Source organism: Mercenaria mercenaria, chromosome 12 (genome assembly GCF_021730395.1).
Source record: "Mercenaria mercenaria strain notata chromosome 12, MADL_Memer_1, whole genome shotgun sequence".
In the NCBI taxonomy this organism is placed as follows: domain Eukaryota; kingdom Metazoa; phylum Mollusca; class Bivalvia; order Venerida; family Veneridae; genus Mercenaria; species Mercenaria mercenaria.
Genome location: NC_069372.1, coordinates 47,742,894 through 48,013,037, shown reverse-complemented (window position 1 = coordinate 48,013,037; position 270,144 = coordinate 47,742,894). Strand labels below are relative to the sequence as shown.

The window sequence follows — 270,144 nt, the reverse complement described above, 5'->3', positions numbered from 1 at the left end:
TTATAGGTTACACACGCTAAAAAGCTGTTCTTCTTTATTCTATATAAAATTGACATATTTCCAATGGCAGCAGCACACATTAGGACCCATTTTAAATGTCTGTAACTTACATTTTCTTGAAGAATATTGTCAGTGCTGAATAAAAATCAAATTAAAAGTGGGGGTCATGTTTGATGCAAGAAAAGTAATTTCAGTCAAACACACGAACTGCAAAATTTGACAAGTGAGACCCCAAATTGTAGTGGTGCTGTATGATCTAAAATTAGAAAGAAAATAAGGAAATCAGCTCTACAGCCTGAGCAAAAAAAAACCTGCAGACTATTTGAATCCGCCATTATGCCATTTTTTCGCGCCATTTTCCTATTTAGTGTATGTATGCCTATATGACACTCGGCAATATTGAAAGTAGTGCTTTTCCAGTCTTAATATGCGTACAATCTATCTGAATAGTCTAATTAAAAGCCTTACGGGACTTTAGGTAAGTGTCTCCAGTGTTTCCCTATAATGTGCTACATTGACCTTCATAGCAATTTTTCACATAAAAATTATTTTCTACTGGCGATCTGTTATACCCCAGCTTAAAAAGTAAAAAGCCTTGCCAAGTAGGATCGTATTCGCAACTCCGAACATTTTATGGCTCATCCTTCTATTGATATAATTGCATTAAAATGTAACTGTATCGCCACGTTTTAACAACTGAAGTATCACCGGATGTTAGTGTATGGGTAGTTAACAAATTAGATGACAGATCATAATTATTCATGAAAATAAAAAGTCATTAACATAAACACACTGGTTATTCGGGTATCTACTCGTGTGAGCGATACCGCCCTCGTGTGATTAATGTACATGTTGATGAACAGGAAATTCACACCTATAACAGGTAACTATTCCGTATTTTACTGAAGATTTGAAAAGTTTTAGTATTAAATGTGTAAGATCATACCTTAACTATATCCATGTCAAATATCTATCTCATATGATCTGAATAACTGTGAAAAAATACGTTTTTTGTCGCGGAAATGAAGATATTTTAAGGCGATGGTTTATATTTTCACGATTAATGGTACTATTTCGGATTATATTAGGAATTTTTTGTTAGGAAAATGAAAAGCAGTCATTCTGTGTATTAGTCATTGCTTTCATTTCACAAAACCTTGAAGCACAGTAAAATTAGATCGATTTTTTCGAAGACAGTGTCTAGAAAATAAGATACCTCTGACGATGTACCATGGTACCATCCTCGTTGTTTCTGTCAATCCAGCGGATACCGTCCTCTTTATTGAAATGTACATTAAATTGACGCAGATCCCTTTTCTAAAATTTAGCGATAATATGCAATGACCAGCTAGGATGAAGATAGAACTTTGGTCCTGTATACCCTCCAGCTACTGGAAGCAGCCTATCCGAAGAAAAACTTCTCACATAATTTCTTCCAGTTCGCTTTCAAGATCCATCTACATAGACACATTCTTAGGTGTATTTTCAATTGAATATTGCGACTTCCGTAGGTTTTGTCTTGTTATTTAAGTTGTTATGGGGTACAAAAATGTTTGCAACAAAAACAAAATTAAATTTATTCAGAAATGATATGATTTTTGCAAATATTTTATTGCGATAGACCCATGTTGAGCTTCGTTTTGAGGAATAAAGCCAGTAATTCGGTCGAAAATGTGCTTCGTTTGAGTAGTCGAATGAAGTCAGTAATCAGATCCTTATTTCACCATTTTTTCGTGTGCGAAAATTCGTGTAGAACAAGTGCATTAATCACACCTTTATACTGCTGGAATACATAATGCATGGAATGAGATGAGATATGTTTATACACTTCGCATACAAGTTTTGCAGATCGAAACCGAAAGTAGAGGGTTTATTGTGCGGACAGGAGCATATACGCGCCATTTTAGGGTAGCAGACCGCAACTGACCGGCATTTTACTAGGAATTATTCAGCTCCCTCTTTATTTTTATCGTTACTTTAACTTATGATAGAACTTTCATGAAAAATAGGTGTTGGAAAAAGTGATGTTCTATTAAGGTAGGTAAAGAGGGCATGAAGTTTAGTAGGTTTGCAGGTTTGTCGAACAATTCAAGCCCCGAGCAATTTGCTTATCATCCAACTGTTGAAAGCAGAGCTAAAATGGTGGGAAATGAAAAGAAAAAAAGAAAGCGACGAGAAATTTTGCTTGTTCTTGGTAACCATTTGTACATTATTTCAAAGTTATTACAGCTCGTCTGATACTTAAACTTTAGCAAAATATCATCTTACCTGTCTGATAGTCTGTTGCTAATTCTGTATTGCAAATGGTGATTATGAATCTAAAGGCAGTAAGTTAAAGTATAAAAAAACAATCTGCTCTTATATTGTGCCATTGTAGATTACAAGAAAGCGTTTGATTCTGTCGATCGTATGTGTTTACGGAATAAATTACTACAGCATAGCATTGATGGGAAAGTCTTTAAGGCTGTTTATTATGCAATATATGATAAAGCCAAATCTTGTGTAAAGAGTAGCAAAAGTCTATCAAATTTCTTTATTAACTCAACTGGTGTATGACAAGGTGAAAATTTATCACCAATATTGTTTTCTGTTTTCTAGAATGATTTAGTCTTATATATGTCTAATTATTGTTCAGGACTAGTGGAATTATCAAACAATGTATAGGAACTGCTAAGTGATGATATTTCAGAAATGTTCTTCAAGCTATTTTTGTTACTTTATGCAGATGATACAGTGTTATTTGCAGAATCTTAAAATGATTTACAATCTGCATTAAATGTATGTCAGAATATTATATTTGGAAACTTACAGTTAATTAGATAAAGAGACTGCAACTTATATGTTGCAACATCCGCAGACAGCTTATCTAAACTGCACCTTTTGATCCAAAACAAAAAAAAAACAAATATGTTTTCAGGATATTTATCATCCACTGCGGGTGTCAGCGTCGTTTTATCTATCAACTGTTCGTATCACACTGGAGAACCGGCTATCCTGACGCCCGCTGGAAATGTAACCCAGCTGTAAATCGGTAGGTGAAGTTTTTCATTTATTTGCAAATCAACTTGACAATTTTGTCAAGGAATGACCATGGCTTACATATACAATTTCTGGGCCAAATACGATTACGTTTTGAGATATTCGCTAACAATTTCTTCGGTTTGAAAATATCGAGCAAAAATCCAAAGTTTTGCGCAAATTATTTTGTTTATGAACAACCTGGGAAAACTTTTATCATCTGCTTTAACAGATGTGTCCTTTCGGAACACCTGTGTAAAATTTCCGGGTTCTATGTTATTCCTGAAAAAGTATATTAGCCGTTAAATAGACATGGTCGAGTAAAAAAGACTGTCGAAAACGGCCGCTAGTGCTGTCGTTGAACTCGGATGTTAACATTTATAGACTATCCATTAACTCCGATGAATTTAAATACTTTTGTATGTAAAAAGTATTACTGGCAGTGATTCGACGGAAACGTAATTATTTTTTAAAATGGCACTTTCATTTCAAGAGGCTTTAGGACTATATTCCTTCATACCCGGGCTGAATTTTAACCTAGTTCAGGCGTTCTTGCCATTTTTCCGCCATGCGAAAACCAGCCATATATCTTTTGCAGTTACACCGAAGCAATATAGTACATATTGCCATTTTGCCAGCTTTTGATGGTGGAGGAAAACCACTACAGGTGCCTCCGGGCTACTACAGAAAGTAATATCACCCCGGGTTTTGCAAGTGCAAATAATTGCTTCTGGTCGTCAGTCCTTTGAATTTCGTTTGAAGAATTCAGTATCTTTAATGAATCTCAAACGCCCGTTCTTGTTTTGAAAAGTGTTCTTAGTGCGGTGCTTGATAGGTGTATAATCTTATTTGCTTATACATAATTATTTAATTGCTCCTAATGTAAATCTGCCATTTTGTTTTATTCATAAATACCTTTTCAACAAATACCAGTTTATTCATTGTCTAAATCTGCAAGTTGTTGATGTATAGAGGCAAACGATTAAAAACGATTGTTTCAAATCTAAATAAACAGAACTTTGCAAAATGTCACATGACTGTTAATCATGCAGTTATTTCTTAACATGGCAGCCGAATGTAGCTTTAATTAACATATAACAAGGTAGATCGGAACTCTTCTTTGCTTAGTTACGATCTTACACAGTCAACTATCAAATAAAACCGCATGATAATAAAAGTTCTACTATACGATACAATATATTTGAAATTTTGTCTTTGCATGTAGGAATTGCCAGCCTGACACAAAATACTTATTTTTAGCTCTGTGTTAAAGATTTTTTTGTTATACTGACATTGATAGTGGTCATTAATGAATGGGCCTCGTAATACTTGTATCATCGGTAACACATGTTTGAAGTTAAAAAATAAATACTTAAAAATCAGTCCATGCATGTAGAATCAGAGCCCGGACAAGACACTGCGGGCGGACGAAAGGAACAAAGCAATTTCTAGACTCTAAACCAAATTTTAAAGGACAATGATAATGAAATCAACCAGAATTACTCGACATGGCAATAAGGACCATACATAAGTATATACAAACTGTTTACTGACTGTAGGTATATACATTTTACACAAATGAAAGATGAAAGAAATCGCAAAAACACAGACCGACTAAACAGATACAAAATATATATAAAGAAGAGACACAACGGGGCATATAACATGTCTACAAGACAGTTTTTTAACTTACTTTTATACAGCTGTATTCTCGATAGCCGACAGCTGACTTCAACGACTGCCTATTTCAAATACAGCGGCCGTTTTGGACAGTCTTTTTTTCTGGACCATGCCTATTTAACGTCTATTATACTTTTTCAAGAATAACGTAGAACCCGGAAACTTCACACAGGTGTTCCGAAAGGACACATCTGTTAAACCAGATGATAAAAGTTTTACCAGGTTGTTCATAAACACAACAATTTGCGCAAAACTTTGGATTTTTGCTCGATTTTTCAAACTGAAGAAATTGTTAGCGAATATCTCAAAACATAACGATCGTTTTTGGTCCAGAAATTGTAAATGTAAGCCATGGTCATTCCTTGACAAAACTGTCAAGTTGATTTGCAAGAATTAGCTTCGTTTTAATAGAAATAAATGAAAAACTTTACCTACCGATTTACAGCTGGGTTACATTTCCAGCTGGGTTACATTTCCAGCGAGCGTCAGGATAGCCGGTTATCCAGTGTGCGTATGTTATGAACTCTTAAACTAACTACGAAAGATAAAACTGAAAGGTAAAAAAATCCCTTAAAACTCGACAAAAGTCCCACTTTGCATTTATTATTTTGCAGAAACTTTGTAAATTTATGTATTAGATTGTTTCTGCATTAAAACGTTTCCGATTATGTACTTTCGGTTAACTGGGTATATTGTTTTATCAGATAATATGCACTTAAGGATACTCTGAGGGGTGAACTGGCATACTTTTTGGACTTTTTTGTATTTATTTAGATAAATTCGTCATACTTTCCTCTATCAGATGCAAAATAAATGAATTTAAATGTTCACATATAAACCCTTTATTTGATTAATTTCCAGGATAAACAGTAATTTTGTATATCGATGTTTCTGCAGGTACAGATCTTACTTTTATTGTATAACTTAGTGATCAATTACGCCCCTTTTATATAACAAAATAACATTTAATACTTTTTATCAGGAGGTGTTAATTGGTAATAAGTGTAATAATTGGTGGAGACATTAATTTACCCATAAACCCAGATATTGACAAAAATGGTAGGAACAGTAATACACATTTGAAGTGCTGAAGACTTTTTAAATCTATTACAGAAATATCTGATCTCGTAGATTCGTACAGAGTTCTCAATTCAGACAAGAGTGTTTATTTGGCATTCTGCAGTAAAACCAGGGAGTCAGGGAGCGCAGTGGTTAGCGGGTTGAACTACAACGCCAGCGGTCCGGGTTCGATTCCCGGTCGCGGCTGATATCCCGACTAGTGTTAAGTGCTGGATGATTAAAACTTAAGGTATTGGACCCCTAATAGTAATGTTTAGAAAAGGCATTTGCTTGGTATATTCTTAAAGTTAACCGTGTTTCGCACTGTGTTACAATTTTTAAACAACTTTTTCCGTGCCGTTTTTTATAAATTTTGTATAATTTATGATGTGCGTGAAATTAGCCAGAGCAGCCAGAGTAGCCAGAGTTCAGCCAGAGTTCAGCCAGAGTAGCCAGAGAAGTCAGAACTCTGGTTATTCTGGCTAGCCAGAGTAGCTAGAGTTCAGCCAGAGTAGCCAGAGTTCAGCCAGTATCCAGACCTCTGGTTACTCTGGCTGGCCAGAGCAGCCAGAATTCAACCAGAGTAGGCTGAGTTTCTAGATGTTTAACCTGTTCTGGCTACTCTGGTCAGCCAGAGTAGCCAGAGTTCAGCCAGAGTTTAGTCAGAGTAGCCGGAACTCTGGTACTGGCTGACCATAGTAGCCGTGTTCAGCTAGAGTAGCAAGAACTTGGTTACTCATGGCTGGCCAGAGCAGCCGACTTCAACCAGTATTAGGCAGAGTTTCTAGATTTTTAACATGTTTGGTACTCTGGTCAGCCGAGTAGCCGAGAGTACCAAGTCCGTGTTCGCAAAACATTTCAGTCTAGCTGGTTTGATTATGAAATGAATATGTCATTTTTATCTAAATAGCATGTTAAACTGAATTTCAAGTTAATTACTATTTTCAGTGGTATTTAGAGGAGCACAGTTAGCCAGAACTCTGGTTAATCTGATAGCCAGAACTCTGGTTAATCTGAGTAGCAGAACTCTGGTTACCTAGATGGCCAGATTAGCCAAATGTAGCCAGAGTAGCAGATTTCTATGATTTTAAACATAGACTAATTCTTGGATTTAAGGGAAGTAACTCAGTACAAAATTTAACAAGAGAGATGACACCATTTATGAGTTATACGTAGTTTTTCTCTTATTACCGGAAACGAGAATGAATAATTATAAAATATTAAAACCCATACTAAACAGAGAGATGACATCATTAATGATGCAATTATTTATTTTTTTTTATTATGGAACAAACGATTGCACATATATTACTTATATCATAATTAATAATTAACTAGAAATTTCAGTACTAAAACAGTACTAAACAGTACTTAACAAATTAATATTCAATCTACTAGGGTATTCCATTCACTGTGAGTTGTAATTGGAAAATATGGACAATAATGGAAACTTGAATCATTATCTCATTAGGTCTTCAGTTTTTTTGACCTTCTCAGGTTAGCCTATAAAAAAACATTAACTTACCTGGAGGGCCACTGGTATATAAAATTATATAGAAGTAAAGATTAATCAAACGGCCTTAACTCGTTTAAAAAATGTTTAACCAGTCTGATTTTAGGGGGAACTAATAGGTACAATACATCATTCTGACAAAGTTTGGTCAAAATCAACCAGTAATTTCTGAGGAGATGCAATAACGAGAAATGTTAACGGACGGACGACGAACGCAGAGTGATTGAATAGCCACCATCGATGATGGTGGGCTAAATGCAGTATGTGTGATATTAGTCTGGATATTTTCATATTTTATCATTGATGAGGTTTTCTGTAGTTACTGTCATTCTCTTTCGAAACTTATTCCTGCTTATACTGATAAAGAGAACATCCAAGCATAATATCCCTTCCTCACAGAAATGGCGAGAGTCAGACAGAGCTCTGCTAATTTGGTTAGCTCGGTAGATTGTAACAGTCTTCAGTGATACTGAAAAACTGCAGTTGCCACCGTTTTCATATCCGGTGCAAAGTGTGAACACAAGGCATGCGATTAGACTGGTTCTACGCCATCTTCTGTATCACCAGAATAGCTTTGACGTCATCAAAGTTTCCGGTTCAGGCATTTCGCTGGTTCTCTTGTCTCGAAGCTTGATCCAGTGCAAGGATCCAGTTTCTTCAAGCAGCTATGTGTTTATATGATTTTGATGAAAGAAGTAACACTGTATCCGCATCTCCTCGAGAGGAAATCGTTCTTGTCCTGGACCTCAGTCTTTCCCTAAAAATAACATATAGATACCCTCATTGCTGCACTTCAACAGCAAACAAAACAAGTAGTAAAAAATGTGTGACTTTACAGTAGTTTGAAAGACCACATTGAAATTTACATTACTGGCTGGCCTTAACCAAAGGTTCAGGGCAAGCTGAAAAGCATGGTAGGGATGCCCTGCGTCAATCGTCCATAATATAAATTAGAAATCTACTTCAAACTAAAGGTAAGAAGTATATCAAACTTGGCCTGTAGCGTCATGACATTGACCTCAGTCTTGTTTGATCAAATAGTTCCCTTTGACAGCGTATATCAGTCAGCAATAAAACTTGCAAAACCTTTAAACAACTTCTTCAGTGGATATTTCACTTACATTGTACTTGATCTGTAACGTCCTTGGAAATGCCTTTCACGAGATTGTTCCATGCAGCTGTTTCGCTTGACAGCGCTTAGGGACCAAAAGGCAACAACATGAAGTGACCCTTAAACGAATTTTTTTATGAATTGATGGATGTCCACCAGTAGTGGAAAGAAACATTCTTGTACCAACCTTTCATCATCATCATCATCATCATCATCTGTTTTATTATTTATAAGTAGATCTATTACCTGCAGTGGATATACTTCCATCGAGCACATGTTGGTTCCATTAATAGCGGCAATATTTATATTCATCCCGTAAGCACATCCATACGGTTTACTTTCCATGGCAGAAGAACATTCTTCAATGGTATTACACGCGAGTAGTGAACGCAGCAGTATTGCCAAGGGAACTCCTGTCCTATTTGCTTTCTTTGGTGATAATGAGTTCAGGCTTATTACCAGAGACTTATTCATTCCAAAGCAAAATCCTGTTAAATAACCCGGGTAGCTGAAAGATACAAACTGCTCAATCACGCGCTCTTTCTCGTCTGCTATAGTCACGTGCACAATATAAACGCGGGAAGACACGTCTTCTGTCCAGTCGTCGTTATGTCCGATAATCCTGCATTGTTTTCTATTAACCAGAACATCAGTGCATCCTTTCTCACCATTTTCTTTGTCATCCGTTCTTCTAAACATTTCTTTCAAGTCACAAAACTTTAGTTCTGATGAAATCTGCAACAGAAAAAGCTCTTCAAACTTCACTTCCGCCCCATCCGCCATGCCCTGGATTTCTGACATAACATTCGAATGGGACGTACGGCCGGTTGACATGTACTGATCAACTAACCTTTGTCCTTCCTTTCCGTTGTAAAACGTTCTATACTGCTTAAATTCGTTTGAAGTGTCCATGTAGTCCTGAATCCATCCTGGAATAATTAATTAAAATCGAATAAATAATATTTACAAGTAATGAGTATATATGTTTACAAGTACATAAATAAAAAGCCTCAATATAAATGTGAAATTTATAAAAACTACAGGCTCGCTTTCGGTCATGCTGTATGGATGAAACTTACATTTAACAAATCTAAAACATCTCTCATTTCTTTTATTGGCGCAAATAAACCCGGTATAAAATTTCCTTATTCATTATTTTTGCCTTTTATTTTGCCGTTTCATTATCACTTTGCAGTGACCTTGTCCAGTCGCAAAGTGTACTCTTATATCTACTTTTTATCGACGACAAGTATTACGAAAACAAAACGACATAGAGAATTTTATGCCGGGTTTGTCAATGTGCAATCTTTGTTTTTCCTGACTATATTGAACTTTCAATTTTTCCAATAATCGGTATAATCGATTTTTTGACACATTAAACAAAGAAGGATAATTTCGATTTATTCGCTATATCTTTTAAATGGCTTAAAATAACGAATTTGCTTCGGTGGCATTCGTTGATTTAATATTTCATCTAAATGATGATATAATTTTAAATGTTGTAAGTTTACGCTTTCGCTTACCCTTTGGACTTTTAAACGTACCACCCTTGTTTTCCATTGACGTCAATTGTAGATGTCTATTTTTTGCTAAAATGTAGGGTAAGTTTTGTTTGTATATTGTTCAAAGTACGAAAATCGGTGAAAATAATCGTTTTTGCTTCGGTGATGTTCTACAGAATAATTATTGCTCGAATCAACTGTGCAAAAATAGTTTTAAAAAATATTTTATTTAACTTACCCTTTTGGTGTTTTATAACATCACCATTACTTTTAAAATGAAGACTCGGGCCGATTCGGAATTTTCCGGATTTTTCCGAATGCGAGCAGACGACTCGGTATACAGGTAGTTTCAAGTTACGGCAAATTTTATGTCAAAGTAAATTTACGTTTTTAAATACCTGGATGTAATTATCATAATTTATCAATTATTTTGCGTCTATTTTTCATAACAATGATTAAAGGTTATACATATTTTGACATGCGAATGCGTGAAAGAAGGGACCAGAGGAAGTGAAGTGTTTTAATACGGTTAAATGACAATTTATACATATTAATGAATGATAAGATGGAGAGTAAATTATCCGTATTTCAATCTTTTAGCATGTTAATGAAAACTCTGACAGCGTAAGCGAAGATTAATTTAGAAACTGACAGTTTCATATCGGGATTTTTATTTCAATCAGATGTAATAGATATAAATTTTTGAGTAAGCTCTAACTGATACTTAATTAGATAGTCCCTTGCTTGTTACATTTATTACCTTTTCACTGTAATAAAATTTTAACACCATGCATGGATAATTATGGGGGTGATAGTGGATATTTCGCACTTTTATAGCACATGCCACTTTGAAAAAAGGAGGCATTTAATAACGGCAATAAAATGGGAATTAATAAAAAAAAACAATGTTTTATTCTTTATTAAAGTAAACAAGACATTACGAATGATTATGTTTTTTTTTTCGACTGCTTCATTGTATTGCTTGTTTAAGATCATTATCTGTTCTGTTTATTGCTTATTCAAGCGACACTTAAAAACATTTGATTTTTAAATGTAAAGTTACAAATTCTGAAGTGTGCAGGCTTCCGTACATGAAAACAGGGTACATCGCTCCGTGGGCATCAATCTCTGAATAGCTTTGTCCCCTTCTTTCAAGTACATATTTCGCACGTGCAACTTGGGTGTTAGGTGCATAGGAAACTACAAATTTTGCCATGATTGTCATTTCTTCATATTTATACAACGTGTCTATATATGTCAAACTTTACTTTCTTATCCGAGAAAATATTACACGTTTGTAAGCTATTGATGTGTATATCCAATAAACAAAACGTATTGCAACTTGACGTGGGTACATGTATTTCATCTCTATTTTTAAAATAAAACAGTATTTATTTCTAATACATAGCAATGGTAATTTGAATTATTTCAAACAGATAGTCCCTATCCGTTTTATTAGGCCAGTAAAGAAATAGACAAATTACACAGTGTAACATTTCCTTTTTAGTTAAATATCTTCAGTTAGTTCCCGAGTTTAGTATACTTAACAAAGTTATAAATTAAAACTAACATTTGACTTGACTGTGAATTAAGCGATTCTATTTTCATACCAATATATAGAAAAGAGAAAAGTTGTTAACATGCGTACACATTTATATTTGCATATTAGGTTTTCAGTATTCTACGGTGATACATGAAACTGAAGTTATTCATGTGGTTATTATATACGTACAGTGTTATAGTTTGTGTTGATGTAAACACGTTTATTGAAATATTACAATGTTGACTTACACACTTAAATGATAAAATGCTTTCACGGGGAAAAAGACATTTAAGTACTAACTGGAACGACTACAGACCTTTCTGGTACTACTAGCTAAATATGTAAATAAAGATGCAAGGGAAAGATATGATATGCCCTTTAAGTGTACTTATTTTCTTTATTATTTTACTTAAATTTTATTATATCTCAAACTTCACTCTTCCTTCGCTCATGTCACATCACTCTCTACAAGTGTCTTTAATCCGCTTAAAACATAAATGCTAGGTAGAGTAAAGACTAAGTTCCTTATTACCTGAAGGCAATAAATATCGATTTTGTAGATAAGGTGATTTATGACCCCCGCTTAATCTCGGAAGTTTACGTAAAATTTACGGACGATAACGATCATACCTGTCGCATTATCGATTTTTCTCCAGCTAGGCTTTGTACAGAAAGTTCGATATGATCATAAACAAATGCGGCAATGGTTCCCTGCCGTGGCCTTCGACAGAGCTATAACTTTTATCAAGGAATATTGAAGCAGCATATTTATGATGAGCCATGTAATTACTTTCACACCTCCTCCACCCCAAACTCCCAACACACACACAAACGCTCTCGCGTTTCCATCCTAGAAAAGAAAATAGGAAAATGACACTAAAAAATACAAAACGTTAAAGCTCACCTTTGAAGGTAGTGCCAATAGAAAAGCCTACATCGTAGTGACTTCTGGCTCGAATATACAGAACTGGAAGGCTCTCAGTTTGATCCATAGCAAAATGTTTTCAACGCTAAAAGAAAATTTTGTATGTCCTGATAAAATGTTTGATACGTCTGCGATAAGTTTAAGATAGTCACGAACATACATATATTAACATAAAGTTTACTAGTTTACTATGTGTACATGATGACCTTACGATATAAAATTGATCAACTCTGTAGCTGATAAAAACATTGTCCTAGACTTGATTTTTTATTTCTTTGGCGTTAAAAGCGATTAATCCTGCTGTTTTGAAATTACAAAAGTCACCAGAGAAATATTGTCCCCATGCGAAAATGCGCCAAAAATGGGAAAAAAAGATCAATTTATTAAAGGACGGAAGCATATTTAAGCCGTGCCATGAGAAAACCAAGATAGCGGCTTTGCGACCAGCATGGATGCAGACTGGTCAGGATCCATGCTGTTCGCTTACAGTTTCTCTAATTGCAATAGACTTTGAAAGCGGACAGCATGGATCCTGACCAGACTGCGCAGGCCGATCTGGATCCATGCTGGTCGCAAAGCCACTATGTTGTTTTTTTTTCATGGCACGGCTCATTTTTGACTGAATTACTGCATAGCCGAGTAATCTGTACTCGCCGAGTTGGGAAAATGGACCAACGACACTCGCTCGAGCCCAGTAGTAACAAACACAAAACGGAATTAGATTTAATTTCTTTCTTATTCAAATTTCAGTTTGTTTGTTTGTTTGGTTGGTTTGGTTTAACGTCGCACTGAGCCCAGGTACCCCTCCGTGCATTATTTTATCACGCCGGAAGGGCTCCATGGACAGAACCACCGGCCTTTCGCAAGCCAGCTTCAGTCTGTTGCGGAAATTAAGCGAACATAAACACCGACTATATGTTTTGTATCTTATTACATTGATTAGATTAACCTTTTCTTTTGAGATGTGTGTCTTTTCATATTGAAATCTAACGAGTTGAATAAAATAAAATGCGAAGCTCTCCTGGTACTTTATCATCTTTATTCGACAATTTAAAAATACAACTTGGGAAGGCGAAAATGTGAGCATTTGTTCTGAAACTTCGAAAATATTTTCTTTATGTAGCTATTATTAAAGTCGCTTCGACCAAAATATTCTATACTTGAAACTTTGTCAACGGCAAGGTGTTATCGTCCTAACAAAAATAGAGGATAAAACTGAAGTGTATTTTCATTCTGAATTTACTGGACAAGTTGAATAAAATAATAAAATACGAGGCATTTTTATCAATTTTATTCAACGAGTTTAATAAAATCAACGTGTAAAGACACAAATGTAACATGTAAGCTTTTCCTGCTGGAACGTGTAAGTGTGTAAATGGAGGATATTACACGAGTGTCTTTTCATATTGAATTTATTGAACGAGTTGAATAAAATAATAAAATGCGAGGCTGTGCCGAGCATTTTATCAATTTTATTCAACGAGTTTAATAAATTCAGTGTGGAAAGTCACAAATGTAATATTAGTAGTATTAAATATAGCGTTTTTGAAACATCTGACCCCACTTGACCTATAACCCCTTGGTCCGGACTGACCAATGCCGGACAATTTAAAATCCACAGGTTTTAAACCAAGTAAAAACCAACTAAAAAGTTTTAAATACATATGATATAGATGAGTTTACAGAATAAAATATATTGTTTGAAAGAAAGAAGATTTACTGATAATATAAATCCTCATTATGTTACAACAAAAAAAACGGAGAAAAATGATAAGGGCTACTGTTCATCTTGTGGAAAATGAAATCAAAGTTTGTTAAAAATACAGGGGTAATTTAGATATTCACAAAGCAATGTTACCTTTATTACCTAAGAAAGGTTTAACACTTCCAGGATATAATTATTGTGGCCAGGAAATCCCCTAGATAATGGACCCCCTGTCATGAACTGGATGCAGTATGTAAAGACCATGATTTTTGCTATGACAGTGGTGTAAAAAAGGGTACATGTGATAAGCAAATGCTTTCCAATTTAAATTAAAACAAATCAAAAACATTGGAGAAAAGATGCAAAACTTTAGTTAGTGTAACCAGCCATCAAAACGAAATACACACTTGGTCTCGGACAAAAATCAAAAAACGGGAAAAGGGAGTAGAGCAAACTTTTACTACCCCGGAATCACATGGAGCGATGAATTAGCAGAAAAAATTACAAAACCAATTAAAAAATTTGGGAAACGAAAGTGATAGTTAAGATTTTGTGATATTTTGGGTCAGGTTTTATTTGACTTAAAGTTTTTTAAAAATATAAAAAGGAGTAAAATATTTGTTAACCGTTTTTGAAAATTTAGAAATAGCGGGGGTTTTTCCATTAAAAAAAAATGGAGAATTGTTACTGAAGCATTAAAAAAAAAAATTTTTAAAGGACGATTACCATAAATTTAGGGGTAGAAAGGAAAAAGAATTTTATAATAAAAGTTTGAATCTTTTTTAATAAAAAAAAATTTAATATGTACCTACTTTTAAAAGGGGAAAAGGCTGTAGTAATGAAAGATTTAATAAAGTTTAAAAAGAAATGGGAAATATTTTACAGCAAATAAACTTATACTTTTTTAAAAATTTGCGGGGTTTTGGTTGAAAAATATAACAAAAAAAAAATTTTATAAAAAAATCCCAAACCCCGAACTAAAAAAACTTAAATAAAGGTCTGTTTACTTTTTTTAAGGTGTTTTAAAAGATCCCAAAAGAGTAAAGAAAAATTTAAAAATTGGGTATCGAGTTCGTTTAAAGTAAGCTTAAAAGACTTTTTTTGAAAAAGGTTACCCCAATTGGACAGGGGAAATATTTATTTTTATAAAATTATATACAAACCCAAACAAACACATTAAAGATTTAAAGATGAAATAATTCAGGTTCATTTTAAACAAAACTTTTCCTATACACAAGAATTTTTTAGAATAGAAAAAGTTTTAGACGGACTATAAAAAAAAACAAGCTTTAGAAAAAGGAAAGGATTGAAGATTTAATTTGGGTTCCTTTTTAGCGATTTTGAACAAATTTTTTAGAAAATAAAAATTTTTTTATATAAATGAGTAAAAAAAATCTTTTCTAAAATAATGGTAGAACAAGATAAATTAATTTTCACTTAACAAAACTAGCTGCTGTTTACAAAAAAGTTATAAATTTTGTGGGAGAGTAAAAAACCGGATTATTATTACGGGGTTTTTTTGGGTTGTTCAGCTGCTTAGCATTTGTTCCAGCTATTCCTATTTTGTAGCGTTGCTGGCCCCCTTTCCCAGTAATTACCATATTTACTAACAACTAAACTTGACGACAAAAATTTTTTTTAAAAGCAACATCAAAAATAAAAAAAACTATAAAAAAAGCCGGATTCAGTTTTAGCGTTAATGACCCAAATGACCCGGGAAAAGTAAATAAAGAAAGAAAACAAGTTATTCAGGTTTTTTTAAAAATACAAAAGAAATGCAAAAAAAAAAAAATTCAATGCCTTTTGAAAGTACATGAAGGGAATTTTAAACTTAGGGTTAAAAAATTAAAAAGAAGAAGAGCTGTATTTTTTAAATTTTAAAAATTTTTTCTAAAAAGTATTTTTATAAATAAAAAAATTAAATCATTAAAGGGTAAAATTGAATCAGAAAAAAGTACGTTTTAGTTTTTAAAAGAATATAATCCTAATTTTAATTAATTCCAAAACCAAATTCACAAGGGGCAAAATGTTATGGACCCAAGTTATAATTCATATAACCTTTTGAACTTGCTGCCCCAGAACTTCCCAAATATTTATTTCTTTTAAACTAACAACTTTAAACAGTCATATAAAAATGTTTCTTCTGCAAAACATTTTGATGGGTTTCTGCCCTTTTAAACTTTTTTTAACTAATGTAACATTTTTACAAAAAACATCACGAACGGTGTTATAAATGACTCGAGGGGCGTAAAAAATCTTTTCTTAACTGTCTATTATAAAACCTAGGGAAAAAACCCAATTGATGGATTTTTTATGAAAAAAACCGCCCCAGAAATATGTTTTAAAAGACTTAAAAAAAAAGAAACAAAAGGGAAAGAAAACAAATTTGGGTTTTAGATTATTTAGAAAATCAAAAATTTACGAAGAATGGTTAAACAGAATTTTCAAGAAGGTATTAAATTTTAACATTGTAAAAATTTAGAAAAAAGTTTTAAAAATCTTATTCAAAAGATATAATAATATAAAAAAATTTTCTCAAACAAAAATAATTCATAGGTGCTTTTTTAAAAGATTTTTTCTATAATATATTAATTAGATGGTTAATAAAAGGTGATAGAATGTTTACCAAATTTCTAGCATTTGGGAAAATAATGAATCCAATAAAAATTCTTAAAAAAAGTTTTTAAAAAGAAAAATGTTATTAAATCAAAACTTGATCAAATAGTTAGCGATAAATATAAAATCATGTCATGAAAAATTTAAAAAATTTATAGACCTTTAAAACTTTTAAAAAAATAATTTTTTTTTAATGGAACTGTGGTTGCTATTAACAAAAGAAGAAAATGCAAAAGATTATTATTGCCCCGACCAATAAAAATTCGAAACAACCCTAAAAAAGTTATTGAACCCGACTGTGTACTAAAAAGAAAAAAACATATAAAGAAATTATCACGTCAAAAACCCTTGGTTTTAAATTTCGGGGTTAATAAAAGTGCTGCAAAGGAAAAACCGAGAAAAATGGGGAAAAACAAAAACAAAGGGAAAAAGATAAAATTTAAATATTTTTTTTCTTTTTAAAGAAAATTTTAAAATTTTATTTATTTTTTTTTTTTTTAAATTTTTTTTTAATCCTTTTTTTGCTTAACAAAATTTTATTTTCTAAATATAATATAGATGGAAATCGAAGATCTACAAAAAAATATTTAAAAAATTTTAAAATTAAAATTAATGTGACAAATCCAAAAAATCAATTAATTTAACTATAAACGACCTTATAAAATATTTAAAATCTGAACTTAAAACTTAAAGGATAAAAAAAAAAACGTTTTTAAAAAATAACTTTTGCAAAAGGAAAAAACATAAAATATAAAAACACTTATTTTCACAAAGGCTTTAGAAATTATAACAAAACAAAATAAAAAAAACTTTACTAAAAGTTTTATGAAATAAAAAATAGAATTGGTAATTGGTTTTTCTAAGGAAGTGGCGGGAGAATAGATCATTGATACTCATTATAAAAATAATTAAGTTAGTCCATTGGCTGTTTCAATTATTTAAATTACCAAAACCATTACAACACCCAAATAAAAGGTTTAAAAATATAAAAAATGATGATAAGAATTTTTCAGATGGTCCCCCATTTAGTTTAAAAATTTTCCTGTTAAAAAAACCCTCATAAGTTTCAAAATAAAAAAATTATAAACGCTTGATTTACGGGAAATTTAAATTTCCTGACATTAAATCAAAACTAAAATAGAAGTTTTAAATAAATACTTTTAATATATTTGGTTATGAAAAAAATAGTATTTATCCTTTGTACAATCAAAAAAAATACGAAAAAAACCTGTGACTTTGAATTTACAAATGATAAAAAAAAAAAAAATTTAAAATAATATGATGACTGTAAGCCCTCAGAACTGTAGTCCAACTTTTATTTTGGAAAAGACTTTAAATAGAAAAATTTTCAAAAAAAAAAATAAACAAAAAAACCCTTCTTAAAAGCGTCTGAACATTTTTCCAAAAAAGAAATAAATAACATTTTCCAACGTTTAGCTATTAAGGTACCCAAGGTGTAAAATCCAAAAGAGGGAAGTAAAATACAATTTAAAATTATAAAAAAGGTTAAAGCAGTACCTTTTGTATTTTGCTGTTTTTGGAATAAATAACAAAAAAAGTTTAATCTTTACCACAACGAATCTTCTTATGAAACCATATCAAAATCAATGTTTTGTGGTTAGGGCATAAATTTTTTTTTTTTTTTTGACATAAATAACAAAACCCAAACCCAGATTTAAAGGTCCTAATTAGTTTATAAGTTTTTGAAAAAATGTTTGAGGAAGGGGAAATTGTAAAAAAAATATTTAGTTTTAAATTTTTAAACAAAGAACTAAGATTTAAAAAAAAATAAAAGTAAATTTTTAAAAAAAAAAAGTTTTGTCTTTCTGTAAAAAAAATTTAAAAGGAAAAGAAAAATCCTGTGGGGATCATGCCCTAAACGGGAAAATTCAGAGGAGTGCTCACTCAAAATGTAAATTTTAATTTTAAACAACACAAAAAATTCCGTTATTTTTCATAATTTAAGAGGTTATACGGCATTTTATTATGCAACAAAAGGGAAATTTAAAAAAGAAATTAATGTTATTCCTAACAATAGGGAAAAGATATAGGCATTTTATGTTTTCCCCCGACTTGGTCTTTATTGATTCTTTTTAATTTTTATTCTCAATCATTGGAAAACCTTAAAAAATATCCAGAATTTAAATACTTATCTCAAAAGATTAACATTGGAATTTGGTTCAACCTAAAATTTTTAAAAAAAAAAGTGTTTATCCATATATTCATGGCCAAAAAAAATTTAAAAAACAGAATTCCCTTCCCTAAAAAGAGCTTTTTTTAAATTTTTTAAATGAACACACAATCTGATAATGAATACGACATGCTAAAAAGTTTGGAATAAATTTTAAAATTTAAAAAAGGGGAGAATATCATGATCTAATTTAAAAACTGACGTATTACTTTTAGGATTATTCGAAAATTTTAGAAACATGTTTGGAGTATAAAAATTAGATCCTTGTCATTTTTTTTAGTAGTCCGGGTTAGCTTGGGATCAATTAAAATGACGGGAATTAATTATTTTTAAAATAACGTATGATTGTATCTTTTTATTGAAAAGGGACTGAGAGGGGAAAATTATATTTCAAACAGAACGTTAGAAAACAAAAAATAATGAAGGATTAAAACCCCTAAACTTGACAGCAAATACATTATGTACCTCGACGCAAAACCTTTAGGGTTTGGGTATTTCAACCTTTACCCTTGGAAATTTTGAATTTATACCCAAAAACAATTTAAAAATTAATTCAAAAGGGTAAAACAACTTTAATTAATGTGACCCTTGAATACCCAAAAGAATTACATAAAACCCACAATGATTACCCTTTTTAGCTTGAAAAAATTAAAATCCCCAGATCAAGGGCTTTCTGATTATAGTAAAAATTTAAAAAACAGATTTGAAATGGGGAAAAAGTAATGTAAAAAAATTAGTTCCAACTTAATAAAAAACCAAAATTGTATTTAATTAAAAAAAACTTGAACTATAAACCAATCGGGGTTAAAAGTAACAAAAACAAAAAATTTTAACTTTTATTCATCCCTTTGGGTTTAAAAAAAGTATATTGTTTTTAATACTCAAAAAAGATCAAGCAAAAAATTTCATTTGAAAAGGACTTTTTTAAGTTAATAAACAATTCTGTATTCGTAAACGATGGAGAATTTACGAAAGGGGGTTAATTTTAAATTAAACATGATAAAATATTTTATTAAAATCATACCCAAAACCTCATTTTTATTAAACGATGTTTAACTCAAACCCTTTTTGGTATCATAGAAAAAAAAAATTTGTTATTAAACAACCTTGTTATGTTGGAATGGTTTCTAGATTTTCAAAATTTTAATTATATTTTCTTTAAATTCTTAAAAAAAATACGGGGGTATTGTAATTACTATTCAGACACTGATTCATTAGTTTTATGAAAAAAAACCAAAAGGCATATGGGGTTTTTTTAAAAGGAAAAATTATTTGATAACGTGATTATATAGAATTAAAAATTTTTTTTTGTAATAAAAAAAAAGAAATTTGGGAAATTTAAAGGAAGCTGCGGCATTCCTTTGTTGTTTTTTGGGTTTAAAGAGTAAAAGTATTCTTATTTATTAAAAACGAAGAAAATTTTAAAAAATTTAAAAGGGAATTTAAAAAAACTTTTTGTTAGAAAAAATATTTAAAAAAAAAATTATAAAGATACTTTTTTAATTCCCCCAAAGTAATCACACCTTTAAATTTTCGTTCTGATAAACACAATCTTTCCATTTATTTATAAAAAAAACTCTTTATCTTTATGACGAAAAAAATATTCTTGTAATGGATTGTACATTACTTTTTTTAAAATTAAAACTTAAATTAAAATTAAATTATAGAACCAAAAATTGTTACTGAATATTCATAACGTTTAAAAAATTTAATATAAATAAATCTTTTTTAAATTCATTTGCTAATTAATAAAAATAGATTTTTTTTTCTATTTTTTTTTAATTAAAACTTTGAAAAATTTTAATTTTTCTTTTTTTTTTAGTTGTAATTTAGCTTTCCTTTATTAATTTAATGCTCAAAAAGAAAATTAAGATGAAATTTAAAAAAATTCTTAAATTATTACCATTTTGACTAAACCGGGACTGATTACAGTTTTCCTTTGAAAAAATCCACCATGGGTATCTTGGTAAACTTTAAAACAAGGGAATTTTCTTATTTTTTTTTTTTCTTTTTTTTTATTTTTTTCTTTTATATTATTGAATTCCCTTTAAATTTTAAATTATTCCGTTAATTTCCATGTCCTTATTATTTAAAAATAATTTATAATAGTTTGTTCATTTTGTTTTACTTTTTAATTTTTAGATTTTAACAATAATATACAACGGTACTTTTCTTGTAATTTTAATAAAAAAAAAAACAATAATAACCACAAAGTTACTTGTTTTGTCTTGATATAACTTGTTGTATTTTACTTTGGATATACTTAATTACTTTTTTTGGGTGGGGGAAGTTCCAAATGATCAAATACAAAGCTTTTCAAAAAACCCTGGTTTACAAGTAAAAAGTATTAAAGTAACAAACCCAATGTTTCCGACCAACGAGTCTTTAAAAATTTAAAATTCCCACATTCAACCTTTTTTTTAAAATTTAAAAATTATTTCTACTAAACACCCCCCCTTAAAGTTTTAAATTTTTAATTGTTTTACCTTGTTAAATTTTCAAGTTAATTTTGGTTTGTTTAAATTTTTTTTTTTTTACTATAAATTCGTCTGTAAAGGGCTCCGTTTTGAATCAATCGGGAAATCCTTTTCCACTTAAAAAAGATGTATCAAAGGTACCCTAGACTAGCAGCCAAAATACCTAAACCCCACCCTTTTGTTTTTTTTTTTTGTGTTTAATTTTAAACACTCCCGACCTATAATTTCTTTTTTTGTTAGGTGTAAGATAGGTGATATAAAATTTTTTCTTACATTGCTACTGAAAAATACCCTTTTCCCAAAATTTTACTAACCCGTACGGGCCCTCCAGAAAGGGCCCAATGCCTAAGGGGTAATTTTTTGGAGCTATTTTTGTCCATTGGGGAAAAATGTTTTCCAACAAACCCCCAAACTCCTAAAAAACCACCATTTTTTCCCTTCTGACATTTGTTTTTTTGAAAATTTTAATTTCTAATCCCTTATTATTTGCAACCCTTTTTTAATTTTTATTAATTTTTGTTTTTGTTAAAGTAAAGGGAAGTTTGACGTAATTGTTATGTTTTAAAACTAAAAGTAGTGGAATTTTTTTATTTAAGCTTTTGCTAAATTTTTTTTTTGTCCATCGTTAGGTTTAAATTTATTTCAATATAAATTTTATGCATTATATATAAATTATATTTTTTTTTTTAAAAAAAAACAAGTTCATTTCCAATAGTATTTATTTTAAATGTTTTTCTAAAAATCAATTGCAAACAGAATATTACTGCTGGGGGAAATTTTTTAAATTTTGTTAGTAAAAGCTTAGGTCTTCTGTAGTTACTTCCCTTTTTTTATTCAATTAAAATAAAAATCCAAAAAAATTTAAAAAAAATTTTATCTATTTAAAGACTTTTCCCTAGTCTTTTTTATTTTTTTATAAATAATTAATTACATCATCATATATTCTTGATAACTTTGTATTCTGTTTTCTGGGTAAAAAACCCATTACCAACTTTAAACCAAGAGCTCAAGTGCAATTTCTTTTTCTGCATTAACTTTTTAAAAATTCTAAAAAAATGGGATTATGTTCTTGTGAATTACTTTTGTTCAGGTCGTTGTTAACAAATACATGTTGTGGTTTGTTACCGCCCCTTTTTTCTAAAAGTTATTTTTTGTTGTGTACAGTTTATTGCGTCATCATTTTTCCCGAAGGGATGACCCTTGCTTTTGTAAATCTTTCAGTAGTAATTAGATCAAACCCAAATTTATTGAAAATTAAAAGTGGAACCCCTGAATTTAATTTTTTTTACAATTACTCTACCAGACCAGCATTGCTCTAAAAATTAATTATCTCATCTTTTCCTGCATGTTATTTGAATTTGACTTGGGGGTAAATTTAGTTTCTAAAACCCGAAAAAATGAAAATTATTTTTTTGAATTTTAGCATTTTCTTCTTTACCCCCCTTTGGGTTAATGCCTTTTAAAAGAAAAAAAAAACTTTTTTTTCAGCTTTGGGCCGGTCTGAGTTCGGCTAGCGTTATAAATTTAAAAAAATAAACTCATTTGTTCCATTGATTTTTTCATAATCTTCAATATTCAACCAAAACCTTTAATTTTTTACTTTGTATAAATTATTCAATCAATACAATTTTTTTCCCTTTGTTTAAAACCCCAACTGATCAATTAATGAAGTGCTTATTAAATTTTAAAACAAATTTATCATTAACATCATAAATTATTACCCTTAGCAAGCTTTTTTACTTTAAAACTTCTTTAAAAAAAATTAAACCAATCAAAAAAGAGTTCTACATTTAATTTTAAAGTGAATACCGTTTTTTTTTGTTGCTTAACATTATTTCCCCGGGGGGGCAGAATTTAAAAACTGTATCTAAAAGAATAGGAGTTAGTTCTATCTTTCGCAATATTGTTTTTCAAACATGTATATATTATTTTTTTTATTTTTTTATTAAAGTTTAAAAAATTTGTTTTTATTTTAGTTTTTTTTTAGTTTTTATTTTTTTTTTTATTTTTTAAAAATTAATCTGTTAATACGTTTTGGTTTGGGGTAAATTTCCGATCCTACAATATTTTATTTATTCTCATATGAATATCCTCCCCTCCTTATATTTTACTTTATTTTTTCTTTTAATTCCCTTTGGGAATTAAATTCAATGCTGGAGCAGGTTTTTTTTTAATTTTTTTAACAATTTTAGCTGCAGCTAAATTTCCAACTTCTGTTCCCCAAACCTTTTTTGTTCCACTTTCAAATGCGCTTTTTCCTGCTGTTTCCAAAACTTTTTTCCTGCTTGGTAATTGAAATGCAACTCCCCCGAAACAATTTCTTAAAGTGCAAAGTACCTGTTCCATTATGATTTTTTTTCCCTTGAGCACAACATAAATAAAATTCCTTTTTTTTTTCATAAACTTTTTTGTACATTATATAAAAAAAATTTATAATTTCTATAAAAGTTTTAAAAATTTTGTTTTAAATTTTTTTTTTAAAAATTATTTAAAACTTTTTCAACCTCATTAAAAAATTAAATTATTCACGAAACTCTGTAATAATTCTTATTGAATTTTTAATTATTTTTAAATTTTTGAATACCCAAATCTTTGGGGGTTTTTTTGTAAAGTAAGCTCTTAATTCAGTACTTAAACATAGTAATATCACTGAAAATTTCCATCAACAAGGATTATCAATAAATCACAAAGAATGTAAAAAGTATCCAAAAGTTATTAATTTGGTGTTTAGTTCCCCCCTTTGTATTTTCCAAAATTTTTTTTCCCAAACCAACAATGTGTGAAAATTTTTATATCCCCCAAAACCAAACCAAAATTTTCTTAATTGAAATAAATCTTAAAACTCTTAAATCAAATTTCCAAAATTTTTGGGCAATTTCGATTTATCAATTTTATAAACCCCATTTCTTAAATTTTTTTCCCCTTTTATAATTTTAATATCTGTGTAAATGTAAAAACCTTTTAAAAAAAATATCTTTCCTTCTTTACCTTTTGAACGAATTCTTTTATTGTCATATTCCCCTAATATTTTGCCAAGAGTAAGTCATGTGTTAATTACTATCCAAAACCAAAAACATAAGTTTTTTTTTTCTAAAATTAAAAAAGACTAAAAACTGTTGTAAAAACCTCGTTTTTTTTATCATCTTTTAAATGTTTTTTAGAACTTAATACATTTTTTGTTCCATTTATATAAATTAAAAAGTTTAAATTCAAAAAAATAATTTTATAAACTTTTCAGTTTTTGGAAATGATTCATTTTTAATAGTTCATCAATTTTCTAATACCTTCTTTTTAGTTCTTCTTTTATTTCCCCGCATCAATTGAAAACCCCAAAAAAACTCCAAGTCTTAAAAAAATTCTTTTGGTTACATGGACAAACGTCCCCTAACCTTGTCCCCTAAATTTTTTTTTTAAATTTCATAGTCTTTTTTTGATAGGCAAACCCCGACTTTTCGGTTTTAAATTTTAAAAAATTTTTCTGAAAAAATTGAATGTTTTTTTATTATTGTTATTCTTTTTATTTAAACAAAAAAATCATCATCTACTTATGTTAAGACTTTTTTTCCAGTTTTTTATCCTTGCAATTAATTTTTTTTTGACCATACAGTTTATTTTTTTAATAATTAAATTTCCATATCGGTCATTTTGGTGAAACTTTATATGGGTTTTGATGTTTACTCCTTTTCCATATGTAAAACCATTCAAGAATTTTTTTTTTAACCCGTCTTTGGGCTTTTTTATTCATCTCGATCATGTTTTAATTTTTTTACTTCTTTTTTTTTTATTGGATCTTTTGAATTTTATTTTTAGCTTGGCCATTTTAATTTTTTTAAAATCTTCGTAACCCCCTATTGTAGCTTTAAGATGTCTTATGTATTTTATTAGGATCAATTTTTGCATTAAAAAATCAAAAAAATTAGCGTTTGTAAAATCCAATTTTTCTAAAACATCATTATCCGAAAAGCATCTAAATCTACTGTAGGTATTTTTCCCTTTGCTTTTGGGCTTGTTCCAACAAATTTTTGGAAAAATTTTCAGGGAAAATTTCTAGTGTCTTCAAACTCATCACTTTACCACCAAACCCAAAGATCTTTCGGTGGTAAAAACGTATTGGTTCTTGGAATAGCTGTGGTAAACCCTGAATGTTTGTATGTCTTTTATTTATCACCTAGTAAAGCTAATTGTTGTTTTATTTCCCGGTAATGCTTTTAACTGATTTTATAATTGTTTTTTTTATTTCATTCCCATTAAATTGGGGTTTTTAATTTCAGTGTACATATCCCCTTTTTAGTTTTCTTTTTTTTTCTCTCATTATTTTTCTCTAAGAGCTCCTCTTTGTCCACAATTTTTTCTTATTCTTATTTCATTTAAATTTTTTATTGCATTTATTAATAATGTAAATAATGTAAAATATTAAAAAATGTAAAATTATATAAATGGAAATTCCAAAATTTTGATACAAAAAATGATAAATCCAATAACTTTACACAATTTTACCCCTTTTTGCCAATTCAGTTTTTGAATTTAATATGTGGATCTCGGATCTGGAAAAAAAAAATACATTAATGCATCTTCGAAAACCTCTTATATATTTTGATAAAAATTTTCTTGTTTGCTAAAAAAAATTAGAACAATCTAAATATCCAATTTTAATTAACACTTAAAACCAAAATTGCAAAAAAATTAAGTAGATCCCAAAAGAAATCTTGAATTTCGGTGATTCCCCAAATTGAAACCCGTGAGAATCTTTTAATCAAAAAAAAAAAAGTAGTAATATTTGATGGATTTTGTATGGAAGATAAAAAAGTTCAAAAAAAAAAAAACAAAATATTTTTTCAAGGGCGACACAAAAACTGTTGGTTATTTATTTAAGTCATTTACTATAAAACCCCAAAAAATATTCGAATTTAAAGTTCACTTTATTTTTTTTGAAAGTCCCGGAAAAAAAAAAATGATATGATTTTTTTTGAACAAAATATAGATCGTGATTCATTTTAATGAACCAAAATATGTTTCTTTTTTTGCAAACCAAGGAAATTTTTAAAAAAAAACTTTACTGGTAAAATTTGGGAGTTTTTAAAAGATGTAAAACAAAACATGAACTGCAGTAAAGTAAATTAAATTTTATATTGTTTAAGGATTAGCTACTAAAAAAAATACAAAAAGCTTAGAAAGGGCATGGAACATATCTTCACAGAAAAAAGGAATTTATAACACAATGAATAGATTTATTTGGGAGGTAATAAAATAATCAACAGGGAATCCAAAAATCCCTGATGTAGTTCCAAACGGTTTTTTGTATAAAAAATTCAAAATGTAAAGATGACTATAAAAATTGAAATGTCAAAAAATATAAAAAAAAACCCAGAACAGAATAAAGAAAATTGAAAATTAACAAAAGATTTTAAAAGAAATTTTTATTTAAAATTTAATTACAAGGGAAAAAGAAGAAAATGAAACTATGGTTGATTCTATTTAAAAAACTTGAAGAGAAATCTGATTTAAACAGTGATAACAAAAAAAAGTAATTCGAGTTATTTAAAAATTTTATTCACCCCAAAACAAAATTAAAAGATATATATTAAAAAGAAAAACAAAAACAAGATTTTTGAGCGGAAAAAGTTCAAAAATGTACAGTTAGAAATTAGAAAGAAATAAAAAAACTAATACTTAAATGAAAAAAGCAAAAGATTATTAAATTTAATTTCAAATAAACTTTCAGAATATAAATTGAACGGAAAAAAGGGGCTTCACAAAGAGGTGATGATCAGCACGCATTGAGGTTTTAAAAAGGTCAAAACTAAAATAGTGACTTTAAAAAAAAAATTCGAAATTGGAATTTTGTATTTTGACAAAACCCTCCAATTTTAAAACTGCGACTTTAGTAATTACAAAAACATTACAAGAAATACGCAGTTTTTTGCTAAAGTTAAGAAAAAAAATACTGGATTTGTAGTTGAAAATCAGTTTAAAAAAGGGGAGTTAAAAAATGCTAATACTGAAACAATTAACATAATTTTAAAAACAGCTAAAAATTTGAAGAAACAACTTTTAGACCTATTTTTTTGATGCACGTCCAATATAAAATACGAAATTTTAAAAAACTTAAAGGTTTATTAAAAAAAGATATTAATTTTTTTAATGATAAATTTTTGTAAAAATTTAAAATAATAAAAAAATTTTGGCCCCTGTAGTTGAAATTCGCTAAACAAGGAGAATCAAACACTGCAAAACCCAAATAATTCTGTAAAACAAAAAAATAACCGCTAAAGTGAAGAAATTACCCCTAATACCAAGAAATTACAAAAGTAAAAAAAAGTTTTTTAAAACAAAAAACACATTGCTAGAAAAAGAATTGTTTAATTTATTGTTTTTTGAAGTTTCTACAACAAAACGATTGATATTTTCTGAAATAAATTTTAACTTAAAAAGAAAGATAAAAAATAGAAAAAAGGCTAGAGGAAGTGGGGTGAAAGTTTTCCTTTGAAAATATTATAAAAATACTTTTGATTACATCAAAAGAAAAATATTTTTTGACCCTCGTGGTGCATAATTCAAAAATAAAAATATGGCCGGGTTTTAACTATTTAAATAATTTGAAATTGATCTGGAAATTATCGTAAATTATAAAAATTTTTTCACATAGACAAAAATTAAAATAGAGTCTAGATATGCTTTTGAGTGGTGTGTTTATAGTTAGAAAAAACCCGGAAATTAATAATCAAAATTTAAATTTTTTTAAAGGGGGCGAGCCTTTGGGGGGAACCGGGTAACCGATAAAAACCCCCTATCACATTTTTATTTGGTGGCGGAATTATAGGCCCCAGGATGATGCTTTTTTTTTTGATATATTTGATAATGTAAATATAACAGCTGAGGCAGCTGAGGACTTTGACACTGATCAGTTAATATCTATGTATAAGAAAAAAATTAAAATTTATCTAAAACAAGGGACAATGTTTGATATTCATCCTTATAACGATTCAGCATCTACAGAAGTAACATTTATGCTTTTGATGGGTAGTTACATCAGATTCTACATATCGGATGAACCTGTATCTTATGATGGAAACAAACTTTTGGATTAAAAGCTTAATTAAAGTTTTAATTACTATGTGTACCCTAATAATATACTTATTAATTGAAAATAAGATCAAATACATTACATTTTATTAATAAAAATAATCTGCCAAAGTTTTGCCAAAGTTCTGCCAAGTGGCAGGAATGTGGCAGTGTCTGCCAACTTGGCAGAAAAATGGCAGGCTTTTGATTGGTTGAATTTGTGGTTTTCCACATAACCATTTTTAAAAAATGCACTTGATTTACCTATGACACTTATATTAAATCAGCTGTAAAACGTAAATCGATCACAAGGAAGTTTAAACGAATTGCACTACAAATGTAAACATATCGGTTTTATGAATGAAAATAAATCCAATAAAGCGACACCGGTGTCGCTTTACAAACGATATTGATTGATAAACTTGTTAAAGAAAACGACACCGGTGTCGTTAGATTTTGAGGGTACAAGTGTACCGAGTGCAACCGAAGACTGTAGGTCTGACTGGGTCAAAGACCCCGAAGGTTTCAGCTTCGCGAGTTAGTATTATAAGTTTAGGGTTGGGTTAATTGCTGGGTTTAAAACCTGTGGATTTTTAATTGTCCGGCATTGGTCAGTCCGGACCAAGGGGTTATAGGTCAAGTGGGGTCAGATGTTTCAAAAACGCTATATTTAATACTACTAATATTCTTTTTATCATATGTTAGCTTTTCCTGCCCAATCATAAAACAATCTACTTTCTTTAACTGTTATAAACCAGTCAATTTGATCAACGTCTCCTATACTATAAACGACGTCTTGGCATGGACTTCGCGTCAATTTGATCAACGTCCCCTATACTATAAACGACGTCTTGGAATGGACTTCACGTCAATTTACTTCTCGAGTCCATTGGTGAAAATCGCCACTTCAATAAATATTTGAGCCGCGCCATGAGAAAATCAACATAGTGGCTTTGCGACCAGCACTGATCCAGACCAGCCTGCGCATCCGCACAGTCTGATCAGGATCCATGCTGTTCGCTTTCAAAGCCTATAACAATTAGGGAAATCTTTAGCGAACAGCATGGATCCCGACCAGACTGCGCGGATGCGCAGGCTGGTCTGGATCCATGCTGGTCGCAAATCCACTATGTTGGATTTCTCATGACGCGGCACATTTATCTTTTAACGTCATCTTCTAGAGGTATTGACCTTATGGTACATACAATGTTATTTTTGATCATTTTTCATGGTATTTCACTAAATCATCAAGGCCCCAAAAGTAGGACAGTCAAGTGTTCTAATACGTAAAGTTATACTTCAATTCCAAGACAGTACATTTTTGGATGTGTGTAGGCAGGAGGAAGGTTAATGTCACACCGACACGATTATAAGTCATATGGCGACTGTCCAGCTTTTGATGATGGAGGAAGACCCAAAATGCCCTCATCACTTCGTAAGCTAGCAATCCCCGACGTTCTTGAACTAGGCTGGGTGGCTTTATCACAAAACAATCCACAGCGGTAAAGGACAAGTGATTCGAAGGCACCGACCTTAGCCACTCGGCCACGGAAGCCTTCTAGACACTGACTGTACATAAACTGGGAAGTAAACAGAGTATAAATGAAGCAAATTAACACTAAAGAAGTTATAGTATTTCCTCAAGCTCAAGTAGAGACAAATTTCAAAGTGATGGCCACTATCCAAAACGTTTGCAGAGAATTCATAATACCATTAATTTTGATAAACGATACATCAAACTATTGGTTAACAATTATAAAACACATTTTATGTTTTATGTCACATAAACGATCTTCCAGTTTCCGTAAAATCTACAGTACGCCTGCTTGCTGATGATTGTTTATTATATAGATCCATCCGTTCACATGACCACCAGAAAGATCTACATGAACTTGATAAATGGGCAAATTTATGGGGCATGCAATTTATTGCCAAGAAGTGTTATATCTTAAGCGTCCGTCAGAAGTCAAATTTCTTCTATGAACTAGATAAAACCATCTTACAACAGCTGGACTCAAATCACTACCTCGGATTGACTCTATCAAAGGATCTCACATGGGAAACACATATCACCAATATATGTAAAAAAGCAAATTCAACTTTGGGATTTTAAAAACGAAATCTTAGGAACTGTGCCCAAGACTGTAAGAAACTTGCATATATTTCACTCGTTCGGTCTTCACTTGAGTATGGGTCGGTTATATGGGATCCCTACTACGTTAAGGATATCAACTTCCTGGAGAAAATTCAACTCCACGCGGCAAGGTTCATTTCAAAAGACTACCACTCCAGAGAAGTGTTACTGATATGTTACAAAGACTCAACCTGGACAGCCTACAGAAAAGAAGATAACAGGCAAGATTATTTTTTGTCTACAAAATCATTAGGGATATGGTGCCGGCAATTGACAAAAATAGTTATTTAACACCAGTAACTAAACAGAAGACGAATACGTCCTAAAATCATAAGTGACAGTAACAGTTCAAACATTGTAGAAAATTTTTCTTATAACCATTCAAACTGTTACAAAGTAAACAAAGCAAATTCAGATCAATACAAACATTCTTTCTTTATTAAGGCAGTGCAGGATTGGAAGAGACTGGAAGAAACAGTTGAGAGCTTTAAGTCGGCTCTCACACATCGTTACTGAGCGACACCACTCACCCCGATACCAGAAATTGTCCTGCGTCGTATTTATACAGATACAGATATAGATTTTTTCTAGTGTGCCTCATCAAGTAAACGGATTTAATGAGACAGAATTCTAACTCCAACAATGAAAAAGTAAGGTCAAGTCCTCCGGGTCTGTTATGAATTTTGCTCACTTCATTCAAAAATAACCTTGGGGCAGAAGTAAAACCTACCTACATTTCTTCCATGATATGTTATCTAAAGAGTAAAGGCAAAATAGAGAAGTTTTACCACGTGTAACTCAGTATTTTTAAAGATGTCTAGCTCTCCCATCTAATTCTGTTTCAGAGGTAAATTCACTTTGAACAGCAAGAAATCGCTTATCAAATGAAAATTTTCCACTTTTGTACAATAAATCAATAATAAGTCTTGAAAGAAGTAAATACTTACTAGAAAAAAGAAAAAAATGGGGGGAAAATTGGTCCCAGTGGGGCTTGAACCTATGCCAAACCCCCCCCCCCCCCTCCCCAGTGCACACCCTACCCTGAAAATTTCAGTCTAAGTAGGTTTATGGTAGGAATTGAATACTCTTCAAAAAGGAGGTACTCTATTACGAGTCTAATACCTTAAATTAGTACGTTTCCAGCAGTATCGGCCTAGACTGGATGCTGGGGAGGTAAACATGACGCCTGCCGTGGCATGCGTGGGTCCGGCTGGAAATAAGTTGTTCCATCCATTCCAGGTGGGGACTTTTGTCGACTACCCACGTTAAACAAGAAACTTTACTTTACTTTTATTATACTTTAAACCAGACATTGAATATTGAATATATGAATTTCAAATGATAGTTTGAACTTAATGAAATGTCAAACATCAAAACTAGTTTAGATCGGACCATTCCATCGTATTTATTGAAATAAGATTTCGTTCCGGTAGAGAGGTTTTTTAATTAAATAACTGCATCCTGTTATATATAGACACCGAATATGACGAAAAGATTTCTAACTCCATCAAAAATACGAGACATAAATAGGGACTCAGATCCACAAACTCGCTTGGAAATTAAAAAAAGTACAATTAGAAATTAGGCAATCAAATACTCACTATATAAAAAGAAAGAAAGAGAAGGAATTAGAAAAAAGTCTTTTAAACGAGATCAAACAATTAGAAAGTAAATTAAACGCAATCTATAATGATGAAATATCCAGAAAACTAAATCTAAGGAAAACAGAGCTCGAAGGGTATTAGTATGACAAAATTAACGGCACTATCACAAGAATTCGAGGTTATAATACTAAATAACTAGGAACGAAATATCAATTATCTTAAAAATTTAGAAACAAAAAGCGCAGAAAGTAAAATTATGAAACACCTTAATATAAATGGCACGATATTAACAAACCAAAATGAAATTTTAGATGAACAAATATAGTATTACGAAAATCTCTATAAAGAAAAGGAGCAAACAGAATCATGCAATGTATTTTTCTGCAATGAAACTAAAATACCAAATTTGAAAGAAAATATAAGTCAATTATGTGAAGGGGAAATTACTGAGGAAGAATGTAAGATAGCAATAAAAGATAAATGGAAAAAGCCCAGGGTCTGATGGAATAAATATAGAATTTTATAAGATATTTTGGAACGAAATAAAGACGGACTTGATAAATTCCTTCAATTATTCATTTAAAATAGGTTTCCTTAGCCAGCTTTTGGCACATAATTTAACAATTTTGTTACCAAAACCAAATAAATATTTATCCCTCCTTCAAAATTGGAGACCAATAAGTTTAAAATGTGGACTATAAAATTATAACCAAAGTAATCGCAAATAGACTAAAAACATATTTCAGATTAGTTGACTGACAATAGCCAGACTGGCTTTATTAAAGGTAAATACATAGGAGAAAATACACTTATATGACTCTTATATGGTGTTATTGAATATTCGGAAGAGAGCTATTCTCCTGGGCTTCTTTCCTTTGCAAACTTCGAGAAAGCTTTTGACAACCTTAACCTTAACTTTATACAGAAAACATTAGATCTTTTATCAGATATGTTTAACATTAGACGAGGAGTTCGTCAAGGATGTTCTTTTTCTCCTTATATCTTTATTTTAGCGATAGAGGTGCCATCAATAGGCATTCGAGAAAATCGAGATATCAAAGGTATTAAAATGCTTGATATAACAGTTAAAAATAGTATGTTTTTGAAGACGGTGCCATTGTACTAATCGACGTCTCCTGCGAAGGTTTCAACGAAATGATAAATATGTTTGAGAAATCTTCCCATGTCTCATGCTGGAATCACAGAGTTACTGCAAAACCAAGTGTTAAGACCCTATAAGTCGCCGCTTACGATCATGCAAGGGTAAGACAGTGATTCCAATTCTTTTCATACACAGATCGTCCCAGAACCACATGGGGCACTGTAGAAGAGAACATTGGAGATAACATGGACTTCAGAAGAGGCCGACACTTTGGGTATAATATTCCATCCAAATACAAAGAAAATAATAGAACTGAACGACGAATCAAGGATAAATCAATTCCACACCGATATACGGAAATGGAAATCAAGGTGCTTATCAACAATAGAAAATATTTCCATCATGACTGAAATCATTAATCCTTCCCAAATTAACATACCTATTTTCAGTCTTTCCAAACCCATTTGATAAAATAATCAAAACATTGACACATAAAAGTTATGAATTTGTTTGGAATTCAAAGATAGAGAAAAATAAAAGTGATGTCTTAATACTGGATCATGACTGTGGAGGTATAAACATGGTAGACATTCCAATATATTAAAGTTCTATAAAAGCTAGCTGGATAAAAAGATTTAAAACAATTCCAATAATGGAAAGAGGAAAGAAAAAAAAACCAAAAGATTGGAAAAACATAAATCTATTTAAACGCTATTTTAATGAAAAAGATATTTTATAATTAAAACTGGAAAATGCATTCTTAAAAGATATCCTTATTTTATGGAGCAAAAGCAATTTCAACAAAAATCCACAAAATATAACGTTGAAATAGAATTGATAATAAATTTCCCTTTATGGATAAGGAAAAATATAATTTATATTAAAGATATCTACGATATGGAAACTAAACAGTTCAAGACATTTGATATATTAAAAACGAATATCATAAACCAGAATTTTTAAACTATCATAGATTGTTTGCTTCAGTTCCAAAAGAATGGAAAACGAAATTAGAAACATTTAGGAACAATCAATTTATATAAACATAACACCAGATGAAATAAACTTATATAAATTATAAGAAACGACAAAATTCTGTTACTTGAATGAAATCTAAAAATTAAAAAAAAAATATATCTTAGGAAACAACAAAATTTCAAATTAAATAGGAATCATTTTTTCCCGAAAAAATCAGTTCTGATAAAGAAAAATATTGTACATAGTGCCCTATGAATGGCTAGCCGTCATTTTACCATTTGTGTTTACATTAAATGTCAGTGTCGGTTAGAATATGTATACTGTTTTCTCATATTCTCGGGGGCCTAAGGGGTTGTTTTTATTCCCAGTAACAGATTAACCATCTCATAAACAGCATTTGGGTGTTATTTTGTAGAAAATTCACTTGTCTTTCAGATGGAGTCATAAAATTTTACTGAAATTATCCCATTTAATTATTTTGTTACTGTATTTGATACCACCCTCACCCGCAGAAATGGACCAAGAGTTTCTCGTATTCCCGTGGATTTAGATTTGACTTTTCATCACAAATAAGTTGTAGAATTTAAAACATTAAAATTACCATTGTATTATAAAAAGATATATTCCCTAGTAAGTGCATCAAGAAATATTACAATTAATTGCATAATCAATAATTTATGGCAAATTTGCTAACACCACCAGAAAAAAATAAGGATTTTTTTTGAAAACTGAGTAAAATGCTAACAGTTTCGTCAATATGCATTCAAATCACCTGAAATTTTCAGTGTGTCAGTTTTGTATTATTCCTGTCTAGAAAATTACAAACACTAAATTATTTGACAACTTGAAAGCAAAAAACGAGAATATGAGAAACCCTGATAATACGAGAAACAGGGAGTACGATACAAATGTACATGACCGGTGCTTTCTAATGGAGAGGATTTTATCAATTGTAAATGATATTTCACATTATTTAATGTGGCAGTCATCTTTATTTCCATGTTAGGAACTGATTTAAACAAATACTTGTGCATGTCAACTCTTTTTAATGATGTAAATCTTGTTTGTTTTTCACTACACATGTTGTTGAATTAATACTGTCAGCCATTGCCGATTTGCATTGTAGGAAGTGACGTCATAAAGGTCTTACTTGTTTATAAAGTTTTATGTCATAGTTCGAGCTCTTTTTTTTCAACTTCTTGAACAGACCAGTTTTCTGCATTATTTGTACAAGGATCGGAGAAAGCAATGTAAGGGTCATGAAATTTAATCTTCATTCTTTCGATTCGTAGTAATCGTGTCATTTTTATAGAATTTAATGGTTTAATTGTTGTTCAAAGTGAGGACATGTATGTTTTTATCCGGCATACTTTTATGACGGATTCTGTCAAACCTGCAGATTTTTGCGATGGATTCCCTCAGCTTGCAGGGATCCGGCGGATTATTATGCTGGTTTTCCCTCATTCTTTCTTGTGTGACTGCCGGATTTTGGGAGAGTATATAAGGATTCCCACTCAGATTTTCGAGGACTTCGACCTCTTTGGCTTTAGAGTAGACATAGATTTTATCATTATTCGTTTTAAGTAAAAATTCCGTTGTAAACTTGGATTAAATTAGGCATTTGTTAGTTTAAATGCATTTTGGATATTTTTGAAAGGTAAATATTTGCTTTTGATTAAAATTAGTATTTTAATAACTTTTAAGCACTGATAGACTTTAAATCCATGCATTTGTTCCATTAATTTATTGATATTTGCTCATTCGTTTTTTTTATTATCATGACAGATGCTTTGTTAAAAGAATTTGTTTAAATTGAAATGGATCTTATTTTTCTGTTAAAGTTTATTTAAAGATAATTCCCCCACTTAAAAGTTTTTCTTTACTTTACCGAAGTCCAGCCTTGGTTTCATATTGTGTTCATACATTGTCCGTCCTTCCGTCTGACTCGTGTCATTGTTACCCAGTGGAGTTCACTTTAGCAGGGGAGTCAACAAGGTCCAGCCTTGCTGAATTATTTCGTTGTGATTTGTCAGTCCATCTGTCTCGTCATTGTAACGCGGTCATCTCGTGGAGCTCACCGGAGCACTACAATATATTCAAAAATACTTCTAGTTGTTGCAAAAACAACAATTTACAAAACTTTAATTTTAATTTTCTCCACAGAAACATTGCAACAAACAAGTTCTTATTTAAATGCGGTTTAACAGAATCGAGTCTGTGTGAGTTTCGTAATATGGAAGTTGAAATTATGGAACACTTGTTCTGGAACTGTAAAAGATTCAGAAGTTTTGAAAAGGCTGAACGATTGTGATATCCTTCCCTTACTTTAAACAACAACATATTCAACATACCACGGTAGTCTTCTTACTTTTTATTTCCTTTACTTCCTATCATGTTTTGTTTTCAGTTTACTAACATATCGACATATCGTTATTATTTTTCCGGGCAGCGAAGCGTGCCCACAAATTTACCACATCACAAATTTACGGTCGATGTGTCTTATCCGAAACCGAAGAACAATTAAGTAGTTCTATGTCCTCCATAAATTTTACGTAATTCAAGTCTGTTTAACTTTCAGAAAGCTTCTGAAATTCAACTTTATTAAAAAAAATACATTGCTTAAGTATATATTTGTCGTAATCTGTATTTTATAACAAAAACAAAGCGTATGAAAATGAGCATGCTTGCTTTGATCACATGACCGAAACAATTCTTTATCAAGTGACCAAAATAAACTAAAAATAACCTACAAAAATAGTACTTCAGCTCTATAATCGGTATTAAAACCAAGTTGCGTCTTTTGTAAACATTCTAAATAAAAACTCAGTTCCTGCTAGAAAATTAACCGAAATTTTATTATTATAATAACACCAAAGAGTTTGTTTAGGTCACATGATCAGAAAACTTCTAACTATCACGGCGTGCGTTCTACTGAATGATAAAATTGCACCCGTGTATCCGTCGAAGTTTGTAGCATAGAAATGGATTTATGGAAACATATATTGCACGAAGTCAACTGAAGAGGTGTTATCTTATTTATTTTTCATAGAGACAAAAACGATCTTTTCATAGTATTAACGTAAATAATTCTTATTTGCACGACTTAGCTAGGAAAATAATTGCAACCGTTACGGAGAGGGCGACAAATTCGTACCTGTTTCCCGAATATACGAACATATGCACTTCAATTTGATTTAATTTTACATTCTAGCTGGTGTTTGTAACTGACATATCATTAAAGGGTATAATTATTTCGAAAGAAACATTATCTTAAACAAGTTCGCCTTTTAATCGCCGGTAGATTCGCGGTGTTTTCGTCCCATAATATTCAGGTACTGGCGTACGATTTCTTCTCGGATAACTCTACAATAGCGGGCTTCGGAAGACTGCAATGAAATCATTTGAGACAATTCAAACAAAGTTTGAAAATTTTCATTTTTCAATATTTGCATTTTTAACAATAAAATTCGTAAAAGATTCTTTGGAAGCATAGAATGCAACCAAGAAGAATAATAGCAGACTTGGTTTGATTGAGTCTGTTCTTGAGAGGTAATGAAATGTGCAACACCTCTTATGCCCCCTAGCACCGGCATAAACGGAACTCTATTACACATATGTTGAATGGACTCCATGATCCCAAAGGACCAGAAAATATAACAACAGTAAAACATGCATGTTGTATTAAGAGGCATATATTACATTAATCTACAGCTGAAAAATGACTGTGTGCAACCTGAAGATCATGATGTGTGCTGATATTGGAGACAGTAGTAGTTGTTTTGGTTGTTTTAAAATAGAATTAAAACATTTTAATATCATTGTAAATATTCTTTTATGGTTGTTTTTAGTTTAAGAACTATTCTGAAGTGTCTTTTATCTATGTAATTTATGTATAATATATTCATAGTCTGCTTTTACCAAGATGAGATCTCATTTGAAAAAAAAAACCGTGGAAGACTTCAAGTCGGTCTTGGCCAGCCAGTACAACAACTAAACTCCAGCTACCGTTTTACCAGTTTTTAACCTGATGTACATAGAGAATTCTTACTACACGGACCAAACCAGTCCAGCTCTACATAGAGGCACTTTTACTCCGGGCCAAGTCAGTCCTGCCTGCTGCGCATGTGTACAACGATTTAACCAAATTGCGAGTACATCTACATCTACATCTACATCTTTCACCCAACCGTCGATTTCCGACTATCACTGGGCGGCGCTGTCAGAGAAGCAGTTGTGAAAGAAATGATATGTTACAAATGATAAGAATAAAAGCTAAAAAAAGACAGTATGCTACAGTTAAAATTGGACAGAAGCTATAGAATTACATGCTGACCACCGCCAGCCTCTCTCTAAAGATACTGAGACCGGAGCTAGATTTAACATAAGTTGGTAGGGAGTTCCAGAGTCGGATGGTCCTTGGGAAGTAGGAGTTAGAGAAGTACTGAGTGTGAGACTTGGGGATTAAGTAATTTAGGTTTCTGGTTGGAGTAAGATGAGATTGGTCGACTGCAACTGTCTGGGTCCTTATTTTATAAAACATTACTAATGAATTGTGTAACCTTCTATATTGGAGTGTATTCCATTCTAATGTTTTCAACATTTGTGTAACACTACTGGTGTAACTGTAGTCGTACATGACGTACCTAGCAGCTGACCTTTGAACATTTTCGACTTTGCTAGTAAGGGTTTTTTGCCAAGGATGCCAGACGCTTGAACAGTACTCCAGTTGAGGGCGGACATAGGTGTTGTAGGCAGCATTTTTTACCTTTTAATTGTCAGTTTTGACATTTCGTTGTATGAAGCGAAGAGTGGAAGTTGCTTTGGAAGTAATATTGTCAATGTGTATCTTTGGAAATGGTTATGCCTAGGTATTTAGCTGCCTCACAAGTTTTGAACTCTATGTTGTGAAGTTTGTAGGGGGTGGACCACAGGATATGTCTTTCTAACGATTCTAAGGACTTCACACTTGTCCGGGTTGAACTCCAAGGCCATGTCTTCTCCAAGGTTTCTAAGCTAATGAGGTCTTGTTGCAGAGGTATACTGTCTGAAATGGAGTTGATAGTAAGGTATATTATGGTGTCATCTGCAAACATTCTTGCGTTACATTTAACCGAGTCTGGTAAGACATTGATATATACCAGGAAGAGACAGGGCCCAAGAACAGACCCCTGGGGAACTCCAGACAGTACAGGAAGTTCACTGGAAAAATGACCATCAACAGCGACTTTCTGGGATCGGTTTGACAGGAAACATTTGACCCATTTGGTAATTTGTGGGTTGACACCAAGGCATTGTAGCTTATAAATTAATCTAATGTGGTCGACCTTGTCAAACGCATTGGAAAAGTCCATGACAATAACATCTGTTTGTTGACCCTATTCAGTGTTGTTGTAAAGTTCCTGAGTGAAATTAATGAGCTGAGTCTCACAACTGTGACCTAACCTAAAGCCGTGCTGGAACTGGCTAAGTAGCTTATGCTTGTCAAAATAGGTCATAAGATTGGAAACAACAATGTGTTCAAGAAGTTTGGAAGCAATGCAAGTTAAGGAAATTGGACGATAGTTACTAGGTTTAGACTTGAGACCTTTTTTAAATACGGGGGCTACGGGGGCTTTTTCCAGTCACTGGGTACTAGGCCAGATTCGAGAGATAACCTGTATATATGGGCAAGTACAGGAGCAATTTCATGGTGGAGTTCTTTTAGGATGCGTCGGGATAATTCATCAGGTCTGGAGGCTGTATGTTGGGATAGGCCATGGAGCAGTTTTTCCACACCTTCAGTGGTGACCTGTATCTTACTCATCTTGGAGACTGGAGATGAGAGGACTTTGGAACATATATGCTTCAGACTAAAGGGCTGGGGAGGGAAAAAACAGATTCAAATTGCTTGTTTAAGATATTAGCCTTTCGGACGGGGTCTGTATGGGTAAGACCATCTGATTTGAGGGGGGCAATGCCGACATTTTCTTTTTTGTTGTACTTGATGAAGCTGTAAACCTTTTTGTTTTTACCAGGTTGTGAATCATGGTCAAATATGATGCTTTCTATATATCTATCTATCTATCTATCTATCTGCCGTTGACGTCAAACCCCTTGCGGGAACGTATTTGCGCATCAAAATCAAAAAGAGAAAGAATATAGTGATAAAATTTTAGAGTGGAAGAAACTAAAAATAACTTTGGTGATATAAAAAGGTTAAAAACTTGGGTTTGCAAGATAACTAGGGCGAGACATATTCAAGGCTGCAAACTGCAGCACTGAACTGCTCTAGGGTAGGGAGGTGGGCGACACTGGGGGGAAGTTGGTTCCAATGCTACACTGTTCTCGGAAAATAAGAAAACTTGTAATAGTCAGTGGTTGCAGTAATTAACCTATCACTTAGGGAATGGCTATAGCGGACACAACGGGTCATTTGGCCAATATTGGGCTCCAATTTGCTTCTGGATAGAAGACTTAAGGGATTTGAATCTTTGTTGGCGGGCTGGGGAGGGAGATTTGTGCATAGCGCTTGCTGAGTGAGCCGATTACTGAAGAAGAAGACGATGATGATGATGAGCTTGGTCAGTGTTTAATTTTAATTTACCTACAGGAACAATAATTACTTTTCATAAGGATGTCCTAGTCAAGAATCCAATGGTTGTTTTTCTGTACTACATCAGAATATAAGGAGTATTCGCAACAAGTTAGATTATATCAAAGACAATTTTCTTGACTTCGATGTTATCTGTTTTACCGAAACTCACTTAAAGCAAAATATTTCTGACTTGCAGATGAAACTTAAAGGATTAGAAAATATGTTTCGGAAAGATGTTTCATCACACTCAGGTGGTATCCTAGTATATTGTAATTCAGGATTACAGCCAAAACGATTAAATGACCTTGAAACTATTTTACCGGAATCTCTGTGTATTACAATAAAAGATCATAATAAAAACTTTATTATTGCTACAGTCTATATGCCACTAAACTCTGCTATCGACTTCTGGCAAAGATGTGCATGTTCTTGTTGACCAGACCTTAGAAATATCAGATAATATTATTTTAGTTGGCGATATAAACGAAGATCAGTTAAATGTAACAAATCGTAAATTCAGAGACATACTTATTCTTAATAATATGACAAATGTAATTAATAAACCAACTCGAATAACACACAGTACAAGCACTTTAATTGATGTAATTGCATTAACAAATACTGTAATACCGCTGGATTCTGGAGTTTTTGAAACGCCGTCAAATATTAGTGATCACTTTGGTACTTATGTTTATGTAAAAAGCAGTTTCCAGGCCAGGACATGTTACACCCGCCGAGTGTGGAACTACCACCAAGCCGATTTTGAAAAGTTAAATAACTCGATAAACGCCACTGATTGGTCAGCTCTTAACTAAGACTCTGTAGACGTAGCCACATCTTTTTTCGAAAAAACATTTTTAGATCTAGCTAAAACATGCATTCCTACTAAAGTTGTACAAATCCGCCCCAACGACAGACCTTGGTATAACTCATTTATTCGTACTTCATCTAGGAAACGTGATCGTTTAAAGCGAATTGCTATCCAGTCCAGTCCCACTTTACTATTTCTGAGCAAGACGTAATTGACGTTTTAGATAACTTAGTTGTCAACAAAGCCTGTGGGCCTGATGGTATTTGTCATACTGTAAAACCCAACTCACTCTCTCACTCTGTACTTACAAAAAACGGTACGTAATGGGAAATAGAACCAACTTGGAATTGTCTACCTTTCAACAACAACAACAACAACGATTATTTGCAAAATCGATTTTTTTTCCTGCATGCTACAAATAATCATTGTCGTTTGATACTGCTTAAGACGTCTTAAAAAACAGTGTGGAAACCATTTTTCAATCGTAAGATTATTTGCAAATTCCTTGTTGTAATGAATAATTTGACACATGTTTGTGCAACATGATCCGTAATCGGCTGTAACCAGTAATCGGGTAATTTTATATAAATTCATTCATTTACTTCATGCGCTTTGTTTGGACTTTATACTATCATTCTATGTCACAATAAGTATAAAGTACACAGAATGGCAACTGGCTATAATGTCGCGTGATCTCGTGTCAGAGCGTGAATCTGCGTTATACTGGGTATACCAATTACCGGGATATACATATTACCGTGAATGACCTGTTTTGACACTTAACATGAAAATTGCTTTACAATTTTTCTCTCATTATTCATGCTCAATGTGCTCAGATTTTTAGCAAAACTAGTTTTGAAAATTTGAGTGTCTTTCTTTTTATTTCACACTGGTCCCAGAAATTAAGGAATTTAGCTATGTATGTATGTAATTCTATTGCCTCTGCCCCATTTTAACTGTAGCATACTGTCTTTTTTAGCTTTTATTATTTTAACATTGTAACATATCATTTCTTTAACAACTGTTTCTCTGACAGCGCCGCCCAGTGATAGTCTGAAATCGACGGTTGGGTGAAAGATGTAGATGTAGATGTAGCTAAGTGACTGGCATACATGACATATCTCCCGCCGGGAGGCTTTTTCTCCTGTATTTTCAGTATATCTCCCGGTCTCCCGCCGGGACATGAAAACCTCCCGTAAAAAAATAAATTCAGAAAAAAAGTCCTGTCGAAAAATCGTATCTCGTACCCAATGTAGACCTTTAGAAAATACTTGAAATTCAATATCGAGTAGCCCGGAAATACACTTCAAACATAATTTTCATAGTTATCTATAATCCCTAGCTTGTTTATCGAGAGATACACGCCTGGGGCATTAATTATCTTACCACCTACTGTCACCGTCTGCAAACAATTAACCATTTAATCTTACCCGTAGGCAATTGTAAACATGTGCGTGCGAGATTTTAGACTGATTCAATAACATCAAAGCCACTGATCCGTAATTTTTCAAAACAATATGTAAACCAGTCTTAAAATTACGTCATTTTACCGCCACCTGCCGAAGTGTACTTTCATTTTCGCTGAACTTAATATTTATCGGGAAACACTCTTTTCCCGTATTTATCGAGCCATCGGAGGCTGAGACAAGTTAGTGCTAACACTGTGTTTATGTTTCTCAATTTAAATACTTGCACAACATGCAAAAAATCGACAACAACTTAACAAAATTGGCGAGTTAATGTCACACTACACAGAATTTCGGACAAACATGAATTCGGATAAGTGAATTTTATGAAATAAATTGCAATTCAAATTGCCCGAATTATTGACTGCCATTCCTTTGTGATATTGTCATGTTGCAATCAACAGAAGAATTCCCAGGTTAAATACATGTAAAGCAAAGACTGCCCTTAAAAGACTGTTTTGACCTGATATCTCCACAATCTTTTGAGTATTGTATGCTTAAACATGTCAAAAAGATCACTCTCCCCAGATGCAGAAGCATCAACACAAAGCAAAAACAAATTTCCTGGTTCAATCTTTCATGGAATTCTGAATTTCCTTGGATTAAGTTAAGTGCTATAAGTAATAATCATGCATTCTGTACACAACTGTTGGCTCCACTCATCAATTCAATGTAAAAAAACTTGATGATTTTTTTATGAAAACGGCTATTTAGCGCGTAAAAAGTGAGCGAATAAAAGTCTTCCTTATTTTTACCCAAATCTCCCTTAAAAAAAAGCCCTGCTGAGTCTGAAAATATGGCATGTATGGACTGGTCATTATCGTTAATCTTTGCAATTTTTCTCCACAAATTTTCATTAAACTTGCTTATTTCTGCCATATTTGTTTCATATTTAGTTTGGCCCATTGTAAAATAGAAATGTTTTCTTTGTCTTAAATCAAATTAACAACTTCTTTAGATTGAAAGTTGAAATTCACGGTAATAGGTATATGCATGAAAATGCTAAAATTCCCCACCTCTGTTCTTTGAATGACAGTAGTGGAACTTATTCCCGGGGTTTTGACGATTTTTTGCCAAAAGTCTTAAGCTAAAATATAAATTAATTAAACAGAATAAAATTTATCCTTTCAAACAATCATTTTGTTATAAATAGAGTCCACTGAATATATTTAATAATATAATACTCACAGTAATTGGTATACCCAGTATAAAAACAAACATCAGCGAGCATGGAGTTAGATACAAGATACAAGATTCAAGAATCTTTATTTTGAGTCGGATGTTTTAACAATATAACATTAGCGTTAGTAATAAGCTATTTGCTGACTATTAAACAAAGACATAAGAAGCATTTAAATAACAAACAGCCTGTAACTAAAAGATTAAGTTATGATTATAAAATACATATACATTTAAAACATTGCATATGGTTTAAAGAAACATGACAAGCAAAGTAAGGCTCCATAAGTAAGATAATAAATTATTAAAGTTAATCATATTAGACACTAGATAGATAGATATATTTATTCGTGTAAATATATACATCACATTGACACAATTATCACATACATTGAATTTATACAGCACATAATATATTCCGGTACAACCCGTTTTCGGACACCTAACGGTATATCGCTACGGTTTCGCTACGTGGAAAATGTACAACAATTATAAATGCTGGAGTTTTGTTCAACAATCATTTATCCTAAAAAATACGCAAGTAAACAAACCTCATCCCGCAGCATGTTTTAGATATCCTTTCCAACATGGCTGACCCACTTTTCCATTAACCGGAAATTGTACAACCCGTTTTCGGACACCTGCTTCAAAATATACTGCGCTCCAAAGTTTACGTCACAAAAGGTCAGAAACAGTTTAAACAAATCTCGAACATTAAATTTAACTGTTAGTAACAAGAAAACTACTCAAAATGTATTTATAAAGTATTTTCAGTGTTAGTTTATGGAGTTAGTTGGTGGGATCAGCACAAATGGGACACAGGAACGTGTCTCCTATTCTGATTACCCTCACTGTTACATACAAAATGATAAGTGTACCCATCCCTTACATATTATCATCATAAGGTCTGTATGATCCTCTAGTAGTGGGCACATGATTCTGAAAAGAAACAGAGAAAAAAAAACTTTACTACTACTATTTAAAATTTCATTAACAATTGATTAAGAAAACCTCGTAAGGTACACTGGTCTATAAGTGGTAACTTTTTGTGTGAAGTATTCTTTTGCAAAATTTAATAATGGGGGCGGAGCCTGTAAAATAACCTCATCTGTCGGACGTCCAGAGCTTTCAACATGAAAACATTGGATTTATTTCTAAAAACACATATTTTGGGCGTGATAATTTGGGAATAGTGAAAAAATTAAAAATATAGCAGTATGTAAGTTTTTATTATTTGCTTACCTTTTTAATTTCCATTTTTCTTCAAAACTACCAGCGTGACATATGTATGGTGTTTGTAAACAAAGCATGCGTGTGGGAAACCGGGAGGGGCGTGTTTTCCAGGAAAACTAAAACATTACCAGGGCCGGCCGAATACGGGTTGTGTCCGAAAATAGGTTTCCGCGGGATATTAACACAGCTTGGATATCAGACATTATTGGTGACTAGTGCACAATTAAAAAAAAAAACACAGGATAACCTGTAAAAGCCTTGCAGCTTATTTCCAACAGGGTCCTTGAAAATACTGTCATAATGGACAAGAGTATTTAAATAATTTAAATAATAGTAATAGATACAGTTTATGCAGAGTAAGTGCACAATTATGTTGTCAGTACATAGACATACATATATTACATGAACAATATTATCACATTAAAAATCATATCACATAAGATCTACATTTGACTATACTTACAATTAAAAATAGATATAACTGGAATCTTCAGCCAACATCATATCTAAAATCAAGTGCTTTTTAACTTCCTTTTTAAAAGCATATTTACTCTTAGTATTATGTATAAATTGAGGTAATTGGTTCCAGTCTAAAATACTATTATAAAAAAAAGTTGAAGTTGTAAAACCATTTACAGCTGGCACATAAAAATTGGTACTACTACCTCTACTATTATACTGGTGTTGTTCATTACACCTTTTATAATTTTCTTTAAGATATGCCGGACATTTATCATTGAATATTTTCATATACATATCTACACGTACACCCATACACTAGGGCTGTCATCGATAGAAACGATATCGATGTATCAACGATATTTTTTTGTCGATCGATTATCGATTCCCATTTTCAAAAATCGATATTTTACAGAGAGAAAAAAACTACCCAAATAAACACTCAGACCCTAAAAAACAACTAAAGTTCACAAAGTTGTAAATTTGGATAAATGCAAAAAAGGAGTATAAAGGAAATAAAAATGAAAGATGTTATTAATTTTTATGTATTTCTTTTATTTCATAAATACAAATACAACACAATCAAACAGAAATATGGAAAGTAGGCAATAAAACTTGAAATAGCATTTACAGGAAGGTATATTGTATGCATATGAACAAATAGGTCGTTAATCTAACTTAATAATCAATATATCGATGTATCGTCGATATTTGTCTTCTGATATATCGGTATCGTCGATACGCCTAAGACCCAATCAATGACAGCCCTACCATACACATACATACACATACACATATATACATTACATAACATACATATACATATTTACGTGCATACATACATGTATGCACTTACCCACACATATAATATATATACACATATAATCTAAAAGCACATGAAATATAGCACAATTAAGCACATTTAAAAATTTAAAATCTGTGGGAAAGCTGCTGATCCTGACCAATGGCCTAAAAACTGCTATAAAACTACATGTAAATAAGAGACTGAATTTGCAAATCCAGCACAAAAGTGTGACAGGAAAGAAAAATAGTCTTAAGAAATCAAATATCCCCTCAAATTAGATTTGTGAAGAACTGATCAGCAACTATCTCACAGAGTCAAAATACAGTATAGTCTAGTGGCATGCTAACTAGCTGACAAAAGCTGGAGCTAAAGACTGAGTCATTATAAAAGTTGCAATTTATACATTTAAAACTACATTTAAAATACATGTTAGCTTGCCTCTAAAACAACACGTCACTAACAGTAAACAAGATCTCATTCAGTTGTCACGTTTTTTTTGCGAGATTTGCTCTATATGCCTTTCAAGTTGCCGATCTATTTATTTTTATAGCTCTTTGTCTGTCACAACTCCTCAAAATGTACATCAAACATGTCAAATGAACCTTAGTTTGTTGTACAGAGTTCTCGCCAGGCTATTATCGCATGTTGGGTGCAACATGCCTTCTGGCTTTGAGCTGTATATTCGGCATCCCTTACTTTTCCCCGCCATCCCCTATATTGCCAAAGAGCAACCTAATAAACATGCTAATTAGTCTGATAGTGTATTCAAATGCTGCCACATGCCTCTGGATCTTTGATGTCAGTCAAGCGATACATTTGATGTATGTTATCTGTACAATATTTTAGTCCCGCCTTTACACTATGTACATGAGATATACGAGATATTTGAAGATGAGTTCCAGCTGTTCTGGTCAAGGAAATGAAAATCATGTTTTTACTGACTTAATTAATATTACATGATGTAAACAGTTTAGTTATCAATTTTGTTTGGTGTCTGATTCAGACAGTAGTTTTTGTTAGTTATGCCCCTTTTTTATGCCAATTTTGAAAATCTGGACGTATTATGTGACGGCGTGTGTGTCTGTCTATCTGTCCATCTGTCTGTCCATTTGTGTCTGGAGCATAACTTCATAACCTTTAAAGGTATTTACTTTGAACTTGGCATATAGGTAGAGCAATGAGACGATTCAAGGTATTTACTTCAAATTTGGGATGTTGGTAGGTGTAGAGATAGTACTACCTACTTTTTTCAAAACATAGGTATGAAGTTAAAAAGATTTGAAGTGCAGGAAAATGTCTACATATTTCTCAACAATAGATATATTTACATTTTTTTATTATATTTTATTTTTTTATTTTAACCAGAAGTGCATAGTTATGAGCATTTCATATTTTCATATAAAATAAAATTTTGTGATCAAGGAAATGTAACTCTTCTTGGATGTGTAGAGCAGAAACACCAAAGGGGCATAATATATTGGATAGTTTCAGTATCGGTATATTTCATTTTACATTCAACAGTGATCTGGATTGCTAAACAATGATCCATTACACAAATGGCTGAAAATATAGGAAATCTTGAACAGTCTGATAACCTTCAAATACATGCTCTAACAGAATGCAAATGTTTAAGCTTTGACTGGGACTCAGTCCCAGGACCTCTCACACGTAAGACAGACACACTACCACTTAGCTATAACAGCAGTTTCTAAAGCTAGGCAGTGTAAGTGCACCCTTATTCTCTACCCAACTACATAACGTGAACAGGAACAGTTTTGTGACATTAACGTGTTCGGAGTACTCCGGATTATAAGCATATTGACTTTGTTAGCTAACAGTAGTAAAGAAAAAATATAATCTAATTTTGCCAACATTTCTAATGTGTCAAAACTACCTAAATTTCTCAGTCATCTGATTTTTTGGGGGGGGGAAATGATGTGTTATTGTCATGTTTTGATCGACGTCAGCGTTGCCTGGTTTTTCTCCTTAACTATCAGTTTGAAAGCTATTGCTTTTATACTTGCAACACTTGTTCACCATCAATAGCTGACTCTGTACAGCAAGAAACATAACTCCATCCTGATTTTTGCAAGAATTATGGCCCCTTTTGGACTTAGAAAATCATAAAAACATAGATGAGCATCTGCACCCGCAAGGTGGTGCTCTTGATTAAGAGTATGAACTTACTAACTGGTAGTACCAGTGAAAGATAACATACAACGATTCTTTTATATTTGCACCTTTAGCAGCAAGCAGACGGCAAAGATAGCAAGCTTTGTCCAAATTTAAGCAATAATTTTACAAGATTCAAAAGGATTTCAGTCAATAGGAAATTACAGTTACAAACTACATACCTTTCTGAAGTCAATAGCATTCGCTGTCGATCAGTATTACGACTAAGATTAACTCAAAATTGAATCCAGCTTAATAATTAGGATTCATATTTACTATCTATAAACCCAGTGGTCAAGTGTTAACATGCTTGACTGTTGATCCAGAGGTGCGTGGTTCAAATCCCGGTCCTGGCACTTGAAATTTCTGAGATGCTCTTGAATGTCTCCCACATAAATTAGAGGCCAGTACTGATTCTTCTCAAGAAAGATGGCTTTGTGTGTATTGGTCCTGTACACTGGGCATGTCAAAGAACCAGACTGTCAGTTTCTCTTAGGTAGCTGGACAGGCCTGTCTAAAAGGATTTCTCTCCCTCTCTGTGCTCTAACCCGCCCACTTAGCTCAGTAGGGAGAGCGTTGGTCTACGGATCGCAGGGTCGCGAGTTCGATCCTCGGGCGGGGTGTATGTTCTCCGTGACGATTTGATAAAAGACATTGTGTCTGAAATCATTCGTCCTCCACCTCTGATAATTCATGTGGGGAAGTTGGCATTTACTTGTGGAGAACAGGTTTGTACTGGTACAGAATCCAGGAACACTGGTTAGGTTAACTGCCTGCTGTTACATAACTGAAATACTGTTGAAAAACGGCGTTAAACCCAAAACAAACAAACAAACTCTCGTTGCTCTGGGGGCATTGTCTTACTCTGTCCGTCTGGTCAGATCGCTCTGTGCCTGTACTAGTAGAGGATGAACTTGGCACCCTGAGTGGCTGCATTTGCGCTATATAAAGCACCTTTGAAAGTGTTTATCATGAAAAGGGCGCTATATTAATCAGGTATATTAATAAAAGATTTAAGTCCACAAATCTGTCTAGAATCATCTGTTTGGGACTGACAACAAAAAAAGAATATATGCCCATGAAATTAAATGTTACCTGCGTATTCACAGTGTGTTATTGCAATAATTGTATAATAAGATGCTGTATAATATCAACACTTTATTGAAATTTCAAGGAAAAGCAGTGTAAAAATGTACAAAACCACATCACATTTTTTCTGGGAATTCATTATGTTGAACTTTTGATTCTGTTTTCAGCTGCTTGCCCCACATGTTGAGAGTTGGATGTTCGGTCCACTCTGTCCCAGCTGACTGCTTTGCATGAAGAAGCACATAGTGAAGAGAATTTTTAAGAAATTACTGAATGTTACAGTAAATTTTCGGTGTGGTAAGAAGATGGAGGACAGTGCTGTTACCACAAGCTCCAACCTGAATGACTCGCAACTTTCACAGTTATCTCAGGTAATATAGTATCTTTGTTATAATGGAGAACTTTTAGAAGTTTAATGTATGTTACATGACACTGTGTTGTACCCACCCCTGTGTTACAAGTCTAAAGTCAACAAATTGAAATAAGAACAAGGTTTGAAAAATTTGGTAAAACGTGCGGAAACGGACAAATATTTTTTTTTACTTGTGCGGAACTACATTTTATACTCTTGACTGTGATACATTATCATGAGAACACTAACAATGCGAGCAGTCTTTTTAGATGGTCTGTGTACATGGTATAAAAAAATTGACTAATGAAAATAATGATTGTTTGCCTTCTCAAGAATTTGGGATATTGCAATAATGCAGAAATACAGTTATACTAAATTGCACATAATGGGAATAGTGTTCTATCATGCTACAAGTAGTTTGTCAATTCAAATGTTACATCATTACAAAGTATTTAGCAGTACTTAACATTAATAAAAATATGTGCCAAAATATTTTTTCTTGCCTAACTAGCAAGATTATCTAGGTAGGCAATCACTAGGGATTAGTTAAGCTACAGATGTGCATATTGAGGTTGCCTTAATTTAACATCACATTATGATGTCATAGTGTTTGAGCAATTTTTTATTTACAAATGAGCCGCGCCATGAGAAAACCAACATAGTGGCTTTGCAACTAGTATGGATCCAGACCAGCCTTTGCATCCGCGCAGTCTGGTCAGGATCCATGCTGTTCACTTTCAAAGCCTATTGCAATTAAAGAAACTGTTAGCGGACAGCATGGATCCTGACCAGACTGCGCTGATATGCAGGCTGGTCTGGATCCATGCTGGACGCAAAGCCACTATGGTTTTCTCATGGCGCGGCTCAAATAATCTTTGAAAATATTGCAATAATATTAATATTAGGCAAGAAAAATGATCTAGTATGCTTGCCTGAGTAAGGCAGATATTTACATAACACTTGGGACAATGTTGATAAAAAAACTGAGCACTGTCCCTTGGGTTTGGGAAAATCTTGTCTTACTCAGGCAGTCATAAAAGATCCTTTTAAACAAATACTTCTGTTATTGCAAAATCTCATTTGCTATAACTTTAACCGTGGCAATATACATTGGCAGGCAAAAATCATCCTCAGTTTCAGCAAGTGAAATATATGAAAGATCCATTTAAGAAGTACTTCTCAGAAAATCCTGTTCTACTGTTTTTGTTGCTATACTGCATTCCAGTATCTTACTGATTCACCTTGTTACATTTTGGCAACCAAAATTGGGTTTTGGGCAATTAGAATAATATTTAAAGTCAAGCCCAGATTTATGTTCTCTGCATTTCATATATTTCTTTCATTTCTTCCATGTATGGCATAATAGGCATTTAAAGTTGGAGGTGAAAACTGAGTTTTTCTTGTACTTTTTTTATATAAGAGCTGTTTCCAAAACTGGTGGTGCAAAGTACCATTCTGGGAGTGAAAAACCTCCCATTTGGGGGTTTCCGGGAACACTGTTACAGTATTAAATATTTAACGGTTATAATTTAGTAGTGATTTTAAAATTTATGTGTAACTTACAATACATTTTCTATTTTTAGATCACTGAAGCAGGATCTTTGGAGAAGTCAGCAGAAAACAAATTTCTTGATCATGAATGGGGAACAAATTTGCTACGTGGATTTTCTAAGCTTTATAAGGATCAGGAATTTGTTGATATAACTCTTGTTGTTGATGATAGGGAGTTTTTCTGTCATAAGAACGTCCTTGCAATATCTAGTCCTTTCTTCATGGCTTTGTTTTCAACGACTCTGTCAGAGAGTAAACAAGAGAAGATAACTCTAAAGGAAATTGATAGTCTTACAATGGAGCTTGTTCTCGACTACATTTACACAGGCGAGGTATGCATGACAGAAGAAACTGTTCAAGATCTGCTGTCTGCTGCTAATAGGTTTCAGCTGCTTCCATTACGAGCCGGTTGTGCCGACTTCATGCGCCGCCACATAACAGTTTCGAACTGCATTGGTGTTTATTTCTTCGCAAAGGCGCATGAGTGCAGCGTATTAGCTGCAAAGGCAAAAGAAATCATTAACAAACAATTTTCAGTATTATGTCTCAACCAGGAATTTCTGTTGTTACCTGCTGATAAATTAATCGAAATTACAAGCGATGACAATATAGAAATTGCGCAGGAAGAAATAATGTATGAAGCATGTTTCAACTGGGTGAAAAGCAATTTGACGGAAAGGAAACAGCATCTTGGAGACGTGATGGGCTGCGTACGGTTTGCAAACATAAACTCGTATTACTTCTGTGACAGGATAGACTGTAACCAGATGTTAAAAGAGTGTGACAGTCTGAAGGAGACTTTGGATAATGTGAAATATTTTCACATGCTTAGGTAATGGTATTTCTATTCGTAGTTAATCTTGCTTGTTTTTGTACTTCAGCATACACTGGGAATAGTATGCTAGAGTGTTGGTCTGGATGTTTGTATCACATTTAATTGATTGTGTTAGTTTTCATTCCGTCCGAGTTAAGGGCAATACTAAACATTACACAACCAATGAGATGTGATACAGAAGGCCAAGATCAACACATTAGTGCATTTTTCCTTTTATTACTTAGTTATGCATCTTGTATCATCATCAAGTTGGTGTTTTCTGTATCTGTTTCACTGTAGTCAGTCAATTTGACAGGCTATTTTCATTTTTTTTTTTTTAAATGGCTGACTAGCATGAAAGTACTGCTGGTTTATACACAAATCGTACACAGGATTAGAGAAATTAAATGAATTACTTTATTCTAAGGATGTTAGTTTATAAACGTAAACAAGTAAAAAAAAAAAAGTTATTTTGATGTTTCTGCAAACGAAGAAGAAGAAGATTGATGTTTCGATGATTGTGACAACTCTCAAACCTTGCAGGTATATATTAATCTGGTTGTGAAAATATGCAAATTTGTTTGACCATTTAATTTCCTTTCAATAACTAGGGAATGCCTTTGCTTGAAATGGTCAGACTTAATAGGACTATTACCTGTGACATGTTAATAATGAATGTTAGAATGAGAAATATATATTGCTGACTGTCTAGATATTTTTCTAGGGACCGACATCAAGAGATGGACCTTAATTTGATGCCAAGGAAGGGAATGCAGTATGAACGTGGAGTTATGATCATTGCTAACCCCTATACTGAGGATTCCTTGAAGAAATATAACAGCATTGAAGTTCTGCTGCCAAAAACAGGGGAGGTTGTGTTCCTTTGTAAGCTGCCACAGAGTCTTTACACACCAGGTAATGTAGCTGTTTGTTTACTTATAGCATGTCCATAAAACTAAGTTTGGTTAGGAGACTTTTGGGACCGGGGGGGTTAAGGTTGCTGACTTCAGATCAATTGCCCCTTATTGCTGTGCGCTTGAAAGCTCGCTTAAGGTGTAGAATTGTTTCATGTGTCATATGTGAAAGCCATCCAGCTGACTTTATGAAGGTCAGTGATTCTGCCAAGTTCTCATTTAATATCTGGTGTCCTTAACTGGACCATACCTTTCATAATTAGGAAGTACTGCTATTTGTTCTCAGCACCATTATTGTTTGCTGTCATAATTATGTGAGCCTGTCATAAGGTATATTCAAGGATAGATATTAAACATAAACAGTATTCAGGGTTAAATATTAAAGGTCAGTTGAGCACCTTAGGGTCATCATGGCCCTCTTGTTTAAGCATTATATTCTTTCGAAAGCAGTTTCTGTTGTTGTAGTTTTCTTTACACTTTATTTTGTTTAATACAGAAAGAAATGACATGAAGAGAGTTGTCAGTTTTAAAAAGATATAAATTCTAAAACTGGTTAAACAGTAAAAAAAAAAATGAATAAAATCAAACAATTGAAAAAAAATGTGCCTTGTATATTTACATAAACATGATAAATAATCCAACATTTAAGTTCGCTTTTGGTTTCAGTTTTCAGGAGAAATAAGTTATGCTATTTCATTGTTTATGAACACTATTTACATTGAGTCCCTTAAAATTGCTTAACTTTTAGTTTGTTGGAATTGTGCAGTTTTATGCGAAAGGCTTTTTTCTTCAGCTGAAAGATAATGTCTGTAATCATCATCCGCTTCAGTAATTGCCTCATTCTAGAAGAGTATACTCATGATTTGAATAATCTTTGAATAAAACACCATAACTACAATTTTACTTAACTGTTACTGTTTGCCTTCTGATATTTGGCTTTATTTTACAGAATTATGTATAACTTATACAAGATCTAAGAGGTCTTCTGAGTTGGTATTAAATGGGACTTTTTGAATTTTAATGGTTTCTTTAACTCCTTTAATTTTTATGACTGAAAATTTATTTTTCTTGTCAGAGAGACTGAAAAGGTGGATCGAACATAGCTCCTATCATGCTGGACATGACTGCTTCTGCCTTTGCGACCAGACTGAGTGTAGATCATGATCTGCACTAGTCGCCATTCAGTTAGTATCATTTTGGTATGCACCCCTTTTAACAGTTAATGGTACTGTCCAAATTGAAAATGGAAAAGTTCATTATAGAAATTTAGCAGGGTAAGGGTTAATAACATTCCAGACAATACCATACATTTATATTTTTGTGTGACCAGGCTGTGCGATTACTGGAGACAATCAAATATACCTAGCTGGCGGATCTATACGTAAGATAAACTACAGGGGATCGATAACAACTGAAGGTGTCTCGAATCTGTTCTACATCTATGATCAGTCCTCGGCGTCCTGGATACAGAAAACAAGAATGCATGTTTCAAGATCAATGTTTAATCTGACCATAGTAGATGGGTAAGTAAGATCTTGCTCTAGAATGTATGTTATTAATAATATCATCTGTATTACAGTTATTTCCCCTTAAGGACATTACAAGAGTTCATGTCCTTGCTAATCCCAGAGAAGTCTGTGAAATTTTCAAAATGAATTTAAGAAATACGCAGTCAGTGAAGAATATATTATGTAAACCCTGCTTTAGCAGTCACCTCTATTAAGCAGTTAACCTGTCTTAAGCAGCCAGTGTCTCTTTTCCAAAAATGGTCATTTATTCTATAAATTACCTGCATTCAACAGCCAACTGCTGTAAGCAGCCACTTTTTCCCACTCCCTTGGTTGGCTGCTTAAGACAGGTTTTACTGTATTGGAGTATTCACCCATTTGAATTGTCTAAGATCTTTGTTAGATATAGGTTAAATACCCGATTTAAATTCTGAACTTCTAAACTTAATGAATGATTATAATGATATTTTACATTATTCTAAATAACTTCGAGGGTGGTGAAAGCAAAGTTTTGTTAAAAAAACACATGAACTGCTTACATTTTTCTTCTTACGAACAATTACTTAAAGTACTTTCAGAAATATTTTGCGATGATTCACAATTTAAGTCAATAAGACTTCAATAAGTTTAAATCAAAGACCGTTGGCAATGAAAATGAGGTATGATAAAACTAAATCTTGTGTCACAGTATACTCCCATACAAACCTAATTACCGTAAAATAATTTTAGTAACAAATAATTTTTGCCTTAAGGTATAGGTTAGATCTGATAAAAGTCACATGTTCAGAGCTTTTCACAATATATCAGAGGTCACATTTTGACAAGAAGTAATGTAGGTCACAAAATTAGACCACAATTTCAGTCTTGCTTGCTCATGTGTAAAACAAATCTTTAAGATTAATTGTGTATAGTATGATTCAAGCATAAATGTATGAAAGTAAAGCATTTATATGACTGCATATATTAGATTGTTCTTGCATATACAAGAGCATCTTTAAATTTAGAAATGCACTGGGCAAATATGTATGTCCATGCTCGCAACAGAGGCTTAGGGGAAATAAATGACTAAACATGTATGGTCTTCTGTCAAACTGTTACATGCCCTTGAATCAAACTCACAACATCTTGTTTTATTGTCCTGTGTTAAATACCTGCAGTGCCAACAAGCTCATGTTTTACTGTTGAACCTACTGTATCAGCCACCTGTATTGAACAGCCACTTGCCTTCAGCAGCTGGTCAGCTAACTGTTGAAATTGCCTTGGATCTTATCTCAACTTGTCTTAAGCACCCACCTGCTTTAAGCAGGCAGATTTAATCACTCCCTTGTCTGGCTGCTGTGTACAGGTTTTACTGTATTATGTACTAGTATTCTGTTTAGAATATTTTTATGAAGATTTTTTGTGTCTTTTTCCAGGTTTGCTTATGCTATTGGTGGGATGGATGGTACAGAAACATTGAGCACTGTAGAACGCTATGATCCCAGGGCTAACACTTGGACTCTAGTTGCACCTCTGCCACAACCATTACGGTTCACCACATCAGTCAGCCTGAAGGGAAAACTGTTTGTGTTTGGTGGGGAGGGAGTTACAGATGTAGTTAGTACAGCTTACAGGTATATGTCAGTCATTTCTGAATTTAACCCTTATCTTGCTGGACACGATTGATTCTGCCTTTGCGACCAGTGTAGATCATGATCAGCCTGCACATCTGTGCAGTCTGATCAAGATCTGGACTGTTCACCATTCAGTCAGTATCTTTTTGGTAAGCACCCCTTTTAACAGTTAATGGTACTGCCCAAATTGAAAGACAGTTTCTACAATGTACAGGTACATTATAGAAATTTAGCATGGTAAGGGTTAATAGATTAAATGTTTGGATATTTAGTTAACAGCTTAGCAAGGGTTTTACTTTGAAATTTTCAATGAAAATAGAATCCCCATTTTTGATGTTGAATTTTTTTCAGTGAGTTAGATATGCAGCTGGTGTGCAGATCGATGGTGCGTGTGTGTGTTGAAATTATGCTGGTAGGCGCTCCTAGGGTATTCTTGCACCACTGTAGCTGTTAAGTAGGCGTATTTAATATCATTATAAATGTGTTGTCCTTTCCTACCCTATTGAAGCCCCAACAACAAAAAATTGGCTCGTTAAGAAAAAATTTTCGTAGGAATTTCAGTTTTACACTGATATAGACAATCGATTGACATGTATATTTAACTCAGGTATGACCCTGCAGAAGACAGCTGGACAGAGTTAACTCCCATGTCTGTTGCTAGAGTTCTGGCAGGAAGTGTGGTGCATCATGGGAAAATATATGTTATTGGTAATGTCATAATTTCTTTAATACAAATTGAATTATTGTCATATTAACTTTGTACAACAAATTTTTTTTTAAAAATGAAGGGAAAAAATACAGCTCTGCTGAAATTTAGCCCAATTTGTTGCATGGTGGCACAGTCTATTTTACAGATAGGGGAAAGCAACTCTGTCTTTGATTTCAACAAACAAAAATTAACATTTATTTAATTGTATCATAAAAAAGCCATTTTTGACCAAACAGCAGCATTTCATGTTAATGAAATAAAAATGTTTTCACTGACCATTTTCAATTTATAACTGATACTGAGGGCGATATTCAGGTAATAAACTAATTAATAAAATAACCCGTTTTCTCGTTTTCTAACAGGAGGAAATGGTCAGATCAGTGACAAATGGAAGAGAGAATTTCTGCCGGAATTTTGTGTTAGCTCCGTGGAAATTTATGATATTGACAACAATTCATGGTCGGCTGGTCCCGAACTTCCCAATGCCCTTTGTGGGGCAGGTGTTGTTAAGTACGGGGGCACAATCTTGATAGTGGGTGGGGAAGATGATAAAAGCTGGATGGCAGGACTGTGTTGGTTAAAGGAAGAAAAAGGGAGACAACTGTGGATGGAAGGACAAGAGTTACCTACTGTGATGAGCACTTTCGGCTGTGCCGTAGCAAACATACAAAGAGATACTCTGAGACAGCAATGTTAAATTTAAAGCTGTAAAATGCATTTTAAGTTTTTACAGTAGAAAATATATAGATATTTCCCACCGTGTTGTGCATGCAACATAAAAAAAATTGCATTATTCACTATTTACCTTTAAGTATGGACAACTTTCAGTATTTGTAAAAAATTTCTCTGCCAGTCCAATGAAATTGCTTTGATTCGTCTACAAATTTTAGGTGAAAATGTTTCTCATAAAAATCCATAAAAAGTGAGTACTCCAAAAGTGACTAGTAATACAAACTTAATGACATAAATTTTGTAAGATATCCTTAGAAATAACCAAAATTATTGTAAGGAAGATACATGTATTCAACTCTGGCAGTGCTTTAGAAAAAAATGCAGTCAGTTTTAAATTACATTCTCTTTGCTTTATTACCAATATCTAACTTTAATTTTCACTCACTTCAACATTTTTCAGTGTCATATATGTATACATTCTATGTCAAACTTAGTGGAAATAAACATGTTGAAGAATTTCACCCAAACTGGGTGAATAGCTTTAAATATCAGTTTATATATTAGAAGTGAAACTTTTAAGTGTCTAAAAGTTGGTTGGTTGTTTTAGGTTTAATGCCGTTTTTCAACAGTAATTCAGTTATGAAATGGCGGGCAGTTAACCTAACCAGTGTTCCTGGATTCTGTACCAGTACAAACCTGTTCTCCGCAAGTAAATGCCAACTTCCCCACATGAATCAGAGGTGGAGCATGAATGATTTCAGACACAATGTCTTTTATCAAATCGTCACGGAGAACATATGCCTCGCCCAGGGATCGAACTCATGACCCCGCGATCCATAGATCTGCGCTCTCACTGTCAAAAAGTGGTCTAACTTATAGATGGTCTTTATTCACAAATCAAAATACAATTTCTTTTAAATCGGGAGCCAGGTGGTGATCTTCAGTCAAGAACTCACTGTTCATAATTTCTTGGGCAAGTCTGCAATTATTGTACAAGCTCAAAGTAATAAGTGTTAGCAATTTGTCTATATTGTGAGTCTTGTTTTGTTTAAATTTGTTTGTTTTTATAATTTTATTTATATATTGTTAAAAGATATTGTCATGAAAACATAATATGTAAGAGGACCTATAAAAATATTTTTAAAATATAAGAGGACCTATAAATTTTTGTTTGCATTTACATGAACAGTCCGGTTACTGTGATAATAGATAATTATGATATGAGCCGCGCCATGAGAAAACCAACATAGTGGCTTTGCAACCAGCATGGATCCAGACCAGCCTGCGCCTCAGAATCCATGCTGTTTGCATTCAATGTCTATTGCAATTAGAGAAACTGTTAGCGAACAGCATGGATCCTGACCAGACTGCGCAGATGCGCAGGCTGGTTTGGATCCATGCTGGTCGCAAAGCCACTATGTTGATTTTGTCATGGCGTAGCTCATATGTAGCCATTTTTATTTATCTGTAAAATCAATATCATTAGTATTTAGTGTATACATCATCAATCAAATAGAGGGTCTTTTCAGATTACGAGTTCATCCAAACATGTGCCCAACATCTCTATGATAATTAGGTCTTAGGTCATTCGATATCATGCGAAGAAGTTGTCAGTTATTTGAAAAAGTTATTGTATGAATAATTCAAAAATAGCAACCATAGAGTGGTAATTTGGCCAATAGTATTATAAGCACATATAGATGGTTTTAAGCAGAAAGCAGGGAGATTTTTTTGTGGACAATTTGAAGATCAAAGAGCTATTCTTCTTACCATGGTGGTGCCATCACTGCCACACTTTGTTTAAAATTTTACATATAATGCTGATACATGTCTCTGTAAACATTGAAACTGCACTCTTAAAGACTTGATTTCTTAGTCATTTTTAAACCCACTAATACATGTATAACAATAATTGAAGAAAGATAACTATTGGTTGAATTTGATTCAAATTATGGCCCCTTTTACTTTTTTCCTAGGTTTGGCTTTACTTTCATTCAAGCTGTATGTCAGTAACAACTGTGTGTATTGGATTGAAACTTCACACAATAGTTGCCAGTCATCAGTCATGTTGAAATTACCTATTTTAATAAGATACATCTTGCTTGATTTTATTGTAAATTTTTGGTCGAAATTTTGGTCAATTTTTAGCTCGACTATTTGAAGAATAGTCTAGCTATTCTACTCACCCTGGCGTCGGCGTCGGCGTCGGCGTCACACCTTGGTTTTTGCATGCAAGTACATACAGCTATCATTTAAAGGCATATAGCTTTGAAACTTATTTATTCCTTTTCTAGGTCAATTACCAACCTCACTGGGTCAAGTTCCATAACTCTAACATGTATTTTGAGCAAATTATGCCCCCTTTTGGACTTAGAAAATTCTGGTTAAAGTTTTACATGCAAGTTACTATCTCCAAAACTAATGCGATATTGAATTGAAACTTCACATGTGTCTTCGGGTTATAAAACTAGTTGATAGCACCAAGTCCATAAACTCTGACCTTCATTTTGGCCAAATTATGCCCCTTTTGGACTTAGAAAATTCTGGTTAAAGTTTTGCGTGCAAGTACATACAGCTATTACTAAAAGGCATATAGATTTGAAACTTATTTTTTCTTTTTCTAGATCAATTACCTACCTCACTGGGTCAAGTCCCATAACTCTGGCATGTATTTTGGCCAAATTATGCCCCCTTTTGGACTTAGAAAATTCTGGTTAAAGTTTTGCGTGCAAGTACATACAGCTATTACTAAAAGGCATATAGATTTGAAACTTATTTTTTCTTTTTCTAGATAAATTACCTACCTCACTGGGTCAAGTCCCATAACTCTGGCATGTATTTTGGCCAAATTATGCCCCCTTTTGGACTTAGAAAATTCTGGTTAAAGTTTTGCGTGCAAGTACATACAGCTATTACTAAAAGGCATATAGATTTGGAACTTATTTTTTCTTTTTCTAGATCAATTACCTACCTCACTGGGTCAAGTTCCATAACTCTTAACATGTATTTTGAGCAAATTATGCCCCTTTTGGACTTAGAAATATTCTGGTTAAAGTTTTACATGGCAAGTTACTATCCCAAAACTAATGCAGATATTGAATTGAAACTTAACATGTTTTTTTCGGGGTTATAAAACTAGTTGATAGCATCAAGTCCCATAACTCTGATATGTCCCCTTTTGAACTTAAAACTCTTTTGATATTTAACATTTTGGGTAATAATTTCCAGCTTCTGTGACAATATTTCGAATAGTCGAGCTTGGCTGTCTTATGGACAGCTCTTGTTTGCTTGCAAGTAACGTAAAATTGTATCTCAGTAACAACTGCACAAATTATATTGGACTGAAACCTTATTTGACTAAGAACATTTGGTTGAAGTTTTGCATGTTAGTTGTTGTCAGTATACCACTTAGAAATGTTGAATAGTTGAACAGCCACCCTTAAGTACAACTCTTCTTGTTTGTTGTATTCTTAACGATGTGATGTTTTCTGTAAGAAGATAGGATTTCTAGTTTATTGATCAGGGGGAATCCCTCTGAATTCACATTTGTAGACCGCTATGGAAAAAGTTAATGTATTTAGAGTTTTTTTACAATTGTTTTTATACAGAATATTTATGTGGCTGGTGGGCCTATAAATACACAATGTAATCTCTTTTTTTACTACCAAAGTATTAAATTGTTGTCAGTTTATAAAGATTTTATGTAATATTTGCTAAGTGTATACATTAATAAATGAGATACTATCAATGTGTTTTAGTAATGTGTTTGTGCAGAAATAATACTGTGTTCATTTTAAATCTCTGTTACATAAAAGTAACCTCTCACCACTTGGGGTTCAAATCCTTGCTTGGAGTGTAGAATTCTATCGTGTGCAGAGGGGCCTCCGTGGCCGAATGGATAATGTCGCTGACTTCAAATCACTTGCCCCTCACTGATGTGGGTAATAGAGCCTCATTCTGGGCATTGAATTGTTCATGTGAGGAAGCCATCCAGCTGGCTTACTTCAATGGTTCTACCCAGTATCCGTTTGTGATGAAATAATTCACCAGGGTGTGGGGGGAGGGGGGGGGGGGGGGAAGGTGAAGTCGCCATATGACCTAAAATTTCATGTGCGAAAGTTGATGACTGAACCAGCTGTTTCTATTGAGATGTGTTCATTGAATTACTCAAAATAGCAACATTTTACCATGTCTGCTCTCTCTCTGGAGTAGTTCTTATCCATTGTTCAAATTTCATAGCCAGCCGGATACTCTCGGAGTCAGTTAGTCCGGAGGTATGACCATTGAATTACTTAAAATTGCAAATATTGATAGTGTCCGCTTAATGACTTTAGCAGTTCTTATCCAATATTCACGAAATTTAGTCAGATTGTTGTTGGCATATTATCTTGTCAAAGTTTAATAACCAGGCAGTAACTCTAGGAGTATGGCCCTTGGATTACTTAAAATTAATGACTCTAGCAATTCTTATCTAATTGTTCATGAAACTTAGAATATTGTTGGTATATAACCTTGTCAAAGTTCGATAACCAGGCAGACAGACTTTGTTGCTCTGGTGTTGTGGTCAATAAATTAGATGATACTGAGAAAATTGACAACCAGACTGCTTAGTGTGTAGACCGTTTTTAAATTCAACAGAAATTTGCTGTGACAGACGTATATTTCCCACTCTTGTTATGCCCCTTGTGTCGAAGACTCTGGAGGCATTTAGTGTTTGAACTCCTGTCTGTTCGCCCGTCACATCATAGTCTCTTATGTACTCAACTTCTACAATTTCCATCCAACTGAAATGAAACTGGGTACACTTCATCGATATGAACTGGACATGCGCATATTTTTAAGACTTTCATGCCTGACAATCCCCTGCCAAAGGCGGAGGGATATAGTTTTGGTGGTGTCCATCCGTCCGGAGCCATATCTAGGAAGTGGTTTGGAATATTTAAATAAAACTTCATACACATGTTCACCACTATCAGGAAATGTGGCCTGTCAAGTTTAAGTCAGATTGCTCAAGTAACACCAGAGTTATGGCCCTTAGTAGTTTCTAGTGTTAACTATATAGGGTGCTATGAGTATAGAAATTTCTGCTTCATAACTTGTGACATATTTGTCTTAGACCTATGAAACTTAAGTTGAATTTAGATACCATAATATGGTAATGCACACTCAATTTTGTCAAGTTCTTTTCAGTAATTTAAAAGTTTTTGCCCTTTGTTAAATATCCACATAACAATGTAACAAATTGGTAGAATTTCATTAAACTTCTTTCATTTTTTTCCATGAGCATTTATTATCAACATGTGAATACACCTGGTCACCCCGCCACCCTGGTCACACCCCTCCCCTTCCCCACCCCACATTTTTTTTTCATTTTTCTTTTTTTTTTAAATCTTAAACCTTCCATGAAGGGATGCATATTAGTTTTCAACTGTCCGTCCGTTAATTCGTTCGTTCGTTAGTCACAACGTTAACTTTTTGCATAAAGGCACTTTACTCGCGAACCACTGCACCCATGACATTCAAACTTCACATGCTGATAGTACTTACTGAGTACACCATCCCTACTGACTTTGGGGTCACCAGGTCAAAGGTCAAGGTCACAGGGGCCAACGTTAACTTTTTGCATGAAGGCACTTTACTCGCGAACCACTTCACCCAGGACCTTCAAACTTCACATGCTGATAGTACTTATTGAGTTCACCACCCTTACTGACTTTGGGGTCACCAGGTCAAAGGTCAAGGTCACAGGGGCCAACGTTAACTTTTTGCATGAAGGCACTTTACTCGCGAACCACTGCACCCAGGACCTTCAATCTTCACATGCTGATAGTACTTATTGAGTACACCACCCTTACTGACTTTGGGGTCACCAGGTCAAAGGTCAAGGTCACAGGGGCCAACGTTAACTTTTTGCAGGAAGGCACTTTACTCGCGAACCACTGCACTCAGGACCTTTAAACTTCACATGCTGATAGTACTTATTGAGTACACTACCTCTACTGACTTTGGGATCACCATGTCAAAGGTCAAGGTCACAGGTGCCAACGTTAATTTTTTGCAGGAAGGTACTTTACTCGCGAACCACTTCACCCAGGACCTTCAAACTTCACATGCTAATAGTACTTACTGAGTACACCACCCCTACTGACTTTGGGGTCACCAGGTCAAAGGTCAAGGTGCTGCGGGGGCATTTTCACCATTAGTGACAGCTCTTGTTGCTGGATATATTTCTCTGCCAATCCTTAACACAAACCCATTAGGGAGGGGATACCAGTTCATCGATTTTTTTTGCTAATTGAGGCCCTTTTTGGACTTCAAAATATTACAGCTATATCAGAACATTTGTGCATTAAACTCCAGCAATAGTTTCCATACAAATGAAATGTAACCTAGTGTATGTTATCAGCATGAAGTGGACATGCATATATTTTCAGGACTTTCACGTATGATAATTTTATTTTTGGAAATATTACAAGTACATCAAACATTGTGTACTCAACTCCTAGTTTCCATCCAAGATCCTGACTGAGGAGAACCTTACAGTTTTAACATTAAAACCTTCATACACTGCCACAGAATAACTTCAAGAACAATCTTGGTAGCGAGTCATCCAAGGAACAATCGCATGCAATTCTTGGAAGTTTCTGATTTTTTTTTTTTTTTTTTTGGAAGTTCCCATTTTTCAACCACTCTGAATAATTTGAGCAACCTTGATACAGGCTCAACCAAGGAACATTTCTGTCAAATTATTCATTATGATGATCTTGGATGAGGGAGGGCAAGTGATAACAGCTCATTCTAAGCACCACCAACCCACCAATGCTCTGGGGAGCAAAATATACAAGTAGGAAGTATTCGAAATGGTGATGCTGCTTCGCGGATGAGAAATAGTTTGTTGCCACACCCACCCGCTTAGCTCAGAAGGGAGAGCGTTGGCCTATGGATCGCGTGGTCACGAGTTTGATCCCCGGGCAGAGCGCGTGTTCTCCGTGACGATTTGATAAAAGACATTGTGTCTGAAATCATTCGTCCTCCACCTCTGATAATTCATGTTGGGAAGTTGGCAGTTACTTGCGGAGGACAGGTTTGTACTGGTACAAAATCCAGGAACACTGGTTAGGTTAACTGCCCGCTGTTACAGGACCAAAATACATGTACTGTTGAAAAATGGCGTTAAACCCAAAACAAACAAAACAAAAACCTTAATGCCATATGGCAATGCTTCAACTTCTAATGGTGGGAAATGACCTCAGATGCTAAACTGAACATTATTTCACACAGATGGGCACCTCGGTAGATCTGCCAACCCTCTGCAAGCCAGCATGATGGCTTTCTCACATGACGACCAGAGTGCAGTTCAAACCAAAGGCAGTTAGCACCTAAACCAGTCCACCACCTAGGCCCCAAAAACAGACATGGGGATAAAAACTAAACACAAATGCAAAGTAAAAACATAGGTCCTTTATTAATAAGACAAAAATATACAATCTGTTATACACAAACATGGTGACATAAATCATGAAATAAGGATTTTTTATCATATAAAAATGACAGAGGTTTAAATGTGTATAAAACTCCATTTAAAAATATTAATGCAATTGTTCATTTTATTATAAACAGTTAAATAAACCATAACATAACTATAAGTAATACATGTAACAAAATATTAATTGCTGATTTAAAGGAGTTCATCACAATATTTTGTGCGCAGCTAAATCGCGCAGCAAGCGATAACCGCTGTAAAGTCCAGGATTCGCCGCCGAAGGTGCATAATTGTCGGATATGCAGCGCACTCGCGCAAAAAATATCGTATGTACTGACAATATAGGTCGTGCATCCATATTTTAAAAATACCTTTTAAAGAGATGGTGTTTTATCGGAGGAGTAGTCGTAGGAAGTGCTCGAATCGAATACATTGTGGACAGCCAATTTGAAAGTGAACTATTTTGTCCAGTAATGATGCAGCCGACTCCAAGTCAAATAAAATTCAAGAAAATCTTAAGGTAGATCTAACTCCTTCAAGTTCAAATGTGACTTCCTAAAAATGTTGTTATACTTTTTGTGCCCCATCCCGCATTTCAAGTAGTAAGACCAGAGTTATGGCCCTTGACAGTCAAATTGTACATAAAGGGTCTAAACATTTGTGTCGCATGTACCTCAAAAGTATATGCGCCAAGAGTCATGAAACCACACAAGAATTAAATTCAGCATGCGAAGTTGTGCACAAGTGCTTTTATTTGAGGTTTCACTCAGTAAAAACAGATTTATGTCCCTTGACGTGGTCAAATATATACGTAATTGGCAAAAAGTATTTGACCTAGAGGCATGCAACCTTAAAGGAGCATTATTCCGCATGTGAGTAAGAAAATTGGTTAAGAAACTGATAACAACATTGTGCAATTTGTTTTGTAAGAAAAAATGTTCATATGTTTAGGTGGGTGGGGTAATGAAAAAATACTTTTGTGGGTGGAGTGAATATTTTTTAATTTTTCTTGAAAACAAGCACGGGTTGATATTATTTTTTTGGTTTAGATTTTTTTGTCTTAGTTCTAGCTTACATAATTTAAAATTTGGTAAAATTCTGTCCGCTAAATTTTTCATATCATTAAGAAATACTTCGTGTTTTTCTCAGTTTCAGATACTTTCGACATCTGTCAAGAGTAATTTTTCTGAGTTAGTATATCTATATGTTGACATTTTATGCATAGTTATAGTGATTTCATCAATTGTGATGCATAAACAGTAACATCAGAGTGAAACTTTGAATAAATAATTGTTTGCAGTAGTTTTATTATGACATGTATGTATTGTTTCTTCAGACAAAAATACAGATTTGGTGTTCTTAATAATCTTTAAATATTGAAAAAAGAAGCACGGGTACCTATCATTTTTATTTTTTATTTTAACTTTTCATACATCAATCTATAAATATGCAAAGTTACAAAAAATTCTGTCCGCTAGAAATAATTGTGAAAAACATCTTTAAGGTTATAGATCCATGACACAAAAGTAATTTTCCCTACCTTTCCATTAATTTGCCTGTTAAATATAAAGGATTATTTTATTGATAAATAGGTGCTACAAAATTATACTTAACTGAATTGAACAGACTATGCAGAAAATCATTTTTTCCTTAAATTTTAGAATGTGCTTAGTATACAGATAATTTCTGTCAGTGATTTTTGAGAGAAAAAAAATATATAGAAAACTAGACCTTACTTTTAACTAGATGTTGATCAATTAAAAATACTTCAATAGCCAGTAATCTGTTGTTAGTTAATTAAAATCACCTGTATGTTGCATGAAATTAAACCGTTCTGTTCTGTCTTTTCAAGCATGTTTTAAGTTTGATAACTACAATGGTAACATCTGTTTCTGCTGTATGGTATATATGAATAGTTCAAACATTATATGCAACTGAAATTAGTAGATGAGATATGAATAATAACTTCTAACTTCAAAGAAGTCCCAACAACAGGGAAAAAAAACATTATGACAAATGGTATCAACTTACGTGGTCAAGTATCGTATTTTACTCATCTATAAGACTATGTTTTTCTTCTTAAAAAATCAGACCTTATGTAAGGACCCCGTCTTATAGATGGATAGTCTTATAGAGAGGAAAATACAGTACATAAAATGTTTAAAATTGTTAAATGATATATTTCCTCAAGTTTATAGCCAAAAAGGCTTTGTACTATTAATAACACAAATAAAGGCATGTCATAAAGTATAGAGAAAACAGAAGATGTTTTGCTAATTAGCTATGAAAACACACTACATATTACATTTTTCAATAGGTCTACATAGTTATTCAATGGAAAAATAACAGTAAACTTATGCGTCTTTTAAGCACTACCTTTAATTTGCTCTTAGTCTTTTAAGCACTACCTTTAATTTGCTCTTAGTAATTCTAATTTGGTCTCGATGAATTTGCGATGTAGCAGTCTTGAACAGAGGACCATGTATCTCTGGCAGTTTGACCTTGACAACTTAATTTAATTTATCTCATTTATTTTCAGCAATGCTGAAAACTGTTTACCGAGGATAAATATTGCCTATTACAGGTGCTCTTTCTTAACTATATATACTTAATTGAAAATTATGTCAAAATGTGCAAAATAAATCTCAATGTTGATATTGTTCCTGGAAATATTTTCATATTTAGATAATGTATTTCTAAAATGTCATGACTTAAGGCCAATAGATTTTATCTTGATGATATAAATGCAAAATGAGCATAAACAAAAACAAGAGGACCATGATGGTCCTGAATCGCTCACCTCTTCCCACATGACCCAGTTTTGAGTATCACGTCGTTTTTTCTATTATTTGACATAGTGACCTAGTTTTTGAGCTCATGTGACCCAGTTTTGAACTTGACCTAGATATTATCAAGATAAAAATTCTGACCAATTTTCAAGAAGATCCATTGAAAAATATGGTCTCTAGAGAGGTCACAAGGTTTTTCTATTATTTGACCTATTGACCTAGTTTTCGATGGTACGTGACCCTGTTTTGAATTTTACCAAGATATCATCAAGGTGAACACTCTCACTAATTTTCATGAAGATCTCATGAAAAATATGGCCTCTAGAGAGGTCACAAGGTTTTTCTCTTTTTATACCTACTGGCCTAGTTTTTGACCGCACGTGACCCAGTTTCGAAACTTAACCTAGATATCATCAAGATAAACATTCAGATCAATTTTCATGAAGATCCATTGAAAAATATGGCCTCTAGAGAGGTCAAAAGATTTTAATAATTTTAGACCTACTGACCTAGTTTTTGACCGCAGTTGACCCAGTTTCAAACTTGACCTAGATATCATCAAGATGAACATTCAGACTAACTTTCATACAGATCCCATGAAAAGTATGGCCTCTAGAGAGGTCACAAGGTTTTTTTTATTATTTGACCTACTGACCTAGTTTTTTAAGGCACGTGACCCAGTTTCAAACTTGACCTAGATATCATCAAGGTGAACATTCTGACCAATTTTTATAGAGATCCATTCACAAGTATGGCCTCTAGAGAGGTCACAATGTTTTTCTATTTTTAGATCTACTGACCTAGTTTTTGACCGCACATGACCCTGTTTCGAACTTGACCTAGATATCATCAAGATGAACATTCAGACCAATTTTCATACAGATCCCATGAAAAATATGGCCTTTAGAGAGGCCACAAGGTTTTTCTATTATTTGACCTACTGACCTAGTTTGTGATGGCACGTGACCCACTTTCAAAACTGACCTAGATATCATCAAGATGAACATTCAGACCAACTTTCATACAGATCCCATGAAAAATATGGCCTCTAGCGAGGCCACAAGGTTTTTCTATTATTTGACCTACTTACCTAGTTTTTGATGGCACGTGACCCACTTTCGAACTTGACCTAGATATCATCAAGGTGAACATTCTGACCAATTTTCATGAAGATCTCATGAAATATATGGCCTCTAGAGAGGTCACAAGGTTTTTCTATTTTTAGACCTACTGACCTAGTTTTTGATTGCACGTGACCCAGTTTCGAACTTGACCTAGATATCATCAAGATGAACATTCAGACCAACTTTCATACAGATCCCATGAAAAATGTGGCCTTTAGAGAGGTCACAAGGTTTTTCTATTATTTGACCTACTGACCTAGTTTTTGATGGCACGTGACCCAGTTTCGAACTTGACCTAGATATCATCAAGATGAAGGTTCTGACCAATTTTCATGAAGATCTTGTGAAATATATGGCCTCTAGAGAGGTCACAAGGTTTTTCTATTTTTAGACCTACTGACCTAGTTTTTGAAGGCACGTGACCCAGTTTCGAACTTGACCTAGATATCATCAAGATGAACGTTCTGACCAATTTTCATGAATATCTTGTGAAATATATGGCCTCTAGAGAGGTCACAAGGTTTTTCTATTTTTAGACCTACTGACCTAGTTTTTGAAGGCACGTGACCCAGTTTCGAACTTGACCTAGATATCATCAAGGTGAACATTCTGACCAATTTTCATGAAGATCTTTTGAAATATATGGCCTCTAGAGAGGTCACAAGGTTTTTCTATTTTTAGAACTTCTGACCTAGTTTTTTAAGGCACGTGACCCAGTTTCGAACTTGACCTAGATATCATCAAGATGAACATTCTGACCAACTTTCATAAAGATCCCATGAAAAATGTGACCTCTAGAGTGGTCACAAGCAAAAGTTTACGGACGGACGGACGCACGGACGGACGCACGGACGGACGACGGACACCGCGCGATAACAAAAGCTCACCTTGTCACTTTGTGACAGGTGAGCTAAAAAATCATCAAAATAAGCAAAATACACAATAAAACATTCTAAGTGTCTAAAATATATACATGTAGTAAATACAATATATGTCATTTATGACTGTACAGCCATGCATAATGTATAGTTTACAGAATAGAAACAAAATCCCCACCCCCAACTCATTGTAATCCCCACCCCCAACTCATTGTAATCCCCATCTCCAACTCATTGCTCAAATATTTCATAGATAATGACCACTTGTATTGATTTTTAACAGAAAATGAATAAAAAAAAGCATGAATTACTAACCGAACTCAAATTGAAACATAAAATAATCAGAAATTAAATTTATGTTTCTCTTTCAACAAAAACATTTCAAATAAAGCAAAACTTGTAAAACAAAAAAGAGAAATGTTCCTAAAAGTAAAATGAGAGAGAGGGAGGGGGGATTTCGATCCATATTCTTAATGTATATCACAAGGTTTCTGCAAAGGATGAAAATATAATTTACAAAAAATGGAGAATGATGACATTAAGGATATGTTTTATTAATGTCCCTGTTAAAAATATATAAAACTGGAATGTTCTGAAAAATGAATATGTCACAAAAATTAAAATGTATAACAGAAACAATCTCCAAACACCACAAAAAAGATTAGACTTTTTGCGTAGACTGATGCAGATATGTGTAGGTATCTAATCTTTAATATTATGAAACAAAAAAGTTCAAGAAATGTACAATTTTAAGCATTTAAAATACATCACTCTATAGCACTCTCTCTGTATAAAAATTTTGGTAGTCCAAAGATCAACCTTTTTTTACATCAGTATCAGCAATTAAATATGGACACAATCCCACCTGCTCAATTTCCTCCCAAATATTTTCTAATTAATAAATCAATTCAAAAATAACTAATTATCGGCTTAACTTTTCCAGTAACATTCGACGAAAATAGCGGTAATTTAAATATTAATATTCATATTTTTACATGGCAAAAACCTCGGTAGTATTCTGTCAGATGTGGTGAAATTAAGCAAATGGCTATTTTTGTCCCATATCCTAAGGAATCTGAACGCAAAAGAACTTGCAAATATACATGTAGTTAACAGGGCCGTTAAACAGCTCATGACAGAAGGGTCCTAAAGCCCAACAAGCCCCATCAATAAATTGCAACTACTGGTAAGCCCGCTAGTGGAATTTGCATATAAATTCAACATTCTTGATACACAATTGCATATTAAATGTTCATCACTTTATTAAACATTTGATTCCAGTCAACTGTATTTATCTTCGATAAGTCTGCCTTTACCAGACCTTTTCATTCTTTTCCAAGGTGAGTAGATGAATCTTGGCTAGCATAAGCTGTTATATGAATTCCGACTAGAACACAATCTTTACCATTTCATACTTAACACCCACAATTCTGATTTAGTAGCACACATTCTGAAATCACTCTGCATTGATTTAAATAAAAATGATAGCTGAACAGGGCCAAGTTCATACTGAACTAAAAAGCAAAAACTCTGACAAAAGTTTGTGACATTCATAATGAAATAAGGGGCAAAAACTGTGACAGAAGTTTATGACATTCATTTACTGAAACTGCTGTCTTTCTGCACTTGAGGCAAGGCATATGCAGCATTCCATGGCCTTAACCAAACTGCTCCCTCCTATCTTGACTAAGTTGAGTTATATTTTTTTTTTTAATATTATGTTACAACTTCACTGGCAACATAGTTATGGTCATATGCTGCTCCTGAGTGCCTCTCTAGGCATTATTCTAGATACAGGCTTGCATCCTGAGACTTTAGAACAGACACTGAATACATTTTACTGGGATATCTCTATTCTTTACCAATATACAAAAATCTGCTGTTGAGATATTGTTTCTTCTAAAATAATTAGTAGCAGTCTAGATAAATAAACAATATTATTATTTAGTGTGCGGTAAGAAAACGATAGGAAGGTTCCATTCCCAAGGTCAGTATTAAACTGCCGCATAAAATATTTAAAAACATCTTTGGGATAATTTTGTTTCGATGTTTCTCCACTCTACATTAAACACCTCACAACAAATGCATTTTGTCAGAAGAACTGGGAGATGACTGAACATGTACTTGCTAACTGCACCAAGAGTTATGTCACAAATAAAGAAATCTGATTACATCAGAAAGTATAAATCTATTAAAAAAAGTGTTCTAGCAGCACATAAATAGATTCGTCATTCTTTTCTTTTCTCTCACTTTTCAAGGTCTATTCTGCATCGTCATAATTATTGTACATGTCTGCCAGCTTAGCGAACTTTGGTCCCCACTCGTTCAAATAATCATAATCCTGACTGCCAGAGCTGTCAGTATTAAGTGAACTCAATGAGCCGGCGTCACTGCTGCCACCTTCAAAGTTAAAATCGTGAGGTGTATCATAAGGCGGCGAGTTTGGATCATCATCTGCATCGTTAAGTCTATTGTGAATAAAATCACCGACTTCCGGTCTGTCAGCTGATGAGCCAACAGGCTTTACGACTTCTTTGCGTATATCGGGAGCATCCCAGGTGGATGGATGTTCCCCAGTATCAGGCTTGCGTAGACGACTCAAGTCATATTGGGTGTGGTCTTCCTCACCTGCGTGAAATTTAATTTTGTACGATTAGTATGTGTCACACCTTTAATCAACAAATCAAAACTTATAAATTCCTATTTATTTGAAAAAAATGCTTATAGTTATAATTCACACTATTAGAAACGTTCTTACAGTTTCAGAGAATACACAAGGAGTAAATATTTATTATTGTTTCAAAACATACGCCTGTGACATAGTTACGTGAATATCCACATATATGCCGTGCCATGAGAAAACCAACATAGTGGGTATGCGACCAGCTTGGATCCAGACCAGCCTGCGCATCCGCGCAGTCTGGTCAGGCTCCATGCTGTTCGCTTTTAAAGCCTATTGGAATTGGAGAAACTATTAGCGAACAGCATGGATCCTGACCAGACTGCGCAGATGCGCAGGCTGGTCTGGATCCATGCTGGTCGCAAAGCCACTATGTTGGTTTTCCCATGGCACGGCTCATATATGCATGTGCAATTCCATCAAACATCATCAACATGAGAAAATCTGAACTACTTTATGTTTTGTTGAGTTTACCATCACACCAACAAATTGTAGGTCATACGGCAACTTTCAAGATTTCAAATGGTGTTGGAAGATCCTAGGTGCCCTGCTAGGCATTATTTTTTTAGGCATCGGCCGCCATCCTGGTAGAACCACTGAACTTCTGTAAGTCAGCTGGATGACTTCCTCACAAGAAAGAATTCTTCACCCTTAACCAGGATTCAAACCCAAAGTGGGGCAAGTGGATTTTAGTCAGCAATACATGGCCACAGATGCTGCTCTTAACCAATTTAACTTACAGAGTATTGGTAACCTAACATTAAAACAGAAGTAAACAAGCCTATGGCCACCTTGCCATTACAAGTCATTGTCTTTCAAACCAAATTTGAATAAGACAGCCTTTTGAATGAAACAAGACTAAGACTGTCTTTCGCTTAAAAAGGAAGAGGATCGTTTCTGAACAAAATAGCATCAGAACCTTCTTGAACAAAATAGCAATAAGTATGTTTTTCAACAAAATATAAATAAGAATGTATTTTGAATGAGAAAGGAAAACCAGTAAGAACATTTTTGAGTAAAATAGGAATAAGAACCTTTTTAAAACAAAATAGAAAAAAGAGTATTTTTAGCAAAACTGGAATAAGAATGTTTTTGAGCAAAATAAGAATAAGAATGTAAACAAACCTGCGCCTTCCTCATCATAGTACATAATGTTTTCTCGGATGTCATCGTCCATGTCTTCATCAAATGGTTCTTTATCTGCTGGTTTCTTGCGGCATATCAAGAAATACGCAATGAGTACTATAGCCACTGCAAGAAAAGTAACAAAAGATATGTTATAACAGAATGCATATGAAAATAAATGCTGGGTAATAAATTCACATCTGTACAGATGAAGACACATGGCAAATGGTCAGAGTAGATTAATCACTTTTAAGTAGGAATGGCAATGAATATTTGGATATTCGTTCATGATACGAATATTCGAATACTGTTTCACTATTCGAATATTCGGAAAAATATAAGATCATAACAAATAAAGAAAAACCAAATGAAAGAACCAGTATGTTCGTCTATCTAATTTACCAAAATTCGCTTTCATATACGCGCGAAAATGGCTTCTGACGCTGTCAGACGTGTCACTTTGTATATTAACGTGCCGAGATTGTACATCGCTATGGTGATGACATCGTACCCTGTAGTAAATATCGCTAATTGCCTACCTTTAGAAATTTTATTGGTCCCCAACTAATGTAAATCCATTACAAATCGCTTTGTTTTCGGTAGGTGCGAACCGCATGTAATTAAAAATCATCAGAAAGCACTTGAACTTATGACTCGGATTTCAATCAAAGGGTACGGATAAATTCATAAGATTTTGAGTTGATTTGTTGATCATTAGATAACCGAATATTCGAATATTCGTTCGGAAGGTTGACCGAATATTCGAATACCGAAATTGCTATTCGTTGCCATCCCTTCTTTTAAGCAAACCAGTTTTCTCAAAAGACCGTCTGGGTGAGGCTAAATAAATGGAGATTAGGAACAAGCAATTTAAAGTCAACAGCCATGGAGACCCCAAATTGAATGGTATGTTAGTTTAATATAACAGTATTGAGGATGACTACCGGTAATAGGCCTCAATTTCACCAAAACCGTACATACAACTTGATAATGTAAGCTCTGAAAATGTCGAACGATAGAAATAAGGTGCTTATTGACAAGTTATATAGTGACAGAAGTTCTCAAAAATTTCCGTTAGATTACCTTTGGTTTTTTATGAGTTATCTCCCATGAAAACTAGAAAAAAATAATTTTCTCCTTTTCCCTATGGGGAATTTTAGATTTCTTTTTGATATTTGTATCAGAATTATATAATGCAGCTTTCTATCACAAAAGTTTCTCGAAACTAAAGCTCAGATTCTCATAATTAAAGAAATTATATATTTCCCATAGGCATCAATGTTAACTTCAATACCGATTATCTCCCTAAAAAATGATAAACCTCGAAAAATCTCTCGGTGAAACTTTTTTAAATTTTGAATGTCTTTAAAGTGACAAAATTTCATCTAAATATTACCATCCAGTTACAAGATATGAAATATGGCTATTACACCACATTATCCTTAGGTAAAGCAGACAGGTAAGCTACAGAAACATATATACAGAAGAAATCAGAACTCTGAAATGATGTAAAGTAGTGTTAAGGTTGCTGATCAGAGAAGTTTCCAATTTTCTCAATTCCAACAAATTCAAGGGACATAACTTAAAAGTGACTAGAACTATCTGGCTGGTTATTAAATTTGGAGGGGGCCTCCGTGGCCGAGTGGTTAAGGTCGCTGACTTCAAATCACTTGCCCCTTATCGATGTGGGTTCGAGCCTCATTCGGGGCATTGGATTCTACATGTGAGGAAGCCATCCAGCTGGCTTACGGAAGGTCGGTGGTTCTGCCCAGGTGCCCGCTCGTGATGAAATAATGCACGGAGGGGCACCTGGGTCTTCCTCCACCATTAAAGCTGGAAAGTCGCCATATGACCTATCATGTGTCGGTGCGACGTTAAATCCAACCAAAAAAAAAAAAATTAAACTTGGAAAAGATAACATGCTAATACTGTAATCCTGACTACTGTAGAAGCACATAATTTCGGTGTGTCATAATATCTCGAATTTGAAATTTTGAGTATGTTTGCGAGGTTTAATATTGGCAAAATTGTAAAAATGGTATCCTACTTTAATCAGAATTATACTAATGGTAAATGTTAATACGAGGATTAGTTTTCACGAGATGCAGGGCCTCGCGAATATAGCGGAAATTAAACCCTCGCGAAAATTTCTGACTTTACAGTAATTTCGATGAACACTGGATAAATGCTTAAGCTATTTCGTGGACACTCAATTTCCACAAGTTACAGAATTGAAAGGCCTAACTCAAGAATGACTGTGAGTATCCAGCTGGTTATTGAACTTGTCTCAGATATTATGCCCATAAACATGGTGACTAACTTTGGTGAACCCCGGATAAAAACCACTTAAGATAGTGAGCAGACACCATGCAGTCTGGTCAGGATCCATGCTGTTCGCTAAAAGTTTCTCTAACTGCAACAGGCACGGATGCGCAGGCTGGTCTGAATCCATGCTGGTTGCAAATGCACTATGTTGGTTTTCTCATGGCATGGCTCTTTTGTAGATTACAGTCAAGAAAAATGAAATATTAACAGACAGATGGACAGACAACTTCAATCAATAACATGTCCCATTTTTTTTTAAGTACTTACCAATTAGGACAAGAATTCCAAGAATTATTGCAGCAAGCACTCCTCCTGCCATTCCAACTACTACCGGCTCTTCATCTGTCTCTTTCACACAATCTTTACCTCCCGGGTTCAAATCTGGGTGACACTGACACAATGGTCCATACCACTGACCCAGACACCGACATTTGAATAGTTCTTCATTTGGTTTAGGAGGTACATTATTCGAGCAGGCAGCAGATCCAAAACATGGTCCATCAGCACAATAATCTATTGGTACACAGGTTGTACCACTCTTTATGTAGTACTCCTTACAGCTGGAATTTAACGCAACACTACCATATAAGTATTCACATAGTTTCATATAAAACAAGATACACGAGTGCCTGTATGTCTTCTTTCAAGTAACAGTTTTTATCTACTGGACTTCTGCGCAAACGACAGCACAGCATATTTGTCAATCCTAAAAATAGCCCCAAGAAACGGTTCAAAAACAACTTATTTATTGCCTTAAAAGTCAACATGTAAAGAAATGAATGAATGAATGAATGAATGAATGAATGAATGAATGAATGAATGAATGAATGAACAGTCACGGTACCACCAATGACTAAACAAGCAAATTAATAAATAAATAAATCTTAATAAACAAAGAAATGAAATGAAGGAAGGAAAGATATATGAATGAAGAAATAAAAAATTGATGGAAGAATGAAAATAGATCAATCATTCGTACTAGAGTTGACATTAATTTTATATGCTAATCAATTCTACCACAGTGTCATATTAGAGAGAGGTTGGAATTAGACCAGGAAAAAGTCAATTTGGGAAGTAAGCTGACTGGCTGCTTAAGGCAAGTGGCTGCTTAACAGAGGTGACTTAATATTCATATCGTGTTCACCTTTTGTGTACACTCCAAATAATTCTACAAGAGACTGTTATCACTTATTATTCATATCGTGTTCACCTTTTGTGTACACTCCAAATAATTCTACAAGAGACTGTTATCACTTATTATTCATATCATACAGTGTACACTGCTCAAAAAATCTACAAATTAGGTGTCATCACTTATTCTAACATGACCAGCAAATAGCCAATGTAGAGCAAAACCTATCTCTGGTTATTCTGCAATAACCATGCAATGATGTCATCCGATCCAGGTGCGTAGCACTGTCATAAAAAGTAGTTACTATTTTTTCTAACGCTGTTGATACAAGAATGTTGTGTTAGAATCTAAATAACAAGTTTCCAAGTGTGATTTATCGTAGAATAACCGGAGTTCTTCGTTCTTATGTGAAACAATATATCACTCAGGCCTATGGCCTTCGTGATATATTCTTATGAATAAAAACTCAAAACACAGGTTATTCTACAAAAATCACGATTGGGAACTTATCATTTCTTAATTATTCATATCTTATTCACCTACTGTGTACACAGCTCAATAAATCTAAATACAGTTTTAACTCCTTAGCTTATTCACTTACACACAGCTGAAGTCTCCCCATAAATCTTTGCATACGAAAGGATCAGAACACACAGTGTCAGTACACAAGTTCCTGTCACAGCCAAGTTCAGTATTGTTATCAGGCCTTAATACTACTGTTGCAGCTGGGCTTTGTTGATTTTCACTTATCTGCATGGGAAACCATCCAATGTCATAGCGGATATCATTTAGACACGCTGAAAGTTAACAAAAAGAACTTAAGTTAAAATAAAGAGTAAAACCTATGCTTAAGGCCACAAGTTTCATACTTATTTTAAACATTGCAATGTACTTTAGTCTATGAATCAATACCACATTAAAACACAGATGACTTTTGGGCAAAAGAATGTGTCATTTATGAATGTGTAAATTTATTTCCTGCTAGCAAACATTTTTTTAAAAATTTTCTATGGCTCCAGGGTAACCATTTTCCCAGAACTTCATTACTACAGCTATAACAAGCAACAGATTGTTATATCAGTAATAAAATTCAACACTCTACTCCTATACACCACTGTTCTTTAACTCTTAGCCTGCTAAAGCTCTAAAATGGACTGGTCCATCATTCAATTTGTGAAATACCATTTATTATTCAAAGGGGTGTTCAATGAAAAGTTACCGACTGAATAGCGAACAGTGTAGACCATACTCAGTCAGTCTGATCTTGGTCTGCACTGGTTACAAAGGCAGAATCACTTGCAGCCAGCAGGCTTAAACGTCATGCAAGAAAAATATTATGGAAAACAGGAGATAATGAATTACTTTTCTCACACATATATCCCATTGTCTGAGGATTTTATACTGAAATATAAAAATGCAAAAATAAGAGTTAATATGTTTCAAAATATTCTTACAGTTTTCAAAATCTTCCCCATTATAGGCTGCACTGTTTGCAGAGTACGTTACACTGGCTCCTCCGTAAATCTGATCCTGACGAACAGTGAAATCTACTAGCCCGTTTACAGGTCCCAACGTCTCCGTATAATATCGCCCTTCCCCGCTGTCCATTTTCAATATAAATTCCTTCCCATAACGTTCTAGTGTAACCATATGCCAATAGCCATCTGCTACATTCGGAACATTTGAAAGAAGAATGTCATATGCGTCGTCGCCCAGATTGTACGAAACTTGCAGTTTCGAACTTACAATCTGAAAAAAAAGGAGATGTTGGCATATTTTCATAGTGGACAGTTTTTGTTCTCATTTTGCTGTAGAGAAAATCACAAAACAATTTTATATCTTAATGCAGATCAAGTATTTTTATTGTTGTATTTGTTTTGAGATCCCATTAAATTAGCTTTTGTCTTTTGTTTTTATTGCCTCACACTGACATAATTAGGTAATACTACAACTTTTCCAGATTTTGATGGTGGAGGGAGATCCCCCAAGTGTCCCTTCCAGCCTCATTTCAAGCAGGCACTGGTATCTGGTTAATTCTGTTTTACAAAACAATTTATTTAAGGCAAGAACAAAGTAATATGTAAAAGAATACGAATGTTTTTCAGATTTTATCAAAACTTTGAAATGATTTAATCAACCATGAACAGTACCTTAAATAAGATGTACTTGTTTGGGTCACTGTCATGTGACACGTAAAACATGAGACCATCTGGATCTCTTGTTCGGAAATGGAAGCTAACTGTCATCTTCCGAGTGTTCAACATTGCTTTAAACGTATTTTTGATTTGCCAATCCATGTAACTCTGCGTCTTGAATAGTACTTTGGTCGTATCTGAAATAAAAATTTTACAACAGCATATTAAGTGACATGAATTGTAATCGGATATAGAAATTAGTATTATATTTTCTATAGAATCCATATCAGGTTCGAATCAAAAACATACCGGTATGTTACTGATTCATCTTTCAAACAACCCTACATAAATTTTTCACCAGTCACAAAATCACTTGCTGCTAGCAAACTAAAGAAACTGTTTTGAGTATTTTTCAAAATTTTTAGGCTAAAGTGGGTGATAAAATGAAAAATCTACAGAGAAAATAATAAAACAGTATCTGAATTTCTTTTCAACTGTCATGTGATATTCATGGTACTTGTGACAGCAGTGATTGAAAAATTTACGGCTAAGAGAGATAATTGCTGCTGGGAGTTTGATTTGGGACAAGAATTCATGTACTTCAACTTTAAACAACACAAGTCTTACCTGGAAATGAGAATTATATTTGTTCGTCAAGATTACATTTTTTTAGAATTGAATCAAACCACTGAATTCATAAAAATTAGTCCAGAAGGAATGATATGGATTTTATGATTAACGATTTCACATTTAAAATGCATTGTATATGCTCAGTTTAAAGTTATTCGTACCTGTATTACAGAGTCCATTCAGGGAAGTTTTTCTGTATCCTGCATTACAAACACACGTGGCCTGCAGTGCCCCTAAGTTGCTCACACCTGTGACCAAACACTGGCCCTGTCCACAGCCATCCGGGCATGCATCATCTTCAACTTTACAACCATCCTTGGCCCCTGGGAACTGGTTACCTGTGCTCAGGTCATACACCTTCAAGGAGAAAAATCTGTACGTCAAAATACAGAAATACCTTGTAAATGCTTCGAAGGTCACAGTTTCTAAATGCTCTAGATGAAGCCTTGTCTATAAATTGGTCTTATAAAATCTACGTAGTTTGAAACTTGGTCATCTTGGGTCAAAAACTAGGTCACCAGGTCAAAGATGTCTGGCACATTATAACACATATAATAACAGCACAGATTTCAAGTGAAACATTTTTAATAATTTCTTAATGCCATTCTATAAGCACTCTATTTTCACATTATCTAATTATATTATTATATAATATTTACAAAACAAACATGTTTTGGCAAAGATGAATTTAAGCCATTAATTTGCCTTGCATCAAATTTTTCATATTTACAGGAATTGGAAATTTACAAGTACCAATACAATATTAACAGTTCCTGTACTTTCTGAATTCTGAAAACTTAACAGGAAATACCTAGAAGCATACCCCATCAAGCAGTGATTAAGGTAATGGACTCAACAATATCCATGTACATGTTATCATTTAATAGGTAATTCAGCATTCTTCCGATGTAAATATAGCTCGAAGTGCATATCACCTTTCGAAACATCCGCTTAATGCCAAAATCTTCTAAAGAGAATACATAACTCACCCGATTGCCCTTAAACCGATTAAACCGTACTGTCATTACTGGTCCACACCCTTAAACCGATCAAACCGTACTGTCATTACTGGTCCACACCCTTAAACCGATCAAACCGTACTGTCATTACTGGTCCACCCCCTTAAACCGATCAAACCGTACTGTCATTACTGGTCCACACCCTTAAACCGATTAAACCATACTGTCATTACTGGTCCACAACCTTAAACCAATTAAGCCAGCATACATACCTCTCTGTTATGAATCAGATTTTTCATACATCCATCAAATTTGTCTGACAGAACATTGGCAGGATACGAGGGGCTGCTCAGCCTTCCACCAAGTTGAAGAACATCGATAACATTTATGTAAACATTTTCACCTCTGGTAACCCCAGAGACCTCACAATCCGATCTATCCTGTGTGTTGCTGTCTACACAGTGATCAACTACCATCCTTACATTCTGAAAAAAAAGAAACAACCTATGTGACATCTGATTTTACTTTTACATTACCTTTGTAATATTTTTCGGTTGATGTGACATGAGTAAATATATTTTTTCTACTTATTTTTACAAGATAATGCCTAAATAATTAGGCCATTAAATCATGAAGAATTTGTTTTAACGAGAACTTTTGTTGCCGGTCTCAACATGAATGATTCATTATTCCTCAACACTCTAATTTCAATTCATCACTTGGCTTATACTCTCTCCATGTAAATAGCCCACAGAAGGAAGTTGGTTCTTCCATAATACTAGTATCTTACTTGCATAGCTCCAGAAAAACTGTTAATCCATTTGCAAAGAAGACTTGCATAGTTGATTTATTTTGCTATAACACGTTATGTGTACAATTTCATACTGCAATTTCTTATAAAGTTAAATTGCACACTGCCCCAATTTTGTAAAAATACAGTAATGAGCCGCGTCATGAGAAAACCAACAAAGTGGGTTTGCGACCAGCATGGATCCAGACCAGCCTGCGCATCCACGCAGTCTGGTCAGGATCCATGCTGTTCGCTTTTAAAGCCTATTGGAATTGGAGAAACTGGTAGCAAACAGCATGGATCCTGACCAGACTGCGCGGATGCGCAGGCTTGTCTGGCTCCATGCTGGTCGCAAACCCACTATGTTGGTTTTCACATGGCATGGCTCAGTTAAACCTGCCTTAACAGCACTTGCATTAAGTTGCCAGTAAGCATATTTTCTGAATTTGACATTTTGTTCTTATTTCCACCTGACTTAAGCAGTCACCTTCTAAGTTCCTACATCAAAACCTGCATAGTATCTCTATACATAGGCATTATTATCTATAACAGATATAACTTATGCTCAAAAGCATAAAGCCATGAATTCATGTGTAACAGTACAATGTACCTTTTTATTCCTAAAGATGTCAATTCTATGCCACGCTCCATCATTGAGATTTTTCCCTCCAGAGATTGACATTTCTATTTCTCCAGTGCCATGATTAATTCTTAGCCTTGGTTTTCCATTAACCAACTCTAGCAAAATAAAATCTCTCGGATCGGAGGGGTCGAGCTCAGCTACTGGTCCGTTGTACAGAATAAGTGCTGTACCCTTTTTCGTCATGAATTCGATACTTGTTCTGCTCTCCTCGCACTGTTCCAGCTGCTTGTACAAAGCATAACCTGTACCATCGAAACTCTGACGTAACTTCTGACATCGCGGTCCTTCAAACCCGTCTGGACAGTCACAGCTGAAGGTTAATAGGAGAATCAAAATAGTCAGCAAAACTGTGTACTTAACAGCTGTTTTGTAATTACAGTAAGATCAGATACTGTCTCATAACCCAAATTTGCAAATTTATAAAAAGTTCACAAGACTAAACTAAACTACAAAAGACTGTAAAATCCTTGTGTGGTCTGTACATATTTTGCTTACAAGTAAGTGAAATCCTAGTTTTCAAGAAGAACAACTACAGTAATAAAATGCTTAAGTAGCAAACATGTATCCCTTAAAAGTACTCAAGATTTTATAATATTTCTGTAAAGTTAAGATAAGAAAACATTAGAGCCGTGCCATGAGTAAACCAACATACTGGCTTTGCGACCAGCATGGATCCAGACCAGCCTGTGCATCCGTACAGTCTGGTCAGGATCCATGCTGTTTGCTAACAGTTTCTCTAATTCCAATAGGCTTTGAAAGCGAACAGCATGGATCCTGACCAGACTGCATGGATGCGCAGGCTGGTCTGGATCCATGCTGGTCGCAAAGCCACTATGCTGGTTTTCTCATGGCACGGCTCAAAATTTTATACAATCTACGAAAACAGAAGAATTATTTTCTCACCTGACAACACCCCAGTCATTCTTGTTACATACGCCACCATGATAGCAATACCCTGGTGTACACTCAATTGCTGCTGGAAACTGTGTTGCCCGGCAACCACATTCACCTACTACATTTGTATCCACACCCACGTATGAACTCCCTTTAGTGTTGTACATTTTTGGATTTTCTGTCACAACAAGTTTATTGAAGCAACCACCTTCGCAAGTTTCAAACTGACACATGTCAATTGGGACCATGTCAATTTTACCAACATTCGCTACACCTTCTGTCTGCAGTAAGTTTTCAAACTATAAAAAAAAGAAGAAAAAATATTCAAAATTAGGATTTTAAAAGATGACAAGAGCTGTCTGATGACAGGGTTCTCGTTTATTTGATGCCCTTCCACGTAATAGCTAGTTACACTCAAAGCTTAAGGAAAAATTTCTAACCTGAAATTTCAAGTTAAAAAGGGGCATAATATGTACAAAATAAAAGCTAGAGTTATGTTATCAGTACTTGTTCTGGAAGATCATCTCCTGATGCCAAAGACATATGTGAAGTTTGAAATCATTTGCCCAAATAGTTTTTGTAAAACCTGCTTACATGCAAAACCTTAACATGAAATGAGCTTAATTTTGACCAAAAAAAAGGTAAAGTTGTGTAACAAGTCCTTGAAGGTCATCACATAATACTGAAGACATAATATGAGCTGTGCCATGGGAAAACCAACATAGTGGCTTTGCGACCAGCATGGATCCAGACCAGCCTGCGCATCCACGCAGTCTGGTCAGGATCCATGCTGTTCGCTAACAGTTTCTGTAATTGCAGTAGGCTTTGAAAGCGAACAGCATGGATCCTGACCAGACTGCGTGGATGCGCAGGCTGGTCTGGATCCATGCTGGTCGCAAAGCCACTATGTTGGTTTTCTCATGGCACGGCTCATATGTGAAGTCTGAAAGCATTTGGCCCAGTAGTTTCTGAGAAACCTACTTACATGCAAACTTGGTCCTTGTTACTAGGACACTGATGTTGACAAAAGTATGATTACAATAGCTCTACTCTTTGAAAATTTTCAAATAGTCAAGATAAAAAGGATGCTCAAAAGAATAGTATTTGTAGACAACACTCAGTTTTATAATATATCTATAAAATTCTTTAGAACATTATCGATAAAAAATGGAAGATGATGTATTAAATTCAGTATCCTACTGAGCTGTATTCTGACAATTCATGTCTTCATTCAACATACAAATTTTCTTTAAGGAAATGTCTACAGATTTCTTGACTGAGTGAAAACGTTCTTTCCACCGAGATCATGTTCAGAGTCCTTTCTTTATTTCTTTTAAAGAAACTGAAAACTTTCATAATTTCTGTAACACAGTGATTTTTTTTGTTTGTTTTGCTTATAGTCATACAGACATAATTTAGGTCATATGGCTACTTTCTTAGCTCTCAGGATGACCCCAGCTGCCCCTCCAGGCATCATTTTGTCACAGGAGGGCACTTTGGTAAAACCACTGACCTTCCGAACCCACAACAGTAAGTGACAAGTGATTCGAAGTCAGCGACCTTAATCACTAGGCCACGGAGGTCACATATAATACAATTAAACTTGCATATATTAAGACCATGTATGAGAAAGAAATTCAGTGGTCTCTACCTACGGGTGGTCTTTATTAGCATGTAAAAATGTATTGCAACTGTTTTGAATCAGAAATGAAACAAGAGGTACTCACAATGAGGTGACCTCTACCTACAGGTGTACTTTACCCTGCTGAATTTCTAAAATGGACTGGTCCATCATTCAGTTTCATTTAGTATTCAAAGAGATGTTCACTGAAAATTTACTGACTGAATACCAAGCAGTGCAGACCATGATCAGCCTGCACAGATATGCAGGCTGATCTTGGTCTGTGCTGGTCACAAAGGTATAATCACTTGCCGCCAGTAGGCTAAAAGTCAATATAAGTTTGACTGTAATTCGATAGTGTAGTTATTTAAATTACCCCAGTTTTGTCTGCTGTGACAATTCCGTTTAGTCTGCTACTCTGATAATACGGTGAACCATGAGCAGCAAACCGTACGTCTGTATGCGTCTCATCACCCATTACACTGATGATCTGGACAAAGTGAAGTTTGTCCTCAATATCTCTCTGGACTGGACCGTATAACTTTTCTGCCAGTTTTTCTTGGAATTTATCCAACATACTTTTTTCAAATGCTGCACTTCTTCCACCTTCCTTTCCTTGGAAATGTGGTCTGAATATAAAATCTTCTGGGCTGATACCTGTGAAAGAAAGATCGATAGTCAGTGACCTAGCAAATCCACAACAGAGTTCTTGCAAGTTCATTAAGGTCTTCAGAAATGACAGTAGAACATTTCTGATTTTCATATATCTCTGACTATGTCAATTTTATTGCCAAAATTCTGCCACAGGATAAGTTTTAATTTTATGCTGTTAACAATATTTATATTGAAAATTTTGAAACAATCAAACAAAAAATAAAGACAAAATTTCTCACAAGGGAAAATTCTGAATGAAAAGAAAGGTCTTGAACACACATTTGTGAGGGGCAACAGCTTCAAGGTCAGTGACCTTAACCACTCCACCATAGTAGCCCCTTCAGGCTTTTTACCTTAAAAGCTGGGATAAGACAGAATCAATTACCATCAATTCTAATTGAGCCCGAGTTGTACACTGCATCTTCAGAGACTTCAATGACATGAATGCGAACCGTGGATGTTCTAGCTAAACCTGCCTGGTCCTCAACTCTCACTTGTACTTCAAAGGACATGTCCGGTACTCCAGGCTTCAAAGTTATGTCTCCAGTAACAGGATCAATACTGAAAAAGAAAAACATCAAAAGAACTTAAATATCAAAATCAATTGTAAAGAAGGCATACATTTGTTTCAGTAAAAGATCAAATTTTTCCCACCTAGTACAAACTACGTATTTTCACAAGAAGCTTTAATATCCTCTATTTTATATACTCTGTCACGGACATAAATTAAACATACACAACATGCAGCATACCTAATGTGAAAAAAACACTTGAGTCTTACATTTTGTTAATGTGACCTGCAAGTACAGACAAAAAGTTTTTTACTGAAAAATATATATACCATCAAATATTTTTCTTTTAAAGGCTAATAATGCCTTTCGTTTTCATGTGGCTGCCACACTTTTCACAATCCTGTTATCGATAATTACCTTTCTCAAATATTTGCCAAAGGTCTGAATATTGCTAAATGTTTTTTTTTAAGTACACTTAAGCCTGCTTTAGTAGTCAACTGTAATAAGCAGCCTCCTGCCTTAAGTGGCTACCTGGCTTAAGTGGCCACCTGTTTTAAGTGGCTACCTGCCTTAAGTGGCCAACTGCCTTAAATGGTTACCTGCCTTAAGTGGCTACCTGCCTTAAGCAGCTCAACTGCGTCATTCCCTTGACTTGCTGCTTAGCACGGGTTTACCAAAACATCTGAGATGCTTTTAAAAATCATCATTCATGGTGCGTTTTTTAAAGATATTAATTAATATTAATGTTTGAAAATATGAACAATTACTTTGTTATTGTTTCTTTTACTATTTATCAATATCCAAACAACATCTTATGTCAACTTCTATACATTAGATTTTTCCTAAAATATAAAAAAACTGACCTAAACTGCAAACCTGAATGATATCATTATCTTTTCTATCAACCAATACTTACGAGACAAGAAGTCCTGCAACATTTGGATTAAGAAGTGTAAACTGTTTATCTGTGTCCATGTCATCGGGATCATTGGCATTAACTTGACCAATCTTTATATCACCAAACAGGCCTGAAATTGATGTAAAATTTAATGACCAGAGATTATTACTTGGCTTAAATCACCCGCCCGAGTAAGCTAATGTACACTGTACGTTAAGCTGCCAACCTGAGGAAATTGTAGGTTTGCACACAACTGGAAATTTATTGAAAAAGAGAATTACTGTGAATTCATTTTCATTTTGTGGGCAAATATTACATTTTGTAGTTTTGACAAGCAGCAATATCGTTGGGAGATGAATTCATGGATTTTAACTTCTGAACATGAAATAAGTAGGAGTTTTACTTCTTCTACAATGGAATTTAATTTCAAAGATAAAATCTACCATAAAGTTTATGAATATTAGTTCTATTTCATATTTTAGTAGCATTTATAGTCATCGCACACATGGGCAACTTCTTTAGAATAATTCTAACAACTGCTGTGATTAAAGTTTAAGAAATAGTGCAAGATACAGAAAACAATTTAAGGACAAGATGCTTCCCTGGTTCCTAAGCATGCCAGGTGTAAAGCACCCACAAGGAACTATTTTCTGTACGTTATTCATTTTAGCTGGAGGAATGGTGGCTTCAACCCACAACACCTGGTTTTTTAGTCCAGTGTCTTACTACAGAATGCTTTCATCCTCTCTCATACATTTTATCACCCAAATTCTTACTGAGGCCTCTGTGGCCGAGTGGTTAAGGTCGCTGACTTCAAAGCATTTGCCCCTCACCATTGTTGGTTCAAGCCTCTCTCAGAGTATTGAATTCTTCATGTGAGGAAGCCATCAAGCTGGCTTACGGAAGGTCAGTGGTTCTACCCAGGTGCCCATCTGTGATGAAATACTGCACGGAGGGGCACCTGGGGGTCTTCCGCCATCATAAAAGTTGGAAAGACGCCGTATGACCTATAACTGTGTTGGTGCAATGTTAAACCCAACAAAACAAACAAACAAACAAATTCTTACCTTTATAGTTGTAAACCACAATATTCTGGTACCCATCTTCATGTTTGTTATCATTCTGGTCCTGTATGGTAACATCTAAGATCCGGGTACAACACTGCTGGTCCCCGCGATTCATTTCCCTTAGATCACACATTTTGATAGGCAGGGATACGGTCTTCCCTTCTGTGCTATGTTCTCTGTCAAAAGTTCCTGAGACATAAATTGTTGCAGTACCTCGGCCATTATCTCCATCTGAAAAAAAAAACAACAACATATTTTTAAACTTCTAAATGTAAGAAAATTGTTTCTACCAACAATCTGTCTAATACAGTCCAGTGAAAGCCTGTCAGAAAAAGCATGGGAATCTATCTCAGTATCTTACAAATGAAAACTTTGCCAAAGCACACAAAAGCTTTGCCTGCAATATAAAATCTTTATCAAATTTGCCAACTATATAGGATCTTTGCCAGAAATCTGCAAACTTTATTGGCGGTGTAGGAGATGTTCATCGAAGATATTGTCGATGACGGATGAATAAAATCTGTTATCCATATATGAACCACGCCATGAGAAAACCAACACAGTGCATCCACGCAGTCTGGTCAGGATCCATGTTGTTCGCTTTCAAAGCCTTTTGCAATTAGAGAAACCGTCAGCGAACAGCATGGATCCTAACCAGACTGCGCGGATGCACTATGTTGGTTTTCTCATGGCACGGCTCATATCCTAAAAGCTCACCACCTGAGCACTTCACTTTCTGTTCAGGTGAGCAAAAAAACGGAAATAATTTGAAAATTACATCTGAGTTAAAAAAGTCCAAATCAAAATATCCCAAAGTGCAGTAAGTTACTAAGGTTCATCTACTGAGATTATACATACTATTGTCCTCTGTTAAACGGAACTGAGAACATCGTGGGTACAATTGATTGTCATTACAGGTCAATTCGAAAGAAAATGGTTGTCCATTGTTCTCTTCATCTGCATCTATAGCAGAAATGGTCACCAAAGTGGCATCATTGAACTCTTGATTCTCCATTATCGAAACAGTCTTGGAATAGTCCTGGGCAAAATCTGGACAATTATCGTTGATGTCTGTAACTGATACAGTCAGAGTTGCGGTTCCTGTGTTCTGGGGAGAACCTGCAAATTGTAACAGAAATCTATAACTGACTAATCATAATACTGGATAATCTATAAAATACTTTTGAAATGCTGTTTTACTTACAAAGCAATTGTTGACAAGAAATCATAACAGAATAACTGGTGTCCCTTTATTAGGGACATTTTTCACAAAACATACCGCAACCCAAAACAATGTTTTCATCTATATTATACCATCAAAACATCTCGAAATCTTTTCATGGTACTTGCATTCACATATTAATATCTGTATTTTAAGGATTTAATGATATTTTCATTATTAATGATGAAAAAAAAATGTAATGAAATATTTCACCATGTTAAAGAAATTAATGAACTGTATGAACAAAAGACAACATTTACATGGCACCAATAACAGGCATTTTTTAAAGCAGTTAACACCAGTGTGAGTCAACATCTGGAGCTGTGCTGCCTACTCAATTGCAGGGTGACACAATGTATTGCCACCATATTCTGTTACCTAGGGCTACAAATACACAACTTACAATGCAAAATGCCCTGGTTTGCATTCTCAAAATCTACAGTTCTTAACTGCTTTTTTATGTTATTCATCAACATAAAATCAACTTGCTATGAAAACAATTCTATTTCTAAATTAGTGGGAAGTTTAAAAGAAATTGTACTTTTATAATATAAAAGGGAAGTAATTACATGTACTATCAACTACCTTAAAACCTATTAAGCCAAGTATTTCTGACTTTGAAAACCATACCTTGGACATTATCTATTGCCAGAATGTGTACTACGTGTATGGATGTAGTCTCTCGGTCCAGTGGATTTAGAATAGACACTTCTCCTTGTTGATTTATGGTAAATCTTCTTGTTGGATCCGATTCACGTGAAATGTAATACCTGAAAAATGATCAGCTCAAACTCTTAACAAGTCCACTTGAAAAAATGCTACATAGTAATGTAAAATGAAAAATTTTAGCGATATATTCGCATATTTCGATTTTCATTTTTATTATTCCCAAAAAATAAGTCCTTGCAAAAAGTCTGATTTTATAATTTATACATAATTTATTTTAGGTAGATTATGAAGGAAGTTGTATAACTTATATTAATCACTCTCGACATCTCATTCCTGATGGAATCCTTTACTGGTACCATTTTTTATGTCTTTGGTATGACGCGGCCGGGGATCGAACCCACGACCTCCCGCACTCGAAGCGGATGCTCTACCACTAGATTATCGAGGCGGTACCGGAAAAGTCTGATTTTATGTATTTCTATGGAAAATTTTTACAGCTTATGTGAAGAAAAAAAACTTGCTTAACTGGACTTCAAAAATTCACTAAATTCTGGTCATGCAAAAGATCTGAAATTACAGTAATTGTGGAAATATACAAGTCCATTTACACATCACACATTAATCATAACACATAAACATGTGTCATTTAACATGTCTGTTTTCAGCACAAGACAACAAGCAGAGAAAATAGACAAATTCCAATTATCATCATGGTATATGGTATAACAAAACATGCAGTAAAACTGAGGAAGTTCTATGGTATATGGTATAACAAAACATGCAGTAAAACTGAGGAAGTGCTATGGCATATGGACCACTTGCAGTAAAACTGAGGAAGTGCTATGGCATATGGACCACTTGCAGTAAAACTGAGGAAGTGCTATGGCATATGGACCACTTGCAGTAAAACTGAGGAAGTGCTATGGCATATGGACCACACTTGCAGTAAAATTGGGGAAATTCTGCATTTTAAATTTACCACAAACCATTGACTTCATCCATTCTGATGCTAACCTTGTCTGATTTTTTTTCTACCAGACAATTTCCTTTTTCCAGTTTACTGAATTTACTAGAAATACTCAAAAGGAATAAAATTTACTTATCTACAATGAACAAATCACAGAAATGGACATACTCAAATGTCTTGTAATCTTCATCCACATCCTTGTCTGTTGCAATGAATGTTTCAAGAAGTGTCCCAACTTGTGCATTTTCTGGTATGCTTTTTGTCTTTTCACGAATTACAAATGTTGGTACTTCATCATTGTAGTCGGTTACGACAACTTCTACGAAAGTTTCTGCTCTTTTTTTATTGTCCGGTCCCGGATCTGGATCTACAGCGTACACCGTCAGGTTGAAATTTCGCTGCATATTTTGAATGTCATCATAGTCTACGGGCTACAAATATACATGAAATTATGTAAAATCTGAAACATTAGCGAGAAGTTAATTTTTGCTGATGCTGTCTCTTAATTCCTTCTCAAAAACTGATCGGATTTTAGATTTTTATCCATTTAAACGTCAAAGAAATTAGTCCCACACAAATGTAAATGATTTTAAAGTAAACGACGATCAGAATCTGCAAATTTAATAAATTCTTGTAACTATCAGCGAGCCTAAATTTCGATGTTAACCAAGGCACATCATTTCAGTCAAGTAAAGATAAACAAATTTGACTTTGGCACTTTTCAAGTGATAACTGAATATGTAACCACACGCAAAACTTCTTGAATCGGCAGTTTGCAAAATTTTTGACCCGCTAAAATATTCACTTATAAATACAGTATTTACTTAGTCAACTGCACAAAAACAAGATTGCTTTTACTTTTCTCAAAATATCGTGAAATGCGAACAAACCTGATACACTTTAAGGACACCTTCATTTTTAGCCTCATCTTTGTCCATTCTGAAATGTACGGTATCCTTACTTGCCAACGTGTATGTGAGGACAGCATTTGGTCCAATATCCTCGTCATACGCTTTTACCCTGGCAAACTCGCCTAAAATACATGTAGTAAAAATATATATAAATCAATGAGAAGGATTTCATGCATCAACCTAAAAATGTCATATATCGCCAAAGCTAAAACAGGTTAAAAACACAACTACCATTATTCAGTACAATCTATATTTAGCAAGAAAATACCAAATTTTGCTTACATATTGCGACTAATTGCCCAGTGTTTTGAAGAAATTTAAACAATATGTCAATATCCAACTCCCAGAATGTAAGTGAAAATAAGCGTAAAACATGAGCTGTCCATAAGACAGCCTGCTCCACTATTCGGCAATTTGAGAGTAAAATGAATTTATGTCTCAATAAGAGACCTCTACTTTAAAAAGAAGATACACCAAGATATAAAAAGACCCTACTACTCAGAGGGGTAAAGGGCAAGTATGGAAGGGGTAATGATGATGATGGTAAAGATATATTTTGTGTTTCAATTCATTATCTTATACAGTACCAATGTCATGTCCAGCAAACAAAGTTTTGTCAAAAAAATAAAGTATTAACGGGGCAAAAAATACAAATCAGAGGTATGGGGTTTGTTACCACACATGCAGAATGATGATGATAAAGATACATTTTACGTTTCAAGTCATTATCTTATATTGTACTAGAGTTATATCCAGAAAGCAAAGATTGCCAAAAAACTTTTAAGTATGAAAGGGGCATAATTCTGTCCAAAAAAAACAACATTAGATTTATGGGGATTGTAACCACACATACAGATAATAATTACAAAGAAATGTTTCTAATTTCAAGTCATTATCTTTGAAAGTACCAAAGATATGTCTATAAACGAAGCTTTCGAAAAATTAACATGAAAATAATTCCAAGTATAACTCCTTGGTGACCTTGACCTTGGGTATAATGGGCCCAGCCCCTTTACATACTTTGTTTGTATGCTGGACAGTGTTTATTTAAAGTTACAGTAACATTTAAGCAATAGCAACAAAGATATGACAGAAAAGCAAAGGTTGCCGAAAAACTTTAACCTTAAAAATAACCCAAGTAGAACACCTTGATGACCTTGACCTTGGGTATATTGGACCCAGTCCCTGCACATATTTTGTTTGTACACTGGACAATGTTTATGTAAAGTTACAGTAAGATATAAGCAACTGCAACAAAGATATGACAGAAAAACAAAGGTTGCCGAAAAAAACAAAAAGGTCACGCCGGTGCCCACACCGACACCGACATTGGGGCGAGTAGAATAGCCCACCTATTCTCCGAATAGTGGAGCTAACAAGTTGCTAACAAAACATTTTTCAAGGATTTTCAGGAGAAAGCAGACTTATATTTTTTCCAAATCCAAGGACTTTTTCAAGGACCATTATCTAAGTCAAGGACTTATGGTGATAATACTGTATTATTACAAAAACAATTCTTGTATTCATGAGTGCAGACTCAAAACAGTCTTAAATTCAAGAGTATAAAATATACACAAAAAAAAAAAAAAAAAAAAATGTGAAAATTATTTCAATGGAAATGCAATTTTGTGCTTATGTTAATTTTGTCTGCTAGGAATTTTTAAATCATTTAAATAAGTGGAAGAATTTTCAAAGTCACCTTAAAAATGAGCATTTGAATATTTGATCAAATGGCAGCTATTTTGTTTCCATGGCAACAAGAAACAAAATGGCAGATTTATTTGATTTCTTGATACATACTTGAACTGTATTCACTTATTTCTGTAAATATTAATTACGCTACTTTTTCCAGGTATAATGAAAGAAATTAACATGTTTTACAAATCTATTTGAAATGCTATTTACTAAATAAAGAACCCAACAGTTTGTAAATGACATCATAAACACATAAAATGGCTGCCTCCATGATCAGCCATTTGCTTAAACTTCAAACTGCCATATCTTTTTCAATAGTGGTCCAATTTTAAACAAGAGCACCGCCTTGCGGGTGCTGACGCTCATCTGATTTTTTTTGTATAATAGAAATATTGTCCTACCCATGATTTTCTAAGTCTATAATAGGGCCATCATTCTTGCAAAAAGCAGGATAGAGTTATGTTTCTTGACGTACAGCATCCGCTTATGATGGTGAAAAATTGTTGCAAGTTTTAAAGCAATAGCTTTGATAATTTATGAGAAAAGCTGACTTAAACATAATACTCAACCAAGACAACTGATTTTCCAAGTCCAAAAGGGGCACTAACTATTGCAAAAAGAAGGATGGAGTTATGTTTCTTGATGTACATGGTCAGCTTATGATGGTGAACAAGCGTTGCAAGTTTCAAAGCAACAGCTTTGATAGTTTAAGAGAAAAAGTTGACCTAAACATAAAACTTAACCAAGAAATCTGATATTTTCTAAGTCCAAAAGAGGCCATAAATCTTGCAAAAAGCAGGACAGAGTTATGTTCCTTGCTGTACAGGGTCAGCTTATGATGGTGAACAAGAGTTGCAAATTTTAAAGCAATAGCTTTGATAGTTTAGGAGAAAAGCTGACCTAAACACTTAAAAACTTAACCAAGAAAACTGATTTTCTAAGTCCAAAAGGGGCAATAATTCTTGCAAAAAGCAGGATGGAGTTATGTTTCTTGATGTACAGGGTCAGCTTATGATGGTGAACAAGTGTTGCAAGTTTCAAAGCAATAGCTTTGAAAGTTTAGGAGAAAAGTTGACCTAAACATAAAACTTAACCAAGAAATCTGATATTTTCTAAGTACAAAAGGGGCCATAAATCTTGCAAAAAGCAGGATGGAGTTATGTTTCTTGCTGTACAGGGTCAGCTTATGATGGTGAACAAGTGTTGCAAGTTTCAAAGCAATAGCTTTGATAGTTTAGGAGAAAAGCTGACCTAAACATAGAACTTAACCAGGCAACGCATACGCCGACGCCGATCAAGTGATGACAATAACTAATCATTTTTTTTCAAAAAATCAGATGAGCTAAAAATCTTTCAGTGTTACAAAAGGCTTGAGGATGTCTTCCATATCAAATTAACTTATTATCAGGTATTCCTTGCCCTTTAATCTATAAATATATAGCATATTTGAGATAATAAAGCTTCCTCACATGAAGAATTCAACACTCGGGCGTTGAATTCTTCATGTGAGGAAGCTATCCAGCTGGCTTACGGAAGGTCGGTGGTTCCACCCAGGCGCCCGCTCATGATGAAATAATGCACGGAGGGGCACCTGGGGTCTTCCTCCACCACCAAAGCTGGAAAGTCGCCATATGACCTAAAATGGGTCGGTGCGACGTTCAACACAACCAAAAAAAAAAGAAAGAAATTAACTAAATGTTAAATCAAATATAATTAATTAAAAATTTATCAAATTTTCAGTGAACACCCATTTGAATATATTTAGTGGTACTGCCCAAACTGAATGATAGACCAATCCATTTTAAGAATTTAGGCATTATTTCAGGTACAGGTGGGCATCTGGGTAGAACCTGCAACCTTGTACAAGACAGCTGGATGACTTTCTCCCGGCATGTCAAACAGTGTGTGCTCAACCGAGGGAATTTAAGCCACCATAACAACCATAACCATCTGCTCACCAAGGCCCCTTGTATTAACAAGTGCCTCACTAAAGTTAATGGCTGAAATAATAAATACTTGCCCGATAACTGATGTTCAGACAACAGGACCGAGTAAGTCTGATTAAAGAACGGTGCATTGTCGTTTTCATCCCCAACAGAGATAGTCAATGTTCCCGATCCAGTATTCCGTCCAGGCCCTTTATCAACAGCTTGCACAGTCACAAAATATTTGTCTATTGTCTCCCTGTCAAGTTTGGCTGTTGTTTCAATATCATGCACGTCAAGGGTAAACACTTGATTAGGCAACTGTCCAGTGATAGTCAAATCAAACTCTGCATTTATGCCCTCATCATAATCAATCACTTCTACTCTACCAACCAGGGTACCTGAACAGACAAAGAATATATTTCACTTATATATCAGTGAATCTGGCAAACTGCCACCAAAATATCTTTTATAGAATTTATGAAGCCAACTGATCTTTAACATTCACATTACTGAATGACTGACCTTCATGGAAGAACTAAAGATATGAATGTAACAGATGTTTAAATTAGCCATATCATACCATAAAACAAAAGTCTAACATTTAACCACTTTACCAGGATTCTGATTTTCCATGACAGTCATCTGCCGAGCTTCTTCGGGGAACATTGGCGGATTATCATTGATATCTATAGGTCTCACTACAACTTCTCCAAAACCGTAACGCGGTGTCTTCGATGGATCATTTGGGTCTTCATCAGCGACCTCTACAGTGAATATAAATTCAGCATTCCCATTAGGCTGGTCTCTGTCTAGCCGCTTGACAATTGACAACACTCCAGACTGCCGATCGATCGAGAAATACTGCTGGTCCTTGTCATCGGTAAACTTTAATTCATACCAGAATCTCACTACACCATCACCGTCAATATCACCATCAATATCGGAGGCATTCACCTGAAGTAAACAAAATAAATGCACAACTGCTTGCTTGACAAATTCATTTTAAGGGAAAATTTCGTGTATAATCCAATTCTATACTGCATTATATCTAAATACGAAAATTTCTTGTACCGAAAAAAAAAGGTGATTCAAACAGTATTACTACAATATCACAGGAGCAAACTAATGCAAGGCCACATTCTTGGTGTATTACTAGAGTACATAATAACATTCTGAAATTGATACTGTTTCAAGAATAGAAGACGTATGTTTGTCAAACTGACTTTGTCTTCAATAAAAAAAGAAAGAAGAAATTTTGATGTTTCGAATAAAAAATCTTACATATGGTGAAAAAACCATTTGATTTTAGTCATATTTTATCATTTTCTTCAACTTCTTTCATAAATTCAATAGGAAAAAACATTCATGTAAGATCCTCTATTTTTAGACTAAGAATTCTGAAAAAAATATCCTGAAAAACTTACAGTGGCAATAGGTCCTATAACACTTGCATCCTCCTCTACAAAGTCATTAAACTGATAATTTCCTACCACAGGTGAGTTGTCATTCACATTTTTCACATTGATAGTGACGGTTGTTGAGCTCGAGTGAATAGAGTCAAACACATTTACAATAAACTCGTAACGCTGGAACTGTAAAAATACATAGTAAAATGAACTACCAGAATAACAGAAATCCAGTATTCTTTTGTGTAAGGTATCATTCCATTTGTACGTTCAATAGCAGTACATCAAATTGGCGACTTTGCAGTAAAGAAACCTTTAAAATAAGAGCTGCAGAAAAATCAATGCTGAACAACTGAAAAGCCTTGCCATTAAAATAATTAAACAAGAGGGCCAAGATGGCCCTAGGTCGCTCACCTAAGAAACACACCATAACAGTGTAAAACATGTTTGACCTAGTGATTTCATGGAAACAAATATTCTGACCAATTTTCATTAAGATTGGACCAAAAAATTGGTCGCTTGCGATAAAACAAGCATTTTCTTAGATATGGCCTAGTTTTTGATCCTAGATGACCCATGTTCAAACTCGACCTAGATTTTATCAAGGCAATCATTCTGACCAAAATTCATGAAGATCAATTGAAAAATACAGCCTCTATCACATACACAATTTTTGTCTTTGATTTGACCAAGTGACCTAGTTTTTGACCTCAGATGACCCATATTCAAATTCGACCTAGATTTCATTAAGGCAATCATCCTGACCAAATTTCATAAAAATCAATTGAAAAAAACAGTCTCTATCGCATACACAAGATTTTTCTTTAATTTGACCTAGTGACCTAGTTTTTGACCTCCGATAACCCATATTCAAACTCGACCTAGATTTCATCAAGGCAATCACTCTGACCAAATTTCATGAAGATCAATTGAATACTACATCCTCTATTGCATACACAATGTTTTTCTTCAATTTGACCTAGTGACCTAGTTTTTGACCCCAGATGACCCATTTTCGAACTCGGCCTAGATTTTATCAAGGTAATTATTCTGGCTAAATTTCATGAAGATCAGTTGAAAAATACAGCCTCTATCGCATACACAAGGTTTTTCCTTAATTTGACCTAGTGACCTAGTTTTTGACCCGAGATGACCCATTTTCGAACTCGGCCTAGATTTCAACAAGGTTATCATTCTGACCAAAATTCATGAAGATCAATTGAAAAATACTGCCTCTATCGCATACACAAGGTTTCTCCTTGATTTGACCTAGTGACCTAGTTTTTGACCCGAGATGACCCATTTTCGAACTCGGCCTAGATTTCATCAAGGCAATCATTCTGACCAGTATTCATGAAGATCAATTGAAAAATACAGCTTCTATCGCATACACAAGGTTTTTCTTTGATTTGACCTAGTGACCTAGTTTTTAACCCGAGATGACCCATTTTCGAACTCGGCCTAGATTTCATCAAGATTATCATTCTGACCAATATTCATGAAGAATAATTGAAAAATACAGCCTCTATCGCATACACAAGGTTTTTCTTTGATTTGACCTAGTGACCTAGTTTTTGACCCGAGATGACCCATTTTCGAACTCGGCCTAGATTTCATCAAGGCAATCATTCTGACCAATATTCATGAAGATCAATTGAAAAATACCGCCTTTATCGCATACACAAGGTTTTTCTTTGATTTGACCTAGTGACCTAGTTTTTGACCCGAGATGACCCATTTTCGAACTCGGCCTAGATTTCATCAAGGTTATCATTCTGACCAATATTCATGAAGATTAATTGAAAAATACAGCTTCTATCGCATACACAAGGTTTTTCTTTGATTTGACCTAGTGACCTAGTTTTTAACCCGAGATGACCCATTTTCGAACTCGGCCTAGATTTCATCAAGATTATCATTCTGACCAATATTCATGAAGAATAATTGAAAAATACAGCCTCTATCGCATACACAAGGTTTTTCTTTGATTTGACCTAGTGACCTAGTTTTTGACCCGAGATGACCCATTTTCGAACTCGGCCTAGATTTCATCAAGGCAATCATTCTGACCAATATTCATGAAGATCAATTGAAAAATACCGCCTTTATCGCATACACAAGGTTTTTCTTTGATTTGACCTAGTGACCTAGTTTTTGACCCGAGATGACCCATTTTCGAACTCGGCCTAGATTTCATCAAGGTTATCATTCTGACCAATATTCATGAAGATTAATTGAAAAATACAGCCTCTATCGCATACACAAGGTTTTTCTTTGATTTGACCTAGTGACCTAGTTTTTGACCCGAGATGACCCATTTTCGAACTCGGCCTAGATTTCATCAAGGTTATCATTCTGACCAATATTCATGAAGATTAACTGAAAAATACAGCCTCTATCGCATACACAAGCTAAATGTTGACAGACGACAGACGACAGACGACGGACGACAGACGCCGGACATCGAGCGATCAGAAAAACTCACCTGAGCATTGCTCAGGTGAGCTAAACATACACAATAACAAGAGTAAATGTGGCAAAATGCTGAGCCATTGAACTTTCACCTTTTAAGATGCTATTGCCGCTAAAAATACCGGGTACATGGAACAAATTCTTAAGTCCAAAATGGAGCATAACCTTACATGACTCCATAATTATCTACTGTAAATGCAGAAATTTTCGCGAGGGTTTAATTTTCACTATATTCGCGAGGCCCTACATCTCGTGAAAATTAATCCTCGCATAAATTTTCACCGTTAGTGTAACTGTAATTCAAGTAGGATACCATTTTTACAATTTCGCGAATATTTAACCTTGAGAACATACTCAAAATTTCAAATTCGCGAAACTTTGACCCAGCAAAAATATGTGCTTTTACAGTAAATCACCAGGCCATAGCATACATTTACTGAATGGCTTACCGGCAAATATTTTTATCATTATTATTATTATACAAAATTTATATAGTGCCCTTTTCATGATCAACATGTTCAAAGGCACTTTACATAGCGCAGCCACTCAGGGCTCCAAATTCATCCTCTACTAGTACAGACACAGAGCAATCTGACTAGAGGGCCATAGCAAGAAAAGCCCCCAGAACAGACAGACAGAAGTCCTTTTAGATACAGGACTGTCTGGCAACTCTTTGCAAATAGACAGTCTGGTTCTTTAACGTGCCAAATGTATAGCATTTCTGATCTGCAAGTGTTCCATTACGTGACATTGCAAAAACAAATTTATTTTTTCAGTGAATTCTTCAGTTCAGCAAACCTATGGTGAATGTAACAAGCTGAATGAGATAATATAAATATTGCATAACAAATGAAATTCTTCCTTTTTCTGAAATACTGCTTCAAAACTCATTTAGTCGAAAAAGATAATTAATACCAATATCAAAACATTTATTTCAAATACATATATTTTATAGCCATTTTTGTCAGCAATCCAAATTTTTGTCCATTTTTTTCAGCATGCAACTTTCTTATCATTCAATTTATATATCTCTTTAATATTCAATATGTCTAAAATTTCTTCTTTAGAAATTTTTGCAAATCTTTCAGCCCCCCGCAAAGTATGGTTTCTTTGTCATCTGTGTAATAGCCCAAAAGAACTCATACCACAGGGGTATCTGAGGACTATTAACCTGTCATGAAGCAAAAACTATTGACCACCAATTTATTTAAGGGTCATGTAATACAGGGCAATAGATATTCATACCGCAGGTCCTTTATCATAGTCAAGAGATCCAGCTACAGTCAGGTGACCAGTCTGTGTTTGAATGGAAAACGGTGGTGGCAGGTTTGATGATGGTAATGGACTAACAGAGTATGTGAGCACAGCAGCTAAAAAAGAGAAACATTCAATAGTTAATGAATGAGTAATTCCAGTTACATAAAGTTGTTTTATTTCTTTACATCTAGAAACATTTCTTCTCTATCATTATATAATGGTAGAATTTCTGACAAGGTAACACAAGCTCATTCACATTACAGATGGTCAGCAAGCAAAATAATCTGAATACAACTACAGCTAATTTGATATCAAGTCTTCCCAGATACAAGTTAAGTTAAATCTTCCAAAATACATCTAAATCTGGAATTTTAATTGATCAAGTGTTTAACCAAAATTTGACATAAATTATATTTTGTGCACGTGTTTTCAGGAAGACTTGAAAAATGTCTTCGAGATAGCCATAATTTTGAGATAAGCAAATTCGAGTATTCAGTTTCATCTGTATTCTAGACAACAACACAGTTCTAGAAAATTTGTAATTTTGAACACAATGGCCATGCATTGTCAGCATTCTGTCAAATAGGACATCATTTTACATGCACATTTATAGTCTAGAGTGGCAATCTTACAACATATAGCTAATTTCGAGCATATAATTATGAAATCAAAATCTGTCAATTATGAAAAACGTAGTCAACAATCACACTGGGGACAATTTATTCATGACAGGCCATGATGAATTGGCACATCACTAATTCACTCAACCCCCTAATTTCTCAGGGGTATTTAAAGGGCATATATTTTAAAATCATTTATTTTACGTGCAGCAAATTTTTTGGTTATTTCATGGAGATACGAATTTTTGGATTCAACTTGTGAGAAAAGGAAAAGTAGGAATTTTACTTTTTCCATTGGGATTAAACTTTGTGGACTTATGCAACTACAAAATCCATGAAAATTAGTCCCCAATGAAACTGAATGATCTCACAGTAGATTAGCTTTTACCTGAATCAGGATCTGTTGCTGTCACCTTGGCATTATTTGGTAGTCTGTCACCTATCGGCAGATCTTCCGGAGCCTCGAAGGTGTAACTCTGCTGTGGGAATGACGGAGGATTATCATTGACGTCTTCAATTGTGATTTTTACATTAACCGTACCTGAAAAAAAAAAGTTATGTCAACATTTTCTTAATCTATTTGAAATCTTACTGTTACATGCAAATGCCTGAAAGCTATACAAGCAAAAGGATAATTGTCTTTTGGTTTAAAAATATGCCTAAATTTCACATTTCAAAATATGAACAATTACTTAACAGAAAATATTTAATATAGAATAAACATGTTTGTGTATATATATATATAACATGTTTGTGTGTGTGTGTATATATATATATATAACATGTTTGTGTGTGTGTGTATATATATATATATATATATATATATATATATATATAGTACTGTATATTAAGTTTCAAGTACTACACATATAAAAGAAAGCACAGTACAAAAACACATTAATGAGCCACACCATGAGAAAACCAACATTGCATTTGCAACCAGTATGGATCCAGACCAGCCTGTGCATCCTACTGTTTGCTAACGGTTTCTCTAATTACAATAGGGTTTGAAAGCGAACAGTATGGATCCTGACCAGACTGCTGGTCGGAAATGCACTACGTTGGTTTTCTCATTGTGCGGCTCATTTGTATGATGCCAATAAGGCAAGTTTAAGGTAAGATTTTGAAAGAGCGTCTTCTTACCTTACACACTAACCACCAACTTAATTTACTTAGTCTACCTGAGGACTCGGGGAGTCCCCATATAAGTTACTAGAAATGACTATTAACAGGCTTAGATACATACACACACAGTGGTCACTGTCCACAGTTGGTTTTTAGCAAAGGTTCAACTGTATTTACCATTATTTTAGTAAAAAACATCTGTGAAGTAAGAGTGAATTACAGTAAAACACCACTTCATCGAGGTCTCAAGGGTATGAGCAAAATGCTTTATTTATTTAGGGTTTGAGCCATCAAAAAAATAGAAAATACCAAGAAAACAACTTGGGTACACATGAATGACACAAGTGAGTCCGCATGTTTGAGGCATCCGTTGTTTGCGTGAGCGGCATTTCAATGTTATCATTAATTACCTGTGTTAGGTCGGCCAGCAAAAACAGGGAATGCTGAAGGTGCACCATCAATAGCTTCCACAGTTATAGTAAATATATAGCTTGGATTCTCCCGATCAAATTCATGCTGAGTATACAACATTCCTGTTATTGCATCAATAGTAAACAGTGAGTCTGTCTCAACAATGGCATACCCAACAATCTGAAAGAGAACACAAATTACTAGCATATAGTCAAACTGCTTTGATAGACAGACAAACACACAGACATAAAGTGATATGGGATGCAGTCTTCACAGACTATTTATGAATGATGGTTGATTACGATATGTACCGTAACATGAACAAATGACCGAGATTGCAGTGGTAATGCAGGTCACCTACCGGTGAAAAAACAATTTTAAGTGACCTTGACTTCTGATTAACAACCATGCTTGACACATTGTCTAATCATGGGGAACATTTCTGTGTAGTACTAAAAAAATCCTTCAATGCAATTAAAAGTAATGGAGTAGGAACAAATTTTAACTTGACCTTGAACAATGACATTAAACTTCAACCGACAAGCATAGATCAAACGGATAGACAGACGGAGTTCATTCCTATAGTCCCCTGCAGTGCTCCACCAGTAGGGGACTGATACAATGTAGTGGTATACAGTGAAACCCCTGTTAATCTCCAACCCCCAATATCAGAAACCCCTCAAAAATGAACACATTTTGTGCTCCTTAATTTGGCATTCTTATTTCAAATGAAAAATTCCCAAGTAAACTGAAACACCTCTATTTCAGAAAATACAATAAAGAATTTGCCCAACAGGCTACCAATTAACAAAAGTCAGAATCTCAACCATCACTAAATTATAAGGCTGAAGTCTTTAAGCAATTACCGTTTGTTACAAACCAATATTTCAAAGCAGAAACAACAACAAATTACCCTAGCATTAAATTGATGTCACTGTCCTTTAATTGATATTAGTTGATATATAGTAAATGCATTTTACCAAGATCATAAGCTGTGAAAATACTTTTTTTATATATGAGCATTCCATGGCGAAACACAATTGCAAAAATGGCCCTATGCTGCATAATTAAAACAAGTCTAAAAGGAAATGAATGCTTACCGACAAGATATTCTGTAGATGTTATAACAAGGAAAAACACGTGTTGTCCCCATCATACTGCCATATCCCTAAAAACTGGTATATCATAGCAGACAAAAACTAATTACCTGGTTATTTGGTGCATTTTTATCATTATCTATTGCTCGGATCTGACCAACTTCTTTTTTTCTATTGGTATAATTTCCTTCAAGTAAACTCAAATCAAGAAAACCCGTTTCTGGGCTGGTTCCAACAAAAACAGGAACATTATCATTTGTATCTGTAACAGTGATGGTCACTCGCTGGTCCGAATAAATGTTTCTCACATCCTATCAAATCAAAACAAAATCTATATTTAGAATAGTGAAAAAAAATCTGTATCTATATTTAGAATAGTAACAAAATCTATATTTAGAACTGCTACCATAAATTCCTATTCATGTTTAATCTTACTGTAAATGAATATCGATATTTTATGTACAAGTCTTTAATGCTTCTATTTATTAATACTCACAATTGCTTTTTTTCTGCCAAATAATGTATAATGAAATGCCCGATAGTATAAAAACATCCTCTTGATGTTTATGGCAGATTTTGTAACTGACTTACAAACAAAGCTATATGAAGAGTCCCTTAAACCAAGTTCAGATGTAGTTGTATTCTTGTGAAGTCAAAAAAGGGACATAACTCATGAGAAAATAGTAAAACATTTAAATCGCAACAACTTAAAAAGTTTCATTTAAATTTGTTGGAACTGAGACAAACAGACTGAGGAAATGATGGTCAGACAGTTCAAACACTTATGTCTAACCGATTTCTGCCACCTGGGGCAGGAAAAATGGTTCATTTCTAAAAATAACTTACCGATGCTCTCAGAGTGAGACTGTAGGATTCTGTGGTTTCAAAATCTAATGATCTGCCTGGTTTCAGACGGAGATTTCCTTGCTGTAACGTCTCTGTTGAAATGATATTATCAGTCATGAATATACTGTTCTGATCAACCACTCTAAACACAAGTTTCACATTATTTTCAACTCTAGACTGGGCGCTGAAAGTTAGAATATTATTGCTGCTGCTGATGGACTCGTTAACAGTTACTGAGTAACCACTCGAACCCCACTGTGGCGGCAGTTGCGTAGGATCTGACGTAACCCTCATGATCACAGTGACATTTGAGGAAAGGGACGGAATACCTCTATCTGTCGCTTTAACTGTCAGTGTAATTGTCTGAAATTCAATGAAATAAAATCCATATGTACAGTAATAGCTTTTATCTATCTTAAATTTGACCAAATTATGCCAAAGTTTAAGATCCTTTTATAACTATAAAAGGTACTAATTTTTTTATGTTATAAATAAAAAATTTAAATGAAAAATGAAATTAAGTCATTATCCCAGTAGTCTGCTTAGATCTTATTAAAATTCCTAAAGATGAAATAAATTTGAATACAAAGAAACCCTGAAACCAAATGATGCTCCCAAGGCATGTGCTTGTGCCAATATTTGGAACAACATAATATATATAGATATATCATTATTAGAAACAAAACAAAAGCTGTCCGTAAGACAGCCAAGCTCGACTATTCGAAATATTGTCCCAGAAGCAGGAAAATATTACCCAAAAAGGTTAAATATCAAAAGAGTTTTAAGTTCAAAAGGGGGAATAATTTGACCAAAATGCATATCAGTTATGGGACTTGCTGCTATCAACTAGTTTTATAACCCCGAAGGCACATGTGAAGTTTCAATTCAATATCTGCATTAGTTTTGGAGATAGAAACTTGTAAAACTTTAACCAGAATTTTCAAAGTCCAAAAGGGGGCATAATTTGCCCAAAATACATGCCAGAGTTATGGGACTTGATCCAATGAGGTTAGTAACTGATCTAGAAAAGGAAAAATAAGTTTCAAATCTATATGCCTTTTAGTAATAGCTGTATGTACTTGCACGCAAAACTTTAACCACAATTTGCTAAGTCCAAAAGGGGACATAATTTGGCCAAAATGAAGGTCAGAGTTATGGGACTTGCTGCTATCAACTAGTTTTATAACCCCAAAGACACATGTGAAGTTTCAAATCAATATCTGCATTAGTTTTGGAGATAATAACTTGCATGTAAAACTTCAACCAAAATTTTCTAAATCTAAAAGGGGGCATAATTTGCTCAAAAAACATGTCAGAGTTATGGGACTTGACCCAGTGAGGTTGGTAATTGATCTAGAAAAAGAAAAAATAAGTTTCAAATCTATATGCCTTTTAGAAATAGCTGTATGTACTTGCACGCAAAACTTTAACAAGAATTTTCTTCTAAGTCCAAAAGGGGGCATAATTTGGCCAAAATGAAAGTCAGAGTTATGGGACTTGCTGCTATCAACTAGTTTTATAACCCCGAAGACACATGTGAAGTTTCAAATCAATATCTGCATTAGTTTTGGAGATAGTAATTTGCATGTAAAACTTTAAAAAAAAATTTCTAAGTCTAAAAGGGGGCATAATTTGCTCAAAATACATGTCAGAGTTATGGGTCTTGACCCAGTGAGGTTGGTAATTGATCTGGAAAAAGAAAAAATAAGTTTCAAATCTATATGCCTTTTAGTAATAGCTGTATGTACTTGCACGCAAAACTTTAACCAGAATTTTCTAAGTCCAAAAGGGGGCATAATTTGGCCAAAATGAAAGTCAGAGTTATGGGACTTGCTGCTATCAACTAGTTTTATAACCCCAAAGACACATGTGAAGTTTCAAATCAATATCTGCATTAGTTTTGGAGATAGTAACTTGCATGTAAAATTTTAACCAAAATTTTCAAAGTCTAAAAGGGGGCATAATTTGCTCAAAATACATGTCAGAGTTATGGGACTTGACCCAGAGAGGTTGGTAATTGACCTAGAAAAAGAAAAAATAAGTTTCAAAGCTATATGCCTTTAATTGATGACTGTATGTACTTGCATGCAAAAACTTAACCAAGGCGTGACGTCGACGCCGACGCTGATGCCGACGCCAGGGTGAGTAGAATAGCTAGACTATTCTTCGAATAGTCGAGCTAAAAATTGAGACGATACAAAGAAGAAAATTAAATAAAGGGAGATAATTCAAAAACTAGGTAAGGTAGAGCTATGGTTCTTTGACAAGGCACTTCCCATCAATGGCCTCTATCATTTTGTGGAGTTTCAATGACATGACATTAATACTTTTCAAGTAATGCTCTGGAAAAGCCTTATTTTGTAATTTTGTATAATAAACGGAGATAATACAAAAACTAGGTAAGGCAGAGTTATGATTCTTTGACATTGCACTACATCTCAGTAGCCCTTATGGTTTCAATCAATCAAATGCCATTAATCCTGTTTAAGTTATACTTGGACAAAAGTGTGACAGACAGATGGGCAGACAGAAGGATGGACTGATGGAAGGGCGGACAAAGAGGCAACTTATGCTTGCTTTTCGGGAAACATAAAATGAACCCATATTTACACAATTTTGTAAATGTATCCTCATTAAACAATTTAGTATCATTACCGTATCAACTTACATGCTACAAAATAAAACACATTCAGAATACATACTGCATCTTGTTGTAAAGTCTTGTTCACTTTAATTTGTCCAGTAAAAGATGGATCGTCAAATCTAAAATAGCCACCAGGATTTCCGTCTGCTGTAAAAGAGTACTGCACTTCACCGTTCAATCCACTATCTGCATCTGTCGCTTCGACAAATGCAGCAACAGAATTGGGAAGACTGGTATCTTCGACAGGGAAATCGTAAGTTTGCGTAACGAATATTGGTGCATTATCATTGATATCTATAATTTTTACGAGAAGTGAACATGTGCCTTGTAAATTTCCACCATCAGTTGCTATGACGTTGACAGGAACTGTTTTACTAACACCAAGAGCTTCTCGATCTATCTTTTCAGCTGTGTATAACTCTCCAGTTGCACTATTGATTCGAAATTTAGAATTTGACTCTCGTATTGAGTAAGTAACTCTTCCATTTGAACCAATATCTGTGTCGGTAGCGGTAACCTGAATACAAAAAATTGTAGAATTATCACGTTGAAATAAAACAACCCTCTAAATACTTCAAAATTGTAAATTTTTCTTATTTCAAAAAGTAAATTTGAGCCGTGCCATGAGAAAACCAACATAGTGGGTTTGCGACCAGCATGGATCCAGACCAGCCTGCGCATCCGCGCAGTCTGGTCAGGATCCATGCTTTTCACTTTTAAAGCCTACTGCAATTAGAGAAACCGTTAGCGAAATTCATAAAGATTCATAAAGATAAATTCATAAAGATATTAACTCAGAACTACCACTTGGTTACCCGGGACGGCCAATTGTATCTGGGTATAACTCTGTTACTGAAGGCATATCTGAATACATTGATAATATCTTGAAGCCACACATGGAAGCCCTGCCCTCATTTGTTAAAGACTCTACTGACTTCATTAAAAAGCTAGGGTCTATGCCTAATATCTCCCCTAATGCATTTTTGGTTACTATGGATGTTTCATCCTTATACACTAATATTCCGCATGATGACGGGATAGAGGCTTGCCGGGAATATTTGGACAAAGCTCATTCATACTTGTCACATCAGTCAGTCAATGATATTTGCAAGCTTATTGAACTAGTCTTGACTAAAAACCATTTTCAGTTCAATAATGAAAATTATGTTCAAATTTTAGGTACTGCTATGGGTACACGTATGGCTCCTACTTATGCTTCACTTTTTATGGGTAAACTGGAAAGCGATTTCCTAGCTAATACTACTGTTAAGCCATCGCTTTGGTTACGTTTCCTCGATGACATTTTTTTTATATGGGAACACAGTGAAGCAGACCTACTTAAATTTATTGACAGTTTAAACAATGTCCATCCCAATATAAAATTCACCCACAGTTATTCAAGAGATACAGCTACATTTCTTGATGTTAATATTTGTAGAACAGGAGATGGTAATTTTGATTTTTCTGTTCATGAAAAAGCAACCAATACACATCAATACATTGAATTTTCATCCTGTCACCCTCTTTCATGCAAGAAAGGGATCCCGTATAGCCAAGCTAAGCGATACAGGCGTCTCACTTCTAATGATGATTTGTTCACAAATGAATTGGAGAAATTGCGAACGTATTTCCAAAATCGTAATTATCCAAGTCATATCCTTGATGATGCTTTAGATAAAACATCAGCATTGTCAACCGAAGAAGCCATGACCAATCACAGGCAGAACACAGATGATATTATCCCCTTTGTTTGCGTATACAACCCATCCCTACCAAACATTGGTCAGATCCTTAATAAATATTGGGGGCTTTTTGAACTATCTGAGAAAAGCAGTGTACGCAACCTGGTTAAATGCAAACCAATTTTTGCTTACAAGCGACCTACAAATCTTAGTGATATCTTGGTTCACAGTAGCCTGATGTCTTCGGATGTAAATGGTGGTGTTCTTAAATGTAATAGAACACGGTGTTCTCATTGCGCTAATATCACTGAATCTGTACAGTTTACAAGCTCTCAAACTTTAAAAACTTACGATGTTAAACAAAATCTTAACTGCATGTCTGAAAATGTTATCTATTTAATCACATGCAAAAAGTGTAAGTTACAATATGTGGGACAAACACATCAGAAATGTTCTCAAAGAATGAACAGCCATAAATTTGATATCAGACATTTTCCTGATACTCCTACAAATGTATCTGAACATTTCAATTCTGAAAATCACTCTGTTAGTGATTTTTCTTTCATGCCAAACGACTTGGTAAAAAATGACTGGTTTAGGCTCTTGAAAGAGACTCGTTGGATTCATACATTGAATACAGCCTGGCCTCATGGCATGAATGCTAAAATATTATTTTAGTCTTTCATTTTTTCACACAGATTCTTCCTAATGTATTTTTGCATATAAGTTAGTTTTCCTTGCCTGTATTAATATTATTTTTGCTTTGCAATTTTTGCAGGGAATAAGTATCTATTTTTGATCCTATACTATATGTGAATATTACGCCAAAATGGGTAACGTCTTTTGACGTCGTCATTGACGTCGTACTTTCCTGTGACGTCATACTATTTTGTTATTATACTCTGATGAAGTCCAATGGACGAAACATGTTAGTTTTGAAGTAAAAAGTATATTTCTGGAGTTAGTTCTTCGCTTTCTCTATTTCGTATAATTTGCCCAAAATTCATGTCCGAGTTATTGGACTTAATACTATCAACTAGTTTTATAATGCCAAAGACACATGTGAAGTTGCATTTCAATGTCTGCATTAGTTTTGGAGATCATAGCAACTTGCATGCAAAACTTTAACCAGAATTTTCTAAGCCCAAAGAGGGCATAATTTGCACAAAATACATGTCAGAGTAATGGGACTTGACCCAGTGAGGTTAGTAATTGACCTAGAAAAAGAAAAAATAAGTTTCAAAGCTATAATTATGCCTTTAAATGATAGCCATATGTACTTGCATGCAAAACTTTTACCAGGATTTTAATGTCCAAAAAAGGGGAATAATTTGGACAACATGCAAGTCAGAATTATGGGACTTGAAGCTATCACCTAGTTCCATAACCTCGAAGACATAGGAAGTTTCATTTCAATATCCAGAAGGGGCCATAATTTGCCCAAAATTAATATCAGAGTTATTGGACTTGACCCAGTGAGGTTGGTAATTGACCTAGAAAATGAAAAATGAGTTTCAAAGCTATAGTTATGCCTTTAAATGATAGCCATATATACTTGCATGCAAAACTTTAACCAAGGTGTGACGCCAGTGCCGGCACCGATGCCATTGCTGACCCCAGGGTGGGTAGAATAGCTAGACTCTAATAGTCGAGCTAAAAATGCATTTCCCTGTTGCAATTTAACATTTTCAAGAATAAATAAGATAGAACAGATCAAAACTGGTGCAATGAAGTCTTGATGACTTTAAAGCGTTTTACAGAAAGTTAAAATTTCAGTCCACTTCAAAAGAACAACAATTCTGTATTGGAGATAATAGACATTGCAGTAAGGTGTACCAACCCGTATAACGAAAGCATCAGCTTGTTCCTCTGAAACTTCTGGTTGATAAGTTAAGCAGTCAGTAAACTCTGGTCGAGCCAAGTTATCGTAAAGAATATTGATAGTTAGAGTTCCGGTACTGGTATGTCTTGTACTATCTCCGTCACAACATCCTCCATCATCTGTTGCTTGGATCACAAGCTCATAATTTTCTATATTGGCTGGGATTGACTGTTTTAACGTAATACGCCCTGTATTAGACTCTATTTCAAATCTAGCATTACCTGAAAAATAGTTGAGTAATACAATGTATACAGCTATTTAAACAATAAATACTCTAACATAATTCTGATGAAAGTAAACACAAAAATATACAGTCTTACTTTGATCACCCAAACTCGGATAATTCAAACACCATCCTTTGTTTGAACTCGTTGTCAGATCTGTATCATGAATATTATTTGATGGCTCATACTACAAGTAACTCTAATAATGTTTGCTGGTCCTACAGAGTCCAAGCGAATGAGTTCGACTGTATATATATATGTACAAATGCTGAACCAAGTCCAATGAGTAGTGCAGTTCGGGCATGAATTTAAAGCAGGACTTGAACAAACTTATTTCTTGTGGAATAAATACACTTCTGTACTGCTATGTGCATTGCCAGAATTGGTCTGGTGTGCTTGGGAAATGATTTGTTAATATAAATTCTTTTCCTATCTACAGTGAAACCCGTCTAAACCAGAACCCCTGAATACCAGAAACACCTCCAAATTGAACAAATGGCATTCTAATTTCATTCTCTATTCTGGAAAATAAAAAATTCCAGACCGAAACCCTATTTATCAACACTAATTACCCATTACCTGTGAAAACTGGATAATTTAAAAGGTTATTAGATCTTTGGCAATTTTTTTAAAACAAGATTACCAATTTGTATACTATTTGGTAGCCTATGTCCATAAAAAACCTTGATGGTGTTGTTTCAATCAATAACTTAACAAGATCAGTATTCAGAATAAATCAGGTTTCAGGGTAATTTTATAACTATTTAACCTTTAGCTTGCTGGTGGCAAGTGATTTTGTCTAATCTGCAGCCAGTGCAGACCAAGATCAGCATGTATACTTATGTTTGCTATTTAGTCCGTAAATTTTCAATGAACACCCCTTCCAATATCAACAGATGCTGCCCAAATAGGATGATGGATCAGTCCATTTTAAATTTTGAAATTTAGCCAGCTAAGGATGAAGTAATGTCATATCTATTAAACTGAAGCCGAGAAAAAAATCAATAGGCTAAAAATGAACAAACAAGCGTATGTGAGTATAATATTTAGAAACATTACCCATTTATTAAGGAAATGTGAATAAAATTTAGTATGTGCCTCTATGTGTATATTTTGCTTACAGAAATGGAGTCACTACTAAAGCTTAAAAGACGTATACTAAAGTCATATGTAAACAGAATGTTCAAGTATTGTTGATTCAAACAACGACAGTGATTAACTCACTAATGTTTCCTACACTTCTTTGGTGCATAGGAAAATTACTCTTTCTTGCATCTCAGAGCCAAGATCAACATAGATCTTTTCATGGTTCGACAGGCAGTCGTAGTGTAGCCAGGCGTCACATTCATCAAATCTTGCTCTAAAATGTATCTTATATCTGAATGAAATGCAAGATTTCTAATATACTAACTTTAACTGGGTGATTTTGACGTATTTGTTTGAGATTTGTGAGACAAAAACTGATTGCGTAAAATGTATGGCTGTATCGTCACGTGAGCCTCATGCGCGGCTATCGCTACATTTGTTTTAAAGGTATATCACCACTGGTTGGTGCTGAACATAGCATGATAAAATATTTTCATCTGTGCTTCTGCAGAGAGCGTATTTACCGAGATACGCGAGCATGGGAATACCGTGAGCACAGGTTCCACCACTCTAAGTCGAGTGCCATAACTCTGGTATTGCAGAGTAAGGTCCAAAACAAAACTCAGGTACACAAATTTGAATGCTAAATAAATATTCCTACATAGTTCCATGACTCTAAGTCGAAGAGATACTTTCATCACTTAATGTGTATTTTTCACTAAATCATGGACCATAACAAACTCTTAGGCCCTTTTAATGTATATTTTGACCAAGTCAAGGGCCATAACTCTGGTGTAGCTGTGTGAAATCCAAATTAAAACACCAGGTTCACAACTTCACATGCTGAATGACAATCCTATAAGGTTTCATGACTCCGAGTGAAATACTTTTTGAGATATGCATAACACAAATTCAGACGGACTGACAGACAAGAGCAACTCCAGTGGAACAAAAACCGAATTTATCTTACTTGGAACTATGGCATACGAGACTTTATCTCCTTGATCAGCATCTGTAGCTTGTATGATAGTGACCTGTTGATCAACTTCAGCATTGTATCTCAGATCTGCTGTCATGGGATCCGGGAATACTGGTGGTTCATCATTCTGATTTGTCATAAATATTCTAACAGTGGCCTCCCCTGTTTTGCTTATCTCTCCATCATCTGTGGCCCTTACATGGAAGTCGTAATTCTTCGGGCTGATTCTGTCGTAATCAAGTTTTCTGAAGAAAAAAATATTTCAAAAATCATAGCATTTTGAATGAATGATCTGATATACTAAAGGTGTCACAATATACATTTAAGAAAAAAATCCCCAATTAAGTAGTTTACATTTGAGTATGAAATACTAGTACAGTACAATTGCGATCCTACGAAAAGCCAAGGGACCGGCCGTTTTTTTCGTAATATCGCATTTTCGTTCGAGCGTAGCAAAGGAAATTTCGCTATATAGCACCTTAATATCTATATACGTAACCCGTGATATTTAAACATGTGATTTTGGTATCGGACTACATGTATACCAATTTTATATGTACATCTGGGTTTACTACAAATCTTATTCGAATCTGAACTCAGATCGTAAGCAGAACGTAGAACGGGTTGTTGTTTTTTTCTTCACTTTTTATTCACTGTACAAAAAACACATACAGGGTACATTGTTGCACAAGAAAAAATTGCAATTGCATATTCTGATACCCTCAGCTACCCATTACCAATTGTTTGGTATAATAAAACGACAATATACAGACGATCAGGACTTAAATATTGTTTTATTTTCTTTACGCAGTGATTGTTTGAGAAGTATAGATATCGAAGCAAGTGTGACTTGTATGCCATCCGATCGAATAGTTATAGGAGAAAAAAATAACCACTTACTTGTGCATAGTGTATAGCGTATGTGAATTTAATTTTAGTCACTGTTTACGCCCAGCTAAATGACAGTGACACTTTCCACTCTAAAGCATTTTCACGCCGTTATGGAAGGTGTGAAAACTAAGACGATACATTCGTAAAATCGCAACTAAAACAAGTTGAAAACAGGCTTTAAGGGCATAACAATACATTCGTAGGAGCGCATTTTTCGTAAAATTGCATTTTCGTAAAACCGCGACTTTGTTACATAGAAATAAGAAGGAAAGCAGCCGGGACCACAACACCTTTTCGTAGTATACCGGTATTTCGTTAAATTGCGATTCATAGAACCGCGAATGCACTGTATGTGAGCATGTTTAAAGGGTGTGTAAGCTGAGGGAAGCGCTAGAAAGATATATCATTCAGTTTGAAACTGGTATAATCTTTACATCATTGACGCAGTGGTTAGCAGGTAGCCTGGGAAGCCGTTGATAATATTCGTGCTTTGTCAGAAGAAATCATACCTAATATCTATGCATTAAAGATCCCATTTAATTAGCGCTAATAAGTGTTAATTGGCATTCATCGAGTTTCTGATATTATCAACGCCTGGGGAAATCTGAAGGAGTTTCCATGTAACTACTGATTATCGATTTTCTATAAATAGCCTAATTAACATGTGATCATATTTGCACTTGTTTGAAACGAAAACAAGGCAATGATGCCAAAAATTTGGCAACTTCCGTAGATCACTAGGTCTGCATTAATATAACATCTTACAATTTGATAGCTATGACGCACATTTAAGTTTATTCTGACATATTTATAAGTTGTTACAACTTGCCGGAAAAGCTATGGGAGGTACAAACTGGTATTTGTCTATGGCCCGGAAATGTTCGGAAACCTTCGTAAGTACACGATTCCGATCTGTCTTTTCCGTGAGAATTCCGTTTCTATTTTTAGCCATGGATTATTGCTTTCAGAATTTATCGTTCTTTATCAAACACCCGCATATTTTGGGTGTAATATAGGTGGCGCTGCGGTCGGAAAACAGGTTTCCCCAGGCTGTCAATTTGCAGGTAGAAAAAAGTTAGAAATTGTCAGACTGGATTCCCAGGCTAGTTAGCAGGTTGATCTACAACACCAAAGACCCAAGTTCTATTCCTGGCCACTGTTTTATTTTCTTAAAATATGCCCGCTTAGCTCAGTAGGTAAGAGCGTTGGTCTACGGGTCGCAGGATCGTGAATTCGATCCTCGGGTGGAGTGTATGTTCTCCGTGACTATTTGATCAACGACATTGTGTCTGAAATCATTAGTCCTCCACCTCTGATTCATGTGGGGAAGTTGGCAGTTACTTGCAGAGAACAGGTTTGTACTGGTACAGAATCCAGTAACACTGGTTATGTTAACTGCCCGCCATTACATGACTGAAATAATGTTGAAAAATGGCGTTAAACCCAAAACAAACAAATTTTCTCACAATGGCTCTGTTTCCAGCAGTATTGAGCCTAGATAGGATACTGGGGAAATAAATACGACACCTGCCGTGGGCTCAACAGGAAATAGCTTGTTCCATCCATTCTATATGAGGACTTTTATCAACTACCCACGCTGGACAAGACAAGAACCTTACCCTTTATAATTCTACTTCAAAATGATATTGTAAAATTGTTTAATACTTGGCATAAAGCATTATGTCTCTGTAGCCAAAACTGCAATTTCCTAGAGCCTTTAATTCATGAAATTTAGACTTTAAAGCTTATATAAAAGTTGGAATTCTATTTGTTCCTTAAGATTTGGTCTCACGGATCTGCCAAACTTTAAAATCCGCCACATTTTGACCCCTCTGTTTTCTCTGGATTCTGCAGATAACTAACTCGTAAAAACATGCATTATCCCTACATAATAACTGATAATAAAGGATGCATACCAGGGTTTTTTTCTGGCTAATTTGGGAACATAGCCTATACCCCTAAAATTGGGAATTTTGACGCGTAAATGTTCTAAATTGGGAAATATTTCGTCCCATAGGATATAGTAAGGATGTGTTTAAGCACTTTCTCATACACTTGTTTCACATTGTAGAACCTTTTTTACATACTTCCATTACAAAATTGTCCATAATTTGGTCATTTTTTGTGCAATTTTGATGAAATTTTTTTCAGAATGTAGATTGGGAATTTTTGCCTTCATTTTGGGAAAAATACATACTTTTTGGCATTGGGAATATAGCCGAATAACGGTTATAAAAAGGCCAAAAAAAAAACCCTGCATACAGTGTTCTAAAAATCCTTAGAAATATAATACCGGTATTCGGTCTTAAAGTTTTAAATGTGAAACATGTACATAAGCAATGTCCTCAATACATACTTATTGACATATATAGTTGCAGTCTGCGGCATCTGTGTACCGCTGGGATCATTAGCTTCTACTCGGAAATGGTCATTATCCACGGAAAACGTGAGCTTTGTGTTGAAATCTGCATCAGTCGCTGCAACTGAAAATCCAAATTAGATGTGTTCAGTGAGAAACAGTAAAAACAGCTGACTAATTATTATGACATGGTATAGGAATTTAACATCCCACCCTTAAAGTAGGGACTTCCCGTTCGAATCCTGGTGAAACAGTACCTGTTTTGCAGTACTTACTTAAAAGAATGAATAAGTGCTAGTATTTATGCACAAATACTGGTATTTTTGTGCAAATACCCGTATTTAGTTATAATGCACAAGCACTAGTCAGAAAACCAGAAAGCTGTCATGAACTTACCAATACTCATGCACAAATGCTGGTACTTATCATTAAATACTGGTCAGAAGGCCAGAAAACTATCATTAGCTTGTGGTATTTATGCATAAATACTGAAATTTATGCACAAAAACTGGACCTTGTGCACAAATACTGGTCATAAGGTAATGAAGCTGTCATTTACTTAACAAGCATATTTCTTACAAGCTACATTGTATTATTAAAGAACTTTCTTCACCACTACAATGATCATGTTACGGTAAATTGGGTTTTAAGTAAGAAATTTAAGATAAATAAAAACTGTATTATTCATAGCATTATTTCTGAAACGTATGCAGTGTTGTTATATTTTCTGGTCCTTTGAGTTCATGGAGTTAATTCAAAACAATTGTAACAGAGCTCCACTCAAGCTGGTGCTAGTGAGCATGAGAGGTGTTGCACTTTCTATTACCTCTCATGAACAGACCCAGTCAAACCGAGTCTGCTATTATTTCGCTTGGTTCCATTCTCTGTTTCCAAAGGATTTTACAGATTTTGCTGTGATTCTAGCACAGCATAAATTGTAAATGTGAAAGGTCACTACCACCAAATCAAGTACTAGTAATACACATCAAAATGTACAATTTCTTTGTTTAGATTTTTTTTTAATTTTCAGTACAACCTGGGTTCTTCCTCAATGAGTGGAGTTTGACAATTACACTAAGACCATAGCTATGAAGCACGAATATTAATCTAAAATCATTTTTACCAGTTAAAAGAGCACTTCCGACAGCAATGTCCTCTCTCGTATTCTCCGCCTTGTAAGTAGATGCATTGAATCTTGGTTCAAATTCATTATTGTCTTTAACACTGATTGTAGCCTGAAAATACAGTAGTGATTATTATAATTGAGCTGCGCCATGAGAAAACCAACATAGTGGCTTTGCGACCAGCAAGGATCCAGACCAGCCTGTGCATCAGAGCAGTCTGGTCAGGATCCATGCTGTTTGCTGTCAAAGTCTATTGCAATTAGAGAAACTGTTAGCGAACAGCATGGATCCTTACCAGACTGGTCGCAAAGCCAATATGTTAGTTTTCTCATGGCATGTCTCATACTGATCACAGCCTTAAAAACAACAATGATAATGAATCTACGCCTATAAACACTGAAAGATATGTATTTTCTGCACTTGCTGTATTTAGCCTGCACAGATCATGGTCTGCACTATTTGCTATTCAGACTTTTTTAAAATGTTCAATGAACACCCCTTCAAATAATAAATGGCAGAGCCTAAAATGAATGATAGATCGTCCATTTTAGAAATAAGGTTCAGCAGGGTAAAGTTTAAAAAAGTGCTATTGTTGTTGGAAATTCAGAGTACAAAAGATTAAGTTAGACTTTTCCCAAAGCACCGGACAACTTACGTCTTGGTCACTGAAAAGGCCAGTATTATCCTCTTGAGCCCGTATTTTCACACTGAATGTCCTCGGCGGTGTTTCATAGTCCATAATCTTCTTAACAATAATATGGCAGCCCTTAATAGGGCCTGTAGGGTTAGTTACAGTTTGAGTACCAAATACTGTGGATGTCTGCAAGTTTTCATCCAAGACTGTAAATGTTACAGGATTCTGCTGGAACGAGTACACTTCAACTGTGGCAATTCTGCAATGTACATAATGCAATTTGTTTATTTTGTTATTTTCTAATATCTTTCAAAGATTTGAATACTGATTAACATAGTAGAAAGTTTTATATATTATATAGTTTTTTATTACCTACCTTTATATAAAACTGATATAAAGTTTAAAGCCTTTAAGTCTGTGCATATGTCCTGTGTAACAAAAAAACTTTAGGGGGGAAACAGAAAGACAACAACAAGAATGTCATTCAACAACTTCATACTTTTCTCCATTTTGAAATTTATCTGCCACAGGAGATGTAGCCAGGCTACAGACAACTATAGCATGGGGAATGTCCCATCCCCCAGTCCTTCATGAAACTCCTGGGAAGGGTCTGGGTGCCGCTACTGACAAAAGTTACTGTGACACGGGTCACACAGCAGTTACCTGGATAACTAAACATCTTCTGTAAACTAGCTGGACAACTTCCTCACATGAAAGAATTTCACTTCCAAAGCAAGTTTGCAAACCCACATCAAAGAGGAGCAGGCTATCTGAGGTCAGTGACCTTAACTATTTGAAAATGGCGTCCCCCTACATCCAAATATTAAGCACAGGTGAAGCATAATTTAAGTCAGTACCAGTAACATCTTCAGTAAAAAAAAAAACAATTGCACTGGTAAATATAAGGTTTGCCGATATTTCAGAGACAAAGTCTTTCCTGCATATGAAAATGACTTACACTTGATCCATAGCATTCTTTTCTTCAAATTCAATCAAATACGTGTTCTCCATGAACTGCGGTTTTCGAGCACCTGCCAGAATCTGAACCTCAGCATTAGTTCTCTGGGTGGTACCATCTGGAGCAGCATTATCAGTGGCGATGAAATTCATTCGAAATTCCTGATTTTCTGTAAACTGTTGGTTCCCAATCCTGCGGATTTCAGCTGTAGTTCCTAGTATTTGGGCCTTAAAGAAGTTTGCAACTTGTGAACCTGAAATGTAAAAGCATCTTTTGTTAAGGAAAGTATAACCTTTAACAATTGACACCTCAGACAAAAAAACACTTCTACAATGGCAGATACTCTGTTTCTTGAACGGTATTAAAGATTCCGTATATTAACCTCTGTCTGTTACTGTATTGGGCTTCATTGTCAAACTGTGGAAAAAAGTTTAAATACCCCAGTAGATAACTGGGTAACTGGAAGACCCTAGGTTCACGTCACTGTCTTGCTGCACATTTTACTAAACCTGTGACTTTTCTTTGTAATCTAGTTTCTTTTTAACAATCAACTATTACTGCTTGATATTTAAAATTATAGTTCTATATGAGCCACGCCATGAGAAAATCAACATAGTGGGTTTGTGACCAGCAAGGATCTAGACCAGCCTGCGCATCCGCGCAGTCTGTTCAGGATCCATGCTGTTCGCTTTTAAAGCCTATTGGAATTGGAGAAACTGTTAGCGAAGAGCATGGATCCTCACCAGACTGCGCAGGCTGGTCTGGATCCATGCTGGTCGCAAACCCACTATGTTGGTTTTCCCATGGCGCGGCTCATATGTAGTAAAGTTACATACATTTAATGAGGATTTTCTACTTTTGAAGTAAATATCTAAAGATAAAATATTAGAGTAGAACATGGGCACTGGATATTTTTTAATTTACTTGGGTAATGTAAAAAAAATTTAGACTTACTAGGCGCTGGAGACAGTGCCAGGGTCAAGTTTGCACCGGCATCAGGATCAGCTGCTGTAAGCGTGTACACGAGAGTGTTGGGTGGAGCTGCCAGACTGACAGCAGCCAGGAATGGTGTAGGTTTGTTTGTAAACACTGGCAGCTCATCATTGATATCATTGATCGTCACAGGCTGGATAAGTTCCTTTACAACTGTAACACAACAAATATTTTATACTCCATTTTTTTAGAAATATTTGCATGTTCAAATTTTGAATACCAGTAAATATGCAAAAATACTTGTTGTTTTATTATAATGCAGTGTTAGTCACTTTTAACATATTTTACTATAAACTGTTATATCACATAATGCAATCTTCCCCATTCTGTTACAATAGCAAATTAGGCCAATCATAAACCACCTCCAAAATATTCCACAAAGTATGGTATATCAAATTAAAATCCAAACAGTTAAACTCTCACACTAGCCATTCCATATATACAAAAATCTGTATTCTTTTGTATGCATTACTTTATAATATGAAAGAGAAATTAAATTGTAAGATATTTGTAACAAGATAAGCTTTGTTCCAAAGGAAAACTATCTCAGAACTACAAAAATTTATAACTACTGGAAACATATATTTTTGCTCATTTTAGATTTCAATAGGCAATATATGGTTTCAAAAAACTTACTCACACATGGAAAAAATATATACTTAAACATACCAGTACTAATGCCATTCACAAACACTGTCAATTCAAGTTAAATATACATGCCACCAGATCAACGTAAGAATTTCAATTTTTTTAAATCAGATTGCTGTTGATATTAGATATCGAAAATGATAGACCAGTTTTGTTTAAGTAGATATATTGTCTACCATATACAGTGCAGCTAAATTCCTTCTACTTCATATCACATTTCAATAGTGTGACTAACTCTTATGAGAATTTTTTTACATATTTTATCAACCAAAACAGTGTTTTCATGGGGAAAAATTCTTGAACATACAGGATAAAAATTAAAATTTCTTCATACAGTATTTGCTAAGTAACTCACTAATGAAAGCATTTTCTTAATTTTGAAAACTCTTCAATAAATCTGTAGGCATGCAGCTTTAAAATAATTATATTCACATATAAAGTACACCTCCATTCCTTTCACCTCTGTCAGTATTAGCAATGGAAAACTCCCTAAACTTAGAAAATTCTAATTGTAATGAGTTTCCTGTTATGCCTTTATTGAAATGGTTATATTAAAAAAAAACACACATTTACTTATATTCAATTTACTATTTTCCTCATTAAAAGAACATCGCTTTTTGCCACAGAAAATCAAAATAACATGACATAAACTATGCTTGCCTTGACCTCTTTCAATATCAATTAAACAACATCTACTATGAACAATGTTTACAATTGCCAGGACCACTAAATGATCACATTAAATGTCCAATTCACAAACTAATACACACATTATTACACTACAATTTACTAACTAGCCATTTGTTCATTAACCGAGATAATGAACTTAGGCCATGCTAACGTCATTCAATACAGTTTATACCTTGATCTGTCTTACATTCACAGGGGTCTTTTTTCTCTGCAAAAACATTTTGTACTTTATATATATAATGTTGCAGACCCATAAAGAAGATCAGCTATTTCTGTTTGGTTACCTGTGCTCTATACATGATTTTTCATTTCCTGGCTAGTAAATGTACATAAAGCCGGGTCATAGTTCTCTTTATGAGCTGTATTAAAGTCTCAAGAATTCAGGAATCGCATAAAAGAATATATTAACTCAATGAATATGAGGACCTTATCATGATGTAGTGTACAAGAATACCCAATCACAAGAAAATTGTTGATTTTTATCTATTTATAATACCTTGAAATCAATACTCAGAAGACCAGAATAGATATTTATTAAAACAAACAGTAACAACAATTAACCATTCGGATAAATAATGCAAAATCACTTATTATAATAATTTCAGCTATTTCGTAGTGGCTTAATCTCATGGACTTCTGTAGTACTTTAAATATAAAATGTACAGTAAAGGTTTGTCTTTATTTGTGATTAGCCTACTGTTCATAATTTTATTTATTACAACTATGCCTATAGTGACCTTTAGCATTTTGGGATAATTTGGTTGGTAATCAGTTGGTATGGAGAGTAGAGAGTGGGACATGGAGTTCAACCCCTCAAAATGCACTGTTATGAACATAACAAGGTCAAAAAACCCTTTTAAATCAAAGTACATACTCCATGGCCAAGTCTTGGAAACAGTTCCTGATGCAAAGTACCTTGGGGTCACTGTATCCTCAGATCTAAATTGGAATAAACACATCAATTTAGTCACGTCCAAAGCTACCCGAACACTAAACTTCATTAAACGAAACATCCCATGCAAGAACCCAAAAGTTTGAAAAGTACAAATGTAGCTTATAAATCACTAGTCAGGCCACAGCTAGAATATGCTAGCTGTGTTTGGAACCCTTACACCCAACAAAACATCCACCAGATCGAAATGATTCAGCGGAGGGCAGCGCGATGGGTAAATCACGACTACTCCCCTTACAGCAGTGTCACAAACATGCTATGTCAGCTGAGATGGCGTACCCTTGAAGATAGGAGATCTGATTCACGCCTCCTTATGTTCTACAAGATAGTGAATGGTTTGGTTGCTGTGCCACTCCCCCCCCCCCCCCCCCCCCTCCATGTCAGCCCCCCATCCCGTCTAACAAGACATTATGCATCCCCACTCCTATACTCAGATCCTCACTCCCTGTAATTACTATAAGTACTCTTTCTTCCCAGCCATCATAGTACTTTGAAATGCCCTTCCAGTACAACTTGTGAAAGACCCACCCTGAATCAGTTTAAACAGGGTGTGGCCAAACTTGTACACAATGCTTAACATGATAGACCTGTTTTTAAACTGCTTTTATCTGTAAAAATCCTTCTTGTTTTTAACACTATCAACTGTATTTATACTGCAATACACACCGTGTATTACTTTTATCCTCCTATCCAATCTACTTTTAACTTCTTGTACAGGCGCGCAGCTGCACATAACACTCGCAGAGAGGAGCGCTGCAGTATAAATAGATAGATAGATACCCACAACACACACATTTAACTGTTTAATAGAACCCTGGGAATACTAAAGATTGTACAGCTTGTAAAGATTTGATTTTGGATGAAATACACCAGATTCTGTAACATTTATACTATACTAGAATAAGTTCATTCATTATATTGTTGGCCGCTCAATTACTCAAAACTGAAGTAAATTCTAACGTACTCTCCTTTCTCAACCTTTTTTTTACAAATGGCGAGATCAATAAAAAGGGGAGTAACTGCGTTAGGAAGTAACTTGTAAGAAGACTAGTAATGTGAAAAAAACAATACATATCATTTCTATTGTTTTATATTCCCAGAGACGACTGAATCATATAAAAGAAATAAGTTAGCCGTACGAGGCAAAAAATACGTACGCATGTTTATGCGCTTTAACTGCTGTACACAAAGATACTACATATTTGCATACCTAAAATGCTATAAACATGACTGGCTTCAAGTATGTAATCGTGTCTATTTGTCATTTAGTAAATTACCAAACTTGTAGCCTTGAAACTGATACAGTACGTTCCTTTTGTGCCGACATTCCTTTCTTTGTTATGACTTAGCACAAGTCAACCAGTATGCCGTAGGCGCTCATTTTAGGAAAAAATACCACTGTTGTCTACAAATAGAATCTACTGCTAACTCGCGTCAATATTTTTTTTCTCAAATGAACAACAAGTTTGGCTTTCCATATTTCGGGTCCGTGTCAGGGACACACGTATCTCAGACACTAAATAAAGATTATGGTAAATTAAAAGACAGAATTAAAAGAAAATATATGTTGTTTTTTATCTATCGAAACAAGACACGGGAGTTTCGAGATCCCGCGCATTATCAGGATTTTCAACTCAGAAGTGCTCAGTACAATCAAAAATAAGTTTGTACACACCCTTGCACTAAATTTCGTACAAAAAACTATCGGAAAGTCTTTGGACTAAAAATCTCCCTGCAAATTATATTAATGATTATGTCGTGCGCCGTCTGCAGAAGTTTCACGTGTGCATCAAGATTTTGCGAGACTTCCATACTAGGTGTGTATTGGACCAATCTGACTAAAGTACATCTCCTATTACGCTACGCATAGGATCTGACAACGAGCTATTCATGGCCTCGTTCTGACAACCCATCCGCTAGCCAATCAAAAGCTACCTTACAATATCCTGCAAGCTTTAAAAGCCGTGGGTTTTGATATCAACAATTTTTATGTCGAAAGATGTCAGATAGCCGGTTAGCTCAGTCGGTATGGCACTTGCTTTGTAAATGAGAGGTCCCGGGTTCGAGCCCTGGATTAACTGCAAATTTTTCTTACTCTTTGATATTGGAACAAGTTGTCTGGTTGGTTCAAACAAAAATAGATTTGCGAAAATAAAAATAGCAATATTGGAAATCCAAAATATACAGAAGACGAATGTGAAAGGGTCGTTCTCAGATCTTCGTTTAGAAGATCAAGTACTTTAGTCAGATTGGTATTGGACAAGACGTGGACTATGTTATGTGACATAAGATATAACGAAGCTCTTTGGACTAAAAATCTCCTTGTAAAGCAATACTCTCGCATTATTATGATTATGTCGTGCGCCGTCTGCAGAAGTTTCACGTGTGCATCAAGATTTTGCGAGACTTCCATACAAAGAGTGTGTACTGGACAAGACGACGGCCATGTTATGTGACATGTTATGTGACATAAGATATAACGACCTTTTAGTATGAACATCTTATCAATATATCGTATCGTATCATATGTCGTGTGAAACTTGGCAAGCTCTCCTACGATTGCTAATCAATTGGGACCATCAGGAATTTTTAATACTCCGTGTCGGGTTGTTCAATAAATAAAATTAATTGGCAGCAAACTAAAATTTTGAAGGACGCGATTCTCTGAAATACAGAAGATATATACAAATGTACTCTTGACCATGTAGCAGACGTGTATTCGTGTATAAACTACAGGGGGAGGTGGGGGGGGGGCTAGTCAACGCACACATGTGTACTTCGCATAATCAGCAAAACAACTTGGTATGCTTTCTAGTCTATAGATCAAACAGAATCCCTACTGAAATGCATTAAGCACTTTACCAGAATAAATTAAGACCGAGTGTACCCGACTAAAAGGTGGCAACCTGCAAAGCGATTTCGACAGCTCAGTGAAGTTTTTATTTGTAAAAAACAATTTTGTAGTTTGTAAAATGAACGTTCACATATATCAGGAAGGTCTAATACGTCGTTCTAGCTTATATACATACTTACAAGAATCGAAGTAAAATCTTTTCAATATAAAATCGGAAGAACTTTTGTTGATTCTCTAATAATTAGCATACCGATAAAATATCAAATGGAATGTTACTGTTTAAAAAACATAGAGGATATTTGTTTATTTCGATGTAAGATTGAATATCTTTTACGAGTGAACACCAGATGCAATATTTTGACGTATGGCATAGCCACGAGTGAAAATGTATGAAAGATATTTTGGTCTTACGTGTAAAACAAACAAATTTTCTTTTATTTCATGCTTTGACTAAATCCACCCGGTTTATACTTTCTTACCAGTGAAACATATATTTGATATTTTTCCCTGTGAAAATACCAGATATATTTTTACTCTAATATTTCGATAATTCGCTGAGAATAATAATAAATGTTTTTCTTTATCAGACTTTGGTATTTAATTAAAGCACTGTATTTTTTGTTTTGTTGTTTAACGTCACACCGACACGATTATATGTCGCATGGCGACTTCCCAGCTTTTGACGACGAAGGAAGACCATAGCAGCCCATCCGGGTGTTATGTGAGTCACAAGCGGTCACCTGGGTAGAACCACTGACCTTCCGTAAGACAGCTGGATGGCTTCCTCACGGGAAAGACTACACCCCTTAATGCAAGATTTCGAACCCACACAGCGGTCGAATCCAGCGATTTTCTCGACCACGGACGCCCCAGTTTAACACTATGTTGTGGAGTACACCTGGAGACATGTCGCTTTCAATTTTTTAATCGCATAAAAATTATGACAGATTTTAATTTCCTGTCCTTTCACAACAGACTTGACTCGAGTTTGATTGCACTTGCGACTGTGAAATTTCTCTTTCCGGCTGACTCATGCTTTCGAAATGATATTTTATTTCGCATGACATAACAAGTTTTATTTGCTACTGGCTAATACCGCGATATTTTAATCAACTATAATTCTATTTATTTACTCTTGTGCTTAATCCGAAATATTATAGATAATATGCACGGCAATTTTAAAATATTTTTTTGACATGTATAGCTTCTCTATTATAGAAAATTACAGGCCGAAATTCTTCCGTAATTATAAAGTAGTTGTGAACATAACGAATATACTTTATAGATTTTGAATTCATGTACGCTAACAAAAAAATCCCTCGCTTAAGTTAATATAAAGTTAGTCAAATGCCAAACGTTGTAGCGTTTAAAATTATCCACAGATAATGTGTATATGCCGTCTTTGTTTGTTCTTGTTAGGGTTCAAGTTAAAGCAACACAATTTAAGTCATAGGGCAACCTTCGAGTTTTATTAACCCTTACCCTGCTATATTTCTATAATGGACTGGTCCATCTTTCAATTTGGACAGTACCATTTATTATTACTAGGGGTGTTCACTGAAAATTTACTGACTGAATAGCGAACAGTGCAGACCATGATCAGACTGCACGGATGTGCAGGCTGATCTTGGTCTGCACTGGTCGCAAAGGCTTAATCATTTGCCGCCAGCATGCTAAGAGTTAACTAGGCGCCCCTCCATACATTACTTTACTTCAAACACGAGCGGGCACCAAGAACCATCAACCTATTCAAAGCAAGCAAGCTGTGTGGCTTCAGAGCAGGGCCCGAGGGGCAGTTGATTTGAAACAGTGAACGTAACAATCAAAGACAGACTTACAAAGCCGAACATACGGCTTTCTCCAAGTCGTTTAATCCATTTTAAAACTGATCTGAATCAATTTCCCTAAGGTCACTTTATCACAGGTATAATTTTACTTCATCCTGAAACGAAATTCTAAGGGTCTTAGAATAACGTGAAACAATTCCGACCAACCTGAAGGTTTTTCCTTTAAAACATTGTTTCACACTGCATCCGAATCGGCATCAAATATCAACTTCTTGGCAGTTCATCAAGTTGCAATATGAATAGTACAGTAAGTTCAAACAAAAAGTGTTCTATATGCCAGACCTTTTTAGGTCTTTGTGACTTTAGACAGTATACTTTGTGGAACTACGACGCTATAATGCTACACTATATGTTTCAGAAAAGATAATTACAAGAAAAAAATGTACATTTAGAAAGTCTTTTGAACATCGTCGCGTCGAAATAAAATAGTCCGGTCAGTTTAATATAATTTTATTTCTGAATCCTCGGGTATAACATATAGTTTGTTGTTACGTATTAAATACACTGGCACATTTATTATGCTTTTCACAAAGGGCCTAGCTATGAAAGGAGCACAACATAAGTAATTCATCAAATTTTATACATACGTGTGTCATCGGGTTTCTCCAGAACGTTGATCACCAGCTGTACCGGGTTCGATATCCCATCAGCGGTCAGTGTCTCGTAGTCAAGTTTGAAGCCTGGGGCAACGGAGACATCACCGGTTTCAGATACTGTGAAGGCATTCTGGTAGGTCGAACTGGCAAGCGTATATTTCCAGTCGTTGTTAGGGTCCTTTACACTGAACAGGAAACCAGTTTTTGTTTCATCTACACTTCTCGTAGTCAGTGTTTCTTGGGTGGCGCGTTTGTGTCTATGAATAGCGCGTGGTGAGAAATATAAATTTTCGTCTGCGAGTACAGAGACGGGATAGGAAACTGGGGTGACCTTGACCTCAATACTGGTATGGCCTTGCAAACCGTCTGCATTTTGAGAAACAATCATAAAATTATAATTGCCACTTTGGAGTACACTTTTTGTGTATATTTCAAGTTGAATGTGCCCGTCATTCGAAATGGTTTCCAAGTAAAAGTCGTTGGAACCAACTATTCTATATTCCAAATTGTTGCTACATCTCAGAGCTGAACATGCATACAGGTGCTGGATTCCGTTTACTTTCGTGCCGACTGGGGCATGTTCGTGGATCGAACCTGTATAGTCCTGTCTAACGAAATGCAAAGTTTTGTTGGAATACACGATTTCAACATATACAGGACTGGTCTGTGAGACAGTTGAAGTTCTCTGGCAGGATTTTGATTTCTTTGATCTTATTACAAATAAGTCCCCCAAGAAGTTATAAGCAGGTGCCTGAATGACTAGACTACCATCATTTTGAACAGAAAATGGATTAGATGGCCGTCTATTTGATACTGAACGTTGGATGTGATCAATTTCTATACACGTTTGTTTTAGGTCAGTTTTTAGAACAGTAAATCCCTTTCTAGCTGTATGGGGTATACTTAGGGTAAGTTTCTGTGTTGGTAAACTAAATGTTTGACAGTATGGCACTATGCTGGACAATAAACACACACAAAATATAATAGATCCTGTACTTTTATGCCTCTTTTTACCTGACGAGGCCGCCATATTGGAATTTGAAATACCACCAATGAAAACAAATTTCCTCATATATACTTTCTTATCCTTTTAAGGTAAATAATAAGAATAACACTAAAACAGGTTATTATATCCACTTTTGATCACATATTTGACGAAAAATCACACAAATTTTATAAATCCAATTTAGAAAATATGTCCCCCGCTGATCAATCCAATAACAAAGTCAAATGTATTACTCCAATAAACGAGCACAGGTAAATTTGCCGATACTGTCATTCGTTTAACACACCTGTATGACTCGTACACTTAAAAATAGACGCGGCTACATGTACACTCAAACAGTCATATTTTTGATATGCACGTTACAGTTAAGTAGTTTAAAAAATCAATAAATTATGGCCAAAAAAATGCAAAAGGCATGCATTTTGTTTACTTTAGTATTGATTAAATGGCGCTATTTTTACCTCAAGCGGTGTTATCAATAAATAAAATTATCGTGTTGTGTTAAGTCTTAAATTTGTGATTCATATCTGGTTGGGGATATTGTTGACACAGTATTTGAAATGGCCTTAAGGTGATAAAAATGTATGGAAAGGTCATTTTCAGTCGAAATTATGCAGCCCTGAAGCCAAAGAACAATAAATATTTGTATACACAAAAACAACAGAACTTTTCGTGTGTACACGGTTAATGATCATTGTTTGAATAGCATAATTAGGTAACACCAGTGTTTTAGAACACGGGCATTTTTTTATTAGAAAATATATGTAAAAAAGAATTGTTTTTAACATTTTATTTATTTATCACATATGCATTTAACATCACAAAGTGATATTTGTCAGCGCAAACATTTTAGATCTATTATTTATAAAAATGCTACACGCGAGCTTTATAGGTACTAAAAGAATATCTAAATTATGAGAAACTACTGGATTAAAAAATATAGAGAAAAAATATATGGACATTTTGGTATGAACACTCGATTTCTTGCTATTTTTGAAATATTCAAACGAGATTTTCATATTTACATAACTATTATGGCTGACTAACGCGCCGTATGTAACGCGGATTAACGGTTATAATGTAAGGCATTTCCTTTATCGTGACCCGTTTTGAAAGGGCATTCTGAATACCTATGCACACAAACAAACTTTGTGATAACAGCATTGGCAAATAAAGATTCTTTTGTACCCAGAGTAGGAATTTTGAAGTGTTCAGAAGATATGGGAATGACTTTGCAGCGCCGTGTACAGTTCAAAAGAAACACCTTCGCATCTATCCTAGGCTATGCCCTATTCCTGCCGTGAATCTCCTAAAAAAAAAACGCTACACGTGTTGTTGTTGATTTTTCTTGTTTGTAAATCTCCTAACAAACAGAGACAGACTAAGAAAAAATGCCTGACACTCGTTCACAGTCGTGGTCACAGTCTTAAGCGCCAAATGTCTTGAATGCGGAAAAAAAGCTTGAATAATTCAGTCCGCATTTCAGACATGATACCGAGAAAAAGACAGTTCGGTCATCAGGCTTGTCATTAATGGAATGATGATTTGAAAGTTCTCGCTGAGATAGGAGATGAACGTCATTGTCAGATTATTTCCCCATTGAACCTGCGTTGTCGACCATCTGTTTTAAACAGCCACTTGCCTTAAGCAGCCAATCAGGCGACTTCCCGAACTGACACTCTGTTTAAGCAGCTGCATCACGCCACTTCCTTTGCTTGTTGTGCAAATACAGTTTTGACCTTTTTAAAAATATCGCCCTCTGACATGTTAAAATTGCAGAAAGGGTTATAAGGGTTCTTACCTATGTGGCGTCTTTTATATATTCAATTATGATATGAGCCGTGCCATGAGAAAACCAACATAGTGGCTTTGCGACCAGCGTGGATCCAGACCAGCCTGCGCATCCGCGCAGTCTGGTCAGGATCCATATGCTCTTCGCCAACGGTTTCTCTAATTGCAATAGGCTTTGAAAGCGAACAGTATGGATCTTGACCAGACTGCGCGGATGCGCAGGCTGGTCTTGATCCATGCTGGTCGCAAAGCCACTATGTTGGTTTTCCCATGGCACGGCTCATATTAGCGTAATTTTTAATACCTAGTAAATACTTACCAAAACTATGACGTAATATTACTATGAATCAAATTTAATATGACAGATTGATCAATAGTACTTATACTATAACATTAGCAGACACATTGTAATGAGATCAAACGGCCAGATAAATCTGTTATTCATTCAGAAATAAATTGTTGTTATTATAACCCAAGTTGTGTTGATCCAATTATTGCTGTTTGCCAAATACCTAATTCCTATACCACGACCAAGGGCGTACGGCGGGTTTGACCAACCCGTACCATTCAGTGATCCGGTGTACCATTTGGGTCGAAAGTCTACTTAGCGTGCACGCATATTTCAAAATATACGTGCACGTATAAAATTATGAGTGCTCACATAAATATCGTACGTCCACGTGTATAATTTATGTATATGTGCACGTGTAAATAAGTAGGTGCACGCTTAAATTATATGTACGTGCGCGTGTATATATTCCTGCACTTGTACCCAAATGGTACACCATATGCCCGTGCTTAAGTGTCACCGTCCTGTTACATGTTTATGTGTGCATGCAGACTTTTGGACATACAGTTATAAGCCCGACCAAGATTGCATACCTGGGTAGCTCTAGATTGTATGGAAAGGTCATTGAAGCTGACCGAGTAGTGTTCGAACTTAGAATTTTTCACGATTTTGACGAGATATTTTTTCAATACATTTAAATAATTCACTGGAAAAAAAACACACACACAGGCAATATAAAAAGACCCCTTCAATGCGTGTCAAAATATACCGGAAGTGCCATCCCTTCTCTATAATATAAGCCTATCAAAAATAAAAATAGGACATTATCACATCCCTTATACCATCTGACCGTTTTGGTCAACTTGTTCGTGAAGTGTTTAATATAGGGCCAATGACACCTGCTTAAGGGTACTTCTTTGTTGAAATTTATAGCTCTTATAAGTGTAATGCAATTCGTGAGAAGCATATAAATTTGGTCTTTAAAACAACTTTCAACATTTCAATAGTGCTGTTAACATTCCAATCTTTTTATGAAACACCGAAACAAGTATTGATAAGAGAACATGAAAACATGTACAGATAAATGGTTCATTTATCATCAGCTAAAACAGTTTTAAAACTTTAAAAGCCAACATGTATACTTTTGGTACATGTTCATAAAATCAAATCAATTTGTACAAATATCAAAGTCACACACAAAGTAAATGTTGAAATAAAATCATCAAGAGTATGCGTATAGTCTTTATACTTTCCTTGCCGTGACGGAGAAAAAGCGGGATACAGTATGATCAAAAGATGAAAACCGCTTTAAAGGAGCACGCTCGAATGGTGTCATAGAAAGTTAGCAAAGTAAAAACAATGATGATTCAGCGGGTTCATTGCATTACTAAAAATACGGTATGAAAACCATGAAGAAATTCCCATTCTGTAGCGTTAGTCACGCGGTAAAGTACAATATCAATTTAAGGGTATTTTAATTTTAATAAATACTGCTGTGCCTTTTCTTTCCCATGTTAGTTTTCATCTCCAGGACCCTTTAGAAAAATCTGCAATTGTTCTAAATACAATAGCAAATGTACACAGTGATTCACTGAAATGACGTGGATCCAAAATTCTAGTCGTTAGTTTTACTGGGCATCTTTGTTCTAATTTTAAAGGTAAGTTTCACATTCAATGTTGGTAGACAAAACTTGTTACTGTTCCCTTTGTAAATAAAGGTATTATAGCATGCAACATCCCGTGTTCATTGTGGAACGTGATACCTGCTTGAACCCAACTGACATTGTAAATGAACAAATAAGGAAATAATTATACACAAAACTGCTTTCTCACAGCAAACAATAAACACTGCATGTACACAGAAAATGTTTCTCTTAAATCAATTCGAGGCTGAGTCATAGTTTACAATGATAAAATTTATTACATTGTGATAACGTAATCGGTTTTCAATATTAACAATATGCAGCTTGTAATAAATTCGCCGCCACTTAACAAAGATACAAATTTTATCCTTCTTTTCTAAATTTCAGCCGCATATATGTTCAGAGTACGACTTGATTGCTCTTTAAGAAAGAACGTGTCTGTCATCAAAACACGACGGCGCTTAACATTAGTATGACCATATACTGCTGAACGCAACATCTTACGTTGGCCTGTCTTGAAAAAAAAAAGAGCACTGCCCGGGTATCATTAGTCTGGCACGGGTATCATTAGTCTGGCTACCGACTAGATAACCTTTTTTTAGAAAAAAAATATTTCTAATATATATTCTGCATCAGCCTTGGCTCTGGTCTTGTGTTATGAGAAGACAAGGGACATAATTATACAAAATTTGAATAGCCTTAGGAGTTATCTCCTGTGAACTAAACATACACAGACTAGCACATGCAAGGTTCAACAAATATTACGCAGCAACAGGATTTTGCAAACAAAATTACTCGTCTACAGACATACCTCGACACGGACTGCATTTTACAAACATGACAAGGCAACCGTATTTTAGAGACAATTAACTAGCAACACGTATTTTAGCAGACATTGTATTCATCAGGGAACGTTTTAGCAAGAACATGTATACACATCAAGGAAAACGTATTTTGCAGAACATGCACTCAGGACACTAAGGTATTTTAGCAAGAACATTGTATTACAACTCAAGGCAAACACGGTATTTAGCAAATTTATACACTAGCAACATTATTAGCAAGAACATGTATTACATCAGGATACCGGATTAGCAAAACTTTAACACTCGAGGGCACTGCGCGAGTATTTTAGCAAGCATACTCTGTTACAACTCCAGGGCACTAACGTATTAGCAGACGTCTATGAAACTCGGCACTGGCGAGTATTTAGCAAGATCCCTTACATCAGGCATAACGTATTTAGCAAACATTTATACACTCGAGGGCACTACACGGGTATTTTAGCATGAACATTCTACTTACAACTCGGAGGGTCAACACTTAAAACCCGGTAGGTATTTTAGCAAGAACATTCTATTACAACTCGAGGGCACTAAACAAACATCGTTAATGTACAAGCAAGAACATTCTATTACAACTCGCATGGTGCAAACTATCAACTCGGGTACAGGTATTTAGCAAAATAGCACAGATACATTACATTATTACACACTCGAGGGCACATACGCCACTTGGGTAATTTTACAAGCAAGACAACATTTACACTTATACAACTCGAGGGCACTACACGGGTATTTTACAAGAAACCTATCCGTATGACAAACTCAAGTGCACTAACGGGTATATTAGCAAGAACACATTACATATATACAAACCAACATCGAGGGTACTTACACTCGAGGTAATTTTACAAGAACATCCTAATATACAAATTAAAATGAGAAGGCAAGACTCCCACGGGTATATATTAGCAAGAACATGCTATGCAACTCGAGGGCACTACACAGGTATATTAGCAAGAACATCCTATTACAACTCGAGGGCACTACACGGGTATTTTACCAAGAACATCCTAGATACTACACGGGTATATTAACAAAAACTCGAGTGCACTACACGGGTATATTAGCAAGAACATGCTACTGCAACTCGAGGGCACTACACGGGTATATTAGCAAGAACATCCTACTGCAATTCGAGGGCACTACACGGGCATATTAGCAAGAACATCCTACTGCAACTCGAGGGTTCTATACGATTATATTAGAAAGAACATGCTACTGCAACATGCGATGGCAAACATACTCAACGGGTACATATTAGCAAAACATCTATGCAACTGTACAACCTGTAGAGACACTACACCGGGCAATATATTTAGCAAGAACATCCTACTGCACACAAAGAGTATCACTACACTAGGTAAATTATATAGCAAGAACATACTACTCCAACACGAGGGCACTATACGGGTATTTTAGCAAGAACATTCTACTGCAACTCGAGGGCACTACACGGGAATATTAGCAAGAACATCCTACTAAAACACGAGGGCACTACACGGGAATATTAGCAAGAACATTCTACTGCAACTCGAGGGCACTACATGGGAATATTAGCAACAACATCCAACTATAACACGACGGCACTACACGGGTATTTTAGCAAGAACATTCTCAGTACTGCAACACGAGGGCACTACACGGGAATATTAGCAAGAACATCATACTTCAACACGAGGGCACTACACGGGTATTTTAGCAAGAACATCCTACTACAACACGAGGGCACTACACGGGTATTTTAGCAAGAACATTCTCAGTACTGCAACTCGAGGGCACTACACGGGAATATTAGCAAGAACATCCTACTTCAACACGAGGGCACTACACGGGTATTTTAGCAAGAACATTCTACTGCAACTCGAGGGCACTACACGGGAATATTAGCAAGAACATTCTACTACAACACGAGGGCACTACACGGGTATTTTAGCAAGAACATTCTATTGCAACACGAGGGCACTACACGGGTATTTTAGCAAGCACGTCCTACTACACCTTGAAGGCGGGTATTTTAATGTGGACATATCTAATTGTATTATATCTTGAGAGAACTACACGAGTATCATTACAAGAACATACCACTGTATTGCCAAATGGACTGCACGAGCAATTATTTTTCAATCTTTTTAAATATTTAACCTGTATTTTGCACAAGACTAAGTTTCAGCAGATTTCGTTTAACAGCGTTATTGCAAATTTTCAGTAATGCCTTAATAAAAAACATTTGTAAATTTTGTATATCAATGTCAACATTAAAGCAATTTACAAAGAACTTGTAAAACGGTCTGTTCCATTCTTTTAAAAATATCTGTCTCGGTATCAAAATAAAAGATTTAATTAAAATATGATAAAATATCAAAACTTAATTTGGCAATTTAATACCCATAAAACTCAATTGTCGGACTAGATCATTTTCACACTTGACAGAAACACATGTAAGTTATTTATATTATACCCTTTAATGCACAAACAATATAGAATTGCGCTTACAAAATTATGAAACAGGATCGGACCAAGTTTGCATTTAAGATCAGGCCTTTATGAATAAGAATGGCCAAGTGTAAAGATTTGTTGATATTTTGCGAGAGGCATCATTTCGTGTTAGTCAGTAATTTTGTTTTGTTCTTTAATCTTTACAATCAACAAATATACTAGCCCACATTTAAGGGCAAAATATCTGAATGTATAATTCATCGTATATATGCTTACCGTAATTGTTTTATTAACTGCACCTACACCAGTCCTAGTACCATTTAAAACGTATACATTTTTTTTCCAGAAATGTATTTATTTGTCTATTTTTGGACCAGTAGTGAGCGTACAGATTGCCTGAACTTCCAATCCAGAGGAAACGTCTAAGGAAACTGCCTAACTAGAAATGTGTCCATGGGACACAGATGCCCCCACTACATGACATTAGTCAGTGGCGCCAGACTCCACAATACTGAATGAATCCGATGGCAAAACCCCAAGGTGCACAACTACACATGCTGACCAACATTCCTGTAAACTTTGGTGATTCTAGGTCAAATACTTTTGGGGTATGACGACAATATTATCAAAAATGACAATTTGTAAGATCATGGAACCATGAACGACCAAAGAATATGGTTTTGATAATTCCGGAGCAATAAACCGAGTGCACAGATGCATTATGTGTATAACATGCCTGAATATTATGCCACACTGGCCAATATTTAAGTGAGCTATTCACGACACAACATTAAATTGACTTTTTTTTAAAAATTTAAGGGCAATAACTCTACTATGGACTGAATGAAACCGGACGCGAAACTCAGTGCACAAACAGTACACATGGCATGAAACTGTTCCTGGTAACAAATCTTTGGTGATTCAAGGCCATAATAATTTTGAGTATGCGAAAACAAACATACAATATTGACAATATTTGTAATAAGTCAGGCCTTGAACCTACATGTAGGATGAATCAGGACGCGAAACCCTATCACAATACATGCCTGCAACATGACAATTAAGTTTTTGACTTATCAAATACTTTACTTGAGTAAACACAACACATTCAGTTTTACCAATTTCAAATCAGGGCCATAAAACTCTCATTGACTGAATGGACGGAATGCGAAACCAGTTTACAGTCTGGGCCAAACAACTGTAAAGTTTTTGACTTGTCAAATTTCCAGTAAGCATCAACGCGACACAACATTTTTCAAGACGACGGCACAAGTACTGACACTGGAAAGAACGTACAAATTGCAAATTGATAATGCCCCCTCCAAAGTGGTGTTGGCAATAAAATGAAATGACCAAGGCTATGAACAGATAACGAAGCCATTAAGCATAAGTAAACCGTGTAAAGGACCTGTCTGCCCACCCATACTGGGTGTCATAAGAACCATCAATTAACTTTTATGTTTCAAATATTTATACAATTCTAACCTCTGAATTATGAAGAAGCACATAATGCAAATAGCAAGTCTGTCAACCAAAATACGCCCGTCATCAAACTTGGCATAATTCAAGAGTGTCTGGGGCGATCTGGGTGGTTATCGAACTTGGACGAGATATTATGCCCACAAACATTGTCAGCAAGTTTGGTGAAGATCCAATGAAAACCAGTGAACGGACAAAGCTAAATATGTAGTTTTTTGAGTAATTCAAGGGCAATAATACGAGTGCCAGATGCGATTTATGTGGTTATTGAACTTGGCCGAGATATTATGCCCACAAACATTTGCGCAAGTTTGGTGAAGATCAGATGAAAACTATTCAACTTAGAGTGCAAACAAGGCTAAATTCAGTTTTTCTGTTGTTGTTTTTTTTTTTCAAGTAATTCAAGGGCTATAATTTATGAGTGCCCGAGACGTTTTGGCTTGTTATCAAACTTGGCCAAGATATTATGCCCACAAACATTGTCAGCAATATGAAGATCATATGAAAACTGTTCGACTTAAGAGAGTAGACAAGGCTAAATTCGCAGTTTTTCGAGTAATTCAAGGGCCAAAAAAATAAAAAGGAGATTTATTTATCAGAAAAAAAAACAACACATAGTCTGTAATATGTTGTAAATAAGCTAGCCTTTGCATTACTCACATAGTAAGGCGATGTAACAAGAGAACCAAACTATCACAATATAACCCTGCAAAAGACAATTATTTTTGACTTTTAAAATACTTTACTAATTGAGCGGACTAGTTGTCAGTTTTCTCAATTTCGACTAATTCAAGGGCCACAACTCCAGAGCAACATCTCCATCTCGTTAATGAACTTGGAGAAGATAATATGCCAAGAAACAGTTTAAGTCTGGTGGCCGTTAAAACAACTGCTAAAGTTATGAAGTTGACACTGTCAATTTTCGCAATTGTAAGCAGTTCAAGGGCCATGACTGATTGGTTATCAAACTTGTGGCCAAGTATCCTGAACACTGGATGAAAACTACTAAATTTTCACAATTTTGAGTAATTCAAGGGCCATAACTCCAGAGTATCTGAGACAATCCAGCTGGTTATTGATCTTGGCCGAGATAAAATGCCCGCTAATGACCAAAGTTTGGTGAACATAAGATAAGAACTGCCCATGTTAGAGCATGGAAACCTTACCAGACGCTGTCTGCCCACCCATCGTTGTAGGTGATCATATTCCGTAACATTTCAACTTGAATTTATACTGATTAATCATATTTTTATACACTTTGCTGTTTTTTCATTTATTGAGAGGGCATGCAATTGCAAGTCCTTTTAACCTTTAGCCTGCTAAATTTCTAAAATGGACTGGTCCATCATTCAATTTGGGCAGTACCATTAATCATTTAAAGGGGTGTTTAGAGAAAATTTACTGACTGAATAGCGAATTGTGAAGACCATGATCAGACTGCACGGATGTGCAGGCTGATCTTGGTCTGCACTGCTCGCAAAGGCAGAGTCACTTGCCGCCAGCAGGCTAAGGGTTAAACATTCATATTCTTTTGCATGTGGGATATTGCTGTTTCAGTATAAACCACTACATGTCGATTTATCTGAATGCCTGGTGACATATATAATATTATAGCAGCTCTCTGTTTCTCGAGATCTACAGATTACAGGGTCGTGTGTTCTATGTGATGGTTGGATAAAAGGCATTGTGTCTGGAATCATTTGTCCTCCATTTCTAATTGATGTGGGTAAGTTGATAGTCACTTGCGGAGAACAAGTTTGTACTGGTACACATTCAATCCAAGATCACCAGTTAATTGCCCGTCATTCTATAACTGATATACTGTTGAAAAACGGCGTGAAACCCAAAACAAACTCTTTCTCGAGCCTGCTTCCCAAAGAGGTTTACCCTCGGTGTTTTTAAAAGGAAACATACAGTATGGCAATGGTTGTGTATGTAATCAGGTATTTACGTCCGATAAATTAGCGAACAGCCTTGAAGGAGTGTTAGTGTAACTTTGGTAGTAGGTTATCAAAAATATTTTGTAGTAAGAATTGTGTCAATTACACAAAAATAGTCAAAATATCTTTGGTTAAATACTAAGTTTTACATGTATCACTTGGCTCATTTGTCTATTGTTATAACTCAATCTTCCTTTAAGAATAGACATTTTTGTTTGTTTGGGTTTTAACGCTGTTTTTCAGTTATGTAACCGCAAGTAACTGCCAACTTCCTCACATGAAATACAGGCGGAGGATGAATGATTTTAGACACGTTGTCTTTTATCAAATCATCACGGAGAGAGATTGGGCATTAAAACTGATTTCTGTAGACTGGTTAATATTCGTGATAGTTTTATTTTCGCTAATGCTTGCAAGTAATTTCATTCGCATATTCAAAATACTGTTGAAACTTGATACATGTATCTTGAACCTGCTTATCCCAATATTATGGTCCTCTCAAAGACATTTTCATGTCCCGTCCCAATAACACATGTTCAAAACATCCCTTAAATTTGAATGTCGGTTATCTCGAAGTAAAACGCTGGATCCCTTGGAATTCGAGATACCGGGTTTCAACTGCATTTGTGAATATCAATTTTCATTTTGTTTTAATAGACATCTATGGTTTTTTTTCAAATTCTTAGCACCATGAATAAGGCTATTAACCATGACTTTGCTAAATAAAGCCTATGCAAAAATTACACAATTTACATTTATAAAGAATGTTAAAAAACTTATTTTTCATTGCCCTTAAATGTTACTTTATACCTGTCAAAAAACCCAGTCTATTCTGCAGATTTTCTCAGAGAAACGATGGTGTTAGACATAATCATAATTATGTTATTGGATGCAGGTATGAAAACTTCATTTTAAAAGTCATATTATTACAACATATTCAAATTGCATGATCAATAAAACAACGAATTTAGGATTTAAACCTGTATGGACATGGGAACAGTATCTAGCAACAACAAATTTGCCCATTAAACCAACTGTGCTACCATACAACCAAAAACAAAGGTTAAAGTTATTTGCTTTACATTTTATTTGAAAACATCTAAAAATAGGTACATTTACAGCTGTAAGAAGCTTCATTAAAATTTACACAGATTTTTTTACATGTACTTGAAAAATTCATAAAAAAATGTTACTTTTCCATAGACTCCATTATGAAAATTTACTTAAGGTTTATCACTTTCAAATTTGTTCAGCTTAATATCATGTACAAAACCTTAAGTTTTATACACTAAATTCTAAGTATATCAAATTTAATTAAAAAAATCTGGCTAATATCAAATTCTGGATTGTTAAACACATTTTGCTCAAAATGATCAGAGATACCTTAAAATGATTCACTTTTGCACATGTTTGATTTACATATCTGAATATCAAACTCAATGAATGTATTAAATAATTGTGATAGAACATTTTTATACTACAAAGCTGGTAGAGAAAAAAAAATTGTTTTTAATTCTCCCTTTCCTTCTTTCACAGGGGGTATTCCATTACCGAGAAGTGAAGCTGCTGACTTTGAATTCACTTCTCCCTCACCTCTGTGGGTTCCAGCCCACTTGGTTTGATATGCGTGGATGTCATCCAGCTGGCTTGTAGAAGGTTGATGGTAATACCCAGGTGTCCATACCTGACCCAACGCCTGGAGGGGCATCAGGGATCTTCTTCCACCATTATAGCTTGAAAACAGTCAAATAACCTGAACTGAAAACCCAGCAGAAACAAACAGTTTCCTCCCTTCAGCTCTTGAGTAAATATGACAACAAAACTGAGCCACACCATGAGAAAACCAACAGAGTGCGTTTGTGACCAGCATGGATCCAGACCAGCCTGAGCATCCACGCAGTCTGGTCAAGATCCATGCTGTTCCCTAACAGTTTCTCTAATTGCAATAGGCTTTGAAAGCAAACAGCATGGATCCTGACCAGACTGTGCGGATGCGCAGGCTGGTCTGGATCCATGCTGGTTGCAAACGCACTATGTTGGTTTTCTCATGGCACGGCTCAAATCATTCATAATGTAGTCTGTTATTTCTATCACAGTCCCGATTCTAGTTCTTGTCTCTAAATGCTAGGAACCAGTTATATATAATTTGATAAGATGTTCAGTCTGAGCTGGGAACCTGGTCACTGGGCATTTCTTGTACTCCTTCACATAGTCATATATACATGGATAGCAGAACACATACCTGCAAACACAAAAAAGGATGAGTTAAACAACAATGGAGCTTTAGCAGTTTATATTCTTTAATGAAAATAGCAATTTAGCTACAATTTACATATACAGCAGTACTTGTTAAACTTTAATTATTTTTATAACAGCATATTACATGTATAGGATTAATTTTTTTTTCAGGTAATGACTTGTGTGTCAAAAGCCAGGGTTTACATATTGAAAACAACATAAAAAATTATAAATTCAATTAAAACAATTTCTGCATTTGGTTTTCATTTTCTGATGATTTTCCCATTTCTGAAACAACTTTTTATCTATTTTTTTAATCCGAACCCTGGTCAAGGGATAGGAAATGATCTAACTGGGAACATGAGAGCTCAAACTTAAAATGTTTCCTTAAGAATAATGAGTTATTGCTATTCTTTTTTAATTTTACCTACGTCTGACTAGGCAATAATGCAATGCTGAAATGCAGGTGAGAGTACAAATATAGTAAAATAGGATAAGCATCTTGGCTAAACCAGTAGCTGATCTTAGTATGATTACAGCTGAAACTCAGTATCTCGAATTCCTAGGGATCGAGCGTTTTACTTCAAGATAACTGAAATTCAACTTAAAATGATATTTTGCGCAAGTGCTTTTGGGACAGGACTTGACAGGTCTTTGAGATAGCCGGAATTTTGAGATAAACGAGTTCGAGATAACCAGTTTAAACTGAATCTCTTTTACTTTGGACCATTCCAACCCGGTACTTTTCTTTTCAGTTACTTACTAAAGACAGAACTTTCTAATTTTCTAACTCAAAGAGAAAGTGACATATATCCGAATCAAGGTCTTTAAAACAAAACAAAAGAAATACACACCCAGATACTGAAAGTGCCGTATCATTTGATCTTGTCCTGTGACAGATTGGACATACATTAAACTGGGCTGCCTCTGTTGTGTCATCTCTCTGAAAACAAGATTCAGTATTATATACTTAACGATCTGCAAGGCACTGAATAAGAGATTTATTACATGACATCAGAATGAAGTTTTAACTTGTTTCACTGAAGTACCATCACTAAAGTACATATGATGCACCTTGTACAGGGAGATATGTCAATGATTTTATGACTGAACATGTCTACTGAAAGGCCAGCTGAAACTGACACTGCCGTATCTGGTACAGGGAGATATGTCAATGATTTTATGACTGAACATATCTACTGACAGGCCAGGAGAAACTGACACTGCTCTATCTGGTACAGGGAGATATGTCAATGATTTTATGACTGAACATGTCTACTGACAGGCCAGTAGAAACTGACACTGCTCTACCTGGTACAGGGCAATATGTCAATGTTTTTATGACTGAACACGTCTACTGACAGGCCAGTAGAAACTGACACTGCTGTTTCTGGTACAGGGAGAGATGTCAATGACTTTATGACTGAACACTTCTACTGACAGGCCAGTAGAAACTGACATTGCTGTATTTGGTTCAGGGCGATATGTCAATGATTTTATGACTGAACACGTCTACTGATAAGCCAGTAGAAACTGACACTGCTGTATCTGGTACAGGGAGGGATGTCAATGATTTTATGACTGAACACGTCTACTGACAGGCCAGTAGAAACTGACACTGCTGTATTTGGTACAGGGCGATACGTCAATGATTTTATGACTGAACACGTCTACTGACAGGCCAGCAGAAACTGACACTGCTGTATCTGGTACAGGGCGATACGTCAATGATTTTATGACTGAACAAGTCTACTGACAGGCCAGCAGAAACTGACACTGCTGTATCTGGTACAGGGCGATATGTCAATGGTTTTATGACTGAACACGTTTACTGACAGGCCAGCAGAAACTGACACTGCTGTATCTGGTACAGTGCGATATGTCAATGGTTTTATGACTGAACACGTTTACTGACACGCCAGCAGAAACTGACACTGCTGTATCTGGTACAGGGAGAGATGTCAATGATTTAATGACTGAATACGTCTACTGACAGGCCAGCAGAAACTGACACTGCTGTATCTGGTACAGGGAGAGATGTCAATGATTTTATGACTGAACATGTCTACTGACAGGCCAGTAGAAACTGACACTGCTGTATCTGGTACAGGGAGAGATGTCAATGATTTTATGACTGAACATGTCTACTGACAGGCCAGCAGAAACTGACACTGCTGAATCTGGTACAGGGAGAGATGTCAATGATTTTATGACTGAACATGTCTACTGACAGGCCAGCAGAAACTGACACTGCTGTATCTGGTACAGGGACAGATGTTAATGATTTTATGACTGAACAAGTCTACTGACAGGCCAGTAGAAACTGACACTGCTGTATCTGGTACAGGGCGATATGTCAATGATTTTATGACTGAACATGTCTACTGACAGGCCAGCAGAAACCGACACTGTTGTATCTGGTACAGGGAGAGATGTCAATGATTTTATGACTGAACATGTCTACTGACAGGCCAGTAGAAACTGACACTGCTGTATCTGGTACACAGAGAGATGTCAATGATTTTATGACTGAACATGTCTACTGACAGGCCAGTAGAAACTGACACTGCTGTATTTGGTACAGGGAGATATGCCAATGATTTTATGGCTGAACATGTCTACTGAAAGGCCAGCTGAAACGGACACTGCCGTATCTGGTACAAAGAGAGATGTCAATGATTTTATGGCTGACATTGCTGTACATACCTGTCATAGGAAAGGTATCAATATTTATTACTTTTTTTTATTGATGTACCATCTGCGAAAACAAGCCTACTGATAGGTCAGTTGAAGCAATCACATATACATGTACCATTGTTTGTTGATTGATGGCCAGTTAAGACAAAGCAGTTGTACTTACCTGTGGAGGATCAGGTACAGGCAAAGACGTCAATGACTTATGACTTGTTTCACTGGAGTACCACCAGTCTAGAAACTGTATAAAGAACAAGCCTACTGACAGACCAGTTGAGACAGATACTGCTGTAAAATTCAACATTTTCTTCATTATAAACATCATCTTCCCTTGTAAACTGAAAAAGAAAATTTGAAACTACAGAAAAAAATATCTTTTGAGTACCGGTATTTAACCTGCTAGTTCCTTTTAGGTCTATCAGTATGGGTTTTCAGTTAGTTTTTTAAAGCTAGAATCACACTGCCCCAGATGGGTTTGCGGGTGAGTTCCAGATTCCCATCCCCAGATTGCTCCAGATATGTAAGAAAATAATGGGTTTTCCAAATTTGTTATGTTATAAATCTCTAATGCAATTGTAACAGAACCTTAATTAACCTCACTAGAACCGTAATAGCTCGTATTTTTTTACCAGTGATTTTCTTCCAGACTGTTACAGTCTTTTAAGATATGTTACGATCTTTTCTTTTCAGAACTGTTACGGATTTATTATGGATTCCTTACGGAGATATAATATGTGGAAAAATTTTGAGCATGTTTAAAACTTTGCACCCTTGCCCCCGGATGCCTCCAATTTCTGAACGGATACACCAGATGACTTACAAATGAATTATGAGCTCTACGGAGGCGTTACGGAACTCATCCGCAAGCCTATACAGGGCATTGTGATTCTAGCTTATTCTAACATGACCAGCAAAAAACCTACATAAATGTAGAGCAAAATCTATCTCGGGTTATTCTGTAATAAACCACTTGCGTGCAATGACGTCATCTGATCCAGGTGCGTAGCACTGTCGTAAAAAGTAGTTACCATTTCTTTCTAACACTGTTGATACTAGTATGTCGTGTTACAATCGAAATAATAAGTTCCCAAGTTTGATTTATCGTAGAATAACCTGTGTTTTTCATACTTATGCGAAACAATATTATCACGAAGAACTCAAAACTCGAGTTATTCTACGATAAACCACTTTTGGGAACTTATTATTTCTTAAATATACTTTCCAATATTAAAGGGAAAAAAATAATTTGTTGCCTTAAAAAGATTAAATAAATATCTAAATAGTACTCTCTTACCTTAGACATGTTTGTAAGGAGATCATGCAGACATTAAGCTGGTGAAAACTGATAATTTTTTGTCATAAAATTACACATACCTTAACTGTTGCCAAGGTAATGACCTTGATCTTTGACCTTCTTCTCCATCCTCAAGGTCATTACAAAGGGTCACTCCAGTAAGCTGTAGAAATGGAGAATGCCAGTCACACTTTCCAAACATGTATGCTGTTTGATATGACAATATTGCGCCTTCCCAGATCGTATGAACGTAAGGATAAACTGCAACAAATGTTCTGCTTAACTTAGACATTTCCTGAAAGGGTAATACAGACCAAACATTTATCCTTCTGGCTACTTTATACTGCAGTAAGTTCATTTAAGGGTGAATTGACACTTTTTGGACATTGTTTTTATTTCATATAAATTCACCATATATTCCTCTATCAGATGCCAAAAAAAATGAATTTAAAAGTTTATATATATTAATAAACCTTTATTTGATAAATTTCCAGGATAAAAAGTAAATATTTGGCATGTGTTTACAACAACACCCTTCTGAACAGAACAGACAGGCTATAAATTTAGAACCATCAGCTTAGCATTTGATTTTCTGAATCTCAATAAGCTAAGGCTCTAGAGGGAGTGTTAATGGGAGTGATACTGTTTTGATGTAACCAAACCTATTTAGGTGATTTTCACCAAATAAACATAATATATTTTGACTGAATGTCTTGGTGGACAGGCCTAATTATTTGTGAATAAGTATTAATAATGTTCAAACTGTCAGCCTATTAATACATGGAATGGAAGGATGAAGTAGTTTGATTCACTGGCAGAAAAATAAGGGAAGTTCAGGCTTTGATGAAGGTGGGGGACCTAAGGATTTAGTACATTTTGTCTATAACCTTTTTTCTGGAAACATACGGAAAATTTATGGGCCTCCCATACATCACACAAAAGTTTGGCTCATTTGAAGTTTCAATCTGTTTGAAGATAACAATAGACTTCTACATATTTTGAGAAAAGTCATGTTAAAGCAGATCACCCCTCCATCCCTTAGAGTGTCCTTAATTTCACTGGTATAAAGTTTTATCATTACCAAAATGGCTAACATGTGAATTTCAAGGTTTTAGAAGAAAAAAATTATATAAATGGATAGTTTTTATTGGTTTCATTTTCACTGGAACTTGATCTCATGGACTGACTGACAAATCCAATAAATCCACTAAAAAAAAACAGTTCTCCATTAAAACCAATTTTACAGTATCAATGTTATCCATTTCTGTTTGTAAATAAATGTCTTCTTATACGTAAAAACATTACTGAACAGAAAATAAGCAATTTTTTAACTTGAGACAGAATATAGCTCTCTGAAGCTCAAATTTTTAACAGTTGTAAATATTCATGTACTGGTAGATGAACTGTGCTACCACAAGTTCTGGACAATTAACACAATATTGACCTCGACAGGAAGGACATATCTCACCTGATTTCCAGCATACGTATTGTATAAATGTCTCAGATTTTCAAATTTCTCATCCAGTTTCTGCTTAACGTATGGCAGTATTACCTAACAAAAGAAAACAACATGTAAGTCATTAATTTCATGTTTTAATATCCACATTTAATTAAAGTTTCAAGAACTTTTACAAAATACTTTCACTTGCTAGCAAGCATACAGTAAAACCAAAGTTATTCTGTGAGATCTTTTTCACATCAACACAATTTGGCAACTTTCCAGCTTTTGATGGTGGAGGAAGACCCCAGGTGTCCCTCCATGCATTATTTCATCACGGGTGGGCACCTGGGTAGAACCAATGACCTTCTGTAAGCCTGCTGGATGGCTTCCTCACATGAAGAATTCTACTCCCACAGCAAGGCTCCAACCCACATTGATGAGGGGCAAGTGATTTGAGTCAGCAACCTTAACCACTCAGCCATGAAGGCTCCTCTTTGAGATCTAAACATTGGGCAAACTCTAGACATTGATTAACTGTATATATAAACATACTTTTTTTACAAAAATTCTACTCTACTCTACCACATTTGTCATGCAGTAATTTAAATATTAAATGTAAAATAGAAGAATATGTATAAGAAGTAATCAATCCTGTTTGTTTCAAAACCTGAAAGTAAATAAATCATCTTTTTTATATCAAAGATCATTTAAAAAATTGCTACACATGTTTAATAGTGTAAATGATAAACAATAGAAATATCTATAACAATAAAAATAAAAACACTAAAAATGTCAATGTTTCCTAGAGTTAAAGGAAAACATGATATTTTTTGAAGTCATAGATCCATGATTTATATAATATTATACTAATTTACTCTGCAAGTTGATGGAAACTGGAAGAGACTGTTTCATCAAAATCTTGCTATATATATATCATGTGAACTTGTGAAAAAATATGGAAAATTGTCTGATAAAGTATAAAACAAGTGAGATATGACATCTTATTATAATTTTCTTGAATTTTCATAACCTGGCATGCATAAGAAAAATTGTCAAAGAAAGAAACAATCCATCTATTTTCATTAAGCATGTCAATAAAATATAAGAAACATTGTCCACAATAATTAAAACCAAAATTAAAAGATTTTAATTTTTCATCCGCTATATCCCCCGTGTTTGACTTTCACAATCGCTATCAGGATGCATTATGATGGAATAAATCAAATATTTCTTACTACACACAGTAGTGATTTCCAGATCACACCTCTAGGAAGGCGTGATGACTTCTGTGATGGACTAACTCTCTTTAAACTGTAGAAATTCTCTGCAAAGGTTGCACCTACACAAATAAAGATATAAGGTTAGTTACAAGCGATCAATAAAAAGTATTTTCTTCTTAAATCAGATCTTTATTAATCTCCATCTTAAACAACATCTTGAAAATGGTCAGTCTTACATACCTTTTGGCACTTTCAGTTTTAAAGATAACAGTGTAACTTGAAAACTAAGTTATGACAAGAAGTAATTTTTGGCAAATTTACCTAAGAAAATAGACCAATTTTTGCTAGTTTTAATTTTCAAAGATAATCCTGTTACTGAATAAATGAAGCCTGGGCTTAACCCTCATCATGCTGGACACGAATGATTCTGCCTTTGCGACCAGTGTACTCTGATCATGGTCAGCCTGCAATCTGAGCAGTCAGATGTGCAGTCTGATCATGATCTGCACAGTTTGCCAGTCAGTCAGTATCTTTTTGGTAAGCACCCCTTTTAACAGTTAATGATAATGTCCTAATTGAAAGATGGGCAAGTTCATTATAGAAATTTAGGAGGGTAAGGGTTAAGATTAGTAAAAGTGAGTTTGGAGACCAGTCTAAGAACTCCAGAATCTGACTGGTTGTTTCTGGAAACATATTAGATATTGACCAATGGCAAGGCTGCATACAAACTGTTTTATGACCTTGGAGCCAGCTAGGGTGGGTAAGAGTTTCCTCTAGCAAAGGCCACTATAACTGGCTGAATAAATGAAAAGTGAAAGTAGAATTTTAAAATGACAACATAAATGCATGAAATTGACCTTAATTGCATATACTGCTTCACACTGATTGTTCTGATGAAATGGCATCAGTGCTTTTTTATTTCCGAGAACGATGTTGGTTTATAATGGAATAAATGCACTGACATAAATATCTTACAATATTTTCTAAGGTAGTACTGCTCCAAGAGAAAATCCAAAGTTGTGTATACTTCATCATAATATCGTAACAGCCAGCCAAATTTCTCTGGTCTATTCTCTGCAGCAACCTGTAATATAATTTTTCTTATATTGTTCATAACTTTTAAGACAGATGCTTGTGTTAAAAAATTGATGTCACAATTTCCAATTTTAATTTTTTGGACATTTTTATCAATACAAGGCAGTCTGAAAAACAGCTGCAATGTAATGAATAATGACAAGAGCGCCGCCAAGCGGGGCAATATACGCCCGAAGGCTTACATCATAGGATGGGAGCAAAATTTTAAGAACTTGACTGTTGTAGCCCCAAAGGAATGGAACAACAAAAGGAAAACTTCAAAAAACAAATCTAAGTCCACAAAAAAAATATTCAAAGTCTACAAAAAAAATCCTTATCAGGTACAGGTATGTAAAAATACACCTTAAAATTGGAGGTACCATCCATGTTGTACCACAGAAAAGTGGTCTCGGTTTTTCCCTACGGCCAATAATAAAAAAGTTTCAAAATAAACTATTTATAGTAACATAAAAGGGAAGTAATTCAAAAAAAAAATTATTGTAAGTACAAAAAAGAGATCTGCCAAATAAAAACAAGAGCACTGCAATGCTGAGCAATATACACAAAGCAAAGTCATATATGAACTTTGACCCTTAAGTGTGACCTTGACCTTGAAGCGAGTCATCCGGAACATGCGCTCTGCACATCGTTACAATGTGGTGAACATTTCTGCCAAGTTTCTTTGAAATCCTTCCAGCAGTTTAAGAGTTACAGAGCGGACAAGAAACAAACTGACATGACTTTTGACCCCTAAGTGTGACCTTGACCTTGAAGCAAGTCATCCGGAACATGCGTTCTGCAAGTCGTCTTGGTGTGGTGAACATTTGTGTCAAGTTTCTTTGAAATCCTTCAAGGGGTTCAAGAGTTACAGAGCGGACACGAAACAAAGTGATATGACCTTTGACTCCTAAGTGTGACCTTGACCTTGAAGCGAGACATCCAAAACATGCGCTCTGCACATCGTCTCGGTGTGGTGAACATTTGTGTAAAGTTTCCTTGAAATCCTTCAAGGGGTCCAAGAGTTACAGAGCGGAAACGAAATTGCTAACGGACAGACGGACGGACATACGGACACCAGCGTCATAACATAATATGTCCATTCGGGCATATAAAAAGGTTGATGGTACTGGGTGGAAGCGTTGATGTTGTTAAGTATACTTTATAGTCCATGTATGACGACATCAATGAATTTGAAAATCCTTCAGGGTTTTTGGAGATACACAGTGGACACAAAATGGAAGGCTCAAACATTTGACCTTGAGTTGTGACCTTGACCATGAGCCAACATGGCTGACTCATGAGTTCTGCACATTGTCATTTTGAGGTGATCATTTGACCTGAGTTCGAGGAAAATCCTTCAAGGGGTTTAGGAGATACAGAGCTCAAACCTTTGACATTGAGTTGTGACCTTTACCTTTAGCCGACATGGCTGACTTGTGAGTTCTGCATATCGTCTTGATGAGGTGATCATTTGACCCAAGTTCATGAAAATCCTTCAAGGGGTTTAGGAGACACAGAGCAGACACAAAATGGAAGGCTCAAACCTTTAACCTTGTGCTGTGACCTTGACCTTGGCTGACTCATGAGTTCTGCACATCATCTTGATGAGGTGATTATTTGACCTAAGTTTCATGAAAATCCTTCAAAAAGTTTAGGAGATACAGAGCAGACACAATGAAAGGCTCAAACCTTTAACTGTGAGTTGTGACCTTGACCTTGAGCTGTCTTGGCTGATTCATGAGTTCTGCACATCAGACTGATGAGGTGAAAATTTTATTCAAGTTCATGGAAATCCTTCGAGTGGTTTAGAAGATACAGAGCGGTCAAAAAATGGCAGACTCAAACATTTGACCTTGAGCTGTGACCTTGACATTGAGCTGACATGGCTGAAACATGAGTTCTGCACATCATCTTGATGAGGTGATCATTTGACCAAAGTTTCATGAAAATCCTTCACGGGGTTTAGGAGATACAGAGGAGACACAAAGTGTTACGGACGAACGGAAGGATGGATGGACGTTCTTATGAAACAGAGTATTATTGGGTATTCTTTTGTTATAAAGTACCCAACAAGCAACAAAAAGTACCCAATAAGCAGTAAGGAAAGAGCAGAATTTACTGTTACCTAAATTGTCCTCAGTACCCAACAAATGTTCTCTCGTTTGCTCAGACCAATGGAAGGACGGACAGAGACCATTCCTTTAACTCCCCACCACTTGCGGCGGGAGATTAAAAATTAGGCTGCACTGATAAACAAGGTGATCAGTGGAACAAGTGTATGCTACAGATAGTGTTTCATATGCACGAGTGTGATGCAGGTGTGATGCAGGTGGGTATAGAAAAATGTAAGATAACAATACAACTCTTTTGCTCTGCACTTCCTCTACTTTTGGTTTAGTTGACTGTAAGTTTCAATGAAATCCCTACATTGCTCTTGGAATTATGTTCTTGACAAGAAAATCCAGGAATAGTGCTACAATAAACTATATGTTGCAAAATCAAAGGGCATTTAGAACCCCCATGAAAATCATTATGCCAGAACTGGCTGACAATATGGACATCTCCTGTTTGCAGTGAAGCTTCCCATGACCTTTCATTGAAATCGCTTAAGATGGTTTTGGAGATAAAGTTCAGACAATGATATCTATGTATCCGTACGATTGTCATGCTGATTATTTTTGTTATTGGCACGACAGTCATGCCAATAATTTTCTTAATCCGCACAAAGATCATGCCAGGAAAGCCAAGCCTATGATTTTTGTTATCCATATCTGAAGACTTTCCTGCTTATCAGACCCCCATGGTTCAGATTATTTGACAATTTTTAGCATGCACCTTTTAATAAGTTAACAACCCTCAACAGCATGTCATTACGGTGCATATATATAATTTATTATGCTGAATAACTTGCATACGATTTACTGAATTAAAAATGAATATATATGAATAGTAAGAAACATGTCATTTTAGATATAAATATTAACTAATTAAGGTATGCAAGTTTCCTGCACATTCTTTTGCGTTATTTGTTCTGCAATTGATGAATTAATTAATTTAAGTAATAAAAAAACAATATGACATTGTCATTATATCATTTGTTGCAGAGTGTGTTGTTTCAATACCTAATTAGTTAGATAAAAATAATGCTATTAGTCTTTTAACTACGACATACATTATGCAAAATATAGAAACTGTACTAAAATACCTGTCTTGTGGATAAGGATACTAATAGGCACGACCATTGTGCAAATAAGAAAAATAAGGTCCTATAGAAAGGTTCAAAATCTAGGACTGAATTTAAAGAGCATGGAAATAATTAATAATCTCACAATCTTACTTATTTATATGAAAAAAAAAAGAAATATGAAACAGCATTAAAAGTGTATCTTATTCTTAAATGAAAACAAATAGGTACTTTATCAAAATTCAAGGATGTTGACATAATTTACAAATTTATGTAGATCTACTGTACACTATAATCAGTGTCAATGATTCTCATTAAATTCAATTACCCTGACTGCATGTTTAACTGCTGGTCTAACTGTTGATATTAAACTCTCCTGTGCTAAAACTTCGAATATAGAAGGTCTCCCATGTCCGACGGCTGATGTTAAGTGAGCCCCTTCTGCCATTTACTTTTTTAGAAGGCAGCAACTAAAAAATAGCAAATGTCTACTTTCATTTTCAATAAAAGGTCAAAGTTCACCACTGAGAATTTTATTTAACCGAAAGAAAGTAAAACTACCAACAACCTGTAGTATTATAACGCGTGGAAGAGTCTAGACAGTATCCGCACTTGTGTAAAATACTTAATAGCTAAAATGAAAAAAAAAAAAGAGTTTAATATTGTATAAGACTATGTATTCATTGTTTGATATAAATAATGTTAAGTACCCTTGGATACGTCTTAGACAGTCTTCTTTTATCTGATTACTGGTTAGATCAGGGGTTTAGTTGTACTAATTACCTTTGAAAACCTGTTAACACTAGACTTCATAGGATCTTTTCACAGATTTTATAGTTAATGATTAGACTGTTCAGAAGTAGTATAATGATGTTCAAACTATAAGCAAATGTTTGGAGTTTTACCATATTTTTAAGACTGACTTTGTTTTTACATCTACAGTACATCTACAAAATAGTATGCACAATCGATAATGATAATGATTAGATGGTCTGGGTGCAAGTCATGTAAAAAGTTGTTAAAATTGAGAAATATCATAATATGCAAGGATAAAAGAGTAAAAAAACTTCTATGTTATGGTTTTAGATAACAGAAATACATTGAATAAGGGGCACAAAAGCCAGTCGCTCAGCAAATAAACTATAGTTGGCGCCGGACTGTACATTGCTGGAAAGGGTATTCCACTGAAGAATTGTTCTTGAATGGGAAGAACTGGATTATCATTGTGTGCTTGAATGTGTAGTAAGGTAGTGTAGGTTCCTGGTAGTGTTGAAATGATGGTGATCTACATCGAATAGGTTGTATTTGGCTTAATAAAATACAATCAAAGAGGTATTTGACGGCGTTTTAATAAGGAGTATTCATTATGGGGAAACACTGCTTGTGTGTCAGAGTTGCCATACAGACATAGCCTCCTGCTGCCCTGATTTTTTTTCAATTTTGTTGATTAGGGACTTTTGCCACGGGAGCCAAACAGTTAAACAATATTCTTTTTTGGGACTTGTGAGAGAGACTGTCCTGTAGATTCTGGCCTTGGACTTTGGACCTTTCTTGTTTATGAAAGCGATGACTTACTTTTCCAGTGTAAGGGAACAATGCCTGTTTCTAGAGATATTTCAAAGATTCTGAGTGCAGAGGTATACATACCAACAAGCTAACATAGCACTTTGAAGTGAACACCGGAGTGAAGCAGAGATGTATATTGTTGCCAGTGCTCTACTCCCTGGCAATCGATTGGATCATGAGGAGCGTCACATGGGGAAGAAGACAGAGTCTACAATGGTTACTGACCTCAGTTCTAGAGGATCTGGACTACGGAGATGGCCTTGGACTTCTAGCTAACAGACATTAAGACAAAACAGAGTACCTCAGTGCCACAGTTAACAAAATAGGACTGAAGGTCACCACCATAAAGACACATGCCTTATGGATAAATGTCAACAAGAACAACCCAGTCACGATCAGCGGAACACCTCTAGAGGATGTTAACGAATTTAATTACCTGGGTAGCAAAGTCACCATATCTGGTGACTGCAACAAGGAAGTAAACACCAGGATCAGCAAAGCAAAGCAAGCATTTGCAATGTTGAGGACAGTTTGGATATTCACAGGACTAGACATCCAAACCAAGATTAGGATCTTCAACATCAACGTCCTCAATGTCCTACTGTATGGATCAGAGTGCTGGAAGATCTCATTTCCCACTGAACGTATACGACGCTTTCCGAAGATCTTTTGGCCCAACACCATCTCAAATGAAGAACAGCGCAACAGAACAGGGATGCAGATGATTTTAGAGACCATCCAAGCAAGACGCTGGCAATGGCTTGGACACATCTATCGTATGCCAACTCGCTGCTTAGGGTAGCCCTTCGTTGGACACCCACAGATAGAAGGAACAAAGGTCGACCAAAAAAGACCTGGAGGCGATTCGTTTAGAAAGACTCGAAGAATCGAGGTCTGACAATGGAGACTGCGCCTCGAGTTGCTGCAGACAGACCCAGATGGAGGTTCTTGCAGTCGTCTCAAGCACCAGGCGGCGCAGAAGAGGATTGGGTGAGTGAGTGAGTGAGTGAGTGAATGAGTGAATGCGTGTGTGAGTAAAGCCAGATTTTTTTCAGTAATTTGGGAGTGAGATTATTATTTTCATTATGTTGAAGCCAGAATTTTTTATAGAAATCCCAGCTCGATCACCCCCCACCCCCTCATTCTCTCCAGAATATGTAATGGTCGGTCCCTTATAGGATGCATCTCGGTAGTCTAGTGGTAGAGCGTCCACTTCGAGTGCTGGAGGGCGTGAGTTCGGTCCCCGGTCGCGTCATACCAAAGACGTAAAAAATGGTACTAGTAGTTCCTCGCTTGGCGCTCAGCATTAAGAGGATAGTGCTAGATCTGGTCAGCCCGGTGTCAGTATAATGTGACTAGGTAGGGTTTCATGCCATGGGTCTACGGCGTGATATTCCAATATGGCAGCGCTATAAAGTTGGGCATTGTGCTCACTGCTACAAGTAGACACCGTCGTTTATATGACCGAAAAATTGTTGAAAAAGACGTTAAACCCGAACACACACACACACACACACACACACACACACACACACACACACACACACACATTACATTCTTAAAAGTTAAAACTAAAAGACAAAGAGGGTGAATATTAAAAATAGATAGAACTATAGATATGTCTGTACTCTATGCGATAAGAATTATTAGGCAATGAGTTTCATTACCTATTTAATTGCAAACATATTTCAAGCCGTAGGTGTAAATATGTATAGTCTTATTACTGCAGAAATCAGAATTCATTAGCGTTTGAACAGCTGTCTTATAAAATATTAGTCTTTAACTAGAAAATGCCACTTCTTTCTGGTCACCACACAGACAGAGTTCAACATACATAAGCTGTAAATTGTCAAGCGGTGCAAATTCAGAATGTCAAAAATGACTATATAGTCGTTACGCGAGTGTTCGCACAGCTGAAAATCTCTCTTGACTGGTACCTTGAGAACAGACGTTTAGACTCCAAACTTTTCATGTTTTACAAGATATACATACCATCATCTTATAGCTGTCTCCCTCGCTGAATACTAGGACCAGATTAACCAGACGTATGCATCCCCTTAGTCTCTATAAAGTCAATGTCAGTTCAGATTACACTAAACTCTGACCTACTCATACCCTACACTCCTACACAAGTCTAGTAGAACAAGTTACTCTCCAAATATTGCAACACTGCCTGACCTTAAGTACTTCAGGCAGGCAGCGCCACAGCTCGTAATCAGTTACTAATGACAATAGTTTTATGTTATTTTTACTCCTCCTTATTTTTAACATTTTAACTATCTTGGTTTCTTTCAGGTCATCGCTGTCGCTGAAAAAAAGAACGGTCTTACCATTTTTTACTTTTATACTCACTAACAGTCGATGTGCGCCCTGCCCATAATACTTGTGAGTTTTGAGAGATATTTATGAAGCATAGAACACACCCTAGCAAAACAACACCAGACTCGTTCCAAAGAAATTTCTTACAGATATTATTAACTATCACAACAGCAATCTTTAAGTGTCGTTTGGTGGCCCATTCTTGGATTCAGTGTTGTTACATTTTCTGGCTCTTTGGAATTATGGAATTATGGGACTCGTTCAATTTCACTATAATGACGTTCCACTAAAGCCAGTGCCAGTGGGCGTGATACATGTTGCATATTTTATTATCTCTCATGTACAGATTCAATCAAACTGAGTCTGCTATTACTTTTGCTTGATTTTGTTGTTTACTTCCAAAAGATTTTACTGACTGGATTAACAAGCTGTATTTAACGTATCATATAATAAACTGACAACAAGAGCTACAAAGTTCTTGTGCGAAAAATAGGTATCCAATAACAAATACTTGCCTGGGCCTTTTTAATTTTGGCTTTTGGCAGTTTCTGTGATATGCAGGCTCCGAAACCTCAGATCCACTTTCTAAATTCCAGTTTGGTTAGTTCTGCCCATTTTTTTTTCTTTTTTTAGGGCAATTCCTTTATTTTAACTGTGCTATACAACGCTTTTCACGGAATTACACACTAGATTATCATTGAAGGTTCCATGTGCATCGACGTATGAACACATCTGCGGATTTCTCTTAATTGTTTTTGGTACTTTTAACACGTGTAAATGTTGAGGTCAGCTCAACCCGGGGCTAGAGGGTGCCGACGGTAGCTTGCATTTCCACTATCGTCCATGAACAGGCTCAATCAAAACCGAGCCTGCAACATTTTTTATTTTGTCGTCTTCGGCGACCTGTAGAGTTTATCACATTTTTAGTTTGACTCAGCCAGAAATTGAACCACCGACCTCACGCACTCAATGCAGGCACGCTTGTGATATTGGGCTATTTATCTGGTCAACAAAGGTAATAAATTGTGCAACCACATTCAAGCCCTCTAGCTTGATTTTGGTTTGTTTGTTTGTTTTGGGTTTAACGCCGTTTTCAACAGTATTTCAGTTATGTTACGGCGGGCAGTTAACTTAACCAGTGTTCCTGGATTCTGTATCAGTACAAACCTACTTAGTGGGTAAGGTCGCTGAAATCTTCATGTGAGGAAGCCATCCATTCTCCGCAAGTAACTGCCAACTTCCACACATGAATCAGAGGTGGAGGACGAACGACTTCAGACACCATGTCTTTTATCAAAGCGTCACGGAGAACATACGCCTCGCCCAGGGCCCGAACTCACGACCCCGCGATCCGTAGATCTGCGCTCTCCCTATTGAGCTATGCGGGGGGCTTAGCTTGATTTTGGGTAGGCCTAAAGTGCGAAAATAAAGTTATGCTTTATTTTGGGTAGGCCTAAAGTGAGAAAATAAGGTTATGTTTTGTCTTATGTCTAATTTAAATCAAATTTTATATTATGATACTGATACGATCAGTAAACACTTATAAACCAAAAATAAATTATTTTACACCAATAATTAGGAAATAAACAGCTATTCTTATGATTATGCGTCAAAATCGGTAACGAAAATAACTTTTTATGTGCGAATATTATTTTATATTTTATTTTTTAAGCTTTTTAAAACTGTATGTTCTGTTACTTAAAAGAACATGTTTGCACATACTTATATACGAAAAGTAATTGATTTTATATCAATAATAACAGCATATATTTATGACGTGTGCGTGAAAATCGCTAACGAACATAACCTTAAGTGCAAAAATAAGGCATATGTTGTTTAATTTTGTATTGTTTTCTTTACATTTTCTCCGAATTTAAAGGCAATTTTAACACATGTTTATGAACAAAAATCACTGATTTTGGTACAATAATGAAAAAATAAAGATCAATTAAACGTTTCATTCATTTACGTAAATATGTTTTTTTTTTAAATTGCGAAAATTAGCCAAAAGTATCTGTTTCTTATTTGTAACATCCATTTTTTTCCAGTTCTGAGACATGATGTCCGTGTAATAATGGTCAAATAATGTTTATGGATGTGGTATGTGGGTTTAACAACACATCATAAAATTGTAACTATTATTATTTTCAAAAATAACATTTTATGATTCATGAGCATAAGTATAAATATACATATTATTCTGTGTATTCAGTTATAAATCGTTGCAACATAGATCAGATATTAGATAATAAACTAACAAAATTTTCAAAGAATGTAAACTGTGCTGAAAAATTCATGTTGAGAAGTTACTTACTTTGTTGAGAAGCACTTACTGTTAGAGAAATAGATGAGAGTGTAAATATATATCAGCAATTACAGGATACATATATATCATTCTGTATATTCAGTTACAAATCATTACAAACTAGATCAAAATAAAAACACAAGATATATCAATATGTCACATCACACAAACATTACAGTACAGTACAGTACAGTACAGTACAGTGTTCTATTAAATCAAATTTTAATGACGTGGTGCATTTACATATATATTCATAAAATATTCATGCAAACACAGGAACTATGAAATGGTGCACAAAGTTATTGTCAAGTTTATAATTACCAGTACCTCGTATAGCGCGTTACCGCCCAGTCTGGTCCCCAATACCATAAGGTGTTCTTATGAAGTTGGGCAGGTGTTTGAGTTTCCACTGAGTGGCACGTTTCAGCACACGATTGGCACTTTCACTGTTGTTGTTAGTCCAGTTGGTTGAGATTTTCCTTGCTGTGCTGGTTCAATTGCGTGCATTTGCAGAAGAGGCCGAATTTTTGACTACCAGTAAACTTTAAATGTTGTTTTGTTGTTGTTTTTGTTTTTTTTTGCCTTCTCTAATTCGCCGGTCCTTTACATCAAGGTTTTGTCCTAAACAGTTAACTTTGTGGTTGAAAGTATCTTTCGCATTATCTGTTCTGTTTGCCCCTAATATATCGTTCATTATCTTGTCTGTCTTTAATATGAAACCCCACTTGATCTTCCATATATCTTTTGCGTTCTGTTTTAAATGCGCGTACAGAGAACACGAGTACATCCGGGGAAGCAGCGCCAAATAGCATTTTTTTTAACGAAAGTTCTTTGTCGCTTCCTAAAACAGTCAACATTGAAAATTCACCATCAGTTTAATTATCTGCAATTTGATGCATGAGGTGCGAGTAAGATTTTGCTGTTGAGCTAGTGTGGATAAAGGTTGGTCCGAAGCATATCTGGTGTGTTTCAATTTCCGAATTTCGTTTTATAACAGACTGGTCTTTATACACAGCTGATGTCAAATGAATGTCACGAAAGTTGTAGGTTTTATCTATACACACTTCCCCACTTCATTACAACAGAATCGTTTCATGTTCTTAATCTACTGTTCCGTATATAATGTATGGCAGGATACTGTAATCCGCTGATATGTGAAACACTTTTGACAACGCCTTGAGTCTTAGTCATCTCCACAACAATAATTATGTTATCGGCAACGTTGTTCGAAGATTCAAGCAGTGGACGATTTTCTTTATTTATAGAATATTTTAAGTTTTTAGCATCTTCTCATTTCGTTGTTTCTCTGTTTCATTCTGAAATTCGTTGTTCATTTGCCTTTCAACCACTTTCAATCGGTTTTCACTGAGCTTTCCTTTAAGATTGTCCCGAACCGACTGTTTACTTCTAATAAGTAAAGTGTTTTTATCAGCATTGATAACATTATCCAATATATTCTATGGAGGCCACATTTGCTGGAAGAGAGACATGTCCGTCGGACACTCCTCCAGCCATGAAACTCTTCTTTTAGATCGTTCTTTTCCAGCAGGAGAGGCTTTTAATGTCTGGTAAAATCGATGAATTTCTAATACAGTTGTTGGAACTGGTTGTGGTTCTAATGGTATAAACTCTCTCTTTTTGTTGATTTGCTTAGCTGTGCAAAACACACCATTTCTCTTTATTACGGACGCCAGATTTCCATCCAGATCGACATAGTATGTTGATGGAGATGCGGCGTTATTTCAGGCTCCAATTTCATTCCAAAAGTTAGAGCGCTTGCCTTCCTGTCTTTTTTCAATGTTGTCATTATTGTTCAACACATAATAGTAGCCGTCTTTCCTACCGGTTGGAATTTCATCTAACTTGATGAAGGGTCCTTTAAGAGTTTGTATGGTTTCAGTAACATCCATAAATTTATTACCTAGTGGACCTTGGTTGAATTATACCTCTTTCTCTAAACTTTTGTCCTAGAAACTGCCGTCAGGTGACCGATTATGGTGTTCTATCTGAATAGGTGAGTCATTGGGCTCATTGGTTGATTTCATCAGAATCACTGTCTGCACTGTTCGTAATATTATCATTCACTGGTGACATTGTTTCTGTGATATCCACCAAGATCTGATCTTCACTCTCTTCAATAATGATAGACAGATAGTGTAACAATTAGTGGAGACTGAAATTTGATCTGGGCTGTGATTTCCTGTACGTCGTAGTCAACATTATCTTCGTAGACAGGCTGATCCAAGTCCGGAAAATGTTTAAATCTGTTTGGTGACTCAAACATTGATTTTGTGGTATCATCTCTTGAATTTGCGGCCGTAGTTTCGCTTTCATTATGTTCAGTTAGGTTTTCTAGTGGCATTAACGAGTGGCCATTCTCTCTTAGGTTCTTACAGTTCATGAAATTATTACTATCTGGTTGAGATATGCTTGTCCACATGAATGTGATGTGGTCGTTTTCCGGATCCGCAAATGGAGGGCTGAATTGTTCAGAACTTGAAAGGCTATGTGTTTACAGCCATTGATTGATGGGTACACGACTCAATTGGTACATTCAGGAGATTAGACAGCGCTATTATTCGCCACACGGAAGAATAAGATCCTTGTTTTGGCAGTCAACACAATTCTTTTCATAATCTATAGATATTAATTCTAACCTGGGATACAATTTATTTCGCTTGATCCTCTCGCGATTTACGACCATTTCTACACAACACCGATACCGTAACTCTACACTCATAAGTTAATATCCAACCAAACAAGTTGATACTGCGTTAAAGACGCAGTCACCGTCACCCGTGTTCTGTAGTGCGTCTTTGGAACTGGTGCGGTAACGTTCGAGTATAAAGTTAGACACTAAATCTTGTTCTTGATTGCTAAATTCATTGTGGAGCGTTGTATGAAAATTAACGTTTCTGAGAAACATGACCTACCCCCTTAACGGCGATTTTCAGTTTCTCCAGTCCTTGCATTGAAATCTGAAATGTAATGAAAATTATCCAGTCACATTTAAAGGCTCATAATGCCTTTGTTTAAAATGTGGCTGCCACGTTTTCCGTTATGAACATAAATACACTAATTTCTTGTTAAATCCTATTCTGATAATTACTTTCTAAGATGATCAGTATGGGGAAACTTCCACTTCGGGAAACCAATTTATGGATTTTCCCTTCTTCTCGAACAGGAAACTTGTTACTCAATATAGTAAGTTGTTTCCCGTATGGGAAGCAAAATCATCATTTTTTGGACTTGTTTCCATCGAAAGGCACGGTGCATAAGAGTATACATGGTGTCATTAAATGAAATATGCCAAGTTAAATTTAGATATTTTCTAAAATGTCTTAACAATTTTTATTTAACTTTTATATTTGGTAATTTCTTTACTTCCCAATCGGGAAACACAGATATGTATATTTACATTGAATTGCATTCAATCAGAATTATTACCCCTTTTCGAATCAGAAAATTTATTCTTTTAATGATGCATACTAATGCATAATAATCATTTTGGGCCAGTATGATATTAAGTAACATAACATTTAAATAAGAACTGCATATGTACATATTTGTCACAAAACTAGTGTTGAAGCATTTGAAAATTTTAACAAATTTGTTTTAGCAAGCAGGGCAATGTTAAAAGTGTTTTATTAGTATAATTTGTACTCTATGAAGGACAAGCAATTCAATATAAATCTATATAATGAGCTTCCCGTTCGGGAGGTTCATTTAAGTTTCCAATTCGGGAAATTTTAAAACTAAATTTCAAAATTGAATGTAATTTTAATTAGGATATTTTAAATAAATGAACGATAGAAATTTAGTTATATTTTTCAAGTTTAAAATTGTATGTTTCATTTAATGATACCATGCACTGGGCCTTTTGAATGAAACAAGTCAAAAAAGGGTAATTTACTTCCCGAAAGGGAAGCAAGTTACTATATTTAGTATCAAAATTTGGAAAGTAGATCCCTCAAAAGCACCGGGAACAAGGCAAATAGTGAAAATTGCAGACTCGGTTTGATTGAGTCTGTTCATGGGCAGTAATGGAAAAAGCAACACTGCCCACGCCCCCTAGCACCGGCTTAAGCAGTATTCAATCTTCAAATCTAAATGAGTTGAAATCAATGATCCCGATCAAGTTTCCCATTCAGGAAGTAGGGAAAACCCAGTGGTTGCCTTCCAGAATGGGAAGTTTCCCCTACTGATGATTAAAAAAAAACATTTAAAGAATAACCATTTATATTTGTGCATTTATTGAGGTTATTTCCGGACTATTGGCATATAAATTACGTTTATTTCGATATGAAAAAAAAAGTTACTTTTTCGAATAGATGCCTATCCTAATTTAGTCTTTAAAAAAGATTAAAGAAAAAATATTTTTTAAAAGATAAACAAGTATAATGGATGTGGCTTATTTTGCATTCATTATGCCCCCCCCCCCCACCCCAACATAGTGGGGGAGTCGTACTGTTTTTGCACTATCCGTCCGTCATACTTCATTTCCGATCAATAAGTGGAGAACTATTTGACCTTGTACGTTCAAAAATCAACGGGTGGTAGGGCTATAGACGGAAGCTTACGAAATCTATACATGAAATCAGACGAGCAGAGATCAAAGCCAGATTACTTGCTGGAACATACATACCCCAGAGTAACACGGCTAGATTTAAACAGAACACTGTCCTTGCCACCTGCAATTAAATTATGCAATGAAGAAAGTGAAACTAGAGAACACCTTTTGGCTCGTTGCAAATACTTTCAGAACATTAGGAAGGATTGTTTCATTAAACTGAAAGACATTCTCAAGGATGAAAACTGGCAACAACGAAGATGTTCTTATTCAGACAATTTAAGATTGTACACATTTTTCATTAACAGACCATTTTCAATTGCAGACGAAGCAGGTATGTGACACAGAGCGCTGATCCCAGGCTTGCATCCAGCAGTTGATACAGCTGAGAGTTCAGACCACCTGTAGTAGTAGTGGGCATCTAACATATCCTATTAATAAAATAAATGGTCCTACAACTTAATGGGCATTTTGTATTTGACCTAGTTGCAAAATTGATGGCCGACACTGTTGTATATATAAAAATGTTATAACGTATTTATTAGATAGAGACTTTAGAAACTGTAAAATTAAATTAAATATCATTTATTCATTCATTAACAGAAGTGCGCCGAAGAAGAACGGCGGGATTTACACGACAACAACAACAACAACAACATGGCAAGTTGTCTTTTCAAAACTTCATATTCAACAGAATCTGGTGATCTTGCTAGGTTCAAGAATAAGGCTAATGTACTGTTCCTGTCTATAGTCAGCTCAAGCGGTTTTCACCTCCAAGCAATGTATTAACAGTTGGTGATTAGTTTTATTTCCGGTAGTTCTTAGCCTTTGGGTACATTTGATGTTTCCAAACCGGAAGTTCCAGCCCACCTCCTAATTTATTTTGGAAAGAAGGGCAAAATGTAAGTGATTTTCATGTATTTAGCATACATTTTGACGTATTTTATGCAGATATATATGTTTAACAACAATTTCTACTATTTGTTGTATATCTGGCTCTATTAATTTCATTATTTTAAACAGTATTACTGTAACGTCAAAATTATTGTAGCCGAAAGGAAACCGGAAGTTAGCCGGTTCTCGGTGTACATAGGTGTAGTTGTGTATTCCGATCGAAACGTCACGGCGCATTTTAGTGTATCGTTGTGGTAATCGGAATAGCCTGGTGTTATACGAGTCGAGCCCATGTATCTAATACTTTTCTAGTGAACCTGAACAGTAGGTAGGGTTGATGGTAGTTATTGGTACACTTTGATTTTGCCGATACTCTGATAATTTTGACCAGATTTGCACTTGTTTCATTCGGTACACCTACAGGACATGCCAAATAGCCCAGTGAAAACATCACGGCATACTTGTAGTGATCCATTTTGCCGTGCGTCCTTCGTCAAAGACGCATATTTTTCATGGTTGGTGGGGGCGCATTAATTTGAAAATGTGTGCTGCCGCGGGACACAAACAATTTCACTGACATAAAGTATACATTCGTTTAATTCCTCTGATGGTTTAAAAAGTAGAAATGGATGTTGCGGATAATTTTCACGCGTTACTAGTGGTCAAAAACTACCTAATCACCGTTCGACTTGTAAAGCATATTCTGATTGGACAGTACTGATTTTTTTAACCAGTCGGTCACAGCCTTTTATTTTATGTTTGAGAGTTTGGGAGTATCGTTTCCAAAGTCCCTGGATATTTAGGCCAAAGTATTCAACAATCTGACGATGCCGCCGAAAAAAACAGCTGAAGTTAGATCCCAAACAGCAAAAACTTTCAGGTTTCTTGGGTCTAACATCAAGTGAATCGTGGGTTGGATCGTCAGGTGCCAAAGAAGCAAGCACGCGACTGAAAACGAAGCAGTGAGCACGTCAGAAAATCACGACAAGAAAGAAAGAAAATTCGTTTCAAAATGGCTCAGGCTATATTCGTTGTTACGCTGACGATAGTGAAGATTATAATTATATACTGCACCATCTGTAAAAAACAAATATTTCAAATTTGGGATTCATTGTTTCAAAATATGTGAGTCCCTTTTTGGCTCATTACTCACAGACTGGGACTCATTGTTTCAAAATATGTGAGTCCCATGGACTCATATCTTCAGATTTCAAAATGAATCACTGGGTCGGGATAGCCAAGTGTGGTATAATCAAGCCTATGTTTTGTATACCTCTTGCTGCTATTTTCGCGTTACGTCAGATCTTGCGGTATTTGATTTTTGCAAGAACAACAATGTGCAGCGTTCCTAGTCCTACTAGAAACAGATTTGACCTACTTTGCAAGCTGATTACGTTTCACACCCTATTTGTGTAAAAGTAGATTAATTTGTTTTAAAAGCTCACGTCGATCATTTCACACAGCAAAATTGGTAATGAATTGTGTATTGTCCGAATATTTGACGAAATTACCCTGCCAGTGTCTTAAATTTACTTTGCAATATTGTTTATGTCTTACAAACTAATTTTTAAAAATATGGGGGTCCGATACATTTTACACTTCCACAGGAAGCGCCTTATCAAGTCGGATGCCATACTGCGAAATTAACTCCCTTGGTAAAATTGAAGATCACATGCACCTAAAACTTGATTGGTTTTAAAGTAAACAAAGATTAGAAAAAATATTTTTTGTTTGAAATAATATTGGAAGTTAATAGGAAATAATATCACCATAATCTTGTTTTTCTTTCCTTTATTGATATATTCCCTTAGTACCGCTAAAATAGCATCAAACAGGCTAGCCTGTGTTAGTTGCGTGTATATTATTTGGTACATTTCAGGGTTTCCTCTGGGTCAATTTCACTTTGCGCCAACAAATTCGCCAATCAGGAAAAGTTTGCGCCAGTGGCTCTCGAGCTGGAGCCAATAGTCTGTGATGGGCGACATACCATTTTCTTTTTCAATCTCTTTTTCATCTGATTCTTTACAGTAACCATGCAATTTGCTCTTGAACCAGTCTATCCTAATATCACATTAAATCCAAAATAGTTTTTAATCTTCTCAACCATTTTCAAGAACATTTTCTAAACAAAAGTAATTGCTCAATCTATAAAATTATCCCTTTATATAGTTTGCCATTTTTAATTATCTCCCTTTAAGGGTCATTTTCACTAAATAGATGTTTTTAAAATATGAATATTTATCCTAATATCACATTGAATCAAAAATAGTTTTTAATCTTCTCAACCATTTTCAAGAACATTTTCTAAACAAAAGTAATTGCTCAATCTATAAAATTATCCCTTTATATAGTTTGCCATTTTTAATTATCTCCCTTTAATGGTCATTTTCACTAAATAGATGTTTTTTAAAACATGAAGATTTATCTCTTTATTCTTTTAACTTTTTATTTCAAAATTAATTTAGGTCATTTATCAAAAACAGTGTTGTTTTATATTATTTTATAACTTTTGAAAAGCTTTTTAAAATGCTTAAGTTTCATTATATATATATAACTAAATTCCTATTTCCTTTCATACATACTAATGTATAGCGAAAATACCACCTACAGGTATTATTAGCACTTTGTTTTGAAGCTCTGGGGTTGAGCTTTTTAAAATTATCCCGGTGTATCAATGCTTTACGTTGGGCACGTAAAAGAACCAAAAGAACTGCTTTAGTTCATTTGTATCTCAAAAATTCTCCGATGATTGAAATTATACGACAGCGACTGAAATTTACGAATGCGAAAACGCTTGGGCAAAATTTATCTATTTACGATCGGAGAATGTGTGTATCTTTTGATCGCGCTTTGACGTGTCTATTTCCGGCATTTTCTCGGTCTCGATTACTTCGGCGAATCGGATTGTCATTAAAATAACGTAAATTTATCTTGCGTTTTTTGCATCATAAAAAAAGGTGTGCATTAGACGAAGCACGCAGCTAATATTTCGTTTCATTTGCTTTCGTGTAAGTAGGCGGGGCTAAATTTGGCGAATCAGATTGACTGACAATCGTTCTTGCGTGGAGGAACGCTCTAGTGACTCGGCGAAGTTTTAAATTATGCCTTGAGGTGTAAATCGATATTGACACGTTGTGTATTGTCTTCGTGTAGTGTTAAATATCGGATAATCCGTTATTGCGTCATTGAGAAAGATCAGAAGATCAGATCGACGATTATCTTGTAGGCGCCAATGAAATTCGCCAATTGAAGATTATTAGCGCCAGAATTTACATTTTGTCGCATTTGGCGCCATTGGCGACCGACAGCGGGAACCCTGCATTTATAGTATAGGCTGAATAGACAGATCAGAATATCATGGCTCTATGGATGTACCAGTCTCATGACAAGGATAGCGGGCACTGGTGCTGGGCAAATTTTTCCATCCTACATCATCTTCTATGTCAGTAAGAAAGTTAATTACTGTTAAATCCCAGTTTTGCAGCCTTTTGCTAATTTGAAAAAGATGTGAATTTAAAAAGCAACACAGTGGTTAGCGCCTTATTAAAGATAAATCGTGTTCACTGGCTTAATTATTGACCGCTTAACATTTAGATACTGCTTTTGTGATAGTTAATTTTAAAAAATAAATGAATAAAAATAGGAACTTAAAATGTTTCTGTGTGTGAAAAAAGGCCATATAACACTTCAAACTTGGGGATTATTAGGGACCTGCTAAATGACGAAGGCGAGAGTCTCACTCAAGACCAAAGTGTATGGAAAAAAGTGGTGTCCTTGACTGAAATAGTACCAGGGGTATAGATTCCACTCGCCCGCTCGCAATAGGGGCTGCATTTTTCACTGGATATTCATAAAATTTAATCAGGATGATTGCCACAATAAAGTCCAGGTGAAGTTTGATTACGGGTCAACTGGGGCAGGGGTGTAAAATTCCACTCGCCCATCTGGATAGGATGTGTGGACCTCGCTGTATACTTGACCAATCGGGCAAGTTCTTTTTACATCGTAACTTTACCAAAAATAAACTGAAAATTAATTAAAAATGTTTTGAATTACATCGCGAAAAGCGATAACAAACTTTGCATCAGTAGACGCTTAAAAATTCAGTCGCTTACCGATAATGATTGCGTGCTAGACTGTGATTATTGTTGTTATAGATGCAATTATTACAAGAAAAATATGTACAGTAAGCCAGTCAAGATAATATTATTCACCGTGTTAATGTTATTATCATCGCTGTTTATTTTCCTGTACTCTGTCAAAGCATGGCAAACCAACATCGGTAGTTAATTTGGAGAGCGACTGGGTGGTGGAGATGACAAAAATACAGTGAAAGAAAAAGAAAAAATGTCTGCTGTGAAACACGGGTACTAAACAGTGCCTGCGGCACTGCCTGTGCCGACGAGGATTGAAGGCACTTCGCTTCCTGTACCGCAGGTACTTCGTCAATGTTTACAAAACGAGCGAGATCGGTGAGTGATTTTTGTCATTTTTATCATTTTATAACTGCATGAAGCATTTTTTCAAAAATCGGGGAATGTAGCGGGGTGTAGATGTATCTTATCTACATATCCGTGCTAAAATTTGTGGCAAAAGATCAATTTCCTAGAAACCTAAGGACAAATAAGTTGGGAATGAAACCTGATTTTTTCACATCAGTGACTGTTTAGACTCTATTTCTTTTCGCTGACCAAAACGATGTCGTCTCTGCCGTCGTAAATTATATTTATAAATGACATGTGATCTGCTAAAACATAAAATGTGTCCAGAAAATTCCGAATTTGAACGTTATGCCAATTTTGGAAAAGTGCCGCAGGTATTTCGACGATGCCGCAGCCCCTTCGAGGTGCCACAGGCACTTTCAAAAAGTATCGGGACATAAATTTGGCCGAAACTAGACAAATGGAAGACTGACAGAGAAACAGAAGGGCAGAAACTAAATGCACCCATGATACTGTAGTAAATTGACTTTATAGTTGTAAAATAAAAGGGACCAAACCTTTGTAATGCTTTAAATATCAATCCATTATGGTGGTATAGGCTATATACCAATAAAAAATTTCAGATAAAATTCAGCTACTTCAGAACAATTTTGTTACAGTTTCTAGATTTTCACTCCGTCGTAGACCTATTTTCCACAAGATACCAGTACATTTCCTTCAAGTAAACGAAAAGAAAAAGGGATGTTTAATAGTATGCAGTGAAATGCAAGTCAACTGAAGTCAGGTACCCTCATATTGCCGCATTTCAGAAAGCGGTCAGCAGAATAAAAACTCTACTTTGTTTTCACGTAAAACAACTTGAAAACATGCGAGTATTAGCATGAAAAGTGTCCTATTTTATTTAAAATTCATTCCACGAGTGAAATAATGCTCATTTGGCTCCCTATTTACGCGCAATTGCGCGAAAAATGGAAAAATTAGGATCTATTTACTAGAGACTTCTTTCGACTACACCACGGAAGCACATTTTTGACCGAATTACTGCATTATAACCTCTGCCATGAGATAGGCAGGTAGCTGTCGCGATACTTCAAGAAATTACCGTGATAAAGCGAAGTTTTCTAATAAGAGTCTCAATAGTCAGAATTTTCCTGTAAATATTATTGCGATGATTCACATTATAATCTCGATACCATTTGTGTAAGAGCCCATTGTGGACAGCTAACAGTTACTAGCTAGACAGTTATTTCGGTATAAAATCCGAAACTATATTGATGTTGAAATTTTCTGTAGTTATTTTAATAGCCTAACGTTTCCTGGAAATGTTAAGTATATCTACAAAAAAAAAAAAAAAAAAAAAATATATATATATATATATATATATATATATATATATATATATATATATATATTGTAAAAATGTTTTCAGAAAATTGGAGAACTTATATAAGTATAGCTCATAAACGATCAAACGGGAGAATGTTTACATGTACGTAAAAACCTATTCGTTTCCTGCAAACAAAACTTTGAAAAAAAGAATAACATATCGGGCAGCATAGGACGGACAGAGAAGGCAATTTTCAAAAAGCATAATGTTTGGGAAATTAACTGAACGGAACAATCGCGTACTAGTGTTTAAGGTTACCCGCGAAGATAAACCGATTGCTATACTTTTTAGCCCACCATCATCAGATGGTGGGCTATTCAAATCACTCTGCGTCCGTGGTCCGTCGTCCTTCCGTCCGTCCGTCCGTCCGTCAGTCCGTCCGTCCTTCCGTCCGTTAACAATTTCTCGTTATCGCATCTCCTCAGAAACTACCAGGGGGATTTTAACCAAACTTTGTCAGAATGATGTATTGGTACCCTAGTTGTGTCCCCCTGAAAATCAGACTGGTTCAACAATTTTTTAGTGAGTTATTGCCCTTTGTTTATTTCTATAATTTACATAGATTTATATAGGGAAAAACTTTGAAAATCTTCTTGTCCAAAACCACAGAGCCTAGGGCTTTGATATTTGGTATGAAGCATCATCTAGTGGTCCTCTACCAAGATGATTCAAATTATTTCCTTGGGGTCTAATATGGCCCCGCCCCTGGGGTCACATGGTTTATATAGACTTATATAGGGAAAAACTTTGAAAAACCTCTTGTTCAAAACCACATGGCCTAGGGCTTTGATATTTTGTATATGACATCATCTAGTGGTCTTCTACTAAGATTGTTCAAATTATCCCCCTAGGGTCAAATATGGCCCCGCCCCAGGGGTCACATGGTTTACATAGACTTATATAGGGAAAAACTTTGAAAATCTTCTAGTCCAAACCACAAAGCCTAGGGCTTTGGCATTTGTAATGTAGCATCATCTAGTGGTTCTCTACGAAGTTTGTTCAAATCATCCCCCTAGGGTCAAATATGGCCCCGCCCTGGGGGGTCACATGGTTCATATAGACTTATATAGGGAAAAGATTTTATAATCTTGTCAATAACCTACAACATTAAAATTTGGACCACTTGTATGGTTTTGAGTTGCAAGATGAACCTTGACATGAGTTGACCTTGATTTTGACCTAGTGACCTACTTTCACATTTCTGTAGCTACTGCCTTCAAATTTGGACCACATGCCTAGTTTTGTGCACTGAAACAAACTTTGACCTTGACATTGACCTAGTGACCTACTTTCACATTTTTGAAGATACAGGCTTCAAATTTGGACCACTTGCATAGTTTCGTGTTCTGAAATGGAATTTGACCTTGATTTTGACCTACTGACCTACTTTCACATTTCTCAAGCTACAGCCTTCAAATTTGGACCACATGCATAGTTTTGTGTACCGAAACAAACTTTGACCTTTACATTGACCTAGTGACCTACTTTCACATTTTTGAAGGTACAGGCTTCAAATTTGGAACACATGCTTAGTTCTGTGTTCCGAAATAAAATTTGACCTTGATTTTGACCTAGTGACCTACTTTCACATTTCTCAAGCTACAGCCTTCAAATTTGGACCACTTGCATAGTTTTGTGTACCGAAATGAACTTTGACCTTAAGATTGACCTAGTGGCCTACTTTCACATTTCTGTAGCTACAGGCTTCAAATTTAGACCACATGCATAGGATTGTGTACCGAAACAAACTTTGACCTTGACATTGACCTAGTGACCTACTTTCACATTTTTGAAGGTACAGGCTTTAAATTTGGACCACATGCATAAATTTGTGTTCTGAAGTGTAATTTGACCTTGATTTTGACCTAGTGACCTACTTTCACATTTCGTCCTTGAAATTGATCTAGTGACCTACTTTCACATTTCTCAAGCTACAGCTTTCGAATTTGGACCACATGCACACTGTTGTGTACGGAAATGAAATTTGACCTTGAGCTAGTCAGTAAGTCTTGAAATTTGGAACACTCAAAAATGGCACATTGGTGGGCGCCAAGATCACTCTGTGATCTCTTGTTTATATTTGTGAATATAAAATATAATCGTACGAATGCGAGTTATTTGAGATTTGGTTAGTTATGGGCCAAATTTATGAAACTTTTAGAAGTGCCTGCGGCACCTCGAAGGGGCTGCGGCATCGTCGAAATGCCTGCGGCACATTTTCAAAATTGGCATAACGTTCAAATTCGGAATTTTCTGGACACATTTTATGTTTTAGCAGATCACATGTCATTTATAAATATGATTTACGACGGCAGAGACGGCATCGTTTTGGTCAGCGAAAAGAAATTAGTCTAAACAGTCACTGATGTGAAAAAATCAGGTTTCATTCTAAACTTATTTGTCCTTACGTTTCTAGGAATTTGATCTTTTGCCACAAATTTAAGCATGGATATGTAGATAAGATACATTTACACCCCGCTACATTCCCCGATTTTTGAAAAAATGCTTCATGCAGTTACAAAATGATAAAAATGACAAAAATCACTCACCGATCTCGCTCGTTTTGTAAACATTGACGAAGTACCTGCGGTACAGGAAGCGAAGTGCCTTCAGTCCTCGTCGGCACAGGCAGTGCCGCAGGCACTGTTTAGTACCCATGTGAAAAGAAAATTTAAGCAGAACAAATATGATTATTTAAAAAGGAAATGTAGTGTACAAGAGAATATTAGATCTGTTTGTCTACTGTGTGTTGTATTTAAGATAGAACTTTGTAATTTTATTAGGGCAAGTTACTGTTCACTAAGGGCGAGTAGATATTACTAGCTACTAGTGGTGTGAAAATTTGTTTTACACCACTGAATACCAGTGAATAGATACTCATTTTGATATTAAAAAATGGTAAATTATATATTTGCAGAACTCCTTATAAAAATTGGTAGTCCATACATTGTAGTTTGTACTATATGAATTATGACTGGTCTGTATTTAAAAATGTCATGTAAACTCTTAGTGAATAACTTGCCAGTCAATAGTCAATATTGTTGCCTGAGGTCTGCAGGCCATTCAGTTAGGTGTGTAATATTGTTGTTAAGTTAAGAAAAGTATTTCACTGTTTATTTACACAAATGATAATGTATGGCATTGTTCATTATAAACAATGAAATAAAACAAAACTGCCTAAATCATAGTTTGACATCCTTCCATGTTCTTTCTTAATCAAGAGTTATTTATACTTGGACCCTGTCAAGATTTAACAGGAACTTTCATCCAGCAACTTTTATTATTTATAATTAATATTATATGAGTTATTATATGTAAGGTGCTCTGCCATACATGATCTTTGTGTCAAGTCATAGTTATAAGTACAATAAGATCCAACTCTCATTCATTTTATATTTCATATATTTCAGATATAGACCTTCAAAATGACAGACTCAAAGTATTTCACAACCACCAAGAAAGGTAAATAAAAAGTGTCTACTCTCCCATTTAAAAATTTTTGAAAAGGGCTGTTGAACTTAAAAATACTGGCATTGATTTCAGAAAATGATTCCTTTCCATAGCAACAAAATTATACATGATTGAAGAATCGGAAAGCTTACAATATGAATGCTACAGTCATGTATATTCATTTTGAAAGTTGGTCAGTACCTGAAAAGTGGTCTAACAGTGGCAAAGGAGTGATGAAACAGAGAATCAGGCCTCTGATTGATACAGTCTCAGTTTCAGATTTATAAAGTAAAACAATTTCTTAAATAGCTCAGTGGTGTTTTCCATTGATTGCTAGAGTAAAGGTAAAACTCATTTCTGTCTGCCTTTGCCAGTACTTAATATAAGTTTGTTGTACATGTTCTTGTCTAAGTTTTACTAGTTTAGAGCAAAATTTAGGTAAAAAGTCAATTTTTAAAAGGAAAGTATTAAAGTTGAATTCTCCACAAATTATTGTGAAGAATTTCAATTTCAAGTGAAATATTCAAGTTGTAAAACTTTATAAATCACTGTTGAAAATTTCTAATTTCAGGTGAAATATTTGAGTTGAAAGCAGAGTTGAACAGTGATAAGAAAGAAAAGAAAAAGGAAGCTGTAAAGAAAGTTATTGCTAGTATGACAGTTGGCAAGGATGTAAGGTACGGTAGAGTTGATGTAACAGAAACATACATACAATTTATAGGAAATTTCATGTGTAGTAATATAGTATTTACAGGGCTCCTCCTTAGTCTCTTAAAAGCTCATAATAACTGTTGATAATGTGGCTGCTACATATTTTGTTACAGACATACTTTTATGATACTTTGAATTCAGTAACTGTTTTCTCATAATTATATTTGCCAAAGGTTTGAATATTAATTGATGCAGTAGAAAATATCATTGCATCCATTGTTAATGGTTACCACCCTTTCAGTGCCTAAATTTATAAGTTAATGTGTAATATCGAACACAATGATTTTCTTTACCTGTGTAATTATGCATATTATATAAATGAATAGCTCCTTTCTTTGATTTTAACATAAAATTTAAAGCTTTGAGATTCACAGATTTGCAAAAAGTCCTGATGTGGTTTATATAATGTACCCTTGCAAGGGCACAAAAAAACTGCATATAATTCTTACATGTGAACATACTGTCAATAGATGTGAACATGTCAGTAGATGTAAAGTTACTGTCAATAGGTGTGAACATACTATCAATAGATGTGAACATGTCAGTAGATGTAAAGTTACTGTCAATAGGTGTGAGCATACTATCAATAGATGTGAACATGTCAGTAGATGTAAAGTTACTGTCAATAGGTGTGAACATACTATCAATAGATGTGAACATGTCAGCAGATGTAAAGTTACTGTCAATAGGTGTCACTGTGAACATACTATCAGTAGATGTGAACATGTCAGTAGATGTAAAGTTACTGTCAATAGGTGTGAACATACTATCAATAGATGTGAACATGTCAGTAGATGTAAAGTTACTGTCAATAGGTGTGAACATACTACAAATAAATGTGAATGTACTGTCAGTAGGTATGAACATAGAATGTACTATAAACAGGTGTGAACATACCATCAGCAGGTGTGATACTCTGTAGATAGCACTAATAAGAGTCTGACTTAATAATTTTGTTGTTTATGTGTACAGTGCACTTTTCCCTGATGTAGTCAACTGTATGCAGACAGACAACCTGGAGCTGAAGAAACTGGTGTACCTGTATCTGATGAACTATGCCAAAAGTCAGCCAGATATGGCCATCATGGCTGTGAACACATTTGTCAAGGTAAACAATAACTTTTACGTAACTTCTTGTATGACATGTTATGAGTGCCATATTTTGCCTTCACTCTTTAATGAAAATCTTAAAGAGAGAAAATGGAGTCAGAATGGTAAAGATTGCTGACTTTTAGTTATAAATTAAAGTACAGTATAACCCTTACTAATGACCAAAGTGCATGCATCCCTCTACAAAGTCTGAGATATTCTTTCTTCTTTGATAAAATTCTGAGAGACTGTCTGAAAAACACACTTTGACCCTTCCCAAAGGTGTTTGCATTATGACAATTTGTCACAATTATTTAATATTTATGTATAAAAATATTTGTTTTTTCAAGCTGTCTTTTTCACCCAAGACACTTTTGCATACCCGAAACAAAGTAGGTTGCAGAAGTTGCAAAGCAGATGGGGTCTGGGGTCCATCCATTTAGAACTTTACTTGCTACAGCAAACCACTATAGCATGGGGTGATCCCCAGTCCTTCACCCTTGATGAAATCTCCAAAAGCAAGACCAAGGCCATTCCCCTGTTGAAAAATAATTGAGAAAAAAAGGATTTATGAAAAAACAGAACAATTTAACATTTTAGTATTTTAATTAGAGCAGGTGGACACTAGGATTTGAAAGTGCACTTGTTCATTGAAACAGATTGGATTTTTAGCTCACCTGTCACAAAGTGACAAGGTGAGCTTTTGTGATCGCGCGGTGTCCGTCGTCCGTCCGTCCGTTCGTGCGTCCGTGCGTCCGTCCGTAAACTTTTGCTTGTGACCACTCTAGAGGTCACATTTTTCGTGGGATCTTTATGAAAGTTGGTCAGAATGTTCATCTTGATGATATCCAGGTCAAGTTCGAAACTGGGTCACGTGCTGTTAAAAACTAGGTCAGTAGGTCTAAAAATAGAAAAACCTTGTGACCTCTCTAGAGGCCATATATTTCACAAGATCTTCATGAAAATTGGTCAGAATGTTCACCTTGATGATATCTAGGTCAAGTTCGAAACTGGGTCACGTGCCGTCAAAAACTAGGTCAGTAGGTCTAAAAATAGAAAAACCTTGTGACCTCTCTAGAGGCCATATATTTCATAAGATCTTTATGAAAATTGGTCAGAACGTTCACCTTGATAATATCTAGGTCAAGTTCGAAAGTGGGTCACATGCCATCAAAAACTAGGTCAGTAGGTCAAATAATAGAAAAACCTTGTGACCTCTCTAAAGGCCATATTTTTCATGGGATCTGTATGAAAGTTGGTCTGAACGTTCATCTTGATTATATCTAGGTCAAGTTCGAAACTGGGGCACGTGCGGTCAAAAACTAGGTCAGTAGGTCTAAAAATAGAAAAACCTTGTGACCTCTCTAGAGGCCATATATTTCATGAGATCTTCATGAAAATTGGTCAGAATGTTCACCTTGATGATATCTAGGTCAGATTCGAAAGTGGGTCACGTGCCTTCAAAAACTAGGTCAGTAGGTCAAATAATAGAAAAACCTTGTGACCTCTCTAGAGGCCATATTTTTCATGGGATCTGTATGAAAGTTGGTCTGAATGTTCATCTTGATGATATCTAGGCCAAGTTCGAAACTGGGTCACGTGCGGTCAAAAACTAGGTCAGTAGGTCTAAAAATAGAAAAACCTTGTGATCTCTCTAGAGGCCATATATTTCATGAGATCTTCATGAAAATTGGTCAGAATGTTCACCTTGATGATATCTAGGTCAGATTCGAAAGTGGGTCACGTGCCTTCAAAAACTAGGTCAGTAGGTCAAATAATAGAAAAACCTTGTGACCTCTCTAGAGGCCATATTTTTCATGGGATCTGTATGAAAGTTGGTCTGAATGTTCATCTTGATGATATCTAGGTCAAGTTCGAAAGTGGGTTACGTGCCTTCAAAAACTAGGTCAGTAGGTCAGATAATAGAAAAACCTTGTGACCTCTCTAAAGGCCATATTTTTCATGGGATCTGTATGAAAATTGGTCTGAATGTTCATCTTGATGATATCTAGGTCAGGTTCGAAACAGGGTCATGTGCGGTCAAAAACTAGGTCAGTAGGTCTAAAAATAGAAAAACCTTGTGACCTCTCTAGAGGCCATACTTGTGAATGGATCTCCATAAAAATTGGTCAGAATGTTCGCCTTGATGATATCTAGATCAAGTTCGAAACTGGGTCACGTGCCGTAAAAAACTAGGTCAGTAGGTCAAATACCTCTCTTGAGGCCATACTTTTCATGGGATCTGTATGAAAGTTGGTCTGAATGTTCGTCTTGATGATATCTAGGTCAAGTTCGAAACTGGGTCAACTGCGGTCAAAAACTAGGTCAGTAGGTCTAAAATTATTAAAATCTTTTGACCTCTCTAGAGGCCATATTTTTCAATGGATCTTCATGAAAATTGATCTGAATGTTCACCTTGATGATATCTAGGTCAGTTTCGAAACTGGGTCACGTGCGGTCAAAAACTAGGCCAGTAGGTATAAAAATAGAAAAACCTTGTGACCTCTCTAGAGGCCATATTTTTCATGAGATCTTCATGAAAATTAGTGAGAATGTTCACCTTGATGATATCTTGGTAAAGTTCAAAACAGGGTCACGTACCTTCGAAAACTAGGTCAATAGGTCAAATAATAGAAAAACCTTGTGACCTCTCTAGAGACCATATTTTTCAATGGATTTTCATGAAAATTGGTCAGAATTTTTATCTTGATAATATCTAGGTCAGTTTCAAAACTGGGTCACATGAGCTCAAATACTAGGTCACTATGTCAAATAATAGAAAAAACGACGTCATACTCAAAACTGGGTCATGTGGGAAGAGGTGAGCGATTCAGGACCATCATGGTCCTCTTGTTTGTATAGTCTTTCCAAGGATTCTGCAGTAAATGTATTGAAATGTTTACAGGACTGTGAGGATTCAAACCCACTAATTCGGGCATTGGCTGTGAGGACCATGGGCTGTATCAGGGTTGACAAGATTACAGAATACCTGTGTGAGCCACTGAGAAAGTGCTTAAAGGTAAGTTGGGCATCAATATAAGCAAATGATTCTTCGTAGCAGAATGCTTCAAAGGAACTTAGATAGATAATAATTCTTGAATTTCTGACTAAAGTTAAAGATAATCATAAAAGTACATATATGAGAGGAAGACATTTCATGGCACATACTGTTAAATTGCTTAATTTTGTTGGCACAGAGTTTTGATCAAAATGGCTGTTCCATGGAGATAAAAATTTGTGGATTTTGACCTTGAATTAAAAATGAAAGGAAATTTTACTGATTGGTTGAGACCACTGTAGGAGGGGGAAATCTTCAAGACACAACCAAAAAAATCATAAAATTTGTCTCCTTTGAATATTCATGATTTTACAGTTCAGATAGTATATGTCTCTGTTTAGAAAAAACACTTCGTAGAAATATGAAATACATGTATAAAAAAAACACTTTACATAGACATACATATCTGTTAGGTTATTAAGTCTGTGTTTTGAAATGTTTAGATTTAGTTTATACAACAATTATACAAGATGTTAAGCAAGAATATTTCAGCATATTTAACATACTTTTGTTTTGCTAGGATGAAGATCCTTATGTGAGGAAAACTGCGGCTGTGTGTGTGGCTAAACTCCATGATATAAATGCACAGCTGGTAGAGGATCAGGGATTCCTCGATCTCCTTAAAGATCTTCTCTCAGACTCTAACCCCATGGTGAGCATTTTTGACTAATACTTTATCATGAGTCAAACATTCAGGCTCTTTACTGGTTTGCTTCTTCTTGTGATGGACTGTATAAATATGATCTTTTGATTTGGGTTTTAAAGCAGTTTTTCAGCAGTCTTTCAGCAGTTTTTCAGCAGTATTACAGATATGAAATAATGGTCAGTTAACCTTCCTTGTGTTCCTGGATTTAGTACCATTACTGACTCGGTCTCTACAAATAACTGACAACTTCCGCACATATGAATTAGAAATGGAGGATAAATTTTCACAGATGTATAGTGTCCTGTCAGAATATTCTGGAGAACATACACCTTGCAGGGGATTGAATTACGTGACCTCTCAGTCTAATTATAGTCATGTTCTATCTAGGTAGCTGAATGGGCAGCTGTAGAAATATCTATCACAGATGCCTGTTTTATATGTATCAAGTTTTTTCTTGTCCTGTTTATCAATGCAAAAACTAAATTTGTTAAGGTTTATATTGGAACGAAATGTTTTAATGCAAATAAATTAATGGGGAAAAAGTCAGGATGGAAGCATAAAAAATACAGAAATATTTCAAGCTGGGCAATTGAAAGTCTGTATTTTATTCATATTGTTGATTGATTGACAGGTGGTAGCCAATGCAGTGGCAGCCATTTCTGAGATCATGGACACTTCCCCTAACGCTGCCCAGGTGTTAGAAATGAACTCGGGAACCATCAATAAACTCCTTACAGCTCTCAATGAATGTACTGAGTAAGTTGCTGTTATATTATGTCATATATCTTCAGATTTATTTTCGTTTAAAGCATACTTAGGTTTCTATTGGGTTGGAATCTTGCCAGTGCCTATATGAGCTGGCTTGACAAGATAACTTGGTTGTACCAAGGTGCAGTCCATGCCTGAAATAAAAGTCTGTAGTGGCACATGGGGTCTCCCTTATGATTTAATGTATGTTGATATGACTAAGAATAACACCCACCTCCTCCCCCCCCCGCCCCCCCCCCCCAAAAAAAAAAAAAAAAATATAACATAGTGAACTGTCTTATAGAGAAGAAATTAATGTAATAAACTTGATGATACTTGTATATTTAAAAATGATGTATAGTCAAAGGTGAATATATTAAATTACAGATGGGGACAGGTGTTTATACTGGATTCGATCTCGAACTACACACCTAAGGATGAGAGGGAGGCTCAAAGTGTGTGTGAGAGAGTCACGCCCAGGTTGGCACACGCTAATGCAGCTGTGGTCCTCTCTGCCGTTAAGGTATTGCTGAAATATATATAAAAAGTCGTGTGTTATTGTAAAAACAAGGTCTTTGCCTTGTTAAAAATCTTTGTTTATTATCAAAGCCCGTGCCTTGTTTATCATTTGATTAAAGGTGGTTCGGAGGTCAGATGTGCTGGAATTTGACCACAAGCACTTCAGTCCTGGTCGTTTAATATCGAAGCATCTGATTGACAAACCATGGCATATCAGACAGTTGACCTCACGGAGGCCTCATTTTCATTTTAGCATGCTTGTAGTAATGTAATGTCAAACATACTTGACTACATTCATTGCATGGTAACTAACATCTTGCTTTGAAATTCATTGTTAAAATTGTCTCACTGAATTTTTGGTTTCCACAGAATATACAAAGCTTTCATTTCCTTCTTACTAACAGACAAATCAAGCTGTATTGAAATAATATCAAAATTTAAGCTGTAAAGCTAATGGTTGTGTGTATTTCAGGTTGTGATGAAGTTAATGGAGATGCTTGACACTTCCGGGGATTATGTGACCTCACTAGTGAAGAAGTTAGCCCCGCCCCTTGTTACCCTGTTGTCAGCGGAACCAGAGATACAATATGTGGCACTGAGAAACATTAATCTGATTGTACAGAAAAGGTAGGTTCTGTAGCATAATATAAGTTTACTAATTAGTGTAATGCTGTGGAAATTATGTTACATTACTGATGAAGAAGTGTTTTAATGCTCTCAGTAGTACCTGAAGTACAATGTGTGGCACGGAAGAAAATAAATCTGTATGCAAAAAAAGTTTGTGCATTGTTTGATATACATGAAACTTGATTTCAAGTCGCACATCTACTTCAGATCGCTAGTATACTCTTATAGACTGTTACTAAGATGACAATGTTGAATGTCATGTAAAAAAAGTTTACTGAGAAAAGATTTGAATTTTGTTGTTTTTAAAAAGTGAGCTTGAACTTATTAAACATAGCATGCTGAAGATACTTGTTTATAAGTTTTTACAGCAGTGATGGTATCATTTAGATAAGTTTTGTTGAATATTGATTTTAGAATATCCAGACATGTTTAGAAACTTTATATTTCAGGTCCGATATACTTAAGAATGAGATGAAGGTATTCTTTGTGAAATACAATGACCCTATCTATGTCAAACTGGAGAAACTGGACATCATGATACGTCTGACCAGCCAGTCCAACATCGCACAGGTCCTCGCGGAACTTAAGGAGTAAGTGGTCGTGTTTTATTAGGCTGTTGCAGGGTTTTCCTTGACGCACATTTTTGTGCGTTTTAGCACACTGATTTTCAAAATGACCCTCAAAATAATTCTGAACGCGTCACTGTTGGCGAAACTCAACTACCGGCAGAAATTACGGCGACACGAATTGTCGTACCCAATATTGTAAGTAAGTACCGACTCGCGTGTAGGTACGAAGTAGTAAAGGTAGACTGCGTTCTGCTTGATATTGATGTCTCTTTATACGGGAAACCATTCAACAAAAATCCAGCAGTACTTCTGTATTGCCACTGCAATCTTGGTCAGTTGTTTTCTATGGGCAAGAAATCAGTACTTTTCCTCTGTTTTTGTGGAAAAGTAAAGTTACTTGCTGAGAACAAACTGATCCTTTTGCAAAACCCTGAAACAGTGGTTTGGTGACGTGACCAGTGTTACGTGACCTAAGTAGTGTTGAGAATTAGCAGTACTAGTATCTGATGGTCAAACAAACAAGAAAAATTCAAAACCACATAAATGTATTAGGAGACAAAAGTGTGTTGAATGTACATTCTACTTGGGTGTGTCGAGTATGCTTGATATGTTACCATCAGCCTTTAAGTGTTATTATTTTTCAGTAATTTTAATTAATGTTTTTAAAAAGTTCCAGGGTGGAGGGAGGGCACTTGGGCCGAATGGTTATGGTTGCTGACTTCGAATCACTTGCTTCTCACCGATTTGGGTACAAGCATCACTCGGGGCATTGAACTCTTCATGTGAGGAAGCCATCCAGCTGGCTTACATAAGATTTGTGATGCTACACAGGTGCCCGCCTGTGATAAAATGAGCCATGCCATGGGAAAACCAACATAGTGGGTATGCGACCAGCATGGATCCAGACCAGCCTGCGCATCTGCGCAGTCTGGTAAGGATCCATGCTGTTCGCTAATAGCTTCTCCAATTCCAATAGGCTTTAAAAGCGAACAGCATGGAGCCTGACCAGACTGCGCGGATGAGCAGGCTGGTCTGGATCCATGCTGGTCGCATACCCACTATGTTGGTTTTCTCATGGCACGGCTCAAATAATGTGTAGAGGAGCACATGGTGGTCTTCCTCCACCATCAAAACTGGAAAGTCGCTGTATGTAATTGGTGCGACATTAAACCCAACAAAAGAAACAAGCATAGTGTTTGATAAAATTGTAATTAATTAATAATTATTTCTGTTATACAGGTATGCAACAGAAGTTGATGTAGATTTTGTACGCAAGTCTGTGAGAGCTATTGGTCGCTGTGCTATAAAGGTAGAACCTGCAGCGGAACGATGCGTGAGCACATTGTTAGATCTTATACAGACCAAAGTCAACTATGTTGTCCAGGAAGCTATTGTTGTTATTAAGGTGAGACAATTGAGGCAGTTTAATCATGAAACACAAGAGATTGTTTTGAAGTAAGATTTTCCAGTCAGGTCTTTCATGACATTACTGTGACTTTTTCTTTTGATATATTCTATATTTTGCTCTGTTAAAACTAATGATATACATCTTTTGATATACCCCATTAAACTGAAGTACTGAATATCCAATTTAATATGTCAACAGATTTTCTGTGCTGTAATATATATACAAAATGTTATATACAGATGGTTAAATTTCCATTCCTTTTTCAACTGAATTTCTTCATTTTCTTCTTTTATTGGTTAAAATAGTTGAATGGTTAGCACAATATTTGTACAGACATTTGAGATATTTTGCATTATTTTAATTAAGTGTAAATTTTAAATTTGTTCTTTCCAGGATATTTTCCGTAAATACCCGAACAAATATGAAAGCATCATTGCCACACTCTGCGAGAACTTGGACACTCTAGATGAGCCAGAAGCTCGCGCCTCCATGATCTGGATCATTGGAGAGTATGCAGAACGTATTGACAATGCTGATGAGTTACTAGAAAGTTTCCTCGAGGGATTCCAGGACGAGAACACGCAGGTCCAACTGCAGCTGTTGACAGCCATTGTGAAACTGTTCCTAAAGAGACCCACAGATACACAGGAACTAGTGCAGCAAGTCCTCAGTCTCTCTACACAGGTTTGTACTAGAACTGTGAAGAGGATATCTTTTAGTATGTATATGCAGAAAGTTTGGTATGAATGCTCTTAAAATCTTCAACTCCTGCTGAGGTTGATACAAGGGAAAGCCTGCACAGCAACAGACAGTTTCGGTTTACCAGACCTGAGTCTGAGGCTATACATAGTCTCAAATCACTGGCATCTGATTGGTTATTTCCAAGTACAGTTATGAGATCAGCCAGTCACAAGGCTGCATTCTGAGACTGATCTCGAACCCTTAGCCTGCTACATTTCTAAAGCAAACAGTGCAGGCTGATCTTGGTCTGCACTGGTCGCCAAGGCAGAATCACTTGCGGCTAGCAGGCTAAAGGTTAATTAACTTTTATAATCTTAGAGCCTGAAAATGCAAGCTAGGTCCCCAAAACATGCATAGTTTTTAGCCTTGGATCTTTTTACTACAGGAAATTTGTTGCCTTACTCTGTCAGTTTTCACTGATTTGAAGAAAACTTAGTAACTTTAAAGACACATGAACAAACTGTGCAAGCACTTTGCCTTGCCTTACTGACCTAAATTACTGTGATACTACTGAAAAGTTATTGTTGAAATATGTCTTTTAATGAAATGGTAAAACATAGAGATGAGAGAAAACCATAATATTTTTTATTCCTCAGTCGTATTGTATAATGACATGTGCATTCTTTGACATATTCTGTTGTAAACATGTAGTCTATTTATTGTTTTAACAGGACAGTGATAACCCTGATTTACGTGACAGAGGCTACATATACTGGAGATTACTCTCCACTGACCCAGCCGCTGCTAAAGAAGTTGTACTTGCCGAGAAACCTCTGATCTCGGAGGAGACAGATCTGATTGAGCCGACCCTGCTTGACGAACTGATCTGCCACATCTCCAGTCTGGCGTCAGTGTATCATAAACCACCCAACGCATTTGTGGAAGGGCGGGGTGGTCAGAGAAGAGTACTACCAGTTAAATCTCAAGGGTAAGTATACGAACAAGACTGCAGTATAATAAATAGTGAATGTTTGATTCGGTAATCTGTAGCTTCTGTTTGAATTGTTTTCTCCTTCGTGATACTTGAATTTATTTATTCATCATTACTATTTCATTAAGTATTTTACACCTGAAATTTATCACTTTTGATAGGGAAGGAACAACAGAGGAAACAACAGCACCTGTTGAGACCACACAGCAACCACCACAGCCAACAGTTATACCTGGAGCTGACTCCCTCATCGGTGACCTTCTTGATATAGATCTCGGACCGGGTCCGTCAATGATGCAACAGCAGATGTATCCGCAGCAACCAGCAGCGCCAGTACCTGCTGGCGGAGCTGGTGGTGGTATGGATATATTTGGAGAAGGGTTCGATAATCTAGTAAGTTTTGGTGTTTTTCTTTCTCCTTACAGTTTTCTGAAGTTTAATAATTTGGAAAAATAATTTAAAAATCATATGAAAATATATTTTGTCAGGTGAGCTGCATGCTGACCTGTTGCTGTTTCTGTTATGGGATAAGTTCGTGACAAGTCCTAATATGCATGGTATTTGATTTAAGTTAAATCCCCAATTTCAGTTTTTGACAGTTTGATCTGAAAAATTATGTGTGAAGCAGTCCAGCAGTTACCTTTCTGTTTAATGTTGTGAATTTATTATTTGAAGTTCTAGATTTATGACTTATTTGTAGAATATGGTTGAAAATGATGGGAACCCACTGCATTTAAAATTCATTTATACAAAGAAGCATTAGCAGACAGGGTAATAAGAAGTAGAGCTTGGGATGTCATAGATTCCAATGATTTTAGTATATCAACAGTATAATAAAATTAGATTCAGTATCAAATATTGAATCATACTCGGAGCACTGAGAAAAAAGATGGTCACCAACTAGAAGTAATTGATTATATTTTTAATTTGGTTCCCTTATAGCTTGGAGGTGGACCATCAGGAGGAGACATGTTAGGTGGCCTTGGAGACATATTTGGAATGCCTCAGTCACAATCATACGTTCCACCACAGGAAGTATGGCTCTCGGCTCCAAAAGGAAAGGGACTTGAGATCACAGGAACCTTTGCACGAAAAAATAACCAAATTAATATGGAACTTACTTTTACAAACAAAGCAATGCAGCCTATGACTGGATTTGCAATTCAATTTAACAAAAACAGGTAACAACATGTCAAAGTTTATGCATAATAATAGGGATGTCAACGAATACCAAAACTGGTATCCGAATATTCGGTCAGCCATCCAAACGAATATCCGGATATTCGTTCCAGCACATAACATCTCTTTTCTGATGACCTAAACGTATTTATATAGGGCCTTATAATGTTTTACTAGGACCCGTACTGGCAATAAATTAGCGGTCGCCATTTTGAAAAGAAGAAAGATCTCTGACAAGATTTTTCTACTTTTGGTTTCGTTTTAGTTTTATTATGCAAATTGGACAGATTCGAATCCCTTATATGTAATTCTTTGTTTAAATCCGGGTAGAAAATGTTTTATTTAAAAAATAGGCTTTATATAATTGCAAACTCACTATGAAAAGACTCAGATGGATTTGTTTCTTGATTACACAAAAACAGTAATGAAATGATGTAAAAGGTTTGTTTCATTTATTACACAAAGAACAGATGAGTAAAATCAAACATTTACGCTATAAACCAGCAACTAAGATAATAACAACAATGTAAACTTCTTTACAACGTCTGTCAATAGATTGTCTTTAATAATGATGTTTTCCTAGTGATTGTATGTATAATATCTTTTGATTTTTTTCTCATTTACAAAATCACTAATTAAATGTTAATTTGAAAATGTAGAAGGGCGTAACCTTCTATCGACCAGTAATATATGTATTACAGCGAAACATGTTTCTAGTTGTTAATCTATTTCATAAAGCGTGAAATTCAAACATGTTTAAAAGTGCAGTGTTAATATTTATCAACAAATGTTTGTTGCAGCCGGCGTCAGTAAACGAGCGTATATGCACCTGTACTAATTATCACTTTCGCATTCTCTAACGTCTTTTGTTTAAAGTTGCAATATTTACCGACAGTTTGTAAACACGTATTTTAAATTATGTATAATTATTAATTAACAATAATTACATCGTCAAACAGGACTAGCTAAGATGACAAGTATGTTTCGCACGCCTGTCGGTTAGGTGTCATCACCATGGCGACTGTGTATTACGTTTTGACATGCTATTTACGTGAGGAAAAATTATAATGCTATGAACACAAAAATAAATATTTCAGTAATATGTATGTTACCACGGAATATTCGAATACTTAAATTAGATCCGAATATTTGGACCCATGACCGAATAACCGGATATCCGTTGATATCCCTACTTAATAATACTATGAAATAGAATTAGGAAGCTATATGGTGTCTCAAAATGTTTGATAATATATTTTAATAAAGTAGATTTCACTTAAATCATTTATCATTTGTGTATATTTTATCTTCTGTGGAAAAAAAAAGAAAAAAAATGTTTAAGAAAAGCCATTGGGACCACTTTGAGAAATTTAATGTTGTTGTAAAGCTGTTTTAATATATTTGGATAATTTCTAGCAGCTGCAAATATTTATATTTTCCTTTCAGTTTTGGGCTGATGCCAGCACAAGTTTTAAATATTCGTACACCTCTACCACCCAACCAGAGTGCTAGTGCGTCATTACCATTGAATACTCAAGGACCTGTACAGAAAATGGAGCCACTTACTTTATTACAGGTACAGTTGTTTATAGTTTATCATTGCAATGTTCAGGGGCCACTGTGGCTGAGGGGTTCAGGTTGCTGATTTAGAACCGCTCACATGTCGGTTCGAAGCCTGCTTTTGCCTAGTTAGAAGCCTTCTGTGATCTTGCTGGGTTTTAGAAGGTCAAGGGTTCTGCCAAGTGCCCAATTTTGCTGAAAATAATGCCCAAGGTCCGCTGGGGTTTTCCTCCAACATTGAAGCTGGAAAACAGCTATTTGACCTGAACAAAGAAACAGATCCGACAGATACACTCGAAACCCGTTATAACGCTTCTCGATATACCGCGGTCCTCGGTATAACGCTGTATGGCCTTGGAGCCCAAATTTTTTAGGGTAAAAAAATCAAAAAGAAAAAAAAAAATCCACGGATGTTACTTAATTTGATCATAACCAGCGTTAAAACTACAAGTACCTGTGTACTTTAACACCTTTCCATGACAACTGTCACAAAAATCAATAATCGTCTGCTAGCTTACTTGTTTGCATATCGCCTTTGTTTAAGTTTCAATACATGTAGACATGTGACAATTATACAATCAGTACCGTGTCAAAATTAGATTGTTTGCATAACAAGCGTGTAACATTGGTCAGTCAACTACATTTTTTTTGTACATTGTATTTGTTTTTATTGGAGGAAAATATCAAGCTTGTTGTCATGCCATGCCATGATTGTTCTGGCACAACGTTATTTATTAGCCCACCATCATCAGATGGTGGGCTATTAAAATCACTCTGCGTCCGTGGTCCGTCCGTCCGTCATTCCGTCCGTCCGTCCGTCAGTCCGTCCGTCCGTTAACAATTTCTCGTTATCGAATCTCCTCAGAAACTACTGGGGGGATTTTGACCAAACTTTGTCAGAATGATGTTTTGGTACCCTAGTTGTGTCCCCCTGAAAATCAGACTGGTTCAACAATTTATGAGTGAGTTATGGCCCTTTGTTTATTTCTATATTTTACATAGATTTATATAGGGAAAAACTTTGAAAACCTTCTTATCCAAAACCACAGAGCCTAGGGCTTTGATATTTGGTTTGAAGCATCATCTAGTGGTTCTCTACCAAGATGATTCAAATTATTTCTCTGGGGTCAAATATGGCGCCGCCCTGGGGGTCACATAGTTTATAATGACTTATATAGGGAAAAACTTTGAATAACCCCTTGTCCAAAACCACTGGGCCTAGGGCTTTGATATTTTGTATGTGACATCATCTAGTGGTCTTCAACTAAGATTGTTCATATTTTACTCCTAGGGTCAAATATGGCCCCGCCCTGGGGGTCATATGGTTTTACATAGACTTATATAAGGAAAAACTTTGAAAATCTTCTTGTCCAAACCACAAAGCCTAAGGCTTTGATACTTGTAATGTAGAAGTTTGTTCAAATTATCGCCCTAGGGTCAAAAATGGCCCCGCCCCGGGGGTCACATGGTTCATATAGACTTATATAGGGAAAAGCTTTTAAAATGTTCTTGTCAATAACTACAACATTCAAATTTGGACCACATGTATATTTTTGAGTGGCAAGATGAACCTTGACATGAGTTGACCTTGATTTTGACCTGGTGACCTACTTTCACATTTCTGTAGCTACAGCCATCAAATTTGAACCACATGTATATTTTTGAGTGGCAAGATGAACCTTGACATGAGTTGACCTTGATTTTGACCTAGTGACCTACTTTCACATTTCTGTAGCTACAGCCTTCAAATTTGGACCACATGCATAGTTTTGTGCACTGGAAAAAACTTTGACCTTGAATTTGACCTAGTGACCTACTTTCACATTTTTGAAGGTACAGGCGTCAAATTTTGAACCATATGCATAGTACCGTGTTTCAAAGTGAAATTTGACATTGATTTTGACCTAGTGACCTACTTTCACATTTCTCAAGCTACAGCCTTCAAATTTGGACCACATGCATAGTTTTGTGTACCGAAAAAAACTTTGACCTTCACATTGACCTAGTGACCTACTTTCACATTTTTAAGGTAAAGGCTTCAAATTTGGACCACATGCATAGTTTTGTATTCCGAAATAGAATTTGACCATGATTTTGACCTAGTGACCTACTTTTACATTTCTCAAGCTACAGCCTTCAAATTTGGACCACTTGCATAGTTTTTTGTACCAAAATGAACTTTGACCTTTACAGTGACCTAGTGACCTACTTTCACATATTGAAGGTACAGGCTTCAAATTTGGACCGCATGCATAGTTTTGTATTCCGAAATAGAATTTGACCTTGATTTTGACCTAGTGACCTACTTTTACATTTCGCAAGCTACAGCCTTCGAATTTGGACCACTTGCATAGTTTTGTGTACCAAAATGAACTTTGACCCTAAGATTTACCTAGTGACCTTCTTTCACATTTCTGTAGCTACAGGCTTCAAATTTAGACCACATGCATAGGATTGTGTACCGAAACAAACTTTGACCTTGACATTGACCGGGTGATCTACTTTCACATTTCTCAAGCTACAGCTTTCGAATTTGGACCACATGCACAGTGTTGTGTACGGAAATGAAATTTGACCTTGAGGTAGTCAGTAAGTCTTAAAATTTGGAACACTCAAAAATGGCACATTGGTGGGCGCCAAGATCACTCTGTGATCTCTTGTTTTTCAGGTTGCCATTAAGAACAGCATAGATGTTTTCTATTTGTCGACACAAGTACCATTACATGTATTGTTCACAGAGGATGGAGAAATGGATAAAAAAGTATTTTTAGCCACATGGAAAGACATTCCAGCCCAGAATGAGGTCCAGTACACTATACAGAATGATCAACATAATGCTGGTAAGTATAACATGTCATTTTAGTTTGCCTACCTACTTATCTAAGTAGGTAGATTGAAGGGAAGGATTGTGATTTTTTGATGCACTTTCACTATATTTCTGTTGTAAGGTACTGAGTTTGGACTCAACTACTGTCCAACACAAAGGGATTTAATCACTCCAGTGAAAGTACAAGTTTTCTCAGATATGCCTAATTTAACTGTCTAACAGGGAAATAGTTGAACATGCTGTCTCCTGTGACAGCTCTTGTTAAGCTTGAATTTTAGGAATTTTTCAGATAGCAGAACTATTGTTGTCACCCTTTCATGGGCCGCTGCTCAATGTCTACATAATAAAAAATTCACATTTAAGTAGGTTTAAATAAACAACTAAACTGAATGCTTTCAAACTCCACCCATGTTTGTAGCATCGTTACTTAACAGGGCAAATATTAAAATTTGAGTCCTTGATTTTGATGTCCTTTATGAAAGAATATGAAGTAACTTTGTATACTGATTACATGAATGCTAAAAATCTCTTTTCTTATATACAAACATGATTTTCATATATACAAACATGATTTTCATATATACAAACATGATTTTCATATATACAAACATGATTTTCATATATACAAACATGATTTTCATATATACAAACATGATTTTCATATATACAAACATGATTTTCATATATACAAACATGATTTTCATATATACAAACATGATTGAATTTGAATTAAACTCAGTATTTTCATGAAACATCTTTCAGATACAGTATCTCAGAAGTTACGGAACAACAACATTTTTACCATAGCTAAGAGAAATGTAGAGGGACAGGACATGCTGTACCAGTCATTAAAATTAACCAATGGAATATGGGTGTTAGCAGAACTCAAAATACAGCCATCTACTCCTTCATTTGTGGTAAGTTATAACAAACAAAAGAAAATCATTTGAGCTTATAAAGTATTCAAAATAACTTTTTTATGCTCCTCAACTAGGAGGCATGTAGTTGTTGGGCTATTTGTCTGTCTGTTTCCAATCAATATCTGAAGAACGCTTAGGCCTACAGGCGTCAAATTTCATATGATAATTGCCTGTGGTCAAAAGAGGATCCATATTGTATTGGGGGTTAGTAGATCAAAAGTCAATGTCACATTTGACCTTGAAACTGAAAATGGTTTCCACTCGATAACTGATGAACGCTTTGGATTACAGGCATCAAAGTTCATTGGACGATTATCTGTGGTCAGTAGGTAACCCCTATTATTTTTGCAGTCTGTAGGTCAAGGGAGAAAGGTCACAGTGATCTCAGGGGCCTTCATAGGAGGCATGCATGTTTTACAAACAGATCTTGTTCAACTTAAAAATGTTGCAGCTTGTCGTGCATAAAGGTTAAAGCCATATATACTTACAAATCTTCAGTCTCCCTGACAGAGGTGTTGTGTGTCCACTTCAGTGTCTTTCGATATCTAAGATGCATTATAAACAAAAATTGGCATCCTACAAAAGCAGCAAAGTTCAATAATTGTTAATGAAACATTACTTTAATGTCATCAACACATAATATGCCGAGTAAAAGGGCAAATGTGCATTCTTAATATACTTCCAAACCTCTTCCCTGTGCTGGGCCCCCATGGCTGAGTGATTTAGATTGCTGGCTTTGAAGCACTTGCCCTTCGCCACTTTTGTTTTGCAACCTCACATGGGGGTGTAAAATTATTTGTTTTTAGGAAGCCATCCAGCTGGCTTACGGAAGTTTGCTGGTTCTAATGGGGTGCTTGCTTATGGAGTCTTCACCGTGAAGAGTTTGAAAGTCGCGATATAATCCATAATTGTGTCGGTTTGAAAATTAAATCCAACAAAAAACAGATGTTAATGTAAACATCTTTTAACAGCCATACTTCAAAAATATGTTAGGTTTGATATTTTTGTCCTTCACAAGAATTCAAATGTTTTTATGATCTATTTTCAGTTATCATTGAAGGCAAGAGCTGTGGATGTGTATGAAGCAATAAAACAAGTTTATGAGAACATACTTCATAATTAGACAGAAACATCAGTGTTGTAGACTTTCTGCTGAAATAAGTGAAAATGACACTTGAACTTTATAAAGAGATCTTGGTTAAAGGATTAAACTGCAAAAATATAATATCGGTGTTTTAGACATTCCAAGAAGTGTTTATGGAAGTGAAAATAGCACGAAAAATGTCACAAGATACTTAAATACAAGATAAAACTATTTTCAAAATTAATATGAAAGAATGACAATATGACCCTTATATGTGTTGAATAAATTTGACATTGTGACTGTTTGGTTTGCTTTTGTGATTTTTAGATACAGTGACATTTTTACAATTATTTATTGATATTTATTAAAGAATTAAATAGCATTTCATCAATTGATAGATCAGATTTGTATAGTGCACAATAACATCCATTTCACATATATGTTGATACATACAAAGCACAGTAATGGTTTTTGTTTTTACTAGAAGTATTTAAATATTTGTTGTGAGACTTTGATGTAACATAATTATTATAAGTGCGTAAAGTGCAATAGATACAAAATAAAGAATATTAAAGGCTTTAAATGTGGTTTTATTGGTTGATTCTTTGGATAATCCAGAAGATAGACGGTTAATAATAACCCTAGCTGAGTTTTCAAATGAAGTTTTCTGTTATTTTTCAGTTTATTTAAAAAAAAAAGTTCACACAAACTGGAAAGTCTATATTTTGAAGGAATTTTAATATAGGCCATTATGAGCCTAGATCTTTTTTCTAGAGTATTTCAGTTATAAAGGCCCATAAAGCTTTATGATAAAAACAGATGAAGCATCTGTCCAAATCAATACTAGTGTACATGATCTTAAAACATTCATAAAGGGAGGTAATCAAAAATAATGGATTCACTTATTATAGTACTTTCTACAAACTGGATCAAATATTCAAACTTTAAACAAATACTAGTATTTTAGAAAACAACTATTGAAAGAAAGATTTAACTAGAAATTAATGTATGTTATGTTCATTACGTATGTGGAAGCTATATTATAAACAAAGTCATTGTGACACTTTAATGGTTTTATTTTCCTGGTAATATATTAAAAGGGTGGTTAATCTGTTAGAATTGTTGATTATTTATTTAGAGGTAAAAGTATGATACCTTAAAACAGTCTAAACAGCAAAGAACATGGTGCGGATAAATGGCAATGTGGAAAGTACTTAGTTATGGTCTTTCTAAAAATTAAATGTCTAAAATTGAAGTTGATCTGTCACATTTAGGCAACATTTTATGACATTTTTCTGTTTTTGTATAATCTATCAGAAATTCATTTAAAGAACTGTACGACTATAAAATTTTAGCTCAATATGTAATTCTCAATACAAATCCTTGACAAATATGTTAAAACAATAGTGCTTATTTTCATGTCATTAATTAACTTTGTACTTCTGCTGAAAAACTGATCTTTTAACCCCATCCCTTTCATATAATAAAGACGCGCTTGAATATCTGACTGCTATATCTTTCAATACAGTTTCAGTCTGCGGTTGGCTTTCTTTGAGATGTATGGTTCTGACTATGTTTGCTGTGCTCAAATGCCTCCAGGGAGTCTATGTTTACCTTTTTTCTGTAATTTAATTCCCCTATCCTCCAAATATAGAATATACAATACTGACAGAGTGGCCATGAGTCAGCTTAGACAATGGTAAGCCCGGTTTGAAAGGCACAGATGGAGTAAGCTGACATACTGTCTAGAGACAGGTTGCTTCGGTCAACAAAAGTATGTGGTATGTTATCGCATATGACAGATTCAAATGTCTCTCATTCTTTTTGCTCTGTAGAGCTATTTTCCTTACTCGATGAAATCACATTACAGAAATCTGATGTATGATTGTCATTAAATGAAATGTAGTGATAGTAGGTTTATAGGCCACTTCCAACAGCCTTGCGTTAACCCTTTAGCGACGTGGTTAGTGTCCGCCTACGGATCGCGAGGTTTGGGGTTCAAGCCCCAATGGGGACCTTGGCATTTTCTCTCCAAGGGTTTACTTTAATGGCGACAAGGATGTTTGAGGGACTCCTGCGGTGAGCATAGAGGGTCATTCTGGAGAGCTAGTGAGCCCTGAAAAGTAAAGGGGAGAACTGTAGTGATAGTAGATTTATAGGCCACTTCCAACAGCCTTGCTGTTAGGTTAACCCTTTAGCAACATGGTTAACAATGTCCGTCTATGGATCACGAGGTCTGGGTTCGAGCCCCAGTGGGGAACTTGGCGTTTTCACCAGGGTTTACTTTAGAAATAATACTTCTGCAGAATTTTGTCATGGAAAATTACGACATATACACCATATATAACCATATAACATATAAAATAAAGGCTGTTCACTGTAGAATGAACTCTTACACAGTAGCGACGACAGTGATAATAAATAAAATATTACACAATACCTTCTAGTGGAAAGGGAGGTAACTGATAAAAACAAATATGGCGTCGCTGTGACCGCAGGGAAAAAATTCTTGTAATTGAATGAATATTTTCGATCAAAACTGAAAGTAGGTTGGGGAAAATGAGTAAAAGAAGACGCGAGAAGGAAGTGGGAATCGCATTACTTGTCTCCACTTTGCAGAAAAAGGGCATACAACTTGTAGCCATAGATTTTGACCAAACTTTGATAACGTTTCATTCCGGAGGAGTATGGAAGGACAGTGTAGACAAACTGGTTCCTGCAGTTCGACCTTGTATACGAGATTTAATGCAGACATGCCTTGATAGAGATCTTAATGTGTGTATTGTCACCTACTTCATGCAGCCTTGGGTTATTCGTGAGTTGATGCAAAAGCTGTTCAGAAGGTAAGCATGTTTTGTGAAATACCCTTAATAAGCTGCGCAAAATGAAAAATATGTAGGCCCTAGTGAAATTGAGCCCCTTTCGAGTCATTTGCACCAGAAAACTCAGAGCAGGCCAAAGACTGGCGTGTGTAGCCTAGGGTTCACTTAGCTACAAAGTCTTCGAGTGTTTATAGTAGCAATAAACACAAATAAGATAACTCTTGATTCACAATTCCCAAAATTGTGACCTCAAAAAAATGTAAATGCTAGAAAGCGCTTTTAAACCTAGCTTATTATGTTGCATAGAGGGTATCTTAAATACTGTATGATTTTTAAGGCGAGAAAGTGTGGAGATTGGAAATTATACACTGTTTTCAAAAGTGAAAGTACCATGTATTCGAATGGGGATTATGGGGCTAAAATTTCATTTTCATTTTTTTTCTAAATGGCTGTGATCTCTCTAAATCAATTGGCGAAATCTTCCTTTGTAATAGATTTATAAAGAAGTCATATATCAGAATAAATCAAACTATATGTTTGTATAGCTTTTGACTGACAATAATATTGGGGGAAAAAAGTATCAACTAACAGATCTCAAGTTAGTTGTTTTAAAAAAATATATTGACTAGTTTAAATCTTCATTTTCATGTTTTACTGGTAGACATTCAGTTGAATTAAAAATATAAAGTATCAGATTTGGAGAATTTATATTTCAGGATCTTTTTCTAAGTTGCTGATTCTTGACAAACCTTGTAGAAATAGAGTAACTCCTCATTTGGCATGTTAAAAGTTTTGCTTATGCCTACTTAAGTTTAGAAACTGTCTACCATTGACTATTTCACTCGTATATTTAGTTATAAAACGAGACTTGACTCCAAGACTATAGCCCATTTGATTCATGTAAAATCTTACCAGGAAACAAGGGCCCTTACCTCGAAATAGCCAGGTAGTCAAAAAAGCAGCACAAAAAACCTGCATGTATACAGTGACTATTAAATTGAAACTTGGGAGTGAATTATCTGCTGCATTCAGTAATATATTTTACATAAATGAAACTAATCAGATCACTTACTTATGTTCTGTGCATTGTTATATTTTCTTCAGATCTGATGCTGAACGGATTCTTGTGCAGGCGAATACAGCAGCATTTCGTGAAAAACACAACCATGAGTTTCTTGGAAAGGAAGCACATATAGCTGCAATACTTACAGAACTTTATAACAAAGATCACCACCTAAAAATCCGTCCTGAAGAAGTTATTTTATTTGATGATGACCAGGACAATACAGATATAGCTTTAAAATTTGGACACAAGGCTTTCCTTGTAACTGATGATGTCAGTGAAAAATTATTTGAGGACTTTGCTAAGGATTTAGATGCGGCAGTAACAAGAAAATCTTGGATAAAGTAGGATGAAAAGCAATGCCAGCATTAAACGTAAACAGGACTGTGGCAAGAATTTTATTCTGTAGTTGATATTTCTCTAGTTGATCTTACTTTCACCATTTGAGATTAGAAGAAAACAAAATGTTGGATAGGTCTTTAATGAAATGGATCTGTTTAGATTTTTTGTGTAGATCTGTACATCATGTTACATTTTCTTACTCTCCGTTGCATTGGTTCCATTGCATTTTATCATTCATCTGTAAGTTAGTATTTGCATCTTAATATTGAAAATGTTAACGCATATATAGCATAATTTTATCCAGACTTTTCATGTTTTTTTTGTGCACTACTGCCACCTTAAAATCTATTGATAGGACTTTGTTATAAAACACCAAATTCAGACAAAACCATTTTCTTGACTTGTGTATTACTGTAAGTGTAACCATATGTTTCAAGTAAACTGATACAGGAAAAGATGTAAATGGTAACTTGGCACCTTACTTTGGTCCTTCAGAAAATGTTTTTTTAGTCCTTTAAATAATGTCAGTACAATGTCTGTCATACTGAATTTCAAGCTTGTGAGCAACTCTTGCCCGACATAATCATAAAGCATTCATTAACTTGCCTGCCTTTTGGTTCAGCATTATTGTGATTTTATCTGTACATCTTGTTTGTGTGTTAAAATATTTTGCTGTTACATTGGTGAATCATTATGGTTGTGATTTTCTGAAGTATTATGAAAACTGGTACACAAAGTGATTTCTTCATGTATATCTTTGATGAACATGTCTTCTTAACCCTTAGCCTGCTGCAGGCGAATTTAACAGCCTTTGCAAACAGCTTGGAACCAGATCAGACGCCGATTAAATCGGCGTCTGATCAGGTTCCAAGCTGTTTGCTACTCTGACAATATTTCTTCCAATTTTGGAGCAAATTGAATGAACTTCACAATTTTAGCAGACGAATTTCCAGCAGACGACAATTTATCTAGCATGCTAAAGGTTAAAGAGCTAATAAGTAGTGAAGTAACACTTAGTTTTATTAGAAATTTACTCACATTGCAACACTATCCATAGCTAAATTTCTCTATGTTACATATATGTCTTCGGGGTTACATTAATTAATATTTACATTCTCCCAATTCGTTCTTTTTTTAATTGAAGTAATAGGTGGAAGTTGCAAAATAGAGTGAAGTCTAGTGGTCTTCCCATTTAGTTTAATTCCTTTGGGAGAATTGGCTGGGGCTTTAGTTAAAGTGGGGGGAAATACCTGCCCCCCCCCCCCCCCACACACACACACACAACCTACACATTTAACTAAACCCCCCTACTTTCTCAGGATTTATATTTATGGTATGTAAAACCACATGCCACACACAGTGTATTTATGGAAGTATTCTTATTCATGAAAGTCAGTAAAAACGTTTGCATATTTTGTATATAACAAAAATATGAAAGCGAATATTTGCATCAAATTTCCAAGGACATTGTCATATCTTATTCACTGACTGTTGTTGTTTTTTTCTTGGGTCATTATATAGCTGGTAGTACATCTTATTCCTGGTCGGAAAAACTAAATTCTGACATTATTTCTCTTGCAGGCTTCAGCTTTGCTCACACTTGCTTTCATGTCCGTTGCTTTTTGTCTAGCTATAATTGTTATATATTAATGTCTAATAGACTGTAATGGAGATTTGATTTATTTAGTTGAAGGTTTTTACTATATATATAAATGGTCAACTTAACATAACATTGTGCATACTAAAGTGGCACCTCACTGGATTTATGTCAGAATTTTCAAAATTCAGAAACTATCTCCATCATTTAGTAAAACTTGCAACAGGAAGAAGAAATAAGATGATTATGTGCGGTTAATGCAGTATTTATTTATAGAACACTCATTTAATTGATAAAGTATGTAGAGCAACTCTTGAAAGTGTTAGTCACTCAATAGAAATGTTGTAAAGCTTTTCCAGCTGCTACATTATAATTTATTCTTTCTTTACCTGTTCAAAGACCATGACAATTCTCCTGTACTTAAAGACATCAACATCAAGGCTATATTACAATAGCGCAATGCCAAAATCGTAGAATGGCTTTTTGTTTTACGTCCATGACGTCAAACATGTGATAGATATATTTTAAAAAATAATTTGTTATAAAGTTTTTATGTTTATCTTAGGGCAGTGGTTAGTTAGAAATATGGAAATTATTGTTAGTGTGATGATCAAGGCCTGTATTCTATTCACAATTTAAGTATGATTCTTAGACTTAAGAACTAACAATACCCCTAATTGAATTTGACTGAGCTGTTTATAGCTGCAGAATACACATTTAGGCAAAGTTTTATTACAATCTTTTCTGATGTAACAGTGATAGAACAGAAAGAAATTTTAACCTTCAGCCTGCTGGCGACAAGTGTTTCAGTCTTTGCGAACAGTGCAGACCAAGATCAGCCTGCATATCTATGCAGGCGGATCATGGTCTGCACTGTTCGCTATTCAATCAGTAAATTTCAGTAAACACCCCTTCGAATAATTAATGGTACGACCCAAATTGAAGGATAGGCCAGTACATTTTAGAAATTTAGCAGGGTAAAGGTTAAAGACTAAGTTTTTAGACTTAGAATGTTGATGAATGCGAGTCTTGATTGTTGCAGTATAATAGATACATGTTGTTTTGCAGAAAGAAAAGATTTATCGTTAGAATTCATACATCCAAGATACACGTACATGTTTTTCTTGTTAATTGGTATACAGTTATATTTGTTGATGTTTGCTCAAGGTCTGTCTGTCTAAGTGTTGTGCATTGTTAGGATGTTTGAAGTTTGCAGATTTTTCTAAAAAAAAATACCTCACCTCAAATCTTCGATTCCTCTTTAACTTCTTAGCAAATTAACTTATCCACAGGAAAACCTCTATTCAGGAAATATGGGTTATTCATTCCAGTAGTGTTCATTTTAGACAGGTTGTACTGTATTCATCTTACATGAATGGCATTACATGTAGATTCAAAATAAAATAAAAATCTGCAAGTTTTTAGTATTCTGACAGTAAATATATGTTTCATCACAGTTTAAGTTCAGGTTGATATTTTCAAAGACATCTGAGGTATAAATCTCGTGCATCGACAATTTACGTTACATTTTCATGAATTGACAATTTACATTACATGCGTTGACAATTTACGTCACATTTTCATGCATTGACAATTTACGTAACTTTTTCATGCATTGAAAATTTCAGTGTTATGCTTATAAAAATTTCTGAAGTAATTCCTCTTTTTGTATTGTTTGTTTCCAATATTAAAAGCAATATCTATTTTTCAGTACAAGAGCAATATTTTTTAGGCTCATATTTAAATCATAAAACTTGTTTCCTTACAAGAAACTAGCTTGTTTGTATTAGAGGCATTTTCAGTTGTGTAGATCTTCTTAGTTTATTTTTGAAATATACACATCCTGAGTGAACCTGTTGATTCATTTTGTTAAGTGTCGGTATTGGTGTTTTTGTTGACCATCCAGAGTTAAAATTAGCTGGGGAAATCCCATGGCCGTCTGTTCTAATTGACCAAACAGTTGTAAATAGCTGGGGGAATTCCCTGGCAGTCAGATATTGTTAACCACCAAGAGTTATGAATAGCTGGGGAAATTCATTGACTTGGATCTTACTGATCATTTACAGTTATAAATAGCAGGGGAAATCCCCTGGCACTCAGACCACCCAGAGTTATAAATACCTTGGGAAATCCTCTGGCACTTGGAACTCACTGACCATCCAGAGTTATAAATACCTTGGGAAGTTCTCTGGCACTTGGAACTTACTGACCATCCAGAGTTATAAATACCTTGGGAAATCCTCTGGCACTCAGAATTTACTAACCATCCAGAGTTATGAATAGCTGGAGAAATCCCCTGGGCATTGGATCTTAATTATCATCTGGAGTTATAAATAGCTTGGGAAATCCCCTGGCAGTTGGATCTTACTGACCATCCAGAGTTATAAATACCTATTAGTGGGAAAATCCCCTCGCTATGAGATCTTAATGATCTTCTGGAGTTATATTTAGCTGGGGAAATCACATTGCCTTTTGTCCATACAGTTTTACAAGTATATACATATCATTCAAAGATACAACAGTTAGCTATTATCAACAGGAAAGTCACACGGTATATTTTCAGTTTGAAATGTTTGTTCACACACATATTTTAACTTGCACTGCATGCTTGTGTAGTAAAACCATATTACCAGTATTATATCCCTAAAAAAATTTAAAGTATTTGATTAAATCAAACAAGAAGAAGAAATAATTTTGCAAGTTCATCTAAGTTTTGACTGCTTTAGGCAGAAATTTCAAACATTGTCAGTGAGTGTTTATATTTAGTGATTCTCATTTGTTCTTAAGGAAATGGATTGAAGGGTAAATAATTTCAATATAAATATGGTACGTTTATATCTTTTTTGTTGTTGTATGTAACAAGCATAATATATTTGATATTTGAATAGTTTACCACTTATTTATTATACGATTTTACATATAACAATTACAAGTAGATAGGGCATTTATGCACTGCTGTGCTTTCAGCTGTATTTTGTTTTTGTTTTCTTTGTTGAGAATGATATTTAACGTAATTATCTTACTTTATGTGAAACATTACCACACACAGAAAATCAGTCTGTTTATTTGATGAGATTTTGGTTACACCGGTAAGGAAGTATGAAAGATAGTCGGAGGCCCAATTTTCATGCTAATGTTCAACAGAACTGTGACTGAAAGTTCTGTGATGTACATAATACTGGTATACCATCAGTTACATGTACATTTTGAGTGTGCATTTCTATAGTTGAGTGTCAATAAAATCTTTAGTTAGTTATTTAGAAATAAAGAAGAGTCTTCATATTCTTGCAGAAATTATTTCTTTACTTAAGTTGTGAAAATAAATACTTTTTTCCTTTGCTACTTTAGGCTAAACTTTTACATAATTATGATTTTTCATAGTTAGTCTTGTTCTTTTCATGATTATTCATTTAGCATTTAAACACTTCATGCATTATGTTGGACTTAAAACAGTTCATAAATATAATTTTTCATATTTCTGAATATAAAGCTACCATGAAAAGAATTTTAGAAACCAAAGAAATGTTGTGGAAATCAAGAATTTAAAGTTTATCCACTTCAGTTTGTCACACATTCATTTCTTAGTAATTTCTTTTTTGCATGTTTTTTTTTTTATGGACAAGGGTTGTGTTGGTTTAGAGTTTGATGGACAGGGTTTTTTGTGGTTTTTATTTGTGTTCATTATTTTTGTTCCTAGTCTTGTAGATAAATTATGTAATTACCTAAATTAATGTCTTGAAAGTTGTCGGGCTAAAGTTGTCCTTAAATTAGTTGGATATTGATAGTGCATTCTTCTTTCATACTAGACACCAGTTTAAACTAACTACAATTTATAAAGTTTAACAAAGATGCAATTTCATCCGAGACTTAACTGTTAGTAAGAAGTACTTAAAAATCACTGGCTTTATTTTAGTTCTTCTATTATTTGTAGAATAAAGTATGTAAGAAAAAGAATCTTTACACTGGTTGTAGGTGCAGATGGTACTTTGTTGCTCTCTGGCAGTCCCACTGTGTGACTCAAACTACATAGGACTGTATATTCCCTATCCCAGTATATAGGTTTCAAGTACAGGTATGTTTATAAATGAGCATGGCAAATATCCAAGATAGGATAATCTTTCTTGGCAAACGTTAATCAGGGTTTCAGCAGTTACTCTCAGATCCGATATTCCCATCCCCACCTACAGGCAAGAAAGATTCTTGTATTCTTTCCAATCTAAAAAATATAATTTCTGAGCAGTGGCATTCAAATCTTAAAACCAAATTTTTCAACAGTTTTGAACAGCCTTATTTTTGGATAATTTTACCAAAACCCATAATGTTTAACTTTGGCTTGTTTAACTATTAGCTATATAACATATTTGTACCCCCCGACAACAAAGTTGTAAGGGGGGGTATACTGGTTTCAGGTTGTCTGTCCGTAGACGCAATCTTGTGCGCACCATCTCTCCTTATCCCCTTGACACAATTTAATGAAACTTCACACAAGTGATCAGTTCTAATAGTAGTTGTGCATGGGGCATGTTAGGTTCTTTTAGAAAAAAAAAATTGCAGAGTTATGGGACTTTGTTTTTTTGTTACTATACTATATACATAGACACAATCTTGTGCGCACCATCTCTCCTCATCCCCTTGACACAATTTAATGAAACTTCACACAAGTGATCAGTACCAACAGTAGTTGTGCATGGGGCATGTTAGGTTCTTTTAGAAAAAAAATTGCAGAGTTATTGGACTTTGTTTTTTTGTTACTATACTATATACATAGACACAATCTTGTGCGCACCATCTCTCCTCATCCCCTTGATACAATTTAATGAAACTTCACGCAAGTGATCAGTAACAACAGTAGTTGTGCATGGGGCATGTTAGGTTCTTTCAGAAAAAAAATTTGCAGAGTTATGAGACTTTGTTTTTTTGTTACTATACTATATACATAGACACAATCTTGTGCGCACCATCTCTCCTCATCCCCTTGACACAATTTAATGAAACTTCACACAAGTGATCAGTAACAACAATAGTTGTGCATGGGGCATGTTAGGTTCTTTCAGCGACAAAATTTGCAGAGTTATGGGACTTTGTTTCTTGTTAACATACTATGTACATACAGTCTGCATATGCAATCTTGTGCGTGCCTAATCTACCAAACCCTTGCACACAATTTAATGAAACTTCACACAAGTGATCAGTACCAACCCTAGTTGTGCATGGTGCATGTTATATTCTTTTAGATAAATATTCTGCATAGTTATGGGACTTTGTTTTTTGTTACTGTACTGTATACATACAGTCTATATACATACAGTCCACATAATTATGCAATCTTGTGTGCGTCAAGTTGCAATGTACTGTGTCAGTGCATGCGGGGGGTACATTCATCACCTTTAGTGATAGCTCTAGTTTAATTTGTGTGAAAAAAAAAGACCTTAAATCAGGCTGTTGTAGGTTCGAGTCCCTGACAAAGTGCATTTTCTCCGAGTAGCGGGCAGAGTATGTTTTTTTGCAATGAAGAGTCATTCCTCATTCACCACTGATTCATGTGGAGAAGTCTTATAGATCAGCTTTATGCATCGAGGCGTGTCTGCACTTTTAGCTCATAACAATACTGCGGTAAGCGCCGAGGATAGCGGATTAGTCACGCCTCACTTATTGACGTTGAACAATAGTTTAAGATAAGGAAAATAGGTAAATACTGATGAGGAATCAAGGAACAATACTAAGGTTAACTGGTCTATACATAACTGAATTGGTGTTTAAACCAACATAACACATACATACTCTGAAGTATTGCACAAGTATATTGTTACACGTAGATTAGCTTTTTGTTTAGCCTGTAACAAAATAACAGAGATGCATCATTCATGCATCTGCGCAGTCTGGTCAGGATCCATGCTGTTCGCTTTTAAAGCCTATTGCAACTAGGGAAACCGTTAGTGACGAGCATGGATCCTGACCAGACTGCGCTGCGCAGGCTGGTCTGGATCCATGCTGGTCGCAAACCCACTATGTTGGTTTTCTCATGGCGTGGCTCATATTTTACTTAACACTGGACTTCACTGTAAATTTGTTTGGTCAAGGGTTGTGAAAATTTTGATCTTTTTTTCTTCATTTCTTCATTTACAGTAAGATACTGATTGTTCGAGGTTGCAATGTGACGAGCAAAATGCTCATGTAATCCTGGGTTTCTAGCAATCCAAATATAGGGTACATGTATATAAGGAAAATGGCTGTGGACCACCAAAATTGCCTGGGACAGCTTTAGTATCTCACTGTATGTCAGTACTTCAGTATAAACCCTGTTGTAACTTCGGAAAGTTTTGTTCCCCCGAGATAGATTCAGTAGAATTTTGTACGTTTTCGACTTTTATTGTTAAGTTTTATCAAAACCATTTACATAAGTTTTCAACTTTAATTAAGTGCCTGGTGAACATTTATTTACCAAAATTGTGATAAAATTAGTCATTTATAATTTATTCAACATAGAAAGTTAATTAGATTGTCTTCTACTACAATGGAGTATTTTCAGACGTTAAATCAGTTGGTTAGATGCTAAAATTTTTGACTGTTTGAAAGGTATATGTAAGAATTATTGACTTGCAAGTCAAACAGTAGCTATGAAGTTGGTACATGATTTTTATTTTAAGTTGGGCTCTATTTTTTGGCTTCAGCATTATTAGGATGAAATATTTTATATTTAAAAAAATGTCTCATTTATTCATATCAGATGTGTCTCGGTTAAATCTTGAGCCATTGTAGATTTAACATAATGAATTGATTCATATCTAATATTGTGTTTGTTGCCCTAAATCCACTTTATTGTGCACAATTAACACATTTTGCATGTAATTTGTTAAGTTATACGTCTTGATATGTTTAATTGTGTAATAAAAAAAGAAAGAAAATATTATTTTATTTGTCTTTTTATGCTGTCAGCCTTAAAGAGCATTATTAGTGTTTGAACTAATGGTCTATGCACACTTTCACAAACTCCTACACCTAAAATTTATATCCATTTGGTTACAAGCTACCAATTGTCTTCCCAAGAAGACTTTCATTATAACATTATGGTGTGTATGGCCATTCATAAATGGAAACAGGCCTACTAGTAATATTTTATTTTCAAGAACTATCTCGCCAAAATAACAGTTAAACAAATATATGAATCATACGTGATACTTTACTGGAGTATTTTTCATGTGAGTAATATGACCTGTTTACATTGTTGACAAGGTTGGAGAATAGCGTTTCATGAAACTTTGCAATACACATCAAATGTAGCAATACTGTCAAAATATATAGTAAAATACTGTAAATGCAATAAAAAAAAGCAGCATTTTGGAAAAAAAATGCATCTTCAGTTTGTCACAACCAGAGGGTCATGATGACCCTGGATCGCTCACCTGAGTAATTCAAACTGTGATCTCTAGAGTGTTAACAAGATTTTTCTTTGATCTGGCCTAGTGACTTAGTTTTTGACCAAACATGTCCCAGTTTTGAACTTGACCTCAAGATCATCAAGACAAACATTCTGACCAAGCTTTTTAAAGATTGAGTCACAACTGGCCTCTAGAGTGTTTACAAGCTTTTCCTTTGATCTGGCCTAGTGACCTAGTTTTTGACTCTACATGACCCAGTTTCCAACTTGACCTAGAGATCATCAAGACAAACATTCTGATAAGTTTCATAAAGATTGCCTCACAACTGTGGCCTCTAGAGTGTTCACAAGCTATTCCTTTGATTTGACCGTGTGTCCTAGTTTTTGACCCCACATGACCCAGATTCGAACTTGACCTAGAGATCATCGAGACAAACATTCTGACCAAGTTTCATAAAGATTGGGTCACAACTGTTGCTTCTAGTGTTCACAAGGCAAATGTTGACGGACAACGCATGATGCATGCCGCCGGACGCCTAACAATGGCCGGTCACAATATCTTACCTTGAGCACTTCATGCTCAGGTGATCTAAAAACAAGAAAGTAGGTCAGTAGGTCAATGTCACAGTCAGGTGACCCCTAATCACTTGGGGACATCAGGTAATTATAATCAAACAGTCTAGCAAATATGATCTGATAACTCGTATAACAAGTGACCCCCAGGATGGGGCCTCCTTTCACCCCAGTGGCATAATTTGAACAATCTTGTTAGAGATCCACTATTAAAGGCAATGCTACATACCAAATATCAAATGCCTAGGCCTTGAACTTTCAGATAAGAAGAATTTTAATTTTTTTTTCCCTATATAAGTCTATGTTAAACTTTGGACCCCTAGGGCAGGGCCTCTTTTCACCCCAGGAGCATCATTTGAACAATTTTTGTAGAGGAACACTAGGCAATCCAACATAAACAAGAGGGCCAGGAAGGCCCTGTATCGCTCACCTGACCTATTGACCTAAAGATCATCAAGGTTATCATTCTGACCAGGTTTCATTAAGATATGGTCATAAATGTGATCTCTAGAGTGTTAACTAGCTTTTCCTTTGATTTGACCCGGTGACCTAGTTTTTGACCCCACATGACCTAGATTCGAACTTGACCTAAAGATCATCAAAATTAACATTCTAAGTTTCATGAAGATACAATCAGTGTTAACAAGCTTTTCCTTTGATTTGACCCGGTGACCTAGTTTTTGACCCACCTGACCCAGATCTGAACTTGACCTATAGATCGTCAAGATCAACATTCTGACCAAGTTTCATAAAGATTGTGTCACAACTGTGGCCTCCAGTGTTCACAAGGCAAATGTTGACAGACAACGCATGACGCACGCCGCCGGACGCCGAGCAACGGCCGGTCACAATACCTCACCTTGAGCACTTCATGCTCAGGTGATCTAAAAACAAGAAAGTAGGTCAGTAGGTCAATGTCACAGTCAGGTGACCCCTAATCACTTGGGGACATCTGGTAATTATAATCAAACAGTCTAGCAAATATGATCTGATAACTCATATAACAAGTGACCCCAGGATGGGGCCTCCTTTCACCCCAGTGGCATAATTTGAACAATCTTGTTAGAGATCCACTATTAGAAGCAATGCTACATATCAAATATCAAATGCCTACAAATATCAAATGCCTAGGCCTTGAACTTTCAGATAAGAAGAATTTTTAATTTTTTCCCTATATAAGTCTATGTTAAATTTTGGACCCCTAGGCCAGGGCCTCTTCACCCCAGGAGCAACAATTTTGGTAGAGGAACACTAGGTAATCCAATAAAAACAAGAGATCATCAAGATTAACATTCTGAACAGGTTTCATTAAGATATGGCCATAAATGTGGTCTCTAGAGTGTTAACTAGCTTTTCCTTTGATTTGACCCGGTGACCTAGTTTTTGACCCAACATGACCTAGATTCGAACTTGACCTAAAGATCATCAAGATTAAAATTCTGACTAAGTTTCATGAAGATACAGTCATAAATATGGCCTCTAGAGTGTTAACAAGCTTTTCCTTTGATTTGACCTAGTGACCTAGTTTTTGACCCCACCTGTCCCGGATCTGAACTTGACCTATAGATCGTCAAGATCAACATTCTGACCAAGTTTCATTAAGATATGGTCATAAATGTGGCCTCTACAGTGTTAACTAGCTTTTCCTTTGATTTGACCTGGTGATCTAGTTTTTGATCCTACATGACCCAGATTCTAATTGGACCTTGAAATCATCAAGATTAACATTCTGACCAAAATTCATGAAGATACAGTCATAAATGTGGCCTCTACAGTTTTAACAAGTTTTACCTTTGATTTGACCTGGTGACCTAGTTTTTGAACCCAGATGACCCAATATCGAACTCGTCCAAGATTTTATCGAAGGTAACAGTCTGACCAAGTTTCATTAAGATTGGGTCAAAATTGTGACCTCTAGAGTGTTAACAAGCTTTTCCTTTGATTTGACCTGGTGACCTAGTATTTGACCCCAAATGGCCAAATATTGAACTCGTCCAAGATTTTATTGAGGGTAACATTCTGACCAAGTTTCATTAAGATTGGGCCAAAATTGTGACCACTAGAGTGTTAACAGTCAAATTGTTGATGACGGACGACGACGGACACAGGGTGATCACAAAAGCTCACCTTTGAGCACAAAAGCCTATGCCTTGCAGTTTCACGCAAGAAAATTTTTAAAGTTTTTTTCCTATATAAGTCTATGTCAACTTTGGGACCCCCTGGGTTGGGCCTCTTTTCAACTTAGGAGGGTAATTTGAAACATCTTGGTAGAGGACCACTAGCTAATGCAACATACCAAATATAAAAGACCTAGGTCTTGTGGTTTCAGACAAGAACTTATTTTTAAAGTTTTTTCCTTTATAAGTCTTTGTAAAACTTGGGACCCCCGGGGCGCAGCCTCTTTTCACCCTAGGGGCATAATTTGAACAATCTTCATAGATGACCATTTGATGATGTCACATGCAAAATATCAAGGCTCTATGCCTTGCGGTTTTGGACAAGAAGATTTTTAAAGTTTTTCCTTTCGGTTGCCATGGCAACCAGAGTTCTGGAATTCAATTCTTTGAATAATTTTGAAAGGGGGCCACCCAAGGATCATTCCTGTGAAGTTTGGTGTAATTCTGCCCAGTGGTTTTCAAGAAGAAGATTTTTTTAGAAAATGTTGACAGACGCATGACGGACATTGAGCGGTCACGAAAGCTCGCCATAAGCATTTGGCTCAGGTGAGCTAAAAACATGTCTCCCCTCTATGTATACCTTTAGCTCTGGTGGCCATTTTGTGCAGCGAAGTGGAACTTGCCTGCGATATGCATAACAAGGCTTAATTGGTACTGATCACTCCTGTGATGTTTCGTTGAAATCCAGCCAGCAGTTTGACCTGTGAAAGCCGGACAAGATTTTTCTATTTTTAGCTCTGGTGGCCATTTTGTGCAGTGAAGTGGCACCTGCCATTGATTTGCACAACTAGGCTTGTTAATTATCACTCCTGATATGTTTCATGGAAATCCACCAGCAGTTTGACGTGTGAAAGCTTGACAAGATTTTTCTATTTTTAACTCTAGCAGCCATTTTGTGCAGTGAAGCAGAACATGCTGTTGATTTGCACTACTAGGCTTGGTATTGATCACTCCTGTGAAGTTTCATCGAAATCCAGCCATCAGTTTGACCTGTGAAAGCCGAACAAGATTTTTCTATTTTTAGCTCAGGCGGCCATTTGTGCAGCAAGAAGAAAATGCCGACGAAATTTTCAAAACAAGTCTTGGTACTGATCACTCCTGTGAAGTTTCATCGAAATCCGGCCAGCAGTTTGACCTGTGAAAGCCGGAGAAGCTTAATGCAGATGGACGGATGGACGGAAGGACAGACAGACGGCAAAGGCAACAAGAGCTCCGCTAATTGGGGCAATATATGCCTGAAGGGTTACATCATAAGGTGGGAGCAAAATTTAAAGAACTTGACTGTTGTAGCCCAAAGGACTGGAACAACAAAAGGAAAACTTCAAAAAAACAAATCTAAGTCCACAAAAAAAATATTCAAAGTCCACAATTTTTTTTTTTATCAGGTACATGTATGTAAAAATACACCTAAAAATTGGAGGTACCACCCATGTTGTACCACAGAAAAGTGGTCTCGATTTTCCCTACGGCCAACAATAAAAAAGTTTCAAAATAAGCTATTTATAGCAACATAAAAGGGAAGTAATTCAAAAAAAAATATTGTAAGTGAACAAAAAAGAGATCTGCCAAATAAAAACGAGAGCACTGCAATGCAGTGTAATATACACAAAGCAAAGTCATATATGACCTTTGACCCTTAAGTGTGACCTTGACCTTGAAGCAAGTCATCCGGAACATGCGCTCTGCATGTCGTCTCAGTGCAGTGAACATTTGTTTCTTTGAAATCCTTTAAGGGGTTCAAGAGTTACAGAGCGGACATGAAACAAACTGATATGACTTTTGACCCCTAAGTGTGACTTTGACCTTGAAGCTAGTCATCCGGAACATGTGCTCTGCACGTCTTCTTGGTGTGGTGAACGTTGTGTCAAGTTTCTTTGAAATCCTTCAAGGGGTTCAAGAGTTACAGAGTGGACAAGAAACAAACTAATATGACTTTTGACCCCTAAGTGTGACCTTGACCTTGAAGCGAGTCATCCGGAACATGTACTCTGCAAGTCGTCTTGGTGTGGGGAACATTTGTGTCAAGTTTCTTTGAAATCCTTCAAGGTTTTCAAGAGTTACAGAGCAGACACGAAACAAACTGATGACCTCTGACTCCTTAGTGAAGTTTGTGTGACCTTGACCTTGAAGCGAGACATCCAAAACATGCGCTCTGCACGTCGTCGCGGTGTGGTGAATATTTGTGTCAAGTTTCCTTGAAATCCTTCAAGGGGTTTAAGAGTTACAGAGCGGACACGAAATTGCTAACGGACAGACAGACGGACGGACACCAGCGTCATAACATAATACGTCCCTTCGGGTGTATAAAAACAATATATGGGCGAGACATAATTCATGACTGAAATTCATTATTAATTATTTTGTTATACATGTAGGCAAAACTCAGTATCTATTCCATGGCCTTTATTTTATTTATTTTGGGACAAAATTCACCTAAGCCCCCATACCAAAGAACAAAATCTCCCATCTACTGTAAAAGCAGAAATTTTCACAAAGGTTTAATTTTCGCTATATTTGCGAGGCCTTACATCTCATGAAAATTAATCCTTGCGTAAATATTCACCATTAGTATAATGGTAATTCAAGTAGTAGGCCTATACCATATTTACAATTTTGTGAATATTACACCTCGCGAACAAAGTTAAAACTTCAAAATCGTGAAATTTTGACCTAGAGAAAATATGTGCTTTTACAGTACCACTTCTCAACACTAAAGATCTCTAAAATAAAATATCAACTACAAGATGCTTCTGTAGAAAAGCGCACGTCTCCATCAATGCATAGTCATATAGGCATGAAGTCAATAGGGGACAGGAGCGAAAGTCAAAGAGACACTGATGGTTGGCTGCAATAGGGATCATCTACTTGGCATTGTCCAATCATCCCACTAAGTTTCAACATTCTGGGCCTAGTGGTTCTCAAGTTATGAATCGGAAACGGTTTTCCATGTTCAGGCCCCTGTGACCTTGACCTCTAATCAAGTGACCCAAAAATCAGTAAGTGTCATCTACTCTGCATGTCCAATCATCCTATTCAGTTTCAACATTCTGGGTCAAGTGGTTCTCAAGTTATTGATTGGAAAGAGTTTTCCATGTTCAGCCCCCTGTGACCTTGACCTTTGATGGAGTAACCCCAAAAAGGTTCTAGGTCAAATGGTTCTCAAGTTATTGATCGGAAATGGATTTCCATTTTCTGTCCGCTGTGACCTTGACCTTTTATAGAGTGACCCTAAAATCAATTTACTCTGCATGTCCAATCATCCTATGAAGTTTCAACATTCTGGTTCAAGTGGTTCTCAAGTTACTGACCGGAAATGGTTTTCCATGTTCAGGTTCCTGTGAACTTGACCTTTCATAGAGTGACCCCAAAATCAATAGGGATCGTCTACTCTGCATGTCCAATCATCCTATGAAGTTTCAACATTCTGGGTCAGTTGGTTCTCAAGTTACTGACAGGAAATTGTTTTCAATGTTCAGGCCCTTGAGACCTTGACTTTAAAAGAGTGACCCCAAAAATTAACAGGGGTCATCTACTCTGCATGACCAATCATCCTATGAAATTTCCACATTCTGGATCAAGTGGTTCTCAAGTTATTGGTCGGAAATGGTTTTCCATGTTCAGGCCCATAACCTTGACCTTTGATGGAGTGACCCTAAAAACAATAGGGGTCCTCTACTCCATAAGCCCTGCCACCCTATGAAGTTTGAAGGTTCTAGGTCAAATAGTTCTCGTTATTGATCGGAAATGAAGTGTGATGGAAAGACGGACAGGGCAAAAGCAATTTGTCTCCCCCAGTGGGGGAAGATATAACTACACACTGAAATATCATCTATCATTGGTCTAGGTTTTATCTTGGTTATCTTTTAAATCATAACAAAATCCCGTTTGTCCTGAAAAAATATTTTCAGAACTCCACCCTCTGAGAGCCCTGTTAGTAGTCCTCTTCACTGAATAAAGAATCTTGAATTCTTGCTATTCGAAACAAAAAACAAACACAAACATCTCACAATCATTTTAATAAATCTACTTCTGACAGGTTTATAAATAACCACTGCTTAAAAACATTTTTTACCATTTATCAATTGAGTCAACCTCGTTGTCCTTAGCAACCACTGACAACCCATTTTTTATAAATAGTTCCAAATTTTTGTAACAGTTATCTCAATGGAAACCCTGGAAGCCATTCTGCGGGTTTGAATTTGACATGCTTGTAGCTTAGAAATCTTCAATTCAAATTGTCCTTGTCAATTCATTCACACATGAAAATATATGTAACAACAATACCTAAATATAATTTTTAACAATAAATAGAGTTTCTCAGCATGGTGAGAAATGACTGTCACATCTGAAGCAGATTTAATACGAGGATAAAAAGAAAATCATTTCTGCTTTGTAAAAAGATTCTATGCATGATATACAACAGACAACATCTCAAATGTCATGAGGTCATAACCTTCAGCCTGCTGGCCGCAAGTGATTTTGCCTTTGCGACAAGTGCAGGCTGATCATGGTCTGCACTTTTTCGCTATTCAGTAAGTAAAATTTTCAGCGAACACCCCTTCAAATAATAAGTGGTAATGCCCAAACTGAATGATGGACCAGTCCATTTTAGAAACTTAGCAGGGTAAAGTTTACATTTAAACAGTACAGTAAAATGCTCCAGCAATGTTCAATGTCTGTGATGAACTACAAGGCTCTTCAATAAACCTTTCTTCAGAATTAAGTTTACTACTGTTAAACAAAGCAAGGCATTCAAGGTAGAGACTGATAAAATGCTAATGGTCAGAAATTATGCTACTGATTTTTCCATAGGCCTCTATTTCAAGACATTGGCCTGTCCTGGGTTACTCTAACATTCTTTGATCACTCTCACATATACTCATAGTATCTTAAGCTTCTTTTTGCTGGGTTTAAAGTCACACCGAAACAATCATAGTCCGTACCGTGACTTTCAAGCTTTTTGTGGTTGAGCAAGACCCCAATTCCGGGCTTTTTTTCAAGCAAGGGTGGCTAACTTAATAGAACCGCCCGTCTTCCACAAGTCAGCAGGATGACTTCCTTGATTGAAGAATTCTACATCACGAGCTAGGTTTCGAACCAGCAAAGGTGATGGGCAAAGTGATTCAAAGTTTGCAACCTTAACCACTTGGTCATGGAGGTCCCCCAACATTTCAAGATAATGTAAATAAATTTCACACAACATTTCTGAAAAGCCAGCATTTTACATTTCACACTGTCTAGATACATTTCTTTTCATATAAACCATATACACAGCACTTGCATAACAATATGTATGATGATTTTTACTATGAAATGATGTAAAACAAAACAACTGTAAATGTACTCTTTTATCAAACATCAACAGCTCTTATTCTTACAGCGAGGTACAACCATTTTGAACAATGTTCAGGTAGTTTATTTAATCATATGAAACATAAAAGTGACAAGACTGTACACTTATTAAAGGTCTTACAGGGTTATAGTCAATCACTATTTACCTGGGTCCTGGAAAGGTCAGGTAAGCTATTACCTAGTGCTGAAGACAAAGTTCAGAACACTGCTACCTTCCAAGACAAAGGACAAACAATTCTTAAATACTGCGCCAGAAAACCATTCAATAAGTGTTTTATTACATAGCACGAAAAAGAGAAATAACTGTCATATGTAGAATTAATTGAAAGAAACTTAAAAAAATAGTGTATTGACTATCAACTGCTTACTAGACTTCTAAACAGGCGTAGCATAAAATTTATTTATCCTTGGTATGAAATCCTACTCAAATGCAAATATGCTGTGTAAAATTTGAACATGTCACTTTTACATTTTAACTACACTGCAAACTGTAAATATTAGAAATTTGTGCAAAACAAAATTAACAAGAGGGCCGTATGTTTTACATGGGTCATGTAATAAAAACATAACTTTTTCTTGAAAAATGTATTTAAGTTGCAAATTGTATACATTATACATGTACATCAATTTAAAAAAGAAAATGCACCAAATGAGGATCTATAGCACTTTTATACATAATACAGTGTACATCAACAACTGAAGATAAACTGAGCACATTTTATTGATATAAAACAGTAACTGTTTTCTTAGAAAGCCTATAATTACACGCACCTACAAAATATATGCAAATCTAAGGAAATAAATTAAATACTGATTTTCACTACCTACACACAATTACTTTGAAATCATTTACTTCAGTCTCTCACTAAACATTCAATGATGACAATACTACAGAAAATATACTAATTAACATTCCCTTCAGTCCAAAATACAATTCATGGTAATATCATTGAAGACTTAAAACTTTTATTATCAATCTAATATATACTTTTGAAGGTAGTGTACCTGAAGTGACAACTGAGCCACGCCATGAGAAAACCAACATATTGCGTTTGTAACCAGCATGGATCAAGACTAGCCTGCGAATCTGCACAGTCTGGTCAGGATCCATGCTGTTCGCTAACAGTTTCTCTAATTGCAATAGGCTTTGAAAGTGAACAGCATGGATCCTGACCAGACTGCATGGATGCGCAGGCTGGTCAGGATCCATGCTGGTTGCAAACGCACTATGTTGGTTTTCTCATGGTGCGGCTCAACTGAAACTTTCCCTTGGATTGTGTACTATCCTTATCTTGTACAATTTCAGCAATCTACGGTCTTATGAAAAATAATTTTCTGTTAAAATGAAGCCAAAGAATGCTGACATTGTATATAGAGAATATGTCACCATACAGAATTTGTTGATTGTAATTACATGTCTGTTACCTTAACAAGATAAAAATTTCTGCACATAAATATGCACTAACGGTATTTCATAAAATGATTTAAAAGTGGGCTATATATTTTGAATTACAAAATGCTTTCTTATTCAGTTTGGCCAGAACGGCTTGAACTACAAAATTTATATCCACCATATCAAATACCTTGATGAACAAATCTAAAGAAATTACCACTTTTAACTTTGTTAAAAAGTGTCATAAAAGGAAGCCTTAACATTCATATAAAAGTAGTAGAGGGAGATTCCAGTCTAACAGTTTTCTTGTCAATATATGGTATTGCGTAAACATGTTACAAATCAACAAAAAATATACTCAAGACCATCAAAATTCTCCTATCAAGTCAAAAGTATAAAAGAGCAATGGGTATGGTATAACAATTTTGAGACTTATCCTAACCGAGCCATTGGGTACCAGGAAATTCATAAAAATTACACATGTACATGAGCTATTTGCTTTTATCATGCCTGTCAATAAAAGCTTTAAAAATATTGTACTTCCAATAACCTGAAGGAAGTACGTTTCTCATGTGCCCTTTAATACCAGAGGTCATTCAACAAAATGATTTCTTTTGATAAACTGTCAATAGTAGCAATTTTACAAGTATAGCATGGATTTATTTCATGAATTATCCCTGAATATCAAATTAAACTCAAGGAAGTCACATGGACCGTAATTAATTTATGGGTAAGGGATACAAATCATGACAAATCTATCACATGACTTAATATTGCATGCATCAGCTGTAGGAAGTTTCTATGTATATCCCTCCAGCACCACAATAGTGTAAAAATACTCTTCAACATGGAGGAACTGTACTCTCTAATGTGGGGAGTTGCAAAACTCTATTGTAAAGGTGAGAAAGGTGTAGGTATCAAAATCCTTGACTGCATGTGTCGTATCAAAGGAACTGAAACACAAAAATTATAAATTTATCAGAAGTACAAAATGGTAAACTACCATTTTAATAACATAAAAGGATTTATTACATACTAATTTTATCAACTGAACATCAAACACCCATGTTTTTCTATACTCAGTACTGACGTTCAGATTTCATATTTGTATGTGAGGTCATATGTGACATTAGTTAATACAGTTGAGTCCACTTAATACGAACTCGCTTGATACGAATTTTCTGATTAAACGAACAAAGTCCGAATTCCCCTGCCGGGTCCTTCTACTTTCTTTGTAAAATTATTTCGGTAATAGCGAACTCGCTTGATACGAATAATCGGTAGATACGAACACATTTTGGAAGTCCCAATAAGCTTAAATATTATACTTTTCCATCTTTTGATACGAATTCACTTTATAAGTCGGGGCCGTTATAAAATGTGTTGAAAATAATAATATGGTCAAGCCTGTGCCGCTTGGTAATTGGACAATGGAGTAGTTCACACCTATTCACAAACAAACACTCGGTCCTTTGTATATCATGTAAATATAAAATAATTTAATCAATTAACACGTCAAGATTTAAAGAGGTGTAAAAAATTGTATACACATTATTGACGTTCTAGTGTCGATACAGGTAGGCTGTGTCTTCCAAAATATACAAACTTTTATACCTCTTAGAATGCTTGTTATATAGTACAAGCTTTGATGTTGGCGGTGGATATAATTTGGCGCTCTTGACCTCGACCGCACATTAAAATTTGAATTTATACAGTTTTACCTGTTTAAGTATGACTTTTCTTGAGTAATTTCAATGTTATCTGAATGAATTAACTTAATCAGTTTAAAACTATTCACTACTTTCATGTATCATAATATTGGAATCTATTCATCGATGATACCGGTGATACTGCCCAAATTGCTCGGACAAATTATCTAGTCATACATTCATTAATACGAATTTCGTTTGATACGAACATATTTCTTAGGTCCGGATGAGTTCGTAAAAAAGCGAGTTTGACTGTATATGTATGTTGTCATTTTAGAAAAAGGTTATCAACAACAATATTTTTAATTTCAATCAGGCTTAAGATGCCATTTATATAATCTATATAAAAGTTTTAAGTGTAGATGAATATGTCATAAAAAGATTATTACATCTGCACTGACAAATATGCACTTGTTCCATCACAGAATAATAATGTGCTCTTTAAGGCGCAATATTTTCGCTGCAGAAATTCTGCATACTTTTCAATATAAATCTCATAATCTATAACTTTCGAACTAATTGGTAGTCACCATCTAAAGTGCAAAGGACAAGCAATTATATTTCTTTCAAAAATGCTGTAATTTGTAGAAACTGTAATTTAGTCTTCAACTTTACTTACTCCAGCTTATGTATGTCTTTAGGCAATTTTGCTCTTTTTTTATCCCATCAATTATTATTCCACAGTTAAACAAATGATCAAGTTAGGCATTTTACAATTGGATAAGTGATTTATTTTCCGAAAATAGGCTAAAATGAGTACCCCTATTGAAGGCTAAAATGAATAACGCTATTGAAAAACTCAAAAGTGCAAAGAAGAATGCCTATTACCAGCTCTATATACAAAGCTTGAAATTCCATTGATATTTCTTTCATTTTAGATCTTTTTGCATGCACAGGCATCTCCTGCACTTTTATACTGGTAATCATGTTGTTTCAAGGCTCACTGGTGCAGCCATAAGCCAAATTTTGTCAAAAGAAGTACCGTTAAAATTCTGTCGAGTCGACAGAAATTTTTATTTTTCTAACAGAAATTTCATCTCACCTGTGTACTGCACAACTTCATCCCAACCTGGTTTTTGCCACGCTGACTCCCTAGTCTCTTTACGCATTTGTAGATCTTTATAACCTAAGAAATACAAAAAGAATATTTTTTAAATTTTCATTGAATTATGTAGGGTATTTTTTGTAATACACATTTATTTAATTTTATGACTTAAACAAGAGCTGTCACTACTGGTGACAAATGCCCCAGCAGCACCTTGACCTTTACCTTTACCTTTGACCTGGTGACCCCAAAGTCAGTAGGGGTCGTGTACTCAATAAGTACTATCAGCATGTGAAGTTTGAAGGTCCTGGGTGCAGTGGTTCGCGAGTAAAGTGCCTTCATGCAAAAAGTTAACATTGGCTACTGTGACCTTGACCTTAAACCTGGTGACCCCAAAGTCAGCAGGGGTCGTGTACTCAATAAGTACTATCAGCATGTGAAGTTTGAAGGTCCTGGGTGCAGTGGTTCACAAGCAAAGTGCCTTCATGCAAAAAGTTAACATTGGCCCCTGTGACCTTGACCTTTGACCTGGTGACCCCAAAGTCAGCAGGGGTTGTGTACTCAATAAGTACTATCAGCATGTGAAGTTTAAAGGTCCTGGGTGCAGTGGTTTGCAGGTAAAGTGCTTTCATGCAAAAAGTTAACATTGGCTAATGTGACCTTGACCTTTGACCTGGTGACCCCAAAATCAGCAGGGGTTGTGTACTAAATAAGTACTATCAGCACGTGAAGTTTAAAGGTCCTGGGTGCAGTGGTTCACAGGTAAAAAGCCTTCATGCAAAAAGTTAACATAGGCTACTGAGACCTTGACCTTTGACCTGGTGACCCCAATGTCAGTAGGGGTCGTGAACTCAATAAGTACTATCAGCAAAAAGTTTGAAGGTCCTGGGTGCAGTCGTTCGAGAGTCAAGTGCCTTCATGCAATAGTTAACGTTAGCCTTCATGCAAAAAGTTAACGTTGTGACGAACGAACAGACGGACAGTTGAAAACTAATATGCCTCCCTTCGTTGGCATAAAAATTTATTAAACCACTTTTACTTGTAAAGAAATATGAAGGACAAGTGAATATAAATTATGTTATTAAGAAAATGTTTGCGTTTGAATTTGCATGTCTGAAAGTCTACAACTGCATTTTTATCATGTTGCTTTTGAACATCTATTAGTATCAAGAAAAGATTTCTAATAATGCTGTTTTTCACATTGGTGTGAAAATAGAGAAAAATGCAAAATGAAATACTTCATCATATAAAAGGGAAGTAATTTTTTTTAATTGTTCTACATGACACATCACCTTATTATGTTGACTGCTTATGATAAGTTATCAGAACATCCATGCGTTACAGACTGGACCAGAAAAATAACCTAAAATCTTTTACTTCTAAGTGTGACCTTGACCTTTGAGCTAAGGGTCTAGGTCTTGCAAACAATAAATCATCTCTTACTAGCAGCATTTGTACATAGTAACATTAAAATTCTTTGATGGATGGAAGAGTTATGGAGCAGACACAAAACACACCATATTTTGGGTCCAAAATCCTATAAGTGTGACCTTAACCTTTGCAGTAGGAGTCTTGAAGTTGTGCAAGACACCATGGTCTTGCAATTGGGAACATCTGTGCCATGAATATTTAAATCTCTTGACTGATCACTATCACTGATTTATGGAGAGGACATAGACAAGACTATTAATACTTGACCTCCAAGAGTGACCTTGACCTCTGCTAGGGGAGGAGAGACACATTGTCTTGTTATGGTGAAAGTCTGTGCCAAAATATTTCAATATCAATTAATGCAAGGCATATAGGTTATTGACGGACAAGCAAAATTATCTTAAATCTTCGTCCTCTTAGTGTAACCTTCACCTTTTCATTTCATTCAATTTGATGGTAGAGTTATGGAGGAGACAGGAAAAAAAAAGTTGACCTTTTACAGCTTAAGTATGACCTTGACCTTTAAGCTTGGTGTCCTGGTTTGTGTACAACAGATCGCCTTATGGGAAACATTTGAGCCAATTAATAATAAAGATCCTCAATAGATGACAGAGTTTAACTGTCATGGACCAGACATGTGGATGTAATGATAGACAGAATGACAGAGAGATGGAGAAGTACAATCCTATAGTCCCCAAAATCAATCTTGGGACCAGTTGAGGACTGAAAGAGCAAGATCCTATAAATACATATATCAATATGAAAATTGCTTTGACCTAATATTTTTTATATTTAACTTACACCAGATATGATGAACTTGATATAATTCTCCTATCTGTGAAAATAGACCTGTGACAGGGTTACTAGATTGTCGATGCTGAATACCTCGAGACCTGAAAATATGAAAAACATTTTCATTTCTACTTCTACCTCAAGGGTTCTGTGAAAAAATACTGAAATTGTGTCCCTACTGAAATTCACTGAATTCATATTAGAAGTTATTTATAGAGCCCAACAAAAAAAACAAGACGGCCATGAAGGCCCTGTATCCCTCAACTGACCTATTGACCTAAAGATCATCAAGATCAACATTCTGACCAAGTTTCATTAAGATATGGTCATAAATGTAGCCTCTAAAGTGTTAACTAGCTTTTCCTTTGATTTGACCCCGTGACCTAGTTTTTGACCCCACATGGCCCAGATTCAAACTTGACCTAAAGATCATCAAGATTAACATTCTGATTAAGTTTCATGAAGATACAATCACAAATATGGCCTCTAGAGTGTTAACAAGCTTTTCCTTTGATTTGACGCGGTGACCTAGTTTTTGACCCACCTGACCCAGATTTAAACCTGACCTATAGATCATCAAGATTAACATTCTGACCAAGTTTCATTAAGATACGGCCATAAATGTGGCCACTACAGTGTTAACAAGCTTTTCCTTTGATTTGACCTGGTGACCTAGTTTTTGACCCCAAATGACCCAATATCAAAATCGTCCAAGATTTTATTGAGGGTAAAATTCTGACAAAGTTTCATTAAGATTGGGCCAAAATTTTGACCTCTAGAGTGTTAATAAGCTTTTCCTTTGGTTTAACCTGGTGACCTAGTTTTTGATCCCACCTGACCCTGATTTGAACTTGACCTATGGATCATAAAGATTAACATTCTGATCAAGTTTCAATTAGATATGGTCATAAATGTGGCCTCTATAGTGTTAACTAGCTTTTCCTTTGATTTGACCTAGTGGCCTAGTTTCTGACCCTACATGACCCAGATTAAAACTGGACCTTGAGATCATCAAGAATAACATTCTGGCTAAGTTGCATGAAGATATAGTCATAAATGTGACCTTTACAGTGTTAACAAGCTTTTCCTTTGATTTGACCTGGTGACCTAGTTTTTGACCCCAGATGACCCAATATCGAACTCGTTCAAGATTTTATTGAGGGTAACATTCTGACCAAGTTTCATTAAGATTGCGCCAAAACTGTGACCTCTAGAGTGTTAACAAGCTTTTCCTTTGATTTGGCCTGGTGACCTAGGTTTTTAACCCAGATGACCCAATATCAAACTCGTCCAAGATTTTATTGAGGGTAACATTCTGACCAAGTTTCATTAAGATCGGGCCAAAATTGTGACCTCTAGGGTGTTAACAAGCTTTTCCTTTGATCTGACCTGGTGACCAAGTTTTTGATCCCAGATGACCCAATATCGAACTCATCCAAGATTTTATTGAGGGTAACATTCTGACCAAGTTTCATTAAGATTGGGCCAAAATTGTGACCTCTAGAGTGTTAACAGTCAAATTGTTGACGACAGACGGACAATAGACACAGGGCAATCACAAAAGCTCACCTTGAGCACTTCGTGCTCAGGTGAGCTAAAAAAAAAACGGTAAAATTAAGGCGTCACTCCTCCTTGTATCTATTTATATTTCACATAGTTTTCTTGTAAAACAAAATCATGCATATCAAACTAAAGGTAAAACAAGCGCTGTTTATAAAACAGGTATGGTCCCCCTCCTTCCCCCACCCCCCACCAGCCCCCTCACCATGGTGGTCTGCCCAAGGTAACTGGGTGTGTAATTTTCAGTCAGGCAGCCGGTTAGCTCAGTCGGTAGAGCACTCACCCTGTAAGCGAGGGGTCCTGGGTTCATGTCCCGTACTGACTGCACATTTTTTTCACCCTGTGATATTTGGTGCCCAACATCTGAATGTGGCATGCTTGCTTGGTCAGTCTTAGGACGCTTGCAATATCATGAACCTCTTGAATTTGAGGACGAATTTCCAATTTGTGGGGGTGTATGTCACAATACGGATTTGGTCAAGTAAGGGGAGAATATGTGTCAGGCAGCCAGTTAGCTCAGTCGGTAGAGCCCCAGACTGACTGCACATTTTTCTCACCCTGTGACATTAACCCATCCCAAGAAAAAAGGGTACACCTGCACTTCAAAGGAATATTGCTCTACAAACAGAGGAAATGAGATATAATCAATTTTGGTTGTAAGACATGGGCAAAGATTTGTTTTACAGTCATATGGCTCCCTTTCTTGTATGGCATTGAAATCTACCACTAGCAAATCAAGAGGCATTACAAGCCATGAATAAGCATTTACTAGTATGTGGTCCTTATGCTTGCCTGATATATACCAGTATTGATATATACTAGCAATTTATCATTAAAATTATTTTGCACACAGTTATGTTTTCAGAATTCTTAGAACACTTCATTTCACACACACAATCTAAAAGTCATTAAGGTAGAGCTACTCTCCTCTACTGTAATATTAAGACTTACGCAAATTACTTTACCTTTCGAGGCTGTCACGCCTACAATAGGGACATAGAAAAAAGGAGTTTCATTTTATCCATCTATTTTAGTTAAAAATGATGAAAACTATCAGTTTATTTGAATCACTCAAGTCGGCTTAGAAACACCAGTACTGGTGTCTAATGAGAAGGCATGGTCAAGACCCAAGTGGGTCTCGAACACGCACCCTTTGGGTCAACAGTTATAGGTAAGATGACTTTCCTCAGCTTCTGATAGTGGAGGAAGTCTCCAGGTACCTATTCAGGTATTAAGCACGGAAATGCACTTAGATAAAATGACCAACCATTCTTACCGGTAAGCTGGCTTAAGAATTCCTCGCAAATAAATCAATTTAAAAGGGATTTATCTTTTTGTAATATACATAATGCTGGTTTTCAGGTTTTGTCTCTCTAGACGTCAGATATAGACTAAAATAAAACATTTACTTTTAAAGGGAATTATCTCCATTATCTTCGCAAATGAACATTTTCACAAATGTACATAATAAAAAAAATGTTGTTGTCATTATTATGAAAAGTTCTACACATAAATATATTATACATCACAAGCTGGGCATTACATTGCCAATATTCTTCCTTCAAACTTTTTCTAATTTAAGACATGACTTTTAGTCTTGTGAAAATATCCAATTTCCCGAGCATACTATATCCATTCCTCAGTAACTGAAGACTTTAACTAAAAATGACTACTTAAAAGTCTTTTTATTTAAGATATAATTTATAGCAAAAATTTTTAAAAATTTTTAAGTAAAACATTTGATAAAATTTGATAGTGCTTTTTCTCGATGCATACATGGCGCTAAATATCATGATTGATGTAACATAACATCATTGTGATGATTAAAGCATTGTTCTTCATATTAAAATATGAATTCTAACATGGCTTGATTTTTTGTCTTAAACAAAGAAGGAAGTCAAGTGTTGGATATTTTCTTATGAACAACTACTGACACTTAACCAGAGAAGGAACATTATGAAGTCACTTATGACCTCAAATAGCTGCATGGCACCCAGTTCATTACTCCAAGGGCATTTTGGTTCAATATCACTGCACCACTGTAAATCAGACAATACCATGCAAAGGCATTCATAATTTGAGCCGTGCCACGAGAAAACCAACATAGTGGGTTTGCGACCAGCATGGATCCAGACCAGCCTGCGCATCCGCACAGTCTGGTCAGAATCCATGCTGTTCGCTAGCAGTTTCTCTAATTCCAATAGGCTTTGATAGCAAACAGCATGGATCCTGACCAGACGGTGCAGATGCGCAGGCTGGTCTGGATCCATGCTGGTCGCAAAGCCACTATGTTGGTTTTCTCATGGCACGGCTCATTTAATGAATACATGTATAAGATATACTTACCAGTTATTAGCCCATTCAATCATTGTCCCTGCCTAAAAATAAATTAATAGTATTAAATATAATATTTTTACAAAAACTTCCGGAGATATATTCAAATGTTAAGTATTCTTCTACTGGCAGACTTTATACCGATCTAATTCTTCAGTTAAAATTACTGTCATTGTAAACATTATGTTCAGTATTAATAAACATGCATGTCAAAATTCTGAAAAAAAATTAACCAAGACAAACTATCTGTAACAAGATGACCATGATGGTCCTGAATCGCTCACCTGTTCCCACATGCCCCAGTTTTGAGTATGACATCGTTTTTTCTATTATTTGACATAGTGACCTAGTTTTTGGGCTCATGTGACCCAGTTTTGAACTTGACCTAGATATCATCAAGATAAAAATTCTGACCAATTTTCATGAAGATCCATTGAAAAATATGGCCTCTAGAGAGGTCACAACGTTTTTCTATTATCTGACCTATTGACCTAGTTTTCGAAGGTACGTGACCCTGTTTTGAATCTGACCTAGATATCATCAAGGTTAACATTCTCACTAATTTTCATGAAGATCTCATAAAAAATATGGCCTCTAGAGAGGTCACAAGGTTTTTCTATTTTTATACCTACTGGCCTAGTTTTTGACCGCACGTGACCCAGTTTCGAAACTGATCTAGATATCATCAAGATGAACATTCAGACCAACTTTCATACAGATCCCATGAAAAGCATGGCCTCTAGAGAGGTCACAAGGTTTTTTTATTATTTGACCTACTGACCTATTTTTTGATGGCATGTGACCCAGTTTCAAACTTGACCTAGATATCATCAAGGTGAACATTCTGACCAATTTTCATGAAGATCCATTCAAGGGTATGGCCTCTAGAGAGGTCACAAGATTTTTCTATTTTAAGGCCTACTGACCTAGTTTTTGATCGCAGTTGACCCAGTTTCAAACTTAACCTTTATATCATCAAGATAAACATTCAGACCAACTTTCATACAGATCCCATGAAAAATATGGCCTGTAGAGAGGTCACAAGGTTTTTTCATTTTTTGACCTACTGACCTACTTTTTGATGGCACGTGACCCAGTTTCAAACTTGACCTAGATATCATCAAGATGAACATTCTGACCAATTTTTATGAAGATCCATTCATAAGTATGGCCTCTAGAGAGGTCACAAGGTTTTTCTATTTTTAGACCTACTGACCTAGTTTTTGACCGCACGTGACCCAGTTTCGAACTTGATCTAGATATCATCAAGATGAACATTCAGACCAATTTTCATACAGATCCCATGAAAAATATGGCCTTTAGAGGTCACAAGGTTTTTCTATTATTTGACCTACTGACCTAGTTTTTGATGGCACGTGACCCAGTTTCGAACTTGACTAGATATCATCAAGGTGAACATTCTGACCAATTTTCATGAAGATCTTGTGTAATATATGGCCTCTAGAGAGGTCACAAGGTTTTTCTATTTTTAGACCTACTGACCTAGTTTTTGACCGCACGTGACCCAGTTTCCAACTTGACCTAGATATCATCAAGGTGAACATTCTGACCAATTTTCATAAAGACTCCATGAAAAACGTGACCTCTAGAGTGGTCACAAGCACAAGTTTACGCACGGACGCACGCACAGACGGACGGACGACTGACGCTGCGCGATCACAAAAGCTCACCTTGTCACTTTGTGACAGGTGAGCTGAAAAGTAATATGAGCAATCACTTAAATAATGATTTTTGTTCCAATGTATGCAATACACGTAATTTACAAAATGAAAAGCACAAACATTCTCAATTACAATGGAATAAAAAAAATCTGCCATCTCAGAGAAGTAATCACCAACTTACTCCCACAATGTGACATGAATATATCAAAAGATAATAGGTAAGGGTAGATTTCTCAGAAGCACAGAGCACAAAAAACATTATAACATAATGGCAGAGATTTCCAACTCAGTGATGGTTACTAGTGGAATTTTGTTTCTTCACCATATCATAATGTCCCATTACTTAAACTGTATGTCTTCAGAACAAAAAGAACATATCTTGCTTTCTTGCATGCCTAACATTAACAGAAATGTTGTCCTTAGGGAAAAGCCAAGCTACAAATGCACATAGCAATGTCATACTGTAACATTGTAAGCTGAATGTGCAATTTACATTTTACAATATATCTGAAAATGATGCCACAAGATAAATGGTAGACAAGAAAATTGATAACATATATGCTATGTAAGAATCCTCAGGCCATTGGACACTTGGAAAACCCTGTTCTACACTGGCAGGCATATATGATCTTTAAAACCTATTATATTTATCTATTTTGTTGGGTTTAACATCGCACTGACACAATTATAGGTCAAATGGCGACTTTCCAGCTTTGAAGAATTCAACACCCCTGAGTGAGGCTCGGACCCACATCGATGAGGGGCAAGTGATTTGAAGTCAGGAGGCCCTTTATTATATTCTATAATTGTGACTTCTTACCTTAAGTGTGTAGCTTCTCATTTCGTAGATATTTGGACCTTCTCGTGGTACTAGCTCTGGCCAGAAATTAAAAGCTAACAATACTTGGTTACTTCTTGCATTCAACATCTTGTTTCTAGCTTTTCTAAATTCTATAAAATCCTGCAATGACAAACAAATATTTTAACATGTTTCAATGTTCTGAATTTTGAAGTAAACATTCTCATTCCAGGATCAATTTAGCAACATAGTAACAGGTGGAGTTACTTAAACCAAACAGTCAGAGTGGTTTTGTTTCTCAATAAAGGAAAAAAGAAGAATTTGCACATTGCTGTTATCCATATTTTGAAGTTAACATCTCTTAACCCCAATAATACTGGACACGATTGATTCTGCCTTTGTGACCAGTGTAGATCAAGATCTGAACTGTTCGCTATTCAGTCAGTATATTTTTGGTAAGCACCCCTTTTAACATTTAATGGTACAGTCCAAATTGAAAGATGGACAAGTTCATTAAATAAATGTAGCAGAGTAAGGGTTAATATGGTTGAACCTGCCTTAGCAGACACCTGCATTAACTAGTTACTTACAAGTTACAAGATTAATACAAATACTCTCTGAATTTGTAAAGAAATTGACAAATCTAGAGAAATGCCTCCTTAAGACCATATAGACTGAATAAACACAATACCATGTCTTTTCTGTACACTTCTGTAGCATCATTAAGCTCCGGATAACCACCCGCATATTCCCATATGTGTACTGAAATATTTGTAAAACAACAAAATGGGTACAGAAATATTTGTAACATAACTTACTGCAATATTTTTAACAACAGCCATGTCTGACATGGCAAACCCCACCCTAAGCAAGTGTATTGTGTAAAAGGTGGTCAAAAATATTTTGTTGTATTCATGAACTGCTCATGATGACAATACCTCACAGATGTTTTCAAAAATCATTGGAGCTAAAGTCCTCAAGATATTGATGGATACCAAATTCAGTTTCTAGATCACTTTGACCTTGATCTTTGCTCTATTCACCCTAAGATTATTTGGGATCATCAGCTATGCAAATGCAATATATTTATCCGGTTTTAAAGTACTTTTTTCAGTCTCCAGGTTAATGAGACTATCTGTATAACATTTATTTATACCCAGAATTAGTAGTTTCACAATCTATATTTACAAATTGTATAACTGTTGTTTAAACCTTTTAAACATAATCAGACCTTATAGTTTAACCATTAACCCTCAGTTGTTAGCAATTAAATTAAGCATTTTTACAATTTCAACTTAAACTATGATAACACAATTAGAACAGATGATTTGCAAAGAAATCAATTTCACTGAAATTTACAGTGACTGAAAAAACTTGCGTGGATGTCAGATCTTGTTATCTGGGGCAGCTCCTAGTATTGCTGCTTCTTGTTCCAAATGTCCCTACCTCAAAATGGGACCATTCAGACAAGTGGCCAAAGAATGATAGGACTAGCAAAATACTTTCATACCAAACAAATCTTCTTAAAACAAGGAGCTGCGTTCAATAAACGCTTGATGCCCCCGGTGGCATCCTTGTCGATACAAAGCAACATAAGTCCAAAACGAGGTCAAGGTTAAACTGAGGTGAGGTGATGTTTGAAGATGAGGAATGGTCACAGGTTACATCTGTATTAGTATCAATTCATTCTTGCAAGTGGTATTAATGCTAGACGAAACGGTCCCATTTGGTTAACCAAGAGATGGCCCATATAAAGCAACCTAAGTCGAAAATGAGGTCAAGGTCAAGGTCAAAATGAGGTCAGGTGATGTTTGAAGATGAAGAATGGTCACAGGTTACATCTGTATTAGTATCAATTCATTCTTGTAAGCGGTATTGATGCTAGACGAAACGGTCCCATTTGGTTAACCAGGAGATGGCCCATATAATGCAACCTAAGTCCGAAATGAGGTCAAGGTCAAGGTCAAACTGAGGTCAGGTGATGTCTGAAGATGAGGAATGGTCACAGGTTACATCTGCATTAGTATCAAGTCATTCTAGTAAGGGGTATTGATGCTAGACGAAACGGTCCCATTTGGTTAACCTCGTACGGACGGACGGACGAACAGACGGAAGGACAGGACGATCACTATATGCCTCCCGCATCAGTAGATGCCGGGGCATAAAAACTACTTGCTCTACAGTGACTGCCTGGCAAAGAAAAACATGAACTATAGTTGTTTCAATCTAAAAGCAAGCCCTGCAAACAAATATGACTTACTTGCTTCATCCTGGTTCCCAATTTCTACGGTGAAACTTCCCTTCAAGGTAGCTCCTGTTTTTGCGTGCATCATATGCTGGTATGACTCACTGAAACAAGATGAAACTAGAGCTATCACTAAAGGTGATGAATGTACCCCCCCGCATGCACTGACACAGTACATTGCAATTTGACGCACACATGATTGCATAATTATGTGGACTGTATGTATACAGACTGTATGTATACAGTATAGTAACAAAAAACAAAGTCCCATAACTATGCAGAATATTTATCTAAAAGAATGTAACATGCACCATGCACAACCAGGGCTGGTACTGATCACTTGTGTGAAGTTTCATTAAATTGTGTGCAAGGGTTTGGTAGATTAGGCACGCACAAGATTGCATATGCAGACTGTATGTACATAGTATGTTCACAAGAAACAAAGTCCCATAACTCTGCAATTTTTGTCGCTGAAAGAACCTAACATGCCCCATGCACAACTACTGTTGTTACTGATCACTTGTGTGAAGTTTCATTAAACTGTGTCAAGGGGATGAGGAGAGATGGTGCGCACAAGATTGTGTCTATGTATATAGTATAGTAACAAAAAAACAAAGTCCCATAACTCTGCAAATTTTTTTTCTAAAAGAACCTAACATGCCCCATGCGCAACTACTGTTGGTACTGATCACTTGTGTGAAGTTTCATTAAATTGTGTCATGGGGATGAGGAGAGATGGTGCGCACAAGATCGTGTCTATGTATATAGTATAGTAACAAAAAAACAAAGTCCCATAACTCTGCAATTTTTTTTTCTAAAAGAACCTAACATGCCACATGCACAACTACTGTTGGTACTGATCACTTGTGTGAAGTTTCATTAAATTCTGTCAAGGGGATAAGGAGAGATGGTGCCCACAAGATTGCGTCTGCAGACAGATGGACAGACAGACAGACAACCTGAAACCAGTATACCCCCCCCTTACAACTTTGTTGTCGGGGGGTACAATAACCAGGGATTTATTTCTTTCTGTAGCAGAAGCTATTTACACATGTCTTTCTCTCAGAATTTTTTTTTTCAAATCATACATTTTATCCCCTCAAATTGAGTTTACCAGAGCGTTTTTATTCACCTTTACCAAAAGTTGAGCTGTGTTTCCCCAAAGATTCAGGCCCCTTCCCCTCTTTATAACCCAGTCAGCCCAGGTACTTGAGCGTGTAGTATCTCACTATATAACCTTATAAAGAAATTAGTTCTTACAGCCATGTTTTGAAAAAATGATCTAAGGACTTTGGCTGAGGGTCACCTCGTGTGAAATTACTTTTTAAAAACCTGAAAAGTGTTTTCTAAGAAATGTTTTCAACTTGTTTCTTTTGCTTGCCATGGCAACCAAAAATCTGAAGGGTGACCTAGATTTGAAGGGATCTGAAAGTAGATCATCTAAAGAATATTCTTGATGTTCTTTAAAGAAGTTATGGATGACAGATAGACAACAGACATCAACAATAATAAAAGCTCACAGTGAGTACATTGTACTAAGGAGAGCTCGTGTAATTAATATGAATAGCAGCTGCATTGTGTAATAACTAATCAGCTGCAAAATTCTGCATTTGCATGATATACATGTACATAATGCAGGGCTTTTCATCCTTATAAAACAGAGGCCTATAAAAGGCCTCTTCCCAATCTAAAACTAGAAAATGCTTTTGTAAAAAAGCGCATGTCTCCCCCAATGCAAAGTCCTATAAGCAAGAAGTTAATAGGGGTCAGGAGCGAAAGTCAAAGAGACACTGATGGTTGGCTGCAATAGGGATCATCTACTTGGCATGTCCAGTCATCCCGCTAAATTTCAACACTCTTGGCCTAGTGGTTCTCAAGTCACTGTTCAGGCTCCTGTGACCTTGACCTTTGATCAAGTGACCTCAAAATAAATAGGGGTCATCTACTCTGCATGTCCAAACATCCTATTAAGTTTCAACATTGTAGGTCAAGTGGTTCTCAAGTTATTTCCAAAAAATGATTTTACATGAACAGGCCACTGTGACCTTGACCTTTAATAGACTGACCCCAAAATCAATAGGGGTCATCTACTCTGCATGATCAATCATCCTATGAAGTTTCAACATTCTGGGTCAAGTGGTTCTCAAGTTATTGATATGAACTGGTTATCAATGTTCAGGCCTCTGTGACCTTGACCTTTAACGGAGTGACCCCAAAAACATTAAGGGTCATTTACTCTGCATGAACAATCATCCTATGAAGTTTCAACATTCTGGGTCGAGAGGTTCTCAAGTTATTGATTGGAAATGGTTTTCCATGTTCAGGCCCCTGTGGCCTTGACCTTTAACAGAGTCACCCTAAAATCGTTAGGGGTCATCTACTCTGCATGACCAATCATCCTATGAAGTTTCATCATTCTGGATCAAGTGGTTCTCCAGTTACTGACCGGAAATGGTTATCAATGTTCAGGCCCCTGTGACCTTGACCTTTCACAGAATGACCCCAAAATCGATAGGGGTCATCTACTTTGCATGTACAATCATCCTATGAAGTTTCAACATTCTGGGTCAAGTGGTTCTCTAGTTATTGATTGGAAATGATTTTCCATGTTCAGGCCCCTGTGACCTTGACCTTTGATGGAGTGACCCCAAAATCAATAGGGGTCATCTACTCTTCATGATCAATCATCCTATGAAGTTTCAACATTCTGGGTCAAGTGGTTCTCTAGTTATTGATCGGAAATGGTTTTCCATGTTCAGGCCCCTGTGACCTTGACCTTTGACGGAGTGACCCCAAAATCAATAGGGGTCATCTACTCTTCATGGCCAATCATCCTGTGAAGTTTCAACATTCTGGGTCAAGTGGTTCTCTAGTTATTGATCGGAAATGGTTTTCAATGTTCAGGCCCCTGTGACCTTGACCTTTGACGGAGTGACTCCAAAATCAATAGGGGTCATCTACTCTTCATGGCCAATCACCCTATGAAGTTTCAACATTCTGGGTCAAGTGGTTCTCTAGTTATTGATCGGAAATGGTTTTCAATGTTCAGGCCCCTGTGACCTTGACCTTTGACGGAGTGACCCCCAAAACAATAGGGGTCGTCTACTACAGCAGCCCTACAACCCTATTAAGTTTGAAGGTTCTAGGTCAAATGGTTCTCCAGTTATTGCTCGGAAATGAAGTGTGACGTACGGACGGACGGACGGACGGAAGGACGGACGGACAGGGCAAAAACAATATGTCTCCTGGGGGAGACATAAATATACTATTTTTTCCCAACTGTGGCAGAGATATTTCCCAAAATGCAAGGTAAAATTTCCCAAAATCATGCAACAGATGGTTAAGATTTTGTTTACATTTCAGTATTTCCAATGGAAGCATTTGTCTAGTATCAATTTTTTGTTGCACAATGGCCTAACAGCCCACAGAACAAGTTGTGACACATTGCCAGTCTTATACATTATGTTCCATGGTCTGGATTTAAGTCAATGTATCAGGGGAGATAAATTTGCTTCGTCTTTTAATGTTTACTTCCGGTTGATAATTTTTCCCAAAATGGACAATTATTGCACATAAATTTCCCAATTTGAAAGGCCAAGGCCTCTTCCCAATTTCCTGATGAAAAGCCCTGTAATGAATCATATATAAGAACAACATTATAATTATATGATGCATGAAATACCATAGAAACTAGAAAATGCTTTTGTAAAAAAGCGCATGTCTCCCCCAATGCAAAGTCCTATAGGCAAGAAGTCAATAGGGGTCAGGAGCAAAAATCAAAGAGACACTGATGGTTGGCTGCAATAGGGATCATCTACTTGGCATGTCCAGTCATCCCGCTAAATTTCAACACTCTTGGCCTAGTGGTTCTCCAGTCACTGTTCAGGCTCCTGTGACCTTGACCTTTGATCAAGTGACCTTAAAATAAATAGGGGTCATCTACTCTGCATGTCCAATCATCCTATTAAGTTTCAACATTGTAGGTCAAGTGGTTCTCAAGTTATTTCCAAAAAATGATTTTACATGAACAGGCCACTGTGACCTTGACCTTTAACAGACTGACCCCAAAATCAATAGGGGTCATCTACTCTGCATGTTCAATCATCCTATGAAGTTTCAACATTCTGGGTCAAGTGGTTCTCAAGTTATTGATCAGAACTGGTTATCAATGTTCAGGCCCCTGTGACCTTGACCTTTAACGGAGTGGCCCAAAAACAATAGGGGTCATTTACTCTGCATGAACAATCATCCTATGAAGTTTCAACATTCTGGGTCGAGAGGTTCTCAAGTTATTGATTGGAAATGGTTTTCCATGTTCAGGCCCCTGTGGCCTTGACCTTTAACAGAGTGACCCTAAAAACGTTAGGGGTCATCTACTCTGCATGACCAATCATCCTATGAAGTTTCATCATTCTGAGTCAAGTGGTTCTCAAGTTACTGACCGGAAATGGTTTTCAATGTTCGGGCCCCTGTGACCTTGACCTTTCACAGAGTGACCCCATAATCGTTAGGGGTCATCTACTCTGCATGACCAATCATCCTATTAAGTTTCAACATTCTGGGTCAAGTGGTTCTCAAGTTATTGACCGGAAATGGTTTTCAATGTTCAGGCCCCTGTGACCTTGACCTTTAATGGAGTAACGCCAAAATCGATAGGGGTCATCTACTTTGCATGTACAATCATCCTATGAAGTTTCAACATTGTAGGTCAAGTGGTTCTCTAGTTATTGATCGGAAATGGTTTTCCATATTCAGGCCCCTGTGACCTTGACCTTTGATGGAGTGACCCCAAAATCAATAGGGGTCAATTACTCTTTATGACCAATCATCCTATGAAGTTTCAACACTCTGGGTCAAGTGGTTCTCTAGTTATTGATCGGAAATGGTTTTCAATGTTCAGGCCCCTGTGACCTTGACCTTTGACGGAGTGACCCCAAAATCAATAGGGGTCATCTACTCTTCATGACCAATCATCCTATGAAGTTACTCTTCATGACCAATCATCCTATGAAGTTTCAACACTCTGGGTCAAGTAGTTCTCTAGTTATTGATCAGAAATGGTTTTCAATGTTCAGGCCCCTGTGACCTTGACTTTTGACGGAGTGACCCCAAAATCAATAGGGGTCATCTACTCTTCATGACCAATCATCCTATGTAGTTTCATTATTCTGGGTCAAGTGGTTCTCTAGTTATTGATCAGAAATGGTTTTCAATGTTCAGGCCCCTGTGACCTTGACCTTTGACAGAGTGACCCCAAAAACAATAGGGGTCGTCTACTCCAGCAGCCCTACAACCCTATGAAGTTTGAAGGTTCTAGGTCAAATGGTTCTCCAGTTATTGCTCGGAAATGAAGTGTGACGTACGGACGGACGGACGGACAGGGCAAAAACAATGTCTCCTGGGGGAGACATAATAAAATCCAAGTTAAAAAGGGACATAACTCTGTCAAAATTCAATCAGAGTTATGGGAATTGTGTCTCCCAGTGTAGACTTTGATAGTAAATAACTATTTTGAGTTTCAAGTTAAAAGCTTTAATAGTAACAGAGATATCTGACTTTATCAAAAATTTTAACAAAAAATTCTAAGTTAAAAAGGGACATAACTCTGTCAAAATTCAAATCAGAGTTATGGGGATTGTTTCTCCTGGTGTAGACTTTGACGGTAAACAAGTATTTTAAGTTTCAAGTCAAAAGCTTTGATAGTAACAGAGATATTTGACTTTATCAAAAACTTTAACCAAAATTCTAAGTTAAAAAGGGGCATAATTCTGTCAAAATTCAAATCAGAGTTATGGGGATTGTTTCTCCTGGTGTAGACTTTGATAGTAAAAATCTATTTTAAGTTTCAAGTCAATAGCTTTGATAGTAACAGAGATATTTGACTATAAAAAACTTTTACCAAAAATTCTAAGTTATAAAGGGGCATAATTCTGTCAAAATTCAAACACAGTTAAGGGGATTGTTTCTCCTGGTGTAGACTTTGATAGTAAATAACTCTTTTAAGTTTCAAGTCAATAGCTTTGACAGTAACAGAGATATTTGACTTTATCAAAAACTTTAACCAACAGCGATGCCGACGTCGACGCTGGGGCGAGTACAATAGCTCTACTTTTTCTCCGAAAAGTCGAGCTAAAAAGGGCCATAACTCTGTCAAAATTCAAATCAGAGTTGAAGAGCAAGTAGTAAATAAAATCTGTAAAAAGATCCTTTGGAAGCAAAGAATGCAACCAAGCAGAATAATAGCAGACTCAGTTTTCATGCACCATATGGATGATATATATCACGTATCATATTCTTATACGACAGATGTGATTGTGCAATAATTATGATTGTGTTGAAACAATTAACAGAAAATAAGAGATTATTGAAATTGGATAAATAGCTCTTTTTTCGGCAAAAAGAATTTAAATAAATTAAGCCAGACTGGGATTACAATGGCTGCCCTCCAAAATTTCAACATTCAAAAATACAACAGCCACTATGCTACAGAAGAATTTTCAAAGTTTGCAGATTAATTACATGATGCTGACCTTAAACTTGAGTCAAATGACCCTCTATGCAATAACAACCTTGGTTTTTGTAGATGCTACCTATATGTCAAGTTTAATTTCAATACATGAATCAAAACTCAAGTATTTGAATGTAAATGGTTTTCTTCTATATTTAGTAACACTGACTTTTTGAGCTATGAGCATCACAAATAAAATATCCACTATTTTGGCATCTTACCATGTAAATGTACACGCTCACCATGTAAACTTATATGTTAAGCGTGTTTTTACACGCTTAGCGTATAAATTACACGTTAAGCGTGTAAATTTACACGCTCACCGTGTATTTTCGTTGACCCGATTCTAAATTTAGAATTCGAGCGAACAGACCAATCAAAATTTAGTTTAGAACTGCAAAAATGACTGCATTCGCCAAGGAACAGTAGTATGATCGTCTTCTGTATCCATGTGAAAAAATGCAGACAGCAGTAGTTTCTTAAACGAGTGTATATTATTAAATGGGTAATAATTAATAACTACAACTAAATGGAGAATAATTTCATTGAAGAAATGGATAATATTTATTTCCGGGTAGCCAACGACCGGCTGCGCGAAGTCCCAGTAATGTATATGACGCGTATCTGTAACTAACAAACTAATACTGAAATGGATAATAATTTTACCTACACCGAAATGGAGAATTATTTCACAGGCGAAATGGATAATATTTATTTCTGGGGAGCCAACGACTGGCTACGCGAAGGCCCGGTTATGTATATGATGCGTACCTGTTACTAACAAACTTATAAATGAAATTGATAATAATTTATAACTACAACGAAATGGAGAATAATTTCATTGACGAAATGGATAATATTTATTTCTGGGTAGCCGACGACCGGTCGCGCGAACACCCTGTAATATTTATCATGCATACCTGTAACTAACAAAGTTATTACTGAAATGAATAATAATTTATAACTACAATGAAATAGAGAATAATTTCATCACGAAATGGATAATATTTATTTGTGGGTAGCCGGCGACCGGCCGCGCGAAGCCTAGAAAATGTATTTTATGCGTTTATTTATTTATTTTTTTATTAAACTTCGAGTTTAATCATATTTTATTGCTTATTACTGTTTACATTTACACTAACAAACACCAAGAATGTACATGTACAGCCAAGAAAATAAGCAAATGGGTCGGGCCACAAGTACATGTAACTAACAAACTTATTACTAAAATGGATATTAAATACAACGAAATGGAGAATATTATTTCATAGCCGAAATGGCTAAAATTTGTATTACCTAAATGGAAATAAGTATATATGGAACATTTAAAGATCAATTATTTAAACCAAAATTTTTGTCTTATTTCCTTGCTCGACCTCGGAGAACTTACAACCTGCCGCAATAAGCTAGCATGGTACTTGTAATATAATTAAAAGTGGAAGTTGAAAATGAAATAATCAATTAAATCCAGACTTTCATTTTGTATTCACTTATACTAAAGTGGGGATCAATTCATTCCGTATTCAAAAATCGTAATCATCTTAAAATTGTTATTTATCATTTCTATTGATTCTTCGAATTGAAAGTTTTTATTTGAAAATATCAAATGGCAGTGGTCAGATTTAAGAGAGAGAAAGAGAGGGGTGGGGGTGGGGTGTTCTAGACTTGAAATCTTGTTCTATTTTTCGCGGAATTCAGCTTTATCATACTTATTCCATTAAATTACGGATAATGACTTTGCACACGATACATTTTCGATATGAAAATGATCCAGCATGTAGGTATTTCCCATCAGTTAGTAGTTAAAGTCTTTGATTCAAATGTAACGAATTTACATTTTTGTTACTACACTTTCATCGTTTTAAAAATAAATGTCCATTAAATTTCCAAATATATTTTTACAGATTTTTTTTATTTTCCTTTCACAAGACAGGTCCGCCACGTGATATATTAATCCGTGTGCGTTCATATATAGTGGCATTGATGACCAAGGGCATTAAATTGTATCATATCAAAGCCATCTTATATGCTTCAGTAAATTTTATGATCCGCTCTAATTAGGGAACCTCGAAAGGATCTTGATAACCTAGGTGACATATGTTTTATCATGTCATTTTGCATAATAGTTACGTAATGATTTCCGGTAGATCACTTAAAACAGCAACTTCAGTGACATGGAGCCACTCGATCACCCCCCCCCACCCCACCCCACCCAATTATGTACATGTCATTCAAGTTGGAGAAAAATAAATACTACTAGAAAATGCTTTTGTAAAAAAGCGCATGTCTCCCCCAATGCAAAGTCCTATAGGCAAGAAGTCAATAGGGGTCAGGAGAGAAAGTCAAAGAGACACTGATGGTTGGCTGCAATAGGGATCATCTACTTGGCATGTCCAGTCATCCCGCTAAATTTCAACACTCGTGGCCTAGTGGTTCTCAAGTCACTGTTCAGGCTCCTGTGACCCTGACCTTTGATCAAGTGACCTCAAAATAAATAGGGGTCATGTACTCTGCATGTCCAATCATCCTATTAAGTTTCAACATTGTAGGTCAAGTGGTTCTCAAGTTATTTCCAAAAAATGATTTTACATGAACAGGCCACTGTGACCTTGACCTTTAATAGACTGACCCCAAAATCAATAGGGGTCATCTACTCTGCATGTTCAATCATCCTATGAAGTTTCAACATTCTGGGTCAAGTGGTTCTCAAGTTATTGATCGGAACTGGTTATCAATGTTCAGGCCCCTGTGACCTTGACCTTTCACAGAGTGGCCCCAAAATCGTTAGGGGTCATCTACTCTTTATGACCAATCATCCTATTAAGTTTCAACATTCTGGGTCAAGTGGTTCTCAAGTTACTGACCGGAAATGGTTTTCAATGTTCAGGCCCCTGTGACCTTGACCTTTAATGGAGTGACCCAAAAATCGATAGGGGTCATCTACTGTGCATGTACAATCATCCTATAAGGTTTCAACATTCTGGGTCAGGTGGTTCTCTAGTTATTGATTGGAAATGGTTTTCAATGTTCAGGCCCCTGTGACCTTGACCTTTGACAGAGTGACCCCAAAATCGATAGGGGTCATCTACTCTTCATGACCAATCATCCTATGAAGTTTCAACATTCTCGGTCAAGTGGTTCTCTAGTTATTGATCGGAAATGGTTTTCAATGTTCAGGCCCCTGTGACCTTGACCTTTGACAGAGTGACCCCAAAATCAATAGGGGTCATCTACTCTTCATGACCAATCATCCTATGAAGTTTCAACATTCTGGGTCAAGTGGTTCTCTAGTTATTGATCGGAAATGGTTTTCAATGTTCAGGCCCCTGTGACCTTGACCTTTGACGGAGCGACCCCAAAATCAATAGGGGTCATCTACTCTTCATGACCAATCATTCTATGAAGTTTCAACATTCTGGGTCAAGTGGTTCTCTAGTTATTGATCGGAAATGGTTTTCAATGTTCAGGCCCCTGTGACCTTGACCTTTGACGGAGTGAACCCAAAATCAATAGGGGTCATCTACTCTTCATGACCAATCATTCTATGAAGTTTCAACATTCTGGGTCAAGTGGTTCTCTAGTTATTGATCGGAAATGGTTTTCAATGTTCAGGCCCCTGTGACCTTGACCTTTGACGGAATGACCCCAAAATCAATAGGGGTCATCTACTCTTCATGACCAATCATCCTATGAAGTTTCAACATTCTGGGTCAAGTGGTTCTCTAGTTATTGATCGGAAATGGTTTTCAATGTTCAGGCCCCTGTGACCTTGACCTTTGATGGAGTGACCCCAAAAACAATAGGGGTCGTCTACTCCAGCAGCCCTACAACCCTATGAAGTTTGAAGGCTCTAGGTCAAATGGTTCTCCAGTTATTGCTCGGAAATGAAGTGTGACGTACGGACGGACAGGGCAAAAACAATATGTCTCCTGGGGGAGACATAATGATGCAGAACCATATCTAACGGAACAATTATTATATAAATTCTTTTAAAATGTATATTATACACTTCTACAAATTAAATAAAACCTAGAAAAAAATCTTACAATTGTTTGAGATATTCTTCCATATATTCTGGTTTCACTGAATGGACTGAAAGAGAAACAAAATTATCCAGTTAAACCTGTGCTCAAGACCACCTCTGAATAAATGCCACTACTATAAAACCTTATCCTTAGCCTGCTGGCGGCAAGAGATTCAGCCTTTGCGATCAGTGCAGACCAAGATTAGCCTGCACGTCCATGCAAGCTGATTATGGTCTGCACTGTTTGCTATTCAGTCGGTAAATTTTCAGGGAACACCCCTTCAAATAATAAATGGTATTGCCCAAATTGAATGATGGACCAGTCCATTTTAGAAATTTAGCAGGCTAAAGGTTATAAAGACCACTAATTTTTTATTATCATTTAACCATAGTGTATATTTACCCGTGTCGAGAAAACACCTGTCGAAAAAAGACACTTGTCATTTCAAAATGTGGTCTTTACGTACAGGCATAAACAGGAGATAATTCAGAAATTATTCAAAATATAGAGTTACAGTTCTTGTCCTCTGCACTTTACCTAATTGCCTTTTATCATAATATCAAGCGTCTTCAGTTGTAAAATATACATCTGGACAAAATTAATTGAAAAGGGAGATAATCTGAAAAATTATTCAAGATAGAGTTATGGTTCTTATACTCTGTAGATCCTCTTATACTTACACATGACTTCATACAAATTCTGTTTATTTGATAGCGACTTTGCATGTGACTCTTTACTGGGTGCAATAGTGCGAACGTTGAGCAATTTTCCAAACCATCCTTTCTTAGTCGGTAATTCTGCCTCTATTTTTTCTTCTGTTTCTGTTTGAGTGGTAGCTTCATCCTTCCTCAACAATTCTGATGTACTGAAAGTTCTGAAAACAAATGTATATACGTATGAATTTTGTTAGATTCAGAAAAATCCATATTTGGCAAATTGAGATTTTTCATCCTTTTTGAAATCATTTTCCACTTAAATTCGAGGTATAAGTTTATATATACAATTTTGTGTGTAGCCATAGAGAAAACTAACCCTGCCACCTGGTGGCCATGTTTTTTAAACAAATCAAAATTATTTTGAAATCGAGCTGGAGATTTTTTATGTAGGTATTTTCTTTGGCTGCCATGGCAACCAGAATTCTGCATGGTTGACCTTCTTCTGAAGGAAATTGAAAGGGGACCTCAAAAGGAACATCCCTGTTAAGTTTGTCTGAAACAGGCTGGTTGGTTTTATAGGAGATGTGCCATTGAAAGAATCGTAGACTGATGGATGGACAATGGACATCCTTCGATCCTAAAAGCTCTACACAAGCACTTTGTGCTAAGTTGAGCTAAATACATAATTATATATTCGTATTTAGAGGAAGATTTCTTAGCCTCCCAAAATATAATGTCTAGTGTATTTTAAGATGATATACTTGTCATGTTTAGAAGGTTTGCTTGAAACTTTATATAATTTCACAGATGATATTATCAACAATTTTCATCTTTGTACAACTAAAACATATCTAAAAACTATGTTCTTTTTCTGATGTAACAAAGGACAAGTTCTCAAATACCGTAACTGATGTTTATCAAAAAGTATCATCAATTATGAAAATGTTACACACATATAATATCAAATGACCAAACAATCAATATTAAACTCGTTTACAGTAAAATTATTGTTACTGATCTTAGAAGTAACATGGCAAAAATTTCAAACCCAGTATAAATGCTATCATTTTTTTTTTTCATTAGCCTTATCAGTAGTCATTCCCCATCAAACTATACGTTACATAAAATGACCTCACTGAAAACAAGGTTTTCAGATTATCTTATGTCATCACATGACTTTGTTTGCATTTTACATCAAATTAATGTTGTAAATAAAAAATGTCAGATTCTGCTAGTATAAACATGTACAATTTATTGGTTTAATACTTCATCATTCTACATATTGTAAATTCATTTCTCATGGGGGACTGATTTTCGTGGATTTGGTGGCCGTGTCAAACCATTACATGACACTAAATTCCAGCTAACAAATGAAATTCCAATTCATTTTATCTTCAAAATTTTAAATCTACAAATTCAAATGCCCACAATTTAGCCATATTAGCTAAAACAAAGAAATTTCATACACATGAAATAAAATGATTTCACAATAATACGGCTGTTAGAGGAACTGTTGAAATAAGTGATGTGCATAGTTCTGTTATCTTTGCATGATAAATAGAGGATATTACACGAGTATCTTTTCATAATGGATTTCTTAAGCTCATCCAATAAATTGAAGAAATGTGAGATTTTGCCGAGCATTTCATAACTTTTTATTCGGTAAGTTTAATAAATTCCAAAAAGAAAGACACAATTACAACATGTTTCTCATTACAAGTTAGGGATTTATTGCTGCAACACTTTCTTTCCTTATTACAGACAATTATTTCAACCGAGGTCTAAAAGGAGGATCTTAGAAATGCGGCGTTAACTGTAAGCTGCAGTGTTGACCAGGTCATAGTTTCACACAAGCCAGATAGATACTTAATAGTCCCAGGGTAGGCAGAGATAGGCAGCGACTGTATAAAGTTGAAAATAAGGATGAACACTGTATCAGGGTGAACTATGAAGTGGCCATGCAAGAAACACAAATGTTTTTAGGCCAGAACGCAGAAATTACCTGAAATTAATTTTTACAGAATTATGTTCCCTTACAACATGTTTGCAAGTTATAAGTGTCTTAGGTCTACGATGGCTCAGCGGTAATACGTTGATGCAGATAAGTGATTACTGCCACTAAAGGTTACACTATACCAATTCAGTTCCTTCTTTATTTCATATAAACAATCAAATCTTGAGACCTCATTTTCAGTATTTTCGAGTATTTCAACGATATGAAAACTACATGGTCATTTAGCATGACATGTCTTCTTATCAAAAATAGAAAAATATCGACATCTTATGTTACATATAACAGGGGTGTAACTGTTTCAAGTTATCACAGTTTATCACCCATTCGAGTTATTGGGTTTACTTTCATAACTTGTTTCAGTTATCATAAAATATTAAAAAGCCCTCCTGTGTCAAATCCTCATTTTGAATGTGACTAATGCAATAATTTCCTGAATCCTTGGCCTTTTATCTTTCCAGCTATGCAGTAAATTTTTTTACGCAAGGCTGATAAAGTCTTACACAAATTGTTTTAAAGCTATAAAACTCTTAACATCCCATTATGCTCATCAGGTCATGATCAGACTAAAAGAGAATTTGATTAACCACAGTTTGCTACTAATTACACTTTAAAGGTCACTTTGTGAGAACAGCAAAAAGGCTTTTTTTGAATAACTTACCTGGGTTATCTATATTTTATAACTAATACAGTTTATAAAATGCTTGAAAAAGTAACTGAAATAGGTTACATAACTTAAAACAGTTACACCCCTGACTGTATAAGGCCAAAATAAATGGTCTTGTTATAGTCTTGTTTCTGGTCACGGGTTTAAAAAATATGGGTCAGTAGGACTGGTAGGAAATTTTATCATTTTTTATTTTTTTTTAGTAAACTACTCGTACATGTCACTTGCTATAGAGTTTCTGATTCAGAAATACCTGATAAGCAATAACTACCCTCGCTAATGAATAAGAAAACAATAACTAGAAAAAAAAATTGCAAAAACACCAGACTGTATGCCTTCACGCCTGTGGTTTTGATTAGCTCCTGGTTCAAAAAATGATCCTGTTACAATTGCCCAAAGTTCAGCCAATTCTGTAGGAAATCTGTCTGTCAGATAGTATAATCATGTACATATTTATTTAATTCAGTGTTTAAGCTTCAAAATGATACCAAAAACATTTAAATCTATCTTAATATAGCCCATCACAACTTTATTTAAAAATAACAGATCGTCCAATTTAAGCATGTGTTGCACTGTTGTAAGCAGCCGCCATTTTGAAAATTTCCAAGCGGCATGTCAAAAGCCAATAAACTTAACAAGTGCAGGCTTAAACCTCCTTCAATATGATCTTGATAAGCCTGGGAAGCTGTTGATAATACTTGTGCTTTGTCAGAAGAAATCATACCTAATATCTATTAGGGGTGCGTACTGGTTCTCAATATGTATCGAATACCGGTATTCAGGGTTCAATCGATATATCGGATCGAACGTTCCTGTATCGATCAAAATATCAATTAAAAACAAACTAACTACATGGTAAATGGCCTCAGTAATAGTTCTCCTCCAGTAAGCGTAATTTGTTTACTCTGGAAATGCTTTTTTACAAAGTCACACCTTATAGCCAATCAGCGTTCAACAGCATCGGAAAAATGTAAGTATATGGTACCCGGTACAGAACTCTTCACGTAATTGAAGGTAAGTTTTTAAGGCGGTGTTTTTTTTTCGTCTTCAAATTCTAAGCGTACTGAATAAGTTAAGAATAAATCTCCATCATAAGCATGCCGCCACCGAAAAGTACATACTTGTTGTACTTTAATAAAACTATTGGAGGTGCAGACTGCAAGTTATGCATCAAAAATGTTGTTTGTAAGGGTGAAAACACTACAAATCTCGCGGTACACTTGTGAAGAGCGCACAAGATTGAATGTACGCCGCATCATCCGTTGCAGGTGTTTCATCACACAACTGTTTTACAAACAAGGTCGATGTTGGGTGCAAATGCAAAGACTGCATGACTTTCCTAAAGAAAAATGTATCCAAGTCCTGTGATTTTGTCTCAGAATAGACCGCCCTTAAAAGTGATAAATCAATACCAGTTATAAAGTTCATATTGCACTACTATAATGGTCTTGTACTCTGTTATTATTCCGTTAGAAAATATCATATGATATATCGAATATCGATCTTTTTGTATCTATACAAATATCATATGGATCATATTGACCAATACGCACCCCTAATATCTATGCATTAAAGGTCCCACTTAATTTGCGTTAATTAGTGTTAACTGGCATTTATTGAGTGTCTGATATTATCAACGCCTGGGGAAATCTGAAGGAGTTTCCATGTGTGACTACTGATTATCGAATTTCTATAAATAGCCTAATTAACATGTGATCATACCTGCTCTTGTTTGAAACGAAAACGAGGCAATGCTGCCAAAAATTCGGCAATTTTCGTAGATCACTAGGTCTGCATTTATATAACATCTTGATAGCTATGACGCAAATTTAAGTTTATACTGACATATTTGAAAGTTGTTACAACTTGATGAAAAAGCTATGGGAGGTACAAACTGGTATTTCTCTATGGCCCCGAAATGCTCGGAAACCTTCAGAAGCACACGATTCCGATCTATCTTTTCCGTGAGAATTCTGTTTCTATTTTTAGCCATGGATTACTGCTTTCAGAAGTTATCGTTTTTTTTCAAACACCCACATATTTAGGTGGCGCTGTGGTCGGTAAACAGGTTTCCCCAGGCTGTCAATTTGTAGGTAGTAAAAAAGTTAGAAATTGTCAGACTGGATTCCCAGGCTAGATCTTAATATGCATCAATCATATGCTATTTCTTGATTTTATTTTAAATTACTTCAAAATTTGTTTCAAACACAGCCGACTTCAATAAATGAACTGCCCGGGTGCTGTGGATGAAAACCGATTCTGTAGGAGTCTGAACTTTCGTACAAAATATTGTAAAAAGATCACAAATATCTATAAGTTTGGTATTGTTTTTGAAAAGATTTACACACTGATCTATCAATACAAACAGCGAGATGAGCACATGTCTGTCAGTGCATGGCGTGTTTGACACCTGCCAGTAGCTAATTAATATACAACGCTCCGCCTACTGCCTTACTTCCATTTGTGGCGGTGAACAATTTTAAAAATCATCAGGATTTTGATTGACAAGGCCATCCTTAAAAAATTGTTTGTTTGCAGTAACGCGATCCAGAATTTTTAGTGTGAGTAGGTAGGTAGGGATTTTTTTTTTTTTATTTTTTTTTTTTTTTTGTATGCTAATTGTACAACACCTGCATTTCCTTTTTAACCCTCTGGTTTATACACCTTCTGGGTACTAACACTTCTCTGTAGAATGCTAACTTGATTGTAACATATCTGCAAGGGTGGTAGTTTTCACATAGTATGAATACTAATATTACTAGTAATATCACCTTTTAATAACAATAAAAACAACAGATTATAAGCCTGACACCAGTCAGAAACAGAGCTTATTATCGCCATATGAACTTAAAAATTTAAGATTATCAATATATTTAACAAAAATAATTGGCCAGACCTTTTGAATGTCCTTGCACTGGCTAGGGTAATAAAAAAACATTTCATTCTTTAGGATTCAGCATTGAAGTACATAGCAAAATCTTTGATATTTTAATACCCTGTAGACCCGAGTCTGATTACTAGCACCGCACTCCTTCAAAGCCTATGTATCATGTAATTTTAAGACAATACTTAATTGTTTTACATTGTTTACTCAGGGCTTAAGCTATGTTAATATTTTAGGGAGAAGTCATTTCTTCCTCAGCTAAGATTATGGAGAAGTGGAGTGATTTTAGGGAAACGCGGAAAGATTTTTAATAGCGCCATGACAGGCAAGTTTAAAATGGAACTAAATATACTTAGCAATGTAAACCTAATTTCTTATCCTTGTGAATCTAATGTGATTAAACTGCAAATTAAAGTTTTTTCACTCTTGCAATGATTGCCTTAACCAAGAAAAGCATGAATACAATTAAAAAAAGCTAGGTTAATTCCTTATCAGCAAAAATAAATCAAGCTTCCAGTGCTAATGCACTCAAAGTCAAAACACAAAAACCCATAAAAGCATTTCACAGTCACTTCTTGAATTAAATACATGTCAATAGCAGTGACATCACTATGACATCACGCATAATACACGTCTTCTTTGATCTGCAAGTGTCTTCTTTGATCTGCTACTGTCAGCACACATAAAAAGAAACAGTTGTCAAACAGATTAAACCCAGTTTCTGATGGCAGGTGTCAAATATTTGCATGAATTTCAGTTACATTATTTAAGTCACAGAAAGTTTCAGTAATAATAATTATGTTTCTAAAGTCTGTGTTTTGAAAAATAGGAAAAAGTGGACCCATGGAAATTTAATTTCACGCAAATATGAAAATCTAGAAATGTAAACATTATGGATTTCTTTCGCTGGATTTAGTCATTGCATTGAAAGGATGCTTAACTTTATAAATAAATTTTCAGGTAAGAAAATTTTGTTTGTCTAATATTTTTGACGTTTATTGTGCTCTTTCCAAGTGACTTGTGCAGTGTCACTGCAGTTTTATACTCGGGGCAGATTAAAAAGATTATGCAATGACAAAAGATGGAAACTAAAATTATTATTTGTTTGCAAAATTGTTTGAGAAATTATGACAGAATGATATCCAAGAATTTATCTTTCCCAGATGTTTTACGTACGAGAAAAATCATTATTTTACAAATCTAAAACTCGGTTAAATACGTCTGCAGTATTGCACAGGTAACACTATGTACCACGATTTGAACTTTTCTAAACAACTTTTTGCATAATTTTGTAGTATATCAGGAAATCGGCAGGGCGTTCGGTAGACCCGAGATTCTGGGTTTTCACTCGCACTTATTGAGAAAAACTCGTATTTGACCCGCACAAAAAAAAATTCCCGTGCGTCGGCTTGACCCGAGGAAATTTTCTTTTTATGCGTCTCGAGTTCGAAAGAACTGCCCCTTGTCAATCAAAATCCCGGTGAATTCGAATACTGTTCACCGCCATAAGCGGAAGTATGGCAGTAGGCGGAGCTTGGTAATTAATCATTTTCTGGCAGAGTCAATCATGCCCACGCCGACTGACCGGGGCTTCCGGGGTTTTGTATTTGATCAAAAATGTCCGTCTTCCCAAAAAGGTATTTATTGATAAATGTGTTAAATGGATAAAAAATTCATAAAAGGGGAGCCTATTACGTATTTGTGTCACTTGTTAATTACGGTATACAAAAAGTAACATTCACACATTTTGTTCTTATCGGTCATATCGTCATTCTTTTAGTTAACCCAACAAACAGTCTGGGAAAACTTAACAAAAAAAATTTTCCCAAAAAAAAAACAAACGGGAAAGAATAAAAACATGGCCCCGAAAAAAAAAAATTCTGAGTTTTAGGTTTAAAAAATTGTTTAGTCGGGTGATTTTCGTGGGGGCCGTTACCGCAAACAACAATTTTTAAGGGTGGCCCGGGGGCAAAACTTTCAAACTCGAGACGCTCAAAAAAAATTTTCCCTTGAAAGGGCCGACGCAGGGAAAATTACAAAGTTGGGTCAAATAGTTTTTTTTCTCGTTTTTTTGCCTGACAAAATCACGGTCGGTCGGGTCACCAGAAATAAGACCTTTTTTTTTGGCACAATACAGTAACAAAAAAAATTTTAAATTTAGCCAAAAATATAACTCCACATCCTCAATAAACCAATATCTAGCTTTCATAAACAAAAATGGAACTACATTTTGGACTACTCCCTTTGAAAAAAAAAACCATAACTAGTCACTTCCGTTTCGGTAAGGATACGACACTTAAAAAAAAATGGCGTGAAAAAAAATGTAGTCGCATAAGGCAAATACAAATTCCTAGTTTTTTTCTCTGTAGAGCTATTTTCCTTTTTTTCTTTGCAATTTTTTTGCTAAAATCAACATGACGATCTATGCTGACAGTAGGTAAAGGCATTTTCTGATAAAAAACATTACAAAATTTTTCAGGAAAATTTAATCAAACACCACCCCAATAAATTTTGGGGGGCTCTTTTTTTTGCTTTTTTTTCATTTGTGTGTTTGCAAAATTATTTTTCACGCACACATGACCCCCACTTTTTTTTATTTTGTTTTTTCTGACAATATCTTCAAGAAAATGTGGTTACAGACATTTAAAATGGGGGCCTGATGTGTGCTGCGGCATTGGAATTAGATCAGTTTTTATAAAAAAAAGAACAACAACTATTTGTGTGTTTAACCTTTTCAGTCCAAATCTTTTTGCCATACCCCCCCCCAAATTTTTCATTTGGGAAATTAGAGGCAGAAAAGGGCCCTAAATATATTCTAAACAAAAAAAGTCATGTTTGAAAAATTAATCTATTTGTTAAAAAAAATCCAAAGTTTTTTTATTCCCTGCATTATCTGAAATACAAACAGCTTGTTTGCCTTTTTTGGGAAAAAATTCCCCAAGATTTCTCACTTTCATCGAAACGGCAGCCATTTTTGATGTATATTCTCTACAACAAAATTATTTGCAAAATAACTCCATTGGTATTTCAAGAAAGTAGAAAAAGTTACAATACCATAATATAATATTATTTTTGTTATCAAAAAATTTAAAACTTTTATAATATTTTACCTCTTTTTCCTCTGAAAGAAAAATTAACTTTTCCCGCAAAAGGGAAGATTAGTTTACAAATGGCGGGCATCACGGGAAGGAATAAACACGATTCCTACGAAAAAAGCTCTGATTTTTACTATATTTTCAGCTAAGCAGTCTTAAAAAATCAGCAACGATGGCAAATTTGCTTTTGAAATTTTTTCCAACAACTTTGAGGGCAAGCTCCCCGTGTAGTATGCCAAAACAAAAACTATGCAATGAATCGGGGGGACAAAAGCTCTTCACGACATGAGAGTTTTCAATTTACAGTATCCCAAAGGCTAAACCTGTTTAAAAAGGGCCAGGTTTTGTTGGGGTCTTTGTATCAAAAAAAAAAAAAATCTGCTCTGCCTGTTCTATTCAAATGAGATTTTTGGGGTCTGTCCAAAGGAAATCCTTAAATATTTAAAAAAAAAAATCCGTGGGCTACCCACAAACTTAATAACAAACTAAAAAAATATGTGAGGGCAGCCAAAACCTAGGCATAAACCCTCTCCAAAATTTTACGGTCTAAACACTTGAAATTTACTTTTCCCAAAAGCAACTCCACTCTTCGCTTTTTAAAAACAAAAGTCAAAACTGACAATAAAAAGGGCAAAAATTTCTGGCCACAACACCTTTTTCGCCCACAATGGAGTACTGTTCAAGCGCTAGCATCCATGGGAAAAAACTCTTACTAGCAAAGCCGAAAATTTTTCAGAGGTCAGCTGCTAGGTATTTTCAGTACGACTACATTAAAAACCAGTAGCGTTACCCCAAGTGCTGAAAATCTTAGAATGGAATACACTCCAATACAGAAGGTCATACAACTCATTAGTAATGTTTTACAAAATAAGGGTCCAGACAGTTGCAGTGTTGACCAATCTCATCTTATCCCAACTAGAAACCTAAATTACTTACCCCATGTCTCACACTTAGTACTTTTCTAACTCCTACTTCACAAGGACCATCCGACTCTGGAACGCCCTACCAGCTTATGTCAAATCTAGCCCCAGTCTCAGTATCTTTAGAGAGAGGCTGGTGGTGGTCAATATGTAATTGCATTGCTTCTGTCCTATTTTAACTGTAGCATACTGTCTTTTTTAGCTTTTATTCTCTTAACATTTGTAACATATCAGTGACTGTCGGAAATCGACGGTTGGGTGAAAGATGTAGATGATGTAGATGTCTCTTGCCTGTCACAGTCAGAGATATCAAGAATATTTTTGATTGGTGATGTCTCATTTCTGTGTCCCACTACTAGTTGCATGTGTACCGGTATACATGGACGTGCCCAATTTAAAGTTGTTGTGAACTGCTTATTTACAACTTGAAACGTTCTTGTTAATTTAGAGTGAAATGTATTAACCAGTGTGTTGTGAATGATGCTGGAGCACTTGCAAGTTAGTAGTCCCTATAATGATAGTAGTTTTAAAATGTCTTAAGAATTAAAAGTTATAATTAAGAGGTAACTTTAATTTTAGATGAATATGTTGGGGTCTGCTGCCCCCATACCCAAACTTTGCCGCACACCCCAACTTGCTGCATGCACACTGTAAACTTCCTGGGACCACTAATTTCGACATTACTTTAAAACAGTAGAAAGGTAAATTTCCATGAGGTATTTTACTAAGGACATAGATCTGTACAAATGTCTTTAATTTATGTCCTTGATTTTACATTTTAAGAGAGATATATGACTATTTCAAAAACCTATGTGTGTTTTTTCTACGTTTTACATAAAACTTCAATTAAAGGATTTCCTGTGATATTAAGTTTGAAAATTGAAACTGTCTATACAATGAGTCACACATGAACACCGAATGAATTAGGCTGTGGTGTATTGGGCACAGTTACTGATGGGTAGTGCACATTTCCGTAAGCAGTGTGTTTTAAATCAACCTTTTTATTGTAACACAAGTACAGTTGTACCCAGTAAACCAAAGGTTCACCAAGATTTTACATGTAGCAATATCCTCTCGACATTGATTTAAATGGTATAAGAAATAGACAGATAATTTTCTAGATACAGGAAGCTAAATATTATCTGTATGATAATTAGTATCTCCAAAATATTCTCCGATCATAGACTGAAGTCATCTTTTTGTTATTTGAATTGTTACCAGAAATTAAATCAAATTGTAACGACTTTGCAGGAAAGCTATATCAAATTTCACTCTGATGAAAGATTTATAATATGTTTCAAGTTGACATTTTGGATAAAAATGATTTAAATGTACAACTACTGTAAATGACTTCACACTTAAATTTATTGCTGAAAGGTAATTGGGTTTTACTTTGTACACCTTTTTAAGAAATGTTATATTGATAAGCATTGGTATATTGAGACTTTTTCAGTGATAACTTTTAACCCATTTATATCAAGACTGATCTGCAAATTCATATTTTTTATTTATCACACAGTAAAATGCCAGAGCGTGAGGATGATCATCTCACTCCTGCTACACGCCTGTTGGAGAAGCGCCGAGAAATGGCTGAGGTGGAACAAGCGCTGGCTGCACAGAAAGAGGTAGTTTTGTCATTTTTAGCTCATCTGATTTTTTGAAAAAAAATGATGAGTTATTGTCATCACTTGAGCGGTTGTCGGCGTCGGCGTCGGCGTTGCCTGGTTAAGTTTTATGTTTAGGTCAGCTTTTCTCCTGAACTATCAAAGCTATTGCTTTGAAACTTGGAATAGTTGTTCACCATCATAAGCTGACCCTGTATAGCAAGAAACATAACTCCATCTTGCTTTTTGCAAGATTTATGACCCCTTTTGTACTTAGAAAATATTAGATTTTTTGGTTAAGTTTTATGTTTAGGTCAACTTTTCTCCTAAACTATCAAAGCTATTGCTTTGAAACTTGGAATACTTGTTCACCTTCATAAGCTGACCTTGTACATCAAGAAACATAACTCCATCTTGCTTTTTGCAAGAATTATTGCCCCTTTTGTACTTAGAAAATCAGTTTTCTTGGTTAAGTTTTATGTTTAGGTCAGCTTTTATCCTAAACTATCAAAGCTATTGCTTTAAAACTTGCAACACTTGTTCACCATCATAAGCTGACCCTGTACAGCAAGAAACATAACTCCATCCTGCTTTTTGCAAGATTTATGGCCCCTTTTGGACTTAGAAAATATCAGATTTCTTGGTTAAGTTTTATGTTTAGGTCAACTTTTTTCTTAAACTATCAAAGCTATTGCTTTAAAACTTGCACCTCTTGTTCACCATCATAAGCTGACCCTGTACAGCAAGCAACATAACTCCATCCTGCTTTTTGCAATAATTATTGCCCCTTTTGGACTTAGAAAAATTATTTTCTTGGTTGAATATTATGTTTAAGTCAACTTTTCTCATAAACTATCAAAGCTATTGCTTTAAAACTTGCAACAGTTTTTCAGCATCATAAGTGGACACTGTACATCAAGAAACATAACTCTATCCTGCTTTTTCAAGAATGATGGCCCTTTTTAGACTTAGAAAATCATGGGTAGGACAATATTTCTATTATACAAAAAAAATCAGATGAGCGTCAGCACCCGCAAGGCGGTGCTCTTGTTAGCTCATCTGATTTTTTGAAAAAAATGATGAGTTATTGTCATCACTTGAGCAGTTGTCGGCGTCTGCGTCGGCATTGCCTGGTTAAGTTTTATGTTTAGGTCAGCTTTTCTCCTAAACTATCAAAGTTATTGCTTTGAAACTTGGAATACTTGTTCACCATCATAAGCTGACCCTGTATAGCAAGAAACATAACTCCATCTTGCTTTTTGCAAGATTTATGGCCCCTTTTGTACTTAGAAAATATCAGATTTCTTGGTTAAGTTTTATGTTTAGGTCAACTTTTCTCCTAAACTATCAAAGCTATTGCTTTGAAACTTGGAATACTTGTTCACCATCATAAGCAGACCCTGTACATCAAGAAACATAACTCCATCTTGCTTTTTGCAAGATTTATTGCCCCTTTTGGACTTAGAAAATCAATTTTATTGGTTAAGTTTTATGTTTAGGTCAGCTTTTATCCTAAACTATCAAAGCTATTGCTTTGAAACTTGGAATACTTGTTCACCATCATAAGTTGACCCTGTACAGCAAGAAACATAACTCCATCCTGCTTTTTGCAAGATTTATGGCCCCTTTTGGACTTAGAAAATATCAGATTTCTTGGTTAAGTTTTATGTTTAGGTCAACTTTTTCTCTTAAACTATCAAAGCTATTGCTTTGAAACTTGCAACTCTTGTTCACCATCATAAGCTGACCCTGTACAGCAAGCAACATAACTCCATCCTGCTTTTTGCAATAATTATTGCCCCTTTTGGACTTAGAAAATCATTTTCTTGGATGAGTATTATGTTTAAGTCAACTTTTCTCATAAACTATCAAAGCTATTGCTCTAAAACTTGCAACAGTTTTTCACCATCATAAGTGGGCACTGTACATCAAGAAACGTAACTCTATTCTGCTTTTTGCAAGAATGATGGCCCTTTTTAGACTTAGAAAATCATGGGTAAGACAATATTTCTATTACACAAAAAAAATCAGATGAGTGTCAGCACCCGCAAGGCGGTGCTCTTGTTATACAGTGTACTGACATATGTTGCTGGCATTTTGAATAAGTAAACAGATTATATCTAATATTTTAAGAAAGTCTGGTTATGTTTTTTCTGCTATCATCATTTTTGAGAGTTGCTTCTGTATTGTGTGCATAAAGCTCTAATACGCAGACATAGCTCTTATAAATGTACTATAGTTCTTGTCCTTAAATAGTCATTTCAGCTAAACTGCAGTTGTGTTGTGTGGAAAATAAATAAATCAGGCTGTTTCTTTAATGAATAAGTCAGCCTTTGTGATGTTTGATCATGTGCTTTTGCTGGTATATGAATACAGTTACCAAATCGAATATTCTGGTCTATGTTTGCAACCCTGACAGTTGTGTAAGGCTTGTGTCACCATTCGTATGTCTTTTATATTAAAATTGAACAGATATTACTTTATTAATTTTGCTATAGATCTGAAAATAGCACTTTAAATTATTTTGATGCTTAGTTCTAAGTTAATTAATAAGCCCGATATTGTTATTTTCAGGAGTTTCAAATGAAGATGGAAAGTTTACAACAGAGAAGGGAAGAGCTGGAGAGGAAAGAGTACCAACTTAAAAAGTCACTGTTACAGTTTGATAAATTTTTAAAGGTATGATGAACACAAATTGCCATTGCAAAATATGTATTTTACCCTTCACTATTGTAAGTTGTAAATAAATAAAGTTGCAGTTTAATACCATTCAACATTAAGTCCACAGATCTAAAATTTGCCTAGATACATTAGATACATATATCGAAATTTGCCATCACTACTATGGGTTCAAAACTTCACTTAAGATGTAGGATTCTTTGATTTTGGGTAGTCTTTCAGATGACTAACAGATGACCATTGGTGTCTGGAATAATACTCAGTGGAGGCACCAACACCATAAAAAAACTGGAATGGCATCATTAAATAAACCTTACATGTTCATGTGTATAAACAGTATTGTGCTTTAGGATTAAATTATACATATGTGTATATGTGTTCTACCTCTAAAAGACTGGAAGTACTTTTAAGAAATGACTGCTATACATAACATTAAATACTTGTGAATGTAACTCAATGAACAGTTTGTTTAAATACTTACAAGTTAAATTCATTTATTTAAGATTTTCTACATTTAAAATCAGAATCTTAAAATAAACTATTTTAGTGAAAGATGGGAATTAGAGATATCTTTAAATTTGACATTTTAGGTCACTTAAATAGCATTGTTAAAAGTTTAATTTTTCCTTATAGGATAATGATTCCAAGAAGGCAAGAGCGGTAAAGAAAGCCAATGATGAAAGAGAAATGAAAAGACAGAAGGAAAAAGAAATTGAAAAGTAAATTATCTTACATCTGTTACTCTTATTCCTTATTCTTTTAATCAACTGTATTTTTAAATAATCATTTTGAAATCTAATTGAAAAGAAAAAATGTGTGTATATATATATATATTTGATAATAAATTGCCGTACATTTCAAACACCAGATAATTTCTTGAATTTGAGCTTTTTAATCTGGGACCCTATAAATTGCTCAAGTCAACCCAGGTGCTTGTGTCACCGATGCTCTAGCGAGTGTTGTTTCACTGTATATTACATACTCATTTTTATTGAGTTGGCTAAAGGCTGAAAGCCTTTTGACGAGTCCTTGCTATCCAACGATTCTCTAAATGGACCAAATAACACAGTGAAGGGATGTAGTTCCATTAGATTTCTCAAACTTCAAACAGTTCACTGCATGAATGAAGTTAAGTTGTGTCAGTTCCCTTTGCTATGACCAATATATGATGTAATCTGTCATATTTATGACTGGTAATTGTGCAATTCTCGAATGTAACTCATTAAGCATAAATGTGCATTTTAAGAATTGCGCAGGCTTACAAAGCTTGGGTAACATCCAGCGAAAGACAAAAACTAGTTCCAGCAGGGCTCCAGATAAGATGCGTATTAGCGTAAATTACGTATAGAAATAATGCAAATACGCATGTCTAATAATTTCTAAGCGTATAAAACGTATATAAAATTACAGAAATGCACACAATGCTTTTTTAAAAACAAAATCTGAATCGTCTGGATGTGTTAGGTAACATAGCCGATCAGCCTTAATTCTCCCACATTGAACGTAAACACGCATCGTATGATTTCTATAAACTTTGCGTGGGTTGAATTTTGCAGTCAGTAAACAGATAAATTATCGGAAGAAGAAGCTCTTACTGGTTTTTTTTAGTTACTACTGATATTAAAAATGATTTTAATTCTTATTTTTCGAGAAATAAACAAATCGGCGAAACATTAAATTGTATTTTCTTGTAGTTTTTGAAATCGAAAGTAGATCGTCTATGTTTGGCGAAACGAAACAACTTTTTTTATGAAAAAATTTAAATAAGAGGTAATTTAACCGTAAACTTCAATGTCAGATACTGCCAATTGCTGCTAAATGTCTTCGTATCATCACAATTTGTAAAATATATTGTTCAAACTGGAGAAAAGTGTGATCGTATCCGGATATAATATTTTGGGTAAATATCGAGCTGTGTTATGAAATTTTAAGAAAAAAACTAAAAACAAACTGAAACTGGTAGACTATACTGTCAGTACATCAATCATTAGCCGACTCAGGCCATTCAGGCCTTTGATTCCCCATTAAGTTACAGTGGTACTGGAAACGTCAATATTTTTCTATACACTGACGCCTGAATTCCATATCGGGTGTGTGATGTAATTTAATGTGTGTTGTTGCATTAAATCGTTTATTTAGTTCAGTATTGTCAGTCTAATTCGGGCTATTGAACAAATTCATAATCTTTACATTACATTTGTATGTGTAGATACGTGTGTAATAAAAAGGTTTTTATCTTTGTGTGGGGAAATATACATGTTCTTTAGTGGAAGAATATTGCTTTCTTAAAGTGGTGCAACATTTCTTCTGCAGAACTTGTGCATATTTCCCAATACAAAAGTAATAACCTATAAATAATTAATCCATTTTAATGTGTTTCATAATACTGTTATTTTCTTTGAAAATTATATCACTGAATTAAAACATCAATAATTGATAGATTAAAAGAAGAAACAGGTGATTTGGGAAAGACAAAAGACAGGCTGCAGAGGAAATTAGAAAATTACTCCATATATCATAAATATATGGAAAAGGCATTAGAGAGAGGAGAAGAGTTCCATGAGATGAGAGATGTTATAGCAAGATACGATACACTTACTGCCACACATGAGGTAATTTTGACCTTTGACTTTGCAATAGTTTGACCTTGAGATAGTCTGACCTTGAAGTTTCGGAATTGCTTAAGTTTTGTAAATATAGTACAAAGTTTTTTTTACCTTGAGATAGTCTCCAAACAATGAATATTTATTTTAAATTAATCATATACCACATCACCAGACTTTCAGTGATATATTATTATAATTGATAGTATGGGGGCCAAAGTTATTAAAAAAATATTGAAGAAAAGTGTTTTTAGAGGACTTTCAAAATCTGCATACTATTTCATTCTGAGTAAAAATGGTGAAAATGTTTTTGTCACTGGTAAAAATCATGTTAATGATATTTGTTTTTCTTTTTCATGAATATAGAATATATCTCACCTCCATGTGAGACCATTATAATTATATTTTAACAAGATTTAGTGCAAGTAAAATGTGAAAATTGTATTACACTTTACAGTAACTTTCCTACATTTTGTAGATCCATGTACATTGTCTGGTTTTATACAGGTTGGAATAGAACTATCAAAATGTTCTCTGTTTAGCTCCCTGAGGCATCATGATCACTCTTTAACTGTCAACATGCATCTTCAACAGTTTTACTGTTAACACAATGGAAACCACCTTACTTTAGTAATCTTCATGACACTTACACATAATAGCCATTGATTTAGTAAAAATGCCCCATTATCATTTTATAACAAACATAGTAAATTAAAACCAAAGTAACAAGCTTGTATATTATTCAGGTAATCGATATAGGGCCATCATGGCCATCTAGTTGAAGTCTTGTTGTTGTTAGATATTTTGGAGACTAAGAAAAATATAAAATGCAAAAGAAACTACAAAATAATGTTCTTTATCATAATATGATACCAATTGTTTTTGCCTTATTTTCAGGATCTTTTAAAAAGTGACCAAAAGAATCAAGAAGTTATTGAAAGACACAGGCAGCAGCTTATGAAATATATAGAGGTTAGTACTGTAAAGTCATAAATATTTGTGGGGGAATAATTTTCGTGGATTTTACGGTTGAGTCAGTTTGCAAAAACAAATTCCAATGAGGATGTGTAATTCACGTTCACTTTGTGTTCAGAAGTTAAAATCCATGAATTTATTTCACCACAAAATAGTCCTTTTGATCAAAACCATGAAATTTATGGCCATGAAATTAACTTATGTCACAGAACTGTGAAATTATTAATGTTTGTGAGGGACTATTTTTTTGTGGATTTTATGGTTGAGTTAATTTGTGAAATTAAATTCTATCATACAAGATAATTCCTGTTCATTTCACATTCCAACTTTGAAATCCACAAAATCACATCACCAAAAAAAGTTCTTTTGGCAAAACCATAAAATCTGTCCAAACAAAACTAAAGGATTTTACAGTATGTTGTTCTCCAATCTGCTATTATTTTGAATTATCAGGTGTCTTAAAGGGTTCTTTAAGTATTACTTGGCATATGGACATATTATTATGCCTTGGTCAGTTAGTAAATCCATAAGCACAATTCAGCCAAAATGTATAAAAAAGTTACATTGAAAGAAATTTAGGTTCCTTATATGCAGGAAAGTATAATTTGAAAAGTCTGTTTTTAGGGAAACAATTTCAGCTTCCAACATCATTTTATGATATTTTCTTGGAAGTACTTTCAATGCTTGTCTTAAGCCAGTAAAAATTATAACCACTTCGGTAGCCTTATGGTAGAGCATCCGCTTCGAGTGCGGGAGGTCGTGGGTTCGATCCCAGGCTGCGTCATACCAAAGACGTAAAAAATGGTACTAGTAGCTTCCTCGCTTGGCGCTCAGCATTAAGAGGATAGTGCTATGACTGGTTAGCCCGGTGTTAGTATAATGTGACTGGGTGGGGTATCATGTCTACAGCCTGATATTCCAGTGAGGCAGCACTATAAAGTTCGGCATTGTTTTAACTGCTACAAGTAGACACCATTGTTTATATGACTGAAAAATTGTTGAAAAAGACGTTAAACCCGAACACACACAGAGTAAAAATTAGGAAATAACACAGTACATATAATGTTAAATCCAAACAAACCAGTAACATGTTTTTGTGGAATAGACATTATATAACCAATTTTAAACTGTTAATTTGTTAGCATAAAGCAAAGTAACAAAATTGCTTATTTCTATATCAGGAGAAAGACAATGAGATTCTGTCATACAATAACCAGTTGTCAAGTCTACAGACCCGACTTGATGTAGCACAGAGCGAGGCTGTGAAATGGGAATCACAGTGGACACATATCAAAAATACTGCCGCCAAAAAAACATTAGAACTTGGTAGAATCAAAATGTAAGTGTATGTCACATGACATGATGGATCTCGCAATGTTGGAAACTGATAATGTTTGTAGCTATTTTTTTTACCTTGATAAGAATGGCTTAAATGAAATGTTAAGTTTGTTAGATTGTTTTCAAGGTTTCATCACAATTTTATATTAACATTTAGTACATCACTTTAAATTCTTTTTTATTAAATTTTATAAGAAGGATGAGATCTTAATGCCAGAGGTTTGACTACTTTTTTGCAGACATTTAAAATGTTAATATTAATTGATGAAAATGTTACTTTTCATTAGCTCACCTGAGCTTTTCTGATCGCTCAATGTTCGGCGTCCGTCTGTCGTCTGTCTTTGAAATGATTGTGATAACCCATGGAAATGATTATAATAACCAAGGGAAACGATTTTAATATTCTATGAAAATGATTCTAAAAATGCATGGAAAGTATTGTGATGACACCAGGAACGTATTGTTATAACCCATAGAAATGCTTGTAATATTACGTTGAAATGTTCTTTTACAGGGCTACTCATAACTTGTATCAACTTGTAAAGCGTCACCAGAAACAAGCTGCACAGGCTGAGGAGACCCCTGATCAGCTAAACCAGGTATACTCTCTTTCCTTCTTCTATTCTCTTTTCTATCTTCCTCTCAATTATTCTGTCTTTCTCTGTACAAGTGTCCACATAAGAATTTTTACATATGATTAAGTCATGTGGGGAAGTTGGCAGTTACTTGCAGAGAACCAGTTTGTACTGGAACAGAATCCAGGAACACTGGTTAGGTTAACTGCCCATGAGTACATAACTGTTGAAAAATGGTGTTAAAACTGAAAAGAAACAAACAGATTGTGAAGTGCAAAAGAGAACATTAGAATGATGTTTTCTACAATGCAGTTCTTGCTGATTCAGTGTTTAAGGTGACAGTTGCTGGCAATTAACCACCAAACAGCCATATAATGCCTTCTCTATTTTGATAAGTGTTCCTGACCCCATATCTCAGAATCACAATTTAGCACCTACAAAACTTTGTTGTACTCATTTTTAAAATGGGTAAAATTTGCCAACTACCGGTAACTCAGTTGACTAAATTAAATTCTACATTTTACAAAAAAAAATACAAGAAAATACTGTCTGCGAAGGATAAATCCCTCAGTTTGAGGATAACGACCATTCACATGATCAAATGGGAGGTGAAACTGACAAGAAAGGATTGATATAAAGTTTGTGTCAACAGGCACTTAATAAGTGGTTGGGTATAATCAAATGTAAGTAGTACTTGTTTGAAATCAAAGAGACTACTGGCCTGTGTATGAAAAAGGTAAAAGCTAAAGAAATTGTTGATAAAAAAATTAACTTCTTAAATGAAGGCAGTTTATTCATTAAGTGCTTAAATAGGTTTCATACGGGCAACCTTAGAATCTATCAATGGGTCTGACAGAAAATTTATGAGTCCTGGCTCTTTCTCCGTCCCGCTCTCTCTATTTACATTGAAATGATATTTTATGTTTCATCATGAGGTTATTATATATTATTCAATTTTATGTTCCATATTGTTTGCTAACAGTGATTGCTGCTTGTGTGATAAATGATCTGAAGTAGAAATGAGCTGCACCATGAGAAAACCAACATAGTGCGTTTGCGGCCAGCATGGACCAGACCAGCCTGCGCATCCGCACAGCCTGGTCAGGATCCATGCTGTTCGCTTTCAAAGCCTATTGCAATTAGAGAAACCGTCAACGAACAGCATGGATCCTGACCAGAATGCGCGGATGCGCAGGCTGGTCTGGATCCATGCTGGTCGCAAACGCACTATGTTGGATTTGTTATGGTGCGGCTCAAATAAATTTAACCCTGGTGTTAATAACCTAATCAGGCTCAAACAAATACTTTACATGTGCTGAGTGGTGTAGGTGTCCTTGTTTTTCTTTGATATGGATAATGCTGTGACCAAGGCTTAAGCTGACTGGGTTTAGACTCCTGGGCTTAGACTCTTGGGCTTAGTTTCGGAGAATGATTAAATGATGTTTAATTTTATGCAGTTATCAGGACTTCATTCTAATTTCAACTCTTTCTGACTGAAAAAAAAAATCTTTTATTTTATCGTAGTTAATGCACTTAAAAACTACATACGTACATGTCAAAATATGTAACATATTATTTAATTTTATTGCCTTATTGTCAGTTTTGTTTGTGCTTATCATATTGTTTTATGTGATGAAATTGACTGAATTATGAAATATTGTTGAGATTTTTTTCAGGTCCAAGCATTTTACTTATTTCAACATTTTCCTTTCACTTTAACTGTGCACACGCCTTCAGCCCATAGTTCGCACTTTAAATTAGAATTTTTTTTATATACATGTATTTAGACCATGTTTACTGTGAATATATTATGTATTAGCTTATTTTAACCTTTATCCTGCTATATTTCTAAAATGGACTTGTTAATGGGATGTTCACTGAAAGTTTACTGACTGAAAAACGAACAGTGCAGACCATGATCAGCCTGCATGGATATGCAGGTTGATCTTGGTCTGCACTGGTCGCAAAGACAAAATCACTTGCCGCCAGCAGGCTAAAGGTTAATTGACAGATCTTGTCGAATTTTTCATTAGTTCTTGAATTTGTGCAACAATATTAGAAGTACAAATGGTATTTTTATTTTCACAGTATACATGGTCTTATTTATGGGTTCTCCAAAGTGATAAAAGTCATGTTACAATGATATAATACTAGTGAGGGTGTATTATGAAAATAGAATGCAGTATTTCTTTGCAAGTGTTGGTATTCTCACAGCCAGTATTATACTGCATTCAATACAATCTAACAAAGAAAGACATAAATTTAGTCAAATGCAGAATCAGGAGACTTGACTAAATCTTAATGCCTTGTGATTTTGCAACATTTTACAGTATATTTTTGGAGAATCTATCTTATATTATATTGCTATGCTAGAATGTCACTACAGTATACAGAACTTTAAACGGTCAGCGTCTGACTATTTACATTATTTTCCTAACATTTTGGGCATAACAAGACAACACATTTTAATGGTTTTCATATGGGTAGAAATGATTGTCATCAAAATCATGTCTTGTTTAGCGCGTCAGAATGTCGGAGATATAATGTACTGGAGTACAGGTCAAGACAAAATCAAAATAGTAAAGTTCCTTTAGGAATGTAGTACACTGGGATTTTTTTTATATTTAATGTAGGTATTAATACTAAATAGCATCTCTGGAATGATTGGTTTAAAAAATAGTTTATTTGAATTGTTCTATACCATTTGCTAAGTTTTCTTCAGTACAAAATTTCTAGGTTAACAGGGACAGATGAGTGATTTTGTATTGATCTTTAGCTGACTGTTGCATGTTGCATGCTTTATGTCTGAAGTATTGTTTTCCTAGGAGTGCTTGTTTTAATCAGTATAACACCTTAATTAGCAATTGGCAGTAAATTGCATGTTAACTCCTCTATTTTACACTCACAAAGAAAACAATTAGACAGTTAAGATAAAACAAGCAATATACTTCACCATTGGGGTATGAAATAACTGTTGTTGTTTTTTTCAAGTTATGATAATGTAGGAATTATTGAAAAAAGTCAAGAAGAAGATTAGTTCGAGTTTCCTTTTTGTTTTGAAAACATAAACTAAAAAATAAATTATCTAATTTGAAAAAGACTGCAACTGAAAAGTCAAGTTCTTTGTTCACAATCAGTTTAATCAAAACTACATTGGTAAACTCTTGTTTATAATAATTCATTGACAAGTCTGATCAATGAAATGTTACCAACTTGCCAGTGTCAGAACATTTAGAACTCTTCTCTGTGAAGCCTTCGGTTCTCAATTGCATTACTTGGTCTGGTTCATATTTAATTTTATGTCATGATAGAAATAGTTATGATAGTGGTTATATGTTGTCATAATGTTGGTTAAAATTCTGCATACTTGATTAGAATCAATAAGATATGATTAGAATGAATATGTTATATAAAATTGTACATCTGTTAGTACAGTAGACTGCCTGGGTATAATAGTGATATACACTTGTATGTAGTGCTAGGTATGGGCTGTGCTAGAGAATGTATCATAAAACATTACAGTTGGCACCAATGGCCTTGACATTTGACACATGTAATCAGTCACTAAATTTTGTATTCTTGCTTGTAGCTTTCAAGCTTTAAAGTTTTCTCAGAATCATAACAGGGGTCTCCTGAACAGTTCTCAAAAATATGTGATTTCTTTTTGCATACTTCTTTGCTTTTAAGGGAAATGCAAGTTTGTTATTTATAAAAATGTTCTGACCATAATTTTCGTGTAGGACGACAGGAAATTATTCCCAAAAGTTATAATGTATTTCCCCCAACCCTTGTATCATAAGAACTTGAATGTGTTGAGTAATTACTCAATTTATATTGATGTTCTTCTAAATAATATCAGACCCATTGCTTTCTCTGTATAAAAAGATGTCTTTAAGTTTAGACAATTTATATATAGAATTCTTTGTGTTAAGAAGCCATCCAGCTGGCATTTGGAAGGTAGATGGGTCTACCCACGGGTCCAGCATGGTTAAATAATGCCTGGAGGGGCACCTGGTGTCTTCCTTCATCATCATAAGCTGGAAAAGTCCCCATATGCCCTAAATTGTAGTGGTGTGACTCTAAACACAACCAAAAAATGTTTAAATCATTTCACGCAGAGAAAAAAAACAGCTTTACTGGAAATTTTGCTGAAAGCCTAAAAAAGACTTTGCGAAATGATTCAAGAATGTTTAATGCTTTATATGTTTGTTGTCACAGTGTAGAATTTGTCCTCATATTTTGAAATTTTATACTTTACAAATAAACATTTAGTGGCATGTTCCTGTATTAAGCCATAAAACAAATAAAGATTGCAGTAAATTAGAATAAATGGTCAATTCCTTGTAATATGCCAATCCCACTAAAACTAACATGGAGACCCCTTTTGAACACTTATAGTTTTTTGCACTTGCTAGTTGAATATGTTCCTTCACTATTAACGTTTTACTAAAACTAAATACAAATCTACATGTGGGTCCATATGAGAGCTGTGACGGGCAGTGCAGTGTATGTAAGGTTAGTATTAATTAGAATTTAAATAGAAATATCACTATAGAAGTGTTATAGCGCTAAATTCTTTTTTTTGTACTCGATGTACTGAACCCATAATGACAAGTGGCAATTTCCGTGCGATAACTTATCGACCGTATCCTCTGTATGTTATTTTGGATCGCCTCGGTAGCCTAGTGGTAGAGCACCTGCTTTGAGTGCAGGAGGTTTGGGGTTCGATCCCTGGCTGCGTCATACCAAAGACGTAAACCATGATACTAGTATCTTCCTTGCTTGGCGCTCAGCATTATGAGGATAGTGCTAGGACTGGTCAGCCCGGTGTCAGTACAAAGTGACTGGATGGGGTATCATGTCAAGTGTCTACAGCGTGATATTTCATTGAGGCAACACTATGAAGTTGGACATTGTGCTCACCACTTCAAGTAGATACCATCATTTATATGACTGAAAAATTGTTGAAAAAAAAATATGTTGAACCCAAACACACACACACACACAAAACCTTTGACCATAAGAGAAAATTATTTTCCATAATAACCAGAGAATGCCTAAGTTGCCTATGGAGAATACGTAAACAAACGGAAATTGCTGATTGTCATTATGGATCCACTGCCTTAAGCAAATGAATGTGAATGTATCAATATTTCAGAATACTTTCTTGGGGATTTTTAACACCTTGTTATTGAAGCACATCTTGGTTTAAGAAAAACTTAGAATCAGATCTATGTTGTAATGTCCTTATATAAGAATATAACTTGATTTGTTGTCTTTGTTTACATTTTAAATTTATGTGATAAGCATAATGAATTCAATACTTGTCTATAAAACCAACTATGACCTGGCCAAGATAGTTCAAAATAACTAATGACATGTGTTAATGTCATACTATCTAATATACTAGGGACATTGTGTTTATACGCATATCTGAGTGTTGATGTGCATATGCTACTTTATACTGAATTCAATACTTATGTCTATAAAACCAACTATGACCTGGCCAAAGTAGTTCAAAATAACTAGTGAAATTTGATTATGTCTTACCATCTAATATGTTAGGGACATTTTGTTTGTATTAAGTGCATGAGCATAACAAAATAAAACAAAAACTAAACTGGACTCGGAGAATATTTATTCTGTAAGAATATCATGCATTATGTTACGTTGATATTTAGTTTGCAAGAACGTCAATGATTTTTTGTCTAAACCTAACTGTAACATTCCCACTTGCAGTTTTATTTTATTTTTTTATCTGTTCTGGCTTACAATATGTTACATGAGTAGTTTTTAAAATCTAGACTTTTTAATGGTTGCATATCTGAGTTTACCAAAATACCATGTTTTTGTGATGCAGTTCATATAATTATAATAGTTATAAATTGAAATATGAGCGGACATTTTGTTTGACCTATCAGTCACATTGAAACATACTTACCTTAGGTTTTTCTCTATCTGTTTTCAGATTCAGATGTTTTTAGAAGATCTTACAGACATTGTACGAGACCTAAAGCGTCAGGACACTACGTTTACCTCCGTTGGCCCCACATCCTCCAGCTAACATGTCTTTTAGTCAAAACTGAAAAAAACCTCAACAAGAAAATATGAAAAAATGTCATTTTATTGAATATATATTTTTTGTAGCAAAAAATTATGCTGATAAATTATGAAAAAATCAAAATATTCTTGTACTATAGTTATTACGTGAAAAAAAAGCAATATGAGACAATGTTTCAAATACATTATATTATAGAGAATACTATTATGAAAATTGTTCAAGTAAACACTTTTTAAGTATGTGAGTCAAAAAATAGTGACTTACCATGTAGTGCTTTCTCAGATCTGCAAGTTGCTTATTTCAACCCACACTACATATCTACGCATACTTTCTTTGTTATATCAATGTGATTTTGAACCTACAGTTTTTTGCCAACTTAAAGTTCACTATGCGCCTTTTCCCAGTAGACCTACATGTATTTTCAACTTTTATAAAAATGGAATGTGATATTTTTCAGGAAACTGTAAGCTGGTAGTACCTGTTACATGTTACTGCAAAATAACACAATGCCTTATAAGCTCACAAATTTTTTTTATCAATTTTCCCTGTTGTTTATCGTTTACAATTTTATCTATGTGATAATTTAAAGCCAGCCATTTGAAAATTTGTTTTTTTGCAATTATGTGTTTATTCTAAGAAAGCTGATATAACTAAAATACTATGTAGATAGAGAAATACAGTATCTTTCTAAATATTTGAATTTTATAAATACTGATAAAATATAGAATTTGCTGTAGAGTTGATTAATCCATTTTTGTCTATGGGAAAAAATCATTTTGTGAAGTTTTAAGTTGGCATGTAACTGTAGAAGTTATAACAGTGTGGAGGAGTGGACACACTTCAGAATGAAATATTTAATACTATTATCATATAGTTTTGAACAGTAATGTTTAGCTTCTGCACCAATGTATAACATACTTGGAGCCCAAATGCAGTTTATATTCAACTTGGAAATCATGATCTACTACTTTGATAATAATCAAAATAAAAGAGGGGAGAAAGTATTAAGAATATGATTTTAAAAGCTATTTTCATTCTGAAAAACTACCCGTATTTCTACGTGGATTTTTTTTTTTTTTGCTCAGTTTGATGAAACCTTGCATATTTAAGGGACAAAACTGTCATTTCTATTAACTTCTCTTGGTAGAGGAAGCTTAGTTTCACCTTTTCTTCAACATGATTGGACAATAAAAGTTTTGAAATAAGCACATATATATTGGCAATAATGAATATACATTGTAGTGTATGAAAAATTAATTGATATGTGAAACATTTTTACAAATTTATTGTAAGGGGAGACCACTGTGTATATTGTAAATTTATATGTTGACTATTTTTACACCATTCACTTTACAGATTCAGATGTTTATTCAGGATTTGACCACAATAACAAATGAGATCAAGAGGATGGAGTTAACTGGAACATCAATCATTCCACCTTCTTCGAGTTAAAATGCAGTATAATCTACACTTATTATCTGGCACACCATTCAATAAGTGCTTTATTACATGACATAAGAAATGTTTCTTTCACAGGTTTTTTCCCCCAAGTTTTGACTTTCAGCTCGGCAGACATGTGAAGTGTTGATATAGACCTGTCATAAAGTACAAATTAAGGGCTGGGGATTTATTGGAATCATGTATTACATCATTAAAGACTGCCTTACTGGCCCCGGATTTAGTGTCGTTTCATTCTAATGTGTACTTGGTTCCCTTGATTTATGTTATTACATGTCAGTAACTGGTATGGAATCTATGATCAGGAAGTGTTCCCATCAGATTTATCACCTTGGAATTTACACTTTTTGATATTTAAATATTAATAAGCTGCACCATGAGAAAACCAACATAGTGCATTTGTGACCAGCATGGATCCAGACCAGCCTGCGCATACACGCAGTCTGTTCAGGATCCATACTGTTCACTATTGCAATTAAAGAAACTGTTAGCAAACAGTATGGATCATGACCAGACTGTGTGGACGTGCAAGCTGGTCTGGATCCATGCTGGTCGCAAATACCCTATGTTGGTTTTCTCATGGTGCAGCTCAAATGTAAGTGTTAAAGTATTGTCTATAAGTAACTGTTGTAAGGAAAATATAATATTTTTAGTGACAGTTTTAGGGTTCAAAACATTTTATATGTAAATTATTGTTGTATGAAGATCTGTTTCCTTTCCATTTTGTACATGTGTTTGAATATCATGCATTTAATCAATTTTTATCTGAATTTTTAACACATTTAACAAGCTACCAATTTTCTTAACAGAAAATTTTGTAAATCACACATTATTTCACAAAGTTATAATAACAGCAATGTTTACAAAATGTTTTGTATTTCTATTATTTTGTTAAAAATTGTATGTTTCATTGTTAGTAAGTATTTGATATATTAAAATGATTACATAATTTTTTTTTTTTTTTCAATTAAGACAAGAGCCATGTTACACATGGCTAATCCCCCCGCCGGGCATATTATAATTAAAGGCTAAAGTTCCTGGCAAGTTAAAATACACCTTAAATTGGAGAGTTATGTAATGTACCACAGAAAAGTGTCTTGTTTTTTCCCTACGGTCAATTATAAAAATGTTACAATATAAGTTATTTAAAGTAACAAATAACGGAAGTTAATCTTTAAAAAAAAAAAAAAAAAAAAAAAAAATTGCAAGTCCACACAAAACTCTTTATCAGGTAGAGATTGGTCAAAATACACCTCAAAACTGGATATAGCATGCATGTTGTACTACAGAAAAGTGGTCTCGATTTTTCCCTATGACTAGTAATGAAAAAGTTACAATAAAAGCTATTTAAAGTAACAACAAAGGGAAGTAATTCTAAAGAAAGGAACTGTGGATGACACTTCGTCTCATGATGGTGTATAATTGTGCCAAGTTACATCAAAATCCCTCCATGCATGAAGAAGAAATGCTTCGGACAAAGTCATTCTTGTATCTGACCTTTGGCCCCTAAGTGTGACCTTGACCTTAGACCTAGTGACCTGGATCTTGCGTATGACACTCCATCTCGTGGTGTTGAACATTTGTGCCAAGTTATATCAAAATCCCTCTATGCATGAAGAAGAAATGCTCCGGACAAGGTTTTTATTCTTGTATCCTTTGACCTCTAAGTGTGACCTTGACCTTAGACACAGGGACCTGGTTCTTGCGCAAGACACTCCGCCTCGTGGTGGTAAACATTTGTGCCAAGATATATCAAAATCCCTCCATGCATGAAGAAGATATGCTCCGGACAAATGTTTTTAAGAAAATATGATGAAGGGGAATAACTCAAAAAATAGGCATGGTAGAGTTATTGTTCTTGCACACTGCACTTCCTCCCAATGTGTTCTATCAGTGTATGAAGTTTGAAGAAAATCCCTCCAGTACTTTTGGAGTTATGCTCCGGACAAAATGTTTTAAGAAAATATGATAAAGGGGAATAACTCAAAAAATAGGCAAGGTAGAGTTATTGTTCTTGCACACTGCACTTCCTCCCAATGTGTTCTATCAGTGTATGAAGTTTGAAGAAAATCCCTCCAGTACTTTTGGAGTTATGCTCCGGACAAAGATCGTTGCGGACACACGGATGGACGCACGGACGGAGAGCATTTCTAATATCCCCTTCGCCTTTGGCGGGTGGATAAATAATTGAAGTTAGATCTCCCGCTTTTTAGGTGTCCATTGTTTCTAAAAGCTGATAGGTGGTCATGTTCAGATACAGCATTTCACATGTTTTAAAATAAAATAAAATATAAAATGTGCCAAGTTCCATGTTTGGAAATATCAAAAAAGATACATGTGTACCACCGATACCTTTTAATAATTGTCTGATAAAAATGTCAAGAAATTAGCAATTATATGAAAGTTGTAAACCACATTTGTATTTTGAATGCAATCAAAAAAATGTTTATCCTGGCAAGACGAAAACCAGATCTGGAATCATTCCTTACAAATATAAATGAGCCGTGCCATGAGAAAATCAACATAGTAGCTTTGCGACCAGCATGGATCCAGACCAGCCTGCGCATCCACGCAGTCTGGTCAGGATCCATGCTGTTCGCTTTCAAAGCCTATTGGAATTAGAGAAACCATCAACGAACAGTATGGATCCTGACCAGAATGAGCGGATGCGCAGGCTGGTCTGGATCCATGCTGGTCGCAAAGCCACTTTGTTGGTTTTCTCATGGTGCGGCTCAAATCTCCATCCAGTGGTGGTTCCTTTTCTGCATCAGCATTCTGGCAACATATTTCTCAGATGTTGTAAAACTACTTTGCTAGGAATAATGCAAACAGTTCAATGGCTGGCTTGCTCAATGGACAGGAGTCCAATAGAGCACATATTGGATGAAGGGAAGAAAGATAAGGAGTATGTGATTTGTGACCAAGAATGGGAGGTCATTCTAATGTTATGAGTCCATTGCTGCTTTGATTCATAGGAGATTGCAGAAACATATTTACAGTAAACAAAATAAAATATCACTACAAGTCTTAAATCGCAAATTTCTGAACCAGTTTTATTAAAAATATGGCTCAAAGAGTGAGAAATAGAGTAAACAAGAGGGTCATGATGACTCTTATTTCACTCATCTGTAAAACCTGGCCTTGAAAACATCAAGATAAACATTCTGACCAAGTTTCATGAAGACAGGGTCATAAATGTTGCCTCTACAGTGCTAACAAGCTTTTCCTTTGATTTGAAGTGACCTAATTTTTGACCCCACATGACCAAGTTTCAAATTATAGTCACTCTATGAATCATCAAGATAAATGTTCTAACCAAGTTTCATGAAGGTAGGGACATAAATATGGTTCGGTAAGGTCTACCTCCCCTTCATTTTCCTGGGCAGGAGAAGTAACTGTGGATGGAAAAAAAGAGTTCAGTAAGGGTGACCTCCCCTTTAATTTGCCAATGGGGTCAAGGTGGGCAGGGGAAGTAACTGGAATAAGAGTTTTGCAAGAGTGACCACCCCTTTATTTTGC

General features: G+C 35.2%; 8 protein-coding genes across 9 annotated transcripts; 4 read left to right on the top strand and 4 right to left on the bottom strand.

Annotated features, from left to right (window-relative positions):
- Positions 1-8,255: 8,255 nt before the first annotated feature.
- Positions 8,256-12,487, bottom strand: LOC123534417 (uncharacterized). The gene is made up of 2 exons (XM_053518858.1): positions 12,331-12,487; positions 8,256-9,310 (listed from the first exon to the last, which is right to left on the bottom strand). Exons 1-2 carry the CDS (start codon positions 12,416-12,418, stop codon positions 8,502-8,504), a joined length of 897 nt encoding a protein of 298 aa, XP_053374833.1. The 5' UTR covers positions 12,419-12,487; the 3' UTR covers positions 8,256-8,501.
- A 29,461-nt stretch (positions 12,488-41,948) lies between these two features.
- On the top strand, positions 41,949-60,098 carry LOC123533950 (kelch-like protein 12). Its single transcript, XM_045315943.2, has 8 exons — positions 41,949-42,089; positions 50,176-50,379; positions 51,944-52,743; positions 53,450-53,640; positions 54,970-55,162; positions 56,563-56,760; positions 57,368-57,468; positions 57,832-60,098. Exons 2-8 carry the CDS (start codon positions 50,239-50,241, stop codon positions 58,164-58,166), a joined length of 1,959 nt encoding a protein of 652 aa, XP_045171878.2. The 5' UTR covers positions 41,949-42,089; positions 50,176-50,238; the 3' UTR covers positions 58,167-60,098.
- A 5,489-nt stretch (positions 60,099-65,587) lies between these two features.
- On the bottom strand, positions 65,588-129,443 carry LOC123533326 (neural-cadherin-like). Its single transcript, XM_053520559.1, has 36 exons — positions 128,141-129,443; positions 120,524-120,715; positions 119,570-119,822; positions 118,633-118,870; positions 117,977-118,088; positions 116,851-116,977; positions 113,595-113,848; positions 111,273-111,535; positions 107,809-108,267; positions 105,107-105,469; positions 104,371-104,571; positions 103,163-103,343; positions 102,016-102,168; positions 100,996-101,120; positions 97,297-97,464; positions 96,487-96,826; positions 95,729-96,270; positions 93,578-93,632; positions 92,229-92,371; positions 91,507-91,769; positions 90,333-90,472; positions 89,339-89,599; positions 88,481-88,711; positions 87,432-87,543; positions 86,389-86,564; positions 85,726-86,006; positions 83,738-84,027; positions 82,802-83,144; positions 81,674-81,886; positions 80,604-80,799; positions 79,828-80,009; positions 79,132-79,426; positions 78,279-78,474; positions 76,813-77,105; positions 74,221-74,346; positions 65,588-73,043 (listed from the first exon to the last, which is right to left on the bottom strand). Exons 1-36 carry the CDS (start codon positions 129,219-129,221, stop codon positions 72,676-72,678), a joined length of 9,216 nt encoding a protein of 3,071 aa, XP_053376534.1. The 5' UTR covers positions 129,222-129,443; the 3' UTR covers positions 65,588-72,675.
- Positions 129,444-140,641: 11,198 nt separating this feature from the next.
- LOC123534534 (peroxisome assembly protein 12-like) lies at positions 140,642-153,237 on the bottom strand. Its single transcript, XM_045316821.2, has 8 exons — positions 153,052-153,237; positions 149,441-149,549; positions 148,481-148,584; positions 147,273-147,356; positions 145,885-146,099; positions 144,677-144,848; positions 142,671-142,759; positions 140,642-141,820 (listed from the first exon to the last, which is right to left on the bottom strand). Exons 1-8 carry the CDS (start codon positions 153,169-153,171, stop codon positions 141,703-141,705), a joined length of 1,011 nt encoding a protein of 336 aa, XP_045172756.2. The 5' UTR covers positions 153,172-153,237; the 3' UTR covers positions 140,642-141,702.
- An 11,045-nt stretch (positions 153,238-164,282) lies between these two features.
- On the top strand, positions 164,283-192,859 carry LOC123533744 (AP-1 complex subunit beta-1-like). The gene is made up of 19 exons (XM_045315575.2): positions 164,283-164,385; positions 173,617-173,668; positions 174,228-174,333; positions 175,340-175,475; positions 178,362-178,475; positions 179,035-179,166; positions 179,792-179,916; positions 180,295-180,430; positions 180,899-181,053; positions 181,503-181,643; positions 182,862-183,027; positions 183,424-183,714; positions 184,443-184,699; positions 184,864-185,095; positions 185,645-185,883; positions 187,328-187,457; positions 190,110-190,281; positions 191,031-191,185; positions 192,237-192,859. Exons 2-19 carry the CDS (start codon positions 173,632-173,634, stop codon positions 192,309-192,311), a joined length of 2,799 nt encoding a protein of 932 aa, XP_045171510.2. The 5' UTR covers positions 164,283-164,385; positions 173,617-173,631; the 3' UTR covers positions 192,312-192,859.
- A 1,885-nt stretch (positions 192,860-194,744) lies between these two features.
- On the top strand, positions 194,745-205,006 carry LOC123533612 (uncharacterized). Its single transcript, XM_045315326.2, has 2 exons — positions 194,745-195,115; positions 196,199-205,006. Exons 1-2 carry the CDS (start codon positions 194,832-194,834, stop codon positions 196,503-196,505), a joined length of 591 nt encoding a protein of 196 aa, XP_045171261.2. The 5' UTR covers positions 194,745-194,831; the 3' UTR covers positions 196,506-205,006.
- Positions 205,007-212,225: 7,219 nt separating this feature from the next.
- Positions 212,226-241,797, bottom strand: LOC123534616 (protein NipSnap homolog 1-like). The gene is made up of 10 exons (XM_053520558.1): positions 241,793-241,797; positions 239,780-239,973; positions 239,121-239,166; positions 228,582-228,670; positions 227,013-227,083; positions 226,343-226,483; positions 223,853-223,884; positions 219,956-220,047; positions 217,721-217,804; positions 212,226-215,922 (listed from the first exon to the last, which is right to left on the bottom strand). Exons 1-10 carry the CDS (start codon positions 241,795-241,797, stop codon positions 215,858-215,860), a joined length of 819 nt encoding a protein of 272 aa, XP_053376533.1. The 3' UTR covers positions 212,226-215,857.
- Positions 241,798-250,827: 9,030 nt separating this feature from the next.
- On the top strand, positions 250,828-266,806 carry LOC123534615 (coiled-coil domain-containing protein 42 homolog). Of its 2 annotated transcripts, none has more exons than XM_053519963.1 (8): positions 250,828-250,957; positions 253,511-253,615; positions 254,249-254,334; positions 256,056-256,227; positions 257,116-257,190; positions 258,375-258,532; positions 259,046-259,130; positions 266,524-266,806. In XM_053519963.1, the coding sequence occupies exons 1-8, from the start codon at positions 250,856-250,858 to the stop codon at positions 266,617-266,619; spliced, it is 879 nt and encodes a 292-aa protein (XP_053375938.1). In that variant the 5' UTR covers positions 250,828-250,855; the 3' UTR covers positions 266,620-266,806. The 2 variants fall into 2 exon arrangements, with proteins under 2 accessions (XP_053375938.1, XP_053375937.1); XM_053519962.1 differs by having other exon boundaries at positions 265,075-266,806.
- The last annotated feature ends 3,338 nt before the right edge of the window (positions 266,807-270,144 follow it).

Coding starts and splice junctions, on each gene's coding strand:
- LOC123534417 (XM_053518858.1), bottom strand. CDS start 12,418: ATGGATCAAACTGAGAGCCTTCCAGTTCTGTATATTCGAGCCAGAAGT. Junction 9,311..12,330: donor TATTGGCACTACCTTCAAAG/GTGAGCTTTAAC, acceptor TAATTATTCCAG/GATGGATTCAGGACTACATG.
- LOC123533950 (XM_045315943.2), top strand. CDS start 50,239: ATGAAGAAGCACATAGTGAAGAGAATTTTTAAGAAATTACTGAATGTT. Junction 55,163..56,562: donor AATCTGACCATAGTAGATGG/GTAAGTAAGATC, acceptor GTCTTTTTCCAG/GTTTGCTTATGCTATTGGTG. Junction 57,469..57,831: donor TGGGAAAATATATGTTATTG/GTAATGTCATAA, acceptor GTTTTCTAACAG/GAGGAAATGGTCAGATCAGT.
- LOC123533326 (XM_053520559.1), bottom strand. CDS start 129,221: ATGAGGAAATTTGTTTTCATTGGTGGTATTTCAAATTCCAATATGGCG. Junction 101,121..102,015: donor AGCAACAGATCCTGATTCAG/GTAAAAGCTAAT, acceptor TCTCTTTTTTAG/CTGCTGTGCTCACATACTCT. Junction 92,372..93,577: donor GCTATTCTACTCGCCCCAAT/GTCGGTGTCGGT, acceptor CATGTATTTTAG/GCGAGTTTGCCAGGGTAAAA.
- LOC123534534 (XM_045316821.2), bottom strand. CDS start 153,171: ATGGCAGAAGGGGCTCACTTAACATCAGCCGTCGGACATGGGAGACCT. Junction 148,585..149,440: donor GTACTACCTTAGAAAATATT/GTAAGATATTTA, acceptor TTATTTGTGTAG/GTGCAACCTTTGCAGAGAAT. Junction 142,760..144,676: donor CTGTACCTGATCCTCCACAG/GTAAGTACAACT, acceptor TCTTGTTTTCAG/AGAGATGACACAACAGAGGC.
- LOC123533744 (XM_045315575.2), top strand. CDS start 173,632: ATGACAGACTCAAAGTATTTCACAACCACCAAGAAAG. Junction 179,167..179,791: donor TCTCAGACTCTAACCCCATG/GTGAGCATTTTT, acceptor ATTGATTGACAG/GTGGTAGCCAATGCAGTGGC. Junction 190,282..191,030: donor GAATGATCAACATAATGCTG/GTAAGTATAACA, acceptor AACATCTTTCAG/ATACAGTATCTCAGAAGTTA.
- LOC123533612 (XM_045315326.2), top strand. CDS start 194,832: ATGAGTAAAAGAAGACGCGAGAAGGAAGTGGGAATCGCATTACTTGTC. Junction 195,116..196,198: donor ATGCAAAAGCTGTTCAGAAG/GTAAGCATGTTT, acceptor TATTTTCTTCAG/ATCTGATGCTGAACGGATTC.
- LOC123534616 (XM_053520558.1), bottom strand. Junction 227,084..228,581: donor TGGGAACCAGGATGAAGCAA/GTAAGTCATATT, acceptor CAAATATTTCAG/TACACATATGGGAATATGCG. Junction 217,805..219,955: donor TCAAGTTCATCATATCTGGT/GTAAGTTAAATA, acceptor TGTATTTCTTAG/GTTATAAAGATCTACAAATG.
- LOC123534615 (XM_053519963.1), top strand. CDS start 250,856: ATGCCAGAGCGTGAGGATGATCATCTCACTCCTGCTACACGCCTGTTG. Junction 254,335..256,055: donor AAGGAAAAAGAAATTGAAAA/GTAAATTATCTT, acceptor AATAATTGATAG/ATTAAAAGAAGAAACAGGTG. Junction 256,228..257,115: donor CACTTACTGCCACACATGAG/GTAATTTTGACC, acceptor CCTTATTTTCAG/GATCTTTTAAAAAGTGACCA.